This window comes from Lepidochelys kempii, chromosome 5 (genome assembly GCF_965140265.1).
Source record: "Lepidochelys kempii isolate rLepKem1 chromosome 5, rLepKem1.hap2, whole genome shotgun sequence".
Lineage (NCBI taxonomy): Eukaryota > Metazoa > Chordata > Testudines > Cheloniidae > Lepidochelys > Lepidochelys kempii.
In genome coordinates this window covers 33647974-33854245 of record NC_133260.1, presented here as the reverse complement: position 1 = coordinate 33854245, position 206272 = coordinate 33647974, and the positions used below count along the sequence as shown (strand labels likewise).

The 206272-nt window shown below is 41.5% G+C and overlaps 2 protein-coding genes across 4 annotated transcripts; both read right to left on the bottom strand.

The window, feature by feature from the left end:
• Nucleotides 1-17416: 17416 nt before the first annotated feature.
• On the bottom strand, nucleotides 17417-147006 carry ITGA1 (integrin subunit alpha 1). Of its 3 annotated transcripts, none has more exons than XM_073343911.1 (30): nucleotides 146747-147006; nucleotides 104147-104267; nucleotides 102259-102368; nucleotides 101122-101210; nucleotides 100914-101028; nucleotides 100116-100243; nucleotides 93487-93635; nucleotides 91642-91792; nucleotides 87708-87873; nucleotides 80697-80770; nucleotides 78884-79028; nucleotides 77952-78094; nucleotides 69273-69416; nucleotides 62204-62458; nucleotides 60144-60274; nucleotides 51004-51170; nucleotides 50551-50687; nucleotides 48726-48836; nucleotides 48021-48106; nucleotides 47689-47824; nucleotides 42372-42452; nucleotides 39296-39372; nucleotides 38440-38529; nucleotides 37189-37300; nucleotides 34318-34431; nucleotides 33548-33652; nucleotides 32801-32905; nucleotides 29198-29290; nucleotides 24925-25041; nucleotides 17417-22170 (listed from the first exon to the last, which is right to left on the bottom strand). In XM_073343911.1, exons 1-30 carry the CDS (start codon nucleotides 146808-146810, stop codon nucleotides 22126-22128), a joined length of 3561 nt encoding a protein of 1186 aa, XP_073200012.1. In that variant the 5' UTR covers nucleotides 146811-147006; the 3' UTR covers nucleotides 17417-22125. The 3 variants fall into 3 exon arrangements, with proteins under 3 accessions (XP_073200012.1, XP_073200013.1, XP_073200014.1); XM_073343912.1 differs by lacking the exon at nucleotides 146747-147006 and adding an exon at nucleotides 146413-146585; XM_073343913.1 differs by lacking the exons at nucleotides 100914-101028; nucleotides 101122-101210.
• On the bottom strand, nucleotides 128396-140145 carry PELO (pelota mRNA surveillance and ribosome rescue factor). Its single transcript, XM_073343914.1, has 2 exons — nucleotides 138571-140145; nucleotides 128396-136897 (listed from the first exon to the last, which is right to left on the bottom strand). Exons 1-2 carry the CDS (start codon nucleotides 139294-139296, stop codon nucleotides 136466-136468), a joined length of 1158 nt encoding a protein of 385 aa, XP_073200015.1. The 5' UTR covers nucleotides 139297-140145; the 3' UTR covers nucleotides 128396-136465.
• Nucleotides 147007-206272: the final 59266 nt, after the last annotated feature.

The following is a 206272-nucleotide window of genomic DNA, read 5'->3' as shown; positions in this document are numbered from 1 at the left end:
AACTCACCTACCTGTCCCCCACCACACTAACCTGCCCCTCCAAATGCATGCCACCCCACTGACCTGTCTCCCCACCACACACTGTGTCCCTCCAAACTCCTCACCCCACTAACCTGCCCCACAATCTCACACTAACCTGTCCCTCCAAACACACCCCACTCCTCCAACTTGCCTCCAAACCACACACTACCCTGTCCCTCCAAACACACGCCACCCCACTAACCTGCCCCCTCACCACACACTGACCTGCCCCTCCAAACACACCCCAACCAACCCCACCAACCTGTCCCCAACCACACAGTAACCTGCCCCTCCAAACACCCCACACCACTAACCTGCCCCAAAATCACACATTAGCTTGTCGCTCCAAACACACCCCACCCCATTTAATGTGCATCTGCAAACAAACAATCCAACACACACCAGCTCTCCGGACATAGCCCCTCACCACACACTGCCCTTCATTAACCTGACCTAAGATCTATTCACCTCCACCAGCATACACAGCTCCTTTCACTAAGCTGACGCCATATATCGGAGCCTGCATAAAGATCTGAGTTCAGCTGCGTGTTCTGAATGTAGCAGGAGCTGGGCTCAGCCTCCCAACATCATTGGAAGTTGTATGGCCAAGGGGTCTTCCCCTGAGAAAGGCTACCCTAGGACTGCTGCTGAGTATTTGACTTTGTGCACTGTCAACCCTACATCAGGGCTGCATGTGTTCTGTGGACTGTGATTCTTCCACCATGGGATTTGCTACCAAAAACATCCCTTGTAACAGAGTTGTGCTCTAAAAGCTAAGCTTTCACGTACGTCTCTGTATGTGGTTTACATCTATCCACAAACACAAACACACATTTCTATCCCTTATAAACAATAGTCTCTTCTTCAGTCTGTAGACAGCCTGAAACAATAGTTCGGAGAGATGTGAACTCATAATTTCACTTAAGGAGTAAGTAAAAAATTGAAAACAGAGACATTGTAAAATCCATAGAGTTTACCATAAAAATAAACAACAGTGGATGCTGTATAGGTTATTTAATCTCAGGTTTAATTAAAAACCTATATATTTTAATTTCAATGAATCTGCCACAGAATTTCCATTCTGCCATACCAGAGTAGCACAGAATCTAGGAATCTTGCCAAAGAATTGAGTCCAGTTGCTATAGCATACACAGGTCTTTTTCAGCAGTGTCCTAGTTAATATGCCATATATGTGTCTTTAACACAACAGAGGTCTAGCCCCACTGTGAATTTAAAGGTCAGGATTGGAAACAGATTTGAAATTGAACAGGGAAAGCCAGTGTAAAATGCTGGACACTTGTGCTGTTTTCAGCCAGTTAGCACTAATCCCACTATCTGAATATATTCAAAACAGTGGACAAACATTCCCCTTCTCTTTTCCACAGTTCTAACATGTATACAAATTCAAATTGCTCCCTTTTTTCATTTTGTTTGGAATCTACTATAACAATGATTCTTTGGTGAGTAAATTTAAACTTAGGGCTTGTTTACATGGGGACAATTGGTAAAATTCCCCTGGAGTAATTTTGGAATAAGGATTACTTTCAAAATGGCATAAGCCCTTAGCTGTAAACAAGCCCTTAGTTTCTGTTGTAATAATATTCTAACAAATATTCTCCCGGTTCCTAATTTCTATTTTAACTTCTGAATCAGCGCTCCAAGTTAAAATGGATGGATTTGACATGGATGGATCTGTTCAATAACTAATTATAAATACTGGGGAATGATTCTTTAGGAACAGCAGGGAATTCGAAAAACTAAATGTGGGTGGTTGTACTGGGATTTTCTTCAGTTTGAACATACTCCTGATCTGTAAATATCAGCAGCATTGCTTCCTGAGCAAATTAAATGTTTCCCATAACTGAGAAAAGGGAGGAGGGACTTGCCATATACTCACTTATGAATATCTTTCCATTATTTACCTATTTCCTGGCACAAAACCACTTACTAACCCTGACACACATATTCATGAACCCACATATGGAGTCACTAGGTTTACTCCCAGAAAACACATAGTTACTTACTAACCCTTAAACATCCCCCCCTGCATACTCAGTCACTTACTAGGATTGACACACTGTTTTCTGAATACAGTCACTCGGCTTCTCCTTTGCTGAGACATACTCTGACATGCAAACACACACCCTCAAGATGTACAAACACTGGAAGATTTCAGCTGCAATACTGAATATAATGCATGATCAAGGTAGGAGATCTGAAGCATTGCACTGGTCACTCCTGGTCTTCTAGACTATGTTTGTACATATAAAAATACACATATGGTTAGTGGGAGAAATGCCCCATACTTTGGTATAAATATAGCCTAAGGCAAAGGGAGAAATGGCAGTAGACTCTACAAAAACAAACAAAAAAAAATTTAAATCTAGAAACCTACAGCATAAAACAAAATGGAGAAATGTAGCATCCCTATACATGCAGCTTATGGTAAGGGGAAGATTACCTATGTCCATTCCCGTGGTCAGACATGGTGAAAAAAATACTTAAACACAAAGCCCAGAGAGCAAGGTTGTCTCAAGTGTCTCACCTTAAGTTTCCCCATATCCTAGACTCAGTTACATCACTCTCATTGTAAAGGTGGCCTAAGGACATGAAATTCTCTCTCTCACACGTCATGCTGAAAAATAGTTCCTCATGCACAGACAAAGGTGAAGGGAGTTTTGTCTCCCACACATACACTGAATAGGACACGGTTGAATAAGTGCCATACAAATACCATACTCTTTAGAATGTGACCTTAAATGGGAATGCTTCAGTTTTAAGCAGATTTAAGAAGCTTTTGATACTATTGTATTGTTATTATATAAACTGTACGGTATCATACATATGATAGGAAAACAGTGCCATCTCATCTATTTCCCAATCTCTTCAGTTGTATTTTACAGACAGTGTGCCCCATTCCTTCTTAGCATAGCTTCACTCAAATTAAAGGACTTCAGAGATCAGTTTGGTGGTGGATATGGGTCCTGCTCTGATAGATGCTTTTGAGGGAAAAAAAACCAACAACCCTATACTAAAAGTTAGTGAATGAACCACAGCACATTCCACTTAGATACTTGCCTCAAAATTCTTAAATGAAGGCAACAGTGGGGTGGGGTGCGGGGGGGTGGCAGCACGTGAGGACTAAATAGGAAGGAAGAATGGAGTTATCTCAATATGAGAAAAAAGTTCAGCATGCGTTCAGTTAGGGGATGAGGGGAAGGTTCAGGCCCATATGCATTGTTTCTAAGCCAATAACGTGAAACCGTGTTCTCTTTTCTGTTGCAGCAGGATTTAATAATATTAAAACATTTCAGTCCATTTCATTTTTATAATTTTGAACAGACTATTTTTTCTTTTAAATTAGAGATGGGAGAAGATCACCAGTAGAACAATCCACATCACAAGAATCTAGCTACCTATATATGTATTTTAGGGTTTTCAATAGCACCTGTCACCAAAATATCTAAGTGTTCCCTAGATATATTAGTTATGTATGAAAGTAGTAGCATTATTTATAGGGCTGTCAAGCGATTAAAAAAATGAATTGTGATTAATCACGTGATTAAAAAAATTAATCTCGATTAATCGTTTTGTTGTTAAAAAATTAATTACTCTGCGTGATTAATCACGCTGTTAAACAATAATAGAAGACCATTTATTTAAATATTTTTGGATGTTTTCTACATTTTCAAATATATTGATGTCAATTACAACACAGAATACAAAGTGTACAGTGCTCACTTTATATTTATTTTTATTACAAATATTTGCACTGTAAAACAGAAAAGAAATAGTATTTTCCAATTCATCTCATACAAGTACTGTAGTGCAATCTCTTTTTCATGAAAGTTGAACTTACAAATGTAGAATTATGTACAAAAAATAACTGCATTAAAAAAAATAAAACAATGTAAAACTTTAGAGCCTACAAGTCCACTCAGTCCCACTTCAGCCAATTTCTCAGACAAACAAGTTTGGTTACAATTTGCAGGAGATAATGCTGTCCGCTTCTTGTTTACAATGTAACCTGAAAGTGAGAACAGGTGTTCGCATGGCACTGTTGTAGCCGTGTCGCAAGATATTTACGAGCCAGATGCACTACAGATTCATGTCGCTTTGTGCTTCAACCACCATTCCAGAGGACATGCGTCCATGCTGATGACGGGTTCTGCTCGATAACAATCCAAAGCAGAGTGGACCGATGCATGTTCATTTTCATCATCTGAGTCAGATGCCACCAGCAGAAGGCTGATTTTCTTTTTTTGGTGGTTCGGGATCTGTAGTTTCCTAATCTGAGTGTTGCTTTTTTAAGTCTTCTGAAAGCATGCTCTACACCTTGTCAGATTTTGGACAGCACTCAGATTTTGGACAGCACTTGGGTCAAGTACTGTAGCTATTTTTAGAAATCTCACATTGGTACCTTCTTTGTGTTTTGTCAAATCTGCTGTGAAAGTGTTCTTAAAACAAACATGTGCTGGGTCATCATCTGAGACTGCTATAACATGAAATATATGGCTAATGGGTAAAAAACAGAGAAGGAGACATACAATTCTCCCTCAATTCTGTCACAAAATGTAATTAACACATTTTTTTTTTAACGAGCATCATCATCATGGAAGCATGTCCTCTGGAATGGTGGCCAAAGCATGAAGGGGCATACAAATGTTTAGCATATCTGGCTCATAAATACCTTGCAACATCGGCTACAAAAGTGCCCTGTGAATGCCTGTTCTCACTTTCTGGTGAGATTTTAAATAAGAAGGCAGAAGCAGTATCTCCCATAAATGTAAGCAAACTTGTTTGGATGAGACAATGGTGTAGGGAGTAGGGGTTTAGATTTATTAGGAACTGGGGAAACTTTTGGGAAAGGGGGAACCTATACAGAAAGAATGGGCTCCACGTAAATCAAAATGGAACCAGATTGCTGGCACTTAACATTAAAAAGGTCATAGAGCAGTTTTTAAACTAAGGGCGGGAAGAAAGCCAACAGGTGTGGAGGACCACATGGTTCGGACATCCCTTAGGGGAGGATCTATAAAGAGAGAATCTCTATGTCCTAGTGAGGACGAGAAGATGGAAAATGATAAAATACAGGCAGGGTCTGATCAGAAACAGTCAAATAAAAAAGAGTCCCATTCAATTACATCATGTAATGGCAGACAACTGAAAGAAGACAAGTTTTTGAAGTGCTTATATACCAATGCTAGAAGTCTAAATAATAAAATGGGTGAACTAGAGTGCCTTGTATTAAATGAGGATATTGATATAATAGGCATCACACAAACTTGGTGGAATGAGGATAATCAATGGGATACAGTAATACCAAAATATATCGGAAGAACAGAACAGGTCGTGCTGGTGTGGGAGTGGCACTTTATGTGAAAGAAAGCGTAGAATCAAATGAAGTAAAAATTGTAAATGAATCAAACTGTACCATAGAATCTCTAGGGATAGAAATTCCATGCTCTAATAATAAGAATATAGTGGAAGGGATACATTACCAACCACCTGACCAGGATGGTGATAGTGACCGTGAAATGCTCAGGGAGATTAGAGAGGCTATTAGATTAAAAAACTCAGTAATAATAATGGGGGATTTCAATTATCCCCATATTGACTGGGTACACGTCACCTCAGGACGGGATGCAGAGATGAAGTTTCTTGACACCTTAAATGAATGCTTCTTGGAGCAGCTGGTCCTGGAACCCACCAGAGGAGAGGTAATTCTTGATTTAGTCCTAAGTGGAGCACAGGATCTGGTCCAATAGGTGAATATCTCTGGACTGCTTAGTAATAGTGACCATAATATAATTAAATGTAATATCCCTGTGGCAGGAAAAACACCACAGTGGCCCAACACTGTAGCATTTAATTTCAGAAAGGGGAATTACACAAAAATGAGGAGGTTAGTTACACAGAAATTAAAGGGTACAGGGCCAAAAATGAAATCTCTACAAGCTGCGTGGAAACTTTTTAAAGACTCCATAATACAGGCTCAATTTAAATGTATACTCCAAATTAAAAAATATAGTAAAAGAACCCAAAAAGAGCCACTGTGGCTAAACAACAAAGTAAAAGAAGCAGTGAGAGGCAAAAAGGCATCCTTTAAAAAGTGGAAGTTAAATCTCAGTGAGGAAAATAGAAAGGAGCATGAACACTGGCAAATGAAGTATAAAAATACAATGAGGAAGGCCAAAAAAGAATTTGAGGAACAGTTAGCCAAAGACTCAAAAAGTAATAGCAATTTTTTTTTAAGTACATCAGAAGCAGGAAGCCCGCTAAACAACCAGTGGGGCCACTGGATGATCGAGGTGCTAAAGAAGCACTCAAGGAGGATAAGGCCATTGCGGAGAAATTAAATGAATTTTTTGCATCGGTCTTCAAGGCTGAGGATGTGAGGGAGATTCCTAAACCTGAGCCATTCTTTTTAGGTGACAGATCTGAGGAACTGTCCCAGATTGAGGTATCATTAGAGGAGGTTATGGAACAAATTGATACATTAAACAGCAATAAGTCACCAGGACCAGATGGTATTCACCCAAGAGTTCTGAAGGAACTCAAATGTGAAATTGCAGAACTACTAACTGTAGTCTGTAACCTATCATTTAAATCAGCTTCTATACCAGATGACTGGAGGATAGCTAATTAGATACCAATTTTTAAAAAGGGTTCCAGAGGTGATCCCAGCAATGACAGGCCTGTAAGCCTGACTTCAGTACCGGGCAAACTTGTTGAAACTATAATAATGAACAATATTGTCAGACATATAGATGAACATAATTTGTTGAGGAAGAGTCAACATGGTTTTTGTAAAGGGAAATCATGCCTCACCAATCTACTAGAATTCTTTGAGGGGTCAACAGACCAAGAGGATCCAGTGGATATAGTATACTTAGATTTTCAGAAAGCCTTTGACAAGGTCCCTCACCAAAGACTCTTATGCAAAGTAAGCTGCTACGGGATAAGAGGGAAGGTGCTCTCATGGATTGGTAACTGGTTAAAAGATGGTCAGTTCTCATACTGGAAAGAGATAAATAGTGGTGTCCCCCAGGGGTCTGTTCTGGGACCAGTCCTATTCAACATATTGATAAATGATCTGGAAAAAGGGGTAAACAGTGAGGTGGCAAAATTTGCAGATGATACAAAATGACTAAAGATAGTTAAGACCCAGGCAGACTGCAAAGAGATATAAAAGGATCTCTCAAAACTAGGTGACTGGGCAACAAAATGGCAGATAAAATTTAATGTTGAAAAATGCAGAGCAATGCACATTGGAAAGCATAATCCCAACTATACATATAAAATAATGGGGTCTAAATTAGCTGTTACCACTCAAGAAAGAGATCTTGGAGTCATTGTGGATAGTTCTCTGAAAACATCCACTCAATGTGCAGTGGCAGTCAAAAAAGTTAACAGAATGCTGGGAATAATTAAGAAAGGGATAGATAATAGGACAGAAAATATCATGTTGCCTCTATATAAATCCATGGTATGCCCACATCTTGAATACTGTGTGCAGATGTGGTCACCCCATCTTAAAAAACATATACTGGAATTGGAAAAGGTTCAGAAAAGGGCACCAAAAATGATTAGGGGTATGGAAAGGCTTCTGTATGAGGAGAGATTAATAAGACTGGGACTTTTCATCTTGGAAAAGAGACGGCTAAGGGGAGATATGATTGACGTCTATAAAGTCATGACTGGTGTAGAGAAAGTAGATAAGAAAGTGTTGTTTACTACTTCTCATAACACAAGAGGAAATTAATAGTAATTAAATTAAAAAGAATTAAATTAAATAATTAAATAATTAAATTAAATAGTAATTAAATTAAAAATAAAAAAAATTAAAAATAATCTGGATTTTTGATAATTTTGGGGGGTACAGGAGAGTGGCATGTACTTACAGTCTTTGTGCTTTGCAAAACAGAGAATATTTTTAAATTACTGTTTTAAGTGGGACTTTTTCCAAACTGACGCTAGCTAAGGATGACCTCATTTGAACCTGATTGGACCAAGTTGCATGGCTCCAAAGTAGGTCTTACACCTAATTTGTCAAAAAACCTTGGAGGGACGCACTGCAAGGTAGAGTAAGTGAAGTTTGCAAATGATAACAATCAAGGCTGAGAAGCCTGGTCATTCAGGCCAATAGGCCACCTGAGGGAAAACTGATGTTCAGGAATCTTCAGGACTGATCATTTGGGGAGAGGAAGTCAAGACAGCAACAAATGGGCCTTTATAGCCTTTTCCTTTTGAGTTCTTCTCTGGAATCAAAGCAGGCCTGACAGCCAGAAGCACTTGCCAGCTGAACATTAGTGTCTGGCTCTATCGAGCTTCTACTCTACAAGAATCCAGAAGACTGCAAAAGTTGAAGAGTCTGAATCTCCCTCCTTATCTTAATTATCTTATTTTTCCTTTTTCTATTTTTGTGGGAGACATCTATGATGAATTGGGAATATGGCTGTACAATTTATGAATTCTGCATGTGTATGTCACGGTGCAACCTCCATTTTGAAGATGCAGCCTTTAGCCTTCTCTATGGTCTGTTTGCCTCCATGTTGGTTTGGAATTCCAAAGGCTGGTGTCAAAATAATTGAGGAAAGTAGACTGTTAAGTACTCAATCATTCAGTGACGGGCTTCTCAACTGCTGTACGCCCCTGACAGCATTAAACAGGGTACCCAGAGGCTTCACTTTGGGGTGGAAATTAGTTCTAGGAAAGTGGTGTGTTTAAGTAAGTGGGGTGTTTTAAGGGTCAGCACTGGTCCTGGGGGCCTAGGGGCCTAGGGCAGGCGGGCTGAGAGCTCCACTTGTGAGAAATAGTAGCAGACAGAGTCCCCTCACAGCACTCCTAGTGGGTGGACAGCAGGGGGTACTCACTAGGATCTATGAGATCTGAGTCTTTTTATATTTTTAATTTTAGAAGCCAATAATACGTTTTCTGTCTGTACAATTTACTCAGGCTCTGTCAAATCATACTTTGAATATACCTAGAGATTAAAAATATATTAATACACACAGCATAATGAAAAGGAGTACTTATGGCACCTTAGAGATGAACAAATTTATTTGAGCATAAGCTTTCGTGAGCTACAGCTCACTTCATCGGATGCATTCAGTGGAAAATACAGTGGGGAGATTTATATACACAGAGAACATGAAACAATGGGTGTTACCATACACACTGAGAGTGATCACTTAAGGTGAGCTATTACCAACAGGAGAGCAGGGGGGAAAAAGCCTTTTGTAGTGATAATCAAGGTGGACCATTTCTAGCAGTTGACAAGAACGTCTGAGGAACAATGGGGGGTGGGGGGAATAAAAATGGGGAAATAGTTTTACTTTGTGTAATGACACATCCACTCCCAGTCTTTATTCAAGCCTAAGTTAATTGTATCCAGTTTGCAAATTAATTCCAATTCAGCAGTCTCTCATTGGAGTCTGTTTTTGAAGAATTGCAACTTTTAGGTCTGTAATAGAGTGACCAAAGAGATTGAAGTGTTCTCCGACTGGTTTTTGAATGTTATAATTCTTGACGTCTGATTTGTGTCCATTTATTCTTTTGCACTGAGACTGTCCGGGTTGGCCAGTACATGGCAGAGAAGCCTTGTTGGCACATGATGGCATATATCACATTGGTAGATGTGCAGGTGAACGAGCCTCTGATAGTGTGGCTGATGTGATTAGGCCCTATGATGGTGTCCCCTGAATAGATATGTGGACACAGTTGGCAACGGACTTTGTTGCAAGGATAGGTTCCTGGGTTAGTGGTTCTGTTGTGTGGTGTGTGGTTGCTGGTGAATATTTGCTTTGGGTTGGGGGGCTGTCTGCCAGCAAGGACTGGCCTGTCGCCCAAGATCTGTGAGAGTGAGGGGTTGTCCTTCAGGATAGGTTGTAGATCCCTGATGATGCGTTGGAGAGGTTTAAGTTGGGGGCTAAAGGTGATGGCTAGTGGCGTTCTGTTATTTTCTTTGTTGGGCCTGTCCTGTAGTAGGTGACTTCTGGGTACTCTTCTGGCTCTGCCAATCTGTTTCTTCACTTCAGCAGCTGGATATTGTAGTTGTAAGAACGCTTGATAGAAATCTTGTAGGTGTTTGTCTCTGTCTGAGGGGTTGGAGCAAATGCGGTTGTATTATAGAGTTTGGCTGTAGACAATGGATTGTGTGGTGTGGTCTGGATGAAAGCTGGAGGCATGTAGGTAGGAATAGTGGTCAGTAGTTTCTGGTATAGGGTGGTGTTTATGTGACCATCGCTTATTAGCACCATAGTGTCCAGGAAGTGGATCTCTTGTGTGGACCGGTCCAGGCTGAGGTTGATGGTGGGATGGAAATTGTTGAAATCATGGTGGAATTCCTCAAGGGCTTCTTTTCCATGGGTGCAGATGATGAAGATGTCATCACTGTAGCACAAGTAGAGTAGGTGCATTAGGGGACGAGAGCTGAGGAAGCGTTGTTCTAAGTCAGCCATAGAAATGTTGGCGTACTGTGCGGCCATGCGGGTACCCATAGCAGTGCCACTGATCTGAAGGTATACATTGTCCCCAAATATGAAATAGTTATGGGTGAGGACAAAGTCACAAAGTTCAGCCACCAGGTTTGCCATGACATTATCGGGGATACTGTTCCTGACGGCTTGTAGTCCATCTTTGTGAGTAGCTCTGTACTAATGAGGAAGCTCAGTTACTCAGCTGAATTCACACAGGCAATATGAATTGTTCAGTGAACTATTTTTTATATTTTTGGCTTCCGTGTTTGTACAATTATATGTAACGATTGTGGGGGGAGGGGGGAGAAGGCAGAACTAGCATAGTGGCTAATCCTGCAGAAATATTTTGCTCATGAAGATTTGACACTTCAGCATAGCCAAAATGGAATTCACAGTTTGTCTTTCCATTTCATGAATTTCATTGGCTGTGATTTCACTGCACTGTTCACAAACTAGACTATTTATTGGCAACCTTCACACTCCACTGAATGCATCTGATGAAGTGAGCTGTAGCTCACAAAAGCTTATGCTCAAATAAATTTGTTAGTCTCTAAGGTGCCACAAGCCCTCCTTTTCTTTTTGCCAATACAGACTAACAGGGCTGCTACTTTGAAACCTTCAAACTCCAGGCACTGTCGGTTAGCAACATCTGGCCAGGTTATTTTTTTTCCCCCCAAGATGTCAGTGACTGGAAGATTTTAGTGCCTATTCCAAATCGTAGTTCTCAGTTGAAAAGGTCATTTTCTTACTGGAAGTCCTTGATTTGCATCTCTCATGTCACACCTCCAACTGTATTGATTCCTTGCTTCAAGCCACGTATCTTCTCACTCCTAACACTTTGAGGATCATTTAAATTCACTTTGGGAAGCAAATTTTCTCAAGGGAAAGTAAGCATAAATACAGGGTCTGAATTAATACCAATAACCTGACTCTCCTACAAGAGTTGTTAGGATTGAAAGGGAGAGGAAGCAACTTGACAAATAGAGAAAGATGGATAGATCAGGAATGGGCTATTGTGGAATGTTATAAAGCTTAATTGTCAGCATATACTTAACTTTCTGACAATGGGGGAAGATACAAAACAGCTGGGGAGGAGGATACAGGGTTGAAGAAACTAGATGTGTCCTTTATGGAGAGAAAGCACACAAGCTATAGCCCAACATTTGTTTTGTCCTATAGCTAAAGAAAATCATCAAATTGTTTTGCGCTAAATAACATCTGTAAAGCATGGCTAGAAAGTGTTAAACATCCTGCAAAATTAATAACCCTCAAAAGACATGTGGGGAGATAATGTTTGTGTTTTTGTGTATTTACATATGTATGAGTAGAGTGGCTAATGTAATCAACCATCCTGTGTATGCTGTATTCTGATAATTGAGAGGTCAAAAGAAGATCCTAGCATTTAAATGAATTGCAAACACAGGATATCTCGGTATTCATCTCTCTTAGAAATGTACTGTGAATGGTGGAGGAACAAGCAATTGGCCTTATGTTAATTTGTATAGCTAAGTACCAGTGATGGACCTCCTTCAAAGTAATCCTAATTACCTTTTGTTCCCAGAGGAAATTTCAACTTGTCAAAAGACATGAAATTGTATAAAAGATCCTTGGATCCTGATTCTCTCACCTCATATCTGCTTAGACTTCCTCGGGGAAGTTTGAGTCACAAGACTTAGGTCCCAGTTATGCTGGTATGCCCTGAATATGAAATTTGGACATTGGACTATGAACTATGAACTATTTCTGAAAGAACTCTTTGCAAATACAAAGCTTACCATCTCTGCTATGAATCTGAACCTCAATGGATTGAACTCATGTCTGTATGTATATTGATCTTTTAACCATACTCTCTATCTTTTGTTTTTTAATAAATTTTAGTTTAGTTAATAAGAACTGTAGCATGTATTTGGGTAAGATCTGAAACATTCATTAACCTGGGATGTAATGTGTCTGATCCTTTGGGATTGGTAGAACCTGTTCTTTTATATGATGAAATAAGATTTACAGAAATTTTCATCACATTTGATGTGGGTGCTGGATGGAGGCCTGCGGCTGGATCGCTTCAAGGGAACTGTGTTGTTCAGACTTCTGAGTAACCAGTAAGGTAATAAAGAAGCCGTTTTATGCTGGCTTGGTAAATCTAAGTATTGGAATATCCACCAGCTTTTTCGGCTGCTAGTCTGAAACCATTCTTTGCAGTTCACCCTAACTGAGTGACCACAGCTGGCTCCCCACTAGGATCCCGGTCACAACATCTATGTAGGAGAACTCTGAAAACATTTCAAGTGGGACTGTACTCTGAAAAGTTACTATTAAAATGGCAGTTTGAGCCTCAGTCCACTCTGCTCTGAGCTGAAACTTCTGATTTCCATGTGCTCAGATACTGTGTGGAGATGGTTCCCATACTGTAGTCCACAGACCACCAGTGGTTCATGGCACATGTGTAGACTATATGAGGCAGTCTCTTCCTTGTTTTCAGCTGCTAAATTGCATTAAAACAACCATGAAATACTTTCCTCCTATTTGTTTGCCATGTAAGCAAATGCGAGAGCTGCCACAAGGATGTTATTTGGTCTACAATGAAAGCAGACATGGTTCATGTAATCACAAAGGGGAGGCAAGGTGGTCTGTATGGGAATTTCTTCATTAGCATGTGACACACACACTGAAAAAATTAGATACAAATACAGTATAATTCCAGTGAATTTCATGTAAGGGTCCATCCACCTCTGAAACAATGCATGTGTTTCCCCAATCTATTCTATGTAAATTCAGCACATTTACTAAAGCATTAACCTTGGTACAGTTCCAATGAGAGTTTAATCCTTATAACTAACAATAACCAATCTCTTCCACCAAACAGTTTCCAGTTAAGAGCTTTAAGTACATTGTGAGCCGGCTGGCTTTTTTTTTTTTTTTTAATCAAAATATTTTGTATTTACATTCTTCATCCATTTTTAGACAATTCTTGTTTTGAGACCACATGGATTGCTTTCTGATGTGTGAAATCAAAACCTAGTCATGCTTCTGTTTTGATAGTCTGAGCTGAAGAGGTTATTAATCCTTTGATAGGTACGCTTCAAACCAAATTACAACTCCCGTTGAAGCAAATAGGTCTTTTGAGTGACTAAGGCGTGCTGGATTTGTCCAGTAGTGTTTTTATATTGTCAGGTTAAAGATATACTGAAACTTCAAGAGAGAAAACAGTTTTCAGCGTATTCACAATTGCAGATTTCGCAATTGCACAATTTTCATCCATTTTTTCAATTTCACTGCTTTTCAAACCCTTCTCCAATAGAATCAACTCGATTCACAGTTCTTCATCAATCACTCCAGACTAAAACATCAGACATTCAAATTTCATGTGATTGACTTAAAATAATGATTTTTTAAAAAACAACAAATACATTTTTGCATCCTTTTTGTTTGCCTTGGTGTAAGCATCACTTTCCCCCACAACTATGAGGGCTACAAATATATTTTTTCTTTAAATGAGCACTGAGATTGCCATATAAGTACTTCCCTCCATCAGCTGGGGCTTAAGAAAACATACCAGATATCACAAGAGGTGGAAAAACTGCCAGCATGAGTCTGATGAATCAGATGCTGCCTAGTGCATAGACACGATGCCCAAAACATAAATCAGAGACGGTGGGAAAAGGTGGTGTCAAGTTCTCCTAAGTGCTGCCCTGATCCTGTTGTGTGTGCACAGTACTAGTACTTGCTGTGCTGTTAGAGCAGCCTGAGGGATGATCTAATTTGCACCAGGCCCTAAACTCTGGAAATTGACCTGCCTGTGTTGACCTTCAAGGTAGATGGCAAGGCCCATATATTCTCCTTGGCTTATGTGATAAAATCCTAATTGAGGCTGGTATTACAGGTGGGACATTCTGACGGGGATTCTTTGGGGGCAGGAGGTTATATTAAATGTTAGTTACATCTTTTCTGCTGCTGGTGTTGCAATTTGGAAGGAAGACTAGAGTTGGTACATTTAAAAGCGATTGTTAAGGGTGCCCAGAACCTGGAGTGAGTGCTCACTGTTGGAGATTAATCTAAACCAGTGATACTCAGACTGTGGCTCACGAGCCGCAAGTGGTTCTTTAACCTGTCTCCTGAGGCTCTTTGCAGCACATGATATTAAAACACTGTGTGATTTAATTATTAACCAATTGGGATGCTTTTACTATGTTATTAACCAGTTGTAGTTCATAAAATAATAGTACTTGGTTAGTCATTTTGCTGTGAGAATAACTGTGGTACACATAATAATATATATTGTGGTACAGATGAAGGATACCTGAGTCTGTGAAGGCTTAAGATCTCCCTTTCTTTCTCAAGGTTACTAGGGTCAATCATTTATCTCCTGGATCTCATGGAGAGCTGGTCTCTTTGGGGTCAATCAGTTATCTCCTGGATCTCTGGAGAGCTGATCTCTTTGGGCCTCTCACCCACACAGGAAATGGGCCACCAGCTGTGACAAGGTTACAAACTCCATTTTAAACTTACAACTTTTAAATCCATCCTGACTCTTTATTAACTGAAAACCAATGGCCTCCAGGATACTACAAGGAAGGCAAAAAACCTAAAATAACCCCTCCTCCTGCCGCAAACCCACTGGACACCTTGTCAATCTAGTTCCAAGGGAAAATTTCCTTCTTGATCCCCAAAACGAGCAATCTATCAGACCCATTGCATTCTGGAAACACAGTTCCAACTGCACCTCCGTTAGAGGGCAGGGAGAATGGGGCAGCAGCCACAGCAAAGTTCCAGTAGAGAGCTCCAAATACAAGACCAGGCAGGGTGCAAGAGGCATCAAACTTCCGTTGCCTCCAGAGCCTAACCAATCACACCTGGGAGAAGTAGAGAATTCTCCTGTCATCCACCGACACACTCAATCTCCATATATGTTCTGGATAAGGAGAGGAATGAAGGTCCCAGACCAGCCACACCTGCCTCTGCCCTTCTTCTCTCCTTTCAGAATCCCGGGATTGTGTTTCCCCTTCTGGTCAATCAAATATCTTGCCCTGTTGAGATGGGGAAGCTGCCAGTCTACTCCTCCTCCTCCACACGTGAAGTGGTGGGGCCTTATTGCCCCCAGCCTCTCATGCCCCCATCAGCAGCTTTGAGCCAGTGCACCTAAGGAGGATGTAAGCCACATCAGGAAAAGGGCAAGCCTGGCTCACATCTGCTTGGGAGAAAGGGGGAAGCATGAACTGAATTGTAACGCTGGGTCACAGTTTGTTCCCTGGCCTGCTCATGGGGCAGCACAACTACACTCTTCCTCGTATTTTAAGGAAGGGGCCAGTCTAGCCACAGCATTTTACATCTGCAAAGTGCTATGTAAGTCTTAACCATGAGAACAGGGACTGTCTTCTATCAGAAGAATGATTAGGTAGCTGTATTTATATCTCTTGGGTGTTGATGATTGCCCATATAACTCTTTTACAATGATTTTGGCAGTCTCTTAGTCTTTGGGCTGGTCTACATTGAAAAATTACATCAGTACAGCTACATGTCTCAGGGATGTGAATTTTTCACACCCGACAGGGACGTAATTAAACTGACCTAACTCCCCACCCCACCAGATGCAGACCTAGCTACTGCTTCTTGGGGAGATGGACTATCTACATTTAAAACGCTAAAGTGGTGTAGCTGCAGGAGACATAGCCCCTTCATTTTTTGGTTTTCTTTCACTCTTACAGGGCTTAATACTTCACTCACTGAACTGGACAGTGCCAGTGTCTTTAAAGTGTGCAGGTTCCAGGACTAAGACTGTTTAATTTGATCAATTTAGATCCAGTTTTGTATCACTAATACAATATACTACAAGGCTTACTTGAGGATGTAATTCTGGTCTGTTTTATTCATATGGAGTAGTGTCACTAAAGGGGACCAGAAAATGGGGAAAAAATAGCAAAAAGTTTTGTGATCCTCCCACAACCCCATTTTTTTCAAAATGTTGTTTCAATGGAGATTTTTCAGCCAGTTCTGATTATTAGACATGTACATCATAGAAGTCTTGGTAAACATTTTCTCAACGTGGGACAGGATGTTATTAATACTTAGCGATTCATAGTTGAAGCAGGTTTCCATCTGATAAGATCACGTAGTCAACAAAATTGTAGGAGTATAACTGAACACAAAACTGTTTACAAAAACATTGTGCTGTGAAATAAAAGTTGCAACCTTTGCCTTCCAGGAAATGCTATGTGAAGTATTTTGATAGGCTGTGGAGGAGGTGATGAGTCATTTTAGACTAGACAAGAACAGCTCAGTATTCAAGAACAAACTGCAGGGAACAATTGTGGAGTGGCCAGAGGGGCAGATAACATGAGACAATATGCTTTCATTTTTAATTTCCATGGTGTTGTGAAATCTTGTCCATGTTAGGAGTTTAGACATACTGTGTAGATGTATGAATGTTTTGTGTATGCTTGTTATTTTAAAAGTTTCCAAAATGGTGCGTGCACACAAAATGTGTACCTACAGCTTCAGTGGCTATTTTGAAAAAATGCCTCTGGATGTCAGATATTATATAAAGAAAAGGAGGACTTGTGGCACCTTAGAGACTAACAAATTTATTTGAGCATAAAAATCTGTCAACTTCTTGAAAAAACTTAAATTTGTTTAAATTTGTTTAAAAAAACTCCTTTTCTTTTAGCAAATACAGACTAACACGGCTGCTACTCTGAAACCAGATATTATAGAGTTATTTTAGCTGCAATAATTTCATACTTAATAATGGCAGAAATTTCCTTGCTGTTATAGTTTTGCCCCATGCGCACTTCTACAATACTTTTTCTATTCACATGGCAAACACATTTGCTCCCATATTATGGTTCTTTCATATTGCCTAGGGAGCAACATTATATCAAACAAACAAAATAGTCAACCAGGCTGGAAACATTGTTATTATTTATTGATAAAATGTATGGAGCAATTTTACAGAAGAAAAGCAAACATGCAGAATTCAACAGGTTTTCTTACGATTCCCTCTCTTAAAAACTGTGCAAAATTCCAACAGTTATTACTGTTAGTGGTATTTTAAGGAGCAGAACACAGCTAGGGAGGGCATTCATTCTTTATATGGGTTTAACAGCACAATACATATGCTAACAAATATAAACAAAGGCTTAGCATATGTATCCTGCTGTTAAGCTGGTCAGGAGTTCTCAAGAGGGGAGTGTGGGGAGAGGGGAGATGGAAGGTGTTTAAACAGTGTTTTTGATTCCTGCTCCAGACTCTGGACTATGAACATATACTGATGAGAACATTCTAACCAAGGGACAGAGGACTTTAATGGAATCTGGAGCCTTCATATTTCCTTGATCCTTTGCAGATGGACTTATGAGATGTATATGGTACAGAGACTGTTCTAGCCTCATTGATTGCCGATTTCTCCCTTGCAATGGACAAAGATCAGATATCTGCTGACTTTCTCATATGAGTCAGCAGCCTTTGATACCTGAGGTGTAAGCCACATAGCCCTTGCTTGCGTAGTTTTGTTCTTTCCTCTCCAAATGTAAAAGCCTGTTCCCATTGAACTCAATAGCAAAACTTCTTTTGATTTCAACGGGAACAGGATTTGGCCCCAAGAGATCAGAGAATGTGATTTTGATCAATTGCTTATCTGTCCAGAGACAGTTCTCATGCATGTTCTGCCAGGCTGGTTTTGATTGCCCTGCCTGTATGTCCTATTGAGGAAAATAATAAAACAATTTGGGCTGTGGTTCTATCAAGATGCACAGGACACACACAGTTCTATGCCTCTTTTCCATCAAACCCAGGTGGCGCAGCATCTTTGCTTTCCTAGTGCCTGGCGGAGAGCAATACTTAGGCCTTGTCTTCACTGCCACTTTACAGCAATGAAACTTTCTCGCTCAGTGGTGTGAAAACATACCCCCTCCAGCAGTGATGCAATTTTCAGCATTGGAAAGTGGCAGTGTAGACAGTGCATGAGTGCTGGGAGCCATGCTCCCGGAGCTGGGAGCTACTCCCCTCGTGGGGGTGGGTTTTTTACAGCGCTGGGAGAGCTCTGTCCCAGCGCTGGTGCTGTGACTACACAGCCATGTTAAAGCGCTGCCGTAGCAGCACTTTACCGTTGGTAGTGAAGACATACCCTGAGATAAAGGCAAGCTGGCAGAAGTTTAGCTTAGACCTAAGGGAAGCACTGAGAGTGTGTTAAGGGAAAGTGGGGTGATTGTCCTGGCTATTTTTGTTTAAACAAAAAAAGTCCCAACCCACCAACTGTTAATTATTAGAATCATATTGCAACTTGCTGCTGCTTAATATATGAAGCAGAGTATTATTTGTAACCTTTTTAGTAGATGCAGAATGCCAGTGAAATGTTTCTGATATTTGCACCATTGGTTTCAATAGGGTTTTCTATGATTTGTGTGATAAGAGTAATATTGTTTGTGTGATGGTGTGTACAAAGGTTCTCTCGAGTAGAAATAGTGGATTGCTAATGCAGGTTATGTGATAAGAAAGTATTCCATGGCAGTACTTACTTTACATATTATTATATTTAAATAGTTTCTTTTTTTAAATTGAAAATTTAATAAGGGCAGGTCTTCACTACCCACCAGATCGGCGGGTAGTGATAGATCTATCAGGAATCAATTTATCGTGTCTCATCTAGACACGATAATCAATCCCAGAACGCACTCCCCGTCGACTCCGGAACTCCAGCTCGCAAGAGGCAGAAGTGGAGTCGATGGGGGAGCAGCAGCAGTTGACTAGCCGCCGTCCTCATGGCCAGGTAAGTCGACCTAAGATACGCCAACTTCAGCTACGCTGGTCACGTAGCTGAAGTTGCATATCTTAGGTCAACCTCCCCACCTTCCCCAGTGTAGGCCAGGGCTATGAGAGCAAGAATGAGTAGGAAGAAAGTGCTATGGTACAAACAGAGAAGAAAGGCTATTATATAAAACCTATTATTGCATGTATGATCCAAAGTGTGGCTAAAATGAATGGCAATGTGCTTTACCTAGGAAGAATACTTTTGTACACTTTCTCTAGGGAAATATACTGTATATAAAAACTAACATGGTTGCTGATGCATATTAGTCAATAACAGCATTGCTCAGAAATTAAAATGTAACATTTCATTAAAAATACTGCTGAAGAGATCATCACAGTTGCAACATGAAGCGCTTAAAAGTCAGGACATGCTAAAGTTAAAATGACGTGTCTTAGCACTGCCCCATTGTATTATAACATATACAGCGGTTAATCACAAGTGGGGAAGAAGAATGAACTTGTGGTTAAAGCACGAGAAAGATTCAGGAGACTGGGAGTTTAGTTTCTGCTCTGTCACAGACTTCCTGTGTGACCACAGGGGAGTCACTTAATCTCTCTGCAAAAATAGGGATAATAGCCCTTTCCTCACCTCACAGGGATGGTATGAGGATAAATACATTAATCATTGTGAGGCACGCAGACAGATATATGGCCCTCATCACCATACTATGTACCTCAGACAGATAACTTCATTGCTATATGGCCATGTCTATCTACAAAACCTGTACTCCTATAGTGTGCAAACTGGACTGCAGACAACGAAGCAGCTGTTTAATATTTATTTTCATCTCCATTGTGCAATGAGCAGACCTTTGCATCACTCAACTGCTGACCAATTTGCACACTGAATGAAGCGGGGGGGGGGGGGGGGAGGGTTTACACACCACTCTTTGAATTCTATAACTTCTGCTCTCAGTTATACCTGTGTACCTTTGGGGTAAGTCCACTGACTTTGGTGGATTTACGCTGAATTTCACAAACTCCACGGGACAACGGAGGCACAGTTATTTATCAAGTCCATGTTGTGACTCTGCCACACTTTCTAATGAATTATATCCATTAAAATACGAGACATGGGTAATTTCAGTCAGGCTAGGGTTGTGCAATCACAATTTTTTCTTGAACATGAAAGAAAGTTTACAAACGTTTTCAAACAAACTCATACTTGCTATATTAATAAGTCTCAACCCATCCCAATGACTACCATATAAGCCAAAAAGTAGATACGAGGGACTTCATGATTTACCCCGATATCCTCTTTCAGATATGAAGCACCTCCTAAATTTCCAGAGCTTTATTTGCCCACATATATAATTCAACCTATGGTCACTTTTTTAGAAAAATATACACTCATATTAAAAAGTAACAATACACTTGGTAAGACTATTATCAAAGAATAGAACAAATATGCCTGACATGTTATATTCTTTGGAAAAACTGCAGTGGCTTTTGCATTTCAGTGAAATTTGTACCAAGGAGATGAATAAACTCCATTGTCTAAATGCTGGGCTACTTTTGGAAGATGGAGGCATATCCACATATGCTCATTCGGTAGAAGGAATGTGACCCATGTGAAAAAAAGAGGCAGCTTTATATTAAAAATGATTAGTGTTCAAAATGGGTTTAGAGAAACATAATGTTAGTATCTATGTTTCAGTGTATTATATAACATTTTAAATCTTTGATACAAAATAAACATCATTTGTTAAGTGCTTAGTCACTGTACAAAATTTTGCATCAGTTCTTAAACTTGTAAGTAAAAAATGATTTGTAATGGTTTGTAATACAAAAAGCTTGTCAGTGCTTTTCTAACTGCTCTTTTGATAATTATCTGGTTGGGCACTTTCAACCTACTGAATTAAATAGCTACACAGTAACTTTTCATGGATAGTTCAAGAAGCAACCCTACTGGCAACTCCAAGATACACAGTGAGGGGCAAATTTTTGGGGTGCCTCTAAAAAACACAAGACTTGCAATTTTGCTGCCCACATCAGTTTGAGAGTCCAAATGTGATTCTGCTTATTTGCAAACAATGAGCAATCAGCTGTGCTTGTAATTATAATTTTGTGAGCATAATTTTACAGGTCTGCTAAAAGTCAGATTCTGGTTCAGACACTTGTATGACTTAAGGGATCAATCCTGAATAGTTTTGTTAATAATAGAAATTTATTTCATGGAATGGCCTCTGTACATCTGGATGAACTACATTAAGAGGGAAGAAAAGCCCTTGGAATTGCAAGTTTTGTGCAAGCTCTGCAGTTGCCCCTTTCCTCTGGATTATCCTTTTGTCAAATATACCCAACTGTATCTGGTGCATGCTCAAAGTTTGAAAGTCTGGCTTAGCCAATTGCCAGTCCATTATGAGAAATGACTTTTGAATACTTTGTTCTTTTGAAAATAAGGAACATGTGGTAAAGAGATTATGATTACTGCTTGAAACTTGGCTTCTTGCATAATTTGGGCTGAAGAAATATTTCATTTGATGAAAAACATGAATAGACTATTTTCCCTATACAAAACAACTCAGAATTTTGAATTGAATTACTCTCCAAAAATGAGTAACAGCTTAAGATATTTTCTAACATATTACAAAATATTATAGGGCTGTTTTCCCTTTTTAACATCCACCTATATATTGGATTTGTTTGTTGCTGTTTTTTCCTCTTTAAAAAACACCTTGATTAGTCCATGATGGAGTTTAGAAAATGTTGTGACCATCAAATTTATAACTATATTTATAGCTTTACAGTCATATATTTGAGGCAGACCTGAGGACAGATCGTTGTTTAATTGCAACATACTCTCCTTTGGTAGAATTCTTTATTTCTCCATTTTCTTCTTTAGTGGCCTTTTGAAAAATCCAGCCTGTATATGGCAGAAAAAAGAGAATGCAATTCAAAACTGGAATTTTAGAAACATGAGACATTTTGGCAAACCTTAAATGTTTTTATTTACTGCTTTAATGCTTACAGATGATACAAATTCACTTATTACTGAAGTACAATGTTGCTTTAATGGATTGGAACAATAATGACATATCTCACACTAACAGACGAACTGAGAGCAAAGTTAATGTACAATGATTGCTGAATCATTGTTATGCTGACGGAACGTGTCAAAGGTTTGTCAAGTCTTCAAACAAACTAGAGGACTGTTGAACAAATATTAATTTACTGTTTAAATTCCAGATTTTTCAGTGGCTATGCATACTAATTACTAACATACTAACTGAGTTTTGGCTTTGAGAAGACTGCCCACTTGTGGCAAAAGATTTAAGCACAGCAGTCAAACAAACAATGTATCTGTCATTACACAAACTAAAAGCTATTTCCCCATGCTAATTTTCCCCCTACTGTTACTCACACCTTCTTGTCAACTGTTTGAAATGGGCCATCCTAGTTATCACTACAAAAAAGTTTTTTTTCTCCTGCTGATTATAGCCTACCTTAATTGATTACTCTTGTTAGAGTTGGTATGGCAACCCCAATTTTTTCATGTTCTCTATTTATCTTCCTATTGTATTTTCCACTACATGCATCTGATGAAATGAGTTTAGCCCACGAAAACCTATGCCCAAATAAATTTGTTAGTCTCTAAGCTGCCACAATTACTCCTTGTTCTTTTTACTGTCTTTAAATTATAATTTGAAATTTGAATTGCTGAAGAATATCAAATCTGAAGTCAATACAAAATGTTTTTATAATGCTACACTCTTCATTTAATTTTTCAGCTAACAACAAATATAATGTCATATTTTGCAACGTTAATGAGGGCAACAGACAGCTAGTTATACAGCATATTTATTCCACTCAGAATCACCACTTACCAGGCCAGTTTTTGTTAACCTGCAACATGGCACAGACAAAACCTGCTTTTGTGCATGAAAATCTGGTAATTTCATGTCTAAAATTATTTGTGAATTTTAGATGTGTAATTTTGAAGATGCAAAGGTAGTGGTGGCCACTTTTGAAAATTGGCCCCAACATATCAAGGTATTCGCTAGTTTTCTATTAGTTCTGCTGATTTTGTAAATATGTAAGCATTGGAGGTATTTTCATAGTTACTTAATTTTAATTCTGCAATGATTAAGAATCAGTTAATAGGTACTAATGACACTTAGTATCTACATTTTTAAATTCACTAGTGATTTTGGTTGCTAAACTGGACACCTTGAAGGGGCCTGGTTATCAGATAGTGGATGCATAGCACTTTCTGATAGTCAGGCCCCTTTAATGTGTCTCAAGTCGGGCACCCAAAATCACTATTTACTTTTGACTTTATTGCCTAATTCTAATTTTTTACACATATCATAAAAATAAAGGGTTGAGATCAACTGAAGAAATATGAACAATGTTGTGCCTACCACGAGTGTACATACAAATCAAGTGACCGTATGTGTGTACATGGCTAGCTAAGAATGTAATCAGTTTAATTATATGTTCAAATGGCTGTACATGTGCAGTAGTGTATCTGCATGTATGCATGAGTGAAATTATATGTGGATTCTTGCATATGGACCTCAAGACTCCCACTTTTTTAAAAAAAAGTAGCGTAAAGTATACAGTAATATTTTTAAAAGAGAAAACTGTTATGAATCAGTACCAATACTAAAATTTTACTAGCACCATCTGTCTAAGGTACTGTTGTAAGGTATAAAACAGACTGGCAATAGCAAAGTCCTTAGTGGACTTTATGGATTTTGACTCTTCTCCCTTTTCATGGTATAGAAATTTTGCTTGGGATAGTTAATAACGCTAATCTTAGTTTACTATTTATGGTTACAACAATGGTCTATTTCTAGAGTTATTAGAAATGGCTTTGGATCATTAAAGGTCTTGCAAGGTTTTAAATGCTTATTGTGGGATGCTGAGAAACCTTAATACCTACTGAGTTGACTGAGAGTGGAGGGCACCCAGCACCTTCAAGAAGTACTCATAACTTTGCAGGATCAAACCATACATACCTGGAGTTAATGCGTGATATCTGAGAATAGCTATTTAGGGCCTGACCCTCAGAGGTGCTTTGACTTCCCAAATTTTTAAAAAATTTTGAGACTTTATTTCAGCTAAAGCAACCCAAAATTCAAGGAATGCAGGAGAAACCTGGCATGGTTAGCTAAAATTATTTACCATTCTGTATTGTATACCTTAACTACTTCACTGTGATGAATCAGTGTTAGTGTTCCACAGAGTAGCTCTAAGGTATTTCAGTGAAACTTTCATTATTTTGATCTCTGAAGCATGACCAGATTGAACTGGCTTAGAAATGATTTCACAAGATGGAAGAATCTCTTGTTAGTAGGACAAAAGTGCAAAGCAGCACTTTTTCTAAGCATCCCTGTGTCAGAAACCACTTTTTGCGACAAGAACTCTAACTGAATCTAATTTTAATGAAATCTCACTGCTAGAAAACTGGCACATATTGATTGTACCCAAGTGGTTAGAATGGTCTATTTTACTTAGGGAAAAATGAAATTTCATTAAGTATTTATTATGATATTTTACTAATTTAGAGATTTATTATGTTTGTCAAGTTCTAATGGTAAGAACACAGGACTGAGCCCTTAAACATCTAAGTATGTAAAAATCTAAACACAAATCAAACAAATGTGTAGCTTACCTTCCACAATGCAAATATAAGAAGTGCAAGAATCAAGAGACCAGCAAAGGCACTCAGTAAAATGACCCATAAAGGGATGACGCCAGGGTGAAGTTCTCTTGAAATTTTAATCGTGATCTGTGAAAATTATTCAAAAGGTAAATGGTAAAAAAAAAAAAAAATCTCTAAGTAACAAAGTAACATAACTTGTATCACCTACTGTAGATACTGTAGTATGACTTTCAAAAGAACCCTAAGTTTCATTTTGTGGGTAGAATTTAAAGGATGAAAGAGAGAATTTAACTCTCAGTATGAAAATTGATATTTATGTAAAGTCTCACAAGATGTGTAAAGTTCACACAATGAGCCAGTTTCCTCAAAGACGTTACAAGCTTCCTCCAAAACTCTTCAACATCAACAACCTCCTTCATAACACCATCCCTACCACCATGGATATCATCTCCCCATATACCAACATCCCTCACCATGATGGCATCTCTGTCTGCCTCAAATACCTATAAAATAATGAACACTCAGAAATCCACCCCAAATGCATAGCCAAACTCATCCTCATCCACAACTACTTTATATTTAACAGCAAACACTTTGTCCAAACTATGGGAACAGCAATGGCTAATAAGATGGCAGTCTCTTTATGGGACACCTCATGGAGGAATTTCTGGAAAAATGCACCACAAAAATCAATGATATACCTGAGATACATCAATGATATTTTCATCCTCTGGACAGATGACCTAAGCTTCCTCACAGCTTTTTACCACAACTTCAATCACCACCACTGATCCATCAAACTCTCTCTACAACACTGTCACACCAGCACCAAATTCCTGAAGACCATGATTGGATTCAACAATGGAACCCTACAGACAACTATATACAAGAAAGCCACGGATCACTACATTTACCATCACAGATCCAATATCCACCTCAGACATGCCAAGAAATCTGTTATCTGCAGCCAGACACTCAGATACCACAGAATTTGCTCCAAATAGGAAGTCCGGGATACACATCTAAACACATTTAAATCTGCCTTCACTAAACAAGGACATACTACCAAAGAAATAGATTGTATCATGGAATGGGCCACCCAAATACCCAGAAGAACCTGCTTCAATATAGGGGAAAAAAAAAAACTCACTGACCGCACACTTCCAGTTGTTACCTATCACACCACATGGGGTATCATCTAACAATTATAACCCATACTTGATGGGGACTACATCCTGAAAAATCTTTCTCAAACCCTGCCTTCTAGCCTTCAGACAACACCCAACCTCAACAAGCTCCCCATAGACCAGGACACACCAACTCAAAGTGCGACCAGACCCTGCCAGAACAACAGATGCAAAAACTGCGGACATAACTCCACTGCTACAATGATTGGTAGCCCCAGAATAAACCTTTCAAGATCCATGGGTCCCACACATGCCTATCACAACATGTGATATACCTCAGAGTGCATCAAATGCCCTAGCAACAGTTACATAGGTGAAACCAGATAACTGCTACATTCTCAAATGAACTCACATAGAAAAATGATAAAAGGCAGAAATACACTATCACCTCTGGGGGAACACTTTTCTCAAAATGATCATTGTGCATCTGACCTCTCAGTCCTCGTCCTCAAAGGAAACCTGCCCAACACCATCAAAAAATGAGCCTTGGAACTTAAATTTGCAACTCTGCTGGACAATAAAAAACAGACTTAATAGAGACACTGTTTTTTATGGCCCTTACAACAATTTGTAACACAACCTACTGCTTGCTAACCCTTAATTGCTCACTTCATTTTAAGTGGTCTCCTACAGCATGTGTGAATCCCTTATGCTTAACAATCTGTCCCACCTTGTATTTAGCTCAGACACTTGTTTCTTCCTCCAGACCTGAGGAAGAGTTCTGAGAAGCTTGAAAGCATGTCCCTTTCACCAACAGAATTTGGTTCTATTAAAGACATTACCTCACCTACCTTGTCCCTTTCATATCCTGGGACCAACATGGCTACAAGAACATTGCAAAGTACCTGCTAATTAGGAGTCACTGTTTTATTTATCACAATTCTGCTACTAAGTGACTGTAGTATTCTAATGAACTATATTTTCTGAAGTGTGATGGGGTGCACAAACCCCAGACATTAAGAAACCAGGCATTAAGAAATTACTCTGGGCTCAGCCAGCTCCACCCTGCCACACCGTAGCAAATGTACCAACTGGAGAAGGAACTAAAAGGCAGGAAAGTAGCTCATTTGGGGGCAGACCAGGGAGAAGAGCAGACCTGCTACTAGCAGCTCCAGGGAGATGAGCTGAGGGAAAGGCAGTATTTCTCCCAAAACAACTGCCCAAAGGCCCCTCCCTGGGGGAAGGGAGGGCCTGCTGCAGAGACACACAGAGAGAAGCATTGCCCTCTCATATGAGCTCTGGACTGGATTGATCCCCTTAATTTTTGTTTGAACTATCCCAACAGGGGAAAGCCTTGGACTGAGTTGGCGCAGGAGGCTGGGCCATACCCCGGGAGGAGGCAGTTGTCCTCACTCTGCCTTACCCCAGATGGCGACCTTGGGACAATTGCAGGAAGTGGCCTAGGAAGGGCTGCCTTAAGCCTCCCCAGCTGTCAGAAAATGGATAGCCCTCAAAAGGCCCTGGGTTGGAGCCCAGTGGAGTGGGAGGGCCAGGGCTCGCCTGCCAACAACCCCCCCCAACTAACCTAACCACTAGGCAGCGCTCTCCTATCAACCAACCCTGAGCGAAGGTTGTCACAAAAATTCTGGCATAACATTTCTCTGTTTATCATATGGTTGTGATTCTCAGAAAGGATTTTCAGTAATACTGGGAAATGTTTATTTAAGTTTGTGTTACGTTCCTAAAAAAGAGATGTGTGTTCATTCAGAAGTACAGAAAATCATGTGGAAAGACTGCACACTATGGAGTGTTTACAGTATCTGCTCCATGATTCAGCGGAGCATGTTAAGGGCTTAACTTCATGAAAAAGTTGCAGTGGTTTAAGTACATTTGTGATTTTAAACCAATTTAGTTAAATCAATATAAAAGGCTGTGTAGAAAATCTTCTCATTCTAAACCAGACTTATTTTGTTTTTTCAGTTTTATTTGTAATTGGTTTAAGATGACCTGAAATAAGAGTGTCCATACAGGGCCTTTCACCATTTTAATCTTAAATTGGTGTTAAAAACTAATTTAAGTTAAAACAATGCAACTCTCTTGTGCAGCAAGGCCTTAAAATTTGTAAACTAAACATTTAATTTCAATGACTTTTTATAATTAAAACAAGGTATTTCTGATTCATATCACAATGTAGAGGTAGCTCAGTTTATCCTCAAGAGAAGCCAAACTTCATTTTAGTTTATGATCTAAATTTTAATCTGTGTTTTAAAAGGAATGTATGTAGTAAAATAAAGAAAAAGCTTATGGCTTATCACTGGCATGTAATTAGTAGTTCCCAAAGTAATATGTACAAGAACTAATTCATTCTGAAGGTCATTCTTTCAGAAATTCTTGGGGGCACTGCACAGTAACATACAGTAAGATTTTTTACCTAGAGTTACCAGTGTAGTTATCTAATACAATATTACACAAACAAGAAATTACCCTAGAAAACAATACAATACATTTATTTTGTATAGCTTTATGCAATGTATTCTAAGATGTTTTAAAGAGTTAAATAAAAGTTAAACGAAAAAATAGGATAGAGATGATTATACTGGCTCCCATTAATAGGCAATGAACTTTAATAGGAGTTGATCAGGCCATAAGAGGTATTGCAAATGAGGATTGCACAGTCAGGGTAGATGTAGCTTTAAGAAATAAAATCTTATTTTCATATAAATACTCTTGGTAATGAAGAGGAGGAAACAATTAGAGGAAAATATTGCATATAAGCAGAATTGTTTCTAAAGGACATTGTTTTTCAAGACTACCTAGGACAGCTGCTTTTTAAATTATTAATGTTTTTAAAAGAGTCATTTTAAGTGTGTCTCATATCCACATGGACAGGGGAAGCACTAATGTACTGCAATGGTTAGCTCCAGATTAGGTGAATAATTTTCTACTTCATATGTAAATTGATAAATAGCATAGTTTTTCTATCATTCAATATTATTTTAAGTTAGTTCTGACATTTTTTTTTTTACTCTGAATAGATAGAAAATTATAGATCTCTTCCTCAGAGAAGTGTGGTTCACTGCGGCAGGTAACATATCAAACATGTCATTAACAGGGTAAATCCTACAATGGGTGTCAGAGACTAGGGTCGCACATACCTCTCGTTTTTGATTGTCTCTTCTCAAAATCAGTGATGAGTTTTCACTCTGAAGTAATGCTCTTACAATGAGATGTAAACTGTGAACACTTGCCTGGAAGAAAGCAAGACACCACTGTTTATGTTAAATATTTTTAAGACTGAAATTTCAGAGATGAATAACAGCATAGAACTAAGTTCAGGTTGTGAGGTGGTAGGAGAGCAAAACGGAATGATAAATAGAAAAATCACAGAGAGGCATAGTGGGACAGCACATTAATTCTGTACATGATGCTAAAGGACAGAAAAGGTGGGGGAGCATCACTGTATGTAAGGGAGCAGTATGACTGCTCAGAGCTCCAGTATGAAACTGCAGAAAAACCTGAGTGTCTCTGGATTAAGTTTAGAAGTGTGAGCAACAAGAGTGATGTAGTGGTGGGAGTCTGCTATAGACCACCGGACCAGGGGGATGAGGTGGATGAGGCTTTCTTCCGGCAACTTGCAGAAGCTACTAGATCGCACGCCCTGGTTCTCATGGGCGACTTCAATCACCCTGATATCTGCTGGGAGGGCACTATAGCGGTGCACAGACAATCCAGGAAGTTTTTGGAAAATGTAGGGGACAATTTCCTGGTCAAGTGCTGGAGGAGCCAACTAGGGGGAGAGCTTTTCTTGACCTGTTGCTCACAAACCGGGAAGAATTAGTAGGGGAAGCAAAAGTGGATGGGAATCTGGGAGGCAGTGACTATGAGTTGGTCGAGTTCAGGATCCTGACACAGGGAAGAAAGGTAAGCAGCAGAATACGGACCCTGGACTTCAGGAAAGCAGACTTCGACTCCCTCAGGAAATTGATGGGTAGGATCCCCTGGGGGAATAACATGAGGGGGAAAGGAGTCCAGGAGAGCTGGCTGTATTTTAAAGAATCCCTATTGAGGTTACAGGGACAAACCATCCCGATGTGTCGAAAGAATAGTAAATATGGCAGGCGACCAGCTTGGCTTAACAGTGAAATCCTTGAGGATCTTAAACATAAAAAAGAAGCTTACAAGATGTGGAAGATTGGACAAATGACCGGGGAAGGGTATAAAAATGTTGCTCGGGCATGTAGGAATGAAATCAGGAGGGCCAATTCACACCTGGAGCTGCAGCTAGCAAGAGATGTTAAGAGTAACAAGAAGGGTTTCTTCAGGTATTTTGGCAACAAGAAGAAAGCCAAGGAAAGTGTGGGCCCCTTACTGAATGAGGGAGGCAACCTAGTGACAGAGGATGTGGAAAAACCTAATGTACTCAATGCTTTTTTTGCCTGTCTTCACGAACAAGGTCAGCTCCCAGACTGCTGCGCTGGGCAGCACAGCATGGGGAGGAGGTGGCCAGCCCTCTGTGGAGAAAGAAGTGGTTAGGGACTATTTAGAAAAGCAGGACGTGCACAAGTCCATGGGGCCGGATGCGTTGCATCCGAGAGTGCTAAAGGAGTTGGCGGCTGTGATTGCAGAGCCATTGGCCATTATCTTTGAAAACTCATGGTGATAGGGGGGAGTCCCGGATGACTGGAAAAAGGCTAATGTAGTGCCCATCTTTAAAAAAGGGAAGGAGGAGGATCCTGGGAACTACAGGCCAGTCAGCCTCACCTCAGTCCATGGAAAAATCATGGAGCAGGTCCTCAAGGAATCAATCCTGAAGCACTTACGAGAGGAAAGTGATCAGGAACAGTCAGCATGGATTCACCAAGGGAAGGTCATGCCTGACTAATCTAATTGCCTTCTATGATGAGATTACTGGTTCTGTGGATGAAGGGAAAGCAGTGGATGTATTGTTTCTTGACTTTAGCAAAGCTTTGGACACGGTCTCCAACAGTATTCTTGTCAGCAAGTTAAAGTATGGGCTGGATGAATACACTATAAAGTGGGTAGAAAGTTGGCTAGATTGTTGGGCTCAACGGGTAGTGATCAATGGCTCCATGTCTGGATGGCAGCCGGTATCAAGTGGAGTGCCCCAAGGGTCAGTCCTGAGGCCGCTTTTGTTCAATATCTTCATAAATGATCTGGAGGATGGTGTGGATTGCACTCTCAGCAAATTTGCGGATGATACTAAACTAGGAGGAGTGGTAGATACGGTGGCAGGTAGGGATAGGATACAGAGGGACCTAGACAAATTGGAGGATTGGGCCAAAAGAAATCTGATGAGGTTCAACAAGGATAAGTGCAGGGTCCTGCACTTAGGACGGAAGAATCCAATGCACCGCTACAGACTAGAGACCGAATGGCTAGGCAGCAGTTCTGCGGAAAAGGACCTAGGGGTGACAGTGGACGAGAAGCTGGATATGAGTCAGCAGTGTGCCCTTGTTGCCAAGAAGGCCAATGGCATTTTGGGATGTATAAGTAGGGGCATAGCGAGCAGATCGAGGGACGTGATCGTTCCCCTCTATTCGACATTGGTGAGGCCTCATCTGGAGTACTGTGTCCAGTTTTGGGCCCCACACTACAAGAAGGATGTGGAAAAATTGGAGAGAGTCTAGCGAACGGCAACAAAAATGATTAGGGGTCTGGAACACATGACTTATGAGGAGAGGCTGAGGGAACTGGGATTGTTTAGTCTGCAGAAGAGAAGAATGAGGGGGGATTTGATAGCTGCTTTCAACTACCTGAAAGGGGGTTCCAAAGAGGATGGCTCTAGACTGTTCTCAGTGGTAGCAGATGACAGAACGAGGAGTAATGGTCTAAAGTTGCAGTGGGGGAGGTTTAGGTTGGATATTAGGAAAAACTTCTTCACTAGAAGGGAGGTGAAACACTGGAATGCGTTACCTAGGGAGGTGGTAGAATCTCCTTCCTTAGAAGTTTTTAAGGTGAGGCTTGACAAAGCCCTGGCTGGGATGATTTAATTGGGGATTGGTCCTGCTTTGAGCAGGGGGTTGGACTAGATGACCTCCTGAGGTCCCTTCCAACCCTGATATTCTATGAAAGTTTCAAACAGTGAAGACAGAAATAATGCACATGGACCTATGGTCTGATCCTGCAACATGCCAGTACTTGTAGTACATCTCAGTACTTGTAGGATTGAACCCCAAGTATAGTTAAAATTATGGGAAAGAAACAAAAAATATGAAATTAAGACTGACATATTTAAAGTCCTGATCCTGCAAAAATTGCACACATGAATATCTTAAGCATGTAGGTATAATTAATGAGCATCAAGTTAAGTGCATACATAAGTGTTTGCAGGAGTGGACCCTAATACATCTCCAAAAAACAAGGCAAAGCTTAGATATTTAAAGGGAAATAGAGTCTTGAAAAACTGAATTGCTGAAATAGGAGTTTGCAATGTGAAATATTAGCTATAATCTGAATGCTATTTTGGGTCATATACACAGAGGTATCACATCAGAGGTAGGTAATAATTCTTTTCTATGCAGCTCTGGTGAAAATGCATTTTTAATTCTGATGTTCTGAGTACCTCAGTAACAGAATATATGTAGGTTAATTTCAAGGGAATTCTTAAAATAGTAAGGAAACAATTTCAAGTACTAGAAGACTGAAGATTAAAAGAAATATAACTGTCTAAGCATTATATTTGGCTTAATATTGTTTCAAACCCATAGTTATACTCAATGTGGAGAAGGCTTACTTACTTTTATAAAGGTAGGTTTCCATAATCTTAATGAAATGTTCACTTGAGTTATATCAGATGGGGCCAGAGTACAATTAATAGATGCACAGTTGTATGTATCACAGTCCTGTTTAAATGTTTATGGACAGGAATTAGTAATTAAACATTTTAATACGACTCTCTAGAATAAAACATCCGATGTATAGACTAGTGATTTGTAATTTACTATAGGTTAGTTGTATGTGTTATTAACACTAAAAGAATATTGATTACCGGGGCTTGGCTAGACAAAAAAATTACACAGAAATAACCAAGCTTACTTTTTAATTCAAATGTAACATATCAGAATGCTAGCATTTTGTACCAATTTTGCATAGTTGGAAATGACTAAACAAAGTTGCCAGGAAGTGGAAGGTCAGGTCTTTAAAATATTACTTAATATTTATTTCATTAGACAAGAAGGACAAGGATAAAAGATTTACACTGATGTAAATAGGCATAGTTCCACTGAAGTCAACGGAGCTACGCTGATTTACACAAGTCGAAGATCTGGACCAAGGATGTGTAGTTCAGCTTCATGTGCAGTTTTTGCAGCAAGAGCTAATAAAAAAATATAGCATGTTACCTTTAAAGGTAACGCTTTCAGCTATTAAAATATTTAAGACGAAATTATATGAAGGAATATCTTAACAGTATTTATTAGAAATATTCAACTCAAAACATTCCAGATAAATACTGCAATGAATGTACACATTTTAGACAGGCTTACCATACTTGTATCTTTTGTAGGCTCTTTTTTTTTTGCCACCACAAACAGCGTCCCAGAATTGATCTTGAATGGATCTATAGGGTGACTGGTTTGGCAGACTGCATTCTGTTAGAAAAAATACCAACATCTCTCTTACTGCCCGAAGGTCCAAAATAATAACATGAAAAAGCTCCAGAAATAGGTCAGTACCCTAAGATTTAGCAACTGTAACAACAAGATCATTTTATAGTATACCCATTTCTATACATTTGTTAATAACCAGAGCATAGAAGAGCAAAATGAAGGTGACATACCTATTGAAGCATATTATTTTTATTATCTTTCTCATTACAAATATGACAGTCTTTTATGAGGTAATTTAGGCTACATCTAATCTGCACACCATTGGCAGTGGTAGGTAGTGTGCATGTAGCTATATGCTTCAGTGAAAAGCAGGATGCTGCTGAAGCTTTTCAGTGCCCTAACCACTAAGCCACGCGCTTGACAATAAATGAAATTAATCTTGATATCTTCAAATTATTGTTCAAACACCAAAGCGAGGCAGGCCTTATTTTGTGAACGGCTACATTTCTAGAAATTCTTCAAGAAGGTTTACATCTTATTCCAAATCCAAGTTATCATGTAGATTGCAATCAAAGCTAAATTTAAGTGCCCATATGTAATCAAATTGAGTCTTTCATTTTCTGACACCAAACACAAAAAAATGGAAGAAAAACATTTAAACTTTAGAATAAAATGAAGGTGCATTCACGTTTATAGTCATAACTTACATCTGAAAATGACAATCCACTTAGGTAGAGAATGGGGTTTTTGGACAAAGTCAAGTTGGGGAATGAAATCTGCAGAGTGAGTTGTGGCACTGGAAAGTGTTCACCTTTTTCAATCTACAAGAAACAAGAACAACTCTGTATTTTCTGTTTTCTAGTTAGGACCTTCCTTATCTTATTGGTGTTTGACTGTGGTTCCCCCCCCCCCCCCCCTTCATAGAATCATAGGATATTAGGGTTGGAAGAGACCTCGGGAGGTCATCTAGTCCAATCCCCTGCTCAAAGCAGGATCAACACCAACTAAATCATCCCAGCCAGGGCTTTGTCAAGCCAGGCCTTAAAACCTCTAAGATCGAGATTCCACCACCTCCCTAGGTAACCCATTCCAGTGATTGGGTTTATTTCACCCTCCTAGTGAAACAGTGAAGTGTCTCCTAATATCCAACCTAGACCTCCCCCACTGCAACTTGAGACCATTGCTTCTTGTTCTGTCATCTGCCACCACTGAGAACAGCCTAGCTCCATCTTCTTTGGAACCCCCCTTCAGGTAGTTGAAGGCTGCTATCAAATCCCCCATCACTCTTCTCTTCTGCAGACTAAATAACCCCAGTTCCCTCAGCCTCTCCTCGTAAGTCATGTTGCCCTGCCCCCTAATAATTTTCGTTGCCCTCTGCTGGACTCTCTCCAATTTGTCCACATCCCTTCTGTAGTAGGGGGGACCAAAACTGGACACAATACTCCAGGTGTGGCCTCACCAGTGCCGAATAGAAGGCAATAATCACTTCCCTCGATCTGTTGGCAATGCTCTTACTAATACAGCCCAATTTGCCGTTGGCCTTCTTGGCAAAAAGGGCACACTGCTGACTAATATCCAGCCTCTCGTCCACTGTAATCCCCAGGTCTTTTTCTGCAGAAATGCTGCTTAGCCAGTAGGTCCCCAGCCTGTAGCAGAGCATGGGATTCTTCTTTCCTAGGTGCAGGACTCTGCACTTGTCCTTGCTGAACCTCATCAGATTTCTTTTGGCCCAATCCTCTAATTTGTCTAGGGACCTCTGTATCCTATCTACCAATCCTCCCAGTTTAGGGTCATCTGCAAACTTGCTAAGGGTGCAATCCACATCATCCTCCAGATCATTAATGAAGATATTGAACAAAACCAGCCCCAGGACCGACCCTTGGGGCACTCCGCTTGGTACTGGCTGTCAACTAGACATGGAGCCATTGATCACTACCTATTGAGCCCAATGATCTAGCCAGCTTTCTATCCACCTTATAGTCCAGGGTGATTGAAGTCCCCCATTACAAGCAGGGCCTGTGATCTGGAAACTTCAGTTAGTTGTCCGAAGAAAGCCTTGTCTACCTCATCCTTCTGATCCGGTGGTCTATAGCACATGTCCACCATAACATCACCCTTGTTGCTCTCGCCTCTAAATTTAACCCTTCATAACTATGCAGTCAGCCAGTGGTGAAAGGGAGCATGATGTGAGCTCCATTAATTTTATTCAAGCAGCAGACAGGTATTAATTGTACTCCAGAATTAGCAAATGCAGTTTACTATGTATCTGATGAATAAATAGGTGGATGCAGACAGAAAGACAGGATTCAGTCCGCGTTTCTATTTTGACATATTCTACATTTCTTGCCACTCCCTTGTACAGCTCATCTGTTTTCCCTTTAGGGCTTGTATTACATGAGTTCCTAGGGGCTTTTCTTTCTATTTTTAACTCCGTGTTCAAGTCCAAAACAATGCTCTAACTTGGGAAGCAGTAGAGGAGCCATTGTTGGGAAAAGGAAATGGCTTCTGGCAGCAGTACTAGCTGGCTCAAAAGAATGTTCTTCCCCAAAGACTCTTAGATCAGCTCTAAAGCAACACAGTCTTCTTGCAGCTCCCCTCCTTCCCTATCTCAACTCAGTCTGACTTGTTTCTCAGATCAGAGTGGCTTCTCTCTCTCTCACACACAAATTTCTGCTCCTTCTGAATCAGCACTCTGCAGGAAGGGGTGGGGAGGAGGACTATCACTTACAAGCAGGGCCCCAAGCTAGTAGCAGGGACACTGTCTATCAGATTTCTGACTACGCGCTTTGCAGCCCCTCAGCTTCTGCCTTTATTCAGTCAGGTAGGGTTTAGAAATCAGATAATCCCACCTCAAACAATCTCTTAATTTTAACATTAACACAAAGATTGGAGAATACTGTATCTAAACTGTAATGTTTAAAAAGTATGGGTGGGTAACAACGACATAGGTGGGATATAATATAACAGAGGGATAACAATTTCACCTTTGTAATTACTGCATAGAAAGAGTTAGTCCTTTCCCAAGGCCCATCTATTACACACAGAAAGTTGCTGATTCAGACTTTTCATACGGATAGGACTAATATTCAATGCTAGATTTAAAACTGGGAAACAGGGATGTTTTAGAGATAACTAAAATCAGTCCTGCTACAATGTGAGGGATTTATAACCCACTAAATGTCTCTTCCAGCCCAAGTATTCTACTTTGCCATCTTCATTTAATTAGAAATGCAAAGTCCTTAGAGCATGGTACTTCCTTCAAAGCTAGCTAGTTTCTGGAAATATCAATTTTCAAAAATAAGTACAAACTGTAATGAATTAAGGGAAGCTTCTAGTTTCAATGGCACATGCTTTCCCATTGACCGTCTTGAATGGCTCCATGGCCCACAGATCACATTTGAATATCGCTGATATATAATATTTTGAAAGCAAAAAACACAAAATGCTGCTGTAGGAGGTTTAATATGTTGCAAATGTGACACTTAGGTAATAGGTTAGCAAAGGACATAAGTGCATTCAACCAAGTTCAAAAACAGAACTAGTCCCTTTATAGTATCATTGTAGCTCCTGTTTCTTACCTTATAGTTTATGTTAACTTCATCCCCAATGTTCTCAGTTGTATTAATAACAGCAGGAACTGTATCATTTGCGGCAATTATAATATGGGGTTCTTTGGGATCTTTCAAATGACTGTGGGTTAAAAAAAACAACAAAACCTTTATAATCATGCACTCTAAGTTAATTAGAGAGAACTTTTTGTTACTTTAAGTTAATCCTTCAGGGCTAGTTTTATTACAGTGTGCTACTATTTCCATTAATGCACATTTTCTAAGAAGTGCTTGTGTCTTTTTAAGTACAAATGTACATTACAAATCCCTTGTTTGGTTAAAACTATATCAGAACAAATCATTCATAAAAGAAAGATGGATTCAAGGCCTGACTCTACACTGCCTTGCTCACACTGAGCAGTACTTCACTCCAACCCTAGTGCCATGCGAAATAGGCAGAATCCTAATAAACAAACAGAAAAGAGAAAAGGTGGAAAAAAACAGATGGGTCAAATTTAACTCTATTCCATATGGGGAGGACCTGTATTCAAAGCTAGATTTGACACCCATTTATTAGGGATGATTTAAGTCAACGAAGTAACACAAAGAGTGGGAAATTTTCAGAAGCAAAAATGGGAGTTAGGCACTTAACTGCCTTCAGATGCTTTGAAAATCCCAGTTGGAATGAATTCAGCCTAATCATTTACATATACAAATATACACACAGCACATCCCATATTGATATATGTAGGCATACCCTGCACACATATTTCTAAGGATGGAATTCAACTGAATTTCAACTGTTCCTGAGAACAAAGAATATATCTTTACTATGGCAGAACCCTTGAATTAAAAATGTATATGTGAACTGATAAAAGGCTTTTGAGAATCTGGAAATTAAGGCTAATTTATGAAACCTTAAAAAAAAAAAACAATAGAAGGCCAATACAAAATGCTAGTTTTCACTACGAGGGGAAAGCTATGCTTTCTAACGCACGTGACACACCTCTGAATGAACAGAACAAAGTATGAGAGTCAGCGAAAGCTGCTATTGCACTAGTCATCCTATAAATCACATGTAGATAAATAAAAAGTGGCTGCAGCCTGCTGCGGACAGTGACTGATCCATTTCAATAAACCCTTTGCTTTTTATTCACGAGACCAGTGTTTGTCTTTTGTCTACACTACCAAGTACAAGCTAACAGCAAAACCACACAATAGTCTCTTTAAATGTCTGCTGTATCCCATACTAGAAAATTAAATACAGAAAAACATTAATACCTTAAAAATATTAATCCCATTTCATATTTTACTGGGATTCTAACGTCTCCTCCATTGTCAGTCAGGGTCTCAAGTGGTTCTTCGCTGTCACTAGAACAGAACAACACATACCACTCTGGTCAGATTATGATACTCCTCAGTACACAGTATGTATAGTCGGTGGGGAGGGCTCTGAGAGACTGAAATACCTGCAGCTGTGGATATAAAAAATCCCACTGGCCATTTCAAGTTAATTATGGTCTTTTAAAAATAAATTGAAATGGCTCTTTCCAGTAAGTAAAAGGTACATACTGCATTAGGCCAAAGTCAAAATTACACCCTTGTAGAAATGAGAATACAAACTGCTGTAGATTGAAAATAGCTACATCATATCAAGTAGGGGCAATCTCCATCACACAATCCCTGTAATTTCCTGTGACACCATATATTACAGGCAGGTGCAGTCCAATTTACCCATGCAGCTATGGCAAGGCACCTCAATCTTGACTTGCTGCAACACCATTGCTATTTGAGGCCTAGGCCTCTCTCCTTGGCAGAGACTGCAAATTGTGTTACAATGTATGGTAATTTTCTTATCAGAACAGATGTCTTCTGTGGTTGAGGCTAGAAAATCTGAGTCACTCGTCTCATTGGCCTCTATAAATGAATGTCCATTTATTTAATCCACATCATTTGATAGCCTCAAACAAACCAATAGTTCTGTACATCTCTAAAGCTGGCCATTCTGGACATTTAATATTCTCTTTTGAGCCAACCCCCCCCCAAAACCCCCCATCTCTGTCATACCAGCTGGAGCGCAAGCTATACAGTAACTAAAAGGAAAGTTTGAGATATAAAAGCAATTTTGGTAACTAACCTTGTTACATACACCTGAACAGTAGCATTTTCCAGAAGATAAGAAGCGTTGAATTGGAATACTATTCTGAAAGAAATCTGGGGGAGAAAACACATATTTTAAAAAGATACTAAGAAAAGGAGAGTAATACTCAGCTAAACATTAAAATGTATTCAGATGAAAACTGGCAAAATTCCTAAGTCAAAAATCTATGAGTCCATACTGAGTTTTCAGTCCATCTAACTGAACGAGTAGGACTTCAGGATTTTGCCCAAAATGAAAAGGAAATCCAATAGCAGTCAGGTTATCACACTTCAGGGCCAATTTTTCAAAACTGGTGGCTCAGAATAAAATTGAATATATAATGTGTGTATAAAAGATAATTAAAATAAAATTACATATTTAAATTCCAATTTGTAAATTTAATTTCCTTGATTTAAGAATTCCACATCTGTTGATCCCAAGAGCCTGATACAACAGCTATCAGGCCTTTAGGGAGGGATCTGTATACAAAGCCTTGGTCGTATAGCTGGTATGGGCTGTTTCCCTTCCTCATTTAGAAGAGGCTGCTGGGTTTGCATCTGTTCGTACTAATGTGATGGCATTTTTAATACATGGCAAAGGTGCCTAGAGTGTTGAATAAGTATTTTTAAAATGTATTTAAGAAATCTAAACAAATAAATAATCCTGGATTTTACAACAATTTACTAATGACTATAATTAAGGCCAATATAGCATAACATGGTCACTTGGAAGGCGTTGGAAGCTCTGTTCTAAACATGCACCTCTCAGCATCACTAGACAGATTACACCGTAGCAGTTTTGCTTTGGTTTAATGAAAATGTAGCATTTGGTAATTATGTGATATAGCAATCTTACAGTTTGTTAATCTAAAGGAATTTGAATTCAAGCTCTTTATTTCTCCATTGGTTTAAATGTGTGCACAACTTTAGTATAAGTGATCCAGAGAACACTGTATGGGCAATTTGAGCATATAAGGAAGTCAGGAAGAGACCTAGAACAGGAATTTACTGGGACTGTTTATCAGCCAATTAGACGAATTAATATCTGAATGCAAATGAGGGTATGAAACATCTAGGTTTTCAGACTGAGTGGGAATTGAAGGACTCTAGCTGCAGACAAACTGACAATAACAGTTGGAAAGTAAAATGAGAAGACTCTTAAGCAGCTGCGAATGGGAATAATAAGTGGGGTTTGTCCTGATTTGTCTACATGGAAAGAACAGTTTATCTAGTTGCTACTATTCAGAGACTGGAATTGGAAAAGTGTGTATATTGGTGTGTGAGAGAGAATCTAAGGTAATTTATTATATCTGCACAAGATTTGGTGTACCCCAGAATAAAAGGAATAAAATATTTTATCCTAGAGCAATTTAAGTGCAATTGATTGTAAAATAGCTTAAAATAAGGACAAACACTGAAGTCCAAATTTAAAGTGCTGCATCTGGACATTTGATTTAATCACCAAAGAATACATCTGGGCTACCAGAAATTTATTCCTAAAATATAAAGAAATAGTTTACAATTGTTTAAACATTTTTACTTCCAGGTCTCTAGGTATGTTTCTTATGCAAAATGTTGAGGTTATAGGAAATTTTCTTTCATCTAGCTCAGGGATGGCCAACCTGAGCCTCAGAAGGAGCCAGAATTTACCAATGTACATTGCCAAAGAGCCGCAGTAATACATCAGTAGTCCCCACATCAGCTCCCCCCCCGGCTCCTAGCGTCTCCCATCCAGCAGCAGCCCCATCAATCAGCACCTCCCCTCCCTCTCCGTACCTCCCAATCAGCTGTTTCATGGTGTGCAGGAGGCTCTGTGGGGGAAGGGGAAGGAGCAAGGGCATGGCAGGCTCAAGGGAGGGGGTGGGATGGGGTGGAGTGGGGGCAGGGCCTGTGGTAGAGCCAGCCACAAAACTCCTGCTGAACCCTTAGGCATGTAAAATCAGTGCCTACATTTCTAGGGTAAAAGCTCTCTCTGGGCATGTGCACTGCTGCCTCAGTGGAAGAATCCAGACACCTATCTCCTGAGTAAGCCCCAGAGCGATCTGGAACTGGGGAAAGTTTGATGTTTGCCTGCCTATCTCGCATGTGAGGCCCCATTCAGTAGGTGTGCTCGTAGGCTGATCATCATGTTGGGTCCCATTTAGAATGGAAAAGGCGGTGGCAGCGGCAATGTTATAACTTTTAGCTCAGTGGTTAGAGCACTCACGTGGGATGTGGGGGACCCTGATTCAACTCCCCCTTTTGCCTGATGGGGATATTTCAATGTGGGGCTCCTTTAGTCTCACCCGTTGAAGTGGTTTCATTGTGGATAAATTCTTAAAGAGCCATAGGGCCAGAAACAGAGAGAGAGAGAGAATGACTCTGTAACCTGCTAGCTAAAGCATCCACCTGGAAGGTGGGATACCCAAGGCACAGTGCTCCTGCTCTTTAATTGAGTGCCATAACCACTGAGCTAAAAGTTATAAGGTGGGTGTCATCTTAACCTCCTGTTTTGTGTGAGTGAGGCACATGCCTAACTCATTCTCACAAAACCCAGCTTAGGTGGCTAAACTGCCTGATTCCAAGAGAAGGGTTTCTGTTTGTGGTTGACTAGCAGAGCCAGGTGTGTCCCTGCATCCTGGAATGAGACAACTATCTCTGTGAGAGGGGCAGGGTTTAGGACACACCTCTCTCACACATGGCTTTTGTGAATCACATTCTAAGGTACCTATCTCTCCCCATTCATTATAGAGGCTAGGTTTCTTCCGTGAAGAATTGAAAGTTAAATGTGCGGGGGGTGGGGGGACATCATGGCATTTCCTGGATCTTACATGGCTATTTCCATAGAGACAAAATCTAGACCTATATTAGAAAGGGGACCTTTTAAGTTTTATTTTACGGAGGCACAGTGAGGTGTGTGTGTGGGGGGGAGGGAGTTCTTTTTTCATTGACATGGAGTTATTTGAGATTTATTTACATCTAGAAGCTTAATTGGTGCATAAATACATAACTGATCATGTAGCAAAGCTCAGGATGGACAGCTGCCATACAGGGCTGCTGCCCTCTCCAAAAATATTCCATTAACAGTTTCCTACCTCTTCTCCAGACTTTAGGAAAGGGTATCCCACTTTACAGGTAATATTGTGATTGGATTCACAGCTATCTTTCTGTATACCCTAGACAGAAAGAGTCACATCATTACAAGAGTGATTTCACTTTTATGTGAAACATTTTAAAAATGTGTTAATTAAAAATTAAACAGTCCAGAAGTATACCACATTCTTTGTAATAGTTACATTCCATCATCATCATAATCTAAAATTCAAATTGTTAATGGATATGACTTTCTACATTTGTTTCATAACATATGTAAAATATTTTTATCATAATATTGTTATATAAAGTTATATCAGAATTACTATTATTATCAGTGAAAGTGTACAGAGAACTTCACAAAATGCATAGGGCTTGAGTTTAAAATATGCCTACATGCAAAATAATTCTCTTCTCATCCCAAAGCATCTTTACAAATATGGGGAGCAGTACAGTGTCACCATTCAGTGGTGAAGTGGGGGACTTCAACTACTCAGACATCTATTGGGAAAATAACACAGCAGGGTACAGAGTATCCAATGAGTTCTTGGAATGTATTGGAAACAATTTTTTATTTCAGAAGGTGGAGAAAGTTACTAGGGGAGAGGCTGTTCTAGATTTGATTTTGAAAAATAGGGAGGAACTGCTAAGAATTTGAAAGTGGAAGGCAGCTTGGGTGAAAGTGATCATGAAATGATGAGTTCATGATTCTAAGGTATAGTAGGAGGGAGAACAGCAAAATAAAGACAATGGATTTCAAGAAGACAGATGTTAGCAAACTCAGGGAGTTGGTAGATAAGATCCTGTGGGAAGCAACTCTAAGGGGAAAAACAACTGAAGACATTTGGCAGTTTTTCAAAGAGACATTATTAAGGGCACAAGAGCAAACTATCCCACTGTGTAGGAAAGACAGGAAGTATGGGAAGAGACCACCCAAGCTTAACCAGAAGATCTTCAATGATCTAAAAAAAAAAAGTCCTACAAAAAGTGGAAACTAGGTCAAATTACAAAGGATGAGTATATACAACTAACACAAGTACATAGGGACAAAATTAGAAAGGTCAAGGCACAAAGCAAGATCTATCTAGCTGGAGATATAAAGGGTAACAAGAAAACATTCTACAAATACACTAGAAGCAAGAGGAAGACTAAGGACAGGGTAGGCCCGTTACTCAATGAGGGGCGGGGGGGGGGGAGAAATAACAGAAAATGTGGAAATGGCAGAGGTGCTTAATGACTTCTTTGTTTCAGTTTTCACCAAGAAGGCTGGTGATGATTGGATGTCTAACATAGTGACTACCAGTGAAAATGAGGTAGGATCAGAAGAGGCTAAAATAGGGAAAGAACAAGTTAAAAATAACTTAGACAAATTAGATGTCTTCAAATCACCAGGGCCTGATTAAATGCATTCTAGAATACTCAAGGAGCTGACTGAGGAGATATCTGAGTCATTAGCGATTATCTTTGAAAAGTCATGGAAGACTGGAGAGATTCCAGAAGACCAGAAAAGGGCAAATATAGTACCAATCTATAAAAATGGAAATAAAGACAACCCGGAGAATTACAGACCAGTCAGCTTAACTTCTGTACCCAGAAAGATAATGGAACAAATAGTTAAGCAATCAATTTGCAAACATCTAGAAGATAAGGTGATGAGTGACAGTCAGCATGGATTTGTCAAAAACAAATTGTGTCAAACCAACCTGATAGCTTTCTTTGGCAGGGTAACAAGCCTTGTGGATGGGGAAGTGGTAGACAGGTATATCTTGACTTTGGTAAAGCTTTTGACACTGTCTCGCATGACCTTCTCAAACAAACTAGGGAAATGCAGCCTAGATGGAGCTACTATAAGGTGGGTGCAAAACTGGTTGAAAAACCATTCCCAGAGAGTGGTTATCAGTGGTTCACAGTTATGCTGGAAGGACATAATGAGTAGGGTCCCGCAGGGATCAGTTCTAGATCCAGTTCTGTTCAATATCTTCATCAATGATTTGGATAATGGCATAGAGAATACATTTAGAAAGTTTGCATATGATACCAAGCTGGGAGGGGTTGCAAGTGCTTTGGAGGATAGGATTAAAATTCAAAATGATCTGGAGAAATAGTCTGAAGTAAATAGGATGAAATTCAATAAGGACAAATGAAAAGTATTCCACTTAGGAAGGAACAATCAGTTGCACACATACAAAATGGGAAATGACTGCCTAGGAAGGAGTACTGGGGAAAGGGATCTGGGGGTCATAGTGGACCACAAGCTAAACATGCATCAACAGTGTAACACTGTTGCAAAAAAAAAAAAAAAGCGAACATCATTCTGGGATGTATTAGCAGGAGTGTTGTAAGCAAGACACAAGAAGTAATTCTTCCACTCTACTCCGCGCTGATTAGGCCTCAACTGGAGCATTGTGTCCAGTTATGGGCGCCACACTGCAGGAAGGATGTAGACAAATTGGAGAGAATCCAGAGAAGAGTGACAAAAATGATTAAAGGTCTAGAAAACAAGACCTATGAGGGAAGATTGAAAAAAAAAACCTGGGTTTGTTTAGTCTGGAAAAGAGAAGACTGAGAGGGGACATGATAACAGTTTTCAAGTATGTAAAAGGTTGTTACAAGGAGGAGGGAGAAAAATTGCTGTTCTTAACCTCTGAGGATAGGACAAGAAGCAATGGGCTTAAATTGCAGCAAGGGAGGTTCAGGTTGGACATTAGGAAAAACTTCTTAACTGTCAAAAGGTGGTTAAGCACTGGAATAAATTGCCTAGGGAGGTTGTGGAATCTCCATCACTGGGGATTTTTAAGAGCAGGTTGGACAAACACCTGTCAGGAAAGGTCTAGCTAATACTTAGTCCTGCCAAGAGTGCAGGGGACTGGACTAGATGACCTCTCAAGGTCCCTTCCAGTCCTATGATTCATTTTGGACCATGATTTGTACCTCCACTAAGCCCAGCTTGGTCATGTCCCTATGTATGATGTTCCATCACCAAGTCTGATCAGCCTCTAGGTCTGACTGACCCTGGTTGTCTTTTGCATTATTTTCTTTGGCTTCCTTTCTACCGTTTATCTTGTCCAATGTCCCCACCATTATAATATTTTTGATTGCAGCCATTCTACTCTCCTCCTAACTTCATTTCTTTTAACATTATCCCACTTCTTATACCTGCCATCTTCCGAAGAACTCTCATCCCTACTGCCTAAAGCCTTCTGATATCCATTTAATTTAATGCAGCTACTTCCAGAGTACTACGTTAATAAACTCGCTTGATAAATTTTCACTTTGGTAGCCAAAGTACATGTTTTAACCTCAACTTTGATGGAACCATCGACAATGATCAAGCTTCCTAGGTACACATAAAATTTCACTTGTTCAATGGCTTCACCACTGCTGCATTTCAACACTTCATCTATTGTCCATTTCACAAGATGCAACCACTTAATCTTCTTGGCATGTATTGTAAGTCCAAGTTGACTACACCAATTTTCCCTGGTAGTGAAGAGTATCATATTTAAATCAAAGGTGTCTGGCAGTTGTACAATGTCATCTGCATAAGCTACAGAACTTAATTCTAGATCACACAATGTCACACCCTCCATCTCATCTACTATTCTTAACATCTAATTTAGGAACATGATAAATAGTGTTGGTTATTCCATGCCCTCTTGTTTTACACCCCTCTTACTTGAATCAGATGCTTAATCTTCCACCAGAAGAACAGGAGACTTCATACATAACTTTTTTCACTGCGGTTATCCTACCTGGAACTCCATATAGATGTTACTACTTTCCACAATACTTCACTCCAAACCAAATTAAATGCCTTTGTGAAGTTGATGAAAGCAGCAGACATCTTTAATCCACATTCCCACTACAGGGTTCAGCATTTTGTCAAAATGTTCCTTTCCAGACTTTAATCACCTCTTTGACATTGGTTGTTAATTCACTGGAGGCTGTCTGACAACTTGCATTATTGCCCTGATTGTGTTTCTGTACACCTTAACCCTTTTGTATATCGTTTTCATATCTTGTTTTGTTGCTGCTCCTGCCAGTTGTTGAGTGTCTTCATTCCAAAACTTTTCTTGTCCAACATTTGTTATTTCCTCACTGCTTTGTGCAATGCTTTTAATTCTTCTGCTTTCCCAGCTGTCTTGGCTTGTTTACACTTCTCCTATAATGTTCTTGTTTCATACTCAGAATGCACAAAAATGCATGCACAGTCACGCCTACTTGCAAGCACAATTACCATGACTCCATATAAATCTAGCATTTACTTCATACACACCAGGAATCATGCAATCAAGCACTGGATCTAACTGGCCATTTGTATGCACAAATACTTGATTTGTACATATAATGGTGGAAACTGTGTACACAACTTAGGCACATAATTACATGCACACTTTTAAAAAGCAGGCCCATGATAAATAGATCAACAACATTTTAAATTCTTGACATCTAATCAAACCAATCATCTTGGTAACTTCAGAATTGTTTATCATTAACTTTCTATAGCCCTGAGGTCATCACATGTTTTATTATTAATATTTGTTTTAACTGATAAGGTGCTTCCCCGTACCCCTGATATCAGAATGTCAGCAAAGCACATATTGTTATTCTCCCCTTCCCGTGCATTTCATAATCCCCTCTTCCCAACTGTTGCTGCTGTAGGTGCTCCTTCTTGCCCTTTGACTATGATGATATGATGCAGAGCCTCCTCCAAGACTGCATTCATGGAACTGATTCCTCCTTTCACTTACACCAATGAATATGGTTCCTTTAAGTCAAAAGAGTTACATCGTCTTCCTGATGTAAATGAATTTGCTTTGATGCTGTTGCTGTGTCAGTCCCAGGATATAAGAGAGACAAGGTGGGTAAGGTAATATCTTTTATTGGACCTACTTCGGTTGATGGAAGGGATGAGCTTTCAAACTTCACAGAGCTCTTCCTCAGGTCTGGAGAAGATAACCAGAGCATCAGGCTAAAGCTGAAGAACATGAGGAAAAGCTCTGTGAAGCTCAAAAGCTTGTCCCTTCCACCAACAGAAATTGGTCCAATAAAAGATATTACCTCACCCAGCTTGTGTCTCTGGTGGGAGTGAAGGCAGATTTAGGCCCTATGTATCTTCACTGCTCTGACATCATCCTCAATTGAACAGTACTGTTTCTCAACCATTTCCTTAAAGACCATAATGGTGCTTGGTTTGCACTGGCCTAATTAATTTTAGTCCCATGATAATTCTCAAACTGATGTCCCTAGTTTAGCAGCTTAATAGACCAACCCCCTCAAATCTCTCCATCAGATTGTGATAAATTGAAAAATCTATACCTCAATTCCAGCAAAAATAATGTTTGGAGAGTACTGTACTAAGACTCTGGTATTATAGGCACTGTCTTTTTTATTCCTGACAGACAGTAGCACGTTGAACTTATCATTGCTTGACTTTATGATGAATGGAGAGGAACTGTAAAATAAAATAAAATAATTGTGTTAATTATCTTTACATTACAAACTGATAAAAAAATTAAGCAATGGAACTTTTTCCCATGGCCATACTGTTTTCTCTTTGATTGAGAAAACATTGATCACCAGTATTCTATCAGAACACAGAATCTCTATTTTATTAGTATGGCAGCTATGTTAAGTTTCAGTGTAGTTACCTGTCTCCAGCTATACTTGTTGTTATAATCAGAACGAGATCTGTAATACATTTATTTTTGATTCCACAGTCTTTTGTGAAAGGAATCTGCAACAATAATATTGATAGTTGTATTCACATTTTGTTGTAAGTATAATCAAAATCTAAGTATCAGCATTTCAAGTCATTATGTATTTTACATTATAAAACACCTTTTGTTTGACTGTCATGGAGACCTTTGTTGTTATTAGTTAATGAAGCCTCCTGCTACCCTGTGAAATTATTGGGTGTTATTACCCAGCTGCAGAAGAGGGATACCTATGCATGGATGAACAGAAAGGTTAAGTGATTTAACCAAAATCACAGAGTGAGTCAGTGGCAAAATTGTGAATAGTACCAATGAGTCCTGACACATTCCCCTGCTCTAATTTGTAGACTAGATACAGCTGCCTCCTTTCGCTGGAGTGTCCTATGGGCAGGTCATTCAGCTTTAAAATTCAGTTAGAGCTTCACAACCTGATTCAAATGCCACTGAAGTCAAAGTCCCCACCAATGGAGGTTTCATGGGAGAATGCATCTCCCAGCCTGGCCCCTCCATTCTCACTGTCCAGCCCTAGCCAATTTATGGACTAAGCCATCCAGCTTTAGGCCTTGCAGGAACTGTCTGGAGAGGGGTGAATCTCAGCTTAAATACTCTAGATATTAGCAATGAATCTTAATGACTTACATATTCATATGCTGAGTTCGGCTGGTCACTATCGAGAACTGGCCCATTCTCTGGGTTGGAAAAATTGAACTCCAACAAAACCTTTACAGAGTTCTGAAAATCAGGCTTGTCCTAGAAATGAAATAAATGAAACTGTTTGACATTTTCCCTTAAAACCACTATTGGTATGGAAGCCTCTAAAGGAGAATAAATACGGAGAACCCCCCCAAGTGCAATATTTTTCAGTCTCATTCTCATCAGAACCACAGTGTAGGAAAAATATCTGGAAAAGGAACAACTTGGTCTAGTTAGCTAATGACGACCAGCTGGTTTCCAACCAAAACCTCCAAAATACATGTCCCATAAGATCACAAAAGGTCATCTAGTCCATCCCTCTACCAATGCACAATCATTCAAGATCTTCAATGCGTCAACATTTACAGTTACTTTTATACTTCTTATTTTTCAAAGGCAGCCCTGGAATAGGCAAATACGAGGCCCACGGACATGAATGGAGTGCCCTTTTGTGCCAGGGATGAATCTGTGCCCATTATTCTTACACATATTGCACGTTCAAGCAAATCTTATGCATCATATACCAGTAGGGTAATTTTTTCAGCAAGCAACTGTGGAGTTGCTAGGATATGGGTGCACAACAGGAGTTAGGAACGTAGGTCCCAGTTCTCGGACCACTGCGATGCACAAAACTCCCAATGACCTTATAGGCATCTCAACTCGCCCGCCACCTAAGTTTTTGCTGTAAAAGCTCCTTAGGCACTTGTGTTTCTGAGCAAGTGCACTGCTGCCTCCCTGTGAGCGTCCAGATGCCTATCTCCCACCTAAGCCCTTGCGTGATTCACAGACCACGGGAAGAAAGGTGTTTGGTCCCCTAACTCCCCCAAGAGGCCTGATGCAGTAGATGTGCTCACAGGCTGCCTAACGGATTGGGCTCCCATAGGTGAGCTTACACAAAGCAGCTTGAGGGGTGGAGAGGAGGAGGAGCTGCCACCTCTCAAATGAGTGCTCTAACCATTATACTATGGGATATTCTGATATAGGGAGTCACTCTGTCTCTCCTGTTGATGAAGTTGCACTGTGGATAAATAATGAAAGAATCACTGGAGCAGGGGGACTGGATGCTGTGTCTCCCACATCCTGGGTAAGTAGTCCAAGCATCAGGCTACAGAGTCAGTCATTCTCATGCTTGTGCTCTCATTCTTTCCCCTTTAAAGAGTCAGTTGGGCCAGTCATTGGGCTCAGTGTGACAATGCCGAAATCCTTTTGAGTATTCAGTGCTAGATGTTTTAAGAATAGGTATTGAATAGTGTAAATCCCTAATGATTCTATAAAACCAGTGATCATAATGGACCTTTCATATGAACTGCTAACTGCTTTACATTTATTTTTTCATAGTAAAGAGGTCTAGCTCTGGTCATCTCACACATACTCTGTCCCAACCCTAATTAGAGTTACACTAGCAAAGAATTGCACCAATGTGCAAATTACACTTTCATCTCACATCTTCCAGCTGACTCTTTTGCTCACACCTAAGTCATCACCACCATCCTTTACATGGCTGATGAATTCAGCCCAAATGTGTTATTTGGATTTTAAAGATAAATAACAAAGAAATAAAAATTAAATTGAGCTAGGAGAATTTAATATATAGTCAAAGAAATATTAATACTATGAAACTGATTAATAATGTGTATACCGGCTATTGACAATGATTGTGAATGTAAGGAGCCTTTTTAATCTATTTTAGCATTAATGCAATAAAAATGCACTTTGAGATAACTGTAGTGTAACAATGAGAAAATAAAGCCACTTTATATGATTTACTTGCCAACATGTAGAAGTTATGTTTAATACATTCTGACCCTTTGACAGTGATATTTTTTTGTATCTTCCTTTCTTGACTTTCCATGAACAAGCTTCGAGATATCTGTCTTTGTGAGTCAAGCGTAGCCCAATACTGTATACCTACAAAGATAATTGAAATAATAAAACCTATGTGGATAGGATTATAAGCAGATAGACATCTCCCTACTCTTTTTTCTCCCCATTTATTTTTGCTGTTTTTTAAAAAATAAACTAATAAAATATTAACAATTTTAATATTTTTATAGATTGTGAATATCATACTTAAAAAATAATCATTTCAGAGTTGCATGCTGTTTTTGGGGGGGAGGAGGGAACCCAAACCAACCTACCAAAACCAAAAAACAAACCAAAACAAACTCAAATGCAAATAGAGCAGGTTTTCATGCAAAGATTCGATGACTTGCTGTCTACTTACTGGTTTCATTTAATGTATCTTCTTTAGACTTTAGTCTGACTTCAAAACAAATTGTGGCATTTATGCATACTGTTTCTTTTTTATCCATATTACAGTTTTTCTTTTGGATATTGATTTTATTGGGTGTGAAATTCATGGAAACATTTACTACAGCTACATCACGAGACCTTAAGAAAACACCAAGAGAAAAGAAGACACTTAAATAATGTAAATCTTTTAGCATTTTAAAAACAAACTTGTCAAACTGTGCAATACTGTACATTACTGAACATACATACAGTGATATAGGCAGATAATGACATACACTATACATACTATAAGGTATACTGTATAATGGGAAAGGAGCAGTTACTGGAATACTCTTCAGACCTTCCATAGAAATGCACAAAGGATAAGATTTTCAGAAGCATCTAAGTGACAGAAGCCTAAGTCCCATTTTCTAAAGAGATTGTTAGGTACTTAGGAGCCTAAATCTCATTGCAAGTCAAAGGGACTTAGGGTATGTCTACACTACGAAATTAGGTCGAATTTATAGAAGTCGGTTTTTTTGAAATCGGTTTTATATATTCGAGTGTGTGTGTCCCCACAGAAAATGCTCTAAGTGCATTAAGTGCATTAACTCGGCGGAGCGCTTCCACAGTACCGAGGCAAGCGTCGACTTCCGGAGCGTTGCACTGTGGGTAGCTATCCCACAGTTCCCGCAGTCTCCGCTGCCCATTGGAATTCTGGGTTGATATCCCAATGCCTGATGGGGCTAAAACATTGTTGCGGGTGGTTCTGGGTACATATCGTCAGGCCCCCGTTCCCACCCTCCCTCCCCCCGTGAAAGCAAGGGCAGACAATCATTTCGCGCCTTTTTTCCTGAGTTACCTGTGCAGACGCCATACCACGGCAAGCATGGAGCCCGCTCAGGTAACCGTCACCCTATGTCTCCTGGATGCTGGCAGACGCGGTACGGCATTGCTACACAGTAGCAGCAACCCCTTGCCTTGTGGCAGCAGACGGTACAGTACGACTGGTAGCCGTCATCGTCATGTCTGAGGTGCTCCTGGTCGCCTCTGTGAGGTCGATCAGGAGCGCCTGGGCAGACATGGGCGCAGGGACTAAATTTGGAGTGACTTGAGCAGGTCATTCTCTTTAGTCCTGCAGTCAGTCCTATTGAACCGTCTTATGGTGAGCGGGCAGGCGATACGGACTGCTAGCAGTCGTACTGTACCATCTTCTGCCGAGCAGCCATGAGATGTGGATGGCATGCAGTCCTTCTGCACCGTCTGCTGCCAGCCAAAGATGTAAAAGATAGATGGAGTGGATCAAAACAAGAAATAGACCAGATTTGCTTCCCCCCCCTCCCCTGACTAGGGGACTCATTCTTCTAGATCACACTGCAGTCACTTACAGAGAAGGTGCAGCGAGGTAAATCTAGCCATGTATCAATCAGAGGCCAGGCTAACCTCCTTGTTCCAATAACAACGATAACTTAGGTGCACCATTTCTTATTGGAACCCTCCGTGAAGTCCTGCCTGAAATACTCCTTGATGTAAAGCCACCCCCTTTGTTGATTTTAGCTCCCTGAAGCCAACCCTGTAAGCGCCCCTCCCAGCGTCAGAGCAATGGCAAACAATTGGGCATCTGAGAGTGCTGTCCAGAGCACTCACAATGGAGCACTCTGATGGGGCTAAAACATTGTCGCGGGTGGTTCTGGGTATGTGTCGTCAGGCCCCCGTTCCCTCCCTCCCTCCGTGAAAGCAAGGGCAGACAATCGTTTCGCGCCTTTTTTCATGAGTTACCTGTGCAGACACCATACCACGGCAAGCATGGAGCCAGCTCAGGTAACCGTCACCCTATGTCTCCTGAGTGCTGGCAGACGCGGTACGGCTTTGCTGCACAGTAGCAGCAACCCATTGCCTTCTGGCAGCAGACGGTGCAATACGATTGGTAGTCGTCCTCGTCGTGTCCGAGGTGCTCCTGGCCACGTCGGCTGGGAGCGCCTGGGCAGACATGGGCGCAGGGACTAAATTTGGAGTGACTTGACCAGGTCATTCTCTTTAGTCCTGCAGTCCTATTGAACCGTCTTATGGTGAGCAGGCAGGCGATACGGACTGCTAGCAGTCGTACTGTACCATCTTCTGCCAGGCAGGCAAGTGATGAGGATTGCTAGCAGTCGTATTGTACCATCTTATGCCAGGCAGGCAAGAGATGAAGATGGCTAGCAGTCGTACTGTACCATCTTCTGCCAAGCAGCCATGAGATGTGGATGGCATGCAGTCCTTCTGCACCGTCTGCTGCCAGCCAAAGATGTAAAGGATAGATGGAGTGGGTCAGAACAAGAAATAGACCAGATTTGTTTTGTACTCATTTTCCTCCTCCCCTGTCTAGATCACACTGCAGTCAGTCACAGAGAAGGCGCAGCGAGGTTAATCTAGCCATGTATCAATCAGAGGCCAGGCTAACCTCCTTGTTCCAATAACAACGATAACTTTGGTGCACCATTTCTTATTGGAACCCTCCGTGCAGTCCTGCCTGAAATACTCCTTGATGTACAGGCACACCCTTTGTTGATTTTAGCTCCCTGAAGCCAACCCTGTAAGCCGTGTCGTCAGTCGCCCCTCCCTCCATCAGAGCAACGGCAGACAATCGTTCCGCGCCTTTTTTCTGTGCGGACGCCATACCAAGGCAAGCATGGAGGCCGCTGAGCTCATTTTGGCAATTAGGAGCACATCAACCACCACACGCATTATCCAGCAGTATATGCAGCACCAGAACATGGCAACGCGATACCGGGCGAGGAGGCGACGTCAGCGCGGTCCCGTGAGTGATCAGGACATGGACACAGATTTCTCTGAAAGCATGGGCCCTGCCAATGCATGCATCATGGTGCTAATGGGGCAGGTTCATGCTGTGGAACGCCGATTCTGGGCTCGGGAAACAAGCACAGACTGGTGGGACCGCATAGTGTTGCAGGTCTGGGACGATTCCCAGTGGCTGCGAAACTTTCGCATGCGTAAGGGCACTTTCATGGAACTTTGTGACTTGCTTTCCCCTGCCCTGAAGCGCATGAATACCAGGATGAGAGCAGCCCTCACAGTTGAGAAGCGAGTGGCGATAGCCCTGTGGAAGCTTGCAATGCCAGACAGCTACCGGTCAGTTGGGAATCAATTTGGAGTGGGCAAATCTATTGTGGGGGCTGCTGTTATGCAAGTAGCTCACGCAATCAAAGATCTGCTGATATCAAGGGTAGTGACCCTGGGAAATGTGCAGGTCATAGTGGATGGCTTTGCTGCAATGGGATTCCCTAACTGTGGTGGGGCTATAGACGGAACCCATATCCCTATCTTGGCACCGGAGCACCAAGCCGCCGAGTACATAAACCGCAAGGGGTACTTTTCGATAGTGCTGCAAGCTCTGGTGGATCACAAGGGACGTTTCACCAACATCAACGTGGCATGGCCGGGAAAGGTGCATGACGCTCGCATCTTCAGGAACTCTGGTCTGTTTCAAAAGCTGCAGGAAGGGACTTTATTCCCAGACCAGAAAATAACTGTTGGGGATGTTGAAATGCCTATATGTATCCTTGGGGACCCAGCCTACCCCTTAATGCCATGGCTCATGAAGCTGTACACAGGCAGCCTGGACAGTAGTCAGGAGCTGTTCAACTACAGGCTGAGCAAGTGCAGAATGGTGGTAGAATGTGCATTTGGACGTTTAAAGGCGCGCTGGCGCAGTTTACTGACTCGCTTAGACCTCAGCAAAACCAATATTCCCACTGTTATTACTGCTTGCTGTGTGCTCCACAATATCTGTGAGAGTAAGGGGGAGACGTTTATGGCGGGGTGGGAGGCTGAGGCAAATCGCCTAGCTGCTGGTTACGCGCAGCCAGACACCAGGGCGGTTAGAAGAGCACAGGAGGGCGCGGTACGCATCAGAGAAGCTTTGAAAACCAGTTTCATGACTGGCCAGGCTATGCTGTGAAAGTTCTGTTTGTTTCTCCTTGATGAAACCCCCCGCCCCTTGGTTCACTCTACTTCCCTGTAAGCTAACCACCCTCCCCTCCTCCCTTTAATCACCGCTTGCAGAGGCAATAAAGTCATTGCTGCTTCACAGTCATGCATTCGTTATTCATTCATCACACAAATAGGGAGATGACTACCAAGGTATCCCAGGAGGGGTGGTGGAGGAGGGAAGGAAAATGCCACACAGCACTTTAAAAGTTTACAACTTTAAAATTTATTGAATGACAGCCTTCTTTTTTTTGGGCAATCCTCTGTGGTGGAGTGGCTGGTTGGCCGGAGGCCCCGCACCGCGTTCTTGGGCGTCTGGGTGTGGAGGCTATGGAACTTGGGGAGGAGGGCGGTTGGTTACAGAGGGGCAGCAGTGGCAGTCTGTGCTCCAGCTGCCTTTGCTGCAGCTCAACCATACACTGGAGCATTCTGGTTTGGTCCTGTAGCAGCCTCAGCATTGAATCCTGCCTCCTCTCATCACGCTGCCGCCACATTTGAGCTTCAGCCCTGTCTTCAGCCCGCCACTTACTCTCTTCAGCCCGCCACTTACTCTCTTCAGCCCGCCACCTCTCCTCCCGGTCATTTTGTGCTTTCCTGCACTCTGACATTATTTGCCTCCACGCATTCGTCTGTGCTCTGTCAGTGTGGGAGGACAGCATGAGCTCGGAGAACATTTCATCGCGAGTGCGTTTTTTTTTCTTTCTAAGCTTCACTAGCCTCTGGGAAGGAGAAGATCCTGTGATCATTGAAACACATGCAGCTGGTGGAGAAAAAAAAAGGGACAGCGGTATTTAAAAAGACACATTTTATAAAACAGTCGCTACACTCTTTCAGGGTAAACCTTGCTGTTAACATTACATACATAGCACATGTGCTTTCGTTACAAGGTCGCATTTTGCCTCCTCCCACCGTGTGACTACCCCCTCAACCTTCCCCCCTCCCTGTGGCTAATAGCGGCGAACATTTCTGTTCAGCCACAGGCAAACAGCACAGCAGGAACGGGCACCTCTGAGTGTCCCTGAAGAAAAGCACTCTATTTCAACCAGGTGACCATGAATTATATCTCACTCTCCTGAGGATAACACAGAGAGATAAAGAACGGATTTTGGTTGAATGCCAGCAAACATACACTGCAATGCTTTGTTCTACAGTGATTCCCGAGTACGTGTTACTGGCCTGGAGTGGTAAAGTGTCCTACCATGAAGGACGCAATAAGGCTGCCCTCCCCAGAAACCTTTTGCAAAGGCTTTAGGACTACATCTAGGAGAACCGCAAATGCCAGGGCAAAGTAATCCTTTCACATGCTTGCTTTTAAACCATGTATAGCATTTTAAAAGGTACACTCACCAGAGGTCCCTTCTCTGCCTGCTGGGTCCAGGAGGCAGCCTTGGGTGGGTTCGGGGGGTACTGGCTCCAGGTCTAGGGTGAGAAACAGTTCCTGGCTGTCGGGAAAACCGGTTTCTCCGCTTGCTTGCTGTGAGCTATCTACAACCTCCTCCTCATCTTCTTCGTCCCCAAAACCTGCTTCCGTATTGCCTCCATCTCCATTGAAGGAGTCAAACAACACGGCTGGGGTAGTGGTGGCTGAACCCCCTAAAATGGCATGCAGCTCATCATAGAAGCGGCATGTTTGGGGCTCTGACCCAGAGCGGCTGTTCGCCTCTCTGGTTTTCTGGTAGGCTTGCCTCAGCTCCTTCAGTTTCACGCGGCACTGCTTCGGGTCCCTGTTATGGCCTCTGTCCTTCATGCCCTGGGAGATTTTCACAAAGGTTTTGGCATTTCGAAAACTGGAACGGAGTTCTGATAGCACGGATTCCTCTCCCCAAACAGCGATCAGATCCCGTACCTCCCGTTCGGTCCATGCTGGAGCTCTTTTGCGATTCTGGGACTCCATCATGGTCACCTGTGCTGATGAGCTCTGCATGGTCACCTGCAGCTTGCCACGCTGGCCAAACAGGAAATGAGATTCAAAAGTTTGCGGTTCTTTTCCTGTCTACCTGGCCAGTGCATCTGAGTTGAGAGTGCTGTCCAGAGCGGTCAGAATGGAGCACTCTGGTATAGCTACCGGAGGCCAATACCATCGAATTGTGTCCACAGTACCCCAAATTCGAGCCGGGAATGTCGATTTAAGCGCTAATCCACTTGTCAGGGGTGGAGTAAGGAAATCGATTTTAAGAGCCCTTTAAGTCGAAATAAAGGGCTTCACTGTGTGGACGGGTGCAGGTTTAAATCGATTTAACGTTGCTAAATTCGACCTAAAGTCCTAGTGTAGACCAGGGCTTTGAAAATGGGACTTAGTCTGCTAAGTCATTTTGGAGCTTTTGAAATTTTTATCAAAAATGGTTGTTACTTCTTACTTTTCTGATGTTTGCAAAGTATGTAAAAGCCAGCAAATTAAAACCACACTGAGGCAACATAAAATGTATTAAGAGCAAAAAATAAAAGTAGTTCTAAGTCCAAAATTCTGGTTGGCAAAGTCTTGGGAGAAGCATTATTTGTTATGACGATTTCTGTTCTGTTTTTATAAGACAACGCTGATTTGTCTATGAAAACTTTCACTGACTTCAAGGTTAAATCCAGCCCAGTATAAATAGGCACAACATTCATTGGCTTCAGAAGTTGTATCTGCTTTCACTATTATGACTTAACCTATCTAATGTTGAAGTACCTAGATGCCTCAACCAGGTCAGGCCTCTGTTGTACCAGGCATATATAGTAAATGACAGTCCCCATGCTGCCACGTCTTATGATTTTGTCAAGAGTCTTGTGATATTTGGTATTTTGCTTAAAGCCCCAGCTCTTGGGGATCACTGATTAGGTAAGAATCTTAGCTGTCATTTAAAAACAAAAAGGAAGTTTCTAGTCTTTGTAGTCAAAGAAAAGCTTGAAAATGTAACCCAAGGGCACCTTAATGGTTCAAAGGCCAGAATGTAAATAAGAAGACCCCAAACTTATTATTTTTAAAATTTCTTATGATTGTTAAGAAAATCTGATGATTTTTGGAGTCTGACTCATGATTTTGACCTTTTGGGGTTGTTAACATTGAGTCTCTGTCCCAAAGAAAGACAGGCTAAGACCCTTGATCCTGCAAAGACACATGCTTAACTTTACCCACTGTGAGTGGTTCCATTGCGAAACTGGGGCCTAAAAGACAAGACAATTCGATGAGACAAAAGTAGGTTGGAAGGGGAAAGAAGAAAAATGGGGAAACAAAAGACAGGATCTGCTTAGAATAGACTAGCTGTCATTCAGACAGTAATCACAAACTCAGCACCAATACTGAATTTAGTCTCAGGTGTTCATTTAAATTAGAACAGGATTTTATATGTTTAATTATTATTATTACAGGAAGTGCTGGATTTGTTATTTATTCTTTTGACCTTAGATGTAATGTATGCTTAATTTTGCCATAACATCTTAAGCCACAGTTAGTTCAGTGAAAATGTTGCAGGTTCTATTTTGTCTACATTCTAAAAGAATAGGGTCTTTTTGTTTAGATAAAAATTTTAAAATTATGTTTCCTTTTATAATATAGCAAGTTTCATTTTTTCATTATTCCTCCTCTCAGGGAGACATTAAAAATATTAAGATCCATAGATAATTCTAAAATATGAGATGAAACAAGTAGACACAGGTGAGATACATCATTTTCCTGCAATAGTCCACCCTTCAATCTGGAGTGTGTACGTTAATTAATTAGGTGTTTAACTTGTGCTATTATTTTAATGGACACACACACTCCTATAATAATTGGGCCTGCAAATTTACCCTAATTGTAAGGTCAAATGTAAAAAGTGAGCGTAAGTTTAAAAGATGTCACAATAACCTATAGCAAATGTTGATGGGAAAAGATGCAAAAAGGCGACAAAAAATAAATTAGTCTGAACAAAAAGGCCTATTAATATAACTCAAGGTATGTGTTAAGATCCTGCTTTGTAAACAAGAAAATTCTAGAACTGAAAATCAGAAAACCAAAATTGGTGTGCTAGAAACTAGGCCTAATAGATGGACAATACTGAGAGGACTAGTCTGCTCATCATTCCCCTTTTGGGGTCCTCAAAAAGAGACTGTGAGAGGAAAAGCTAGCTACTGTGATGCTGGTTGACTGTGAAAGGAGCAAGCTTCACTATCATGGCTGCTACTCGTACTGTCTTCTAATCTTGAAAGATGTCCTGACTAGACCAGACTTGAGAGAGGGAACCAGAATACATCACCACCTCCACTGGCTTTGGCTAAATCCCAAATACTACCTGGGATGTGAGACTTGTATGTTCTTTTCCTTCTCCACTTTATTTCTTCTCTTTCCTATCCCTCTCCTTTTTTCCTTCTGTCTAACAAGAGTCTGGCTTAGTTGGCCAAGACTATATATTTTGCAACACTGCTCTAAGCCTCTGTCACGAAACAGGAAGATAAATGCAATGCCCTAAACTGCCCAATGTTGGTACAAGTTTGCCAGGTCTTGGAGTGACTGACAAGACCATGAGCCATGCTTGTGTTTCTCCAGAAGTGAGGCTGCAAGTGAGAGAAGCTGTATTTTCTCTGTTATTTTTTTCTCTCCCACTTTTGTGTGTGTCTCCAACTTGTTGGGTCTTCTAGGAAATGGGAAAGGATGGACAATAACAGCAGGAGCAACAGCTCAAGTTCCAGCCCATCTCTTTTTCCAAAGAAAACAGTTATTACCACCTATAAAACTGTTGAACAAGGTGTGGAGGGGGATGGGCTGGAGGTGGGAATTCCTTCTGAAGACTCTCCAGGGAACAAGGAATGTTGTTAAAATGAAAACCTTATTTAAGGCTTTGCATTTCAAATGCTTTAACTGCTTTTCCTTATTTTTCTGTACCTTTAATAAAAAGTTAAAAGGATACTTAATGGTTTGTTTGCCATGGCACAAAGTAAGTAAGCTGAGGTCTCTGTGTACCAAACCCTGAACCTTGTTTAACTCTGTTTAATGTTGGAAAGTTTCAGGTCATATTAATGCCTATGGCTCTTTAGGCTCTTTTATTCCATCTAAATACATACAACAACAGTACAGGAATAAGGAAAACAGTCAACATGAAACCTTTTATCTACCAACAGAGAACATCCAACCATCTACAGGTGATTAGGGTTTGCCCTTTAAACAAATGCTTTTAATATACATACCAGAAGAGGGCAGCACCACCAAGGCCTCCAATAGTGACATCCGTTAGACCATCACCATTTAAATCCATTTCTCCATGTATAGACTGACCAAAAAATTTCACTTTTTCCCCATCTCCACCTGATGGAATATGCTATGAAAAAGAATTAATAGCTTTATGTCGTATACAACAACTCATATATCAAAAAATTAAGGATGCACAAGTTGGGTGTGAATAGGCTTTTTAGAATTTTAACACTGCATTTTCATTATAGACCAGGGGTGGCCAAACTGTGGCTTGCGAGTCACATGTGGCTCTTTTACCATTAAAGTGTGGCTCACGGAGCCCCCCCCCCATGCACCTCCCCATTCTCCACCTACCAGACTGGGGGGAGGGAGAGCTCAGGACCTCTGTCTTACAGCAGGGTGGTAGGGTAGGGGCTTCTGCCCAGCGGGGAGCAGGGCCTCGAGGCTTCAGCCCCATGGGGCACACCTGTCAGGGCATGGGGAGGGGGGGTCTCGAGGACTTCTGCCCAGTGGGGAGGGGGGGTCTCGAGGGTCAGCTCCGTGGGGTACACCTGCCAGGGCTCAAGGCTTCAACAGGAGCTGGGCTGAAGCCCCGGCAGGCACCTCCTGTGGGGCTGAAGTCCCGAGCACCGTCAGGTGCGCCCTGGCTCTCGAACTTCTGAAGGTTGTCTTATATGACTCGGAGGGTGAGTAAGTTTGGCCGCCCCTGTTATAGACCTTCTAAAAGAGTTACCATGGTGATAAGCACAATATAAATGCCCAATATAAATGGATCTTTTAGGAATTGTTAAGTGTCTCCTTTATATATTCATACAGAGCATATTTAGAAGGTTTCTAATGAAAACACAGTAGAAAACATGATAAAACATAAGAAACAGTGTTTTCTAACAATAGATCATAATAGTCAAATTTAATAAAGTCAGAATGAGTTTAACTGTACTTAGCATTCTCAAAAGGAAGCTGTCAAGGTTGCGGAGGTCACAATTTGACCCTACTGAAGTCCGTGGAAAAACTCCCATTGACTTCAGTGGGGTCTATCAAACTCTGACTGAAGTCAATAGGAATCTTGCCATTGAGCCACAAATGCTGTACTAAAGAAACTAAGGATTTAATCCAAAGTAAATGGAAAGACTTCCACTCATTTCAATAGGAGCTGGATCAAGCCCTCAAGGAGTAATAAGTCCACCCTAATCAAAGGATATGTCTGTTAAGATACACTGTTTATAAAAAGAAAAGGAGTACTTGTGGCACCTTAGAGACTAACAAATTTATTAGAGCATAAGCTTTTGTGAAGTACAGCTCTGATGAAGTGAGCTGTAGCTCACAAAAGCTTATGCTCTAATAAATTTGTTAGTCTCTAAGGTGCCACAAGTACTCCTTTTCTTTTTACGGATACAGACTAACACGGCTGCTACTCTGAAACCTGTCACTGTTCTTAAAACTGCTGCTAAACTATATGTTTGACTCTATAACGGTCCTCACTTGGGGAGTGTGGCCTAATGGTCATGGCTGCAACTCTTGACTGCCAAGGGGATTGTGGGGAGGGGAGCCTGGGCTCTCCCACTCCACCAGGCTCTGACCCAGGGCCCTTTGGGCTACCAGTAATCTGACACCCCAGGCTGTATAAGGCTGTCCTCCCTGGGCCTCTTCCTCTTGGACACCCCCTGGGATCAGCTTAGTCCAAGGCTTTCCCCTGGTGGGGAAACCCAAATCACAATAAGTAAGAGGGGGTTACCAATATCCAACCTCCACAGGATACTTCCTTCACTGGTTGTTTCTGGGGTGGGTCCTTCCTTCCCACACAGAAAGCCCCTTTGGGCAGTTGTGTCAGAGTCTTAAGCTTCCCGCTGCTCTGCTGGAGCTGTGGGCTGCAGATCTGCCACCCAGCTCACCTCCAGCTCTGCCACCTAAATGAGCTAAATCCCTGCCTTTTAATTCCTACACTAGATGGAGCATTTGCTGCAGGTGTGGCTGAGTGGGGCTGGCTGAGCCCAAAATAATCCTTTAACCCCTTGTAGCCCAGCGTGGGGTTTTACACCCTATCACAGACTCCTACCTGTGCATATTCTTTCCTTATACTATTGCCATTGCCATGATATATGTACACAGCTCCTCGATGATCATCCTCTAAAGGAGCTCCTATTACAATATCGTGAAACCCATCAAGGTTGAGGTCCTTTACTGAAGCAATTGCAGTCCCAAAGCGTGCACCGCAAGGTTCGTTCTTGTGATTTTTGCAGGAACTGTGCTTTAACAATGAACAGCAAGTTTGCTTCATAGGTTCAAGGCTCATCTGATATTCAAATGTTGTCTGTGAAAAGGATAAATGTAATGTTTAGGGACTGCCATCAACTTGCAGCAAAGCAGGCTTTTAAAAGCACGTGCACTCAAGACAAACAGATAAATTACACAAAGTTAAATCGCTTAACAGAAACCATGTGGTGTTAAAATATTATTCTATATATGCTGAAAAGCTGTGGTTCCTAAACTATGGCTGCCATACTGACTCTAAGCAGGAAAGGAGAGACATGCAGTGTGTTTGTCTGTCTGTGACAGCTGTCTGAAGTAATGGGCTGTAGGAAGGCACAGCATCCTAATAGTGTCTGTATGGTACTTTAACTAAACCACTTAACCCCTTAAGGTGCTGCAAGGATTCTTTCCAAAAGAAGTTCCCTGAACTGGAAAGATACAACAAGATTTATTCTGGATCACAAATGGCAGTTGTCCTGAACATTGTAATTCCAGTCTTGGTAAGGTATGGGTTGTTTACTAGCCCTGAAATAGTCACCCCATGTGTGCAAGATTGGATTCTTTTGGTCATCAGGGTCCATTCAGGCTGTGCCAGGTTCTAGTTGTCCTCAAGCCCCCCACCTGAGGTATAAAGGGCAGAGTGTGCCCAACCATCCTCAGTTCATTTGTCAATACAGAATGCCAGAGGAGTAGGTCTCTGTAGAAGCAGGGAAGGAGGGCAGGTTGTGGAATCCATGTGGACAACACATCTCAAAGAGTCACAGTTACTGTAAGGGAAGTAACCATGCTTTCTTCTTCAAAGGATTATTCATATGGATTCCACTTATGATGGCCATCAAGCAATTTTCTGTTTGTGTAGAGGTGGATACTAGGAATCCTGCAGGACAGCCCTACCAAAGTAGGCATCTGATCTGGATGCCTGTATCAAAGAATAGTCTCCTGTTAATGTGTGGACTGAACTCCATGTTGCTGGCCTTATACATGTCACAAATAGGGACATTCTTCAGTCAGATAGCAGAGGCTGCATGACCTCTAGTGGAATAAGCTGTAATGTGGCTGGGTGGATCTAACCTGGATAACTGTAACACACTCTTATACACTTAGAGACCCATATTGATACTTTCTGCGATGATATTGTGAGATCCTTAACCCTATAAGCAAAGGTCACAAAGAGCCTACGTGTGTTCCTGAATGATTTTGTCTTGACAATGCCCTTATTACATCAAGTATAACTTCCCCTAGGGTTGAGTTAACCTTATGGAAGAAAACTCGGAGATTAATAAATTGGTTCATATGGAATTCTGAAACAACTCTGAGCAGGAAGCTAGCTCTGAGAATAAAGCTGTCCTTATGAAACACTATAGAAGAATTGACTTATGGACCTGAGTCACCCCTATCATTCAAGCTGATGTAATGACTACTTGTCATAAATATAAAGGGAAGGGTAAACCCCTTTGAAATCCCTCCTGGCCAGGGGAAAGCTCCTCTCACCTGTAAAGGGTTAAGAAGCTAAAGGTAACCTCGCTGGCACCTGACCAAAATGACCAATGAGGAGACAAGATACTTTCAAAAGCTGGGAGGAGGGAGAGAAACAAAGGGTCTGTGTGTCTGTCTATATTCTGTCTTTGCTGGGGATAGACCAGGAATGGAGTTTTAGAACTTTTAGTAAGTAATCTAGCTAGGTATGTGTTAGATTATGATTTCTTTAAATGGCTGAGAAAAGAACTGTGCTGAATAGAATAACTATTTCTGTCTGTGTATCTTTTTTGTAACTTAAGGTTTTGCCTAGAGGGGTTCTCTATGTTTTGAATCTAATTACCCTGTAAGGTATCTACCATCCTGATTTTACAGGGGGGATTTCTTTATTTCTATTTACTTCTATTTTTATTAAAAGTCTTCTTGTAAGAAACTGAATGCTTTTTCATTGTTCTCAGATCGAAGGGTTTGGGTCTGTGGTCACCTATGCAAATTGGTGAGGCTTTTTAACCAACATTTCCCAGAAAAGGGGGTGTGTGCAAGTGTTGGGAGGATTGTTCATTGTTCTTAAGATCCAAGGGTCTGGGTCTGTAGTCACCTAGGCAAACTGGTGAGGCTTTTTACCAAACCTTGTCCAGGAAGTGGGGTGCAAGGTTTTGGGAAGTATTTTGGGGGGAAAGACATGTCCAAACAGCTCTTCCCCAGTAACCAGTATTAGTTTGGTGGTGGTAGCGGCCAATCCAAGGACAAAGGGTGGAATATTTTGTACCTTTGGGGAGTTTTGACCTAAGCTGGTAAAGATAAGCTTAGGAGGTTTTTCATGCAGGTCCCCACATCTGTACCCTAGAGTTCAGAGTGGGGGAGGAACCTTGACACTACTAAAAAGCCAGTCTTCTTAGATAGGTGGTACAGAGAACAGATTGCTAATGGTTCAAAGTGGGGAATCCATCAACCTTATTAATACTATGCTGAGGTCCCAAGTGGGATGGAGCTTCTGAACTGTAGAAAAAACATTAAAGAGGCCTGTAAGGAATCTGGTCACTGCAGGGTCAGAAAACACAGCGTGGCCCTGGATAGGAGGGTGATGCATAGATATTGTTGTTAGATGGATCCCTCTGAAACGAATAGAAAGTCAATCATTTCAGGGCCAGGAAATAGTCCAATATTGATAACATGGGTATTGTTGGGAAGCTGGTGATGAGACGCCCAAATAGAAGACTTCTTCCACTTAACTTTATGGAAGTCAGTCTAGTTGAGGCTTTCTTGCTTTGGAGCAGAATGTTCTGAACTTCTGCTGAACACTTTCTTTCAGTGGATGTTGGGTAGCCAGTTTCCAGGCTGTCACGTATAACAATACTGGATCTGGATGTAGGATCTAACTGTTGTGTTGTGTGACTATGTTGGGTGATTCAGATGATTTCCCTATCCCTGAGATGAGACATCTGTCACCAGAGTATTGGTATGCTGATGTGCAAAAAAGGTTACTCCCTTGCACATCTGAGATGTCTTTTTGCCAATCTAATGAGAGGGGACTTCTTGAGGGTGGAACTGTGACTAACACATCCATGTAGTGTCTGCTGTGTAGATACACTGATTTCAATCACCCTTGCATGAAGTATAGGCAAAGTCTGTCAAGCTGTCACATAGGACCATAAGGACATGTGTCCCAGAAGTATGAGGCATGCTGTTATTGAGGTTTTTGGATGAGCTTGAAGTTGGCTGATGAGGTCGGCTATAGTTTGGAATCTTTCTTTTGGGAGGCAAGCTCTTGGTAATCTAGAATCTAACATGACTCCTATGAACTCTATGCTTTGATTAAGAGTAAGTGTGGATTTTTCACTGTCTTTGAGCCCAGTGTAATGTTACTTGAATTGAGTTTGTTACCTGCTGGGGATGATCTTCCTCAGATCAACCTGTAAATGGGATACATCTCCTCAAATGAGCTGCCAAGTACTTGATGGTACCCTTCGAGCTGTGGAAAGGCCAAAGGGCAGGACTTTGTATGTATACAGAGATATTCCTGCTAGAAATGTGAGATAAATCTGACTCATAGGAAATATGCAGTTAAGACACTGAACCTTCTTTCTTCTTTGGAATGATACTATTGTAGAAATAAACCCACCTACCTCTGAACTCTAAGGGTACCTATTTTGTTGCTCTGAGACGTAGCAGAGAGTCTACTTGCTTCAATGGTATTTTGTGAGGGGTCCCTGAAGGGGATGGGAAAAGGGGGTGGAGGGTAGGAAGGGACTGAAATTGTATGCAAATATCCATTACTGACAATCTCTTGGACCCACTGGTCCATGATGGTCCCAATCCAGGCTACTGAAAAAAAGGAAGGCAGTTACCAAAAGAGGCAAAGTGGGGGAGGAGAAGAGAAGAAATCTCCAAAGGTTCTGACTGTGGTATGAAAGCTGCTGTCAAGAGAAAGACATCAAATGTGTCGTATCTGTCAGAGGCAGTGGGTCATCTGTATTGGAACCTCTACTTCTTCCTTGGTAGCTCCAGTGCCCCCTCTGGGTTATAATAGTATGAGGCACAGGAATGCTGGCTGAAGGAGGCTTGAAGTCTGGCTTGCTTTCTCTTTGGCATGTACTAGACTAGAGAACACAAAATGGCTCTGGAGTCCTTTAATGAGTGGAAGGACTTGTTGGTCTTTGAGTTGAAGAGATTGCAGTCCTCAAACGGAAAATCCTCAAATGATTTGGACATCCCTTGGTATCCCCAGTGACTAGCACCAGGAGGATCTTCTTATTGCCCCCAGTGTGGTCATGGTGTATGCAGATTTCTCAGACACATCCAAAGCAGCCTGCAGGGAAGTTCCCAGCTATCAGCTGTGCCTCTAGCATGATGAATTTTAATACTTCGTGTGCTCCTGCAAGAGGTCTTTCTATAAATTGAGACAATTTGTTCGAGTGCAGATAGTCACATTTTGCCAGAAGCACCTGGCAGTTGGCAATGCCTATCTGGAAACTGTCAGAGGAGTAGACTTTTTTGCTGAACAGATCCACTCTTTAACGATCCTTTTCCCTTTGTGTTGTTTATAAGGCCCTTGCTGCTTGGATCTTTCCTGAATAGCTGCTATGACAAGTGAGCTTGGCACCAGAAGTGAATAGAAGCCCTTGTGAGGGGCTTCCTCAAAGCCCTTGTGATGAACTTGGTACCATCTATCCACCCTCTTAAAAGTGACAGCTATTGATGCTGGAGTCTGCTCCTCATCCTTGCAACGGTCCCTCGTTAATGCATATGGTGACTCTACCAGGTATGGAACGGTGCAGAATGTCTAGCTGATCATGCAAGAGAAGCCACACAGTTTCCAGTGAGATGTCAAGGGTCTTGGCCATTAATTTCACTGTGTAATCCCTCCCTGACTCTCAGTGTGCTTCCCATGGAGGGGGATGAACAGGAAATGAGTCTCTATGATAGAGAAGACATACCCCTCCTCCAGTGGTGGGGCTCCCATTCTGCTGTGTTAGGGTGCTCCTGCATCCCTTTATCTGGGTAGGAGAAGCAGATGGTACTGCATAGCTGTATGTGTTCCTGTAATTTCAGTGACTGAAGGCCTCGTTAGCATAGCTGATGTTGTATGAGTCAGCAAGGGGGACTCTGGTACCAGGCTCACTTGGTCTCAAATAGGCCACAGGTGTCAAAAGGGATGATATCAATGCACTGGGTCCTGTGGGTATCAAAGAGTCAGTACTGGAGGAAAGGTGGTCAGTGGATTTAGATTTAGCTGGTACTGCTGGCATCAGAGTCCAGAGGAACCCATCTTAGGCCATTCCACTGCAAAGTTCAAGACCAGCCCGAACACAAGTTGACAATTGTGACCCAGTTACGAGAGTCTCCTTATCTCTGGAGTGAGGCTCTTTCCTACCCCTGCTCCAGACAATATAACCTTTGGCTGGCATCCCTTCTCAGTGCGCTTGGAAAAAGAGAGGCAGCTGGAGCAATGGTCAGGGATATGCCCTTCACCTAAACGAATCAGCCATTTAGAGTGCCTATTGTTGAGAGGCACAGAAGCATCACGAGGAGCATGTCTTAAACTCCTAAGATGCAGCTTCTATTATCAGAAATTGAGTCCCAGTACTGGATGGCTGGGGCTCTGAGCCTATTAACTGTGTAAGAAAAATTAATAAAAATGTTATATTTTTAAGCCACTGGGCAAAATAAAAGTTAACTAACTACCTCAACTAATAAATCACTAACGCTAACTGCAACAGTCACAGAGATGCAGTCAGACACTGCAAGGGTTCTATCTCACCACCATGGGCAGTAAGAAAGAACTAAGGGATGGTTGGGCTCATAGTACCCTTTATGACTGGGAGTGGGGATGGTGGGGTATGAAGACATCTAGGGCACAGGCATAGCCCCAACAGACACTGCTGGTCAAAAGAATCTGATCTTACGTGAATGGGGCACATGCGCCTCAAGAATGGAATCCACATGGACAATCAATTTGAAGAACATTCAGGAATATCACTGCCAAGTTAGAGAACGAAGTGAATCAGAATCTATCTATCTGGGCCCCATCCCTGTAATATCTCCACAACTCACAATCTTTAATGTGCTCATCCTAACAGCACCCCTGTAAAGTATGGGAGCACTATTACATCTATTTTATGCATGCACTTGGGGCTTGTCTACATGGGGACACTTGGGAAAATTAATTTAAATTAACTAAAGATATTAATTTAAAGTGGATTAGTTAAACTAGATTAAACTCCTGTGTGGACACTTTGATTCATAATTAAAACTGCCTTAATTTGATTTAGCTTAAGGTAAAGGCCATTTAACTTCTGATTCAGAGTGTCCACAAAGAGGCTTAATGTGGTTTAACTAATAATCCACTTCAACCATTAATTTAGATTAATTTCCCTGAGTGTTCCCATGTGGACAAGCCCAGAGTCAAACAGGAAGTATGTGGCAGAGCAAGGAACTGAACCCATTCTCCCCCGACCCAGACTAGCACTCTAACCATCCTTCCTCTTTAAGCAGGAAGACCCAACAAGTTCCATCCGCACTGCAGTTGTAACTAACTCAGGAAACCCAGGTACAGCAAGGTTTTCCCCTAATTTGTTGACAACACAGATGAAAGTTGTAGTATGAATGGGGGCTGAACTCAGTTTTCACCCAGGTCTATTAAGGATACATTTCTTAGCCATATAAAATATTACGTTAGATTCCCTGGAACTACTCTGTATTATGTGCTGGTAATTTAACTAGATTTGTCATTAAAAAATATTTTCCATTCTGCTCTTTTTGTAGGCCACCTCCCTCACCTTCTGTCATTTGAGTATCTCCAAGTCAAGGTTTTAATCAAATTATTTGTTCAAATAAGGGATCCACAGAAACTAATGAGCATATCCCTTTTCCCCAGCCAATAACTGTATCGCTGTTACCTTGTTCAAAGAATACACATACACTTTTCCTTGTTCCTCTTTTTCAGTTCCCATGTACATAGGAGCTCCAACTAGCAGAATGTCTGTAAATGAGTCTTTATTGATGTCAACTGTAGTAATAACACTCCCAAAGTATGACCCAATCTGCAATAAAAACATATGACATATTTATTATAGGCGAGACTGATAGTACTGCTTAATATTATGGAGGCTCAACATTTCCCATTATAAGACCATGTTTTCAGTTGCATATATCTTTGAGACATTAACCATTTGGGCTGAAATTTTACAACTGAGGTTTCTGCCTTAAGTTGCATTTTCTGGAAAATTTCAGCCAAAATGGTTCACCAATTTCTGAGAATCAGACTAGAAAAAAATGGTTTTTTCCCTTTAGAAAAATGTGGGGACCTTTTCCTTGAACTGCTTTAGCACTCCTCCCCCCTTGCTTTGGGGGCAGGGAATTGACATTTGGCAGGGCGTGGTCTTTCCGTCAGGGATCTATCTTTTGCTCTTCCTGTGAAAATCTGCTCAAATTTGGACAAGTTACAAGCCTTTGAAAAATATCCGTTTTTAGCTTTAGTAGAGAGTTAGAGTTTAGTGCTCTACCCTCCATAACTCCTACATGTGACCAGACTATGCATACACCATCCCCACAAGGAAAATGAGCATACTGAAGCCCAGGATTATGGGGAGCAAAGCCTGACTTTCCCTATAATTACTGCTTCTGCTGATGTGGACTGGGGTGCTCTGGAAGTGACAGCAAGGAGTCTGTCTCTCTGGTGCTCTCAGTGACCATCTCTGCTGGTCAGACAGTATGGAAGAGGAAGCTGTCTGACACAAATCCAGACGACACAAAAGCCAGACTCAGGGGAAAGGAAAGGAGCAGATTAGAACAAGGAGCCTCGTGAGGCAGAAGAGAAAAAACTATGACTGGGAGTTGAGGGGAGAGTCTAGGATTTGTTGGGTAAGGAGGCTGTGCCTGGGAGCTGGTGTGGGGGGAGATGGAGGGGAGGCAGTGGTGAGCTGGAGCCGGTTCGCACCGGTTCGCTAGAACTGGTTGTTAAATTTAGAAGCCCTGTTAGAACCGGTTGTTCCGTGAGGGACAACCGGTTCTAAAACGGCTTCTAAATTTAACCAGCCAAAAGTGGCGCCTTAAGTGCTGACTCCATGGGTACTCCAGCCCTGAAGCACCCAAGGGGAAAATTTGGTGGATGCAGAGCAGCCACCGGCAGCTCCCCACCCCACCCCTGGCACCAGCTCACCTCCACTCCACCTCCTCCCCTGAACGTGCCACCCCGCTCTGCTTCTCCGCCCCCCCAGGCTTCCTGTGAATCAGCTATTGACGCGGGAAGCTGGGGCAGGCTGAGAAGCAGGCTGCGGCTTCCTGCTCAGGCCCAGGGACGTGGAGGTGAGCTGGAGCAGGGGGGCATGAGGAGGGCCGCCCGTGCCACAGCAGGTAACCTGGGGGGGGCACGCAGAGAAACCACTCCCCGCCCTGGCTCACCTCCGCCTCCCTGGGCCTGAGCGGGAAGCCGCCGCCTGCTTCTCAGCCCTCCCTGGCTTCCCGCTGAACAGCTGATCCGTGGGAAGCCGGGGGCGGGCGGAGAAGCAGAGCAGGGCGGTGCGTTCAGGGGAGGAGGTGGAGTAGAGGTGAGGTGAGCTGGGGCCGGGCGTGGGGCGGGGAGCTGCCGGTGGGTGCACCCACCAAATTTTCCCCGTGGTGCTCCAGCCCTGGAGCACCCAGGGAGTCAGCGCCTGAAGAGCCACTTTTGATGTGATCAGTGGGGCAGCAGCCGCTCCTCCTGCTCCCCCCCAGCTATGCTCCCCCACCCCTAGGAGTCAGAGGGACCTGACGGATGCTTCCTGGGAGCTTCCCCAAGTAAGCACCTCTGGGATTCCCCACCTCACCCCCACTACGGTGGCCCACGAGACCCTTCTGCCCAGTTCTGGGGGCAGTCAGGGGACAGGGGAGGGAGGTGGATGGGGCAGGAGTCCTGGGGGGCGGGGTTGGGTAACGACCCCTTTGTGGGGTGAGGAGGGAACCCGTTGTTAAGTTTTTGGCAGCTCATCACTGAGGGGAGGCTGGCACTGCTTGGACAAGGAGACAGGGAGCCAGTGAGGAAAACTCTGTATGTGTGTGGGGGGGGGGATGGGGAGTGGGACTGGGAGCCAGTTGGGACAGGTTACCAAGATTAGATGTGGAGCTGGGAAGAGAAGGCAAGTGTGGTACTGGTTTGACAAAGAGAATGGGAATAGCATGAGAAGTCTGAGGAGTGGAGACTGGAAAGGCAAGGAGAATGGGATGGGATGAGGAGCTAGGGGTGGGGGAAGAGTAAAGACTGGGACAGGTACAGGTGGGAGGGAACATGACAGAAAGGGTTAAGCTTGGGTAAGAAAACAGGCAGAAGGTTCTGTGACTACTAGAGTACACTCCCCTTCAAAGCCTGGAATGGAATGCAAGACTCTCGAGTCTCACCATTCCTCTGCTGTCAGCAAGTATCGATGACTCCCACTGGCAGTGTGTGTTCTCCTCCCTGCCTGGGGCTGCTCCACATAGAGGATGACAACCTACTATTGCTATCCTTTACTCCATTAGTTCAAGAAGCTGAGATCTGTGCAGTGGATCTAAAGGTCCCAACTCAGCAGATGAACCATGTGGATGTCGATATGATGCCATATGATGGAATTTCTGATGTTTCAGTTTGCTTTTTTAAATACCTAGGAAATTACGAAAAAAACCCCAACCTGATTAAAGGCTATTAATAAGATTGCAATGCCGAGCACTCAGAAGTTAGGAAATGCCAGAATTAGGGTTGCCTGTGCACCCTTAATTTGGCCCTCTTGTGCATTTGTATTTTGATATAGTCTTTAATTACATGACCACATACTAGTTTTTCCAGAGGACTCCTGCCTCATTCAGTGCACTGGATGGATCTGCTCTGAGGAAGGATCAGGGTTGTGTAGTGACCCCTCTTATTTGCTGCAGAAGTTGGAAGATGTGTAGTGAATGAGGCCAGGGATTACAGGGATGAGAAAGGAGTGTCTCATGGTTAAGTCTAAGATTTAATCACAGGTATTTTTAATAAAAGTCATAATCAGGTCACAGGCAATAAACAAAAATTCACAGCCCATGACCTGTCCATAACTTGCACTATAAATACCCCTGACAAAATCTTAGGTTCTCTGTGGGGCTCCAGGGTGCTGCTGCTGCTCTGGGGGAAGGAGGGGCTCTGGGGCGCCGCTGCTGCTCTGGAGTGGCAGGGGTGTGTGCTCGGGGCACCACTGGTGCTCTGGGGCAGGGGTGGGCGACCTGGGGCACAGCTAGTGGTTGTGGGTGGGGGTGGTCCAGGGCGCCACTGCTGCTTCAGGACCGCTGCTACTCCGGCAGCCCCTAGGGCCAGCTGCCTGGGGCTACCCAAGCAGTGGTCGGTGTGGCTGGCCCCAAGGCCGCCCAAGTAGTGTCTGGTGTGGCTGGCCCCCAGACTGCCCCAGCTGCTCGGGCGGCCCTGGGGTCAGCCACACCGGCTGCTGCAGAAGTCATGGAGGTTGCAGGAAGTCACAGAATCTGTGATTTCCATGACCTCGGTGACAGACTTTCAGCCTTACTCATGGTTAAGGCAGTTGAATGAGGTCCTGGAGAATTGGGGTTTGAGTGATGTACAATAAATAAGATATGGGGCCACACACTGAATGAGAAGAAAACAAAATATTGAATAAAGAACGAGGAGTACTTGAGGCACCTTAGAGACTAACAAATTTATTTGGGCATAAGCTTTCGTGGGCTAAAATCCACTTCATCAGATGCACCTACTACAGGACAGGCCCAACAAAGAAAGTAACAGAATGCCGCTAGCCGTCACCTTCAGCCCCCAACTAAAACCTCTCCATTATCAAGGATCTACATCCTGATGATCCCTCACTCTCACAGATCTTGGGAGACAGGCCAGTCCTCGTTTACAGACAGCCCCCCAACCTGAAGCAAACACTCACCAGCAGCCACACACCACACAACACAAACATTAACCCAGGAACCTATCCTTGCAACAAACCCCGTTGCCTACTCTGTCCACATATCTATTCAAGGGACACCATCACAGGACCTAATCACATCAGCCACACCATCAAGGGCTCGTTCACCTGCACATCTACCAATGTGATATATGCCATCATGTGCCAGCAATGCCCCTCTGCCATGTACATTGACCAAACCGGACAGTCTCTACACAAAAGAATAAATGGAAACAAATCAGACATCAAGAATTATAACATTCAAAAACCAGTCGGAGAACACTTCAACCTCCCTGGACACTCAATTACAGACCTAAAAGTCACAATTCTTCAACAAAAAGCCTTCAAAAATAGACTCCAATGAAAAACTGCAGAACTGGAATTAATTTGCAAACTGAACACCATTAACTTAGGTTTGAATAAAGACTGGGAGTGGATGATTCATTACACAAACTAAAAACTATTTCCCTGTGCTAATTTTTCCCCGTACTGTTACTCACACCTTCTTGTCAACTGTTGGAAATGGGCCATCCTGATTATCACTGCAAAAGTTTGTTTTCTCCTGCTGATAATAGCCCACTTAATTGATTAGTCTTGTTAGAGTTGGTATGGCAACCCCCATTTTTTCATGTTCTCTGTATATATATATATAAAATCTCTTCCTACTGTATTTTCCACTGCATGCATCTGATGATGTGGGTTTTAGCCCATGAAAGCTTATGCCCAAATAAATTTGTTAGTCTATAAGGTGCCACAAGTACTGCTCATTCTTTTTGCTGATACCTGAAATTGTGAATCAAAGATACACTTAGACTCCAGCTTTATATTAATGTATAAGCTTTATAAATTTACCGTAATCATAATAAAAGGTCATTGTGATGACACAGTATGAAATCTGGATGAGTGTTAAAAAGGTCTCTCCTGCCTTCAATATACAAACATCAAATTCTCAACCATATCCGCTGTTCTCAGGCATACTTGACAATGGCAGCAGTGAAGCTGGTTGTGATTCCCTGGTCCCTGGCTGCCCAGTCCTGGTGGAAGTTAAAGCAGCAGGGGGGCTCTGTAACTTTCACCACTACTACAAGGTGCTGCAGAATTTGTACTAGTGGGGAGATCAAATGTAGTGGAATTTAGCTCAATCACACCCCTGCTCTGCCCTGCCATACCCACTCCTCCCCAGGGATAGGCGTAGCAGCTGGTGTAGGAGGTGGCTATGCCACCTTCACTAGGTATACACTGGCTAAGATTCCCTGTACACGGGAAATTCTCCTGGGGAAATATCTGGTTGATTTAAGTTCATTTTGCGTTCCTTAGCAGATAGGAGAATCCTGTGAGCATGTTAACAGCTTATACTTTATGAAGTATTAGGATCAACCCATCCCTATGTGTAGAAAGAATAGTAAATATGGCAGGCGACCAGCTTGGCTTAACAGTGAAATCCTTGCTGAAATTAAACACGAAAAAGAAGCTTACAGGAAATGGAAGCTTGGACAAATGACCAGGAAGAAGTATAAAAATATTATTCAGGCATGCAGGAGTGAAATCAGGAAGGCCAAATCAAAACTGGAGTTGCAACTAGCAAGGGATGTTAAGAGTAACAAGAAGGGTTTCAACAGGTATGTTAGCAACAAGAAGGAGGTTGAGGAAAGTGTAGGCCCCTTACTGAATGGGGGAGGCAACCTAGTGACAGAGGATGTGGAAAAAGCTAATGTACTCAATGCTTTTTTTGCTTCTGTCTTCACGAACAAGGTCAGGATGAACGGACTATAAGGTGGATAGAAAGCTGGCTAGATCATTGGGCTCAACGGGTAGTGGTCAATGGCTCCATGTGTAGCTGGCAACCATTATCAAGCAGAGTGCCCCAAGGGTCAGTCCTGGGGCCGGTTTTGTTCAATATCTTTATTAATGATCTGGAGGATGGTGTGGATTGCACTCTCAGCAAGTTTCCAGATGACACTAAACCGGGAGGTGTGGTGGATACGTTGGAGGGCAGGGATAGGATACAGAGTGACCTAGACAAATTAGAGGATTGGGCCAAAAGAAATCTGATGAGGTTCAACAAGGACAAGTGCAAAGCCTGCACTTAGGACGGAAGAATCCCATGCACTGTGTGACAGGGTTGGGCCGGATGGCTACAGGAGAGTAATAGAAGGCAGATATATTAGCCCAAGGTTAAATAGGTCCCTTTTCCCTGGGTAAGGTTCCAGAACAGGGAAGGTTCCAGAACAATCAGGAACCTTCTGGAGACAATTAAGACAGACAGGCTGATTAGAACACCTGCAGCCAATCGAGAAGCGGCTAGAATCAATTAAGGCAGGCTAATCAGGGCACCTGGGTTTAAAAAGAAGCTCACTTCAGTTTGTGGTGCGCATGTAAGGAACTGGGAGCAGGAGGCGCTAGGAGCTGAGAGTGAGAATGCATACTGTTGGAGGCCTGAGGAGTACAAGCATTATCAGACACCAGGAGGAAGGTCCTATGGTGAGGATAAAGCAGGTGTTGGGAGGAGGCCATGGGGAAGTAGCCCAGGGAGTTGTAGCTGTCGCACAGCTGTTCCAGGAGGCACTCTAGACAGCTGCATTCCACAGGGCCCTGGGCTGGAACCTGGAGTAGAGGGCAGGCCTGGGTTCCCCCCAAATCCTCCCAACTCCTGGTCAGACACAGGAGGAGTCGACCAGGACTGTGGGTTAATGAAAACGTCCAAACTGAGGGCTACTATGAAGCTCCAAGGCGAGCAAATCTGCCAATAAGCACAAGACCCACCAAGGTAGAGGAGGAACTTTGTTACAACTGCTATAGACTAGGGACCGAGTGGCTAGACAGCAGTTCTGCAGAAAAGGACCTGGGGCAGTGGTGAGCTGGAGCCAGTTCGCACCGGTTCGCATGAACTGGTTGTTAAATTTTGAAGCAGTTTTAGAACCAGTTGTTAAAAATTATTATGGCTCCCTGAGCTCCTGGCCAGGAAGGCTCCCCCAAACCCTCCCCTGCCTTCCGCCCCTCCCCCCCCCCCCGCACAGAGCCTCAGCATGCCACGCTGTCGGCACCAGCACTCTGGACCGCTCCTGGGCAGCTCTGCAGCTCCTTCCGCTTTGAGTGGCATGGTAAGAGGGTGGGGCTGCGAGCTCCAGCGGGCCAAGCGGCATCCATACACGCTGCCCTGAGCAGCATGGTAAGGGGGCTGGGCCGGGGCTGAGAGGAGGGGTTGGATAAGGGGCAGGGAGCGGTTGGAGGTGACAGAGGTTCTAGGGGAGTGGTCAGGGGACAGGGAATGGGGGAGGGAGGGTTGGGGAGGCGTAGGAGTTACGGGGGTCTGTCAGGGTGGTGGTAGATGGGGTCTGGGCAATCAGGGGACAGGGAACGGGGCAAGTTGGATAAGGGGTGGGGTCCTGGCAGGCAGTTAGGGTGGGGGGTCTTGGGAGGGGGTGGCCAGGGGACAAGGAGATGGGGGGGGTTAATGGGTTGTGGGTTCTGAGGGGGGCAGTCGGGGGCAGGAAGTGGGTGGGGGTCGGATAGGGGGCAGGGACAGGCTGTTTGGGGGGGAGGCACAACCTTCCCTACCCAGCATCCGATACAATTTTGCAACCCCAATGTGGCCCTCGGACCAAAAAGTTTGCCCACCCCTTGTCTAGTTTATTATTTTATTAACAGGGGTCGCACTTGCCTCATTCATTATGTTGATATGCGTTTAATAAAGCAATAATTTGTTTCTATTGTAATAAACATGTAAAAATGTTTTTTTTTTTTTTTTTACTAAGTACAACTCCCAGTGACTCCATGCATTGCCCCTTCTTATGGAGAAAGGTACAAAAAATACATACTGTGGCACTTCCCCTAAATCAGAACATTTTATAGGGAACCGGTTGTTAAGATTTTGGCAGCTCATCACTGCCTAGGGGTGACAGTGGACGAGAAGTTGGATATGAGTCAACAGTGTGTCCTTGTTGCCAAGAAGGCCAATGGCATTTTGGGATGTATAAGTAGGGGCATTGCAAGCAGATCGAGGGACATGATCATTCCCCTCTATTCGGCATTGATGTGGCCTCATCTGGAGTACTGTGTCCAGTTTTGGGCCCCACACTACAAGAAGGGTGTGGAAAAATTGGAGAGAGTCCAGCGGAGGGCAACAAAAATGATTAGGGGACTGGAACACATGAGTTATGAGGAGAGGCTGAGGGAGCTGGGATTGTTTAGCCTGCAGAAGAGAAGAATGAGGGGGGATTTGATAGCTGCTTTCAACTACCTGAAAGGGGGTTCCAAAGAGGATGGATCTAGGCTGTTCTCAGTGGTACCAGATGACAGAACAAGGAGTAATGGTCTCAAGTTGCAGTGGGGAAGGTTTAGGTTGGATATTAGGAAAAACTTTTTCACTAGGAGGGTGGTGAAACACTGGAATGCGTTACCTAGGGAGCTGGTGGAATCTCCTTCCTTAGAGGTTTTTAAGGTCAGGCTTGACAAAGCCCTGGCTGGGATGATTTAGTTGGGGATTGGTCCTGCTTTGAGCAGGGAGTTGAACTAGATGACCTCCTGAGGTCCCTTCCAACCCTGATATTGTATGATTCTATGAATTTCCCTAAGATGCTTTTCTGATCCATAGTTTTCATTCAAATTACATTGTGAACAGATTTGTTTACTATATTCCACCTACATTTTAACTGTAAAACACATGCTTACTTGTTCTCCATTTAACCGCTGTAGTATTTTTACATCTCCTCCTACTATTTTGTAAATGATAACTTGGCCTGTGTGATTATAGCGAGGTTGACCAGCAATGTATAGCACATCTCCGGGTGTCAATGCTGAATTTACAGTGTATCCTAGGAGAAGTAAAATAATTCAAGATGTAACATTTACAGACTGCATCAGCAATAATTGCTGTGATTTAAAACCTTAAGGTCCAATACTGCAAAACCACATACAAGTGTAACTTTTTTTCCATGAGGCCATGCTAGCAGATGTGTATAAGGGTGTGTCTATGTAACCCACAGACCTTCTGGGTGTGGTGTTCTGTCCCACCAAGACCACTTAGAGTTAAATGAGTTTGCTCTACAGCCTTAGCTAACAGCCAGTTAGCCTTTAGCTCATGCAGTAGAGGCTCATGCACTAAGCTCCAGAGGTCCCTAGTTCAATCCCGACAACCAGGGTCTGTCAGTGTTACATCTACACTGCAGCTGAGAGCGAGCCTCATAGCCCAGGTAGAAGGACTTGTGCTACCTTGGATTCAACTCCCCTGGGTCTGAATTCAAGTGGTTAGCCACTCTGCTAGCATGTTAGCTTGAGCCAAACTAGCACGAGTCAATCTGCTCAGGCTGGGAAGCTTGCTTTCAGCTGCAGTCTAGAATGACCCAAAAGGTTTGGGTGTTTCGTGATCTACATTGACTGCAGAGTTATGGTCATATTGTGTCATCTAACTCGATTGGTCATACTCAAGTTCTAATATGATGAAATATTATAGTTTAGACATGCCTCTGGAGTCCAAATCTTCCTCACCACCTGGAAGCCAGGACTGTATTTTGTCAGGAATATCTTTTTGGAAGAGTTTTAGAGAGAACACACAAAATTCACAGGGGTTTCCGCAAAGATTTCCGCAGGATCATTTCTCTTACCTAGATAAGCTGCAAGAGGTTCATTTCTTTCTGAAGACTTGTCACGAAATGTATCATTTCTTGGCATTAAAACCATACTGTTTTTTTGCATGACTACTGTCCCATTCCAGTCATATGCTCCAACTGCTCCAAGCATGATCCAGTCCTTACATTCAGAAAAAAAACCAAAACCATTGTTCTTTACAAGAACCATAATCATCGTCTCTGGATTTTCTTTGATATTCTTTGATTTTTGTTTCACATATACTTGCAATATTTAGCCTTGCGTTTCATACATTAGTATGTTCCTCACAATCATAAAGTGAAGTCACTTTTCATCCCATTTTTATTAACAACTTTGGGCCAAAGGAGTAAAGGCAAAGTGGAATATGTCTTATTCCACTGGGGTATGCAGAGCCAGATAGCATAAGCAAGACAGCAAAAGTAGCCAGGGCAAGGCCAACTAGGAAATGCACTCATTTAATGCCATTCTTGGGTAGCCTCTTAGTACAGTGCTTCTACTGATCTCCAGATGGATTTTAAACCCCTTGGGATGGGTCTGCTGATCTTTTGTGCCTGTAGGAGTCAGTCTGGCCTTCCAGAAAAAGTAAAGGTGTCCCATTTCCAGTCTGCTGAAATATCAACAAATCCATTCCTTCAACGAGGTTCTGATCTTGGCAGTTTGTCCCTTTGGCTACTGCAACCATATACAATACCAAATGGATCTTAAGCCTTCCTCTGGCTGGTAGTCTGGATAATATCTGTGTGTAAGGGCTAATAATCTCTCTGAATCATAATTACCATGTTATATTTTATATCCCTCCATGTAAAAGTGGAGAGATTGTATTTCTGAAACAGTATTTGTGCAAGGTCAAGTGAAACAAAGTCTGTTGCTCAGGTTTTCATCAATGCTAAACTCTAACTGCATTCAAACCTGTGGGGGAGGCCTTTTCACATGGGCCAGTTCATCTCCGATGAACTGCCCAGTTCATTCCCTCTCTCTTTGTGTTGTTTTCCTTTGCCTCTATTTTTTTTCTTAGGGTGGAGGTCTTTCCATCCTTTGGGCCTAGTATTTAATTAACATATTAATTTTGTACATTGTCTAGATCATCACAATGGGCACATTATTATTTTCTAAAATAAATAAAGAGTTAATGATTTCTGGTTACTACAGTTTTCAGCTTGTGGGGGGAGAGATAGTTCAGTGGTTTGAGCATTGGCCTGCTAAACCCAGGGTTGTGAGTTCAATCCTTGAGGGGGCCATTTAGGGTTCTGGGGCAGAAATTGGGGATAGGTCCTGCTTTGAGCAGGTGATTGGACTAGATGACCTCCTGAGGTCCCTTCCAACCCTGATATTCTGTGATTCAGTACCCTGCACTGATGTTCCATTAATATTTACCACTTAGAATTTATGTATTTGAAATAGTCAATGTATTAAAAATGCTATACCTCTAGTAATACAGAACTTATACATTTCAGTATTTTATAGTTAAAACTGTCATTTAATAATATGAAATCTTTCCAAGAGATGGCATAAAAACCTCTTACTTTTAAAATACAATAACAACAATTTGCATTTATAGAAAATCATTTGCTGATGCCACAGTGCTATGTGAGCATTAATTAATTTAGATTCACAAAACTTATTCTTATAAATATTTTTCTATTCATTTTACAAATGACTGAGTTATTGAGAGCTTCAAAATGTGATACAGCAAACCAGTAACAAAATTGTGGACAGAATTCAGGAATCCTAATTCCAGATCCATGCATTAACCAATAAACAGCTGCTTCCCTTCTAAAAACAATTTCTACATCTAAACAGTCAATTTACCTGGGAATAATGAGCACTGAAGCCAGCTTGAGACATTTCCATTTCAAACGAGGCTGCCAGCTGGTCTGTTGTAGCTATCAAACAGGACATTTGAAATTTTAAACATGTTATGGGTTTCAGTATAAAATAATGAAAACTCTGACCTGAGTTGATGGTGAGATGATGCAATTAACTAGACTGTTCACTAAACACAGTTTACTGTGCATCATTATTTAATGAACATTACAGACTTAATGGCCTGGGTAATTAGTGTTACTGTTAAGAACAAGAAGCTGTTTCCACTCTACTGCATTATATCCATTCTAACTTATTGTATTATCATTTGTTTTAAAATAATGTTTGGACTGACCTCAGCCCAATGGTAAATATGTCTGGTATGTCTGATCAAAACTGATCCAGCCATTTTTCACTTGAGCTAAGTAACCAGTAAAACCCCTATTTGTGCAACCTTTGTTTTGCTCTCAAATACTCAAAAATGGTAGGCAGCTTTAATGAAAATGTAGCAAAGTTGCCACCTCAGTGCACCCCTTGTGGCCAGATATAGTAATGCAGAAACACTGCCTCATTTTCCCCAGCGTCTACTCTGGCCAGACCATTTTAGCTAACACCTTCCAGGGCCTCTGAGCCTGTTACCAAAATCCTAAAAAATATGAAAAGTAGGGCTGTCAAGAGATTAAAAAAATTAATCGTGATTAATGGCACAATTAAAAACATGAAGCATGATTGATCCTGCGATTAAACGACTAATAATTCACCTCATACAAGTACTGTAATGCAATCTCTTTATCATGAAAGTTGAACTTACAAATGGAGAATTATGTACAAAAAATAACTGCATTCAAAAATAAAATAATATAAAACTTTAGAGCCTGGTGGCTTTAGAGCCACTCAGTCCTATTTCTTGTACAGCCAGTTACTCAGACAAACAAGTTTGTTTACATTTGCAGGGGATAATGCTGCCTGCTTCTTGTTTACAATGTCATCTGAAAGTGAGAACAGGTGTTTGTATAGCACTGTTATAGCCAGCGGCACAATATATTTACATGCTAGATATGTTAAAGATTCATATGTCCCTTCATGCTTCAACCACCATTCCAGAGGACGTGTCCATGCTGATGACGGGTTCTGCTAGATAACAATCCAAAGCAGAGCGGACCGACGCATGTTCATTTTCAACATCTGTGTCAGATAACACCAGCAGAAGGTTGATTTTCCTTTTTGGTGGTTTGGGTTCTGTGGTTTCCCCATCAGAGCATTGCGCTTTTAAAACTTCTGAAAACATGCTTCGTGCTTCATCCCTCTCAGATTTTGGAAGGCACTTCAGATTCTTAAACCTTGGGTTGAGTGTCGTAGCTATCTTTTTAGAAATCTCACATTGGTACCTTTTTTGCATTTTGTCAAATCTGCTGTGAAAGTGTTCTTAAAATGAATAACATGCTGGGTCATCATCTGAGACTGCTATAACATGAAATATATGGCAGAATGTGGATAAAACAGCAGGAAACATACAATTCTACCCAAAGGAGTTCAGTCATAAATGTAATTAATGCATTTTTTTTTAACGAGCATCGTCAGCATGTAAGCATGTCCTCTGGAATGGTGGCCGAAACATGAAGAGATGTATGAATGTTGAGCACACCTGGCATGTAACTACCTTGCAATGCCTGCTATGAAAGTGCCATCAAATGCCTGTTCTCACTTTCAGGTGATACTGTAAATAAGAAGCAGGCAGCATTATCTCTCATAAATGTAAACAAACTTATTTCTCGTAGCGATTAGCTGAACAAGAAGTAGGACTTTGTGGACTTGGAGGCTCTAAAGTTTTACAATTATTTTGTTTTTGAGTGCAGTTATGTCACAAAAAAATCTACATTTGTAAGTTGCACTTTCACGATACAGCTATTGCATTATAGTACTTTCATGAGGTGAATTGAAAAATACTATTTCTTTTGTTTATCATTTTTACAGTGCAAATATTTGTAATAAAAATAATAATATAAAGTGAGCACTGTACACTTGCATTCCGTGTTGCAATAGAAATCAATATATTTGAAAATATAGAAAAACATCCAAAACTATTTAATACTTTTCAATTGGCATTCTATTTAACAGTGTGATTAAAACTGCGATTAATCTCAATTAATTTTTTTGAGTTAATCGCATGCATTAACTGCGATTAATCGACAGCCCTAATGAAAAGCAACCAGTCCTTCAGCCCAGCCAGGCTCAGGAACCCACCTATTCCTCAGTATCTACCATTTTCACCACACCTTTCTGCAGGTTCCTGTGTCTCAAACACCACCACTGTCTAGGGGTTAGTACGCTCCTCCCCTTGCTAGCAGTTCAGATAGGCTGCAGCTCATCAGGGTTCCTGTCTCCAGGCAGGCTCCTTGCCTTCCACAGGACAGTCTGTCTGTACCACTTTCCCCATCAGCCTCTAATTGTTGGGCTTCCCCCTTTTAAACTCTCCTTTTAAGCTTAACGTCCAAATAAGATGTGATAGGGTATGGCTAGTTAAGCCTCAGATTGCCAATTAACCCCTTCCAACCAGGGACAGTGTTTATATGCCCTGTCAGAAAGGAATAATTAATGTTAGAGCCATGTGAACCTTGCACACCAAAACCCCCACTAAAAGATTCACTGAGCTTCAGGCAAGACTTGGCTGACCTGACTTCAGACAAGGGCTGGGAACCTTATTCTTTTCCAACAAGCTACAAGAACACCCCACTCTTCCTTTTAGATGGCTTTGGATAAGGAGCTAATCTGGTGGCCTGGTATGGTACAGCATCTTTTCAAAAGATTCAGGAGGCAGCCAACTAGCCTCACCTTAATTTTCGGGGGACTGCTGTCAATTTCCTCACTCTGAGAAGCACAGCAAATATCTTCAGTGGAATAAATAGTCTGTCTGGTCCCACTTTCATCAATGGCAGGATTAGAAAGGCTCCCTGGCCCAATGCTACATTCAGCTCATATCTTTACTTCATTCCATGGTGATAAATCCCAGAGAACAACCCATGGTAACAGAGGAAAAGGGGTTGTAAAACATACTTTGAGGTTTGCTTGGCAAGAACCTTCTGTTTGCCTGTAGTCTGAGAACCTTAACTCCAGGCAAACCTCAAAGAATGTGAAACAAACCCCTTTGTAAGAAACCATTGCCTCATGCATATTTAGTCACCAAAGGCATCAGAGGAAGTTCAGCCTGTGAAGTTCAGTACATAAAACCCAGGTGTCCATCACTTGAGCAAAAGGAGTAATTTTTTTTGTCAACAATAAACTATTAATTGTTGTGGTCAGCCACTAGAGGGAGACATGATCATGGCCACTCAGGCAATGTATTATACGTGCAGACACATCCCCATAGATGCACAAGACCTAATTATTGTACTTAGTCTGAGAAAAATAGGTAATGTTTAAAAGCAGAAAATTCTAACGTTACATATTGGCTGATATTTAATATTTACCATGGGCAGCCTTAAACTCCCCATGCCGGCCTCTCTGAAGCCAGTTGTGTAAAGTGGGATCCTCCTGTTATACTGTAGATGACAATATTACAGTTACCGCTGTGAATACAGATTAGAGAATGGTGCCCACTCTAATTTTCCATTTTTTTTTAAACTGCGAAACATTCTAAAGATGTCTTGTGCAAAAAACACTTCTGCCAACCTAAAGTTTGGGTAAAACAGAAAACCACAGCCCATGCCATGAGATTTAGAGTCATATGAAAAAGATTATGTACAAAAATTCATTTTCTGGCACAGAATTGAATTGTGCAGTGTTACTTGGCTTTGGTTTTTGCACTCTCTCTCTGTTTTTTTCCTTTGTAGGTTTTTTTAAACAAACAACCCCCTGCCCCCCAGGAAATAAAATGTAAGATTTATGTTAATATGATGCTGGTTAGACTTAGAATTGAAACACATTAAAATCAGGCACTTCAACATGAAGTTTCATGCTGTGCTGCAGAAGATAACTCAACCATCTTGAGCACAGTTAGCAAACACTTTCTAGCCAGCACCAAAACCATGAAGCTGTGTTTGACACAGGGAAGCTTCCCAAGGGCAAGGACAAAGTGAATCCTTCCCCTCCCCTAGAAATATTGTGTCCATGGTTGATACTGCAGCTCTGAGACTGGAATAACTCCAGCTGTGTCTTCGGCTCTGTGTGAGGCAATGACTACAGAATCCACAATCCACCTTGCCTAGCCCCAACACAGATTACATTGCACATTGGTACACAGCGGTTCCCACAGAGCTGGGCTCCTTAGTGCACATTCTGCTGCCTCTGAGCAGCTGGACAGCACTGCTTCTGCTGAGTCTGGGGAACTCCCACACCAAGGAAGAGGGGGCAGGATTTTAAACTTCCTCCAACCCCACAAGTGGCTCAGTCAACGTTACTGTAGAACCTTGGTCCATACCTTCAGCACCGAGTCCAGCTTCCCTAAAGGGGCAGACAAAGACTTCCCTGGTGCAGATGGCATAGAGCATAGCCAGCTCCACTCCACCCATCTCTCAGGGAGGAAAATGCAGCACAACCAGTGCTCTGTCTTACCCTTAGGGGGTGTGGTGAAGTCCTAATGGGACTTTGGCAGCTGATGTAACTCAGAACAGGCCTTAGGTTTCAGCCCCTGACCAGCCCAGAATCAGTGGGTTGGAAAGGATTTTCAGAGCCACCTTCCTTCCCATCTCTCTAGCTGCACAAAACATAAGCCCAGCTCAGCTGAGGATTGATTCAATTTTTCAATTCCTGACTTCTCTATGTTTACATTATTAACCTTAATTTTGCCTGAACATCATTTTTGCATACAAGAGAAAGTTTATTTTTCCTGTGTCAAACAGAAGCTTATTTAAAAAAGTCCTTTTGTATGAATTTGAAAACATTTAGTACCTTGATCAAATGTACTTGAAATTAGAAAATTGCTGGAGAAAAGGCTACATTTTTTTTGAGGTATGTAACAACATATGGTATTTTTCTTTGTTTAGCTAAACCTTTGTCTTTTGAAGGCCACTATTTCACATTCCTCAAATAAACGAAGTTCAAAAGTGAGAAAATTAGAAGTCTTCAAAAGCCAAGAAAGGAAAACAAGAAAATATAACACTTAATCGAAAGAAGCTGTCTAATATTTTTAAACAATACAGTTAAAAATATTGGTACTTTATCCAGATAAATGCTTTAATAATAACAAGCTGTCTAAATGTGTCTAAATAGTGGAATTCTAATTTAAATGTTTTTATAAATTATTTCTTATATTTATATTATTTCTTGACATTCAAGTTAACAGTATCTTTTGGTCTAGCCATAAACAATCCCATTCCAATTATTTGGAAAGTTGAGATATTGAAATGTGAAGTATATGCAGATGTCTTCCCTGCATGGCAATGTAATCCTTTTGAAAAGTGGCTATAATTTAAGATGAAGAAACAACTTGGTGTTCTGTTACTAGCCACACACTTGAAACACAATATTGACTCATTGGAATAGAGGATGTGGGCTGATTTGGATGGCGGATGTGGCAGCCATTAATACACAAAGGATCTTCTCTATTAAAAATTTGGACTCCATGAACATTTCCAAAAGGAAAGAATAGTTTGGTGCAGCTCTACCTCCTTGGCCAACTATCTTGTGTGGCAAAGTAATGTTATAATTAAGGCTACCTTTTAGTCACGTATTTTTAGTAAAAGTCATGGACAGGTCACGGGCAGTAAACAAAAATTCTCAACCTGTGACCTGTCCTTGACTTGTACTATATACCCTTGACTAAACCTTGCGGGGGGGTGGGGGGGAGGTGGCCTGGGGGGCATCTCAGGGGCACTGTGGGTGATGGGGGAGGGTGGCCCGTGACCCCTGCTGGTACTGGCGGGGGGGCGGGGGGAGGGACGGCATGGCCTGGAACCCCCACTGGTGCTGTGGGGAGCAGTTGTTGGGGCTGACAGGCTCCCTGCCTGGCTCTGCACCTCCCCGGAAGTGGCGACATCACCCTCCCTCAGCTCCTAGGTGGAGGTGTGGCCAGGCAGCTCTGCGCACTGCCTCTGCCCCGAGCACTGGCTCCGCAGCTCCCATTGGCCGGGAACCGTGGCCAATGGGAGCTGTGGGTGCAGTGCCTACAGGTGAAGGCAGCGTGGAGAGCTGCCTGGCCATGCCTCCGCCTAGGAGCTGAGGAATGTCGCTGCTTCCGGGGAGCCTCCCCAAGGTAAGCGCCACCCAGAGCCCTCACCCCCTCCCACGGCCCAACCCCCAGCCCTGAGCCCCCTCCCACACCCAAACTCCTGCTGCTGCTGTGGGGAGTGGGGCATGGCCCAAGACTGCCCCAGCAGTGGCTGGTGCGGCTGGCCCTGGAGCAGCCTGAGCAACACCGGCTGCTGCAGAAGTACCAGAGCTCCCGGAAAGTAATGAAATCTGTGACTTCCATGACCTCCATGACAAACTCACAGCCTTAGTTATAATCAATAACTAACCAACATTTAGGAAGTAGTCACATACTACTGCGGGGAGGGGCACTGCAGAAAAATGTAGGATAGACAGACATGGTGAAATTTTTCACCCTTTAAATCAAAATGCACTCCTTTCCCAATAGTTTCCAAAAATCACCTTGTCTCAGCAAACACCAATGAAATGTAAAATGAGACCAGGAGAAATTTAGAGATCCATTGTGTCTTGTATTATCTTTAACACTTCAAACTCCAGGTAAAGTTTCAAATAAATAAATAAATAAATAAATAAATATAGGAGGAAGAGATTTGGTACTGTTGGTGTGTTACCACGATGGTGCCTAATAGAGTGACCTTCTTTACTTTTTCCAGCCTACTGTCTCCATCTACTCAGCCTCGGAGCATAACATTTCACATCATCTACCCTCTCTGATATGTGTTGCAAGACAGCTGTATGACCAGCATGTTAAAAAATGAACATATAATGTATTGTACTTTACACAGTACAGTACATCCCCAAGAGTAGGTGATCCATTATTTACTTCAGTCATAATGCAAGGATACATTAAAATTTAAAGAAATTTCATACCTTCTAGGGCAAATATTCTCTCTCCAAGTGCTTCAACAATAGTAAGAAGAGCTAATTCATCTGAGACATTGAAGAAATGCTTTTCAGTAGGTTCACTTGCAATTGATTTTATTTCCTCCACAAATTTCTCTGTACTTAAATTTCCTCTGTTGTAGCTGCCAAGAATCTAAGGCAATAAAAAAATGTCTAGAATATATTTTACAAATTATATTTTAAAGACACATTTTAGGCAGATTGTCAGTGCATACTGGGAAATATTACCTTAGCTTAATTCAATCCACTTAACATTAGCCCTACAGTGTCAGAAAAGCACTTTTGGTAATATGAGATCATGAATATTAACTTTAAAGTTTGTCTAGAAGTTGACGCAAACTCTCGTGTTCCCTTCAAAAAACCAGATTCTCACAAACATCAAATTTAAGGGAAATATATATATATATCCATAAACCTCCATTGAAGTGTGAATTTAGAGTGGGGCGTTCAAAAAAGCTCAACATGGCACTAACTCTGTTCCCACTGATATCTTCAAGGAGTACACAGTTATGTAGGGTGACGAAACATCCCGTTTTTAAAGGGACAATCCCGTATTTAAGACCTCCTGCAGGTGTCCTGACTTTTTCTTGAAAACTGGCAAATTGTCCCATATTTTATGTCTCTCCCTCTCCCCTCCATATCAGCACTGGGGGGTCCTACTGCTGGCCAGATCCCTTCTCGCGAGCCACCCGCCCACCAGTGGTGATTGAGGGGGTGGTCCAGTAGCTGACGATGGGGGCGGGCGTGTGCAAGGCTGGTGGAGGGACGAAGATGCAGTGTGCAGGGCTGGCCGCTCCCTCTGCTGGTCCATCAGCACAGCACCTGCTGCATGCCAGCTCTCAGCCAGCAAGGCCCCACCCCCCGTCCTGGTTCCAGACAGCAGTGGCTGTGCATTGAGAGCTGCGGTGGCTGGTGAGTGTAGGCAGGTGCCACATGGCAGCGGGTTACATGACGCCTCTGCTGCCCACCCATTGGCCCTTTACGTGCCCCACCTCTCACTGTCCTCTCCCTGCTTTGCCCCATCATCTCCCCCAGCCTTGCTGCTCCTCCATATCCTCCCCGGAGGGACACATCCCGCTCCCAGCTGTGCAGAGAACCAGCCCCTGGTCGGACTGTTCAGCTCACCAACAGCCTGGCCAGCAGGCTCCTTCCTTCCCCCACTGCCTCTGGCTGGGTCAGCACCCTGGAAAAGCCCAAGACCCTCTGGCCTGTGGTGCTGGCCAGGAGGAGCCAAGCCCTGCATGTGCCAAAGCCCCGTCTAGTGCTGGCACAGGGAAACTTCTCTGCCCCTCAGCTAAGTTCTGGAGTGGTGGTGAGGGAAGTGATTTCCAGCCTGTTTGTGCCCCAACCCTGCAGGCTTCACAGCAGCACCCCCAGGCAGGGGGCTTAGCACCCTCTTCATCCACCCTCCCCCCACCCTGGGTCCTGTCCTGTCCACAGGGAGCATGGGGTTTCTCCGTCCCCTAGGCACACTCCCATGCTGAGCTGGGTTTACTGAAGCCCCTGCAGTCTCAGGGCCTTGGCGCACAATGCATCCTTAGGGCTTAATCCCTTCCTGCCCGTGCTGTAGCCAGGGGACCAGAGGCAGTTATATCAGTGGCCAGCAGCAGCCTGGAGGTGTTAGCTGCCTTTCGACACTGTGCGGGCAGGACGGGAAAAGTTGCTTCCAGCCACAGGGGAGTGTGTGTGGAGGGGACAGATAAGCTCTGCAAAGACAGGGGCCAGGTCATCCCTTCCCCCACTCCTCCTCCCCTGTGGCTGGAAGCAGCTCCCATCCCTTCCCTCCTGCACAGTGCTGAAAAGCTGCTGCTGGCCACATTGTGGTGTGAACCGTGGAAGAAATCTGGGGATGGGGGGCATGCGACCTTGAGCTTCTCCCCCTCCTCCACGTGTTGCCTTGGGAAGACATGGCACCAGGTGCCAGGAGAGGCAGGCCTGTCCTGGGGCCCCAGCCAGTCATGAAGAGCAGAGAGCGCCAGGCAGGGAGGGTCAGGTCGGTCGGTCACCCGCCCCGTGTCAGAGAGTTGTATGGGAGTGTACGTGTGTCACCTTTCCCCGTGTGAACCCTAAAGCCTTAAAGATAAGAAGGTATATAAAAAGAATCCAAGTACGCAGTATTGCTTTTTAACAGGGCCTCAGTCAACTTGATGTTAATTTGAACGTTTATGCTGCTTAGTTCCGACTGATTTCTATTGAACTCACTTGAATATGAGTAATTTTACCAGGTGTCCCACATTCAGCGTAGGGAAATAAGGTCACCCTACAGTTACGCCAAGGCCTAGCTTTTCTGAAAATACCAACCATATCCACCACAACAATCACGTGCTATAACTGCTGTTACCCTCATCCTTCCCTATATCCTACAACATTTCTAAATCACCCATTGAGTTACATCGTAATTCAGGCCACAACCCTACATGGGATGCACAATTTTAGTGAGGTCCTGTACAGGTGCAAGGGTCCACGAGCTCATATCACATTGCGGTATCAGGGCCATAGATTGTATGCCCTTTGGGGGCAGGAATACTCTCTTTTATTTAAGTGCCATGAAAATTTATTTCATTATAAAAATAAACAACAATAATGGGCACTTCTTTGCAGTGCTAATGACTAGACTCTAGAGAATGGTACTGGAAATCAGGACAGCTATGTTCTGTTCCCTGCTCTGTTGCCAACTTTGTGAGGTCTTTGTCAATTATGTAACTTCTGCATACCTCAGTTTACTGAACTGCAAAATGGGAACTTCCTTAATTCACGGGGATGTTGTGAAGGTTAATTAACTGAGCTTTCTAAAGCACTCTTAGATTCTTGGATACAATTTGCCCTGTGGATTACAGTATTATTTACTACTAGCGATGGGCCAGAAACTTACCTCCAGATCCTAATTCCTCTGGCCTTTGTGGAAGTACAGATCCAGATAGAGACCTGAATTTTGCTACAGCCCATCAATAACTATGACATTTCAGCTCCACATGGGATTTTTAATTTGGTGAACTCTTGCTTAATGAAGGAAACCATCACCAAAGCCTCATATTAAAATACTGGCAGCCTAAAACCAAATATTGTTTCCTCCTTTAAAACCTGTGATTTGTGCCATTTAGTTACACTGATGTTTAATATTTAAACAATTAGTAGTGAGCTGCTTGGCCTTGCAGGAACAGTACTTCCTGATAGTATTGTTCATGACTGGGGGTAGCAGGGAAATAGATTCTTGGATCTGGCAGTTATCTGCTCTGCTTACAAAACCTTGGAAGCAATACAACTGTGGTGTTCCTGTTAGGAGCAGTAAAGAGAAATGTGATCCTGAAGAGGGATTAAAAATAAACTTTCTAAAAAAATCAACTAGTTAAATATGGGACTAATTCTAATGTATAGTTACAGTAGATAGTTCACACACAAAAGTATTTAAGGACCTTATGTTTCTCTGCGTAGGTTATTTTCACACAGGGAATAAAATCTCAAATTTCATCTTCATTCTCTCCCGGCTTATAGGGTTTGCCCCCCTTCATGAGAGAGGCAGCTTCAATATCCTAATTGCAAATATCAATGAGGAATAAAATGATTAAAAAACCTGATAGAGTCTCTTAAGAAGTTGCTGGATGATTCAGACTGATCCACTCAATTCACTTTTGCTCTTAACAAATAGATTACACACACACAGACACAGACACAGACACAGACACACACACACACACAGAGGATGAATTGATCGGCTTTTTCTGATGTATTATAAAATTTGAAAGATGCATTTTATGTTATTTAAGTTTCTCTTATTTCCCCCTCTCTCTTGAGCAATTATAGCTCCATAAAGATGCTGTGAAATAAACTTTTTAACAGTCATTACAATTAAAAGATGAAACATGCTTTTAAGATCTAAATTTCCCTGTATCATTTCACTTACAGCAATAGAAAATCTCTGAATGTTTTCATGTTTACAGTCCTTAATCACGTCTGCTAATTTGTAGCTGTCGTGTGATTCCCCGTCAGTCACAATAACCATTACTTTCTTTACTCCTCTTCGTGCACCCCGAGCCTCAGTGAACGCCTCTTTCCTTTAGGGAAACACACAGAGAACACAGAAAAGCAAAACAGCACTCTGATTTCACAGAATTTTTAAAAAATGGATCAGAGACTAAACTACTTGCTATCAACCAATAAACAGAAGGGAAACATAAATGCTTAATCTGATCAAATGTTAAAATCTCACCCCTACATTCTTTTCTCTTTCTTTTATGTGTACTGTGATCTCTGTCTCTTTCAGTTACCTCACAGCCTAATCTGATGGATTTACAGTGCTGATCAAACAGCTGTCCACATCAGTTGTATGAGTGTCCGATTTTGCATTTACTGTCTATCCAGCAGAAGCCAGAATTCATGTCTTGAGGGTAAGGGAGGATTCCTAAAGTAATAGTATTCAGAAAAAAGAACTTTAATTCTCCCTGCATGCTCAGTGTTTGAGAGCCAGTACTTTCAGAAGCTTCTGATGCTCAGCAGCCAATAGAATCGCAGATTCTTCTAAGTTTGGTTCTGAGAGAATGTCTCTTACAGCATTTTACTACAGGATTTGTTTTACTGAAGAGTACCATAGTACTAAGTAGAGCAACAGAAGCAGAAACATCAGTACAAATCCCTGTACCACTCAGCTTTAGAAGTACCCATGACTGTTGCTGTGCTCATTAACCTTCCCTTCAGTGAGGTTGCTTCCTCCTTCCCCCTCTCCCATTTGAATGCTTTGATCCTGACTGAAATAGGATGTTAAGGTATGAGGAGGAGATGAGGTCCGAATAAACTACAGAAGAGAACAAAATAATGTAATAAATTGCATTGTCAAGGGGCTTTTTGGTAGATTGTGATGTTATTAAATACAATAATAGAACAATTAAAGCAGATGGTGTCACTCTAGAAGCAATATAGACAGACTCGTTAGATCGGTAGATCTGTGCCCTGTCTGTAGGTAGAGACGGAGATAAAGAGATAGACCGACAAAGAATACTAAGTATCAGTGTTCAACTCCCACTGTTTTCACCCAAATTCCCTCTACACTTAACAAAAATAAGATATAAAAACCAAAATTTATATAAGAAAAAATAAAAAGAACATTTACCACAGCATGGACAAAATTAAAAATATAAACCTTTCATATACACAAACTTGCATGTGTTATACAGATAATTACATATGGCATAAGGATGTGTTAAATAGAGCTGGGTGACATTTTTTAGCCCAAACTATTTTTCAATAAAATAGTCTGGTGACATCACAATATTTTGTGAATTCATGTAAATTTTGCTGACTTGTTTATTTAGAAAAAACAAAATTCTAGAAAAATCAAATTTTCATTTTGACATTTTTTAAATGAAACGTTTCAATTTTTCAGTTTCAAATGAATTTTTGTTTCTAAGTTGCCTTTAATTTTATTTTAAAAATTCAAAAACCTTTAAAAATGGTCAGCATCAAAACAAATATTTTCATTTTGGCAAAATGATTCTTTTAAAATTTTCTATTTACTGAGCAAAAATTGGTTTTGGCTCTACTCTAAATTTACTCCTTATTTAAATTAAATCTACTACTAAAAAACTCCATTATTCACCTAGCTTTAGTTCAGATACAATGGAACCCAGATGCAAACTGCCCTGGATTTTGATTTGCAAAATCAAAATCTATAAAAACCAAATCTACAAACACATCTGATTTTATTCCTCTCCACTGTAACTTATCCATACTTCATAAAATAGTATGCACTTACCTTGCTGTATCTATTCCAAGGGCTGTCATAGTTTGTGCTCCACCTCTTTGCTTTATCGCCTTGGCTGCAATCAGTACATCATCTGTTGTCATGTAAGTACTGAGGTTAAATTCATGGACTACCTTTTGCCCATATTGAACAATTCCAACCTGAAACAAGCAATTTCTGTTAAAAAAAGCCCTCAATAATGAATGTTTTTGCGATCATCAGTCTCTCTCAATGGGTTAAGACTTGCTGAAGGCCAGGGCAAGGGGTATGGACAACACAAGTCCTGGGTAGAGCTGTGTAAGTAACTGATTTGCAGGCAAAAAAATCATCGGGTGAACTCAAAATGAAAACACTTCAAAATTTTCAATAAAACAAAAAAGAGAAAATAATTATTCAGGCCTAATGAAATGTTTTGTCCAACCCCAAATTAAACATTTTATTTATTTTTTGAGTTTTTAAAACCTTTTTAAAAATAAAATTGAAGCTTTTTTAAAGAATAATTTTGAATAAAAAAATTAAAACATTTCATTTAGAAGATGTCAAAACAAAACATTTAGATTTTTTCAGAATTTTTTTCTTTTTTGTTTCAGCCAAAACAATTCAGTAAATTTAACACATATTCATGAGCTGTTTAGGTTGACCTGAAGATACTTTTTTTTTGGCAAAAAGAATTGCATCCAAAAAATTTTACTCACTTCTAGTCCTGGGGTAAATTTCTCCTAAGATAAATACATAGTTTGCATGTGAGTAGATATGGTTCGAAAACAACTATTGTGTTTCACAAAACATACTGAGGTTTTAAAATTTGGTTTTTGAATCTTTCACAAAAAGGGTGGGGGTTAGGAGGAGCAAAACCCACCCCAGTATAGCTAATAGCCAGGTGGTTAGGCCATTGACCAACGGGTTAGGAGACTCAGATTCAAGTCTGATTTAGGATAAAAAAACTGGGATAGAAAAACTCTGATTTGAATGCAGAGCCAGGCCAGTGTCTTAACTACCATGTTATAGAGAATCTCCCTCTCACCAGTTTTGTTTTTAAAAAAAATTGTCTAGCTCTACAGGTGAGCTTACACAACTGCCTATGGAGTAAGAGGACATATTTCACATCCAATAATGCTAATGCTTTTAAAATACATTTCAGTTATATCCAATATATCATTTATACTAAACCTAGAGCAGAAGTATCACTCAGCTGATGTTTTCAGGCCCCAGTATGAGATGAAGATTATAGTGATCTTTAGCTTGATCAAAAGCACAGTGCTCTCTGATTTAAGGGACAGCAGGGAGGGTAGTTCAGGCTCAGGCCATTCTCCCAGCAGGAGGTAAGCCAAACCAATAGATTCTTTATGCCTGACATGCGCCAGAGGGGAGAACTTGAATAAAATGGCAGCTCCTGGAAAAAAGGGAAACCCAAGGAGACCTCTGCTGGACAAATCTTTGTGTGAGAGATTGACACACTGAATTACAGCCAGTGTGCAAATGCCTGAGGGAACCTACTGCAAAAACAGAATGTAAAATAAAAAAAGATAAGCAATATTCCTAAATATTAATTAATTTCCCCTCATTCATCTCAGTCTCTTTTAATGTTTTGGCAGGTTCTTGACTGCTTTTACTGGGAAAAATCCACACAATATTCCATTAGCATATTTCAATTTTATGTTAAGCTTTACGATTTATTGGTGTTATTTAGGGTAATGCACTATTATGTGGCATATTTATATTTCGCCCATCTATTATTAAAAGCTCTGTAACATTTAGGTATTGGGGATCAATAAGACCTCTATAATGTTTATACAGTCATATTATTTTATAGGTGGCTTGGTGTGTGTTTTAGACTTGCTTTATAGATGTGTTTCTGAGACAATTTTATAACATTTCCATCGGCTGTGAAAAGATTTTGTTTACTAGCATTCAGACTGATGATGATATAATGGGATAAATATCCTATACTGTGATAAAGTGAACATTGACACTGTAATAGTCTTATTAACCCCATGGTCCTGCTAGCAGTATGATTATAAAGGGATATGACAATAACAGAGAATCCTAACATCACCTTTAACTTCTGCAACTCAGATTTGCTTGCTTTTTCTAAAGGAAGGATATACATAAGTTCAGCCCATTAAGATAAGTTGCACCCTTTTAAAATTGCCTCTAAAAATTCACTTCTGCTCCCATAATGAGGAATATCCAGGGGCTGTGTGCCCCTGTGGATTCTGCACAATGTGTATCTCTTGTTTAGGTTACACAAAAGACTGAGGCACACATGACATTTACTGCTCATAGAAGACGTGTGGCTAAAACTTTATCCCTTGTCAAAGATTAAATTCTGAACCCCTTGCCTCCATTGCACCTAATTTTGTGGCATGTGTTTTAACTGCAGTTGAAGGAGGAATGTGCCCAGTCAAAGGAAGCTGGCTTTCAGTGATTTCTTTTTCTTAGATAAGACCATTTAACCTATGATGGAGCTTCATCCCCCCTTATCTTCCATTTCATGTGGTAGCAGCCAATAAATTGGTACATGGAAATTAGCTCTATTCAATCATGATCTGGCTCTTGCATATAAAATAATTCCAGTGAGGTACTGTGAATATTTTAACAAGGGGCTCTCAAAACTTTTTCCGTTCACCTGTGATAAACTCAAAAGGCCACATCCCTATTCCCTACTTGGTTGTATTTTCATTGCTCTAGCCACACAAAGGGGACAGAGGCTTGTTTCAGCAATCAGCTGTGGATTCCCTTGTGTTTTAAGGAATCCCTGGGTGGCATAAAGCTGGTCTAGCCAGCTCCATGCCACCTGCTCTTGGTCCTCCTAGTGCAGGGGACAGGCCAAGAGCATGCTGGGGCCATGAATGAGTATAGGCAGAGCAAGTTGCACTCCAGCAAACCTAGGCTGATGGAATGATTCCCAGGAGACTATTACTGCCTGCACAAATAAGATCACAGCATTGAGGCTGCTCTAATTTGTGGTAGGGTCCATATCGGCCCCTGGATGCTCTCGGGATCAGGGAAGCGGAAAGGATGCTGGTTGCCACATATACCACCCCACCCCAGGAATGTCCTATGTATGTAGGGGTGCTTGTTTTTGCAGAGAAGAGGCGCAATAGGGTAAAGAATTGATTAATTTGTTTTCCCTCTTCAAAGAAAATCGTGCCCATAACCATGGAATGAAACAGCACCTCTTGACAAATGTATACTAAGAGCATTTGCTGAAAATGTTTACACTTTGTTTCTGAAAATCACACTGCATGTGTTGATAGTATAGCACAGCATTCAGCTTGTAAAATATGAAGGAGGAAGATGTGATGACCTTTTGGGAGTTCTGAGGAATCCTGCCCTAGGAGAATTTTTGAAAAAACCTGTCATCTGGTACAATCTAGTCCAAGGTGTCAAGGATACATCATCTCTGGCAGGGATAATTTACTGGTTTTCGAGAAAATTGTTACAGTCTTTGGCAAAGTGACAGAATAAGTTCCACCTTTTAAAATTAGACATAAATCGCTATTGTAATAGGAATGGAAGGTTAGGCTTTTGGGGGCTTTTATAATGGGCACACATCTGACTGATGTAACCTTACCTTAGTGGGACTATGATCCTGTCCAAACCCCCATACCTCATCAGACTACTAATCCCAATCTTACATGTAATATGAGTCTTGATTTACTTGGTTTACATATGTGAACTAGGATCCTATTAGTTAGGAGGCGATATTTCTATGTTGCCTGAAAAAAACTAACATTTTTCCTCCCAGCTTTACTGACCACAGCTTATTGAACATGTTTTTTGACTCATGACTTATTGAACATGTCTTTGTTCTCTTCCCTTACATTCCACACATTTTTATTTTCCATGAGGGAATGGTTCTGTAATTGTCCCAAGTTCCTGTGCAAAAGCGCTGTAAGACTATTCAAGGAAAAGTTCTATGTTCTGCGTGACCGTTCTATTTTAAGACAAAACTTTTTGTGGCAATATATATTGTTGTTCCTTCTATTAATAAATACAGTCCCTTGTTTGAAGTATATAAATTAGCTGTCCTAATAAATATACATGGAAACAATTGTATACCTAAAAAAACAAAACAAAACAAAACAAAACAGTAAAATTTAAAGCAATGAAATGCCAGGACATTCCTCACTGGGATGTGGAGGAGGGAGAGAAAGAAAATTATTAGTTTTAGCCAACTTATTTGAGATGAGATTAAAAACTGAAAAAGCTTGGAAAGCAATAACAGATGGTTCATTTTTATGGATATAGAACCAGCTGAACTTTCCTCAGTAATGACACAGTCTGATTTATTCCATGGCATTTTGTTTGGTCTATCTTGCCCCTAATGAGTCAAACATAATGATCTTTAAGCCACCACTAAATCCTCCCTTCATACAAAACCTCCTTAATGCCACAATATTTTTTATACATGTAATGCCCTTTCTGTCTTTTGGAAATAAAAGTGATCATTAGGATACCACGGGGCACGTTTTATTAGCCCATTGATTCAGCCCGGTGGGGGGCATCATGAGGCACAAGCCACTTGCCCATAGCCCCCCAAAGTGTGAATTAATGCAAAATAAAATAGGCCTGAGAGTCTTTTAAAATCATTGTAATATGGTTCCAAACTTCTAATGACACTTTTTTTGCTGTTCGGCATAGGGCTTGTGCCACAGGAAATACCTCAGACAGGAGGGAAATAAAGAACTTGTATGAAAAAGGCAGTAATGCTTTTTTCCTTTATTCATGATCCGCATTTTAACTTTCTCTTTGCTTTGCAGCTTCTCACCCCACTCCCCATTTTAATTGTTTCTTTCCTCCTATTTTCTCCATGACCCTTTCCCTTCCCACACCCCTCCTCCCCCCACATATTCCTTCAGTTCTCTTCCCACCATTCAGAAAAAGCAACCACACTTGGCCCACCCACTTGAGCAGCTCTGATGATCGCATGACCAGCAATAGCGATGTCACCTTTCAGTTTGAGTTTGGGGCACCATGATTGCTTCTCAAGTGGCCAGACTTCAAAGGAGAATGCATTTCTCCTTCATTTCGGCTTCTGTTCTCATCAGCCATGGCTGAGACAACTGGGCTGCTTTGAACTCCGGCAGCTGGACTGCTTTTGAGCTGAACTCTTACATCTGATGCTGAACAGGGAAACATACATTACATGTCTGATGTACTAGTACAACTTAAAAGCAGGCCATCTGCCTCAGAAACTGTGCTGAGCACTCTGCTCAGTTAGGGAAAGAGACAGGAGAAGGAGGAAGTTCTTGTGGGAAAAACATATACAGCAAACTTTGGCTCTTTGTACCTGAATGTTTTAGCTATTGCTTTAAAATATCATTCTAAAATAGAGAATGGAGGACTTTTTCTCTTTCCCTTTTACTCCATTCCTTTCTTAGTTATAGTGAGAAGATGAAATCTATCTAGCCATAACTGCGATGATCATTTTTTCATGGAGGAGATAAACCAAAACGCCCCTAGCAGACAATCAGAAAATGGTTTTGTAAAATTAATAGCCAAAGCCATATTATAAATTCTTTCGAAACTACAGTGTACAGCAGTGACCCAATTCTCCTGTCACTTGTGGAACACTGGGCTTGAAATCAGTGTAACTCCATAGATTTCAAAGTGTTCAGAAATTATAGTGATGGAGACAGTTGTACAAATCCAATCTGATCCAATCACATAGAATTTAAAGCAGTGTGAGTGAGAGTAAAATAAGGCCTACATGTTTAAAAATATAGATCAGAGGGGCAGAGGGCCCACCCACACTCCTCTTCGCCTAGGCAGCAAGGGGAAAGGAGGAGAGATCCTGGCCACTCTTGGGGGAGAGGAGGGGTGAAGGAGAAGTCCTGGCCAGTCAGGGTCTCTCCAGTGGAAAGTAAGGGGAGATGTTCCAGCTGGTCCTGGAACGGGAAAGGAAATGGGGAGAAATCCTGGTGGTTCTGGTCTCTCCAAGGAGAGTGGAGGAGCTCAGAGGGGCAGGGGGAAAGTCTCAGACTATCAGGATCTCCCCAGTGAGAGGGGAGGGGTGGGATCTCAACTGGCCAGGGCCTCTCTGATGGGCAATTTAGTAGTCTGGAATGAAATTTCCCATGCTCTCACAGCCTTCCTCCTATCTCAGTAGGAAGGGGATGTTTGATATCATGGCAGGGGTCCTGAGAAGAGGAAGGAAGAGCAGAACAGACTTGGCTGCTCTGAGGCTTTCCCTCTACCCAGAATGCACATAGAGATGGTGCTTTGATGGGAAAGACGGCAAAGGCATAGAGATTCTCTGTCTTTTCCTGCTGCCATTGGCTAAGCTTGGGGAATAGAGGGGAGGAGAGAGTTGATTGTCTTTCATATCCTTATTCTACCTGTATGTGAAGGCCAGGGGGGCATGAGGCAGCAGCCATTCTCCTGTGGTTGCTGCTCGCCTTCCCCACTCTGTAATGGAGGTGTTGTTTGAACAGTATTTCCAAGAAGCTGTGGGTCTGAGCAGGAAGGAACTTTTTCTTTGTGGCAAAACTGACAAAGTGAGTATAAAATCCTTTTTTTATTTTGACTCCTCATTGTAATAAACTCACTTTATTCTGCATGGACTCTCCTCTCGTTTTATTTTCCGTAAACCATATTTTTCTGCAAACAAGAATAATATCACAGCATCACTTTACCTGTGTTTGTTGAGGGCCTATGTCCATTTTTTTCAGAAGGCGGTTTAAAAATTCTGTGACACTCTCCCATGGGTAAATACTATTAGAACCATCAAGAACTATGACAATATCCAGTTGGGTCTTACATTCTGCAACATAAATTGCCAGATGAGAACTGTCACAAACAAGCGTCAAATGTATAATCATTGCACCAATAATTGTAGACATCACAATGAAGCCTGACTTTTAAAAATACATGTCTAAAACAAACTGGTTTTCAGCAATATTTGCTTTGCCATTTTAGTCCCAGGATTTTACATGTGTGAGTAGTCCCATTAACATTAGTAGAACATTGCATACAGAAAGTTAGGCATGTGTTTGTTTACAGGATTGGGATCTTTACTAAGGTAAACCCTTAATTTTCCAATTTCCTACTTTCCTACTCTGGCTCTTCCACTTAAACATGTCCTAAGATTTTGTAATGTACATCTTACCAGACTGGGCTTGTCAGATGTCTCAGTAACTTGCTTTCATTATTTAAAGAAACTCTTCTGACCATAAGGAAAAGCATCAGGACTATTTTTAGCAATTATGTTTGGACATTACAAAGCATTCTAGAGATTGTTTACACTGCACATTTATTCCAAAAGTAGCAAGAAGTTAGCTTATATACTGACAATGAAAACATTTACTTAACTTGGTAATGCTGGTAGCTTGGAAAAATAGTTTATGCTTTTTGGTATGCCTGTGTGTATACATTTGTCTTGTTCAGTGCTTCATGCTTTCAAACACATGAGAACAGTACTGTGGTATGCATACCTTGTACAGATGGTGCAATGGTATTTACAACTTCAAATGTGGAACTGACATTAGAACAGATGCCAGTTGTGTAATGCAAATGCCCACATTTGTAAGCGTAGAGAGGCCCACACGCCTTTAAGAAACAGAAAGAGTTAAAAGTTAGATAATGAAGCTTTTGGGATATTATAATTCCCTATCAAAGTAAGGAATGTATTTATTTTCTTACCAGAAAGCCTCCTTTCGGGTTAGTTACTAAAGTTGTTCCAAGAGTCATGTTCTCTTTTACTTCCATGACGTTAGGAACTGAAGTGTCAGCTATAAATAGATCAAAATGTTAAGTATTTTGAAAAGTGAAAAGATGTTAAGTTATATGTCCTCTAGTATAAAGCTTCCAAACATAAAACACAGCTTGTTTTCGGTTCTATCAAGTATTTTAGCACTCCTCCTCCCGCCGGAACAGTGATTAGGAGTATAATGAACAAGTAAAAATGCCAAGACTGGCTGTCATCCCAGAATTTTGTCTGGGTCACTGTCTCAAATAGTTTTCCTGAACCACAAAAGAACGTAGAAATAGCAGTGCGATGAAAGCAGGAGATTACTGTTCACACAATTTTGCCGGTTAGAACAAATAAACATTACATCTTGTATAGAAGTCTGCTGTTATATATGTTATAGATTTTACATCAAAATAAATCACTGATATGTAAGAGGTTTCAGTAAAGATTAAAACTAAATAATAAATCTGGTAAAACTCAGCTTGACAGTAACTCTTTTCCTGTCACTATCAAGGATCTCCAGATGCCAGCCACAGTTATGGTGGCAATCCAGGCCTACTCTAATTGACATATTAATTGCTTCATCCCTGTTCTGGTGAGACCACTTCTAGCCAGTGACCATCTCATCTAAAGCCCATTGAAGTAATTGGAAAGACTCTCATTGGCTTCAGTGGGGTTTGGATGAGATACTGAAAAGGTAATCCATGATAATTTAGGGACTGCCACACAGAGACAATTAGTGCCAGTTGTACTGGTGTTTATATAACATAGCCATTGTTCACCATCAAATGGATTGAAATCACCAACACATTTCATGCAGACATAGGGCACTGAAGAGACTTGAAGAGAATACTATTGTTATTAATATTCAAATGTGCAACCTTGATCTGAAAGACTTCCTATTTCATTGTCATGAGTTATTTTATCCCCCAGAATGTAAGCATTTAGCTACACAAATTTAGCTATCTTTTTTTGTAAACAATTTTAATAAAAAAAATTTAGCTATAAACTTGCTAAGATGTCACTTCTATGAGAGCTCCACGCACAGGATAAGGGTAGTCCTCTGCTACCCCTATTTTATTTCATACCTGGTAGGTTCAGTTTTATGCAATGTGATTGGCCCTTCCCTACAGGGCATTTGTAGACATCTCCTGTTCTCTTCTTGGGTTGGCCAACTAATGGAGAACCAATAAGTACCCTGAAAATGAAATAAGTCACATGAATTTTCTCCTCAAAGCATACATTCTTTCTTTTGTTCCATTAGTGGACATGAAAGTCAGTACTGAGTATAATGCACCTTTATAAAACTTATTGGGGGCCCATCTGCAGCAAGCTCTGCACAAGTGTGCAAGCTGGAGAGACAGCTGGAAAAAATGGCATCATATTTTTAGTTCAGAGACAAAGAAAAGTAACCATGTTATCTTCTGCTCCTTGAGAAGAACACAAAAAAGGAAAGAGGTGTGTAAGTGTATGTGTTCATGGATGTGTGGAGGAAAAGACAATGCCAAACGCCAAGGATATTTTGGGAGACAAAAGATTTGAAAAAGTATCTGCATTTGTCTTTTTAAAACATCTTCTCTCTCCTCTCTTATTTTTTTTTCCATTTTAGTTTAAATTACAATTTACAATGGTCTACAGCAGTGGTTCTCAAACTAAGGCCACTGCTTGTTCAGGGAAAGCCCTTGGCCAGCTGGGCCGGTTTGTTTACCTGCCGCGTCCATAGGTTCGTCCGATTGCAGCTCCCACTGGCTGCAGTTCACTGCTCCAGGCCAATGGGGCTGCGGGAAGCGGTGTGGGCCAAGGGATGTGATACACATCCTGCAGCCCCCATTGGCCTGGAGCGGCGAACTGCAGCCAGTGGGAGTCACGATCGGCCGAACCTGCGGACGCGGCAGGTAAACAAACCGGCCTGGCCCGCCAAGGGCTTTCCCTGAACAAGCGGCAGCCCTAGTTTGAGAACCACTGCCTTAATGTATATTTAAAGAACCCACAAGCCAGAAGGTCATGAAATAGTATTTTAAAAGGGGCACCTGCAGTTTCATTACTTTCAATACTTTCTAGTGATTCTGTAATAGCCAGCGTGAGACAGTAATATTCTACATGGCCTCATCAACAACCTGCGGCTATATTGTTGCATTTGTGCAGAAGATTAGTGAAGGTATTACATACTGATAGCCTGATCTAGCAGAATATATCTATTGCCACATGGGCCTCAAACCTGTAGATTGTCATTGGCTGTTTTCCTATCTTGTTCAGCAGAAATATTAGACTGCTGCAGAAGCCCATTTCAAAAATAGGGAAACCTACACCGAATGGTGAATGCTACACAGTTATGCTTCAGTATTCCCAATGTTTGGGTCATTCGACTTCCAATTCAATCCTCTACCCAACCAGCAACCAGTGTGGGAACAGGAATAATTCTCAAAGATGCAGCTGCAGAGAGGACTATTAACTCCCTATCAACTGGACAGGTAATCGGACGGAGATAGTCTTATTCTGAATTCCACTCTCAGTGCAGAGGAGATGGTCCCCTCTCTGATTTGAGCTTTCTCATAGCATTGCCATCTCAGTGGAACATCTAGCATGACATCATTCTGAAGAAGCAAAGACAGCAACAAACTTGGCTGAATAAAACTTTTATTTCAGAATGTAGCAGCAATGAGCAGAGGGTCCAAAGCACCAAACACCAATATAATAATCAAAGAAGACATTTTAGCCCAAATTAAAGGGTATTGTATTATTTGATATTTTGATCTAAAAGTCTTCCTCCAGGTTGGCATAATCAGTGGAGACAATCACTGACAGAACCCATTAGACACAATCGTACAAAGCAAGGAAATATTTACCGTGACTAAAGAAGGCAGAACCTGGCCCTTATTTACTGAAATTATTGAACAGAATACAGTTCCAATGTGTGCTATTCCTGTTATTAAATAGTTTACCATTAGGATATTATGCTATTTAGAAAAAACTCACCATTTTCCTTCCTCATTTTCATACTGTTGAACTGTGTACCCAAACATGTCCTCCACAGAGCCATTGAACGTCATTGCATTTTTGACATCGACATTGAAAGATGCACTGAGGTGAAGCAGAGCTGTTAAAAAAAATTAAATTCAATGTAACATGCAACATTATGTAACTATGTATACAAATCAAGACTGAGTAAAGTGACCATTGTGATTTTGATTAAAAGTGATTTTACTGAGGTTGCTATTGGAGTCAGCCATTTTGCTCAAAATGGCATTTTTGAATAGCAGAAATAAATATTAAGCAACCACATTAAGTTTTAATTTTAGTTAATATTAGTTTCATAACTTTCCTTTATAAAAAATCTTCATTAATTTTAAAACAAAAATATAAGGAAGATTCTGTTTCTGCAATAGCTGAATTGCAGGATTGATGCAAGAAAGCTAGATAAAACAGAATTATAAATTGTGGTATGGGAGAACTGGTTGGATTCTGGATGGATGGATTTTGATGACTCAGGATCTCTTCCTATCTGTTAATTAAGTGTGCTCCAGGAAGGTAATAATAAGGTTCACACTTTGGGTGTAATTTTTGACCATCAGCAGAATATGGAAGAACAGGCTTTTAGCACCAGGCCAGAAGTTGTACATTTTAATTCTACATATAGAGTTCATCATGATGATCCATGCCTTTGTGATATCTATGCTTGACTATTCTAATAGCCTATCAATGCTCAGTCAGAATGGCTTATTGCAATTAGAGTCTGACTTGTTCCTTGTGCTAGAGGGTATGGCAACAGCAGCTGTACCTGTGATCTGATCACTGGATTACCAGTTAAACTGCCCCAGAGTAAACCTGAGGGGCAAAGCTGTGTCTAACTGATAGACTGAGGATGGGCTGGAGGATGGGCTAATTAACCCAGTAAGTAGAAAGGTGCAAGAAGAAAGTGGTCAGGTGGGAAGAGAGATTGGTAGAGTTTTCAGAGTCAGAAGAGATCTCTTGGAGGGAAGATGCCTTCTCCACTCCTTGGCTGAGTGAGCTAAGGATAGGGTGACCATATGTCCAGTTTTAGCTGAGACAGTCCCTTTTTTAAGCCCTGTCCCAGCTGTCACGACTTTTTTGGCAAAACTGGGCATTTGTCCCATTTGCTCTTGCCAACTGATCATCAGTTAGCAAGAGCAAGCTGGACAAATGCTTAGTTTTGCCCAAAAAGTGGGGTGTGACCCCTAGTGGAGCACAGAGGAATGTGCAGGGGGACAAGCGGCAACGCCATCCGCCATCCCCATGCATGAGGGAGAGCTCAGGAGAGTGGCCCGGGCTGAGCCCATATAGGCAGGCAGCAGGGGGGGTGGCTTGGGCCAGCCCTGCACATCAGGGAAGAAGGGAGGAGGACCTCAGATCGGTTCCCTGCAGAGTCCCATTTTCCCTTTGGGAAAATATGGTCACGCCAGCTAAGGAGTGTGTACTATTGTAAATACTGAGCTGCACAAGTCTGTAAGGCTGGTGGGAAAGAGCATTGCAAATAAATTGCACAAGGTGTTTGACCAGCAGAAGGACTCTGGGTGGTTTGTGACTAGAAAAGAGACAGAAGTGGGATGATGCCCTGTCATATTCCTTTAACACTTCATTATTTTTTATAAAACTACTTTTCATAGCCTGACATTACTCTGGAGGGTAAATCTCTTGGCATCATTGGCAGCTTTTGCTACTTGGGTTCTATGATCAGCAGGAATCTTGATCTTCAGACTGAACTAACAGAATCAGAAAAGCAGCTAAGAATTTCTGGCTATTACAGAAACGCACATGTAATAACAGCAAACTATCAGCTAAGGTGCAGATGAGACTTGTGTGCTGTCATCCCTGCTCTCTGGTTCAGAAACATGGATTACATATGCTAAGCACATCAGGATGCTGAACAGCTTCCACATGAGATGCTTGTATAAGATTCTGCAAATAAAGTGAGAAGACAAAATACCAAACACAGAGGTGCTGGAGCATGTGGGATTGACACACTTAGAAACTACTATCAAGAAGAGGACGTTGTGATGGCTCGGTCATATCAGGAGAATGGGTGGAGGCCATATCCCCAAGAATATTTTTTATAGGGAGATTCAAGACAGCACTAGAAAGTGTGGTCACCCTTTATGGCTGTACCATTATGTGTACAAAAATGATCTGAAGTTATTCAACATCAATGTAGACAGCTGGGAGGAGTGCACAGAAGCCCCCGTTCAGTTGGAGGGAACATCTGGCACTTGGTGCAGCTCAAGATGAAGTGGCTTTGATCCAGAGAATGGAAGCAAAGCAAAAAAGAAGAAAGCAGCATGCTGTAATCTTGGACTCCAACTCTGACAACACGTACATCTGTGAAACTTGTAACGAGCAGTGTCACTCTCTAATTAGGCTTCTCAGCCATAAGTCTGACTAGACCTTTTATACATACACCATGATCCAGTGAATCGACAGTTGCCAATATATATCCTTGCTCTAGGAAAATTAGTTTCTTCTGAAGGAGATAAAGAAAGTAGTAGGGGAAAGGATATAAATACCTATTTTCAACTATTTTATAATACTTATTTTTAAAAAAATCCCTAAGCTGTTTGGACCCATTTCTTCTCTCGTCCCCTATTTCACAAGACATTTCTGGCCCAGCAGATAATTTTAATTCATTTCCTTTTCATAAAGTCTACTTTTGGAATATAGAACAACTCCCAAGCTTTTACACAGAAAATTAAGGTACAAGTGGCTGAAAGGGACACAAACTGTTGCTGAAATGATCTCAGTTATCACAACAGACTATGAGGAAATGGATCCTCACATACGCACGTGATATACTATTATAGATTTTACATATTGTTTGGGTACGGCTGGGGATGCTGATTCTCCAAAGCCTCATTCCAATTGGCCAGTTTGGGCATTTTAATGATATCACACCTGTGCACCAACTCTCAATAGGGTACACCAATGAAACACTCAGAAAAAATCCCTAGATACCTATTATATTAAATGGATGGGAGAATATTGTTTGGAGACATAATGATAATAAAGGACTTTGGAGGGACAGGGAAAAGTAGTATGAAGTCAGCAGAAACCAAGCTAGCTTTAAGGTTAGAGTTACTGCCTACTAGGCATAAGATTGAAAGAATGGATGCAAAGCCTTCTCTGCTGAGTGCTTGCAACAGAAATGTTTTCCCCTGATTCACCAGAGAACATCTATGGTACTCCTCAGGGCAAAGCTCAAAACCTTGCTTCCTTTATAGTTTGTGTTGTTTATTGATTGATTGATTGTTTATTTACTGTATGTTGGAGTGGATTCCTTTCCCATTCCCTTTCACGTTCACACACAGTTATACCTGGAGAGCATTACCCTTTTTACATTACTATACCATTCTTCTGTTCTGGGACATTGTGTCTAAAAATTAAACTTCATTATGTAAAGTTCTTCATCTGCATGTAAATCAGTATCAAAGAGGATCTTAGCTTACAGTCATTTTCATGGGTTTCATCTATCTGCAGTTCTAATGTAAAATATGAAGTCACAAAAGATCTCCATTGCCCTTAGTAAACTCAGGAATTGCCTATTTGAATACAACATTATTTTCAACATAAGTCATAATGTATGCATGAAGGATATTGTGAAGAGCTTTCAGCCAAGTTAAATTCCAAAATACTGGACTGAAGAAAATGGTTTTCTTGTAATACTACAATTGTCCTGTCTGGAGTGTTTGCAAATATGACCATGCTTTTTTATTTGTAATATTTCTTTATGGGATGAAACAGTAATTTCTCATACAACTACATGTTCTTATCATGAAAGTATTTGTCTGCATTTTTGTGAGCACTGCCAGAATTCTAACCATTAGCCTCTTGTGGATTGTCTCTTTGCCACACATACAACTTCATACTGTTTTGTTATGTCGGTTCCACACAATGATGAAGAATGACTATTCAGATTGACTTCTCCTAGTTTAAATATAAAAGTTTATCAATTCTTAAACACATGGCATGTTTTCAAACATGAGTGTGTAAAAAAATTCAAGCAGACAGAGCTGGTGGTCCACATAATATTAGTGTGAAATCAGGACCATAAATGAGAAATTATATGTTATCTAGCTCCCCTTCATGTTTTGGCATTTTGTGTCAATGACCCTAGTGATGAATATGTACATGAAAAATGGCCAGATTATCAAAATATCAAGTTTACAGATCAAAGCCAAGACCTTATTGCAAAACTAGGGGAAGTGACCTATCTAATGACCAACTAAGGATGACCATTCATTCATACTTTCAGAATCCCCACACCGTATGCAAGGCAGAGTTTAGAGGCCATATTCTGCTCTTGTTGTGGTATAAATATAGAGTAATGGTGAAAGTTGCTCTAAATTTCAATACTGTAAATGCTGCCCTAGGACTAAAAGGCTCCCACTGACCTCTGTGGTGCAAGATCAGATATTAAGTGTGTAAAAGTAACCTAATGTGAAGGAATCAAGAAAAAGGTAAATAATCAAGAACTATTTACATGCTATTACAACTATTTTAGTAAACAATTATATACTTAAACTTAATTTAATCGCAAAAAGTAATTGATGATTTTAAATATTTATTGAAGTTAAACAACTATGTAAAAATACACATATCAATATGTAACAGTTGTTATAAATCAGTAAATTGTCTAAATAACCAGTGGTCATTTAGATACAACTTTCTTACCAAGCCTAAAATGAAGTGATATGTGAACCTCATATGTGAATCCTTGAATATTCAAATGTTCAATACTGTACTTATTTGCCTTTCTGAAACAAACTCACAAATGCTCTTTTTGTGGTATTTTTGGCTCTAGCTCGGCAGGAAATATCCTAAGAATTGCTTTTCTTGTGATATTTTAACTCTGCAGATTCCAAACAGTATGAGGCAGTGCAGAAAGTCAACTTTTAAACCTCAGAAATGATTTATTATGGGTTTGAGTTGAGGGCTGAGCAAAAAGTTTTATGGTAGGATGTTCTGAGGAGAAAAGGACGGGGATTACTGGGGAAAAAAAAAGACTACTTAGCACATGTCCCTCTCATTAAAATATTAAGGACCATATTGTGTTACACTTATTGATGCTAAGTAGTTCTTTACACAAGAAGTTCCATGGAATGGTTGTGGAATCTGCTCCTTAAAGTTCAAGAGCTTTGTGATAGATATAAATATGTAACTTGTTATAAAAATGACTTGTTAAATCTCAAATATTTTAAAATAATCAACTGGTACAATGAATTTTTGACATTGTCTTACTATAAGGCAAAAAGGGAATCTGGTCTACTGGTTAGAAAATAAGACTGGGATTCAGAATGCCCACTTTTCAACTTCATTTAAATAGCTTGCCATTGACTCAGAGTACAGCCTTGCATAAATTACCCAACATCTCATGCCTCAGTTAACCCACATGTAAAATGTGGACACTTCACAGGAGTGTTATAAAGTTTAATTCATGGATGCTTGTACAGTGCTCCCTGGAAGAAAGATGTTTCTATATAAATTCAAAGCACAACTATAATAATTCCTATTCCACAGATAATAATAATAATAGAAACAATAATAGAATTACTGGAACTAGTAATGGAGAGACATAGGCCCTCTTTATTCCCTGTGTAACTCTTAATTTCAACAGTTTACAAGAGATGAGAGTTGCTCTCCTGTATAAGACTGGGAAATCTAGTGCCCTGATAATATAGAATGGCTCCTGATAGCATCTTTTGCCATGCTTTGTTTCAATTATCTTCATAGATAAGACTTCCACCTTTACCCTTGAAAGATTATAACAGAGTTTTATAATCGTAATCCATTTGGGTGATTGTGACTCAGTGTGAGGACCCAATTCATTTCAATCAACAAAACAAAGAGAAAAATAAATGTTGTCCAGCTTCAGAATACTGTAGACCAGTGGTTCTCAAAGCTGGTCCGCTGCTTGTGCAGGGAAAGCCCCTGGCGGGCCGGACCGGTTTGTTTACCTGCTGCGTCTGCAGGTTCGGCCGATCGCGGCTCCCACTGGCCGCAGTTCGCCGCTCCAGGTCAGTGGGGGCTGCGGGAAGGGTGGCCAGCATGTCCTTTGGCCCGCGCCACCTCCTGCAGCCCCCATTGGCCTGGAGCGGCGAACCGCGGCCAGTGGGAGCAGCGATCGGCCGAACCTGCAGACGTGGCAGGTAAACAAACTGGTTTGGCATACCAGCGGCTTTCCCTGAACAAGCAGTGGACCGGCTTTGAGAACCACTGCTGTCGACAATGTTTCTTGTAAAAACAGAATTTTTTGTGATGAATTGGGTCTTTAGAAACTTACTAGAAGAAATTTGAATAGAGTTTTGTTACCAGAGTGTCCAAATGGAGAATACATTCATATCAGCTGTACTTTTATTGTACAGAAAATTAAAGGAAATACATATATGAGCCTTCTTACAAGTTCAAACTGTATTCTAATGCAATGCAGAAAGCTGTAATATACTAAACTTCAACATACAGTCAGTGAAAGGAACCTAGACACCCTAACGCTCTCCATAATGGATAAAAGTAAGATTACTAAAGATGGTTGGGAATTTTCAACAAAACATTTTTTCATCAGAAAACACTGATTTATCAAAACTGAAACTGTCCATGGGAAAGGAGTGGTTTCAAAGAATTTCTCATTTTGAAAAAAATTGGGATAGTTTCAAAATTGACAAGATGTCTCATTTCAATATTTTTTTAATTAAAAATTCATTTTTTCCAGTTCAAAAGGACTTTGTTTCAAAATTTAAGCTAAGTGTAGTAAAACAAAATTAAAGATCAAAATCAAAACATTAACCCAAACTGATTTTTGTTGTCGTCTTTTCATAAAAAAAACTTTCAAGATTTACTTTTTCATCTAATTTGGTATAGGATTTTTTTTTTCAAAATCTCAATTTTTTTCCTGGGATGGGAAAATGTTTCTCACCCAGCTTGAATGCAAATTAGATTAGGAAGCAGGTGTAGGGTCAAGTCCTGGCCCCAGTGAAGTCAATGGGAGTTTTGCCATTGACTTCAATAGTACCAGGATTTCACCTGTATTATACAAGGAAGGAGAAACACTGATATAGGATTACATAATATCACACACACTTCCCAGTCCTTTACTTGCTTCTTTTCTTTTATTGTCTCAAATTCAAACTCCTCATTCTTCACTTCAAGGCCTTGCACAAGCTCACTCCTACCTATATCTTTGGTGTCATTTCCTTCCACTCCCTATCTTGATCCCTGCACTCCTTCTAATGCTCTCTCTTTACTGATCTGTTCATTCTCCTTTTCTCACTCAGCTTTGTTCCTCCCCATTTCCTATTACTGTAGTGACCAGGGCATGGACAGTCATGCCTAATAGTCAGAGCAGGAGTCAGGCCTAGCTGTCAGAGCCAACGGTCAAAACCTAAGACAGCATCAGGTGCTCAGCCAGGGGCCACAGCCAAAGACAAAGCCAGGGATAAGGTGGAGGAGTAGGGTCCTGGAGTAGGGCAGGACAGTAGGAACTGGGAATAGATGGAAGTCTGGGTTAGGATGGAGGACAGGAACCAAGAGCAGGCAGAAATACAGGGCTCAGGAGTCAGGTAAGCAGGAGGGCTCCATAGTAGTAGCCAGCCAGGGATTCCTTTACCTGCTCAGACAACTTCCTGGTTTATATAGCACTCCTCAGCCAATCAGTGGGCTGGATATTTGCCTCAGTCAGGAACCTTTGGAGTGGGGCCCCCTGCAAGCTGACCCTTCCCAGTTTACTCAGGTGAGCTGTTGGGTAACAATTGTGGCCTGAGCACTGCCTAGGACTCCATGGGACCTGGGCATGAAGCCAGTGATCCCTCAGAATTACCCTCTGTGCTTGCCTCCTCGTCATTAATGAAAATATTGACGAGTACTGATGCTAGGAGAAACTCCTGAGAGACCCTACTAGATATGTCTCGCCACTTTGACAGCAAACCATTGGTAATTACTCTGAGTACAGTTTTTCAGTCAGTTTTACACCAACTTTATAGTAATTTCATCTGGACCACATTTCCATGGTTTGCTTCTGAGAATGTTATATAAGACTGTGTCAAAAGCCTTACTAAAAATCAAGATGTCCCCCCACATCCCAGTAACCCTGTCAAAGAAGAAAATTAGTTTGGCTTGGCATCATTTGTTTTTCTAAATCCACATTGGTTATTACTTATAACTAAGGCTACTATTATGTCACGTAGGTCACGGAATCCATGACTTACATTGACCTCTGTGACATTTTCTTCCCCGGGGTTGGAGCTCCCAACCAGCCCAGCCCCTGCAGCTCCCAGCCCCCACCCTGGGACCCCTCAGCTTCCCAGCCACGGTGGGGGGACTCCCCGCAGCTCCCCAGCCCTGACCAGGGGACCCTGCAACTCCCAGCTGCCCTGGGGATGAGGGGACCCTGCAGCAGCCCAGACCTGCAGGCAGGGGGACCCCAGAGCTCTCACGCACCCCAGCAGTGGGGGACCCGGGAGCCCCAGAAGCAGCAGGTGCTGAACCTGCCTACTCCTTTTGCCAGGGATATTTTTACTGAACGTCAGAGACAGGTCACAGGCTTCTGTGAATTTTTGTTTATTGCCCATGACCTGTCCATGATTTTTGCTAAAAATATCCATGATAAAAATTTAGCCTTACTTATAACTCTATTATTCTCTTGGTGCTTACTGGAACAAATTATTAAATAATTGTCTAGTATCTTTCAAGGTATCAAAATTAGGCCAACTGGCATATAATTCTTCAGGTCCTCTCTGATCCCCTTTTTAAAGATAGGTACTATGTCTCCGTTCTTCAGTCCTCTGGGACCTCATATGTCCTCCAGGAGTTCTCTAACACAATTACTCATAGTTACAAGATTGTTCCAACTCGTTTCAAAAGCACCCTAGGGTGAATTTCATCAGGGTCAGCCAATTTGAATACAGCTAATCTATCCAAATATCGCTGAACCTGTTCTTTCCCAATTTGACTTGTGTTTCTTCCACTTATTGTTAATATTAATTGTATTAAATATCTGGTCACCCTTATTCTTTTGTAGCCAGCCTTGCAAGGTATTTACGTGCCAGATATGCTAAACATTCATATGTCCCTTCATGCTTTGGTCACCATTCCAGAGAACATGCTTCCATGCTGATGATGCTCGTTAAAAAAATAATGCATTAATTAAATTTCTGACTGAACTCCCTGGGGGAGAATTGTACGTTTCCTGTTCTGTTTTACCTACAAACTGCCATATATTTCATGTTATAGCAGTCTTGAATAATGACCCAGCACATGTTCGTTTTAAGAACACTTTCACAGCAGATTTGACAAAACACAAAGAAGGTACCAATGTGAGATTTCTAAGGACAGATACAGCACTCGACCCAAGGCTTAAGAATCTTAAGTGCCTTCCAAAATCTGAGAGGGATGAGGTGTGGAGCATGTTTTCAGATGTCTTAAAAGAGCAACACTGCAATGCAGAAACTACAGAGCCCGAACCACCAAAAAAAAACAAAACAAATCAACCTTCTGCTAATGGCATCTGACTCAGATGATGAAAATGAACATGTGTCGGTCCGCTCTGCTTTGGATTGTTATCGAGCAGAACCCATCATCAGCATGTCTTCTGGAATGGTGGCTGAAGCATGAAGGGACATTTGAATCTTTAGTGCATCTGGCATGTAAATATCTTGTGATGTCGGCTACAACAATGCCATACGAATGCCTGTTCTCACTTTCAGGTGAGATTGTAAACAAGATGTGGGCAGCATTATCTCCTGCAAATTTTAAACAAACTTGTTTATCTGAGCGACTGGCTGAAGTAGGACTGCGTGGACTTGTAGGTTCTGTAAACTTGTAAAGTTTTACATTCTTTTATTTTTAAATGCAGGTTTTTTTGTACATAATTGTCCATTTGTATATTCAACTTTCATTATAAAGAGATTGCACTACAGTACTTGTATTAGGTGAATTGAAATATGCTATTTCTTTTGTTTTTTACAGTGCAAATATTTGTAATCAAAAATAAATATACAGTGAGCACTGTACACTTTGTATTCTGTGTTGTAATTGAAATCAATATATTTGAAAATGTAGAAGACATCCAAAAATATTTAAATAAATGGTATTCGATTATTGTTTAACAGTGCGATTAATCGTGATTAATTTTTTTAATCGCTTGACAGCCCTACTCCCAATGTATGTATAGTACCTCTTTTTACTGCCTTTTATGTCCCTTGCTAGGTATAACTCATTTTGTGCCTTACCCTCTATGATTTTGTCCCTGCATGTTTATTCTTTTATACTTATCCTAAGCAATTTATCCATGTGTCACCAGCCTCCTCCTCTTCTTCCTGTCTTTCTTTTTCATCAGGATAATTTGAAGTTGTGCCTTTAATATTTTCTCTTTGAGAAGCTGCCAGCTCTCCTGAACAACTTTTTCCCCTTAAATGTTCTTCCAATGGAACCTTACCTACCAGTTCTCTGAATTTGTTAAAGTCTACATTTTGAAGTCCATTGTCCATTCTGCTGCTCTCACTCCCTCCTTTCCTTATAATTATGAAAACCATCATAATAATATAATGTTGGTGCCACTCTGTGTGCAGGTCATCTGGGCACATTATCTTCTGCTGAAGTACTGTTGTAAAATTCCCAGATTTTCCCAGAATAGAGTGATGGAAACACAGGTAGAATGGTAGCACAAAATTGGACACATGGCTGTGCTGTGGAAGAAAAAAGAAACCACCACATATCACCCGGAAGAGATGTCCTTGGTTACTGATTTAACCAACAAAAGCCAGGAAAAAAATTAAAGCTCAGATCTGAAATCTGTTCTTAGCATGACCTATAGGGCACACCTACCTTTCAATTAAACACCCATGACTGGCCCATGTCAGCTGACTTAGGCTTGCAGGACCCAGGCTGCGGGGCTGTTTATGATGAGATTGCCTATAATGGCATGTGGCCCATCTTGTGACTGCTAGCAGAAAATATCTCCAACAGCCAGAGATGGGACACTAGATGGGGAAGGCTCTGAGTTACTACAGTGAATTTTTTCCAGGTGTCTGGCTGGTGGGTGTCACTGACGTGCTCAGGTTCTAACTGATCACCATAGTTGGGGTAGGGAAGGAATTTCCCCCCGGGTTGGATTGGCAGAGAATCTAGGATTTTTTGCCTTCCTCTGCTGCATGGAGCATGGGTCATTTGCTGATTTGAACTAGAGTAAATAGTGTAACGTGATGTCTTTAAATCATGATTTTAGGTCTTCAGTAACTCAGCCAGAAGTTATGGGTCTATTACAGGAGTGGTTGGATGAGGTTCTGTGGCCTGTCAGGTGCAGGAGATCAGACTAGATGATCACGATAATCCCTTCCAGCCTTAAAGTCTATAAGTCCATGGTTTTAACTGTAGTGTAGATGTTCAGGTGCAGGCTGGAACCCATCTCTGGAACCCTGCGAGGGGGAGGGTACCAGAGCCTGGGCTCTAGCCTGAGCCCAAATGTCTACACCACAATTAAACAGCCCTGCAGCCTGAGCCCTGCAACTCCAAGTCAGCTGACACAGGCCAGCTGCGGTGCACAAGAGGGATTGTACCTTGCATCTAACAGAGGCTGCATATTGGCTTCATGTTTATCTTTATCCCCAACAGCTTGTAGAAAGATCAAATTCAAATTTATTTGTATTCGATTTTGGCCCCCAAACACCAAACCTAAATATATATCAGTCTTTGCGCACAATGGTACAAAGGTGCTTAAGGTTTGACACTTTGTAAAAAGAAGTTAAACACTAAAAGGGTTGAGTGCGATGCAAAAGGACAAAACAGACTGAAACACCTCACAGAACGCTAAATATATAAAACTGAAAAGCCTTAGGAAACTACAAAAAAGCAGCTAGGAAAATCCAACATCTATCTAACCATGACTCTGGGTAATAAAAGATGACAGGGGAATTTAAGATGAAGATTAAAATGTTGTACAGAGTATAAAAGTTCAATCAGGAACCTTATGCAGGAAAAAAATACTGCTATAATGTTTTGTACAACACATAATGCATCAAATGCCATTATAAGGATATTTGAATACCTGAGAACTTATCAACATATTTTTATAAGATGCACTCTTTTATAATTAAGTGATACTAGGATGGGTGTCCCATTTTATGAGGCAATAATCGAGTTCCTGAGTGCCTTGTACATTAGTTTATGCTGATGTGGAACCAAATTATTGCCTTGTAAAAGTCTGCCTATTCCATTAGTGCTCTTATGGTCCATATGAAAATTGGAAATAAATAGGATAAAAAAAAGAAATTTCCAAGTTATTGACAAATTACTGAAGAGAGTTATTTAGAAATGGCAATAATGGATAGTTGACTGGGAGTGTTTTCTGGGCTTCACTGCTATGATTAATGTGAAAAAGAAGTCAAGTAAAACCACCATTTTGCACTTACAAAGCACCTTTCATTTGAGGACATGAAGCAACTCTGAAACTGAGGCCCAAAGCTCTTCACAAAAGTAGGTGTTATCCTCACTTTATAGATGTGGAAAATGAGTCACAGTCAGAAGTTGCTTAACCAAGGTCACATTGTGAGTTGGTGAAAAGCAGAGCTAAGGATAGAAACAAGAAGGCCCTCTCAGTGCTTGGATGCTATCACTAGACCTCACTCACAGAAATGCTAATAACTAACTGGTGGCTCAAGAACACGGAAGTGGATTCCTCCATTGTGTAATATAAGTGTAAGAAGCTTCACACTTTAACTTTTGCCTGAGTTGTGATAATGTCACCACTGAATTGTACAATCTTGGTCTATTATTTATCAGACCAGTATTCTTCTTAGTGAAATATAGGACTAGTTGCAAACATTCCACATGGAAGAAAATATTCATTTGTAGTACAATGAACTTCTGTGAACTTAGGAGACAGAGTGCTTTAGTTTCACAGCAGAAGTCTGAGACAGCTATGCTGGGAGTTCACATTGTATTTAATTCCAGTTGGCTAAATATCAGTGTCTGTATTTCAGAAAAAGCTTTATAAAAAGTTTTATACTTTATAAACCTTTCAGTACAGTTTAAATCAGGCTTTTTATTTCTCTGGACTACAAAAGAACCTTTTTATAATATTGCCTCCAACTAGTATTCCTTAATCCTTAACCTTTGAGGAGCAAAAGACTGACTTTCTGGATAGACTCCAGTCCACTGAAAAACGACTTTTCATTATTAAAAGTAGACAATTGTCCAATAAAACAAGGCAAAGAAATATATATCTTGCAAAAAGCTCCAAATTCAGTAGTCATGACTTATTCAACCCCAATAAAATGCTTTGTACAAACCAGCAAATGAAAGCTTCTTTTACTGGCTTGCACAAAGTGATTTGTATTGGAACATAGTTTTATAATGTGGTATCAAGCCTGGAAATGTATTGAATCAAAGCTTTGTAATCTGTTCATGAATGAATAAGACTGTATAACAGGAAAAACTTTTCTAAATACAATAACAGAGTTTTAGAAAATGTCACCTACTAAATTGTACAACCATCTGAATAAGCCCATTGAATTTAGAAATTTGGAAACTGGCATTTGTATGTATGCAGCTCTTAACAATTTGCACATTTCATTTTATGCAAGAGGTTCCCAGAGTGCTTTACAAATATGAATGAAGCCTCACAAAGAGCCTTGTGAGGTTGTTAAGTGTTGTTATACTCTTTGAAATATATGTAAACTGAGGCACGGAGAGGCTGAGTGATATGCTGAAGGCCACACAGCAAATTCTAGAAAACTCTTCAACTCAACTATTCAGTGATCTCCAGTCCATCTCCTCATATATCCCTCCCTGAGTACCATTGACTCTACTCCACTATCTAGAAACTCAGCTCTCACTCCAGTTTGGACTCTGAGGTCCACTCCCTTCTGTACATTGCACTTTCTTCCTTAGGTCCTGGCATATCATTTTCTACCTTATCCCTAAACCAGACTCCAACTTCTGTCCCCTGACCTTATAGCTGAACAAAGGATAACATATATATTAATTTTATACAGGCCTAGGAAGCAATACATTAGAGTATCTTTAAAAATTATTTAGGCTATAATTTGTTATGAAGAAATATTGAGACTTTTAAAAAAACCAAGTAGTGTGATGGTACAGAAAATTATTTTATGCAAAAGGTTAAGTGAACACTATACGCTTTGCATGTTGCAGCATTTTCTAATCTAGCACTTTCTGTCAGTTATGTTGTCTTTAGAAATAAACACACACACTACACTTTTACCAAGCCCTAGACATGTATTACTTCTTCCATGGTATTTTTTCATCAAATGCCGCTACTAGTAAGCTGGCTTCTTATCCCCAATTAAAAACACATGCCTTTACACATCTCTACACAATATCAGTATATTAATATTACCCTAAATACAAAGACATATGTCTGATAAGAGCCTGAGAATTTCTTTGGAGCACTACAAGTAGCATTTGAGTATCTAGTCTTATTTTTTCTACCATGCTTCAATGTTCCTATGTATTTTTAATCACAATAAGTGATTTCATTTTAAATATAATATTCTTTTAAGAACAGATTTCTAAAATATGAACTTGAACAGGAAGAAGCAAAGAAATATTTTTAGCTCTTACATTAGCATTGCAGTTTTTTGCTATCACACTGAGCTCCCAGAAATACTATAGTTAATTTTCTAACTGTTATCCATCCACGCACATCAGTCCTCCCCAAACAAAGGTTTTTTCAACATTGTTCCTCTGCTTCATGCTGAAGAGTTTAGCTGGTATCTTGCTATACCTGGCAGAAATAAGTTAGTGAGGCAAAATCATTCATTACCTTGTTAAATTTACCACCAGGGTTAAATCTGCTATAATAGCAGTTCTAAAACGTTAGCAATCCAAGGCCCCCCATTTTGATTTAAAAAATTTTCACAGACTCCGAACCCTCCTGCTCAGCCCCAAGCCCCGCCCCCATTCTACCCCTTCCACCAAGGCCCCACCTCCAGCCTAGCTCTTCCCGTCCTCACTCCACAACTGCCCCTCCTCTTCCTGCCCCTCCCCCGAGCATGTCCCGTCCCCACTCCTCCCCCTCCCTCCCAGCGCCTCCTGCATGCCTCTGAACAGGTGTTCAGCAGTGTGCAGGAGGCGCTGGGAGAGAGGGGGAGGAGTTGAGGGAGGGAGGGGAAGGTTTGATCAGCGGGGCCCGTGGACTCCCTGGAGTACCCTTGTGGACCTCCAGGGGTTACCCCAGTTTGAGAAATGCTGCGCTATAACATCCTTGACTAGTATCACTCTGCTGCTTTCTGTAGTCAGTAATCAACCGGTTAAAAAGATATGTCTTAGTGTCAGAGAAGTTCTACAATATTGAAGTCAAAGCTCGTAACACAAATATGTGAAATCTTTTAGGAATACATCAGTAGGTCTACTCCTGTGCATAAATGTTTGAAAAAGTGGCATCTTAAACAATGTATGTGGTGCCTATTCTTCACCCAGAGAAGGATTCGTTTCTGTAATTAAATCATAAGCATATAAGTGACTGTTAATCTCTCTCCTCATCTTCCTCTTTGATGCATGGCTGTCATAACCATACAGCTAAGGGTAGCCTAGAATTCCTCCTTACCTGTAAGGGGTTAAGAAGCTCAAATAACCTTGTTGGCACTTGACCAAAAGGATCAATGGGGAAAGAAGATACTTTCAAATCTTGCGGGGGGGGGGGGGGGCTTTGTTGGTGTGTTCTCTGGGGAAAGCAGAGAAGCGTCAGGTGAAAAAACCCCTTCTTCTATAAACCATCCTGTACAAGTCTCTGATATTACAAAAAGAGTAAGTAAATAAGGCAAGGCGCGTTAGATTACCTTTTGTTTTCAACTTGTGAATTTTCCCTTTGCTAGAGGGAAGTTTATCCCGTTTTTTTGTAACTTTAAAGTTTTGCCTAGACGGGAATCCTCTGTGTTTTGAATCTGATTACCCTGTAAAGTATGTACCATTCTGATTTTACAGAGGTGATTCTTTTACCTTTTCATTAAATAAAATTCTTCTTTTAAGAACCTGATTGATCGTTCATTGTTCTTAAGATCCAAGGGTTTGGGTCTGTGCTCACCTGTACCAATTGGTGAGGATATTATTCTGAAGACTTCCCCAGGAAAGAGGGTGTAGGGCTTGGGGAAATAGGACTCCTTTCCCTGGTTCTTTGTCTATGCACTGCCTGGCCCATGCCGCCCAGGGCTCCAGCAGTGATTTAAAGGGCCCGGGGCTCTGGCCACTGCTGCAGTAGCGGCAGCAGCGGCCAGAGCCCCGGGCTCTTTTCAATCGCGGCCCTGGGGCGGCGGCTCCTTTTGCCTGGGGGGCGGGGCAGCAACAGGCAACACTTTAAGTAGGGTCCTTTGCTGTGGCAGTGCTGTAACATCAGCAGAATATGGGCACGTATTGGCAGCCACTTTTTACTGGTATGCCGTACCAGCCCGTACCGGCTTACTTTCACCCCTGCATATAGCAGTACTTCCTAACTTCACATACAATGACAATGCGTACAATCCAACAGGATATTAATGTTCAACAAATCAAGACTTTTTAAATGATACCTCACAAGACATACTTTGTACAAAACATATCATAATTATATGACAGTGGTGAATATGGGGGTTCCAGGGTGCTACTTTGAGGTACAGAGTGTCAGAATGAGTAATTGTATAGGGCAATAGCATAGACTGATGTAGAGCAGTTAGTGCCATAGTTTCACATTCCTGGTAAATTAAAATGGGATGGCAAATTTTTATAGCTCTCAGCACAGTCCCAATGCATCCAGCCTCATCACTACATTAAGTTGACTGCTGTGTCTAACAATTTTTCCTGCATTATTATCAGAATTGTCTGAAGCCTCTCTATGTATGGTTCATGAGTGGCTGGGAGATCATTCATGTAACTCAGTTAGGTGTGTCCCTGCCTGTGGATGGCTGTGTAAGTGGAGTGCCTGCCAGAGACTTGTAGCTTGACACTAGCATCACAGTGTGAGGGATAGCCCGGGTGGGTGGGTTTGGAGGGCTCAGTGGTCCCATGGTCCAGGTTGCACCTCGGGGATGCCGTGACACTTATCTAGTGATCTCTAGAATGGAAAAAGAAAATATAACAACTCCCTTCCTGCATTCTATGAAATATAAACATCGGAGCCCAGTTATCAAAACTGAGGGCTACCTAAAATATATTGTTGACATCTCACTAAAAATGCCCAAGAACAGTTTTTGCCCTGTTGGCTTGTTCATTGCCAGTCCAGGCTACACTATAATTTATCTTCCCAAACAGCTTCCCTGTGGATTTCTCCCGCCCTGAGAAGATCTCCGCAAAGCTTGTCTGGCTAGAGGCAGATATCAGAGTAGAAGTAATTTGAGGAATGGAACTTCAGCATAAACCTTTTCTGAAAATAGCTATTTTTCTCACTTCTTTGATCCTCAATAGCCACAAAACCTTGTGTCTGCCATGCCATATGCTGAACATATAGACATTCAAGCCTCATTCTGATTCCATCAGTACAGGCTGAAGCAAAAGAAGAAATCATCCAGAAGGAATAGCAACCATCCTTATGTGATTCTCCCAAGCCCAGCTAGCCTAGGAAGCAAAGGAGTGAATTAGTCTCAACTCCAAGTCAGTTGCACATCATACTGCAACTAGCCTTTAGAACTGACCTTGGAACAGAATGTTTAAGGACAGACTTGTAATTTGCTACGGTACAGCAAAAATGAATGCAGCCATGCAGGTATCCTGAAAGCCCCAGTAGTCTTACATAGGGTATGCATTGTTCATCTTAAGGCTCTACAGGGGTTAAATATTAATACCTCAGTGATATGAAAAACTGTTATCAATATAAGGCTCAATATTGAGCCAGGAAATCAGTAAGAATAAGGATCAGGACTTCAGGCATCTAACTTGCCTTATGACTTGACATTAATTTATCTCATGGCATATATGTTGTATAATTATGTAATAGAAAACCCAATTATAATGCAAACAGGGAAGTGAGCAAAGAAAAAGTTTCAGAGTCTGATGGGAACGTAGACTTCACTCTTGGAATTTCTTAGCACAAAAGCCCTATTCATGTTTTTCACAGGAACAATTTATGGGGAACTCTAATAATACATTAAGTTTTTCATTTGGAAGATAGTTTTGGAACAATGTTCAGTAACTGTTTCTATTCCTGATCCAACATCCATTAATGTCACAGAGAACCTTTGTGTTGACTTTAATGGGCACTGCAGTAGGCCCCATGTAAAAATATTAAAATGACCTTCAATTTTTTTCTTATTCATAATATTTAGTTCATCAGGACTTGAGAAATCTCTATCATTTTAGCAAAATAAATAAATAAGCAAGCAAGTAAATAAATAATGCCACCTAACTCTCAAATGTGCTAAAATGGAAGTCGGGAATAGGTTTTGGGGCCTAAATTTGGGCTTGATAATAAGAAGGCCCAGTAAAATATGAGTGAAGTGACATAATTTAGAGGCAAATTAGAGATAAGTTAGAACATACCAGGTCACATTGTAAATATGTTTTGGTGTTAACAAATGTTTTTAGGGAAATCATGCCGTATCAACTATTTGAATTCTTTGAGGGGGGTCAACAAAACATCTGGATAACTGTGATCCAGTGGATTTAGTGTACTTGGTCTTTCAGAAAGCCTTTGAAAAGTTCCCTTACCAAAGGCTCTTAAGCAAAGTAAGCAATCATAGGATAAGAAAGAAGGTCTTCTCCTGGATCAGTAACTGGCTAAAACATAGGAAACAAAGTGTAGGAATCAACGGTCAGTTTTCATAGTGGAAAGAGTAAATAGCAGGTTCCCCCATGGATCTGTACTGGGACCTGTGCTGTTCAACATATTCATAAATGATCTGGAAAAAAGGGGTAAACAGTGAGGTGGCAAAGTTTGCAGACAAAATAAAATTACTCAAGATAGTTAAATCCAAAGCAGACTGCAAAGAGTTACAAAGGGATCTGCAAAATGGGGTGACTGTGCAACAAAGTAGCAGAATATATTCAGTGTTGATATATGCAAAAAAATGCACATTGGAAAACATAATCCCAACCATACATACAAAATGATGGGGTCTAAATTAGCTGTTATAATTCAAGAAAGGGATCTGGGAGTCATCGTGGATAGTGCTCTGAAAACCCCTGTTCAATGTGGCAGTGGCAGTCAAAAAAGCAAACAGAATATTAGGATCCATTAGGAAAGGGTTAGATAATAAGACAGAAATTATCATAATGCCAGAATTGGAGAAAGTACAGAGAAGGGCAACAAAAATTATTAGGCGTATGGAACAGCTTTGATATGAGGAGAGATTAAAAGACTGGGGCTGGTCAGCTTGGAAAAGAGACAAGTAAGGGGAGATATGATAGAGGTCTATGAACGGTGTGGGGAAAGTGAATAAGGACGTGTTATTTACCCCTTCACATAACACAAGAACCTCAGGGGTGGCCCAATTAAATGAACAGGCAGCAGGTTTAAAACAAGCCAATGGACATTGGAGGTGGGCTAGCCCCCCAACCCTGCCCCTTCCACCCAAGTCCGCGCCCACCAGAGCCCAGCCCGCACGGTGGCTGCTGGCCCCTGCCCAGGCTAGTACCCCCAACCCCCCGATCCCGGAGCAACAGGCAGCGCGGCCCCAGCCTCCCCAGGCCACGCCGCCCGGCCCGCATGCCCCAGCCTCCATGGGCCATGCCGACTGGCCTGACCCCCGCCTGGCTGCCCCCCACCAAAGGTGCCCCCCCGGTGGAGCTGCCAGCCCCAGTGCTGGGCAGTGCGGCCTCAGCGCTGGGAGGACGGGTGGCATGGCGCAGTCCCGGGGGCGCACTGCAGCTCCCAGCCTGCCTGCCTGCCTCAATCTCTGGCACAAAGGGAACAGAGGCAGGACGGGGTCTGGGGGTGGAGCATGGGCGAAATATGTCAGGCTGTTTGGGAAGGTGAAGAGGTTCCCGTGCCTACGATACCTGCTGCCCATACCAGTGGAAGTACTTCATACAATGAACTCTCAGCTTGTGTAACTCATTGCCCGGGGATCTTGTGAAGCCCAAAAGTATAACTGTATTCAAAAAATAATTAGATAAGTTCATGGAGAATAGGTCCATCAATGGCTATTAGCCAAAATGTTGAGGGATGCAACCCCATGCTCTGGGTGTCCCTAAGCCTTGGACTGCCAGATGCTAGAACTGGACGACAAGGGATGGATCACTGGATAATTGTCCTGTTCAGTTTTTTCCCTCTGAAGCATCTGGTATTAGTCATTGTCAGAAGACAGGATATTGGACTAGATGGACTATTGGATTGATCCTGTATGTTATGTTCTTAGACACAATGTGAATGTCTTGGATATATTAGTATCTTGATATATTAGTAGTTATTGGAAAGATACTTACATAGACGTTAATTAGATGATGTTAAATGTTAAATAGCCAATGAGACTGAAGAAAATATGTAATTATGGTAGTGGAAATCGAATCTAGATTATCATGAAAGCATCACTGTAAGTGTTGCTATCTTCCATTGCTTTTAGTGTGCTAATTCTTCACAAAAATCAACTTGCTAAGTAATATAGTTTGAGATGTCATTTTAAAAAAATTCTTAACATATAACTAGCAGTCACAGCTGCAACAAACATATGGATTTTTAGTGATTACTATAAACAGTACAGGAAAAGAAAGCAATATTCAATTGGTTCTACTGTTGGAATTTTGCCAGGGAGGAGCCCCATCTCTTTAAGAAAGAGAGCCTGTACTTTGTGTAAATGGAGGTCAAATGGAAGCGTCTCCTCATCTCCAATTATCTAGATGCTAAATTCCAACATAGAATAGTCTGTTCTGCTCTGTCAAAACACTGCACATCTTTAGAAGGTACATGTTTAAATGTGTCATCTTTTGGTAGTAATTAGGTTGATATGTTGAGTTTGTCATAGACAGAAATAGAAGAGCATTAGTGACAGATGTTTTCATATATCAAGTTCTGTGTGAAGAATGGTTTACACTATAATGTTTCTGAATTATATTATTTCATTCATTGAGACACATCTGTTTTGAGATATATATTTTTAAATTGACGGACAAATTGCTACTACACTCTCTGAGATTTTGTATAAGCACATTCACTTCCATTGTGGTCTGCGACAGATAAACACTGTTACAAACTCACTGTAGTGCATATTAGTACCTGCTAGTTATAAATAAAATGAAGATAAGAGGAATATTATCCATGTTATATATCGGCGTCAGATGAAAGATAATCTCCTGTGAATGGATTCACTACAGTAATTGGTCTAGGATTTAAGTCCTCCATGGAACATCACAAATCCACATGAAGCCCCTGAGTACTTAATTTAGTACTTGGATCTCTTAGTTAGCTGAAGTAAGTGCAAAAAATTACATATATATTTATTATGCTGCTGTGGCTATATCTGAAAATTCTCTTTTGTGTGCTCTATTTGGAGTGCATTATACTCAAGAGACATATATTGCCATTGCCTGCTATTGCCATTGTAGACTGCAGTTCATCAGTTGAACTAGTTCAAAAAATATCTTAGGTGAAATAAATCATTAACACTTTAGGAAGGTGTTCAGACTAAAAATCACATTCGTTTTAGGATTGAAATGATGAAGTTTTTAGATTTTATGTAAAAATTGATCATTTCTCTGAAGAGCTAAAATAATTTCAAGAGATTTTCAACTTGAAGCCACGAATGTGCATCTTCAGTTACATGTGTAATATATGGCTTCCATAACATCTATGCCCACAGACTGTATGGGGGTGGAGGATCTGGCCAGCAGGAGGAGCTTTGAGTACCTTTTGTGTTGTAGCAGTGGAGTTTGATGCTCAGTAGTCATTTAAGGACCTTTTATCTGCGAGCTAGATGACAGTCCTGAAAATGTAATTTAATTTAATTTAATTTAATTTAAGCTCTGGCTTTTTACTGTGAATGTTGCTCCACTGTCTAATAAAAAACACAGGGTAAATTGGCACCAGCCATGCAGAGGATTTTTTTAAGCTGATTTTTTTTCGAGTTTAAAGCCTTAATTTTGACATTTGGATTCTGAGGAAGGGAGAAATCTAGTTTTTCACATTTAGTCCTAAAAACAGAGCTTTTATACATGGATAATTGCTGATGATACTGTACGTTCCCCACCCATGGTACATTTAGGACTCCAGTGAGTGTAAGAAAGTTAGTATCCTAGCAGAACAAGAATTTAGTGAAGAGGCTGCTGCTCTTCCCCGTGAACATCTAGATCAGCCTTGCAAAGATAACATGAAAATTTACTAGTTAGGAAAAAACCTGCATTTTATTCACTATTTTAGACACTGCTTGCCCTGGGTGAGCAAATGTTGCAAGGCTCATGTAGATTACTCCAGTTTTGGCAATGCACATCAATGGTCTCATCTTCAGTAGCCAATAGGAGCTGCAAGTGCTCAACACCTTTTTTAAAAAGCTATAAGCTACCAACATGTACAGGGAAATGAACTCTTGTGAATAAACACTTTCACTTTATAGTTTTATCATATTCTCTTACATCAATAGGCTCTCAACTTTATAGCTCCAGCAGTACAAAGGGGCTGGAAACTGGCCAGTTACCCTTTTCTTCCAGCCTCAGCTTACAGGGTGTGCCAGAAGCTATATTGTGTTTCAACTAGTCTTAGCTAGCTGACAGCTCCTTGGAGGATGTTAACAGCTGCCATTGTTTAGGGAAGACCCCAGGCTGTTCTAAACTATGTTGCGGTGAATGGAGAAGAAAAAAAAATATCAGGAAGTTGTGTTTGCTCCTTTGTGACCCTATCCTTGCTGTAGTGCATGGAGATTGGGTGTAGTAGAGAATTTGGATCTTAGTTTTGTCAAGCTTAGCAATTTATAGTTAAAAATCTATTTATCTGGTGTATTTAAGGTATTTTCTTACATATTGCAACATTTCCAATTTAATTTAACATTCTAGAACTTCTACTTGGTGGTGGTGGTGGGAGGGGATTTGGGCCTGCACAAGCTATGAGCTTCCACATCCAGCACTTTATAATTCCTGGAAGAGGAGATTAGAACTAGAGTAACCAAGTTCAAGTTCCCTCATAAATGTTTCATTGAGTGACTTTAAACAAGAATAGTGGTTGGCTAATTAATAAGAACTATTAGTAAGAACAGAAATAATAGTTTACTTTACTATACTGATTGTATCATGACCAGTGGAACTGGATTCAGAGGGCCCATGTTCCATAGAGCAGAAACTGTTTATTGTAATTCAAATCAATCCATTTCAACCCACACATTCCTAGTATATGCACCATTCTTTAGAATTCACAGTGGCTACACATAATTTAATTTTAACAAGGCAATTCTATAGTGCCCAGAGTATTAAATTGTTAGGTCAACTAGATATACGTCAACAGTTGCTTTTAACCTTAAAACTAAATACTGAGGCCTGGTCTACAGTAGGAATTTACATTTACGTCTCTCCAGGCTGTGAAAAATCCACATCTATAGCTATAGCGGACATAGCTATAGCGGACTAGCACCCTGGTGAAGACAGTGGTAGGTGGATGGAATTCTGTGGGAGGTGGGGAGGCTGCAGCTGGCCTCTGGAGGGTAGGGGGTGTGAGTGCCTGGGCTGGGGAGGGCCCCACGGCTGGGCTCTGAGTGGGAGGGAGTGTGAGTGTCTGGTCCCCTAGCTGGGCTCTGGGGGCAGAGGATGCAGAGAAATAAGAACTGGGCTGTCATAGGATTTCTTTAACTCTCTACACTTGGGGAAATTTGTATGGGTCTGTATTGTTACAGACATGTTTGCAGATAAGTATTTGGACACAAATTACCAAAATAATTGAAACTGGAGTGATTATATTGTCAGGTTTCAGAGTAACAGCCGTGTTAGTCTGTATTCGCAAAAAGAAAAGGAGTACTTGTGGCACCTTAGAGACTAACCAATTTATTTGAGCATAAGCTTTCGTGAGCTACAGCTCACTTCATCGCAGTGAGCTGTAGCTCACGAAAGCTTATGCTCAAATAAATTGGTTAGTCTCTAAGGTGCCACAAGTACTCCTTTTCTTTTTGATTATATTGTGTTATTTTGACAAATAACATTTGCAGAATTTTGTAGAATTTTAATACTGTGCACAGATATTTTAACTTTTTGGTGCAGAATTCCCCCAGGAGTACTCTCAGGGAGGTGGATTACCTACACCAATGCATTTTAAGTGCAGCTATATCTTTAGTGACATAAGTTCAATCACTTCAGTGCCTGTAGAGAATCTAAAACAGGAGACTCCAGGTTTCTCATTTTATTTTATTTTTTTAAATGTAGAGCTCATGAAAGGTACTGGAGATTGAAATATTGTTAATTCCCACAACAGATGCAGAATAGGTAGCACAAGTGTAAGTAAGCATCTGCACAAAACTCTGCTAGTGCGCCTCATTCCTAGTCTGGAAGGTCCAGCTATAGGGGTGAAAAATGATCCCTGTCCATTCAGTGCCCTTGTTGGGGTCCTAATGTGATGTAAACAAATGCCCACTAAGAACTAAACTGAGGCAATCTTTTATTTCATATAAGGCTACTCAACCTCCAAAATAGTCATGGCGAGGGCCCTACCAAATTCATAGGCATGAAAAACGTGTCACAGACCGTGAAAGCTGGTCTTTTGTGTGCTTTTACTTTATACCGTACAGATTTCACTGGGGGAGACGAGAGTTTCTTAATATGGGGGTCCTGACGCAAAAGGTAGTTGCAGGAGGGCCACAAGGTTATTTTAGGGGTTGCGGTATTGCCCCCCTTACTTCTACACTGCCTGCAGAGCTGGGCGGCTGGAGAGTGGCGGCTGCCAGCTGGGCGCTCAGCTCTGAAGGCAGCACTCCACCAGCACCAGCAGCGCAGAAGTAAGGGTGGCAATATCATACTATGCCACTATTATTTTGGTGTCGCTACCTTCAGAGCTGGGCGGCTGGAGATTGGCAGCTGCTGACCGAGGGCACAGCTCTGAAGACAGCAGCGCAAAAGTAAGGGTAGCAATACCATACCAGGCCATCCTTACTTCTGTGCTGCTGGCTCTGCCTTCAGAGTCAGGCTCCTGGCCAGTAGCCGCTGCTCTGCAGCTGCCCAGCTCTGAAGGCAGTGCCTCTGCCAGCAGCAGCGCAGCAGTAAGAGTAGCTATCTGTGCTGCAGTGTTGAAGGTTCATGTTTCAAACCCTGATGATCATGCATTATGGGGAGGTTGTTACAATTATACATAAATGGTTTTTACTTTTGCATACAAAAGGAAATTATATATAAAAATTGGTGTTAAAAGACCTTCCCGCTTTCCCCCCCTAACCTTGTGACACCCCCTACCCAACTCCTTTTTGGATCAGGACCCCTACAATTACACCACCATGAAATTTCAGATTTAAATAGCTGAAATCATGAAATTTACAATTTTATGGTATGCTATGACCTGAAATTGACCAAAATGGACCGTGAATTTGGTAGGACCCCAGTCATGGCTGTTGGTCACTATGCACCTGAGCTGAATTTTTGCTTATGTTCTAGATGTGAAACGCTCCATATGTTCTAAATTATATATTCTAACAGTTAAACGTTATCTATCTACGGTAGGTTGCAAAGTCAAACACTCAAAAGTTAGGAAGTGCCAGATTTACCGTTGTCTGTTCAACTTTAATTCATCCCCCTCTGCATCTAACCTGTGCACTGAATGAAATAGGTGTTCTGAGACAAAAAATAGTACATGATGATGCAGTTAAAGACTAACATAATACATATGCAGAAGGGAGATGGATGCTTCAGAATGCTTGAAAAAATAATATTCTTTTAACAGATTTTTGTGTGTAATTTCCTAGGTTTTTTGGTGTGCAAATCTAAAACCCATTTATGTATAACTATAACAACTTCCCCATAATGAATGATCATCAGGGTTTGAAACATGAACCTTTAACACTACAGCACAGACCTATACCACTTAATCCACAGGACTAACCACATTAGCTGGCAGCAGGCTGTTAACCCAGATAGAGGACGGGAACTATGTGCTATGTCCAGAATATAGCTGGCTCTCCCCCGCCACCCTAGGAGCCATCAGAGCCATCTCACTAGAGGTAATGGGCTGCTGGGTCCATATAATATAGGAGCCCAGCTTGGATTTCTTTATCTTGGGAGTTTGAGGAACTCCTGCTCCATGTAGTACCCCTTCCTACACCCCTCTCCTCCCACCAAAAGCTGCTGTGGCAGCTCTCAGGGGTTTTCAGCAGTATTGCCTACTAATATGATAGGGTTAGCCTGGTCTGGAGTGTTCTGTGATTTTGAGAGGCTGCCAAATTTTTCCCAAGAAAGAAAAAGGAAATAGTGTTTAACACCGTACAAATCAGGTCTTTTCTACACACAAAAGTTGAACATTTGGGGCCTGCAGAAATACATATAAAGAAAAGACATAACCTTCCTCCTAAACATTCTTTTGGCTGGCAAATAGAAGTGCCAGCTTTCTGAAGGTTAATGCTTCACTGAAAGACTTAATTAAATTTGTCTTTCATGTGAAGACATTACATATTCTTGCAGCAATATATATTTCGTTTGCTGGCTTTGAAGTTCTTCCAGTAAAAAGGCAGTTGAACATTTTTCCAGCACACAAACTTTTAAGCATTTCTATACTGTATGATTAATTTATTCGAGCTTTATGGCAGCAGCTACATTTTGTGCAGAATTCAGAGTTTCCAAAGTGAATGGCAAAAAATCAGGGGCCAGTACTTGTTCAGAACTAAATTGACAGTTGGGATCAGCCAGAAGCTGGAGGTGCTAGGGAGCTACTACTTTCCCTAGCATGCTGTTGAATAGTGGAATTCCTAGAAGAGATCAGCTCAGGAGTTAATGTTGCTCGAAGCAATATTCACTCCCCTCCCCCACCTTCTACAGTTCTGAGCTGCGATGGGGAAGGGCAATAATTTTTTAACAATGGCACAATAAGGAACGAATTTAACATTTTTTTTCTTAATACTCTGTTTTACATTAGGAGACTACAAAACAACTTGACTTTGTGATATTTCTAATTCAGTCAGTTGAAAGAGCTTGCGCTACTGGTTAGCTTTGTGTTAAGAGATTTTCATTCCTTTTATATTTCGTGTAATACAAGTGGTCATTATCTTAAACAGAGCCATTGCACCAAATAAGTCAAACACAAAAAATTTGGCAGCATTAAACATTATTCATTCAGCAATTCTTTATGCAAGTGTCAGACTAGAAGCTCTCCAGCCTGTGTTTATTCCTTCTATTGCTGGGAAAACAAAAAGCTCAATCTGGAGCTTGAATTTAGAACCTAATATAATACTTGCAAGACCTGAACTGTTTGGCATTTTCTTTACTTCAGTCTTCACTGAATAAAGATTTCCTTAATCAGGGTTTCCATGTTAACAGTTCTATAGGTTTTAATAAAGTTACTTTTCTACACAACATTTGAATATGACAATCTTCTCCTACAAGCTGGGGAAGTAATCAGATAATTATGGTGCTGTGGAATCAATTATCCTGAAGTAATTCCCTCTCAGAAAAAAATCACTATTATCTAAATTGCACACCTCAAAATATTCACTTTATTACACAATAAAATGTTTCTTTATCTTTAGAGATCTTTATATAAAAATGACCTTCCAAATTCATGCTTGTTTGAATCTACTTCAAAAGTATGAAAACTGCATATTTCTAAATCTTTCCCTTATGTTTTTGATACTACATCCTCAAAGTAACTCAGATTTCTCAGTAAGCATTTCCATAAATTGTTGGCCCTCTTCAAGAATTTCACTGTTTTGAAAATTACTTTCAGAGATCTTGTGTATAAGAAACAGACCATGCTTTGCAGATGACAGACCGGGGATAAGATGAACAGTAGCATAAACCTTTTTTCTATTTGACACTTGACATATTTTTCCTTCTAAAAATGAGGTAACTTGTGCCATTTCTGTTTAAGAAAGCATAGCTAGGAATATGAAAACTTTAGTTATGTAAACAGTGGTCTAGCTGAGCTAATTCAAAAATGAACATTAAAAGCCTACATATATATGTTCACTTTTTATAAGTAGGTTACATTTTCATTATGTATAGTTCAAAATAAACAGAACAAAATGTCAAATATATGCTAAGTAACAAAGAAAAAATTTGTTTGTCCATCTATATTTTCAACAGTTAAAAATAAGTGGAGTTGGTACTATTCTGTTCTGCTCCAAACCTAGTACTTAAGGTTTTTTTGGAGGGTTTCAGACCCAAGGATACAACAATAAAATATAATCCTTAATATCATTACATAGTTTCTATTTAACTAGTGTTGCTGTAACAAAAGGAACTTAAAAATCAAGTTTTACATTTCAAGGCTCACTATCATGAATCCCTGAGTCCACTACCACTGCATCCAGATTTAGTATCTGCATTTTAAATGGATGTTTCAAATTAGAGGGTTCAGACTGAGGCTCAAGAGTTGCAAGTGGCTCTTTAATGTGTGTTGCAAAGAGCAGCAGGAGACACATTAAAACATGTGATTTAATTATTAACCAGTCTAAGTTATTAAGCAGTCAGGATGCTTTTACTATGTTATTAACCAATTGTGGTTGATAAAATAATACTTACTCATTTTACTGTAAGAGTGTGTGTGTGTATTACACATATAATGAATTCACACTACTGTGGCACTTTTGGGTAATGTTGATTGCTAACTTGGCTCCTGAACCACTGAGGTCTGAGTAATACTGCTCTATAAATTTGTTTTAAGTTTAGTAAAATAACCTTTGTGTGTCTATAATTAATAGCATTTTATTTGAGTGGCCTGAATGAGAAAAAAACTGCTCAATGCCAAATAAAAAGATAAATGATTGCCTGTGTTAATCATGTTCTTCTCTAAAAAAGCTGTTACAAAGCAAATAAAATAAGATATATAATCCAGTGGATTTATTTTTTAGTTGCTGATCATATTCTATTTTTATAGTAAATTTCATACTGAAAATCCCAGAACACTTACATGTTGAGATCAGCAGTGGTTTTTCCCAAGTGAATTATTCAGTCCAGGAACAGGGATTGCTGGATCAAAATAAACAGGACTACTGATACTCTTAATGTTAAGCATAGGCCAGGTCACAACATTCCAATCCTACAAGCAGATATGCTAGAGCGGACTCCTCTTTCTATGTTAAGTCCCATATACTTCACAGTCTCAGATCTGGGGTGAAGGGGTGATCAATAAGGTAACCACAGCATAAACCATATTATATAGAGTTAATATAAATCTATACTTCTCATCCTTCTTTCAGAAAGGCAATACTGAGGTCCTCTTTGTGATTGCTGAAAACCGAAAGGCATAAATTTAAGGGTGGGGCCCTCTATGTTCTGGCCCAATCCCAGTGCAGGGATCTCTACTTCCATTGCAGTTTTGGTTAGAAAAGGTACTCATTTCCTGTCCTAAGTTGTAGTGTAATACTGCTGTGTTGTTTAACACTTGCTGACTTCTAGTGGTGAAGTATCCCTGTATATGGTTTATATAAGTTTAAGGACTTAACTTTGCAAGTACACGTGCCAGTATGGAAAGGACCCTTTGGCAAATACCTCTAACTACAAAGGTATCAGCATCAATGGAACTCTGCCAAGTGTAAGGAGTCTGCATTACTGTATCTACCTGGAGGATGATTTCATCCCTTTTTCCTGAAATCTGATGCATTTTTCTACCTGTTACTTGTGTATCATTTATGAGTTTGATTCCACTACAAAAGTGTTTATGAACAAATTTCCAGGTGTCTTGTTTTCTGGAAGTATATTCCAGTAAACTAGCGGCACTGCAATAATAGTTAAAAGAAAAATCTATATTTTACAAATTTCATTCACTGCAGAACTCCCAATTCTAAACTTAAAGGGAAATACTGCAGAGAAACAAAATCACTATAAATCGAGTGTTACTGAACTGCGAAAATAAGTTCTTTCACTTCTGAGAATTATACCTTTCCAAAAAATTGATATATTGGTTAGCTGTATTTATTTGAAGAGCTGTATTTGACAATACAGTACATGCTGTCATACTTAGAGCCACATAGTGTAGAACTGTGGAATTACAGTATTTTGACTTTGTACCTTTCATGTACTACAAAAGGCTAAAAAAAAGTAGTACCACTGAATGTTTTTTTAAATGAACTCATTTTTCCCACTCAAGACACAAACAACCAGCAAGCCCTTCTGTCCCACAATCTGGGATAGCATAATTCAACAAATTATACCAATGTAAAGATATTTTAATCCAACCAAATTAAAGGGGGCACTAGCTATCCATGCTAAATACAAGTTCAGTACTGTAGTCTGGTCTTAATTATAAACAGTGTTATCCTGAAGATTATTGCAATATTTAATAACGACCACTGATGTTTGCTTACCAACATACAGGCCTAATATAGCTATCTCAAGGGAGAAAATACTTATGCAGTATTTAGACACAGTGAAACCATTTAGTGCTATAAAACTAACTTGTCAGATTTAAGACAATTTATTGCAGCTTGGTTCTGCCATGTGCTGAGTATCTGTCAAATCACATTGACTTTAATGTAAGCTGAGGGCACTCCAACCCTTGCTAGTGGCTCAGGATCTTGCCCAATAAAACTACAGCCTTTCAACAAGAATGTCATTTTTTTTTTAAGTCAAATAGTGCTAATTGTTAGAGAAAAATTCAGTGATTACTTATAATTCCTCAAATAGATAAATGTTCAATAGGAGTTGAGGGTGTTCAAGACCTTGCATGATTGGGCTCTAAGGCCAAGATTCCTATAATCAGATATCCAAAGTGGACCACAGCAACTCACTGCAGTTAATTCAAGTTATAATTAAAGGGCTGCCCATAAGTTGAGTTCTAACAGTTATATTTAAAGAAGAAGAACAAAAACAACAAAAAAAAAAATTTGGGGCCATGCCTTGCCTGACAACTGAGTATTATTTGTATGTAAAAATTACACTATTACTCTTGAACGGCCCCCCAAAAACCCCTCCTTAATTGGGTTTCAGATTCTGAAGATTCCCTCCCTTTCCCCTCTGCTAAACTTTTTTTCCAAACTATAAACTCCAGGAAATACTGAATTACTGTTTGATCACCTCAATTCTGAGCACCTTTAATAAATATAGATAAATAGGTTAAATAAAATTGGGAAATAACAAAGTTAACTTTTTCCAACCATCACTACCTTCAAAAAGGTCAAAGTCCTGCCTCTAATTAGATCTTCTATTTCCAAAAGATATTGTTTTGTACATACCTGTTTTTAAAAACATCTACGTGAGAACAACAGATTGTGAGATTGTAATACAAGCCATTTATCTATTGCCAAAAGGATTCCTGGGGAAGCTATGGACTTAATTCTGCAAACCTTACTCATGCAAGTAAGGGTTTGCAGCATGAGGTCCAAATGATCCCAATGCTGATTCATTAGAAAACAATAAATCAGACGCTCCAGCTTTAATTAATAGCATATAAACCAGCACAGAGCACAACTTTCTGGAGCTCACATGACAGGGATCTGAAGTAGTGCATTTAAAGAAATGTTAAAAGCATGGCACATACAGCTTCACACCTTGACCTGCAGTTTCCATCATGTCTAAAGAGATATTGTCAATTCAGTTTTGTTTTGTTTTTTTAGTTTCCATTTCTGATAGAACAGTATTAAATATTGCCAAATTCAGTCAAATGGCTGGACTCATGATGAAGACAGATCCACATCTAGTATTCTTCCCATCCTTACTACAATCTACTCCTTTTTACATCAGTAAGGTATGGCCCCTGGATTCCTGACCTAGTTGTCAACATAGCCCTTTCAGATGGGCAAGCCTTGGATAGCTGATTGAAAAGTAACGGTATTCTTTATAATATGATACCTAACACGTTGCTTCCCATACTTTGTAGTATTGTTTGCAAGCACATAACTTAAAATAGGAAATGTGACATTTTAGTGTTTTTTCCCCTCTTAATTTATTATCCTTTTTTGTACATTCACCCAAAGGCAAAGAAACTCATCTGCTTTAAAATACCTAATCAGCAGCTTTCAGGAACCAAATCAGAGAATTTTATATTAGTTTGTTGTGCTCTTGGAGATCCAGAATGTAGTTTGTACAAACAATGGTCAACCCCAACCTATAGTATACCCATCATCATCATCACCACAGCAAGTGCAAATATACATGACTATCCAGTAGAGTGTGTTGAACAAAACCAGACACCTTAAAAAATATTGTCCTCAAAAAGTTAAATTGCATGCCATGGCACATCTGCTTGCAGTATTTGGAAAGGAAGTGCCATGACTGTCATTTTAGTCTTATTATGCTATGAGGGAAGGGTGGAGTGAGCTATCATCATCAGTCCTCTTCAGAACTGGATTCCTCCTCTTGGTCAGAGAGCTCAGAAACAGGGAAACGCAGGATAGCTGCTACCCCTGTCAGCTGGCCAAGCTGCTCCCCAGACACATGGAGGCTGGAGAATATGCGCACTGTGCCCATGTTCTCCCGCACACTATCTACCAGCCGCACATATCGGCTGCGAGAAGCCACATCCTGGTGCCTGAAGAGTTCATCACTGATCAACAGGGTATCAATGGCCATGGCCTCATTGGCTTTTTCCACATGTTTGAGGCCATAAAAAGCACGGTCAGGCTCATGTTGCAGCATCTTGTAGAAGTCATCCAAGGCTTTGACCTCACCAGCTGCTTTGGTGTCAGAGAGACGGCTGGCCACAGCTGGGTCACAAAGAGCTTCTTTCAGCGCATATTTATGTCCCGAGGAGGAGTGGACCTACAATAATAAATGTTATAGATAGAAGAAAAAGTGGATCATTTAGTCCATGCTGATTACTTAGTCTTATATGTTTCACTTGTGAACTGAAATTTTCCATCGTCAGTCTTTTTATCAAGGTGAATTTTTTTCAGAAATATCGAACAAAATCTCTTCAGCTACCTCTGAATTTAGCAAGGATACAAAAAAATGCTTCCATCATTCAAGATTTGTTTTAAACATCCTGGGATCTTAAGCACTGGCCTAGAGCAAAAAACATCTGAAACTAGACAGAGTAAGTCTCAATAGGAACTAGTGCTTTTGCTACATTTGAAAAAAAAAAAAAAGAAGAAAAAGAAAAAAAAAAGATGGGTTGTTTTTCTCTCTAAAGTTACATCTCTGAAATGATATACCAACTGTTCAAAAAAACAACAACCTGCTACGGCTACAGATATATGCTTCAGAAGAGGCATGCATTGCACATGCTGCAGACGCTTTTCAGTAGTGATTGGACCCTGCTCCTCATGCTGGTCATCACTGCAAATCAGATAATACCTGATACATATCCATGTTAAAACACTGAGTTAAAATGAATACCCGTTTCATACTTCTGAAGCTATTTTTAATGCATTGGGACCTCCAAAGGCTTGGAAGCTTGATTTTGGATTAAAGACCTGCTTAATCTAGGAAGCCAGAAGTAGTAAACTCAGGAAGCCAAGAAGATCTGGATTTTCTTATTTTTTTCATCCTCCTTTAAAAAATACCCGAGAAGTCAGATGAAAAATAATTAGTAAATGAAACCTTAAGGTCATGCAGACAGCAAAACGCGAAGAGAAACAAATATTAAGGTTTTCAACAGCAATGTTAATTCAGCCCTGCCAGTTACAGGTATGTTTTCATTTGCTTTTTTCACAGCAGCATTAAATTTGTCATTAAACACTCATGATTAGGGCCCTACCAAATTCACGGCCATGAAAAACGCGTCACGGACTGTGAAATCTGGACTCCCACCATGAATTCTGGTCTTTTTCTACCTTACACTATATAGATTTCACGGGGGAGACCAGCATTTCTCAAATTGGGGGTCCTGGCCCAAAAGGGAGTTGCGGGGGGGGGGGGTGTCGCACGGTTATTTGGGGGTGGGGGATCACATGGTATTGCCACCCTTACCTCGGTGGTATGGTATGGTTTTGGTATGCCACCCTGACTTCTTTGCTGCCTTCAGAACTGGGTGGCCAGAGAGCAGCAGCTGGTGGCTGGGCACCCAGCTCTGAAGGCAGCACAGAAGTCAGGGTGGCATACCAAAACCATACCATACCACCCTTACTTCTGTGCTGCTGCCTTCAGAGCTGGGCGGCCACAGAGTGTCAGCTGCTGACTGAGAATACAGCTCTGCAGGTAGCAGTGCAGAAGTAAGGGTAGCAATACCATACCATGCCATCCTTACCTTTGCACTGCTGCATTTAATTATCTACTGCTTTATCTAGTCTAGATTTAAATGTCCCAAACAAAAGGACACCTACATTCCTTACTAGCCCATCATTTAAGATCTCACAAAAAATAAATTTCTCTTGATGTTCAGCCTAAGTTTTCTTTGTGTTAATGTCACTTTACTTATAACACCTTCTTGTCACACTGTATAACTCTTCACTCTTTTGGGCTTTCCCAGTTTCAGGGTTACTTATCTACTTTACCTGAAGGAATTTGGACCGGTTCTCTAGCAGCAGCTTGTTGTCAGTCTTGACTGCCTGCTGGAACATGTAGTCACAGAACTGTTCTCTTACGAACCCCGGGCTGGCCACCAGAACACATTTCACAATCTCAAAGTTGATATGACGCTGGATTGCCTGCACCACCTGCTCATAGAATCTCTCCAGTGCTCGGTCATGTTGACTGCAATTACCCTTTCGTTTTCTGGGGATGTTCACTTCAATCTTAGCCCGGGTCAGTGTCATGCTGGGGGTAACAAGACAGATATGAGCCAGCCCCTCCTGCATGACCACAGCTGCCACGTCAGCGCTCCAGCTTGGGTCGCAGGCCTGCTCAATGCGCTCCAGCACCACACTGTCCCACTGCTTCTTGGCTAGCGTGAACTGGCGATTGGGCTCCAGCTCGATGGTGTGGTAGGCTCCCATCTTGACGTACTCATTCTCCTGGATGTTGGTCCCCTTGACCCGCAGCTGGCAGGCCTGCGAGTCGAAGTCGATGGTCTCCACACAGAGAGTGAGGGTGGTGCGGATGCGGTTGCTGCCCACGCTGCCCGTGGCAGACTCGGTCTGCACCTTGCGGATGGTGGATGCCCGCAGGCTGTCGCCCACCTGCAGCAGATTGTAGGTGTGCCATATGTCCTCGGGATCCTCGGGGATCAGGGTCACCTGCCCCGCGTTATCCTTCTCGATGTCCTTCCTCACCAGCTTCATCCTGCCGCTGCCCGGCCTGCCCCTCTCTGATCTCACCGAGAAACGGGGACAGGCGCTAGCTCCTCAGCCTACGCACGGGCCGCCCTGGGCCTCACACGGCCTGGCGGCCCTGCGACCTCTCAGCGGGAAGGGGACGGGGTCAGCGCTGGCCCACACAGCGGGGACAGAAGCCTCTCGGAGGGGACACGTGGCACGAGGCCGGCCGGCTCTAGGCCCGGGGCACAGGGCGGGGGTGGTGCTGCCCGGCGCCGGACCCCTCCCGCGAAGGGGCTGATCGCTCCGCCGAACCGCGCTGATCCGAGCGGCGCTTGACGACACTGTGCAGTCAGTCAGTGAGGAGCAGCGGCGACACCGGGACGCGCCTGCGCACTGGCTGGTGACAGGACGCAGCACACTCAAAAGCAGCCGGCGACAGCATAGTGTCCGCGCGTACGCACCAGCTCCTTCACACAGCGCATGCGTGCACTGCCGACCCGGAGCGGAGACGTTGAGATTACTTCCGGCGCATTCATGGTAAGCTGGCTCAGGGAGCCCGCGGCGAGTCCTAGTCACGCATGCGCACAGAAAAGCCGGGCGCCGCCGACGCCGATTGCACCCCCATCGCGCGCGCCTTTAGCGCATGCGCGGAATGTGCCCGGGCCGTGACCGGGGAGCCAGGGTTGGGGCGGACGGTCGGGGCTGGATGCGGCTGCCGCTGCCGAGGCAGAGACGGCGGCGGCGGCCGCTGCCGTCCGGAGAGAAGCGGGATCGGGGTGGCGCACGTGGCCCTATCACCGTTGTTCTGAGCGGGGCTGCGCTTGCCCTCCAGGCGGCTCGTGGCCCAGCCCCTGCTCCCAGGCTGCGCTGTCCCTGCCCAGCCGCCGCCCTCTGCTCCGAGCAGTTCCTGACGCAGTCAGTGGGGGCCGGGCCAGGACTGCGGGCAGGCAGCGAGGTGGAGCATCTCCAGCTGGAGCCTCTCTCGCCCTGCTTGACAGCCGGGCCCGCCTGGGTGCACGGCCTTGCTCTGTTACACTTCCCTTTGGCACAAAGCTTGGTCAGTCGGGCCCACACATATAGCCATTGGCTAGCTCTTCCATTTAATAGTGATTAGTAATAATATCTACATTTTATACAGCGCTTAACCATCAATAGCTCTCAAAGCACTTTACAAAGGAGGTTAGTATCCTTACCCCATTTCACAGATGGGGAAACTGAGGTGCAGAGCAGAGACTTGCCCAAGGTTACTCAGCAGTTCAGTGGCAGAGCACCCAAGGCTCCTGAGTGCAGTTCTTGGGCTCCCACAAGCTGCCAGATTTACAGTTCCCACAACAAGCCAAATTTGAAGAGTAAGTAAGTTAGATATGAAGCTAGATTTATGACTTGTGTTATACAAGAGGTCAGATGACATGATCACACTGCCCCTTCTGGCCTTGGAATTCATGAAGGATAAAACTCTTGGGAAATGTTAAAAAGCAGTATTGTGCCAGGTAGACCAGGGGTTTTCAACCTTTTTTCTTAGGTGGACCCCTAAAAAATTTCAAATGGAGATAGGACTCCTTTGGAAATCTTAGGCATAGTCTGCAGACCTCCTCAGCAGTCTAGAGACCACAGGTTGAAAGCCACTGTGCTAGAGGAAGCAAGATAAGAAACTATATTAAGTGCAGGTTTCAGAGTAGCAGCCGTGTTAGTCTGTATTCGCAAAAAGAAAAGGAGTACTTGTGGCACCTTAGAGCCTAACCAATTTATTTGAAATTAAGCTTTCATGAGCTGTAGCTCACAAAAGCTTAAACTCAAATAAATTGGTTAGTCTTTAAGGTGCCACAAGTACTCCTTTTTATATTAAGTGCAGATCATTCACATAAGAATTTCTCTATGAAAAAAATATCAGGGTTAGTAAAAGTTAGAAAATAAAAACTAACTGTCTTGGTTCTTTTCCCCATGTAGATGCACCGTGTAGCACTATGTATATACTGAAAAAGTTGCAGAAAGAATTGGGGCATTTTTTCAACAGTCGTATTGGAAAAAATAAGGAACTTTTTCCTAGCATGGGATTTTTTTAAAAACGTACTTAATTCTATTATATCTTGAATTCTAAAGGTTGTTATGATAGAGGCAATCAAATGGACTCAAGTAATTGAGAAACTCAGGCCCTGAGACGCTGAACGTACTCCTCTCATTTAAGGCCTTGTCTACATGGAAAATGGAACTGAAATTAGAGGTGCAGTTTGCACTTTCAGGTATTTCAGTGCAGGCCGTCGTAGAAAACTCTTATTTTGGAATTGTTTGTTTATGTAAAAAATTCTTAGCAAGTAACAAGACCAGTCTTTTAGTTATACAAAAAGGGTAGAGGCCTGGAATCCTTTGAAAAAAGGAATCTGAGAAGCAATCACATTAAGGCAGAGAAACCTGGAAGGAACAGAAAGGAAAAATGTAACAATGATTGCTAGTATCCCTGTGGGCAACAACCATCCAAGAAGTGAGGATGGGGTCTCAATTTCTCCCTCTTTATACTGCTAGTGGAGAGGATTACATGTTGCACTTCTCTAATGGGGGTGGCAGGGAACATATTTTTTCTGTGCATTTGGGAGGTCTGGGGCTATGCTTGATAGACACAATGGAGTCAAAACATTAGTTTAATCATAAAAAAAAAAGAGTAGTTAATGCTGAAAGTGAAATTAAAACCACAAACTGAAAGGGCATATAAGTGAGCCAGGTTGTCTTTTCCTGTTACTAATCTTTTTTCTGTTCTGTCAAGAGCAGGCATGGAAGCATCTAACAAAGTTTTAAAAACCATAAGGTATTTGGAAGGAAAATATCAGAGGTACACGAATTGGAGAGATAGCTAATCCAACACAAAATAAGCAATGTGGACAGGCTCTAATTGATAGTCTTCCATCCCTATGATTTCTTATGTTCTTGTAATCTAGATTTATATTCATACAATGAACAGATAGATATTAGGGAACAGATACTTATTTTTGTCGTGGGGAAAGCATAGTCCACATCTACTCTGAGGCTTATGTTATGTGATATTATATATGCATCTAGTGGCTAACATAACAGTGCACAGTCAATGCTCTTTATAGAAGTCACAGCATATGTATACTATAGCAATATTGATAGTAAGAATATGGGCCAGAATTTTCAGACGTGTGCTCCTAAATTATGCATTCTGATCAGCTGCATAAATATGAAAGAATCAAGTTAAATATTTTAAGAATGAAACTAATACAACTTCAATACACAAACACATTTTAGCCTGTTTTGTCAACTTCAGATATTCTACCAACATCTAAAGTTAGCCATTCATATGTCACTATTCACTTGTTCCAAGATCTCTGTGATAAATACTAATGCTCTCATTATTTAATTAAAAAATTAACATACAGGGATCTCTGAAGAACAGAAAAAGATCAAACTGGTAGGTCCCATATTCTACAAATCTTTACTCACCTGAATAGCCCTATAGAAGCAAAGGGGACAACATGCGTGAGTAAGGGTTATTTCCCTAGGTAGATTTTGGAAGATTTCTAAACTATTGTTCCAGATGATTGAAGGGTAGCAAATATTGTATTTGTGTATAAAATGGTTCTGGGGAGTATTACAGACCTGGAAGCCTTACCCTGTACCTGGCAAATTGGATGAACAATTGAAAATCAAATAATAAAACACTTGAAGTTCATGATATGATAGCATCTAGCCAACAGGGTTTCTGCTAAGGAAAATAATCATTAATCTCTTAGACAGCATCATTAAAGTAGTAGATAAAGAAAAACCACTTGACTGTTTAGATTTATCAAAAGACTTTTAACAAGGTCCCTCAGAAAAGACTATTAGAGTAGCTAAGTAGTCGTGGGATGGGCAATGAAGTGATGTCATGGATCAAACAATCCTGTAAATAGTTAAGCATTTGAGTATCTTTTTAATAAAAAGAAAAGGAGTACTTGTGGCACCTTAGAGACTAACCAATTTATTTGAGCATAAGCTTTCGTGAGTAGCTCACGAAAGCTTATGCTCAAATAAATTGGTTAGTCTCTAAGGTGCCACAAGTACTCCTTTTCTTTTTGCAAATACAGACTAACACGGCTGTTATTCTGAAACCTATCTTTTTTATGTGAGTAATCCCATTCAAGTCAATGGGCCAGATCCTCACCTGGTTTAAACTTTGAAGACCTATGACAGTTTCCATAACTGAGGATCTGGTCTCTTGCAACTACTTTCTTGTGTAAAATTAAGCACAAGCATAATGATTGTAGAATTGAACTCAGTCATTTAAACAGTTTCCCTGTTATTTTGTGTAGGTCCTTTTTGTGGAAGACATGGGAGAGAAATATTTTTTTAAAAAATAGGAAATTGTGATTGTAAAACCATATAAACTGGCAGGGAGACTAAAGAGCAGGACAAAAATTGACAGGTATTTTACCAGAAACTATTTTAAACTGATTTTAAAAAACAAACAAACTAGATTTCAAGTTGAGAGTGTCTCTTTAAGCAGAATTTAAATTTTAAATAAAGCAATAGTAAACTCTGACTTCCCAACATATCAAATTATTTTGCCTGTTTCTGCAGCATAGGGTGACAATTTAAAACAGAAGTTGCAGTATTAAGATAAAAAAAGTTAATGAGAGGTGCAAAAGTCAGGAGTTCTGCTTAAAATCTGAAGTTACAATGTGACAATTGAACTTCATATGTGGTAAGCAATCTCTTGAACACAGAGATCAATACAGCCTAGTTCATTAAGAGCTTTTGGAAGCAGTAAATTGCTTCTTATAATAGTTTTGTATAAAAATATACTACAAGCAGGGTATTGCACCGATGGCCTGATCCTGCATCCACTGAGCTCAAGAATGTGTTGTTCATTGTAATGGGCAAAAGTTTTAGCCCCTGGAGAGATAAATATTATCTCAGTAAGTTTGAGGAACACATAGCTGAGTTGTGTGGCACCAGAAACCTGGTCCTGATCCCAATGAGACATTGAGACTTATGCCTTTGACTTCAGTAGGGCAGGATCCTATGACCAAGGAGACATCTGCTAAGTACCCATTACTATGCATTACATTTTTCATCAATCAATTTTATTTTTAAAAATTTCAGAAAATTCAAAAATACCAAGAGCTCAATTGGAAATGTGAAGGATTATATGTTGTCTCCCATTCATTCTCAGAGAGAGAGAGAGAGACAGATTTGTATGTGTAGGACCTATGAGCTCTTGCTACGCTCACTCCCTCACCCCTACCTTTTCTAGCTTTCTGTTTTGTTTTCCTAGATAATTTAAAGGGTTCTATTTTCTTTTTAAATATAGCAGTTCAGTTCTTGATTTTCAAGCTCTGAGCAGTACAATAAATAAAGGTGTGTATGTTAACATGATTTTCTGAAGTTTCCTCTTTTTGATTAGATAATATCTTGTTTGCAGTTGAGTCACTCAGCTCTCCTTAGTCAAACCAAAGTTGCACCATCACCTTGTTTTTCGTTGCTTATCTTAGATCAGAACCTGTATGAAGAGTAGCTCTGGCTAAAGCAGAATCCAGACAAGATGGAGATGACACTGGTAGGAAGAAGGGATGTGACCAGTATATCTTGGACTTGTGAACTCGCAACAGTCCAGAACAAGACAGGGGGCTCTGAATGGGAAAGAGGTCTCTGAATGCAAAAAGCTGTGGGGAGAGCAGCTGAGAAATGATGGGAGAGAAATTGTTATGGACAAGAGGAAAAGAACAGAGAAGAGGTAGTGAAGGCATAAGAAAAGAAGGGATGGGATAGTTCTGTTATATCACTTTCAGCCTGTGTTTAGCTTGTCTATGTGGATTGTAAGTTCTTCTGGATAGGGACTATCTGCTACTCTGTGTTTTCACTTCTACTCTGTGTAGCCCATTCTTGGTTGGTCCTTAGGAACTATGATAAACATGGTTAATAATAATTCATTAATGTGCCCATGAAGAGAGAGAGCTCCTGTAGAGAGAAGGCTCAGGGGCTGTGTAGAAACAGATTGAGAGTGAGTGCGGGTGAAAGTTGAGGAAGCCTCATTGTTTTGATATTAAAATAATCTTTGTGTATGCAATGGTATTATAATGGTCAAAGATTAGGCAATTAAATTTAAGATAATAGCACTATTAATTTGTCCACATTGTACACACGTGAAAGAACCTTAACTTTTGCAGTTCTTGACTTCATTTAAATTTGCACTTTTCTTGCTGAACCATCTGAAGCCAATACAAGTGTTAATTTTTCAGTTCCAGATGGAAAAGGAGTCCAGAGATAAGTATTTCAAACTGCTGTTGCTGCATATCCTCCCTCCACAAAGAAACACCACCATCGCTTACACAAAACCGAGCATAAGGATTTGGAAAAGGATCATATAATAGTTTAGGAGATCATTATAATAACATGATATACATTTGCAAAGTGCTACCTGTCAACTGCCTGGTAAACCTAGTTTGCTACACTTGTTAAGGTTTCTACACGAATCTCATTTCAGAACAATCCCAAAGTGAAGAAAAGAGTTACAAAACACTTTCAACAATATAAATGACAGGTTTCAGAGGAACAGCCGTGTTAGTCTGTATTCGCAAAAAGAAAAGGAGTACTTTAAGTCTCTAAGGTGCCACAAGTACTCCTTTTCTTTTTAACAATATAAATGTTATCCTTCCCCGCCACCCCGTCTCTCTCCATTTAGATGATTTATATAAAGCTTATTTCTTCTTGCTTATTGGTTAATTTCAGACGTTCTCAGCTCAATTATTTTGGCTTGCTCACACTGTAAGAAAACCGTACCCCAGAGAGCCAAATTCCACAGTTGTGTGAATGTTTGCATTTCCTCAACTCATTTCCATTTCCTTGAATTTTCTCTCTCCAAATACAAATGCTTTAGCCACAAATCCCACAACATATCAGAAATTGTTGTCCATACTTGAAGCGCTGCCCCCCCCCCCTTTTTTTTTGGCAAAACAAAAGAAATCCCCAACAACATTAAGACCTTACATGGAAATACTCCATGCTTAATGGGCTGAGCTACCGTCCCTGTAACCTTTTTTCTCTCTCTCCCACAGTCACTCTGAACAGTTAACATTGCCCTTCGCAGTCAACCATATCAGAAACCAAGAAAAAAAGTTCACATTCATAAATGTTGTTCCTACATACCCCACCCTTCGCCCAGCAGCTTCTACTTGTATTGTTCTCGTGTCCCATCCCTCCTGCTTTTTGAGTATTTCCCCTAGATCCTAGGGTGTAAAGGAGACTGACGCCCGGCGAGGAAACGTTTCTTAAAAACCCACTCCCAAGAGCCGTCTTAAACCGGGGCACTCTGAGCGGAGTGAGGTTGCTGGGGATGATGGATGCAGAGATTTGAAGCGACTCTGGGATGCCATATCCTGAGAGATTCATCCTCCCCAAGAAGGGAGCCTCCCTGCAGAGGAGCGAGACTTGGCAGATCTGGGTCTTCAGAGAAGAGGGAAAGAGAGAAGAGTTCTCTCACCTGTCAGAATCCCGCATGGGACAGCGACCCCTGGGCTTCTGCTACGGAGGGGCTGGGAGCCCATGGCTGCAGTGGCAAGGATAGCCCGTGAAGGAGCACAGGGCCGGGGGGGCAGCAGATCCCCTGGGCTAGCTCGGTCGTTCACACGCTGCCTGTTAGGGAGAACAGCTCAGTGCGCTGCAACTGCCTCTGGTCCCCTCTGCATCAGCAGCCGGGCTAGGCATTTCCTGTTTGTTGTTTCAGTCCCTTTAAGTTTTCTCTTCTCATCAAGATGAGTTGCGCCCCCCTCACACCCTCGCACCCCCCCCCCCCCGCAACCCCAAACGGTCTCTGAGCCTTTGAAACCCCCACGTGGCAGGATCCCAGAGCGGAGAGACTATGCACAAATAAAGTCAGATCTCAGTGTTTAGGCTAAAGTCTGCAGGGAGCAAAGCAAACCTTAAAGGGACATATGCACTTTTATAATTCATGGGTGTCTCCTACCGGCCAACCCGCACCCCAGATGGGAGTGGGAGGGCAGTAGGAGAGAGCTGGATGTCCGGCTCTGGATTACAACTGGCGTGTCATTGGTCTCCTGCCCCTTCCTTCCCTCAGCACATGAAACAAATCAAAGAGATGAAGAGAAGTGCGTTAAATCCAGATTACAAGACACTTCCAGGCTGAGAGCGGCTTTTGTTGGGCTAGTTTTATTTCACTTACGTCACTCTAAAAGTGTGTACGTGCTGTACCACAGTCCTAAAGCCGGTCACTTGCTCCTAGGAGAAAATCGGGGAAATTTCCCCCTTCCCCACCAAACTACGTGTTGCCGGGATCTAAATTTTCAGTGCTTCCCAGACAGAGGATGCATGAATTTCCTCATGCTCTCTGCATTTGCACGTGCTTTGCATTATCATTCAAGCACAAGACAAAAATTACCTCTGCCCACAACTTCCAAACTTTTTTGTGATCCCTTCCATTCTCCCTCAGGAATTTCACAAATTAATCACTGAATAAACCCTATGAATAATGCTGAGCTAACTTCAGGGTGAGCAGTGTCTATGTTCAGGATATTTTAAACTCAACTGCAAATGTGCCTGGCAATTTTTATTCTTTTCTGATGTTCCAGAGATGTATCCAGTTTGTGTTACATTCCTTTCAAAACAATTGATCTGAGATTCATCTTTGAACATACTACCAAGTTATTGTATTACTCTTTACAAAACAAAGGAAATTGAGATGGTGCAGTGCTGCACTATGGCAAGGAAAGAGAGTTCAAAACATGATCTCAAGTACTTACAGATTGTGGGCCATTACTGAATTCTCCTCCCCTTTTTGAGCTGGAGCCAGGACTTCAGTGAATTTTCTTCAGTTCCTCTGAGGCTAATAAAATAAGGCTACTAATGACCATTAGCCCTAGTTAAAATGTGTTTTCTATTTCTGCCTTAAGTGTTATGAGAACACCTGAACATAATTCTTATATGTACAGTCTGTGGAAATACAGATTTTTAGAAGATTGAACATATTTAGAGCTGAATTTATCAATGTGGGTCTGATCCTGTGAAAATGTGTGCACGTGTTTAACTTTGAACATTGAGTAGTCCTGTTTACTTCAATGCTACTACCCTCAGTTTATAAAGTTTAGCAAGTACTGTATAGAAGTCTTTGCAGGATCAGGACCTTAGATACTGTTGGTGCCCATGTAAGAAGCCAAATATAAAACTTTTTCTCCAGATGTAAGAGTTATGCATAAAATTGAACCAAACCAATGCTAATCTTGAGCAATAAAAAAAGTGAGTTTATGCAAAAGTTATAATTTAGTATTTTTCCTCATGAAATCTTACAAATGTCTGATTGCATCTTATCAATTAGAAGGAAAAGATTAGTTCTGCATGTTTTCTGCAAGACAAATATTTACCTTTTAAAGATTTTTTTTTTATTGCCTTATCTTCACACATAAACAAAATAACTGTAGGGGAGCATCTCTCGTTTTTACAGTATATCAAAATACTTATTTCCATTGTATAACTAACTGTTCCAGGCACAATTCAAAAGAAAGAAAGGCCATTTCAAATATTACTATACTACATCTGTGATCTTCTGTACACGTGGAAAATGTACATACTGGCTGAGAGTAAGACTCACTCTTTGGGATTAGAAATAACCCTGATAAGGTTATTCATAATTGCCTATGAATTATTATAATCAGTATTTATTTGTATTGTGGTAGCATCCCAAGTATCTCATAAGGGCTACTGTCAGTGATAGGATACTGAACTAGATGGACCATTGGACTGATTAGGTATATTCCTGTGTACACAGGAGAATTTGAACCATATGACATCACATTTAGGACAAGCCAAAATTATTTCCTAGTTCAAACAAAGGAAATGAATATTCAGATCCATAATGAAGCCCAATTCATGCCTCCTTGTGGTTGGAATAGTTATTTTACACGATTCTACAGTAAGTGCCAATTTTGCTAGATACATTCCCCAGTGGAGAGAGCTGAGAAGTCCTAGCTAAATACTCTATGAATTTTTAAAAACTTTTACTTTAGTGATAGTTAATAGGTATATGTGGAAGTACCTGCTTGATATGTGGGTATTTTGAGTTGCTTGGGTGTTTAGTAGGTTGGTGTTATGCTCTTTACTCATAGGGACCATTGCCTAATGGTTAGGGCTTAGGTCCTTCAACCTGCAAAGGGAGTTTTGGTAGGGGAACCCAGGCCCTCCCACTGCACTGGGCTCCAGTCCAGGGCCCTATGAGAGCAACAAAAGGGTCCAGCACCCAGAAGCACCTTAAGGCTGCCCTTCCTGGGCCACTTCCTACCACCCCTCTATTATCCATGTTTACAGTCTGTACAGGAAAGCGTGAAGGGGGTCAGTTCACCACATGGTGGCTCTTCATGGCCAGGCAGGGAATGGTAACTTTCTTCCTCTGGAAGTGACGGCTGCCTTCTCTCATGCCTTGTCCCTCCAGCCAGGTTAGTTCCAAATCTCTCCTCTTCAGGGGTAGCCCATAAACAAAAGGAGGAGAATTAACACAAATAAACTGAGTCCACATGACAGAGATGGGGGAAATGCCTCCCTCAGTCTCAGGGTATACCTGAAGCAGGTCCTCCCTTCCCTCAGAGGAGGGTCTTTCGGCAGTTGTTGTAGGGAGAGATCCTGCATTCCCTCAGTTCTTCTCTCAGGTGCTGCAAGTTACAAGTCTGCTCTCTTCCCTGTTGTGCCCGCAAATGAGCTGTTCTGCTCCCTTTTGATTCCTCTTTCTGCCTGTGCACCTCTTGCAGGTGTGGTGGGGCCGAGCAGGATGAGCCAGAGCAGCTCCTTAACTCCTTGTTGCCCATCACAGTTAGGTATTTTTTTATATCAGAACATCACCCTATCAAATGCTGACAGATTCAGTGGATCAGAGTAGCTCAGTAAAAAAAAATCTCATATATTGTGTTGGCTGGAAAAGAAAGTAAAAGCTAATTTTAAAATAATCTCAAGGTCTTGTAAATTCTTTGGCTCTCTTGTAAAATGTCATAAAAATATCCATGGAGGATTTTTTTTATAAAGTAGCATAAAGTGAGAACTATTTGTCTTTAGCAGAACTCCTCTGTCAGTCCCTGATACAGCAAAGTACTTCAAACACATTTGTAGTCCCTTTGAAGCCAAATGAGCATACTCAAGTGCTTACAGGTATGCATGAGTTTAAGTGTTATGCTAGATAGGGGTCTGAGAGGAAATAAAATGGTAAAAAACTCAAAAGGGGACTGAATCTTCTCCCTGTGGATAGAAGTCATGCCCACTGAAACCAAAGGGAGTGATTCCCATCTAGTGGGTGGTGGATGAAAGAACAAGGCCAAAGCTTTAAAAATACTGTGCAGATTCACATGGTCTTCTAAATAGAGTGACTTACCCGACTGGTCATATGTGGGATCCACGTTCCATGGGCCCTCTTTTTCGTTGTAGGATATGAGCAACTTCCATTAACTTTCCAAGGAGGTATTCACTTCCTGTAGTGGGAAAAGACAGCTGCTAATTGGTAGCACACAGCGAACACCACAAGACTGCAGCTTCAAATTGTCAGAAGTGCACTGAGCATGGACTTCCATTAGATGGATAGTTTAATAACATCAGTAATTCTCAGGGGGGCATGATATTGATATTTACCTATGTTCCAGTTATGTCCATCACTGAGGTGATCACCACACTATCTTTATGTTCAATACTTGCAAGACACCACATGTTCAAATGTGACTATATAGTTTCTGTCTGTCTTCATTACTTGTAGCCCTTATTATCTCTATTGATTTTATTATGTTGTAGATGTAATTAAGCTTCCATTTGTATTTTGTTACATCCCATTAGTACATTTGCTTATTCATAGTCTTCGAAATGTCGTTCAGTTTGGTTTGTTCTGTTGTCCATATTCGTGCTCTCCAGCTTTTCCATCTGACTCTAGGACCATATCCAAATTCATCTGACACATTATGTCTGAAAGGTTCAAGGGCTCCTTCACGAAGAACACGGAGTAAGACCTTGCAGGATCTAGAATAGTTCCAGCACTACACTGTGCTTTTAATTGATGCTTGATTGTGAGGATCCATGGGTCCTGAACGCGCAGGGCTGGCTCTACCTTTTTTGCTGCCTCAAGTGGCGAAGGAAAATGCCACCGAAGAGGGAGCCAGAGGAGGACCTGCCGCAGGCATTCCACCGAAGAGGGAGGCGGAGGAGCTGCCACTGGCGTGCCGCCGAAATCCACCGCTGTGCAACGCTTTCCCGTTTGCCACCCCAGACACCTGCTTGCTAGGCTGGTGCCTAGAACCAGCCTGTGAATGTGGGTCTGTGACAACCTTTGCATTCTGGCCTCTATCCAGCAGCTTGTTAATAACTGGTGGGCCAAGTGGCTAGTGGAACCCTAGCTCAACCTAAGGCACTGCCTTTGGGAGTCTTTACTGGAGGACAGCCAACCCCACCAATTGGTCTGGTTGCACTATTTAATCCAGAAGGAGACACAGGAAGTTGTGTGTGCAACTGGGTGAATTCCTGGCTTTCTGCTACATCAGACCCTACCTTCCTGTCTCCACCACATTCAAACATCTCATCAGTGTCAGGACATCATGGACCAGTATGTATCTTAGCACTATACTTGTTTTCTTGGACAACCCTGAGCAACACACCATACATGTCTGAACTGTTCTGGAGAGACTTTACCAACATGGCCTCTGTGCTGTGCCAAGTTGGAGAAATGTGCTTTTGACCATGCATACATAGAGTTTCTGGAGTTTATCATGCCTCCGGAGACTATCAAAAATGGACCTGTAATATAAAGGTCCACTGTTGGGCAATGCCTCAAAATGTCTGTAACCTATAGTGCTTCTTGGGCTTTGCAAACTTTTACCATCAGTTTATTCCAAGGTTCTCTGAGAAAAATCACACTTCTTACATAAGTGCTCTGCAAGAGTGCAAAGTTCCCTTGGTCCTCCGAGTCCCAGCATCCCTTTGAGCATCGAAAGCTTGCATTGAACACCACTTCCATATTAACCCACCAAGACACCATACAAGCTTTTATTGTCAAAGCAGATGCCTCCAATATGGCAATTGGAGTGGCAGTCTCCCAGAGGTGTGGACCCCAGCAGATATCGTATCCGTGCACCTTCTGTGCTAGGAAGCTCACCCTTGTGGAGGAAAATTATGAAGTCTTAGACAAGGAACTTCTGGTGGCTAAAGTTGTCTTTGAAGAGTGGAACCACTAACTTAAAAGAGTTTGGTATCTGGTTCAGGTCTACACTGACTGCAAGAACTTGGAGTATTTCTGCAGGGCCAAGTCTATCAATCAGCAACAGCTTTGGTGGGCCTTATTCTTTTCCTGTTTTGACTTTGTATCTCCTACTCTCTGGGATCCCATAATGGCACTTTCCCAGAAGGGAGAGTACTACATTGACCCAAAAGGGCCTAATCAAGAAACCTCGTACATCTTTAAACCCCATAACTTCCTCAGTGCAACATTCCACCAGGAACTGTTTGATCTAATCTGTGTGGTCTTTACCATGGGGATCCCCGCCATGAACAGGAAGCTATAAACAAATAATTGCACAGTGCCTGCAATGGGCTCTCTTTTGTGAAGGGACACATATGTTCCCTCCCCGAACTCTCATGAGTTGCAACCCTGCAACCATGTCACAATTCCCCCTTGGTGCAGCATTTTGGTTGTGCCAAGGCCCAGCTTTTATTATCTAATTTCTGTGATTGACAACACAGGCATATGTTGCCTTCTGTAATGAATGTGCCCTCACCAAGATGCAGTGCAGTAAACCCCTCAGACTCCTTCAACCCCTAGAGACTCCACCTAGACCCTGAAAAGCTATTGCACTGGACAACACAGTGAAGCTACCTCAGTCCAATGGCTATATGACAATTTTGATAGTTGTGGATCATTTAACAAAGATGACTCACTTTGCTCCCTGCACCTGCCTGCCTTCTTCTGAGGAAACTCTCCAGCTATGGATAAATTGGGTTGTCCCAGATCACACCATTTCCAATTACAGCCCACAATTCGTCTCCCGTTTTTGTCATGAAGCCCTCAGAATATTAACAGTTCACTCCTGCCCCTTTTCTTCCCACCACCCCCAGATGAACAGCCAGATGGAGAGAGTAAATCAAACAGTAGAATAGTACATATGTTGTTACATAAATCATCATCACAGCAATTGGTCCTCACTGTTACCCTCTGCAGAGTTTGCGTCTAATAGCTCCAAATGTGACTATACAAGGCAACCTCTCCCCGCACACCCTTCTTTTTTTACCCCCTTCAAATTAAAAGTTATATCCCAGATTCACCTGGAATTACCCACAATCTCCCTCTATCCTGGCAGCCTCAGACTGGCTACAGCAGACTCAAGAGCAGTTAAAAGAACCACCTTAAAGAAACAAAAAAAGATCACAAGCCATGTGGATCAAAAAGAATGTACACTGGAAAACATAATCCCAACTGTACATACAAAATGATGGGATCTAAATTAGCGGTTACTGCTCAAGAAAGGCTTTGGAGTCATGGTGGAGAGTTCTCTGAAAACATCCACTCAACGTGTAGCAGCAGCCAAAAAAGCCAACATTAGGAAAGGGATGGTGTGATGTGGTGCAACTCACCACTGTGGCGCCACTTGCCAGCTGTCCTGGGAATTAGCTCTGCTTGCCAGGGTACCCTCCTCTGGTGGTGCCTCAATGCCATCACTTCTGCTCTGCGACCCACGTCGCTCCCAGGATTGTGGCATCCTCTTCAGTGACACAACCCTCCGGCCATGTTATGCTCTGGGTTCCTCTCTTCCAGGGGCTCTGCAATATCTGTCCAGCCACTTCCCTCAGTGGCAACTGGGGGAGGGACCTGGGCCTGCCCACTACTCTGGGTCTCAGCCTTAGGGACCCTGTAGATGGCTGTCACTTGCTGCATCCCCTTTGACTCCTCTGTAGATCTCCCTGAGCCACTTCCCCATAGGCCCAGCACCCTCTTTGCCCTTGCCTCAGCCTACAGATTCTTGCAGCCTACCAGGAGTTGCCTTTAGCTTCCCGGGTCTCTGCCTGCAGCACTGCTCTGTCCAGGGTGCTTGCTACCTTCAGCCTACAAGGCAACCAATCCTCCTCAAGCTGCTCCATACTGCAGTTCTTCTTATATGGGCCTGCCTGGCCTTGATTGGTTGCTCCTATAAGCCCTTCTGTGATTGGTTGCCTCCTGCCACAGTGTCCCTAGGGCTCTTAACCCCTTAAGGGCCAGTGTGGGGCAGATGCCCCATCACAGATAGGTAATAAGACACTGTGCCAATATATAAATCAATGGTACACCCACACCTTGAATACTGTGTGCACTTCTGGTCACCCCATCTCAAAAATGGGAATTAGTATTGGAAAAGGTACAGAGAATGGCAACAAAATTATTAAGGGTATGGAACAGCTTCCATATGAAGAGAGATTAAAAAGATTTGGACTTTTCAGCTTGGAAAAGAGATGATTAATGGGGGATATGATAGTGTTCTATAAAATCATGAACACTGTAGAGAAAGTGAAAAAGGAAATGTTATTTTCTCCTTCACAAGAACCGGGGGAGGGGGGGGGGGTCAACCAATGAAATTAATAGGCAGCAGGTTTAAAACAAACCAAAGGAAGTACTTCTTCAGACAATGCACAGTCAACTTGTGGAATTCGCTGCTGTGAATGTTGTGAAGGCTAAAACTATTATGGGGTTCAAAAAAGAATTAGATAAGTTCATGGAGGATAGGTCCATCAATGGCTATTAGCCAAGATTGTCAGGGATGCAACCCCTGCTCTGGGTTTCCCTAACCTCTGACTGCCAGAAGCTGGGAGTGGATGACAAGTGATGCCCTGAAGGTGTCCTAGAAGAGGGGTGATGATCCATGGGTCTTGAACCCAGGTCCAAAGTCCTGTGCATCTGAGACACCATCCAGGGGCTTGTTAGTAGCTGGTGGGCCAAGTGACTGATGGAACCATAGCCCCACCAAAGTCATCCACCCACAGGAGTCCTGACTGGAGGAGCACCTGACTCCACTGATTGGTCTATCTATGCTAATTAAGCCAGAAAGAAGCACAGAACGTTGTCTAAGCAACTGGGTGAATTCCTGATTGGCTGCTAGTTGGATCCTGCCTTTTTTCCTGACTCCTCAACTTTGCTTCCCTTTTCTTGGTCCTGGGCCCTGCATCCCTGACTTGTTTCTGCTTTGGTCCTGATCCCTGCCCTTGGTTTCTGACTCCAACTCTGGCTCTGACCTTTGGCTCAATACCTGACTCTGATTATTGACTCCTGACTTCAGCTCCTTCTCCTACCACTTGGTCTGACTACCCAAGTCCTGGTCCTGACAGTGATATTCTTGGAGAATGCAAAGTTTTGGTTCTGTCTTTGTTGGTCAGTGGTATGAATTTTCCCCCAATACCCCACTTTTTCCTGTAGACAGAGTGTGATGTTTGCATACCAGGTGCCAGCTCACGCCAAGGCCCCTAGGTCTCAATGAACACTGACAAATGCATAGCTGGAAATGTATCTGGCTTACCTTTGTGTTAGTATTGTTAAAATAGGTATTAGGTATTGTAGAGATGTTGTGTTCAGTGTTTGGACTTTTGGAAATGCTTGTGAGTTGCTGCATGCATTCATCTCACTTACAGTATTTGTGTCCCATGTTATGCAGTAATATTCAAGTATTTGCTTTGTAACTATAAAAGTCTTTACTCTGAAATTGAAAACCCCCAGAGTCAGGAGAGAAGCATTACTAAATATGAAATGCTAGTTTACCACAAGAGGTGTCATTTCCTGCCCAACAAAGGAAGCCGCATAGACACCAGGCAAGCTATTGTGAAACATCAGTGGACAAAAGACTTTGTTGATTGTTCTCTTCACACCCACGAAGAGGGGATGTGCACAAACAAAAGGAGTACTTGTGGCACCTTTGAGACTAACCAATTTATTTGAGCACAAGCTTTCGTGAGCTACAGCATCCGATGAAGTGAGCTGTAGCTCACGAAAGCTTGTGCTCAAATAAATTGGTTAGTCTCTAAGGTGCCACAAGTACTCCTTTTCTTTTTGCGAATACAGACTAACATGGCTGCTACTCTGAAACCTGTGCACAAACAGTCATTCCATCACAGCTTGAACTCTGGAGAGAAAGGATTAAAAATCCCTGTCAAGAAGAAATTGTTAGCTGCCTGGAATTTGGAAACAGCAATATTTTTAAGCATAAGCAAGGGATCCCCAAGCTGCTTAGCTGGGTCAGCCCTACCAGACATATAGCGCTTGCATATTACAGCAATTTCAATTACCTTTTGGAGCCCAAGATTGTAATTCATTTGTGTGTGTGTATGTTTACCTGCTTCAACCTTGTAAATAACTCATTTCTTTTTCCTAGTTAATAAATCTTTAGATAGTTTGTTATAGGATTGGTTCCAAGTATTGTCTTTGGTGTGAGATCTGAGGTACAATTGATCAGGGGTAAGTGATTGGTCCTTTGGGACTGGGAGTAACATGAATATTGTTGTGAGTTTTGGTGTAAGGGACCATCTATCATAAAGGCAAGCTTGCCTGGGTGGCAAGACAGACCAGATTGACCAAGGGGACTGTGTGTGATTCCATGTTAAGGCAGTTACAGTGCTTGAGGAGTTCACACTTGATACTTGGTTGTGAAATCTAATTATAGAACATACAACCAATTTAGGGTTTGTGCCCTGGTTTGTAACAGTCTTCTCTGAGGTTGGCACTCTCAGTTGTGAGCCACTCCAGACAGCCTGACACATGGATCTTCATGATATTGTTTTCCGGTTTGTAATAGTTTAATTAGTTAATGTTTGTAAAACATCTTAAAAGTGGAAAATACTATACAAGTGCTTCATATTCAAAATTCTTCATATTTTCGATATTGTCACAAAAACTGAACAGCCAGGATTTATTGTTCTCTTCAGTTTGTCTTCCTGGCTTGGAATATGAGTTTATATATCAATTGACCTAGAATACTCTTGAGTCAAATTCATCCCTAGTCTGTATCTCTACTGAAATCAAAGGAATCGATCCATACTCAGATTTAAAATACTTTCCAATTACTACTATATGATTTTTCTCTCCCACATTTTCGTAAGAGACAGTTTTGTTTTCTTTAGTGTTCAATTTGAGTTTGTAGTCCTCATTGTAATTACTTCAGCTCTTTCTGGAAAGATCTACTCAAGCCTTCATTTCTCTTGATGACTTCTTTGTATTCATGAATATCTTAAAGCAGAAAGGGATGAATGTATGACATAGTTTCTTTTTATATAATGCCATCAAACTTCAACTTGTTCTCTTTAGTCTATGACTAAGTTTTATTTTATTATTAATGTAGTAGGATTTCCACATAAAATAGAATGAAAGGATTCTTACATATGGTGCTTCTATTTATTTTTGCATTGAGAGACCTTTTTTCATTGTTTTCTGTACTATTCTGTTTCTACTGAGTAAACTACTATTTTATAGTCAACAGCCTACACTGAAAACCTGATTCACTGATTCCTGTGGCTCATGGGACACTGTTTTAATTCTCTGGCATACTATAGCATTGCTTTTAACTCAGGTTATGTTTTTTTGAACTCCATGACATTGTACCAGACCCAAGCACAAGTAAAATGTCTCTTTTTGGAATGTAACGTATTGAGTGATGTACCAATCGATATCGAAAGAGAACCTGTTTGCAGTGTTGTTGTAGCTGTGTTGGTCCTAGGATATGAGAGAGACAAGATAGGTGAGGTGATACATTTTATTGGAACAATTTGTGTTGGTGGAGGGTACAAGCTTTTGAAACCCTTTACGCACAACAATCGAATTCCCAGTTGCTCATTTCAAGTGATCACCTCCAACATGTGTTACCCCTTCTGCTTAAAAATTAGTCCCAACTTGTATTTAGCTTAGACACTCTGCTTCCGTCCTCAGAGCTGAAGAAGAGCTCTGTCTAGCTCAAAAGCTTATGCCTTCCATCAATAGAAGTTGGTCCAATAACAGATATCACCACACCTACCTTGTCTATCTCAAGATAAGATCAGAAACCCTGAGTTTTATTTGGATACTCATTCATAGAATCAGATTAAAATTATGTTGATCTTTGACACAAGTGGTGCTGCTTCTCTACTCTGTGAAGCCTAATTCTGCACCAGTAAAATCAATGTAGTTTTGCCATTGACTTCAATGGAAGTAGGACTGAAGACTTTATGACCAAGAAGTTGGAAAAAAAATGTTTACTCGTTTAGGTTTAAATGTATTAAAGAAAAAGGTTCAGCCAGAGATTGCAATCCGTATTCTAAGGATGATAGCCATAAAAAGACACATACAACATACAGTCTAATGCAAGCCTCCTTGGTTCATTTCTGAGACCATTGTATACAATCTAGAAAAATAAAGTTATTTGAATTGAGACCAGAAATCTGAGATGGTGAATTAATTTTTTATTGCTTGTAGGTTTAAAAGCTTCATTCTAGCTGTCTATCCCTCTGCAGCATTTTAGTCATTATAGCCTTTCTTGTAAATAAGCGACTTAATTATGTTTTCAAACAAAGATTAGTTATTATTCAGACATTTTCCAATCTTTCATAAAAGTATTTAGAAAACCAATACTTAGCACTAAGAGACCACTGTGCATTTTAAGAGCTTGAAGAAGCATTATCTAATTCATGACAATAACATCTTTACCCCATGTTATAAGGTAATATTTAAGTGTTTGCTCTAAAACTGTAAATCCCCACAGTAAGGAGAGAAGCATTACCAAGTGTGAACTGCTATTTTACCACACAAGGTGTTACTCCCTCTCCAACAAAAGAAGGCTCATAATGCAGTATTGTTGGGGTTTTTTTTAGGCGCACCATCAGGAGAGGTTGCAGCAACGTGAACAGCTCCATATTACATGTATATAATATTTTATGGCACCAATTTAAAAAGAAAAACCTTACTTCGCTGTAGAAGCCCTATCTTTTGAATGTACTAATTTATATGAAGTGTGCCCTCCTAAGGCTAAATTATGGCTTTGCCACAAACCTTCAGTGAGGGGGAGTACCTTGTTACTCCTTACTGGGAATTTGAGGCAGGTCCTCTCCATTGACTTCAATGGCGCTATGACAATTTACACCAGCTGCAGATCTGCTCCATAGAGTCACAATCTATCTCCAATTCCCTTCCTTATCTGGTGGGAGGAGAAGGATGAATCTTCTCTTGCCCTACATCTTGTGCAGATTACTGCTCCCAATGTATAACTGTAGTTTTGTTGGCCACAGCATTTAGGGGGAGAAGCCATGACTCTGCCCATTCCCCACACCTGTCTGATCACCCTCCACTGGATGGTATCTGCAATCAGAACTTAGTTAACAATGCTGTTGATTAATAGGATCTAGTTGAATCTTCCATAGTTGTGTTGGCTCTGAAGAGCTAACAGAAGTAAACTTGGAACTTACGTATGTGAAGTATGTAGCTATAACAGAATGCATGGGGAAAGAGGGATAGATTGGTGATTTAGATGCTGCCATTTTTTTCATAGTCAGTTTCATGGTGGCACATTCTTAAACACAGCAGTCATGCTATCTGGAGTGGCTCATGATCATGAGTGCCAATCTCAGGGCAGACTGTTAAAAAGCAAGGCAGAACCCCCAAACTGGTTGTATGTTCTATAATTAGATTTCACCAACCCAGTAACAAATGTGAACTCCTAAAGCATTATAATAGTCTTACCATGGTGTCACAGACAGCCTCTTGGGCATTCCAGTCTATCTTGCCACCCTGGTAAGTCAGACTATGTGATTGATGGTCACTTTACACCAAAAAAATCACAATAATATTCAGATTACTCCCAGTCCCAAAGGACCAGTGATTTACCCAAAGTCAGCTGTGTGCAGATCTCAAACTGAAGACAATGCCTGTAGCCAATCCTGTAATAAACTATCTAAAGATTTATTAACTAAGGAAACAAACAAGAAAGTTATATACAAGGTTAAAACAGGAAATGTACCCATGCAAATGAGTTACAGCCTTAGATTTAAAGTAGTAACATAAGCTTCTATAATAAGCTGTTCTATACATCTTTAGGGCTGACCCATGCCAAGCAGTGTGGCAAAGCTGAATCTTATCATCCCTTTGTTTCTGCATTTTGATTGACTACATGATGCGAAGAGCAACATCAAAGGAAGACACAGGAGTTATGTGCAATAGAGAAGAACTTGACTTTGTAGATTATATTGTTTTGTTAGTCACAGATGATGATGCCATAAAAAAGACCACTATCAATGTCAAATGTGAGGTCACCAAAGTAGAATTAGAAATCAGCTTTAAGAAAACAAAAGTCAAGATCATTAAAGGAGGAGTCAGCAATGGTGGCGTATATGTGATTGATAAAGAAGAGTATAGGCAGGTTAATTAATCTGCGTATCTTGAAAGCATAATCAGTACTGAGGGTCAACTTCACAAGGAGGTAGAAGCAAGAATTGGAAAGCTATGTGGAGCTTTGTCAAGATTATCAAATATATGAAAAAAAATAGGGAGATACATACAAGAATGAAGATAAAGTTATGCAGTGTTATTCTGATACTCACATGGTTATATGCTTCTGAAACTTGGCAAATGCTAAAAGCCCATAACAGGGAACTTGACACATTCCATCAGAGATGCTTGTGGAGAACACCTGGTGTCTGCCAGTGGGATGTAGTAACTTACGCTGATGAGTAACAAAGGACTGTCCTACAGACTGTAGAGACAATGATCTGAGAAAAAAGGCTGACATGGTTTGGGCATGTTGAATGGATGTTAAAAAATTATATCCATAGACAAGCTCTTGACTGGATGCAACTTGGTGAAAGATGGAAGAGGGGGAGACAACAGATAACATATAAGAAAACCACTGAGAAAGATGTTGCTGTGATGGATACAATCAACAATGGAACAAGACATGTGACATTATACAGACGGAGGTGAAAAACCTGGGTTGCCTCATGTGTCACAAGGCATGAGAGCAGCTAATACTTTAAAAGTTAAATAGAAAAGTTTTATTTCCTTAATTTGAATTGTGTCAACACATTACTGAGCTCCGGTAGAGCAGAGAATTGCTAGGTGATGCCTCAACTTCCCCAGAGCCTGCTGCTACAAAGGAGAGTTGGGAAACAAAAGAAAGGGGAGGGTTAGAGTTGGAGAGATCATGGAATCATAGAAATGTAGGGTTGGAAGTGACTTTGAGAGATCATCAAGTCCAGCCCCCTGCACTACAGCAGGACCAAGTCAACCTAAATGATCCCCTACAGGTGTTTGCCCAGTCTTTTCTTTAAAACCTCCAATGATGGGGATTCCACGGACTCCCTTGAAAGATTGTTTCAGATCTTAACTACTCTTCTAATTAGAAAGTTTTCCCTAATATCTAACTTAAATTTGCTTACTGAAAATTAAGCCCATTGCCTCTTGCCCTGTCTTCAGGGGACATGAAGAACTGATCATTGTACTCTTTATAAGGACCCTATGGTATTTGAAGACTTATCAGTTTTCTTTTTCTCAAGACTCAACATACCCAGTTTTGTAACCTTTCCTTATAGGTCAAGTTTTCAAACCATTTATCCTGTTTGTTGTTCTCCACTGGATTCTCTCCAATTTATCCACATCTTTGCTAAAGTGTGGCACCCAGAATTGGATAAAATACTCCAGCTGAGGCCCCACCAGTGCCAAGCACAATTGTACAATTACCTCCCATGTCTTACACCCCAGAATATTAGCCTTTTTCGCAACTCCACCACATTTTTGACTCATATTCAACTTGTGATCCACTATAACCTCCAGAACTTTTCAGCAGTACTACCACCTTGCCAGTTATTCCCCATTTTGTAGTTGTGCATTTGACTTTTCTTTCCTAAGTGTAGTACTTTGGAGGACATCAGAATTTAAAATGACCTTGACAAATTGGAGATTTGTCTGAAATCAACAAGACAAAATTCAATAAAGACAAGTGCAAAGTGCTTGCAATCCTTCCCACAGTGGTGCCATCTGCAAATTTGATAAACATATTCTCACCTTCATTTTCCAAGTCATTAATGAATATATTGACTAGTACCAGTCCTGGGACTGACTCCTGAAGGATCCTACTAGATCTACTCCCCAAGTAAACCATCGATAACAACTCTTTGGCTATGTCTGTACTTATGGCAGCATATATGCTAGAGACACTGCATACCCAGCTAGCTTGGATATAAACAGCAGTGTAGATTGTGAGGCACTGTTTAGACGAGTAGAGTACAGACACACCAGAACCTTTATGGTATATATCCTATTGGCTCTCTGCGCAAGCAGTGCCTCCCATGTCTACAGGGCTATTTTCAGCCGTCTGGTGTCCTGTTGCCTCCCCAATGCTGGAACCTTTTTTGCTGTAGTGAAAGTCTCCGGCAATGGAGAAAGTCTCCGGCAATGGAGAGGCAGCAGGGAAACTGAAGTGAAAGTTTCCAACAGCCAACTTGAATACACCTAACATCTAAATATTCTTTAACCTGTTCTTTATGTATTTTGGCTTGCATTCCTTCCTCAATATTAATAATTTGTCCCAGTATGTTTCTAGGTATTGAAGTTAGGTTGATTGGTCTATTGTTCCCCAGGTCATCTTTGTTTCCCTTTTTAAAGAAAAGTACTATTTTTATCAGTCAGGCCTCTGGGACCTCACCTGTCCTCCATGAGTTCTTAAAGGTGTCAAGATCTGATGCACTCAAGCCCATTTTTAAATCCCTGCACTACCTTCTGCCCAAAATATTTGTGTGCCAAGATGTGCTCTCAGTCAGGCCTACTTTTCAACCTGTACCCATAGGGCTTTGGAAACCAGGCACCATCCTGTTGGTACAGGCAAGTATGTGTCTATAAGCACCAGAATGCACAAAACTGGGTGCTTTGAAAATGTGACTATACACATAAAACCATCAACCTGTAAACTATCTAAAAAGACATGTTTGATACTAGTATCAGAGCTATGTCAGTCAAAACTGTTTTCTTTGTTGAATTATTAAATATCAGTTGTTAAGGTCTATAATGAAGCTGCTAAGACTTACAATTCCAATCAAACAATAATATAATATCTATCTATTTCTCATGTATGGTATTAGACAATTTTCTTGTAGGTATTACAGAGGGAGTGGGTCTTGGGAAGAATTTCAAGGAGGAAAGGGTAGTGGTTTTATGGAAAAATTCAGCAATGATCTTCCATGTGTAAGGGTTGGTATGGAGGAAAACATGACATAGTATAATATGCAGGAGGGACAGGGTTAAAATATAATCCTAAATACATTCCAGATGATTACTGGTGTGTTTATAATGAACTCAACCTAATTTCCTGTTGGCAAACAGTAATCTTGTCATTCCCCAGTCTAAACAGTACTGCAGGGTACCCATTAAACAAGCCAAGACCAAAAACATCAACTTAACCTACATTAATGTGAAGTTCTCATTTTTTTCAGAATTCTGAATGTAAAAGAATCTTAAAGATATTGCTGAAATAGAGTACCAGAAGTGTACATCCCTGATAAAGATTGTGGCCCCAGTTCTCTGGCTCATCTCAAAGCAGAATTTAACCCATGGGATCATAGAATCATAGAATATCAGGGTTGGAAGGGACCCCAGAAGGTCATCTAGTCCAACCCCCTGCTCAAAGCAGGACCAATTCCCAGTTAAATCATCCCAGCCAGGGCTTTGTCAAGCCTGACCTTAAAAACCTCTAAGGAAGGAGATTCTACCACCTCCCTAGGTAACGCATTCCAGTGTTTCACCACCCTCTTAGTGAAAAAGTTTTTCCTAATATCCAATCTAAACCTCCCCCACTGCAACTTGAGACCATTACTCCTCGTTCTGTCATCTGCTACCATTGAGAACAGTCTAGAGCCATCCTCTTTGGAACCCCCTTTCAGGTAGTTGAAAGCAGCTATCAAATCCCCCCTCATTCTTCTCTTCTGCAGGCTAAACAATCCCAGCTCCCTCAGCCTCTCCTCATAACTCATGTGTTCCAGTCCCCTAATCATTTTTGTTGCCCTTCGCTGGACTCTCTCCAATTTATCCACATCCTTCTTGAAGTGTGGGGCCCAAAACTGGACACAGTACTCCAGATGAGGCCTCACCAATGTCGAATAGAGGGGAACGATCACGTCCCTCGATCTGCTCGCTATGCCCCTACTTATACATCCCAAAATGCCATTGGCCTTCTTGGCAACAAGGGCACACTGCTGACTCATATCCAGCTTCTCGTCCACTGTCACCCCTAGGTCCTTTTCCGCAGAACTGCTGCCTAGCCATTCGGTCCCTAGTCTGTAGCTGTGCATTGGGTTCTTCCGTCCTAAGTGCAGGACCCTGCACTTATCCTTATTGAACCTCATCAGATTCCTTTTGGCCCAATCTTCCAATTGGTCTAGGTCCTTCTGTATCCTATCCCTCCCCTCCAGCGTATCTACCACTCCTCCCAGTTTAGTATCATCCGCAAATTTGCTGAGAGTGCAATCCACACCATCCTCCAGATCATTTATGAAGATATTGAATAAAACCGGCCCCAGGACCGACCCTTGGGGCACTCCACTTGATACCGGCTGCCAACTAGACATGGAGCCATTGATCACTACCCGCTGAGCCCGACAATTTAGCCAGCTTTCTACCCACCTTATAGTGCATTCATCCAGCCCATACTTCCTTAACTTGCTGACAAGAATACTATGGGAGACCGTGTCAAAAGCTTTGCTAAAGTCAAGAAACAATACATCCACTGCTTTCCCTTCATCCACAGAACCAGTAATCTCATCATAAAAGGCGATTAGATTAGTCAGGCATGGATCTTATCACTTAGGGATTCCCCTTGTGTAAAGTGAGCATTGACTGGCATAAACCCATCACAGCTGCTCTAATTTATGCCAGGGGACTGGTCCAGCACCAGCTTTGCAGTCTCCCTCCTGATCTGCACTGAGAATTGCATCTGGCCATAGCATGGTGTACTTGGCTGGGGGTAAGGAACATAGAGACTCCCCCTACCCTTCCCCACGTAGAGCACTCCATGCAAAGGCCAGGCATAAAAGCTATCCTAGTGCTTAGGAAAACACAGGGTCTACTCCCTCCTGATATCTCCCAGGGGTGCAAGTTGACCCAAAGTGGAAGGGAGGGCCATGGTGGAGTCAGGGCCATGGCTTCATACCCCTGTTGGTACCGGCCCACAGAACTGGTCATTCTGGGGAAGGCAGCTGCACCATCCAAAGGGATGTGGGAAGGATGAAGCTCATGAGGCATTAGAAGCATGTTGCCTTTTTATATAATAGGCCTCAATGTTCAAAAGGGAATAGTAATTTTGTGTGCTTAATTTTTTTTGGTTCCCATCTTGAGATACCTTTAAGGGGCCTGATTTTCAGAGGGTGGATGAATGCTCAGCATTTTCTGAAAAGCAATACCCTTCATAGTATCTCAGGTTGGGCATTTAACAATTGAGTTACCGAACACTTTTGAAAACCTTGACCATAACATCACTAACAGGGCTCCTTCTTACTCACTACCCATTTACTAGTATGACATCAAAAAGTATAGTTTTTCCTTTTACCAGAAATTTTGAATGACAGAGAATGCTGATCAATGAGGATGATGCTGTAAAGGAAGAATGAACAACATTCTTATATAAAGAAGAGAAATAGATATTCTGTAAGTTGGTGGGTCTCAAGTGGTTATTAGTGGACCACTGATGGTCCATGCAGAGCTGGCTGGTACCATGGCATTGACTTTCCTTCTTGGTTGCAGTTGAGGGAAGCAGAGCAGATGAGAGTGGGAGATGAAATGGAGAGCAAAGTAGACAATGGGGGTTAAACCCTTACCCCACTGAAGACGAAACTCCCAATGATTTCAGCATGGCCAGAATTTCAACTTGTGTTCCATAAAAACTAAACATATTGTACTAACGACAGCTAAGAATACTTCATTTTCCTACGATTGCTTTTCTATATGAGCACTTGCTTAGTTGTCACAAGGATATTATGTAATTTTGAGTAGGAGGGGAAGTGGTGTACGAGACAATCTCCTGCATTGGATAAGTGTGAGAATCCTTGCTCAGAGCACTGTTGATGGGGGGCAGGACGTGGGAAGGAGAGAATGAAGTATTTCCAAGAAAGAATAAGCATTTAGCTTTCAGAATTAGAGATGAGTCAGAACTGAAATGTCCATTATGGGAAGGCTTGGAATGATTCAATTTTTATCAGTAACTGTTGGCAAACAATCAATGTCACCATATACAGACAAACCGACAAAAATATTTCCACTGATAATAATAAAAATTTACAGTTAGGCAAAGAAAAAAAAATGCTGCTTGAGAATTAGAGTTTGATTGAAGCATATTTACTGTGTATATTTTGACTTGTGATACTCACACTTTGTGTTTGAAAGGTTTAATTTTTGAATCTCAATGTCTACCGTCATGAAATAGTTGTTGTCTGACCACCATTATTTCCCATAACTGTGAAAATTTAAATGGATAAAAACAGAAAAAAATTATTAAAAACAAACATAGATATAATCCATCAAAATTATTTTAAAAAATTGAATTAGCCAAACCTAATTATGTGTAAGTATTTATGGTTCTTCCCCCAAATTCTTGCACATAAGTAGATAGGCGGATCCAGCAATTACTATACTCATAATTCTTTGCGCCAACATTTAATACAGATCCTTGTTCTTTTCTAGGTCCACAGTAACCAGGATCCAATAGATTCAGTTTGCTGGTTGCAGTTTTGGTTACCTGTGATTACCTTCCAGGGGAATGTGACAATACTGTTCAGGGCTCACTCTCTGCTGGTCAGTTAAAGAATATTGTGCCCCCATTTAGATAAGCTCTGCCTGCACTAGAGTGGTAGAAACACAGCTTAATCATACCGACAGAATTATCATAGGCGCCCTGAAGCCAACAAAACTTGTATGTTTACCAGTCCTAGCCAATATCCCTCCACCTAACATCCGTCATCAGAATGCACCCAACAAACTAATAAAGGTACAGCAAATACCACACTTAAGTGTTCAGGTCTATATGGGATGCACCCTGCCACTGACTGTGTCGCAGAAATCCTATCAGGACAGTACGGCATGCTTTCCATCCAGCTGATAACATCTTCAGCTCACTCTGGTGGACAGAATGGGAGAGAGTCTCTGCCACTAACAGGAACTACCACATCACCACCAGCCCAGATGCCACCTCTGGGGCATGGTTCACTTTGCCATGACCGACTATGCTAGGGGCATCCAGGACAGCCGACTGTGCAACTGTGGTGTTGTGCAGAGTGCGATGCATGTGCTGGATGGTTACTCTATTTGTATTGGACTCCACAGAGGCCTTCCCAAGCTGAACACTGCTTCAGAGACCACTGACTGACTCAAGACTATTTAGCTGGGGTTTTTTAGCCTTATCTTGCTTGTCTTGCCCAAATGCGATCACTAGATATACAGTTCAAAACTGTTAATTTTGAATTTTACAACTCAGCAATAGCTGCCTGTGACAAGGTGGTCCACTTACCACAGGGATGGCACCACAGGGATGGCACCTCCTCCTGGCCGCTCTGAGAATTAGCTTCAGAGCTAGATGACCCTTCTGCAGTAGCACACCATCTCTTCATCTCGCTCTCTTGTCTGCCGACCCTCTCTCGCTCCAGGAACCACTGCTGACTCTTTGTGACTTGGCCCTCTGGCCAGACCACATAATGGTTTCTCCTTCTTGGGTTGGGAAGTCTCTTCCAACAAACAGGCTCAGGTAGTCTTCCTATTCACTGTATCGTAGTGCCACTCCCTCAGTAGCTGACAGGAGAAGCTGGGCCCGCTCTCTACTCCATTTTTTCTGGCTCAGGGACCCTCTAGCCAGCAATCAAGGTCTGTTCCCTCTTAGACCGTACTGTCTTTCCTTAATTCCTGTCCTACTTTCCTAGTTTCCCCCACTCTGGGATTGCCAGTCCAACCACACCTCCCTTCTCCCAGACAGCAACTGCAGGCTTTCCCAGCAGCCCTCTCTGCTTCCAATTTCTGTATTTATAAATCCAGCCCAGCTCGTTCCTCCCCAGCTGGGCTTCCTCCCTCAGTCAGGGGATTGCTTAGCCACCTGATTCCTCTCAGCTGTGGCCTGTTGCATTAATTTGCCCCCTTCTCAAGCAGCCTTAACCCTTTCAGGACATTTGTGGGGTGGACACCCCATCACACAGCCACAACTTTTGAAGGGTCTCTATATGCCCTCACACATAAAGAAAGGCAGTGTTTTCCAATCCTAAACAAAAATGTGGAAGGGTAGGTTCAGTGAGGAAGCAGTAACCACTACCACCGAGCTGCAGCAAGTATGGCAGCCCTTTCTCTGAGTATCTTTCTAAGAAATCTATGCCTCATTTGCTCAGAACAAAAGGGGCTGACAAGTGGTGTCTGCAAATTAATAAGCATCCCTCTTCTGACCACCTCAGACGAAGCAGCCTCAGATGAAAAGGCAGTGTAAGAAGCACCCTCTGTAGGCTTTCCTATTATGATTCACACAGCTTCCAAGTATCTCAGAAGTCTTCAAGGAAGAGTAAGGGCCCTCTCTGTTTTCCAGACTCCAGTTCTAGAAGTCTAAAACACAGTAAGTAAGTTGGGGGAAAACTCATCAACTAGGATTCTGCCTGAGGTGGAGAAGGCAAAGACCATTGGCTGAGGGAAGTATTGCTGGCTATGCTGACTTTAAGATTGCATATAGCCAAATGTCATCTTTCATCAGGTCCCATAAACAGCTTGACTATGCACAGAAGCCACATGATCATGAGTCTCCACAGAGAAGCAAGATCAGCTACTACTCCTAAGAGCTGTACTTGCTAAATTTCAGAGTAACAGCCGTGTTAGTCTGTATTCACAAAAAGAAAAGGAGTACTTGTGGCACCTTAGAGACTAACCAATTTATTTGAGCATAAGCTTTCGTGAGCTACATGCTCAAATAAATTGGTTAGTCTCTAAGGTGCCACAAGTACTTGCTAAAAGATCTCTCAACAAGATTGGCTCAGCAGTAAGATAGTCATTCATGAGAGTGGAGCCTAAAAACATTGATCTTGTAGGATCCTATCCAGTGATGAGCTTTCTGGAAGTGGACTTCTGTGTCAGTGGATACTGCCAGTTGCCAGTGTTCTTCTAATGGAAAGATGTGAGCAGTAGCCATAAAGCCATCTCTTCACTCCTGCTCTCTACAAGGGCCCTAGCGAAAATAAGAGAATATGTCTGAATGATAGTGGTAGCCCTATTTGGCCAAGGAGATTCTGGTTTACAATGATAGAGCTATTCCTTTTTTTTTTTTTTTTTTTTTTGAATTTTCTATTTAACTTTTTTTTCTTTTAAGGTTCAAAACACACAAGAAAATTTCACCTAAAGTTTCAGATCTGTATTTTCAACTTAAGTTAACTGTAACAAAGTTTTTATCTTGGAATTAACTTAACCTTTTGTTGAGTTTCAGATACAAAGAAAAATTTTTTCATTCACAACATCCAATTGTATCTCCTGCACCAGTTTACTGAAATTGTGTGGATAAATTTAGGAACCAACCAACTGCAACCAAACAGATTGGCTTACTAGTAGTAAGTGTGCACAGTCACAGCAGTGTTGTATCTCAGGAGATTAGAGAGACAAGATAGGTGAGATCGTATCTTTTATTAGACCAACTTCTGTTGGTGAGAGAGACAAGATTTTGAGCCTACATAGCCACCAGGTCTGATACCTGAAGAAGAGCTCTGTGTAAGCTCGAAAGCATGTCTCTCTCACCAACAGAAGTTGGTCCAGTAAAAGATATTATCTCACCTACCTTATCTCTTTAATGGTAAGTAGGTATTTTGATTCAAGTTCACATTTTAATAAATAGATGTAAATATATTTTAAAATCTCCAGGAGACATCTGTTTTCTGTTCATTATACACATGACATAGCAAGCTTTTCTAGAGGCGAAAATGACATGTTGTAAACCTAAATCTATCTAATTTTATTTCTAAGGTTTAGTGCTGAAATGAAGCTCACTACATAATATAACAATATCCTGGTTTTGTTTTTAATCTTCTCTTCATAATAGTTTCTCCTTGACACCAGGACACAAAATTATATGGGGAACAAAATAATATTGAAATATAAAGTATAGGACATAAACTTGAATCAAGATATATATATTTTTCAAGATCTATATTGGGGCATTTTTTATTCTGACATCATGTCACCATTCTCTTTATTGATTTGACAGAGCTGTAATACTTATAGATGTATGGTGTGCAATACCTCTTGTTACAAACACAAACATAATGTATTTCTGTTTCATTAGCTACTGAAAGAGTCCACCTACTATTTTTTGGTGATGATAGTTAAATCGTGCTTACAAACATACTATAATATCTGCTTAGAGATAAGATCAAAAAGCAGTTCATAATCTCATGTTTTCATTTGCATAAAATATTCCTGATTTCCAGCCCCATTACCTAACCATTTCTGCCGCACCACACATAAAGTCAGCAAATCCTGCCTTGGTCTCTGTGCAGTGGAACTGTAGTTATTCTACTGTCTCTGGGATCCTCCAAAGCTCCAGAGATGACATCATGAGACCAAGAAACGAGGGACATTTTTCATATTATTTATTATATTCATTATCAGGCAGATTATGGTTTATATCCTATCATACAGATCAGTGTTGGAATAGGTGGTACAATAAATAGTTGATGAGATTATATAACCAGCTTGATAACAAAAAATATTTTACATCTACTATATGCTTTGGCTATGATATCTTTCATGTGATCTCAAGTTCTAATATGTGTCCACAACAGACACACTTGCCCTAGGGAAAGAAAACATAGGCAGATAGTCATATGCCTCAATGAAGTCAACATTTTTCTAGGGAGAATCACAACAGATTTAGAAATGTTGCAACAAAGCAAACTCCTTGTAAACATAGATTTCCGGAAGTTTGGTGCACAAAAGCCATCCACTCCTTTTCCTGAAGTCCAGGACACACTGGCTTTTATTGAAACTAATCATGCTGTTTGAGACTACAATGCAGGATTTAACTGAAACTGGAGCTCTTTATCCTACTGCTGGCACTTACAAGGACTTTAGTTATCTTTAATAAATGGAATACCAGTATTTAACATTTTTTTAAGAAAAAGGTGCTGAGAATTTTTATAAACAAGATGAGGTGGTTTTGCAGGAAGCATAGTGAAGGTTAATGCTCCATACAGGATGTCATGCATTCCTATTTAAGGTAATTTGTTTTCTCAAATGAACCAGAGATAAAACTATATTTGTTGCACATGTTCTTCATTTCCACTGGATAGAGCCTTTTAAAAAAGTTGAAATATAACAGCTGGTTTCCAAAATTATATTCATGCAGTATTTCCGTCAGGAGATAAAATAAATCAAATGAAAATGTTCTGGTTATGGCTTATCTTGAGATTAGATAAGTCATCTTCTATTTTATTCCCCCAAAATGACAATTTAACTAGAAAAAAATCCATATGTTATTGAATGGCTACATAATTCCTTACACTTTAAGGCATAATTATCCGTTAAAAAGCATTATTTGACTGCTATAAAATCTCATGAATCTTACCTGAGATGTTATCTGACACAGTAGTATTTACTGACAAAAAATAAATTCCTTTAGACAACCAAATGGAACAAAAATGTTAGAATGATTTAAGGAATTGTAAATGGACACAAAATCCTAATCAGATTACAGATAAATCAGATTAATCTATTGGTAAAATTCAAAGCCAGTACAAAGTGCATCTCTGCGATGCAGAGGAATTGGTTCCATGGCATCCCACATGGGATTTAAGTGGCAAAGAGGGTTTCACAAGGTCTCTTGTTCCTTATTGCAATTTTGTTAAATTTCTATCTCCATAGTTAATCCTGATTTGTAGTGATTCCAGAAATTGAATTATGGGCAATCTTACTCCCATTGACTTGAAATCAATAGGAGTTTTGCCATCAACATCAGTAGGATCAACATTTGTCCCATATGACTAGCTTGTTTATTGCTGGTTTAGCCCTCTTGCCTCACCACCCCACAACATACACACTTTGTATCTCTTCACACTCTTTTTATGTCTCCGGCCTTGATTAAAGATTCCTTGGAAATTGTTCAAGGTTCTTTCTCTGATAACACTGGGTATTTTTCTTTCAATTTCTTTTCAATTGTTCATGTCAACTAATTTGTAAGTGAAAGTAACTAAACAATAGATGACCTCAAATAGACTTGTGCCATTTTAGCACAAAGTGAGTGAACCGCCCATCCCAAATAAACAATGTAGCCAGTGCCTTAAAGGAAACTGCACTTGCTGCTAGTCATTGAACAAAGGGTTGTGTGTGCAATGGAAATTTTTAGCATAAACATTCAGGGTAAAAGTGGTTCTCACCTTTTCCCAGGAGCTTGAACTCCCAGCCAGGCGAAAAGTGAGACATTCCATTGCCTGTCTTTCAACAGGGAGCTGCAGTTATTTATTGAATGAAGAGAAAGAGCTTTTAGTCACTGTGAAGTTTCTGGAGGAGATCAGAATGATGTTATATTTCTTGAAGTTTTTCCAGTAACTGTGGCTTTGGTCATACAGGCTGAGGAAGACCTTCTGCTGGCGGGACAGTCTGAGAGCTGTTTAAGCGGATAACCAGCTGATCCTGATTCCTGGCTAGAATAACAATGGGGTTTGTTTCTTAACACATCTTTTAGAGCCATTTGCATACCAGGAATTTTTTAATACCATTTTTTATTTTCTTTCAGTTTCTCACTAGCTTTGGCTTCATTTTTTTCTGATATTGACATTATCAAACCTCAGCCTTGTCAAGCCTCAGACTGACTGATGGATAATATGGCACTAAGGATATAGATTCTGTTTTGTAATCGGTGTGTCTCTAGCATATGGCAGGCATATCCTTATAGCTGCTCTAGTTTTTGGTCCTGGAAGGAAATTAGTGGTAGAGCCAGAGCCAGCGAGGATCCATGCAATCCTTGTCTGCATAGAAGGGGGCTGAGTGCCACCTCTAACCACTGTTCTTCCCAACTTACTCTACAACTCTGTGGAAAGCTCTCCATGGAGAGGAGTTCTGTGGGAGGGCCGGGCCTGGGGCAATAGGTGTGCCAAGTGCATTGTTCCACCTGGAAACTACCGAGAGCTCCACTATGAATTTGTTACCGTTGGACTGTATGGAATCCCCTGACACCTCTTAGAGTTGTTCCAGGGACAACTTCATAAAGCAAAAGCCCTGTCAACATAGCCCCAACACCACTGTGCTGACAGCGGGATGGGGAAAGCCATAGAGTATCAGGAGTCACTGGGGAGACATAGGGATGCCACATGGAATACGCTGGTCTCTGATGGATTCTCAGAAATCAGGGTGGATGTGAGGGGAAGTGCAAGTTCTATGGAGGTGGGTGGGAACTCTGACTGGAACCTTGTGGAATTTCCTGTCCTCTTTCTGTTTTGGTTTGTTTTTCCTTTGCAGAAAGAAAGAATCTGGACCCTACAATCCTTACTCAGGCAAAACTATTGATTTCAAACTGAGTAAGGACCTTGGGATTCATTCCATTTACAATAAGTAGCCTCCTTCAGTAAATTATATTCACTGTAACAACCTCAGCCTATTTTTAATCAAATTTGAAGAGGTTGCATCACCCATTGGTCGATATATCCCTCTCTGGGCCTAAACCATAGAGGATGCAGGCATGACGCAGCTGTTAGCTTGAGACAGCCTGATGTTTTATCTCAAGCTGTAGAGACTCATGCCGTTAGGCCCAATATTAGCCATCAGTCACGCCTGCAGTTGGTATTACTTGCAAGGCTGATGGCAAGAGTGGGTAGATTTGATACAACTATAGCTTCTGATTACCCGCGATAGTCTTTGGAACACAACAGGGAGTTCAAATGACTTGTCAGAGCTATTGCAAAACAAAGCTTAAAGATCCCATTTCAAACAGACTTTTCACCCCTGGATATTTTGGAGCTGAGGGAGAGAAGCTTAGAGACAAAAAAAAGTCTACATTATGTTTAATACTCACTTTCAGTTTTTCTGTGAGAAAAGAATGAAGAAGTTATTTCTCAGGCTGTGGTAGTAGGAGCTTCTTTACATCGCTCCAGCAATATCACAATGTCCTGATCTAGCGGGGCCAACAGTTGTCAGTGTCCTTGTTTACGTATGCCTCCGGGCAGTCTTCGGCGGACACCCACGCGATCAATAAGCAGCGGTAACTGATTGTTTTGCTTTTCAATTGCAATGGAGAGACTGTGCAAAGCAGATTTCTAGTGAAGCATTTTAGTAATCAGCGCCACTCTTTCCGAACATAGCTGAAATGGGACACATGCACAAACACCTGACCTAGCACATGAACTCTGGACATAACAAGAGCTTTTTAGTTGGTTGTCAATTGCAATATGCAATTCTCAGGTCTACCATTCCAAGTCAATAACGCTCTGTCTGTGGGTTTTTTTTTTTTAAAATTGAAATTTACTTTTAAATGTCAATAGGAAATAAGGTAGTACAGTTCAGGTTAACGGTTGCAATTGTAGAGTGGTTAAAGTCTTTTGACCTGCAGTCTTGCACCGTCCATGTATTGCCTTGTAATGTCATATTGCATAATTAACATTTACCCTAGGTTTGCAACTGAAATCACAAGTGTTCAGCACACAACATAAGCAATACTTTTACGTCAAACAAGAACAGGGTGGTACAATGTATCTGTTACTGTTAAGAGAAGTGAGCAAATTACAGATCTAGATGAGAAGCAAAACTGTCATTTGTCCTATTTTTCATTCATAATAGCAAGAATATCTCTCCCACATATTGTGACCATCTTACAAAGACAATGACTAAGGTCAAAATGCCCAACAACCTGCTTGGAAAACTGGCCTTAACGACATGGAGAGGCAATGTCCAAATGTTACGAATTTCACCCTTGGCACTCTGTTATTCAGCAGTGGAGTATGGCGCTTCAGTATGGGCTCGCTCGTCTCACACAAAGATGATTGATGTACAGCTTAATTCCCATATGCGTATTATTTTAGGCACACTTAAATCTATTCCTCTACCATGGTTACCAGTTCTCTGCAATATTGCTCCAGCCAGTGTTTGCATAGAGGAAAGTGTAGCAAAGTTCGTGATGAAACTGCAGGATATGCCACATCTACTGTTAATTAAAGACTTGTTTAATCCACCACATAGTCATCTGCCCTCATGTCACCCATGGTGGATAAGTTTACTGGGTGACGGATTTACAGTAGAGAACATGTGATGAGCTTCATGGTCCACAGAGAAAGTGACAAATAATTATCTTGTCTCAGACCCCACTCAATGTCAACCTGGGTTTGATTTACTACAAAGGCAATGGAGCCTTCTGAACTGCTTTCGTACTGAACATGGAATTTGTGTTGCAATGGAATTTTGGTGGCATTTTAGAGAGAGTCCACTATGTCAGTGTGAGCAGTCACAAACCATAACACATATTGTTAAGGACGGCAGAATTACGCAATTTCCTTGAGGTCTTCGTGCCTTGAACATTGTTGATAACAATGCTGTGGCTTGGCTTGACTGGTTTGCATATGCCAAGCAAGAGTTTTAATGACAAATCCAGTTTGTTTTGGAATAAACAGAATTCTGTACTGCTATAGTGACCTTTTAAAATATTTTGTGTTTTGGCTGGATGGTTGTTCTACCATGCTCTGGCTGCTGAGACAGGAAAGTGAGGGGAATAGGAAAGGCCAATCAAATTATGGAACCTTTAAAAGGCCAGCGTAGTAGGCTACCCCAGTGTCTTTCAAGGAACAAGGAGTGATTAAAAATATCATTCTTATGATAATCTGTGTAACTAAAATAGAAAAGAACACAACATGAACCCATTCTCATAATTTTACAAAGTTACCCCTTCCTGCTTCTAATCCTGCAATCCAATGTTTTTCTAAAAGAGTATTTTTCAAAAGTTTGTGCCACTAGTTGAAAGGGAGTAGGTCAGAGAACCCCTGAGACAGCATTCAGATAAAATAGTAACGGGTATTCTACAAATATGATTGAGCTAGATAGGAATTTCCCATCACTACATGGGTTTTTCTGCACTTGGAAAGACTCTAGATCCTAAAGTTCAATTCTGTAGTCCTTATGTGGGTGAAATGCCTTTGGAAGGTTCTGTAGAAATATGATAGATAGACAGCCCTTCAGAGCTGGACTCCTGTTGGTATGTGATTATTATAAAGAATTCTTATAGCATCTGTTCAAGTTAAAATTCCATTAAAGCCTTGTGTTTTTGTGTTCTGATAACTCTCCAAAAATATTCAAAATTTGGGCTATAAATGTACATGATTGTTCTCTGGCTAAAGGCAATTTGTATTTGGAAAATTTGAGAAAAATCCCAACAGCCATTTTTTGTTTAGTTTGGGTATGTGAGAAAAATACTTTTCCTGTTTTTCAAAAGTTGTGACCATACCCTTTTAGACAGGATCTTGGCCAGTGGTTCTCAAACTAGGGCCTCCGCTTGTTCAGGGAAAGCCTCTGGCAGGCCAGGCCAGTTTGTTTACCTGCTCTGTCCGCAGGTTTGGCCGATAGTGGCTCCCACTGGCCACGGTTCGGGAAGGGCGGCCAGCACATCCCTCGGCCCACGCTGCTTCCCGCAGCCCCCTTGACCTGGAGTGGTGAACTGCGGCCAGTGGCGGCTGCGATTGGCCGAACCTGTGGACGCAGCATTTAAAAAAACCGGACTGGCCTGCCAGGGGCTTTCCCTGAACAAGCAGTGGCCCTAGTTTGAGAACCACTGATCTTAGCTAAAAGAACTGAGGTTTGAAACAAAACTTGACATGAAAACAGGCCTTTTTCAGGGTGTGAAGGGGTTCATGAACCAAAGCATGCCACACATTTCTGGCCACACATTGCATAGCCGCTGTCTGGCGCCCCCTGTCAGTGGTCTGTCTTCCCATAACTTGGCCCTTTGGCCAAGTGACAATTTAATCCACCTCTTCTGGGTTTTCTTTCTCCATAGCCGTCCAAATCCCAGAGCCTGCTGCACTCCAGTGGGTGCTTAATGTGTCCCTGGTTGCTGGCTGGCTTCTTCTTGTCAGACTAGGATCCCAGGACTTATTCTACTCCCTGGGCTTCCTCCTTATGACCTCTTGAGGTTGCAGACTCTCCCCTGTGGCTGTCCGTTCTGCTCTCAACCTCCTGGCTTTCTGATCACCACCCAGCTCCTTCTCAGCTGGGCTTCATCATTAATGAAGCCTGGCCTTTTCTCTAACAGGTGCTGCCAGGTATGTTAATTGGCCTCTTAGGCCCACCTTAACCCATTCAGGGCCTGTGTGGGGTACACAACCCATCACAGAGAAATAACACTTTTGTTTGATTTTGAAAAAAAACAACAAAAACCTCCACAAAACCCCAAAGCACTCTATTTGATTTAACGAATACCCAAGCATTTGAAAACTATTTAGTGGGTATTCACAGATTAAAATGACCATTAAAATGACAGGCTCTGAAATTTGGCTGAAACATACATGTGTGCACAGACATATGTTTGCACTTATTTATTCAAAGAACACAAATTCCACTGGCTCCAGTTTTTCTTTCTTTTACAGGTTTCCCCTTAAAAAGCATATGACATTAAAAAATTCTAAACCAAACCAAACCACAAACGCATTATTACAATGCTAAGGTCATGCGATCAAGTATTCAAGAATCAGGATATTCAAAGTTAGAATTACTCCAGCAATCTTAATTTGACCACACAGCACATATAGTATGTAGTATTTTCTCTTTCTCTTGTTAAGGATTCAGTCCTTCAACCTTTCCTCACATGGGTAATCCTTGCTTGAGCAAACAGTCCCATTACAGTCAGAGTTTAAGGCCAGAAAGAACCACCAGATCACCTCATCTGACTAGTATATCACCGGCCACCAAAACTACCCAGCATCCACACAATAAACCCAGGAGAGTGGGGTGGGGGAAGAGAAAACCTTTTGCAGTGATAAACACCCATTTTTTCATGGTTTGTGTATATAAAAACATCTTCTATATTTTCTACAGTATGCATCCAATGAAGTGAGCTGTAGCTCACGAAAGTTTATGCTCAAATAAATTGGTTAGTCTCTAAGGTGCCACAAGTACTCCTTTTCTTTTTACATTAAACCCAATAACTGTAATTAGACCAAAGTATTACAGCCCAGAAACTAGAATGTTTTATACGACAGGCAGAGAATAGAAGGGACTGAGGTGCACCAGTGCCCGAGGTCCCCACAGTGACAAGGAAATGATTAAACAAGAAATATACCCAGATAATCCTGGCAAGTGAGCTGCACCCACACTCTGCAGAGGAAGGCAAAAATCCCTCAAAGTCACTGCCAGTCTGACCTGGGGGAGAAATTCCTTCCTGACCCCACATATGGCAATCAGTTAGATCCTGAACGTGTGAACAATAACCAGCCAGCCAAGCATCTGAGAGAGAGAATGTTTGGGGAAACCTCAAAGCACCTGGCCCACCCTGCCCAATCTCCCTTCTCCAGCTGTCGCCATCCCTAATGCTTCAGAGGAAGGAGAGAAAAAAAAACCCAAACAACAGAATACATGATGAGGGAAAAAAGAAATTCCTTCCTGACTACTGCAGCTAGCCAACTGAAACTCTGAAGAATGAGCTTTTTAGGAACATAAAATGTTAACTGGAATTGAGCCCCAAGGCTGTTAAGCCCTGCCCCCATCATCACAATTGCACTCATAAGTTTGTCCAGCTCTCTCTTAAAACTAATTAAGTTGTTTGTCCCCACAACTTCCACTGGGAAACTTCTTCCAGAATGAAAAGGAGTACTTGTGGCACCTTAGAGACTAACCAATTTATTTGAGCATAAGCTTTCGTGAGCTACACCTCACTTCATCGGATGCATACAATGCATACTGAACTACATACAATGCATCCGATGAAGTGAGGTGTAGCTCACGAAAGCTTATGCTCAAATAAATTGGTTAGTCTCCAAGGTGCCACAAGTACTCCTTTTCTTTTTGCGAATACAGACTAACACGGCTGTTACTTTGAAACCATTCTTCCAGAATCTCACCCTTCTGTTGATTAGACCACTTCTTCTAATTTCCAGCCTGAATTTGTTCATGACGAGTTTATATCCATTTGTTCCTGTCACAATATGGTCTTAAATGATTAAAAAGCTCTTCACCATCCCTGGTATTTGCCCACTAATGACAGAGAGCAATCATATCCACCCTCAGACTTCTTTTTGCTAAACAAAAGCCAAGCTCTTCCAGTCTACTCACATAAGATAGGCCCTCCATTCTCCTAATCATTCCAGTAGCTCTCCTCTGTACCTGTTCTAGTCTCAGTTCATCTTCTTGAACATGGGTGACTGGAACTGTACACAGTATTTCAGAAGTTGTCTTACCAGTGCCTTGTACAATGGCGTTAATACTTCTCTATCTCTACTGGAAATGTCTCGCCTGATACATCCTAAAATTGCATTTGCCTTTTTCACAAGCACATCACATTGAAGTCACTAGGTTTGCTCAAATGAGTACAAATTACTCACATGAGTAAGGATTACAGGACTGGGCACCAGTTGTAAACCTTAATACATTATTTTGTTCTGAGTCTATTCCATAAAGTATGTAGGATATACCGTGATGGCTGAGTTAAGGTTATTGGAACAACCTTATCTTCTAGAATTTCCTGACTTCTGACTATGCTTTCTCACATCCTTAGGGCTGTATTAACACTATTTTTGTGCATTTATTATAACAGCTTTTATTTATTGCCTCTTTCATTCCAAAGAAACAGTTATTTACAAACTATGTGCATGTAGGAATCAATTTGCCATTGAAATGCAGCCACATATGGGGTTGAGGATAGAAGCCAGACCAGGGAATTTTTGGCTGAGGATGCCAGGACAAGCCTTAACAATACGCTCCACACAGAGCAGGCAAGACAATGGATATGAAGATCTTAGCCAAAAGACTCTCACACTGGGTGAATTTAATTCATATTTATGTGCTGCATAGGTCCTGTATTGGTCCTTTCCTCAGAAGTGAATTTCACCTTGTGGCAGGACAGGGGTAAGCCCCTTTAAGGCCCTGCCAAAATGCTCGCTGCAGCCTGCTCTCTGGCCAGGAGTGGAGACACAGGTACTCAGCAGGGAGCCCAGCTGCAAGCCCTAATGAGGGCTGGCTTAGAGGAACATGCTGAACTAAGTGCTGACAGCTGGGCTGAGGCATAAGAGGGCTATAAAAGCCCTGGGCAAAGCTCAGTGGGGAGGCTGACCTGGGAGGAGGTAGGAGGGTGGTGTTGCTGTCTCTGTTTTCTTACCAAAGAAAGAAGCCTCAAAAGCCAGGAGACCCTGGGAAGGGTCTGGGAACTTCATGAACACTGTAAATAAAGACACTTGGGTGATCCAGCAAAAGAAGGTGTGGAAGATTCTTTATTATATCAGTCTAGACACAGGCTCAAGAGGGAAGAAGCCTGTGGGGACCCTATGATACACCTACAGAAAACTTACATGGAACTGCTTCTGAAGGATAAAGGGCTCACATAATCTTACCAGGGCCAAAGTGCTGGATATGTGGTAGAGATCTGTGCAAATCACTCTGCTTTCTTTGCTAGTCAGAAAAGAATCAGCTTGCTGGAGCTCTCAGTTTGTAGTAAGCTTACAATGCAGGATGCCTGACTTTCTCTGTTTATTCTGAGGCAATTCACTTGTTAGTAGTTATGGGTGGTTTACCTCCTTGGTAATGACATTTGCTGCTTTAAACACTCAATTTTGTTTTTGGCAGGATAGTAGTGGAAAAACCACAGCATCAGCAGCTGGAATGATGGAAGCTCTAGTTGAGTGTTATGAAGTGAGCTGCAAGGGCAAGCAGTCTCTTGTTTGATGAGCACATAATTTAAACTAGAAAATATGGAAAGTTTATATTTGCTGCTATATACACTGGGGAGTAACTGAAACAGTTTTTGGAACAAAATTTAGAGTTCCCCTCTGTATCCTAGGGGATTCTAAAACTTTTCAGCATCAGAAACACACAGCTCTAGATATCTCTGGTATAAACCAAAGGGTGATTGAAATTGGAGGCAACCTGTAGGATTTTGGTATCAGGATAAAGCTCAAAGAGTTCAGAAACAGATGGAGCTGTGGGCTAGGAAGAATCTGATCTGCTGACTTGGTGAATCTCTAATAGAAAATACATATCAAATGTTACTGAAACTGTACTTTGAGCCAGAGTGTCACGAAGACACAGCTCCGAGCAGAGGATGGTGTGGAGCTGCCCCCTGGGAAACTCTGGGAGGCACTGTGTAGGGCTTATTGCTCCCTATAACTTCCCTGCTGAGCCTGGCTGATGTGCCATGTCTTAGGAAGTGCAGCATTTGGTGCTGTGCTGCCTTGTGGCCAGACCTACAGAGAAGGGGTCAGTATGAGAGAGGCTTTTTGTGCTCTATTTCCACTCTACTCCACTACATCAAGGCCAACTGCACTCTGGTCCTTTGTTTTTAAAACTAAAGTAACTAAAGGACAAAATCCTTTAGCTCTTGCTCACAAAGGCAATAAGGAAGGATTGCAGGCTCAGAAAATGTTGCACTTTTGTGAAACTATATAACATTTAAAGGTGTTGTAAAATGTAGTATGACATTTGGATACAATGATATAACAAGTTAAAAAACAGGTACTAAAATGTCGCCCAGTGAAGGGGCTCAAGCATTAAATGGAGAATATTATTTGGTTATTGTGAGAATTTGAGTACTGCCTATTAATATGCCCAATGCTTTTGAAACATATTTGAAGACTTGAGACCAGATGCTCAGATGGTGTCAATCAGCATAGCCCTATTGACATCAGTTGAGGATCTGCCCCTTTGGTTCTGCCCCCAAAGAGCTCATGAGTCATCTAAAGCCAAACTTCTATCCATTTCTATTCTGTATTTCAGTATAATTTCCAATAAGAACAAACATCATGGGCCTCATCCAAAGTTCATGAAAGTCAAGGGAGTCTGCCCATTGACCTCAGTGAGATCAAACCTTGGGAGATTATTGTTTTAGGAGAGGAGTAACATTGTAAGTATGGGCACATGCTGAGTTGTTCTCACTCTTATTTTAGTTGCTAGCTGGAGAGCTGCCTTTTATGTACAAAGATTACATTAGTCAGTTCCCATCAGTTTAACAAAAGCCTGCTTTGTTTTACCCTTTTAATCTCATTTATAAAATCTAGTACATTCTAATCCTACTCTCTGGGTAGCTTGATTTAGCACAGGAAGAACAAATAAGAAGCTGAAATACTACTTAAAACTCCAACGTTTTTACTTCAGTCTGTTACCACAAATAACTTATTGGTAATATTATCCAGTTTGCAAAAAGAAAGAGAGTACTTGTGGCACCTTAGAGACTAACCAATTTATTTGAGCATGAGCTTTCGTGAGCTACAGCTCACTTCATTGGATGCATACCGTGGAAACTGCAGCAGACTTTATATACACACAGAGATCATGAAACAATAATTATCCAGTTTGCTACTTTGTGAGAAGAGTGCCTTTTAGAACCTCTCACACATCAAGAAAAATTCTTAATGCATTTTTTCCAACAACCCCCTCCCATCCCAATCACTAATCCTATGGAATAGTACTTAGTGTATATAGTGTGTTTTCATCTACGAAGTGTTTACAAATAGAGCTGGTTGAAATCTTTCGGTTGAAACTTTTTTTTCCCAGCTGAAAAATGCAGATTCAGGATGACAAAAACATTTTGTGAATTTGTATCAAAGTCACTGAATTGTTTTGGTTGAAAAAACATTCTGAAAAAATTGAAATATTTTGCTTACAAATATTGAAATGAAATGTTTCAATTTTTCTATTTGAAACCACTTTTCATTTCAGAATTTACTTCAATTTTATTTAAAAATTATTGAAGATAAACACTTTTTTTTCTTGATTTTTTTTTTTTTTTAAATCTGGCCAGAGAACCAAAAAAGAAAAACAAACCATTTGTTCACACAGCTCTACTTACATTTTGAAGAGTGCACCATGTGTGCAAAGTTGGTGGAATCAGAGCAATATGCTCTTCAAAATGGTGTTCTCTGTGCTATCAGATCTCGTAGGCACCATTGCTGCGGTGGGAGCATGCAGGCAGAGGCAGGCCCTTGCCATTACTGGAAGTACCAGAATGCCTGGTATTCCAGGGATGTGTCAGACCCTAGCTAATCATATAATGACAGGTTTCAAAGTAGCAGCCGTGCTAGTCTGTATCCGCAAAAAGAACAGGAGTACTTCTGGCACCTTAGAGACTAACAAATTTATTGGAGCATAAGCTTCATTGGATGCACAGAATGGAACATATAAGCTATATACATACAGATAAGTTGGAAGTTGCCATAGCCTCTCACAGTTTGTAACTAGTTAAGATGAGCTATTATCAGCAGGAGGAAAAAAAACTTTTGTAGTGTAATCAAGATGGCCCATTTAGACAGTTGATAAGAAGGTGTGAGGATACTTAACTTTAGGGAAATAGATTCAATATGTGTCATGACCCAGCCACTCCCAGTCTCTATTCAAACCCAAGTTAATGGTATCAACTGTCTAAATGGGCTGTTCTTGATTATCACTACAAAAGTTTTTTTTTCTCCTGCTGATAATAGCTCAGCTTAACTAATTAGCCGCTCACAGTTTGTATGGCAACTTCCAATTTATTTGTATGTATATATATATATATATATATATATATATATTCTTCTTACTATATGTTCCAGTCTATGCATCCGATGAAATGGGCTGTAGCCCATGAAAGCTTATGCTCTAATAAATTTGTTAGTCTCTAAGGTGCCACAAGTACTCCTGTTCTTTTTGCATATAATAACAATATCACCTATCATCATCTGTCAGTGGGTCACAGCTCAGAGTGCCAGATTCAGGACAAACTGCTGAAAAATAGGGTAGACTCACCCCAAACTGGTGGTTATTCTATCATTAGATATACCAAGCCAGTAACAAAAGTAAACTTCTGTCTCACCACATTAGTTAACAAGAGCCCTATTTTCACCACCCAGACACTAGACTTTATGATGAGTGGTCACCAAAAAGCTATTTCATCAAACAAAGGGTTCTTCTGATCTCAAGAGATCAGCCACATAGCCTGGTGAATATATAACTCAGATCTTACCCAGTAATCATGCTGCTGCCAATCCTTTAACAACTAAAATCTAAAGGTTTATTAATAAAAGAAAAGAAGAGAGTTAAAAATGGTTAATAGATCATTTACATACAATAAGGGCAAGGTCCTTTTATCAGGTTTGTAGCCTTTTAAAGTCCCTGGTAACTTCCAAAAGATTGGAAGGTCCTTAGTCCATAGCTAATATTCTTCTTTTAGTTGTAAATCCACAGTCTAGAGACTCAGGAAAGGAAAGAGGCAGAATGGAATCATTCCAGGGGTCTTTTATATCCTTTGCCATATGCCTGGACATTTTCTGTTTCAAACAAAGCTCACAGCCCAGTCTTTGGAATGTTACTAGCAGGAGATGGATTGCAGGGTCACATGAGCATATCATATGTCCTTACATGGCTTGAGGACTCACAGGTCATTGTCCCCTTAGAGACTGAGGCATCTTCGGGAAGACACATCTGGGTGGAATGAGTTTCTTCTATGGCCCATTGTGACAGCTAAGTATCTTTGATGGGCCATCAACACATAACACGGCTGTTACTCTGAAACCTAGCCTAGATGTAAATCTTATCTGATGGCTGTTGCCTAGGAAGACAGCACATAAGTAAGATACCAGTGCACAGCCAATATTCTTAACTTCAGATACAAAAAATGATACAGGTTTCAGAGTAACAGCCGTGTTAGTCTGTATTTGCAAAAAGAAAAGGAGGACTTGTGGCACCTTAGAGACTAACCAATTTATTTGAGCGTAAGCTTTCATGAGCTACAGCTCACTTCATCAGATGCATACTGTGGAAAATACAAAAGATGTTTTTATACACACAGGCCATGAAAAAATGGGTGTTTATCACTACAAAAGGTTTTCTCTCCCCCCCCACCCCACTCTCCTGCTGGTAATAGCTTATTTAAAGTGATCACTCTCCTTACAATGTATATGATAATCAAGGTGGGCCATTTCCAGCACAAATCCAGGGTTTAACAAGAACGTCTGAGGAACAGTGGGGGGAGGAGGGGGAGGAATAAACAAGGGGAAATAGGTTACTTTTTATAATGAATCAACCATTTCCAGTCTCTATTCAAGCCTAAGTTAATTGTATCCAATTTGCAAATTAATTCCAATTCAGCAGTCTCTCGTTGGAGTCTGTTTTCGAAGTTTTTTTGTTGAAGGATAGTCACTTTGAGATCAGAAATCGAGTGACCAGAGAGATTGAAGTGTTCTCCGACTGGTTTATGAATGTTATAATTCTTGACATCTGATTTGTGTCCATTTATTCTTTTACGTAGAGACTGTCCAGTTTGACCAATGTACATGGCAGAGGGGCATTGCTGGCACATGATGGCATATATCACATTGGTGGATGTGTAGGTGAACGAGCCTCTGATAGTGTAGCTGATGTTATTAGGCCCTGTGATGGTGTCCCCTGAATAGATATGTGGGCACAGTTGGCAACAGGCTTTGTTGCAAGGAGAGGTTCCTGGGTTAGTGGTTCTGTTGTGTGGTATGTGGTTGCTGGTGAGTATTCGCTTCAGGTTGCGGGGCTGTCTGTAGGCAAGGACTGGCCTGTCTCTGAAGATTTGTGAGAGTGTTGGGTCGTCCTTCAGGATAGGTTGTAGATCCTTGATAATGCGTTGGAGAGGTTTTAGTTGGGGGCTGAAGGTGATGGCTAGTGGTGTTCCGTTATTTTCTTTATTAGGCCTGTCCTGTAGTAGGCGACTTCTGGGAACTCTTCTGGCTCTATCAATCTGTTTCTTCACTTCCGCAGGTGGATATTGTAGTTGTAAGAACGCTTGATAGAAATCTTGTTGGTGTTTGTCTCTGTCTGAGGGTTTGGAGCAAATGCGGTTGTATCGCAGAGCTTGGCTGTAGACAATGGATCATATGGTGTGGTCAGGGTAAAAGCTGGAGGCATGTAGGTAGGAATAGCGGTCAGTAGGTTTCCGGTATAGGGTGGTGTTTATGTGACCATTGTTTATTAGCACTATAGTGTCCAGGAAGTGGGTCTCTTGTGTGGATTGGACCAGGCTGAGGTTGATGGTGGGATGGAAATTGTTGAAATCATGGTGGAATTCCTCAAGAGCTTCTTTTCCATGGGTCCAGATGATGAAGATTGCCATGGACATTGGGCAAACTGGACAGTCTCTACGTAAAAGAATAAATGGACACAAATCAGACGTCAAGAATTATAACATGCAAAAACCATTCGGAGAACACTTCAATCTCTCTGGTCACTCGATTTCTGATCTCAAAGTGACTATCTTTCAACAAAAAAACTTCAAAAACAGACTCCAACGAGAGACTGCTGAATTGGAATTAATTTGCAAATTGGATACAATTAACTTAGGCTTGAATAGAGACTGGGAATGGTTGATTCATTATAAAAAGTAACCTATTTCCCCTTGTTTATTCCCCCCCCCCTACTGTTCCTCAGACGTTTTTATTAAACCCTGGATTTGTGCTGGAAATGGCCCACCTTGATTATCATATACATTGTAAGGAGAGTGATCACTTTAGATAAGCTATTACCAGCAGGAGAGTGGGGTGGGGGGAGAGAAAACCTTTTGTAGTGATAAACACCCAATTTTTGATGGTCTGTGTGTATAAAAACATCTTCTGTATTTTCCACAGTATGCATCCGATGAAGTGAGCTGTAGCTCACGAAAGCTGATGCTCAAATAAATTGGTTAGTCTCTAAGGTGCCACAAGTACTCCTTTTTTTTAAAAAAAATGATACATGCATATAAACAGGATAATCTTGTTTAGCAAATCATAACTTTTCCACTGACACCTTACATTATATACTTTTTGTAAGATTTGTTGCAATTGTTTAACAGTGGCAATATCATTGATATAAATGACAGATTTCAAAGTAGCAGCCGTGTTAGTCTGTATTCTCAAAAAGAAAAGGAGGACTTGTGGCACCTTAGAGACTAACCAATTTATTTGAGCATAAGCTTTCGTGAGCTACAGCTCACTTCATCAGATGCAGTCAGTGGAAAATACAGTGGGGAGATTTATATACACACAGAACATGAAAAAATGGGTGTTATCATACACACTGTAAGGAGAATGATCACTTAAGATGAGCTAATGCCAGCAGGAGAATGTTCATATTTCAATAATACAGCATCACACCACCAAACACTTTTTGAACACTTTTCATTGGTAAATCTCAAAGTGCTTTACAAAGAAGGACAGTATCATTATGCCCATAGTCAGTTCTTCCTGCTTCCTTATTGAGGACCATGGGTGTGATACTGCCCTTATTATTCAGGCAAGACTCTCACAGGCTACATTGGGAATTGTCCTTAAGGAAGAACTGAAGGACAGGTCCCACTGAACCTAATTCTGCCCCACTTTAGTGTCCAGTCTTGCAGTGGGAGATTTAACCAATTTCAGTGGCAGCCAGAATGGGCCCCTATACCAATGGAAATCAGGAGTAACTGCACTGAAGTCAGTGGAATTAAAACAGCATCAAAGGAACCAGTGTGAAAAGAGACTATAGGTGAAATTCTGGCTAAGATTTATTCAGAACACTACTGTTCTTTAAACAAGAAATAGGATGGGATGTGAGGTTTGTATTCAATAACAGTTCATGAACTGCTGGAAATGTTACACTTTTCCTAAATGTTTGCCTGGCTTTCATCAGATGGAAAGTTCAGGGGAAGGAGTTCATATCAGGAATGTCAAGTATTACTACTATGCTCCAGGGTTAAAAATTATATACATACCAACAGTTATATATTCATGGAGATAGTTGCCCATATTAACTAAAGCTGGTTCAGCAAGGTGTGAATTACATTGCTCTGCAACAGCCTGCCCACTTGCATCAAGGGGGGATTCACTCCCAGGGAAAATAGATGGCACAGCCTTCCTTCCAGATTGCCTGTTGAAGGAGAGGAGCTTTAGGGCCAGATCTTTGGTTCCTGACCTGACAGCACAAGGGGCAGCTGAGGATTCTCACAAGGCAGGGGAATCTTGGGTGGTGTACAGCCAGTGAACCTATACCTATGCCACCGGGCCCCTCCATATCAGGGTAAGGCCAGAGCGCAGAGTGCCTGGCCTTTATCTGAGTCCCTGTGGGACTGATGCTGCTGGTGTAACTTTGATGACATATTTGAAATAAACAATAATCCTGAATATAGAGAAAGTTAACATGCTGAAGATAATGGGAAGAGAAAACATATAAAGTGGTCTTAGGTTTGTCATCAATCTATTCCAGGATTCTCACTCTCTGTGTCTCTCTGAAGCCTAGAATGTCTGTTGAGTCAGGGCTTGTCTACAGTAGGCAGCTTTTAGCGACAAAGCTGTGTCGACATAGCCTTGTCGCTAAAAGTCAGAGAGTGTGAATGCTCTTTTGTGGTATTTTGTCGGCAGAGCGCTCCTGCCGACAAAGCTGTGTTCACACTCCTGCTTGCGTCAGCAAAACTTTTGTCTTTTGCGGGGGGGGGGGGGGGGCGGGGGGGCTTTTTAAAGTACCCGCGAAAGACAAAAGTTTTGGTGACAACTGCGCAGTGTAGAAATACCCTTACTGTGAAGCAAAAGAAACAGCCACAAGCATGGTTCAGGGCTCCTTTTGTTCAGAATATCACTAGGTTCAAACATCATTGGGTTTTGTGATCTGTTACCATCCAATTTTTAAGTTCTCTGCCATTTTGACTTTACAAATTATACCCGTGTGGTATATAGCTACAGTAAGGCATGTATCTATGCCATGCCAAGAGTCCTAGACCATTGTTATAGGAGAGGTAACTCAACTAATCACCACCCTTACTTTACAGCTAATTTGCTTACAACAATATAATTGGTGTATGAGGGAGACAGCACACATGCGGGATTACTTGGCCCAGCTGCCACCCCGAGGTGCTCAATTGCCTCACAAATCCACACAAATCTCCCAGCACAACTCCTTACAAACAAATCAACACAACCAGCATATGCATTAACCCCAAGTATATATAGCCCCTTGCCACAGCACACACCCTCATTTGCTACCTGCACCAGTCCACACAACTATCTCAGCTCAACACAAGCCAATTCCACAATAACCCCAAACATCACTCGAAAGTCTAGAACATCTATTAAGTCAGAGTGAAGTGATGGAAACAGCTACAAGCATGGCTGAAATGTCTTTTTGTTTGGACTATCACCAGGTTCAATCATCACTGGGATTCACCATCTCTTACTATCCAAGCCATTTTTGGCTTTTTTACACACATGACTTTATGAATTACACCCATGCTACAGCAAGGACTTTCAGTTACTAGTGGGATAGTAATGCCCACTTTTAGTTCATAAGAGTATTTTGGAAATGCAACTCCATCACTGTCTTCAAGAAATATTCGGTCCCATCTACTAATGATAAAAATCAGCCATTTTTTACTTAAGAGGATAAAGCCATTCAAGTATAAAACTGTATTAATCTACATCTAAATAGAGAAGAAGATGAATAGTAAGGCCTTTTAAAACCAGTATGGGAACAAGATAAAAGGAGAAGAAATCAGATAACGAACTGTTAAAAGACAACTAAAACAGGGCTTTAAATCTATGAGGCTACACTAAATGTTGTACAAATTAACCAGATCCAGAATTAGACCAGCAAATCAGAGGCTGGAGATGTGAAAGGGTGAGAGTAAGATGCAAATGTACAATGTGGGACTGCCGGGTTATCAAATAGATGGAAATTACACAGCTTTAAAAATCTATAATAAACTGCAATATCTTCTTAATCCCATTTCCACTTCTGCTAAATGTCTTCACAAATCTCCAAAGCTGATCAAATTAATATTTAAAAATGGATCTTACTAGAATTGATCAGAGCAGTGATTAATAACAATATTATCACCCACAATGCACACATCAGAAAACTAAAACATGGTGCAATGCATTTAATTCTAACCTACCAGTGCTACATTATTTAATGAGTTATTGACAGCTATTATTCTAAAGGTCTAAATCCTTGAAGCACCATTGAGGCCAATGGAACTACTGTGATCTACAGTAGCTGAGGCTCTGAGCCATTGCTAGCATTATCACATACGATACACCAGACAAAAAAAGGAAGCAAAGTTGAGTATGACTTTCAAAAAGTCAGATCTATTATGCAGTACACACTGCTAAAAACAAAACAAACACACACAAAAAACCCCAGCCACAAACGTTATTGAACTGTAGATAGATACACAAGTCATATGTACTTTCACAGTCTATTATGCTAACCAGTTAACATATCAGTGTGATGGTTGAGCTTTGAATGATAGAATCAAAAGATATGTGTTTATCATTTGCAAATAGCAAAGTGGATGGGGCTGGGAGAAGTAAAAGTGAGGGGAGGAAGGCAATAATGAGGGAGGGCACCAGACTGCAGAACACCTCAGTGGTTGTTATTAAAAGATTTATATGGGGGCCAGTCCTGAAGTGCCAAGGAGTAAAAAGCTCTCTGCTCCCATCTGTTGGTGAACGGGGGAAGAATGGCCACAGAGCTGTTTCATCTGCATGACTATGTAGTCAGAACTCCAGATGGACAGAGGCTCCAAAGGGAAAGGAGCTCTGTGCCCCCATCCTGTGGTGAACAGGGTAAGTATGGTTACAGACAGCACTTCAATAGCATGACCTTTCTTCCAAGAATTCCTTCAGTGACACTCTGGACACCACCATAGTTCACAAACTCAGAACAGGCTGGTTAGTGGAACTGAATAAGGGGGGAAAGGGCTCCTATCTTGCAGTATGAAGTGTCTCTCCAGGAGCAAGGACTCTGCTCAAGTGTCCTACGTGCCACTGTTTCACCTCTTCTGAGGATCCTGTGCTGTTGAGAGGTCTTGGCAAAAGAGAGCTGACACAGACTGAGGACGTCAGGATAAGAGACATGATGTAGAGGTGGCTTCTCAACAGGCGCAGTGCAGAGATGCCTGTTCACTGAAGCCATAGAGAACAGCAGCAGAGCTGTGTGGCCCTTGGTGAGGCCTCTCTTACAGCCAGTAAATAAAGCTGAAATCTCTCGGTGATGGAGGTAGAGCCTCAGGACAGGACCGGGAAGCACTTCCTAAGGGACTGGAGACAGGCCTGCCCCAGTGCACCTCAGGACGCTGGGACTATACTACCTACTGATATCAAACCATGAGTGAGGGAGTGGGAACGTGATGTGGTAAAGGGAGATATTTGCCAATTGGACATTCACACTGGTGTGTGGAGAGCCAAGTTAATGAGTTACTGCCAGAATTGCCACAGGGGGTGTATTTTACTTTTCATTTATTTACATATATTTTTGCTATATTCCCTTTTGCCCCGTTGTGTTCTCCTTGTTTTCTACACAGACTCCCTGCTTGTGAATGGGGACATATTACCTATTAAGAGCACCCAGGATAGGGAGTTAATGATCCCGGAAATTCTGGGTGGGGCTCGAGTCATTGGGGTTTGTTAGTTTTAAGAGTGGCCCCTAACTATTTGATCCTGGCCCTAGTTGCTGCTAACAACACCTGGCACAGGTACATTTGCCAACAAGCACTACACAGTGGTATCTGCGATTATACAGATTATACTCCAAATTCAGTTCAGTACAAAATGAGACTCAAATTGAAAAAAGAGTTATTGGGGGATCAGGAAATCTGTTAGGCTGAGAGATTCTGCTGGTGTATACAGAAGAATGTTGGGGGAAGAATGATATATTCATGGCCTCTTAAGATTATTCCCTCTCTTGTTTCTTTCTGCTGCTAAAACATTTGGAAAAGAGACACTGGTGGTCACTGTGTGATAACCGCTGGCAAATGTTATTGTTTTAATGGCTTTTACTGTGACTTGGTACTACAAACTGATATCCTGTTCTTGGCAATGTTTTGTAATATTAGAGGTGAATGATCTTCAGGATGGATTATTTTGAACATTGAAGTATGCATCTATAGTCAGCCAAAGACAGCCGGAATCAGCTGGATTCTTTGTACACTCGTCAGCTTGGAATTTGTCCTTGTAAGAAGGGCTCTTTATTTTTGTCTCTCCAGATTCTCGCCTTGAAATGCAGTCAAGAAATCTAATGAATTGCTGCGAAGTTCAAAGTTTATCACTATGTAATTACAGCACATTCCCTTAATGGAGAAGTGGAAGCAAAAAACAAAATAAAAATGTGAAATATTTTGTGTTCTATTTAAGTCTTCTGAATGCTTTAGCCATTCCTAAGTATATACAATTTTCACTCAAAATTTCAGAGCAGAGTGAAACTCCCATGAAGCCTCAATGGGATTCATGCAGATAAAATTTTACAGAACACTTAGAGAACAAACAGAAGAGACAACAAAACATTTATGTATTTAAGTGCAATATGCAGAAATACTCTATATTCCATTTAAAGCAATGTATATGTTTTCCTGAGCAGTAATGGTGGTGGGTTAATAGGACTCATTAGACAAATATAGAAGAGTGTCATATTTATATATTTCTCCCTTCTGAAAAAGTGAACTAAGAACAGTTATCCTTGCCAGTTTACATACTTCTGGTTTTCTTTTTGAGGCTACAGGCTCTGCTGTGCAATAGCAACCCTTGCCTTTGTTGTGCCAACATTAGAGCTATTTATACTTTATGACAGCTTCCTGTGTTAAGCAAAAAATTCAGCCCCTTTTCTGTGCTTGCACAAAGCCCAGTAGCAGAACCAGTGTGGCTCTGCTGTATGTAGGAGGCAGGAGTTGGGAATCCCTATATACTGTGGAGTAGAGTACACAGTCAAAATGTTTTTGTCCTAAAAAATGCCTATTTGAAACAAACATCTTGTGCAAAAGAGTTGGTTTCAATCAACTTTATTTTACTGGAAAATTTAAAAAAAAATTGAATTATTGAAATATTTATTTCAACATTTTTAAAATGAAAAACTTCAGTTTTCCATGTTAAAATGACTTTTTGTTTAGAAATTTAAGGACAGTATAAAAAATGAAATCTAAAGAAAGTGTTTAAAAATTATTGAAATGAAATGTTTTGATTGACCAGAACAGAATCTTTTTTTAAAATTTTCAGTTCACAAATATTTTTGAGATTTTGACGTTTCTTCCCAATTTGGGATGTGAAGATTTTTCAGAATCTCACAAATTTTCACAGGATAGGAAAACTGTTTCCCACTCTTACTATGGAATCCAATTCCATGGAGGTCACCCCTGCATTCCCATACTGATGTATTCTGGAGAAGGCTGAGAGAGGAGCAAGGGGAGGCAGGCTGAGCCATTGCTATACCAAGTTTGAATAGGAGTGGCTGCACTTTTGGTTCTGCAAGAATAGTCACCTTGTGTGTGGGAAGGGTTGACTTCTACAATCCATCTGCCAACTTCTCTTTCAGATGTGCACACAAGAGGTTCTGGAGAACTCCCCCTCCCTGCCCCTCAAACCATATTTTTTTCCTACCTATGATAAGACAGATAAAAACAATACAGGTCTAATTCGTACAATTATATAGGAAAGTGGGCCTAAATTATTCTTTTCTGTAGTGGCTTTGAGTGGTTCCTCTCCATCAGCTGTGGAGGGAGATCACTCCACCTCGCTATGCCACCTAGCAGCTGATAGCCAACTGGCAGGGGACAAGTGTAGTATGTGCCAGTAAAGAGTCTAGGTCTCTGGCCCGTAGGGGCGGGGCAGGGCAATTAGCAGTCTTCAGACCAGCTCCCTGGCTGGGGCAGACAGCAAACACAGGCTCAAGCCCTCTGGGCAGGGCAGGGCAGCAGCAGTCTATAGCCGAGCTCTTTGGCTAGGTCAGGCAGCAAACAGACTCAGGCCATCCGGTCTCAGGTGGGTAGTCTGTCACCCCAGGGATGGGGTTGGCAGCAGTGGATAGGGAGACCCAGGCCACCCTACTCCACCAGGTCCCAGCCCATGTCCCTATCAGTGGTGAGTGATCCCACAACTGGGTCTGTGGGGATCCTCCCGAAACATGCTGACTGTAGTTTCTGCAACACAACTGGACTAATGTCTGGTTTCCCTGGGCTAATTCCTACCCCAACTTTTTTGTAGGGCTCCATTGCTTACAGGTCCTCAGGCTCCTCTGAAGCCAGTAGTCCCCACAGTTTCTTGGGGTACTTGGCTGATGGCAGCCTCAGCAGCTCTCTTCCCTTGGGGTCCTCCTCCAGGAGCAGGGGTTGGCATAGATTGGTCCCTGGTGGAGGGGCAAGCAGCATGACAGAGGTGTCTGACTCCTTCCCTGATGCTGGCGCAGCTGAGCTGAAGACCCGCCTCTTATACTTCCGGTTCCTCCCTGTCAACTCAGAAGGAGGCCACTTCGCCTTGCTACACAGGCTAATGGTGATCCCTCCAGGCTAAGGCGTAGGCACAATGGAAACAAAGTTTGGAGAAGTTTACCTAGATGCTGTCTGTGCGCTACCTGTTCTGGGGATAGAGGACTCAGACCTAGAACTGACACTTTTCACAAGCACTAAATTCATTGAAAATTCCACGTCTTTTGGTATTGTCTTTGTACGTTGACCAAATACCTAGCAACACTTGCTGTGGACCATTGCAATTAGCTATGCAATTTCACTGTACTTGAGCACTCCTGTCATAAATATAAAGGGAAGGGTAAACCCCTTTGAAATCCCTCCTGGCCAGGGGAAAGCTCCTCTCACCTGTAAAGGGTTAAGAAGCTAAAGGTAACCTCGCTGGCACCTGACCAAAATGACCAATGAGGAGACAAGATACTTTCAAAAGCTGGGAGGAGGGAGAGGAAAAAGGGGTCTGTCTGTAGTCGTCTTGGCCAGGGACAGAACAGGAATGGAGTCTTAGAAGTTTTAGTAAGTAATCTAGCTAGGTATGTGTTAGATTATGATTTCTTTAAATGGCTGAGAAAAGAATTGTGCTGAATAGAATAACTATTTCTGTCTGTGTATCTTTTTTGTAACTTAAGGTTTTGCCTAGAGGGGTTCTCTATGTTTTTGAATCTAATTACCCTGTAAGATATATACCATCCTGATTTTACAGGGGGGATTTCTTTATTTCTATTTACTTCTATTTTTTATTAAAAGTCTTCTTGTAAAACACTGAATGCTTTTTCATTGTTCTCAGATCCAAGGGTTTGGGTTTGTGGTCACCTATGCAAATTGGTGAGGCTTTTTATCCAACATTTCCCAGGAAAGGGGGGTGCAAGTGTTGGGAGGATTGTTCATTGTTCTTAAGATCCAAGGGTCTGGGTCTGTAGTCACCTAGGCAAATTGGTGAGGCTTTTTACCAAACCTTGTCCAGGAAGTGGGGTGCAAGGTTTTGGGAAGTATTTTGGGGGGAAGGACGCGTCCAAACAGCTCTTCCCCAGTAACCAGTATTAGTTTGGTGGTGGTAGCGGCCAGTCTAAGGATAACGGGGGTAATATTTTGTACCTTGGGGAAGTTTTGACCTAAGCTGGTAAAGATAAGCTTAGGAGGTTTTTCATGCAGGTCCCCACATCTGTACCCTAGAGTTCAGAGTGGGGGAGGAACCTTGACATGGTGGCACAGTGGTGGGATTAACCTGAAATCATTTTGAGATCCAGTTGAGATTTTTTGAACTAGAAATACAGATTTTAAAAAGGAATTTTTAGGAAGTCCAGAAGGCAGATTTGAAACTGAAAGCAGCTTGGTTTCTCTCTGCTTTGTGGCCAAGCAGAGACAAAAGGGGATTATCTTGTGAATTGCAGGTTTTCTTTGCCTGGAGGCAGGGTACTTAACTCCTGCAGGGAAATTCACAGTCTTCCAACCCAGAGGTTTTTTTTTTTTTCTTTTCTTCCTAAAAGTAAATAGGGGGTGTGTGCTCTACTCATTTGCCTGGAGACAAAAGTGGCAGGGTTTTTTTTAGGATTTTGATTTTTTTTGTTTTTGTTTTACAAGGAGCACAGGTTTGAAAAGAAATTTTTTTCTTCTTTGGGCTGGGTAAGCAGGTTTCCAAGTAGTTGGAGGGTTTTTGCTTTAATTTGGGCCCAGAGCAGAGACAAGGGAATTGTCTTTTTCTGTAGGCTGACAATCACTATCAGAGAATAGGTATTCTATTCCAGCACAGCAAAATTTTACAGCCAAGTTTTGTTTGTTTATTTCTAAACCTCGGGTGTAAAGTTAGTTAAAAACAGAGAGGTTAGAATGGCCAAATCCTCAGCTCGACTACAGCTGGAATTAGCCAAATTTCAGGCTGAGGAAAAACAAAGGGAACATGAAAGACAGATAGAACTCATGCGGCTGAAGAAGGAACAAGAAAGGGAGGCAGAACAACACCAAGAGGCTGCCCACAAGAGGGAAATGGAGGCAAGGAAGCATGTGGAGGAGGAGAGGGAAAAAGAGAGGAAGCATGTGGAGGAGGAGAAGGAAAAAGAGAGGAAGCATGTGGAGGAGATGGAGAGGATAAAGGCCCAGCAGAATATACCAACAAACCCTAGCAATCCTTCTCCAGGTACCACTTCCCATCCCAGAAAGTTCCCCACCTACAAGGCAGGTGATGATACTGAGGCCTTCTTAGAAAACTTCGAAAGGGCCTGCCTTGGGTACAACATCTCTACTGACCAATACATGGTAGAGCTGAGGCCGCAGCTCAGTGGACCCTTAGCTGAGGTGGCAGCTGAAATGCCTAAAGAACACATGAACAAGTATGAACTGTTTAAATCCAAGGCGAGAGTCAGAATGGGGATAACACCCGAGCAGTCTCGTCGGAGGTTCAGAGCCCTAAGGTGGAAACCAGACATGTCATTTACCCGACATGCCTACCACATTGTAAAACATTGGGATGCCTGGATATCAGGAGCAAGTGTTGAATCTCCAGTAAATTTGCCCTTCCTAATGCAAATGGAACAATTCTTAGAGGGTGTTCCTGAGGAAATAGAAAGATACATCCTAGATGGGAAACCCAAAACTGTAATTGAGGCAGGAGAGATTGGAGCCAGATGGGTGGAGGTGGCAGAGAAGAAGAAAACTGGTCGCAGTTGGAGCGGAGACCAGAAGGGACCACCCCAGACCACACCCTATTACCGGGGGCCGCCCAAAGCCCCACCTACCTCCCAAAGAACCCTCCAGACCCCTTATCGTCCCACCACCCCGTTCTCCAGCAACCCTCCTCGCCCCAGTGACCCGTCAGCTGGACGATGTTTTAAGTGTAACGAGCTGGGGCATGTAAAGGCCAACTGCCCCAAGAACCCCAACAGATTACAGTTCATTGCACCGGAATCACACCAGAGGTCCACAGGCCCAGATACCTCCCAGATACCCTTGGAGCGGAGGGAAACTGTGAGTGTGGGTGGGAAGAAGGTCACCGCGTGGAGGGACACCGGAGCACAAGTGTCAGCTATCCATGCTTCCTTAGTGGACCCCAATTTAATCAACCCAGAGATCCAAGTGACGATTCAACCCTTCAAGTCCAACTCTTTCAATTTGCCTACAGCCAAGTTGCCTGTCCAGTACAAGGGCTGGTCAGGAATGTGGACTTTTGCAGTCTATGATGATTATCCCATCCCCATGCTGTTGGGGGAAGACTTGGCCAATCATGTGAAGCAGGCCAAGAGGGTGGGAATGGTCACCCGCAACCAGGCTAAACAAGCCGTGAGGCCTAGCTCTGTTCCGGAAACTTCTATCAGGACCCAGTCAGAGGTGATGGACCGGGACCCCAGGCCAATGTCTGCAACAGCAGTAGTGGATCCAGTCCCAGAGACCCAGACGGAACCAGTCCCAGAACCGGAACCAGCCGAACAACCAACACCAGACCCCGTGTCAGCACTGAATCCAGTACTTGCAACCTCAACACCAGAGGGCCCCACCGAACCTGAACTGGCAGCAGCCGATAACCCTACACAAGAGGCTCAGCCGGAGCCTGAATCCCAACATAGTACACCAGCGGAGAGCGGTTCACAGTTAACAGAAACAGCTCCATCCCCTATATCGCTTCCAGAGGGACCAAGCCTAGGTCCACAATCCCATGAGGAACTGATGTCTCCAGCATCAAGGGAACAGTTCCAGACCGAACAAGAAGCAGATGAAAGCCTCCAGAGAGCTTGGACGGCGGCACGGATTAACCCACCGCCTCTCAGCTCTTCTAATCGATCCAGGTTTGTTGTAGAAAGAGGACTTTTATACAAGGAAACTCTTTCTGGGGGACACCAGGAAGACTGGCATCCTCAGAGACAGTTGGTAGTTCCAACTAAATACCGGGCCAAGCTCTTGAGCTTAGCCCATGATCACCCTAGTGGCCATGCTGGGGTGAACAGGACCAAAGACCGTTTGGGGGGGTCATTCCACTGGGAGGGAATGGGCAAGGATGTTTCTACCTATGTCCAGTCTTGTGAGGTGTGCCAAAGAGTGGGAAAACCCCAAGACCAGGTCAAAGCTCCTCTCCAGCCACTCCCCATCATTGAAGTTCCATTTCAGCGAGTAGCTGTGGATATTCTGGGTCCTTTTCCGAAAAAGACACCCAGAGGAAAGCAGTACATACTGACTTTCATGGATTTTGCCACCCGATGGCCGGAAGCAGTAGCTCTAAGCAACACCAGGGCTAAAAGTGTGTGCCAGGCACTAGCAGACATTTTTGCCAGGGTAGGTTGGCCCTCCGACATCCTCACAGATGCAGGGACTAATTTCCTGGCAGGAACTATGAAAAACCTTTGGGAAGCTCATGGGGTAAATCACTTGGTTGCCACTCCTTACCATCATCAAACAAATGGCATGGTGGAGAAGTTTAATGGAACTTTGGGGGCCATGATACGTAAATTCGTAAATGAGCACTCCAATGATTGGGACCTAGTATTGCAGCAGTTGCTCTTTGCCTACAGAGCTGTACCACATCCCAGTTTAGGGTTTTCCCCATTTGAACTTGTATATGGCCGTGAGGTTAAGGGGCCATTGCAGTTGGTGAAGCAGCAATGGGAGGGATTTACACCTTCTCCAGGAACTAACATTCTGGACTTTGTAACCAACCTACAAAACACCCTCCGAACCTCTTTAGCCCTTGCTAGAGAAAACTTACAGGATGCTCAAAAAGAGCAAAAAGCCTGGTATGATAAACATGCCAGAGAGCGTTCCTTCAAAGTAGGAGACCAGGTCATGGTCTTAAAGGCGCTCCAGGCCCATAAAATGGAAGCATCGTGGGAAGGGCCATTCGTGGTCCAGGAGCGCCTGGGAGCTGTTAATTATCTCATAGCATTCCCCACCTCCAACCGAAAGCCTAAGGTGTATCATATTAATTCTCTAAAGCCCTTTTATTCCAGAGAATTAAAGGTTTGTCAGTTTACAGCCCAGGGAGGAGATGACGCTGAGTGGCCTGAAGGTGTCTATTATGAAGGGAAATGTGCTGGTGGTGTGGAAGAGGTGAACCTCTCCATGACCCTTGGGCGTATGCAGCGACAGCAGATCCAGGAGCTGTGCACTAGCTACGCGCCAACATTCTCAGCCACCCCAGGACTGACTGAACGGGCATACCACTCCATTGACACAGGTAATGCTCACCCAATTAGGGTCCACCCTTACCGGGTGTCTCCTCAAGCTAAAACTGCTATAGAACGGGAGATCCAGGATATGTTACAGATGGGTGTAATCCGCCCCTCTGAAAGTGCATGGGCATCTCCAGTGGTTCTAGTTCCCAAACCAGATGGGGAAATACGTTTTTGCGTGGACTACCGTAAGCTAAATGCTGTAACTCGCCCAGACAACTATCCCATGCCACGCACAGATGAACTATTAGAGAAACTGGGAAGGGCCCAGTTCATCTCTACCTTGGACTTAACCAAGGGGTACTGGCAGGTACCGCTAGATGAATCTGCCAAGGAAAGGTCAGCCTTCATCACACATCTCGGGCTGTATGAATTTAATGTACTCCCTTTCGGGCTGCGAAATGCACCCGCCACTTTCCAAAGACTTGTAGATGGTCTCCTAGCGGGATTAGGAGAATATGCAGTCGCCTACCTTGACGATTGTGGCCATATTTTCGGATTCCTGGGCAGACCACCTGGAACATCTACTAAAAGTCCTTGAGCGCATAAGGGAGGCAGGACTAACTGTTAAGGCTAAGAAGTGTCAAATAGGCCTAAACAGAGTGACTTACCTTGGACACCAGGTGGGTCAAGGAACTATCAGCCCCCTACAGGCCAAAGTGGATGCTATCCAAAAGTGGCCTGTCCCAAAGTCAAAGAAACAGGTTCAATCCTTCTTAGGCTTGGCCGGTTATTACAGACGATTTGTACCGCACTACAGCCAAATCGCTGCCCCACTGACAGACCTAACCAAAAAGAAACAGCCAAATGCTGTTCAGTGGACCGGAAAGTGTCAGAAGGCCTTTAACAAGCTTAAAGCGACACTCATGTCTGACCCTGTACTAAGGGCCCCAGACTTTGACAAACCGTTCCTAGTAACCACAGATGCATCCGAGCGTGGTGTGGGAGCAGTTTTAATGCAGAAAGGACCTGATCAAGAATTCCACCCTGTAGTGTTTCTCAGCAAAAAACTGTCTGAGAGGGAAAGCAACTGGTCAGTCACTGAAAAAGAATGTTATGCCATTGTCTACGCTCTGGAAAAGCTACGCCCATATGTTTGGGGACGGCGTTTCCACCTGCAAACCGACCATGCTGCACTAAAGTGGCTTCACACTGTCAAAGAAACTAACAAAAAACTTCTTCGGTGGAGTTTAGCTCTCCAAGATTTTGATTTCGACATCCAACACATCTCAGGAGCTTCTAACAAAGTGGCTGATGCACTCTCCCGTGAAAGTTTCCCAGAATCAACTGGTTAAAATCGTCCTTGAGATGTGGAAAATATTGTTAGTCTTTATGTACTTGGTAGTATATTTAGAGATGCATGTGTCTTATTAACTCTGTTTTCCTAGAGCTCCAGGAAGAAATCCCAGCCAGTGTTTCACCCTAGCTGAGATTTGGGGGGCGTGTCATAAATATAAAGGGAAGGGTAAACCCCTTTGAAATCCCTCCTGGCCAGGGGAAAGCTCCTCTCACCTGTAAAGGGTTAAGAAGCTAAAGGTAACCTCGCTGGCACCTGACCAAAATGACCAATGAGGAGACAAGATACTTTCAAAAGCTGGGAGGAGGGAGAGGAAAAAGGGGTCTGTCTGTAGTCGTCTTGGCCAGGGACAGAACAGGAATGGAGTCTTAGAAGTTTTAGTAAGTAATCTAGCTAGGTATGTGTTAGATTATGATTTCTTTAAATGGCTGAGAAAAGAATTGTGCTGAATAGAATAACTATTTCTGTCTGTGTATCTTTTTTGTAACTTAAGGTTTTGCCTAGAGGGGTTCTCTATGTTTTTGAATCTAATTACCCTGTAAGATATATACCATCCTGATTTTACAGGGGGGATTTCTTTATTTCTATTTACTTCTATTTTTTATTAAAAGTCTTCTTGTAAAACACTGAATGCTTTTTCATTGTTCTCAGATCCAAGGGTTTGGGTTTGTGGTCACCTATGCAAATTGGTGAGGCTTTTTATCCAACATTTCCCAGGAAAGGGGGGTGCAAGTGTTGGGAGGATTGTTCATTGTTCTTAAGATCCAAGGGTCTGGGTCTGTAGTCACCTAGGCAAATTGGTGAGGCTTTTTACCAAACCTTGTCCAGGAAGTGGGGTGCAAGGTTTTGGGAAGTATTTTGGGGGGAAGGACGCGTCCAAACAGCTCTTCCCCAGTAACCAGTATTAGTTTGGTGGTGGTAGCGGCCAGTCTAAGGATAACGGGGGTAATATTTTGTACCTTGGGGAAGTTTTGACCTAAGCTGGTAAAGATAAGCTTAGGAGGTTTTTCATGCAGGTCCCCACATCTGTACCCTAGAGTTCAGAGTGGGGGAGGAACCTTGACAACTCCTGTGATGACTCAGTGCTAACAAGTGATTACTCTCTCACACATCCTTTGCTCCTGAACACAGTTCAGTTCTTGGAGCAGCCTCCAGGAAAAAAAGCCTCATGTGTAGGGTGACCATATTTCCCAAAGGGAAAATGGGACACTGCGTGGGGCTAGCCCAAACCCCCCCCCCCCAATGTGGGACTGGCTTGAGCCACTAGTCTAAGTCCCTACTCCCACCCGGGGCTGGCCTGAGGGCCTCCGCCCCCAATGTAGCTGACCCAAGTCGCTCATCAGAGCCCTGAACCCCTCCACCCACAGGGCTGGTGTCGCTGCTTGCTTGAGCCCTGCCTGCCCACTGCCCGAATCCTGCCTCCCTGCCTGCGTGGACCTGGCATCGCCACTCACTTCCCTGCACATTCTATACCCAATTTTTTTTGATAAAAGTGGGCATTTGGACCGACTTCTGTTGGTGAGAGAGACAAGCGTTCAAGCTTACACAAAGCTCTTCTATGACGAACTAAAGCCCCTTATCCAAAATCTCAAATCTGTGCATACACACACAGCACTTAGACTTTGCTCACTCACTATTTGGGCCTAATTTTCAGATCATCCTAGGCATCCACATATGTCTTTGAAAACAGATCACATTTCCTACAAACAGAAGAGTGCTCAGATACAGCATAACGCTATGTGTGTATGCAAAGATTATTTGAAAATGTAGGCCTAAGTCATGTACATTTAAAGTAAGTTTTAATATAGTATGAGAAAACTACCCATAAAGATAGTCAGACTGATTCTCCTCTCCTTTACAATGGCTTTATATCAGTGAATTCTCATTGACATCAAAAGGTTACTCCTCATTTACACCAGGGGACATAAGGGGAATATAAGAACGGCCATACTGCATCAGACCAATGGTCCATCTAGCCTAGTATCCTGTCTTCCGACCATGGCCAATGCTGGGTGCTTCAGAGGGAATGAACAGAACAGGTAACCATCAGGTGATCCATCCCCTGTTGCCCATTCCCAGCTTCTGGTAAACAGAGGCTAGGGACACTTCAGAGCATGGTTTTTTATCCCTGCCCATCTTGGCTAATAGCCATTGATGGACCTATCCTCCATTAACTTATCTAGTTCTTTTCTGAAATCTGTTATATTCTTGGCCTTCAGAAACTCCTCCGGCAAAGAGTTCCACAGGTTGACTGTGCATTGTGTGAAGAAATACTTCCTATTGTTTTTTTTAAAACCAGATGCCTATTAATTTCATTTGGTGACCCCCTAGTTCTTGTGTTATGAGAAGGAGTAAATAACACTTACTTATTTACTTTCTCCACACCAGTCATAATTTTATAGACCTCTATCATATCCCCTCTCCCATTAGCTGTCTCTTTTCCAACCTGAAAAGTCCCAGTCTTATTAATGTCTCTTCGTATGGAAGCTGCTCTATACCACTAATAATTTTTGTTGCCCTTTCCTGAACTGTATGCAATTCTAATATATCTTTTTTGAAATGGGGCAACCAGATCTGCACTCAGTACTCAAGATGTGGACGTACCATGGATTTAAATGGGGGCAATATGATATTTTATGTCTTATTATCTATCCCTTTCCTAATAATTCCCAATGTTCTGTTAGCTATAGGGGAGAATCAGATCATGTATATCTCTTTTTGTTTCTATCTATCAAACTATATTTATAAACCCTACATCTTTACACATGTAGCTGCTAGTTTAGGTCATAAGCAGTGGCTAGCTATTCAAATCTTAAAGGCCTGGGAGGGACAGCTAGCAGTCAGACTTTCAGGCAGGACTGCAGTGTAAGAAAATCTGATTTTAACTCCTTTTCATTTATATTCTGTGCACAGATATAATATATTCAGTAATCAAGCACACCAGTTCTTTTTGGAAATGTCAACCTAGTAAATGACAGATTTGACTCAATTGTTTATTGGTCTTTCAACTTTGAATGGCTGTCTAACTGACTTCCAGTTGGCAACTTGCACCGGAACAGGGAACAAAATAAAGGACATTCTAACTCTAGCAGGGCTGTGGGCATTTGTATTAACCACTCTCCATGTCAATATGTAGTATAGATACATGACTTAGTACAGTTAACTTACTGTTAAAGTCCTTAAAGCAGGCCTTATTCAAGCAAATGCCCCATTGATTTCAAAAGATACTTTTCTTGAGTAAAGACTGTAGGATCTAGCCCTAAATGAAAGAGCTGTGACTGTTCACATGGAACTTCAATATAAAGGGTGGGTTTCGGTGTCTTATATATTTGTGAATCTCAGCCCAAGTTTCCTAATGGTTCATAAACCTTAGCTGATGACATTCTCCTACCCTATATAAAGGAATCCTCTGAGGGAATAAATATTACACTAGTCCAAGGTCAGGGAGTTATACTGAGTCCTGGGCCAGCTCAAAAGAATTACCACTAGACAGAGGACAATGACAGGTTGAAGATTCAAAGTCTTGTAAATTCTATGTATTAGAAACAAAACATACACTACACATCAGGGGATTCTCAGTCTTCCGGAGTTGCATAGCATTCATTTGCAGCCCTTGAAGGTTCCAAGACAGCAGAAACAAAGTGCTCCACAAACAAAGGAAGACAAACCAGTGCTCCACAAGGTCCAGTATCCTCCTTCCAACATTAGCCAGTACCAGTTGTTTCAGAGGAAGGCATAAGAACTTTGCACTAGGCAACTACTAAATAATCTGCCCATAGGCCACCATCCTGACTACCACCTTGGCATCTTCCACTTCAGTTCTGATAGTGTCTGTTATGTCATTAAGAGCTGGAGTTAGTCATTTGTATTTTACATTTGAAAGCTAGATTTTCAAGCATTCACTATATATGAAGCACTGGTTTTTGACTCTATCTTTTCTTGAGATAGCAGTGACTAAATCATGTTAGAATTTAAGTGGTGGGGAAAACAGGATGATAATCAGATTCTTAAATTGGTTAGTCTCTAAGGTGCCACAAGTACTCCTTTTCTTTTTGTCTTTTTTAAAAGATCCATAATTATGGGATCTACCCATAGGAATTTCTTTAGTTAAAAAGTATAAATATTTTCAGGACCAGAAAAACTTTCTAGACACTTCTGTTGGACCGATGATCAGAAAGGAAAATAATAAATATTTTTGGAGAGTAGAGGACATTTCTCCCTCAGGTAGAATGCTGACATCTAGCTAAAATGCATTAGCTGGGCCATATAGAGGCAGATACTGTAACTGGATTTAAATGGTTTTATTGGGTTAATGTACGATGCAAACGTAAAGAAAATGTGTGAGGTTTGGTTTGCTGCCAGCACTTGAGTAGACCCTGCAGGATTCAGTTTGTGTGGCCCACATAAACTGCAGTGTTTGTACAGCCCTAACACTCATGTACAGGCCATGCCTCCATACCTCAACACAATGAAAATTAACTTGTCCAGTAGCATGGCAAGTAACATTTCTGGTTACCACAAGCTGGCATGCCAGTTCATGATAGCTCAGAAAATCATATCCACTATAAATGCATTGGAAAAGAAATATGAATTGGATTTTTCCACAGCTGTTAAGGTGAATGTTTCTTTTTTTTTCTTTTTTTTCAGTTTGGAAAAAAACTGCCATCTCTTGGTTCTAGTTTCACTGTCCACCATTTTACCATGAACAAAAACATGTTAACTATATATATATATATAATATTTGCTTTTCTGTACACTTCCACTATATATATGTTGAATGGGGAAGTATACAGAAAAGCAAATAATTAAAACACGTAACAAGAATAAAGGTGTCTGCTCCTTTAAAGACATTTTAGCTTCAGTGCCTCTCTGAAATATTTAATGTTTGATTACCATCTCTCTCAAAAAACAAACAACCCTCAACATAGTGATTGTTTCATTATATTGGCTATAAGATTTTTTCACATTTAATTTTTAGATAAACTCTGTTAATAACTGCAATGTTACCATGCTGGCCTATCAAATATCATTTGATTGTTCTTCTCACTTACATTATAGATTACCAATGGTCCCTAGAAAGGACACAATTTTGTATAGTTTGCCAAGGATTTTTGAAACAGACTAGTTTACAATTCCATAAGGTATTTTAATATAACATAACATCCAAGCTGGGTGAAATAGTAATTTATGCAGTTTTTGACTGTATCAGTAATGTT

Excerpts from the sequence above, each read along its gene's own strand:
- ITGA1 (XM_073343911.1), bottom strand. The coding sequence starts at position 146,810 with ATGGGCTCCCAGCCCCTCCGTAGCAGAAGCCCAGGGGTCGCTGTCCCA. Across the intron at positions 101,211-102,258 it reads CATAAAACTGAACCTACCAG|CTGACACTTCAGTTCCTAAC; the intron begins GTATGAAATAAA and ends ATCTATTTATAG. Across the intron at positions 101,029-101,121 it reads ACCCGAAAGGAGGCTTTCTG|GCGTGTGGGCCTCTCTACGC; the intron begins GTAAGAAAATAA and ends TGTTTCTTAAAG.
- PELO (XM_073343914.1), bottom strand. The coding sequence starts at position 139,296 with ATGAAGCTGGTGAGGAAGGACATCGAGAAGGATAACGCGGGGCAGGTG. Across the intron at positions 136,898-138,570 it reads ACCGGTCCAAATTCCTTCAG|GTCCACTCCTCCTCGGGACA; the intron begins GTAAAGTAGATA and ends TTATTATTGTAG.